General features: G+C 35.3%; 1 protein-coding gene, 1 long non-coding RNA gene and 1 other non-coding gene across 5 annotated transcripts; 1 reads left to right on the top strand and 2 right to left on the bottom strand.

Annotated features, from left to right (window-relative positions):
- Positions 1 to 11,415: 11,415 nt before the first annotated feature.
- On the bottom strand, positions 11,416 to 212,421 carry NIPBL (NIPBL cohesin loading factor). Of its 3 annotated transcripts, XM_086677232.1 has the most exons (48): positions 212,073 to 212,420; positions 199,040 to 199,089; positions 125,981 to 126,123; positions 123,521 to 123,686; positions 120,200 to 120,327; positions 117,261 to 117,360; positions 116,329 to 116,480; positions 111,770 to 111,930; positions 110,748 to 110,847; positions 106,620 to 107,246; positions 98,954 to 100,579; positions 82,452 to 82,634; positions 77,842 to 78,039; positions 77,515 to 77,586; positions 77,337 to 77,426; positions 75,667 to 75,770; positions 73,019 to 73,105; positions 70,220 to 70,451; positions 68,648 to 68,799; positions 68,009 to 68,089; positions 67,456 to 67,556; positions 66,004 to 66,142; positions 63,799 to 63,881; positions 63,070 to 63,202; positions 62,180 to 62,323; positions 59,779 to 59,868; positions 58,099 to 58,313; positions 57,892 to 57,994; positions 57,175 to 57,273; positions 56,924 to 57,070; positions 53,995 to 54,129; positions 52,618 to 52,716; positions 51,250 to 51,303; positions 35,986 to 36,094; positions 34,323 to 34,459; positions 30,144 to 30,284; positions 29,930 to 30,023; positions 29,142 to 29,296; positions 28,534 to 28,624; positions 26,899 to 27,072; positions 26,280 to 26,470; positions 24,645 to 24,752; positions 22,889 to 23,089; positions 19,663 to 19,809; positions 17,607 to 17,881; positions 15,533 to 15,707; positions 13,284 to 13,472; positions 11,416 to 12,723 (listed from the first exon to the last, which is right to left on the bottom strand). In XM_086677232.1, the coding sequence occupies exons 3-48, from the start codon at positions 126,042 to 126,044 to the stop codon at positions 12,358 to 12,360; spliced, it is 8,418 nt and encodes a 2,805-aa protein (XP_086533358.1). In that variant the 5' UTR covers positions 126,045 to 126,123; positions 199,040 to 199,089; positions 212,073 to 212,420; the 3' UTR covers positions 11,416 to 12,357. The 3 variants fall into 3 exon arrangements, with proteins under 3 accessions (XP_086533358.1, XP_086533350.1, XP_086533362.1); XM_086677224.1 differs by lacking the exon at positions 199,040 to 199,089; XM_086677236.1 differs by lacking the exon at positions 199,040 to 199,089 and having other exon boundaries at positions 12,583 to 12,723; positions 13,243 to 13,472; positions 212,073 to 212,421.
- On the top strand, positions 32,967 to 33,068 carry LOC112861899 (small nucleolar RNA U13). The gene has a single exon (XR_003223773.1). It is a non-coding gene; the product is annotated as a small nucleolar RNA U13 (small nucleolar RNA).
- On the bottom strand, positions 93,079 to 98,947 carry LOC147584073 (uncharacterized). The gene is made up of 3 exons (XR_015240788.1): positions 96,641 to 98,947; positions 94,246 to 96,404; positions 93,079 to 94,207 (listed from the first exon to the last, which is right to left on the bottom strand). It is a non-coding gene; the product is annotated as an uncharacterized LOC147584073 (long non-coding RNA).
- Positions 212,422 to 237,043: the final 24,622 nt, after the last annotated feature.

Genomic DNA, 237,043 nt, shown 5'->3' with positions numbered 1-237,043 from the left:
AATACGAGAAAAAGGAAAATGCACTTGATAACTGCTGAGAAGTCACACTGGGTAGCCCTCCAGAATTCCCACTTTCCTTTAAGCATTTTTTATACCCTGAACATTCTTGTGTGTTCAGCATCTGGACTATGGCCCTATGTAATGAAGGAGACCCTGGTGGAAACTAATGCTTTCATTTCCATAAAAATACTAAATCTAGGTAATAAGGGAGAAGAAAAAAAATCCTTGTTAGGTAAGGTTGGTTTGTAAGTTGGGAATGAATGGCCCAGCCTGTTCCTATCTATATATGTGGGATTGGGGCAGAGATCTGTGACACAAGTTGCCTAGCTGAAGGGAAAATTTCTATATAGGATTTTAAAAAACAATGATACTAATTTAAAAAGAAGTACTTAAAATGTATTCACACCCAGTAAATGTAAAAACAAGCTAATGAAAATAATGGCAGCATTAAGAATTTTAAAATGGTTTCTTGATAGTGTATTGCTAAATTATTTTTATTCCTTCTCTCTCAAGATCCAAGTGAAAGGATAATAAAGGAATTTTAAAATGTATAAATCAATATGAAGAAAATGGAAGAAGAGATATTGCTGGGTGAGAGAAACAGCAATCAGTGTAAGAGGATGGAGGAAGCCATGGCATAATTTGTGCAAAAGAGGATACTGATAAACAGTGGACTTAAGACTCAGAACTGACAGGCACAAAAACGGGAGAGAGAATCATGGTCGTTAAGTCTTATGTTAAAGCTCCTCATCTCTGCAAAGAACTCCCAGTTGTTAGGTCCCAGGCCGGAGTCCGGCTTTGCATCTGATCACCTTAGAGCAGAGCTCAGCAAATCTGGCCTATTCTCTGGTTCCAGAAATAAAGTTTTACCGAAACGTACAATCTGCCCACCCATTTACACACTATCTATGCTGCTTCTGTTAGTCAGTGGCAGAGCTGAATACTTGCTACATAGACTTGTATAACTTGCAAGGACTAAAATACTTATTTTCTGGCCTTTGATAGAAAAAGTTCCACCAGATGAACTGAGTCAGCCAGGCACCCCTAAAAAAATGTTTTCTTTTTTTTTTAAACAAATTGGAATGCTCAATGACAGAGAAACCCTATTCCCACATTTCCATGATGCTATTTCCATTATAGAGGATTTTTATTTCTGATTGGTGAAAGGCAAGAATTCTACATCAATTGATTCCCATGTTGTTGTTTTTAATGTTTATTTATCTTGAGGGAGGGGGGAAGGGGCAGAGAGAGAGGGAGAGAGAATCCCGAGCAGTCTCCTCCACAGTTGGTGCAGAGCCCCATGTGGGGCTTGATCCCAAGAACTGTGAGATCATGACCTGAGCTGAAATCAACAGTCAGAAGCTTCTATTGAGCCTCCCAGGCACCCCTGTTCTTGGTGCTTTTGAGCGAGGGGCAGCAATGACTCCTTCAGCAGGCTGAGCAGATTAAATATTTACTTTGCAGAATAGCCACACAGCAAGGCCTAGATTAGGGGCAAATGGCAGCAAGCTTGGTTGTGGTTGCAGGTCCAGACTACAATAACAATATGTTCTCTACTCCAGCTCTACTGACAAGAAAGCTGTGTGTTTTACCTCCATCTTTTGGACTCTAGCTTATAATTCTAATCAGAACTTGAAGGAGTGAGGAATGTGATTTATCAGCCTCCTCAAATCTGAACATGACGCATCATTGGCTGTGACTTGAGCTCAGGTTTCCAAATGGCAAGTGAGAAATCTCCTTTCTAATCTAATAGATATAGGGAGATATGCATTCATAAATAAGAACAAGTAATTGTATGAGAGGAACAATCAGAGAACAAGAAGAAACTCTGAAATATAAAATGTAGCCAAATAAAAAATTTCATGGAAGAGTTAAAAGACAGACCCAAAAGACCAGCCCCATCCCCAAAATGGGCAAAAACACCAACTGAGATCAGTCCAGAAGAGTTCCTGAATTAACAGAAACCACAGAGAAACTAAGAACCTAAGGGGCATGGCACCTGGGGCTGGCTCAGTCTGTAGTGTGTGTGACTCATGATCTCAGGGTTGTGGATTCAAGCCCCAGTTGGGCGTGGAGCCTCCTTAAAAAATTAAAGAAACTAACAGGGAAGAAACTATCAAGATTCTCCATAGTTAAGGACACAGATTCAATGATTAGAAGTCCATGTACTCTGCAAAATGATTTTTTAAAAGATTCCCATTAAGGAATCAAAGTGACGTTTTAAAATATGGGAAATACATAAAACATCCTAAAAGCTTCTAGAGCTGGAAAACACAGGTTGTCTACGAAGGAACAAAATCAGTATGGTAGCAGCCCTTTTAACAGCAACAGCACAGGCTAGATTTTAACTCAGAATTCTAGACCCAGCTATCACATCTGAGGTGAGAATAAAGACATTTTCAGACCTCTAATGACTCAACAAGTTTGTCCTTATGTGTCCATTCTTAGAAAGCCATGGCAGTTTATGCTCAAGCAAACTGAACATTTTTAGGCAAAAAGGAGGAAGGCATGGATTCCAGACATGGGTTCTAGATCCAACCAAAAGAGGGGTAGGAAAAGTCTGGTACAGCACCTTTGCAGCAGTCCTTGAAAATCAGTCTGTACTGGTGCGAAACGTTAGAGCAGCTCCAGGAAGGAGTTTCTGGATGGAGGAACGAGGGTGGGGGGTGGGAGGGGGAGTGGGGAAGAGACTCAAACAGACCACTCTACAAGAATTACAGATTACTGGGGCACCTGGGTGGCTCAGTCAGTTAAGCTTCTGACTTCGGCTCAGGTCATGATCTCTCGGTTTGTGAGTTCCTGCTCCGCGTTGGGCCCTGTGCTGACAGCTCGGCGGAGCCTGGAGCCTGCTTCGGATTCTGTGTCTCCTTCTCTCTCTGCCCCTCCCCAACTTGTGCTCTGTCTCTCTATGTTTCTCAAAAAATAAATAATGTAAAAAAATAAAAAATAAAAAAAAAATTACAGATTACTGTGTGGAATTTATGTGAGTGAAAAGCAAAGCAATTTCACTAAAGGGAAATGAGCATATACACAAAAAGGAAACATTCATCTAGTACACTAAATGCCAGCTGTGATTTAGCAATTATTTACATAGTGTTATATTACATAAATGTTCATTATATATAGCGATATCCATATTGGGAGGGCATAAGAACTGAGTCCTTATCTTTCATAAAAAAGTTAATCGTGATAACATAAAGTCTAGACTTAATAATTCTATTACAATTAATAAATTATAATAGTACATTTAGAAATATAGCTACCCAAAGAAAAAGCTAAAAGAGTTCAAAGTGGTTGCTTCTATGAACAAGGGATTATTTCTTTAAATTTAATTAGAAAAATTAAACCAGTAAATAACAGAAACTGTATGTATTATCGCATTAAAAGCCTATCTTGTTAAAATTTTTATCTTGGGATTACTTTGTATAAAAGGCAGGATTTTAAAGATTCAATCAGCAGTTACAAGCTGCGCAGAAATCCACTAAGCCTACTTTTCTCCTTTTTGGATAATGTCACGTCTTTTGATTCCTTTCCTCACTTCAAACTGTGGTTATTCCCCCTGGGCTGTCCTTCAGATGAATCAAGTGTAAGCCATGTTGTCTTCTGTGTGGAGACCTACCCAGGAAGACTTGTCTCACTGCATCTTACTAAGGAAATTCATGTTCTCTCCTTATTACAATTTAAACAATATCCAGGCAAAACCATGTGACCAATTTAACCGTTTACAAATGAGGCCACTTTTCTCCTTTGACCACCACCACCCCAACTCAAGCTATCATCACCTTTCATTCATATGGACCTTTATGGCCTCCTCAATTACTGTATAGCCTGTAGCCAGTGATCTTTTAAAAATGCAAATCTGATTTCACAAATGCAAATCTCTATTCTACTCTCACCCATCTTAATTTCTTTTTTTTTTTTTTTTTAATTTTTTTTTTTCAACGTTTATTTATTTTTGGGACAGAGAGAGACAGAGCATGAACGGGGGAGGGGCAGAGAGAGAGGGAGACACAGAATCGGAAACAGGCTCCAGGCTCTGAGCCATCAGCCCAGAGCCTGACGCGGGGCTCGAACTCACGGACCGCGAGATCGTGACCTGGCTGAAGTCGGACGCTTAACCGACTGCGCCACCCAGGCGCCCCTAATTTCTTTAATGGCTTCCTATTGCTCCTCGGACATCCTTACCATGGTCTGGTCTACAAAAGCATGATTTGGCCCATCTACATCATCAGCTTCATTCTACTGTCTTGTTCTCTGCCATTTCCTGGAACCATGAAGCTTCTGAAGGCACCTCTGCATATACCGTGCCATCAGTTTGGGATTCTCCTTGCATCCCTTTCCTCCCAACAATGTTTTTCCCCATAGAATTCAGACCTCAACCATCATGTCCCTAAGGAACGAACTGCTGAGGGCCATTAAAAATTATCTCCCATTTCTTAATGGTTCAACCAACATTATTTGGTATCTATCTATATTACATGTCAGGCTTTATCTGAGGATTAGTTTCACTTGGAGAAGGAAGCATTTCTCATCTCCCCCAGCCTTCCAGACTACTCCAGTGCTACATACTCTCATAGATTGTTACTTTCTCTCTCAAGAACACAATTCAATTGTAACCTAATAGCTGTAAAATTGTGTACTTTGCGATTCATTTCGTCTCTGCCACTGGAACACACTTACTGCCATTGGTCCAGCACAGTTCATTGCTTACAGTAAGCACTTAGCAAATACCTGTCAAGTGACGGATTTTGCAAAAACTAAAAATAACCAGTGTCAGTACCAAGTGATATCCAAGACAAACTGTTAGTATGACAGGAAAGAAAGAAGAATCCATGTTTTAAGCTCAGGAAAGGAGTGCAGAATGTAGCTGTGGCTTCTCGCTGTCTCCAATGCCAAACGTCACCTCTTTACTTTACTAATTCATTCTTAGGGTCACATTCTTACACCTTGTTTCCAGAACCACTCTACCTCAGCATCTCACACATTTCCCTCCGACCTTTTCACCCCATTATTCCATTTCTGCTACTCTCATTACACTTGCTTTTCCGTTTGATGGAGGCCTTTAAACCTTAATCCTTCCTTTTTCTCTCAGCCTAGCTCAATTACACCCAAGGTTTCCCAGTCCTGGCCCAGAGGCAGATCACCTTCCTTGCTGTGCAGCTGGTCCCACTAGAGAAAAATAACACAATTATGCATTTTGGCATCATCATGGTTCCCCACAATGCAGCCAGCAAGTGATCTTTCTGAACCACAACTCTGAGTATATTATACCGAGTGAAAGCCCTTCCAAACTTTTGAATGTGGCTTTTCAGGCCCTTTTATCTGCTTTTCTCTCCAGCTTCACTACTCAGCATGTCAGTACTCTGTTGTCTCTCTTCCTGCCTGGCCACTCTTCCTGACAAGATTCTCATTCATTTCTCAACTATAGTGTTTGATTTTGTTCTCATTCTTTCTGAAACTACTCTCCCTAAAGGTTTCCATTTACATCCTGAATGGCAGGATCAATACTTTCTCCACTTTGACTTTACTGCATTTCACATGTTGCTCTCTGCTTCGTCCTTGAAACCCTCTAACCCCTGGTTTCTGGATTCTTCCCATCTTCCTCTAATCATTTCTCGTCTCCTCCACAAATTCATTGTCCTCCTGCTGTACCTTAAATGTTGGTGGTCTCCAAGGTCATTCCTTTGGCTCTGTGCTGCTCACTGAACAGCTTACATGCTGATGAGTCCCCAAAGCAGGCTCAGTCCAAAGTTCCCTACTGAAGGTGTCATGTTCCCACCTTTTGGACATCATCCAAAAAGCCCTCAGATACTAGCTTCCAGCTTGTTTAAACCTAGTTATGGAAAGTAGAAAAACCTGATAGCTATTCTCGACACCGCTGTCTTCCTTTACCTCATTCAGTCAACTGTCAAGTCCTGCCATTTTTATCTCCTACATACATCTACAATCTCTCCAATCTTCTCTTTATCCCTACTGCAATCATCATCCTAGTTCAGGCTCTCACCATCTCTGAGACTGTCGCGTCAATGTCCTCTTCTTGACCCCTTCAAATCTACCCTCTACGTAGCAGCCAAAGTGAGCTTTCACTAATTCCTTGCTTACAATTCTTCCAGTGCCTATGCATTAAAATTTAAGTTCTGGGCAGTGTATGCTTAGCTGTCCTTACTTTCCGTAGCTTCATCTTTTGAAACCCTACTACTCACATGCTGGTTCCTCCGCACAGTACTATCTACACTTTCAGAATTCTGTGGCCCGTATCTCCCCCACAACCAAACATTCGAATCCAAATATGCACAAAAGATAGATTTTTTAAAAGTAATCTCTATGCCCAGTGTGAAGCTCAGACTCAAAACCCTGAGATCCTGAGAAACTTAACAGGAACCCATGGGGGAGGGGAAGAAAAAAAAAAAAAGGTTAGAGTGGGAGAGAGCTGAAGCATAAGAGACTCTTAAAAACTGAGAACAAACTGAGGGTTGATGGGGGGTGGGAAGGAGGGGAGGGTGGGTGACGGGTATTGAGGAGGGCGCCTTTTGGGATGAGCACTGGGTATTGTATGGAAACCAATTTGACAATAAACCATATATTGAAAAAAAAACCTGAGAACTGAGGGCTGATGGGGGGTGGGAGGCAGGGGAGGGTGGGTGATGGGTATTGAGGAGGGCATCTTCTGGGATGAGCACTGGGTGTTGTATGGAAACCAATTCGACAATAAATTTAATATATTTAAAAAAACAAAAAACAAAAAACAACGCTGAGATCAAGAGTTGCATGCTCTGAGCCAGCCAAATACTCCAATTATGGATTTCTTTAAGCTCCCACATAACATGCTAAGTGGTTGTATTTACCAAACTTCATCACACTTATTTCAGAATCACATGGCTTCAGGCTGTGTTCTGAATTCAAAGTTAATACTCTTTTCACCACTCCAAGTTTTAGTCTTCTACTGAAGATTAGCCACGTTCAATAATTTTTGTGTTTTGATCTTACTGCATTTCACATGTTGCTCTCTACTTCCTCCTTGAAACTCTCTAATCCCTCCCTGGTTTCTGGATTCTTCCCATCTTCAAGATTAGCCAGGTAATATGGAAAAAAATTAAAATAAAAATGGGATCCATAAAATGTTCACATTTTACCTTCTCCCTTTATCTAACAGGATAGTAGGCATCTCAAAATCTCAAGCTATAAAGTGGATCTTTTGAAAAGGTATAAAAAAAAAATCCACAACATTTAGTCATTAGTTTCTCTACATTCATATCTTACGACTGAATAAGGACTTTCCAGATGAATCTTCTTTGTAAGAGCAACTGATCTGGGAGGTAAGAGCGAGCCTGGAGGGTTGCTCTTGGCTCTTGGTACTAAGTAGGTATATGCAGGTAACCCTTGAATGATGTAGGGTTTAGGGACACCGAGACCTCCCGCATAGTCATGTTTAACTTTTGACTCAAAACTTGGCTACTAATAGCCAACTGTTGACTAGAAACCTTACTGATAACACTGTTAATAAACACGTTATATGTATTATATGCTGTATTCTTACAGTTAAGCTAGCAAAAAAAAAATTAAGAAAATCACAAGGAAAGTAAGTTACAGTATTTGCATATAAGTGGAACTGCACAGTTCAAACTCATGTTGTTCAAGGGTCAACTGTAGCTTGTAGATATCAATTCACCTATTTGAGCCTCAATTTCTCTTCACCCGTAGTTAATGGATTTCCAAAGCAGTTTAAACATGTCACTGGTGGGAGTGACCGGGAATCCCCTGAAATTATATGCACAATTCTGTTCAGTCTTCTAAGAAGGGTTTGTTTAGTTTCCTAAGTAGAGATTTCATGGCTTTCATTAGATACTTAAAGAGGTTCATGAATATCTGGATTAAATGAGTTGTCAGATCCCTCATATTTTAAGACTCTATAGAAATTTTTTAAAACTATGGAATGTGGAGATCCATTATCAGTTTAGGTTTTATGACAAACTTAGATTATGATTACATTTTCCTGTTCTTTGTTCTAAATTACAATTCTAGGCAAGTTATGATCACGGCAAACTTAACACTGCCATTTCTTGTGGGGAAAAAAGGGTGCAGACAGTACAACTATATGACAAAGTAACACAAAATAACTTTTCATTTCTAAGGTTCTAATGACTGAAAAAAAAAGTCACATATAGAAGCAAAATTACATTCAACAAAACTGCAATGCCTACAAACTATATAATAAAAAATAACCACGACTGATTGTCCACTTATTTCAAACAGTAGGTAACAAAATTCTGACTAACGGAGGAACTTTAATCACAGGGCAACTTCTGTTATCTGTTTAAACTTGTGTTTCCTTACTTTAGTTCTTCATCTCTAATTGCCTGTTTGGTATTTGCCAACTAAAATTCAAAGGATTAAACAAACGTTTATCACCATCTTTCTGAAAACCAGACCTACCTCCTTACTTCATTATCTCTGTAATGGCACCACTATTCTGGTTACGCAGGCTTAAGAATCAATACACAGGAGTTTGGGAGAGAGACAATGTCTCTCAAACCCAAAATAAATTCAGTTACGAAAGAGGATTACAAAGCGGAAAATAACTGTTCTTCCTCTATTTAGAACCAACTATTTCTTAAGAACCCAAGGACAAGATTCAGTTTCTTCATTAAAAAATTTGTAAAGAATAAAAGATGACGACATCTATAGATTAAGACCTAAAACTAAAAAAGACATTTTGAGGACATTGAAAATTTGAAGTTACTGGATATTTGATGTCAAGGAGTATTAATATTTAAAGATGATGTGTTTATAGACGAAATAATGTATCTGGGGTTTCAGAAAAATATAGAGGAGGATATAGAGGGTGTAGCTGAAATAAGCTTGGTCAGAAATTCAGAATGATTGAAACTGAGTGATGGGTCTGTGGTGATTCTCTAACAAAAAGTTAAAGTCATTAAAAAAAAAATCCTGATGAGAATAAAAGAATGTGTGCATTCTGCATCAGTGTGGGCAATGAAGCCATATACAAGTGGCGTCTCACAAAGAGGGGTGGGTCGGTGGTATTCACTGGATTATCACACAAAACACACAGGGATTTTATGACCACTTGGTCAATAAACTATGCAAGTGGGAACTTGTTTGGTCAGTGACCTATTATACCAAATTTACATTCAACTGTTAGGACCAACAGAACAATGAGTGGTTAGGAAAATTTTCAAATAAAAATATTACACCAAGTTGTGTAATGAATAATACGCTTCCTATGACAAAAATTAGCTAAGGGGTTAAACCAACTTCAGTTTTAAAATGAGCAAGGCAAAACAGCAAAAGGTTCAAACAAGTAGGATTTCTGTAGAGCAAAATTTACTGTCAAGTGTCTCAAATTACATGATCATTTCAAGTGAATGATCTGATGGATTTTATATCAGCAAAAGTAACCTTATTCCAGTTTAGTATCAATAGCTTTGGACATGCAGACCACCTGGGTGCTGCACGAAGTGACCACATTGAGTTCTCTGTGCAACCAAAAGCGGAGTACGGGCGAAGAAAACCACATACCTTCCTGGGTAAGTTCACTTTCTACATGAACATATGATAGCTTTGCTCATTGCTCATGAAATCCACATTGGACAGAAAAGCTGGACTTACCTGTCTTCATGGATAGACTACAGTCGTCAATAACTGTGTGCTTCAGTTACCTGCTAATGGTTCAAATATTCAACATATCAACAAAGTAAGCTACATACTACTTTTCTTTAAAAGTTTAGAATTTCTCACTAGAGATTACTAAATTGTTTTCTGCCTTTGTATTTTGATACAAATTTTTTAAACTACCCATTCGCTGTCAAAATAGTAAACAATTTAAGAAAATACAAAAATTTCGTAATTAATATATTAAAGTGAAGAGGTACTTGGCGCTTTTTATATCAAATAGAACACACCTTCTTTTCAATACAAATCAATAAAACATGATTTGGCATATTACAGTATCAACAAACTACAGATTAAGATTGAACTTCGTAAACCCTTAATATACACGGAAAGTTTGATTTTGTAGATTTGACCGTCAAGGCCTTAACCTATTTTACTGTTAAGACCTAAAAAATTCACATTTGAGAAATCTACTTTTTGAAAACTTTGGTTAGTATATTTTAAGGGTTAAGGCTTAGGAATTGTATCAACATTTGGCTTATATTAATAGCTAAAATACCGGAACTCAGAATGTATGGAAAATTCCTGAACACAGAAATTCACCTGGCAAGAGAAGCCTTATCTACTGTGTGCCTACCCCCTAAAGCTCACTCTGAAGAGGGTCCCTAAGTATAAACACACTAAGTATCCTTTAGGAACTGGTTTACTTTTGATAAGGATCATCTCCTTTAATTGTTTAATTAGCTTAGAATAGTGAGACACAATTATTCCAACTCCAAATTTAAATCCCTACAACATTTATAAATTACTGAATATGAGACTCAGTTTTCCTCATCTACAAAATGGGGATAAAACATTTAACTAGCAGTTTTTTTAAGAATCAAATAACAGCATGCACGATTGTCAAGCTTCATAGCATTCAAGATCAGTTTTACTACATCTTCTTTAGAACTCTACAGGCTTGACTTTATTTTCTTATATTTTTTCTACATTAGTATTTTACTCTTATTGATGAATTTCTATTGTTTTCATTAGCTACCTCAAGTCCTTTCTGATTAAACATACTACTCCATGGGGGAAAAAAGCCAATCTAGTTTTATTCTACAGAGTTCACAGTAAAAAGGAAGAGGAAACATACAATTAAGTGGAAGAAGAGTGGGAAAACATTTCCTTCAAGAAAATGTTCGGAAAGAATTCCACATCGGAAATAGATCCTGAAAAGTTATTTTCATTGTGGTTTAATAAGTGTTCACAAAAAGGTATTTTGTGGCAATGTCACTTTTCCTCACAAATTGAGAATCTTCATTTATTGGCCAATTTCATAAAACTTAACATTCTAGAGGTCAACTTTTAAAAATGAACTTAAAAATAAGTACACATTGTTTTTAAAAGACTTAAATTTGAAACACACCTTCTCCCCTACGATTTTAGCCATTACTATTTCTGAGCATCAACTATGCAGATCAACTGATTAAATACCCACTCTCCCCATTTGTAATAACAACCGCTCTCCAAAGAGGTATAAAATGTTTAGAATAGAAAATGAATAAACATCTCAACTAGTAAAATTACTCCTTTTTCAGCATTAAAAAATAACTTGTGAAAAATGTAATGTAAATACGAAATGTCATACTCCACTCTATTTCTAAAATAACACACAGCATAATTTTAACTAAGAGAAATGCTAGTTTCCCAAAATAGCATGACTGTTACCTTTTCCCCAGGTTTAAAAAATAAATATTACCATCATGACATCACTAGAAAGAAATTGAAGCATACAAGGAATAAACTATAGTTTCTTTTTATATCAAAATGTACTCTTGAAAATGTGTTTGGCACAGTGCTAAATCATATATAGTTAATACTAAATATTGCAGGATACAATAAAACCCTGGAGTTAACTGTTTACACCCTCTTATGGGAATGAAAATAATAGATACCAATTATTCAGAAGTCAGCCTATACAAACTGTATAAACAATATTTTATGTTTTGCTTTGAAAACCAGTGATATAATAAATTTTACATAAAAGACTGCAAAATAATATAAATGGATTTAAACAGATCTTTACAATAAGAAATTCAAATGGAAACAGACAAGTAACAAAGAGAAGTAAAAAAATTTATTGCAGTATTCGCTCCACCAGATTGCCTGGGGATCCCTTTTCTTGTATTGTTTTCAGGGTGACCTAATACATCAAAATCTACATTTACAAAAACTCCTTCTGCAGATAGGTCATAGATACTGCATGCTTTTTTTTTTTTTTTTTTTTTTTTTTTTCAACAGAATAAATTATATATCCAGGAGAGTCTGCCATTTTACAGCCTGGAAAAAACAATGCTTCCCTGGAAACTGGGCTAAGCTAAAGAAAGCCATCCGCTGCTAGGTTAAACTCCAAGAACACTTTATTAAGAACATTAACAGACTAATTTCCAACATTCACTTGTTTATTTTTTAAACAGAAAGTTTTTTTCCAAGATATAAACAATTTTTGTTAAACTATAATACAGTGGGAGTAAAAATGAACTGAGAATCTGTTTCTGCTGCACAACAGCGAAGGGAGCTCCCACAAAAATGTTTGCCCAACATTTCCTTCTTTTGTTCCTGCATCCCAGGTTCCATTCTTACTCTTCATAAAACTGATTTTTTTTTGCCAGAATGTTGATATTTCAAGTTTTTCTGCCTTTTAAAAAAATTCCTGTAAATTTGGCTGCATGTACAAATTCATTAGCTGGAAGTCCCATCCTTGGCGGCATACAGGGATCGTAAAGTCTGAACAACTTTATTAGTCAGCTTATTAGCACTCGTTAGAGCAATTTTTTTGTAAATAATGTCTGACTCTTTAATAGTGTCTACCCAAGGCACCAGTTTGCGGCCGTCACGGCGCTTAGCCTCAGTCCAGGAGCCACTGTAGGAGCCTGCCATCCACTGAACACTGAAGCCATTGCTGGTTTTCTGTACTACTCTTGCAATTTGTGGTCGATCTTTGTACTTTGGACAGCAAATAGCGATGACATCCATGACGTCAACACTTTCATTCATCTGTGCTGCCAACTCCGTAGAGTCTGAATTTCGTTTTGACCTTCTCAATGACTAAAACATTGGGGGGGGGAAAAAAGACGAAGTGTTACACAAAAGAATTTTAGTGAAATTTTTGTTTTTATTGCTTTTAATCCCTTGACGCCGGGAGTTTGGGATTTCCCAGCACACTTCCATTGCCGGCAATGAGACGCACCGTGACCGCCAGCGCCAAGGGGTTAACATATACTTGTAAAACCATATAACTCTTAATTTGTACCCGTGTCTTTACTCTTATTGATATATAAAATTATATATACATATGAACCATAAAGCTACATAAAACTTAGCAACAATAAAAAAGGATAACACACATTAATACAATCCAAAAAAAATTAATAACCCTTTATGCTGGATAAGTCTCATTTCTGTTTTTTCTTTTTTATTGTCTTTTATGTTAAACTTTCTACAAAAGGATGTATAAATGGTTAAGTAGAGAATCTCTATCTACAAAATGTTTTCTCTCATAAGTATTACATTACTTGGTGTACATTTAATAGACTGACATATATAAGCACATAAAAATCATTTTACGTAATACGCTGCGAAATACGTTGACTCCTCCTCCGCCTCACCCCTGAAGTGCCTCCTCCTCTATCCTCCCCATCACTTTCATCATCTTCTGTCTCTGCTGCTGCATTATTTTTAGGGCTGCCTCCTCCAAGCAGCGAGGTAATTGCTTTGTTCCGAGCATTTGTACTAGCTGACACCTCCCCTTCTTCCTCCTCTTCATCAGGGTCCAGATGTTCCATGAGAAGTTTGAACTACAAAAATTAGATACGAATTTAGAATTTTATGTACATAATTTCAAGCAAGATTGTTAAATCCTTAAATGTTTCCTTTAAAATTTTTTTCCCTAAATGTTTTCTACAGCAGTAATTGGGTGTGGGTGCTAGTTTAATTGCTAAATAGACTTTAGCTATTGTCTGCATCAGGGCCTGGTAAATATTTTCTATAAAGAGCCAGATAGTAAATATTTTTGGCTTTTGTACACCATGCGGTCTCTGTCATAACTAATACAACTCTTGTCATTGTAGTGTGAAAGCATCTAGCGACAACATAAATGAGTGGGCATGGCTGTTTTAAGAGAAGTTTATTTAAACAGGCAGTAGGGGAAAAAAAAAAAAACCAGGCAGTGGGGGCCAGATTTGGCCCATAAGTTGGAGTCTGCTGACCCTGGTCCAAGTCATCAAGCAACCAAGTGATTAATAATTAAATACTGATAGACATTTTCCCCATTTTCTGTCCCCCTTTGCCTTCTCCGAAAGTAAAAAGATAAAAGAGGATAAAAAGAATGTTAAAGAATTTTAAATGAGAATTAAAATAATTTTCAGTTTTAGAGTATAAGGTTTACAGTCTATGAATAATATGAAAACCACCGTGTAGGTTTCATTCTTGGTCAAAAATATCATTATTAGTTATGTTTAGCTACTTGCTTGAAGTAGATTAAAACAAAAAACTATTTTTATTTTTGAGGGACAATCCTCCCCCCAAATATTTCTTTAAACATAAAACTTTACTGGGGTAAAATATACCTTAAAACTTATCATTCTAGATTTTAGTGTTCAATTCATTGCCATTAAGTATATTCACCATGTTGTATAATCATCACCACCATCATTTCCAAAACTTTTTTATCATCCCAAACAGAAATTCATTCTGTTCCTATTAAAACAATAGCTCCTCGGGGCGCCTGGGTGGCTCAGTCGGTTAAGCGTCTGACTTCAGCTCAGGTCACGATCTCGCGGTCCGTGAGTTCCGAGCCCTGCGTCGGGCTCTGGGCTGATGGCTCAGAGCCTGGAGCCTGCTTCCGATTCTGTGTCTCCCTCTCTCTCTGCCCCTCCCCCGTTCATGCTCTGTCTCTCTCTGTCTCAAAAACAAATAAACGTTAAAAAAAAAAAAAATTAAAACAATAGTTCCTCATTCCTTCTGGTAACAACCTCTATTCTATTTTCTGTCTCTATGAATTTGCCTAGTCTTAAAGACATTTTAAGTGTTTTTTTAAGCTTATTTGAGAGAAATAGAGAGAGAGAGAGGGAGAGAGGGGGGGAGAGAGAGAGAGAGAGAGAGAGAGAGAGAGAGAGAGAGAGAGAAGAGAAGAGAAGAGAAGAGGAGAGAGACAGAGTATGAGCAGAGGCGGGGCAGAGAGAGAGGGAGAGAGAGAGAATCCCAAGCAGGCTCCACACTGTCAGCACAGAGACTGATGTGGGGCTTGATTTCACAAACAGTGAGATCATGACCTGAGGTAAAATCAAGAGTCCGATGCTTAACTGACTGAGCCATCCAGCCACTCCAAGACATTTTAAAAGCACTTTTTGTACATATACACATTCTTACATACTTGTTAACAGAGTACATATGTAAGAGACATACAAATATATAAGCCTGTATTACACTTCTGTAAGAATACGTAAAAAAGTACTAATACTGGTTGCCAGGAAGGAGAGCAACAGGATGGCTGGAGGGCAGGAGGATGACTTTTTCATGATTTTCTCCTTATATGAACCATAAACTATGTAATCTACTGAATTAAGAAAAATACACATATGGGCATGGCTTTTTTCCTAAAACCTGCCTAAAAGCTTTCATTCTTACTGAAATAAAATGAGCAGTGGGCTGGCCTTTCCTAAGAAAAAATAATTATGATGCAATGGGTGAAATGGGAAAGGCAAGCTTCAAGGAACTCATTAAAACCACATACAGAAAAATCATCCTGGTGGTTTATGAAGCTTCAATGTAAGGGGGACTGCTTTCTCCCAGGAAATAATTTACTTTTCAAGAAAGTCACTATTAAAAAGAAACAGATTTTGGTTTTACTACTCACATCTAGATACTGTTTTACTATACTCCTCTTCACATCTTCAGTGATTTTGGAATTAGCCATATCACTCCGCAAGAAGTCCAGTGTTTGTTTGGGATGAAAATGAACTCCTGTTTTCCGGTTTATCGCTTTATCATATACTTTTGCAGATTCAGATGGAGAGTATTTCTGAATTTTACTGTTTTGGGAAAACAAAGTCATTAACTTTAAAATTTTTTCAGGCATTTATATTTAAAGTGATTGCAGTTAAATTTAATTTACTAATAATTAAACTTTTTATCATACAGATTTCGGCCAGTGAACTTGTACATAAAAATAAACATAATTTCAAAAGGGAAGTAAAGACATAAAGACAAAGATTCACAAGAATAATATTCTCTTGTTTCCATCAGCATTTGTCTGAAATAGAGGCATCATTTAAATGAAAGTATTTCTCATGTCTGTTTTTGAGTGCTATGATCATGATTGTAGAACAGTTTCAATATAATACTGGTTTATGTAACCAGTTTACCTCCTACTTTCCTGCCCTCCCAATTATTCATCCTCTACACAGCAGCCAAAACCTGTTTCATCTTATTAACAACTCTGGCTTAAAAATTCTCCGGACTTAGGGTGCCTGGGTGGCTCAGTTGGTTAAGCATCCTGGATTTTGGCTCGGGTCTTGATCTCCTGGCTTTGTGGGTTTGAGCCCTGCATCTGGCTCTGTGCTGGCAGCTCTGAGCCTGCTGGGGATTCTCTGCCTCCCTCATGCTCTGCCCCTTCCCCACGAGACGTGTGCTGTCTCCCTCTCAAAATAAATAAAAGTTAAAAAAAAAAAAATCTCCCCAACTCCTTAAAATCACCTCAAGGCCTTACAAGGTTTTACATTAAATTAGTTGCCAATATTTAACATCAAGATATGTCCATTAAAAGCTGGATTATCTAGCTTCTCTTGCAAAAGTAGAAGCTCTTGGCTACATTATGCCTACCCTCTTCTATGGCAAAAAATTGATGGACATCTGAGTAATACCTGAGTCCTTTAAATAAAACATGTTTTTCCAGTTTTTTCCAGTGACCTTCTCCTGAATCCCCTTTGTTCCATTTCATGATCTATCTCCTATGAACATTTGGCTCTGTGATTCCTTTTTTCTTTTTTTAAATGTTTTTTCATTTTTGAGAGAGAGGGACAGAGCATGAGTGGGGTAGGGGCAGAGAGAAAGGGAGACAGAATCTGAAGCAGGCTCTAGGCTCTGAGCTGTCAGCACAGAGCCTGACGTGGGGCTCGAACTCACCAATCATGAGATCATGACCTGAGCTGTAGTAGGTTGCTTAACTGAGTGAGCCACACAGGTGCCCCAGCTTTGTGATTCCTAATGTAAGGTTTTAATGAAATGAAAAATGACAAGGGGTGCCTGAATGGCTCAGTCAGTTAAGTGTCCGACTCTTGGTTTCTGCTCAGGTCATGATCTCACGGTTCATGAATTCAAGCCCTGCATCGGGCTCTGTGCTGACAGCACGGAGCCTGCTTGGGATTCTTTCCCTCTTTCTCTGTCCCTCCCATGCTCTCTCTCAAAATAAATGAATTAAACTTAAAAAAAAAAAAAAAAAAAAAGACCAAAGTTTCATGGGTACAGGCAGAAAAAAGATACCTACAGTGACTAATTGTGGGTAAAATTATAGGGCATTCACAAATAATTAGTACTTTACTATTTCTTACATTAGAGACTATTTGGGTTCTATGAGAGCTCAGTCTAGTTGGTCTACATCTATTCTTTATTCACAGCTCTCTGAACACTTAAATTTGCAATCTACATGAAGATCAGCCTAATTCTCTAATAAGGTCTTTTTACGGAAATCAACAAAGTTAAGTCCTTTGATTTATAATGCATTATGACTATGAAATGTTTGTCTTCTCTTCAAGAACAAAGTGAACAAACTGTGATATATTACACAACAAAATATATAGCAACACTATGTTCCTTCTTTAAAAAGGAACATGTTTAATATGAAAATAAGCATGCAATCAAAACTGAGTTTCATATTTCTTTATAATTTGAACCAGGTAAATTTTTTTCTCTCACTGCTTACGTAACCTTACCTATCAGAAAATCCACAGAGATTCTTCAAATGTTGTTTTAGCATCAGAAGCAATAAAATACCCTGGGAGACATTTGCAAATTCAATTAAAGGAGCTGAATTTTCTGGCAAGCATTTCATCACTGAATTTATGTCATCTTCCGAATCTGAATCTGAATCTGAATCCACACGTTTCCGTGACTTCCGAGGCCTGGAAACTTCTTCTTCACTCTCACTTGACTCATTTTCTTTACTAGGTGATGATTTTCTCTCTTTCCTTTTGTCTTTTACCATTGACTGGGGGGGTGAAAAAAAAGGAAAAATAGTAACAAAATACTCCTAGTAAATACATATGCTCCATTCAACAACTTCAAAAAAGCATCTTTAATATTTTATATATTAAAACCCTCTGACTTTCCATAAACAGGTTCCAAGACTTAACAAAATCGTATATAATCCACTACCCTGATCTCTCCCTCCCCAAAAGCCCTTCTGAAATATCAAAGGGAAACAATTTTGTTATAGGATAGAAATGAAAATAAGTTAGTTATAAAAGTATAAATTTGGTACATAGGTAAGCCATTACACAGGAAAAGTAGTAAATATAGTTTAACCAAGGAGAGGGGTGCCTGGCTGGCTCAGTCAGCAGAACATATGACTCGTGATCTCAGGTTCATGAGTTCAAGCCCCACACTGGGCATAGAGACTACTTAAAAGAAAAAAAAGTGCTAAATATAATTTAACTGAGGAACATTTAATAGGTTTGAACATCCCAGCATCTATCAAATTCTCCCTTTTAAGAGCTTTTCAACAAGATAATATGGAACTTTTCTTAAACAGTTATTTTTTTCTGTATTTCATGAAACATTTGACTCTTAAAAAGAAATAAAGTCAGCTAGATTTAAGAGAGGAGAAAAGACTAGATTACAAAGCAATTATTCGAATGTAATTGTTGAAGAAATAAAATGGGAGAAACATTTACAAGTATATCCACAACAGTGAGAGAAAATAAGGTAACATTATGGCTTAAGTTTCTGGGGGAATTATTTAACTTTTCAAACTTTAAGGTGCACCTAGAGATTCTGTTAAAAATAGACTGTTTCAGTAGGTCGAGGGTGGGGCCCGAGGGTCTGCAGTTCTCACAAGTTCTCAAGTGAGGCCACTGCGGCTGGGTCTTGGTGCAAACTTCAAGCAGGAAGGGTTTAGATCCCTCGGTAATTCCAACCCTTGGGTATTATAATAATCTCCCTGATTTACTAGTTTGATCATATTGAGTTCTGAGTGCAACAATTTTGTAAAATGAGATCTACTGTGTCATCAGGCACATGAAAATATTCCAATTAATTTTTAAATAATTTACTGAGGGCCTACTATGTTTCCAAGTGCTATACTAGGTGCCATTACAATGAAACCAATTACATTTTCTCCTAAAAAAACCACAAAAGAGAAGACATAAGGTTTATAATAAGAAACTCAGTAAAGATTTTGGGCATACAATATGCCAACCCCATTATGATGCTGGTGTTCAGAGATAAGGAAATCAACATTATACATTTTCTGTGTTTCCTTATAAGTAAGCTATCTATCTCTATCTCTAGTTATATCTCTTCAAGTATACTATTGTGATCTACAGCATTACCAGATTTATAGAATCGCAAGATGCTTTAAAATGGGGTTTAAATGGATATATGAATGGACACCAAACACTTAAGGTCAGTGCTTAAAGTAAGAGGAAAAAAAGAAGTGGGATGGCTTATCAAAAGAACAATACATACATCCATATATATATATATATATATACATACACACACACACACACACACACACACACATATGTATATGGATGTATGTATTCCACTTAAATGATCTGAAATGGAATGGTTTTAGGTCTTTCTTAATAGAAATGAAACAGCAACCCACTTCTTCTCCCCAATTCAAGCACTGCCCAGATTTTAAATTATTTAGAAAGGTTTTATATACCTGTGAAAAGAAAAAAAAGAACAATGGAAACAAAACAGTGAAAATAGCATGCCTGCACTTTGACAGATGCATTAAGAATAGTAATGTGTGTAACTTACCTCCTTGAATGACTGCAGTAGGTTACTACCAGAAACTGAGAGTGTAATGTCTATATGATGCATTATAAACAACGGCTCTTCCTGTGTCTGGTATGGAAAACAGGCTAGATTGTCTGCTATATACAAGAGCATATTCACTTCTGTTTTCTGTAAATTTTAAAAAAAGGTACACATGTTTAGTGGATAATCTAGAAATCCATCCAAAAATCCTTTTTAGAAAAAATATTAGAGGGCACTTTCACCTCAGTTAATGCTTCTGAAAGAGAAGGGTGGAGGAGGGAGGGAGGGAAAGAGCAGGGAAAGGAGGGAAGAAAAACGGATGAGGGGTAACAGAAATGGATTTTATAAAATAATCTTATACCCATCTTAAGAGATTTCATAATGAAGTATACCATGGACCTCAAGAAGGGAAGAGGTGAAATTTTTCAGTGCACCCAAGTGGAATTCCCTCAAGTTTTCTTATAGAGTATATGGGATCTTTATGATAAATCCATACCGCATCAGAAAGTATACATATGAATCATAATGATTTGTCATTGTGCTTCTAAGAGTTTAACCCATATGGAGATCAGTTACACACAGTTACTATTCTGCCCTCAACAATAAGCAGTAATAATAGTACTAACATGTGGGTTAAAAAAAAAAAAAATCAAAGCTCCCGTATTCAAAAAACATTTGTCAGTTTCCTACATATACATAATTTAGAATATCAGTTGTTCTGACAGTGCTACCATAATCCCACATTATAAAAACTGAGGTAAGCAAAAATTAGGATTACTACTGGTTGTTTGCTTTAAAAAGAAGTAACAGATTTTCAGCATTTCATAATCATACAGAATATAAACAGAAAGGCACATTAATATTTAAATTCCTTTAAAACATTTACAGTTTAGGAAAAAAAGTGAAAAATATATAGCAATCAAAACATACTCCCTTCTACCATCTCACCTATCCTGCCATGCAAGCAACATAAAACCCAACAGCGGCAACAGCAACAACAAAATCCAGTAGGACAGATGGAATAAACTTGCTTTCACTCTATTTTTTTATTTTTAAATATGTGTCAACATCTACATGTTACAGTTGGGGAAACGCAAACACAGAACTCTACCTCATCTATTAACATTAATTTACATATACCGTTTCCTCCTAAGCTGCAAATGTTCAGGACTACTCTCAATAAACCTTTTAAAAACTGAAATTCTTCAACTCTGGTCATAAAAAAGTCCTGTATTGCTCTTCCCTTTCGAAAATCAAATTTCTTAAAAGAATACTCTAGAGCTGCTCCCCCATTGTCTTCCCCACCACTCTTCAATCACAATCAGACCTGTGTCCCTCACTGCTTGACTGCTTCCCATTTTTTTAAAATCTCTTCTCCTTGACTTGTGAGTAGCACTGGACACTACCCTCCACCCTTTCCTTCCTGAAAATTTCTTCTTCCTTAGTTCTCTCTTTGACTATTCCTCTTTTTATGTCCTTCTCAAGCCAACTCCTTTTCAGCAATCCTATTATTATTCTCAGGTGCTCAGGACAAGAATATTCCAGTTATCCTTTGACTATTCTTACACAGCCTCATTTATTACTTCTTCACGCTTCTTTCCTTTCCTACCACCATCATAATAGATCAGTCCCTTGTTACCTCTAGTGTGAACACAATGCTAAAAAATCCATGTTCCTAAAAATGTTCTTTGGCACCTGTCCTCATTACTTTCATTCAAATGCTTTTATTGGTTTTTCACTGTCTACAAGATCTTCCATAAACCATGCCTTATTATGACCTTTCTGCTCCAGTCGAATAACAATCTATTCATTATTTCCCACACATTCTTATCTTTGTGCCTTTATTATGTTTTTACCCCTGCCTTAAATAGTAGGTCCATCTCATCTAATTCCCAGGCCTTCAGTGATTTGTTCCTCCTCTGACATCCTTTCCTGGAAACAGGAGACGGCACTGCATTATGACAGCTGAATTTCCAGCTTAGCATTGCTCATGCTGGGGTGACAGAACATCGAGCTAGTGACAGACACACAGCAGGCAATGAAAGCACACAGGAATGAAGCTCAGGAGAAGAGATAGGGACTAGAGCAGTATCAACAGTATAAACCACCTGGCACTCAAAATACGCTAACCTTATTTATTTCCTTTATCATGTCTCCACAACTGGAGGGAGGTAAGATCCATTGAGGGCAAGAGCACTATATCATACCATTTTCCACTCCTAGCATGATGTCCTACATACCATGAAAACTTAATACTGATGATGACATGATGATGATGATGGTCATGGTGATGATTAAATGACAGTCCAAGTACTTCTGAAATAAGTGCTTGTAATATTTATCTACTAGATCACATATCAAAAAATTTCATGTAGTACTTAAAAAAAGAGGCCTAGTAAGGTATCTACATTCTGGTAATTTAAATTTTGTTTTATTGAAAAAAATCTGGTTTTGGGATAATAACAATCAACTTGTAAGTGATTAAATACAAAAAATATTTCTTTTGTTCTTTTCAAAGCTTTACACACACACACAGACTAACTGGTAAAGCTCTATATGGGCAGATACTAAATCTGTCCTATCCACCATTTTATCTTCATCTCTTAGCACAATGACTACCACACATAGCAGGTGCTGAATAAATATGTGTGTAAAATGAATGAATAAATTAAGAGGTAAGCTTAAACAACAGAGCCTTCTATTTTGTTCGTTTATGGTCCTGGCCAATGCAACTTGTGCAATAGCCCAAAGGATCAAAATTGTAATTACACACAAGTGGGCTCTTTATTAAGGAAGTCAAGTTGAACAAATAAGGACTTCAGTAGCCAAAAACCTGGAACAGTTATTCTAATAATATTTGACTGTAGCAGGAATAAGTGAAGTCTGACCTTATTTACTGAAGTAACTTATCCTCCAAAGTGATAATTTAAGTGCTGTACCTTATTTAAAGTTATGCTTAAAGGAACTATTATCAAAGTTTATAAGATACTCAGTATGGAGACACAGTTATACTTTATCGGTCACTGTATTTATATTCCATGTGAAACTTCCCCTCCAAATTTGACTATATACCTTGTAATTAATATAAGAAGATGTAAAGAAACACATATTTAATATAGTCACTATTATTGACTAAAATGGTCATATTTTCAAAATGCTGACTACTTTAGGCATAAAATTTTATAGAACATTTATTTTCTTAAAATAAAAAGGTTTTTATGCTTACTGCTGTGTCATCAAAGAGGTTGAGTAAAGAAATTAGAAAGGCCCGTCTGTGTTGGCGATTTCCACGGATCATGGAGTAAAGATGTGAACACAAAGCGCTAGAGGACTCGTCTTGTCTGAAACCCCTCACAGGATCTTTTAGGCATGTGTTGATTGCCTGTTGTACCTGGTAGGACATCTTCATACCAGCCACTGCTTTCATCTGAAATCAATAAAAAGCTCATTTTTGTAATGGAAATTAAGAGTCAAGTTAAAACTATACTTTGAATATTATAAGCAGAGGCTAACTCCACTGTTTAGTTTTCTTACTTCAAATCATAAAATCATGGAACTCAAATGCTGTAAGGAACATCAGAGATCATCTACTGCAACCCCCTTGTTTTATATAAGAAAAAATCAAGACCCAGAAAGCCATTACTGCCAAGATCACACTGTAGGGACTAGAACCCAGGCATCCTTACTTTTAGTCCAGCACGCTTGCTGGACTATCACCTCTAGCTCAGTTTTAAGAGTTAATTTTAAATGAGAATAAAAAGCTTGGGGGACAAACTCCGTTGCGTGTTTAGAAGTAAATACAGTAAAACCTTGGATTGTAACTTGCTCTGTGAGTGTTCTGCAAGATGAGCAAACATTTTTTTTTTTAATGTTTATTTTTGACAGAGACACAAAGGGTGAGTGGGTGAGGGTCAGAGACAGAGGGAGACACAGAATCCAAAGCAGGCTCCAGGCTCTGAGCTGCCGGCACAGAGCCGGACGTGGGGCTCGAAGCCATGAACTACGATATCATAACCTGAGCTGCAGTTGGACGTGTAACTGACTGAGCCGCCCAGATGCCCTGAGCAAACATTTCTAATAAATTTTAACTTGATAAACGAACAATGTCTTGCGATACGAGTAGTACATGATGCCAAACATCACATGATCACAACTGAGCCAATGGTTCTTCTGTCTCTCTGTCTCTCTCTCTCTCACTAAGGGATCGTGGGTGATCATCTCCCATGCTTGGATGCTCGGTCTCAGGCTTCGGTGTTTGGCAGAAATCAGTGATTTTTCAGAACGTTGGAAGGTGCCCACAACTGGCACTAGTGTATTTTTTGGTCACTTCAAAGCACCTATGGACAGTCCTTTGCTTTCCATACAACAGCAAGCCTAGGAATGCTTTGCTTCATTCTAGATCAGGTTGCTTGCAGATAGACCCTTTTCCTCTGCTGTTTTATTGCCAGTTACATTACAATACATGACAAGAGTTTATTAATACCATACCGTAGTCAACATCCGTGTGAGTGTACACAATCGCTCCCATACAGAAAAAGATTCCAATGAGCCAACAGACAGCAGTGATTCCGTTAGTGACAGTGAAAGTTGTCCTACACAATAACCCTCCTCTCTCGTCTCCTTCACACCAGCCACGAAGGTTTTCAAAGTAAGTGCAGGTTAATTTATTTATTTTTCTTTATATTTTGTATTTTATTATTTTGTATTATATTACAGAATTGTAATCATTTTATATGAATATTTTTGGATGTGGAATGAATCATCTGAGTTTCCGTTATTTCTTATCGGGAAATTCACTTGGATATGCAAATGCTTTGGATTATAAGCATAGTTCTGGAACAAATTATGCTCGCAAACCAAGGTTTTACTGTACTAAGCAAAATATGTTATTCTAATATGAAGATGGGCAGGACCTTTATCAAGGAAATGGTATACCGAAGAAAGATGTTTAAATTTAGGTTATACAATTTAAAAATACATACATGAATGAATCCAGCATATTTTTTGTCGATTTCCACCAGTTGCTGATCAGCCTTGTTCCTCATAGCTGGTTCTGGGTCTGTTCCCATAGCAATTAAATATGGTACACACTAAAAATAAAAATAAAGAGTTTATAAGACATCACAGTAGTAAAAGCTCTGTATGTCTCATGACATATGTTAAAACTTGCTATATAACTGGGATATATGAATTCGGCTTTATAGGCCTTCCTATAAATGTCATGTTTTAGTGTTCTTTTAAAAATGATTAATCTTCCCTTAGATTTACCTTAAAGGAAAAAAACAAAACAACAACAACAAAAAAATGAAGCATCAGCAAAAATACTGATGAAAAGGAAACAATTTCTGTGTGAGGTAAAGGTTCTTTAATCATACATAAAGGGCTCCTACACTAAGAATACCCACTTAAGATTATGATATATAATGCAAATGTATAATCCAGTAATTTTCCAAGCTTGACTGAACTTGCTATGTAAAGATAATATAGGGCAAAATATACTTTGCCTTTCATACTCAAAACCAGAAAAATACAAATTTTTTTGCAACACTGATATAGGGCTTCAATGATCAGACAGTTCGATAGCTAGTGTTCTGGTAACAGCCATATTTACTGGACTTCTAAGGTCAAGAAACACCAATACTATGTTAAGTGAATCTGAATCAGCAGTGAGGAGACCTGAAAACAAACAAACAAACAAGCAACAGCTTAAAAAATGTCAACACAGCACTAACTGAAAAGGATGATCATGGATTAAACCCTGACTTGGGGGAAGAAAGTCCATAAAGAATATTACTGGCTCAGCTGGCAAAATCTGAAAATGGACTATATATTAGATAACACTGTATCAGTGTTAAATCTCATGAATTTGATGACTGCATTATGGTGTCGTAAGACAATGTCCTTGTTTGTTCTTAGAATTCATCAGTGTATTTTATTTCAGGACACAGGGAAGAATAAAGCATACTCACATATAGCATATTTTAGAAGAAGTTCCACAAAAAACAGGCAAAATAAAAATTTTAAAGGATACAGGCTTTTGGTTGTCTAGTAAATTCCCTTCTGTAGCTTATGGTACTCTCCTGAACATGTCAGACGTCAGCATCAGCTGCCAATTTTCAGTGATGCTAATATATCTTTATTATGTCAGTTAGTCCTCACATCAGTGTGCTGAGGTATTAGGTAGGTGGTATTACCTCCAACTTACAGATGAAGGAACTGAGCTTAGGTAATATGATTTACTTTTCTATGGACTTACAATCCACCCTGTTAACAGATAATACTCTGAACCCCAGTTAACTCTCTTGACATTACAGGCTATTGGTTCTTAGGGATAAGAGTCAATATGGATTAAAACAAACCATCCCTACTTAGAAAACTGATTCCAAGTACATATTCTACCAATGTAAACTGGAAATGTATTCGATAAAGACAATATTATGAACATATGGGTATTTTACAGTAACGACAACCTAGGAGATGGATTCTTTTTTATCCTGAATGGATAAAAAATTAACAACTAAGATGAATAAAGAACTAGTATTGTATAATCACAATGTCATCAAATGGTAACAAATCTGGTTCTTTCAGTAAGTGCTGCCACTATCAAACAGACTCACCTGAACTGGATGGATAAGACCCTGGTTTAGCGTCAACGCAATGACATTCAGGGCAAAGTGGCGTACACTTGACTGGGTGTGAAAAAACGCCTCAAGCACCTGTTTGAGGTAAAGCTGCATGATGGAACTACTCATCCCTGAGGACACATCACCCATTTCTTTTAGATCTTCCTGTTTTGCAACTTTCTTCCCTGCAAAAGGAAGTAAACATATTAAGAACATGTGTATCAACTTTACGAATTACACCAAATCAGGCCACAGCCAAAAGTACAAAATTATAGGTAGTACTCTGGCTCAATGGCTCTTAATCTTTTGTGTGTGTGTGTGGGGCGGGGTGTGTGTGTGGGTGGGTGGGTGTGTGTGTGTGCGTGCGCGCACGCGTGCCTCTGTGAGAGGCACCTGATGAGAATTACAACCCCTATCCTCCTGCAAAATGTTAATATCTGAACATGTGTTACATCATATAATACATATTATGTATACACGTTACACATGTATATATAGATACATCGTATCTATCATATAACAGATAAGGAAATTCAGGTGTCTGGATTAAAAGAGTCGGACAGTATTCTAACTCTAGCCACAATGTGAAATTTAAAAATACATCTTCACTTACAGTCTCTGTCTGCTTGTTGCATACGTGTATCCTCTTCTTGTAGGTAGGTCTGGAGGTTTTTTAACACTTGTATTTTTAAATTTACTGAGGAGTTCTTATCAGATAAAATGTTATTATATAGATTTTTCACCTCTTGCTCAAACATTAGACTTGGATGCTGAATAAAGGCAAATCCTAAAGAGACAAAAAAAAAGTCTTGATATATTCATATTAAAATTAAATGTAATACTTAATGAAAATGTTTATAATTTATATGAAAGAGCTCCTTTTCAAACATTAAAACTTAAAATGACCAGAAGAATATATGCTAGTGGCCTTACCCAGAGAAGTATTAGAGCAGGTACTTCTTTCCCCATGAATTAAAAACAAGAAATTGCATTTCAAAGGAGAATTTCACACAAGAGGAAACCTTGAGGAGGGAGCAGGGCCTAGTGGCTAGGGGAGTGGATTAGGAGTCAGGTGTCTTGGGTTCTATTCCTGGTCCACCACTGACTTGTAGTGTGACCTTGGGTGAGTCACATAATCTCTCTGTGCCTCAATTCTCCATCTGTAAAATGGGGACAATAATATTTACCACCCACCTACCTCAAAGGGACGTTATCAGGATTTAAGAGGTAACGTCTGTAAACATTTTTTAGATCCCTAGCAGAAGGTACTACATTGGCATTATTTAAAAAAAAAAATAAATAAATAAATAAATGTGTGTGTATATATATATATATCCATTTGATGAAACAGAAAAATTCTAAAATAAACTAGAGCTAATAATATCTTCCATTTATTTTTATGGCATTATAACGAAGCCACAATGCTGAATTCTATAACCATAAGTTGATAAGTAGCAAAATAATACTATTCATGTTTATTTGTACAAAATACTTATTTATGTAAGACAAGATGAAGATCCTTAATGATAGCAAGTATTATTGATGCCAAATACAAACTAAACTCAAAGCATAGAGTGATCAGATAACTAGTCCAAGGTCACACAAGCAAGATGTCATTTATTAACTGGTCTAGAGGTAGTATTTTGTAGACAGTGCTACTTCTTCAAGTTAAAATTTGCACTATTTGTTCTCTGGATTAACACTGTAAGTTTACCCACTTCATATAACATATGTCCAGACTTAATATTCAAAGGTACACATTTGGCTTGAAGTTAACACTATTTCAATAGAACTTCCCTAAAGTAAGTGATATCTGAATTTTTAGTTGATTTGCTATGAAAGGGATGAAGGAGGACTAAGATTCTAAGATTTAAGTTTATTTAAAGAAATCAGTAAACATTTAATAAGGTTTGGGTAACTAAAATTTTATTTCTCATTTTTGTTCAAAAGACTAATATGGACCACTGTTCATGCATATTAAATTATAAACATTGTTAATGCTACCAAAATAAAATGTCTCTGACGAACAGAGTAGTTACATGACTTGCTCAAGGTCACCTAGAAAGTCACTGGCTGAGCCAAGAATGGAACCCAGGTGTCTTAATCCCCAATCCTATGGTCTATATACCAAATCCTACTGTGAGTAGAAACATACTTAAATAAAAAAACAGTGTAGACTCACAATATTTCCAAATTTGCTCAACCTCTCAAACAACTAAAATTATAAAGAAATTTAGATTTAACTTACCTAGACCAATGATGGCTTTTGTTTGTACTTCTTCATCTGAATGTTTTGTAAAATACATCAGTAATTCAAGTACTTTATCCTTTATGTTAACCTAAGGGGAATAAAAAAACACTTTAAGGTGTATGAAGAAGAGTAACTTCTCTCAGTTTTCAATTATAAAAGAAAAAGCCTAAAAGCAAACAATGAGAATTTCTGCATGTGAACTTTACTGAAGAATAAATCACAAGTTTATAAATCCATAAATTTTAGAATGGTGACATTCAAAACAAAAGTGTGTGACAAAGAAGCTTGTGTAAAATGCAAATTAATGTACTGCTCCTTCATTGAGGAAGTTAAAAAAAAAAAAAGTCAGCTGCTTAACCCAGTGTGTCTACTGTTACAAAGCTGATATAACTTGTGTAAGCTTCTTATGACAAATCAGTAACAAACAGCTGGTTGCTCAGAGGCTAGTCTGAGGACCAGGTTTTGGGTAGCACTGCTTCAGAATTCTCATTAAACCAGACTACTATAAAGCTGCTTTCATCCTGGGTCATTAGTAATTTTCAGTTCACAGGGTCACACAGTCCTATTTTTTATAGCATACTAAGTAATTAATATTAGAATCGTACCTTACTGTTGCCTTTAAAATCTTCTAGATCAAAATCAAAATGCCGACATAGTGCTCCAACAGTGAAAAGGGATCTAAGAAGTGCTGGTTTGTTTGTCAGAAGTGAAGTGTTATTTGGATCTTCCTGGTGCTGACTTTTTAATTTTGAAATGGCACCTAATAAAGATAAGTAATGTTTATTTATAATGTTTTATCCTTGAATTATCTTCAAATAATTATTGCTAAGTTGTTAGAGTTAAATTTTACTAATGTTCTTAAGAGTCACACACATCTAGAATTATGACAGAATACCTTACAGCCTAAAAGAATTAAGAAAAAAATGGTATTTAAATTTTATTTTACATAGTGGGCAGAAAACTGACCAACAGTTACTTATGAGGTAAATTACTGAAGTGATTATATTCAGTTATTAAGGAAATACAAAAGATACTAGAAAATATTGCTTCTGAGACAATCACACCTCTTAATAATTCGCTTGATGCTGTCTTTATCAGATGTGTTTTTAAATTTTTTTCAACGTTTATTTGAGACAGAGACAGACCATGAACGGGGGAGGGTCAGAGAGAGAGGGAGACACGGAATCTGAAACAGACTCCAGGCTCTGAGCTGTCAGAACAGAGCCCGATGTGGGGCTTGAACTCACGGACTGCGAGATCATGACCTGAGCCGAAGTTGTACGCTTAACCGACTGAGCCACCCAGGCGCCCCTATCAGATGTGTTTTTAAAAAGGAGCTAGACGCACTACAGGATCCATCAGAATAATTTCAAAGCCCAGGCACTGAACTTACCATAGTATCTATTGAAACAGGCCCACACAAATTTAAAATTTTGTGTCACTTTATTTACAACTGCTCCCAGACAGCTCACACAATGTTGCACTACCTAAAAGATAACAAAATGTTACCATTTAGGCAAGAGTTAAAGACAAAAGTAAACCATATGATTTAGCTAGCATTTGTGAATTTTATACTAATCAATAGAGACGGAACACTGAATACTTACAGTCATGCCATATTTGATGATAAGCTTCATTAAATCTTCTTCAATAGTAGCAAGGAAAGTTTCACTTGGATGCTCCATCAGTGGTACAACCAGCTCCAGGATTTTTGCAACATTGCAGATAACCATGAAATCATTTTGTGTCTACAAGGATAAAATCAGTGTTTTATGAATATCAGAGTCTGACAAGAAAGTTTATACACTTTTATGAATTTGAGGGTTGAGGTATTATGAATGTCAAGTTTCAGTAAAAAAAAAAAAAAAAAAAAAAAGACTACCAGATGCTTTTCTTTTAATGTTTATTTTGAGAGAGAGAGAGAGAATGAGTGAGTGGGGCAGGGATGGCGGCAGGGGAGGGAGGGAGGGAGAGGGAAACAGAGAATCCCAAGCAAGTTCTGTGCTGTCAGCGCACAGCCTAATTCAGGACTTGATCTCATGAACTGTGAGATCATGACCTGACATGAAACCAAAAGCCAGACACTTAACTGAGCCACCCAGGTGTCCCAAAAAAAGACTTAAAAAGTTTTTTTAATCTACATAAGGAAGAGCATAAACCAGTATCAGGAACCTGGATTCTAGCTCTGCCACTAAGTTACCATGTAACCTTTCGGTCACTTAATCACAATGGTACAGTTATTCTTTTTTTCCCCCGAAAACGTTAACACAAGCCAATTCTGAACAAAGATGTTTAACTCTTAACTGAGTATTTTACCAAGACTGATACTGTTTTTTAAGATCAGTATTTTTCAAACTGGAGTATGTTAACTTAGTAGTTCTCAACTGGAGGTGAGTGTGTCCCCACGGGATATCTGGCAACGTCTGGAGACATTTTTGTTGCCCCAAGAGGGGAGTTGGGGGGTACTACTGGCGTCCAGTGGACAGAGGCCAAGGATGCTGACAAACATCCTGTAATGCTCAGAACAGTTCTTGACAACAAAGAATAATAATCCAATCCTAAATGTCAATTGTGCTCAGGTTGAGAAGTCTTCTGTTAACCCTTTTTATGACAGATAAAAATACAGAATCCCAGAACTAGATATAAGACTTCTTTATTTTAAAATTTGAAAAATTAAATTTTAATATTAAAAAAGTTTAAAACTTTTATTAAAAACTAAGCAGTTTAAAATAGGCAGAATATTTTAAAAAACCAAAAGTTTATTAAAGAATTTATAATAAAGTCTCTTTCCAAAAAAAAAAAAAATAAAAATCTCTTTCCCACCCCCCTATCCTCTTGTTACCCAGCACCCCTGCCCCAAGGCAACCAGTTACTAGTTATTTTTGTGAAGTAAGACATTCAATATATGTTTTTATTTAGTCAAGTTAATCACTCTTTATTCTTAGCAACAGGTTACTGACATTCATTTTGAACTTTTTTGAGCTGATTAACACGTGCCCACCTGACATTCATCCATCCTCTCATCATACCCATAGGATTAAGTAAAAAAAATAAGATGAATACTTCTAAGTAGCACAGAAACCTTGTCGTTCCTTGCTGTCTCCCACTCCCACGTGCTTTAAGCAACAAGGGATGAGTTACAGTGGGTCTAGGGAACGAAGAATTTTTGTCAAAATAAATTCACCTGAGAATCACAGCTAAAATTTTACTTTGAATTACTCTTATCAGCCTAGAAAATCAAGTAAAAGAAGTATCTTAAAATCTAGAAGAAAAATTTAAAGACGGAAATCGTGAAGGAAAAGAACAAAAGAACATAATATGAAGATAAATATCTGAAATGATTATAACATAAGATGTTTCAACATCTAAAAAATTTAGACTAAAGAGTTTCCAAAAAAAGGAAAGAAAAAAAGCCCCACCATTCAAAGGTAAAATGGTCAAATGACATATAAATATACATGTACACATACAGTCAAATCACAGATAATTAAGTACAATTGGTTAATATCATAAAAAAAGATGCTCAATCTTCTTGGAAATCAAGGAAGGGAAAATGAAGCAAAATGAACTATTGCTTTGCACCTGACTGGCAAAGAGTGTAAAAATGACACAGATGGTCCTTCACTGGTTTCCAAAGAGGCTCTAAAACAAGTCCACCAGCAATCAGGAAAAATCTATTAAAAACCCAAAACCAGAACCAAAAGAACATTCCCTTAATCTAGCAAGTCCATCCCGTAGGATGTATCCCAAAGAATAAAAAGCACCAGTATTTAAAGGTATATGAATAGGAATGTTTGTTAAGGAATTGTTTTGTAGTCCCTATCAATAGGAAACAATGTAAATATCTGCCAAATTGGGAAATGGTTAAATGTATCATAGAATATCCATAAAATGGATAATCTATACACATACAATACGTATGATAGGTATATAACATAATCGGATTCTTTAAAGTTTATTTATTTTGAGAGAATCAGAGAGCATAAGCGGAAGAGGGGCAGAGGGAGAGGGAGGGAGAGAGAATCCCAAGCAGGCTCTGCACCTTCAGCCCAGAGCCCGACACAGGGCTGGATCCCATGAATCATGAGATCATGACCTGAGCCGAAATCAAGAGTCTGACCCTTAACTATCTGAACCACCTAGGCACTCCATAACCTGATTTTTAAAAACCCAGTCAACCAGTTATATATGTGTGCATGTGCACAATTACAGAAGCATGGATATAGTATGTAGGATAATCCAGGTTGTTTCTCCTGAGGTGAAGAAGAATAAAGATGGAGGTAGGGTACAAAAAACAAACATTTAAATGTGTCTAACACATAGGAGATGGCCTTATTTATATAAAAACTTCATGTGTGTGTATAAAACTTTCCAACATTCATCCTTCCTTCTGGCATACCTACAGGGTCAAATAAAAAATATATTTAAAGACCCTTTTGTAGTTCATAAGTGTGATGATTGGGTGTTCATGCTATTATGTGAAATGTGCCTCTGAAACCTTGTTACGACCTTGGCACATTACCCATCTGACATGATAAAAAGAACATTTATGTATGTCTGCATGCGAGTGTGCGCAGTCGCGCGCGCGCGCACACACACACACACACACACACACAGAGAGATTACACAAAATGTTTTCAAAGTAATCTTGCTAAAAAAAAAAAAAAAAATACTGATTCAAACAAGGGCCATTTATGCAAGTTTCGTTATAGTCCTAGAAGCAAACAGACATGGGGTTGAATTCTAGCTTTGGGACTGGTCAGCTGTGTGATACTGGGCTAGTTATTTATATTCTCAAAGCTTCAGTTCCTTATCTGTAAAGCTGAGATAATAATGATAATACTTCACAAGGTAAATGATATAATGTACGTAAAATTTTTCACTGTATTTGACACTGTGTTCAATAAATATTGGCCATTATTATTGGCCATAGAATACATATTAATCAATTTATTTCTGAATTTAATACAAACCCTAAAGATAGAATTAGGGTCTCAGAAATTATTATAATGTTGTTTTTATATATATTTATCTTCTGGTTCTTAAAATTTCTCAGGACATCCTGAGGTTTTTCATCTAGAACTTCCTAATTTAGATCACCAGAAAACCAGACCACAGCAGCAAAACAAATCTTGTAGAGAAAACAGTTAAAATTAGCTCCTTAGGAACACTGGGGACATAGTAAGTAAAAAAAACTTTACATTTTAAAGTTTTTAGAGTATTTCAAAATTTAGTGTTTGTAACAAGCCATTTAACTCACCATGCTGTCATATAAACTGCTGGATTATTTTATATAAGCAATGTTTTATTTGATTTTCACATTTTATCTTAGAATAACAGAGTATGTGCAATATTAATTTAAAACAGCCACCTAACATCTCTGATATACTAGATTTTCCATATTCACCCTACTGATGTATTAGAAAATAAATACACTCAAAATATATTGAAATGACAAATGAAAAGCAAATTCAGAATCTAAAAGAGTAAATTTCTGAGTGAGAGGAACTCTGCCTCATTCACTCTTGAGGTCTTAACAATAGTTACAACATTTAGGAAGCATTTAATAAGCATTTAACTTGAGGAGCTTATGGAGAAATGAAGTCAGAACTTCATTTTTAATATATCAGAAAAATGATGTCTTATATAACTTGCCACAAATATTAGAACATATATTTGAGTACATGACACAGTCGATCATTTAAAATGTGGATGACACAATGTGAATTCTAAATTTAAAATACTACATGGTAAGACATAAAAAAAGAGGACAGCTCTATACTTACACTACATTTAGTGGTAAGGTATGGCTGCATAGTCATGGCATGCTTAACCATGAGCTGAGGTCTTATTTTGCTGAATAAGAACAAAGTGGTTATGCAAGCTACCAATCTTCCAGAATTCACACCTTTATTGTCAGAGTCTGGAAAAACAGAGAAATAAGATACTAAAATACGACAAGGCAGTGGAAATTATACAGATTATTTAAATTACTCAGTATTATCCCCTGAACTGATTCAGTACATACTTCAATAAAAGATTAGCATTTCTTATGATACTAGACTTCCTACATTTTTTTTTATTATACATATTACATACATTAAGAATAAAAGACCAAAGAGGCTCCACTATGCAAGGCAAATTTTACACTGAGTGGTGGAGGAGTGAAGTTAAAAAAAATAGAATGAGTTAAGTTTAGGAATGGGCTTTTGGGAATAAACATGGTGTTTCTTATATCTAAAAATGGATGGAAGTCAGTATGGGCAAGTTAGCAAAGCAGGACAAAAGCAATTTAGCTGAGGTGATACCGTGTTTGAAGGCACTGGGAAAAAAGCAAAGCTGCCGCGGGAGAAGAATGTTAAAAGACTGGAGTGACAAATTAAGAAGCTGGACCAGGGCTACATCAGAAAGGTAAACCCACTGCTGCTCCAGTGGGAGGAAAATGCTGTTAGTTAGGAGATACAATGGTTCTTAGGAGGCAAATTAGTTTTTAGAAGAGATTAACAATTTTCAACATTAAGTGACAACAGTATCACCCTTAAAATCTACGAGAGGCAAAAATAAGGGAAACAGAACTAGGAGATAAAAAGAAAAAGAGGTACACATGGAAAATGAAAAAAAAAAGTTAAAGAAAAAAAAGGCATAAAAATATAAAGGATACCAACAATTTCCTTAGGTGCCATCATGGTACCTCTGCAAGAGGCAACTGGCCCCCAATTCTGGAGGATGACCAAGGCTGACTATTGTTCCTCATCAATGTACATTAGGAGATGGGAAGTAATGTTAGTCTTGGGTGCTTTAAGTAAGTGATTATCAGTTATAGCTTTTACAGTTTTATATATTTACTTATAATCTGATTAATAGCTTCAGATTTGTGACTGTTAAATAATGTAATAGATAATATAAAATATTAAGCATTTAAGGAATTTGTCAATTTAAAAAAATATTAGCTGCTTTATCTAGCTCAAGATTAAGCACATTTTACATAACAATTATAAATGATATTAGGAATGTACTACAAATCTTTTAAAAACATTTTTATAATAGTTAAAACAGTTTCATTTTGAGAGAAAGTTTTTTATCATTTAAAAGATACCAAACAGTTTTAGGATGAGTGCAACTAACTAAATACATATTAGCCCCTGGACTTTTACGTCTGTACAACATGACATCTAAAAGATATGTAGAAGAGATGAGGCCTCGGCTTTTATTATACTGCTCTAGGTAATCTTAGTTAACCTAAACAATATAATCTAGGATGTAACACCAAATGAACAACAACACAAAAAAAAAAAACCAACCAAACAAAAAAAAACCCACCTTCATTTAAAAGTGAAGTAGTTAACTATTAGGCTAAGCAGAACCAGAGGCAAAATTGAGAAATGTGCCCAAAGTATTTTAAAATATCTTATAAAATCAACTTAATGACCAATATATAAAATGTCTTACCAGCTAGAGATTCCTCATATTTAAGAATGTGCTCAACTAGGTTATCAACAAGTTGAGTACAAGCTTTCTTCACAGGTTTATATGAGGAATCCTCTTCGGACTTCAACAACTATATATGTATATATATAAAAAAAAAATCCCAGTATAATTATTCATTAGGCAATAATAATATAAACGCATTAAATGTGTCCATAAGTAATAAGCTTTTCAATTTGTCATTAACAATATGGAAAATGCAAATAAACAAAAATATATAGCAAATGTTTTAAAATATCTTATAAACCAGTAATTTATAAATACTTTCAAGCGATGTTAGTATGGAGTATTTAAATTGCTGTGTGTAGGAACTGAGGTATGATATAAGAGAGATGAGAAAGGTGACCTTCCTTAATGCCCAATGCTAGTTGAAATATTTTAAAGAATTAGAATTCTATTCCTCATTATTTCAAATCCTTTGGTATCTCAAAAAAGTAAGAGTTAATTATACTTTCTATATAATTATAACTTCATCTGAATTGCATCTTAAATTTTAAAATTATAAAACATAAGGCTAGATTTCTTTTCTGTATTATCCTTTGCCAAACTATTAATAAACAATGTTAGAAAAGTGCTGGGAATGATGAGATGAGGAGAAAAGATCGGTCTAACTATGGCCAAAAAGTAAAACCAATTCAAACTTTTACAATCACAGGTCAGTTGTAAAGTCATCTAAGGTATATGTTTTCTTAATACAGATTAGCAAATACAACTTTGGGCTATAAAGAAGTTGAAGTGTATATGTGATTTTCATGAAGAGTTCCAGTGCTGTCCAATAGAACTTGCTGCAATGATGGAAATGTTCTGTATCTGTGCTGTCCAATATGGTTGCCACAAGACAAAGGCAGCTACTGAACACATGAAATGTGGCTAGTACGCCTGAGGAGTTAAAATTACAAATAAAAATTCAAATTAAGTTTAAAAAACACATGTGGCTACTATTGGAAAGCTCAAGTTTAAACCTTCACTACAAGATACATGAATGATTAAAACAGTTGACAGCAATCAGAATAACATAATGCATACACTGCCCTCATCCTCTTCAATTTAAAGAAATAAAGAAAATTTCAATTTTTAGTTTTTTCTCTGTACAGCAAATTCTCCTTGTCCTGCTCTATAACTCAATTCCTTAAGCAGCTATTAAAACTGCATGCTAGCCTCTTCCAGGCAGGAGCAGAAAATAATGCCCTCTTGTTTTTTCCTCTCCAAGATATAAAGTGTACACAATAGTATAAATACATATTGCTATGTGCCCTTTTAATTGATTTACTTAGTGTGAACCCAACTCAAAAACATTTCCATAAACCTTTATTTCCCAATGCACTCCCCTTTCCCTTATTCCATCTTTCTGTTTCACTTCAAGGTAACCATTATCAGGAATTTTATAAGTTTTTTTTGCTTAAAAAATGGTGTCAGCTGTATACTGTTCATAATTTTGCTTCATTTTCAACTTTCTAAAAGGTATTATAGTGGACGTAGTCTTCTGTAGTCTTGCCTTGTTCACTCAACATTATGTCCCTAACTGTAATCCAGGTTGTTGCAAATGACTACATTTTATTCATTTGAACTGCTATACAACAGCTACTGTGTGTCAATATTGCAATTAATTGATCTATTCTGAAGACAGGTTAATTACACTTTTTTAGTGGCACGAGCACGAGCACTCTTTTTATCTGTCTCCTGGCACACATATGCGAGGTTTTCTTGGGTATATACCTTCAAGTGGAACTGCTAGGTTACAGGATATATAAATGTTAACTTTATGAAATAATGCTATATTTTTTCAATTTGGTTGTATTTTCTCAGTTAGTAGTAAAGAGATATTGTTTAATCCATCTCTTCTCCCTCATTTGTTATCACCTGATTTCTCAATTTTTGCCAATGAAATGGGTGTAAGATATAGTACTGATTTGTATTTCCCATATTAATAACGAGGTTGAACACCCTATAGGCCATATATGCTATTTCTTGTATGAAATGCCTAATCATGACTTTTACCTATTTTCCTACTTGGAAAATTATGTTGATTTGTAGGAGAGGAGTTCTTCACATACTCTAAGGATCCTTTCTTACACATGTGTATCAAATATCATTTCCTAGTTTGTGACTTGTGTTAAGATGTCTTTTGATTAAAAAATTGTACTTCATTCTAATGCAATGAAATTCATCAATCTTTTAAGGTTAATGGTTTTGGAACTTGTTTAAGAAATCCTTTAGAAATCTTTCCCTACAGAAAGGTCAAAAATATATTCACATATATTTTCTTCTAAAAGTTTTAAAGATTTTCTTTAATCTATATGATGTGATTACTGAGTTAAAGTAGCAATCAATTCTTTCTTTTTTAATTTATATTCAGGTTAGTTAACATACAGTGTAGTTTTGGCTTCGGAAATAGAACCCAGTGATTCATCTCTTACATATGACCCCCGGCCCTCAAAAAGTATCCTCAGGGGGCGCCTGGGTGGCGCAGTCGGTTGAGCATCCGACTTCAGCCAGGTCACGATCTCGCGGTCCGTGAGTTCGAGCCCCGCGTCGGGCTCTGGGCTGACGGCTCAGAGCCTGGAGCCTGTTTCCGATTCTGTGTCTCCCTCTCTCTCTGCCCCTCCCCCGTTCATGCTCTGTCTCTCTCTGTCCCAAAAAGGAATAAACGTTGAAAAAAAAAAATTAAAAAAAAAAAAAAAAAAAAAAAAAGTATCCTCAGTAACGCCTGTTACCCATTCAACACCCCCTGCCCAGCAATCCTGTTTGTTCTTTATATTTAAGAGTCTCTTAATGGTTTGCCTCCCTCTCTGTTTTTATCTTATTTTTCCTTCCCTTATGATCATCTGTTGAGATTCTCAAATTCCACGAGTGAAATCATATATCTTTCTCTGACTATTTTGCTTAGCATAGTATCCTCCAGTTCCACCCATGTTGTTGCAAATGGCAAGATTTCATTCTTTTTCATCACTAAGTAGTATTCCATTGTGTGTGCGTGTGCATGTGTGTACACACCGCATCTTCTTTATCCATTCGTCAGGTAATGGACATTTGGGCTCTTTCCATAATTTGGTGACTGTTGATAGTGCTGCTATAAAACACTGGGGTACATGGGCCCCTTCAAATCAGCATTTCTGTTTATTTTGGATAAATTCCTAGCAGTACAACTGCTGGGTCATAAGGTAGTTCTATCTAAAAAAAAAAAAAAATTCCTTACGGATAAGCCAATTTTCCCAGCCCTATTTACTGATAAGTCTATCTTTCCCCCCATTAACTGCAGTGCCACTTCTGTTTTATAGTTAGTATACCCCTTCTATGTGGAGGCTAATTTCTGGGCTCTGCATCTTGTTCCTTTGGTCCATTTAGTACCACACTATCTTAACTACTGTATCCTTAAAACTAAGTCCTTATATTTGGTAAGGCAAGGTAGTGCTCCTGCATTTTCAGACATGACAACTGTCTTCAGTTCTTTACTTTTCCACATATATTTTACAATCATCTCAACATATTTATGACTATTTTTTCCTTTCTTTTTCATTTTTTATGGTATTCTTCTTTTTCTTCTTCTTTTTTTTAAGCAGGCTCCACACCCAATGTGGGGCTCGAACTCATGACCCTGAGATCAAGAGCTACATGCTCTACTGAGCCAGCCAGGGGCCCCTGATGACTATTTTTTTTTCTTTTTTTATGAGATCTCTCTGAACATTTTTCCATTTTGCATGATTTTCATTTTAGTTTGTAGTTACTCTGTCATATTTTATTCCTAGCTTATTGGAAGTTATCATTCAAAGGCATTAAATTTTATCAAAAATTTTCCCTGTGTCCCTGAAATGACTACTTATTTCTTCTTCTTTAGTGTTAAATCACACACACACACACACTGATGTTAAACCAGCATTACACTTACACATGCATAAATGCATGTATATACATAAAAAGATGTGTGCACACACACCTTTATACATCTTATTTTTGATACATTTCAAAGTAAATTGTAGACAATATACTCCCCCCCCTCCTTTTCCCTTTCGAGATAAAATTTACATGAAATGACTTATATATTTGCTCAGTTTTGTTAAGTGCATTCATCATTACAACTCAAACTCCTATCAGGATACAGATCATAAAAAAACAAAAAACATTAAAAGGGGCGCCTGGGTGGTTCAGTTGGTTATGTGTCCAACTCTTGATCTCAGCTCAGGTCTTGATCTCAGGATTGTGAGTTCAAGCCCTATGCTGGGTTCCACGCTAGGTGTGAAGCTTACTTAAAAAAAAAAAACAAACACAGAACAGTGATCTACATCTTTAGCTTATATCAGAATCATCTGGAGAGACCATTAAAACACAGAATGATGGGCCCACCTTAGAGTTATTGAGGTAAAGCCTTAGAACTCATATTTCTAACAAGTTGCAGGTAATCTCAGTAACTTTCAGAACCACTAATATAGACCATTACCATTATCCCTGAAAATTCCCTCATGTTGGGGCACCTGGGTGGCTCAGTCAGTTATGCGCCTGACTTCGGCTCAGGTCATGATCTCACAGTTCATGGGGTTGAGCCCCACATAGGGCTCTATGCTGACAGTCTGGAGCCTAGAGCCTGCTTTGCTGCGTCTCCCTCTCTCTCTGCCCCTCCCCCACTCCCTCTCTGTCTCTCTCTGAAAAATAAATAAAACATTAAAAAGGAAAGAAAGAAAGAGAGAGAGAGAGAGAGAGAGAAAGAAAGAAAAAAAGAAAGTTCCTTCATGTTACTTTCCAGTCAATCTCTGAATCCAGCAATCGCTCTTCTGAGTTTTTCAGATACAGATTAATTTTGCCTCTCCTAGAACTTCATATAGATGGAATCAGAATATGTACTGTTCTGTGTAAGGCTTCCTTCACTCTGCATAATATTTTTATTGTGCTCAAGTTGTATGTATCATCAGTTTGTTTCTTTACGATGTGAATACTATTAAATTGTGAGGCTATATCATTATTTTTATACATTCACTGGTTGATAGAGACAGAGACAGTATTTGATTATAAACAGAAACGAAACTGCTCCTTAAACACTTTACTTAGAAATCTCCTCAGCTAAATATCCAATTTCATGCTTGAAGTTCTACCTTTCACAAAACACTAGAACAAGAACACAGCTCAGCCAAGTTCTTTGCCTCTTTATAACAAGGACTGCCTTTTCTCTGTTGTCCAATAGCAAGTTCCTCATTTCTACCTGAGACCTTATCAAAATGGCCTTTACTGTCCATATTTCTACCAACATTCTGTACAAGATTGTATTTATTCTCTAAGAAGACAAAAGCTTTCCCTACAGCTTCTTTTCTCTCTGAGCCCTCATCAGAACTGCCTTTAAACGTCTCTTCATAGCGGTATCAGCTTCTTCTAGTATGCACCTCAAAACTTTGTTAGTCTCTACTGATTACCCAATTCCAAAGCCACTTTCACATTATTTGTTTCAGCAGCATCTTACTTTTGGTTCCAATTTCTGTCTTAGCTTGGTCTTAGCTTCCAATTTCTGTCTTTGCTGCTATAACAAATACCACATGCTAGGTGACTTCAACAGAAATTTATTTCTCATAGTTCTGGAATCAAGGTGCCAGCATATTCCGATAAAGATCCTTATTCTGGCTTGCAGATGGCTGTCTTCTTATGTCCTCATTTGGCAGAGGGCAGACAGATCTCTCTTGTGTCTCTTCTTAGGAGGGTACTATTCTGATTCATGCTGGCTCCACCCTCATTACCTAATGATCTCTCAAAAGCTCCACTTCCTAATATCACACTAGGGATTAAGCTTCAACATATGAAGTTTGGAGACATATAAACGTTTAGTCCATAGCATTCTCTGAGAAATCCTCTTGAGGAAGGAGTCCCATACTCTATGGAAAATATACTGTTAATCTTTTCCCCAACTTTCCCCAAAAGGACCTATGGTCCTTTATCAGGTTAAATGTACACTGGAGAAAAGGAAATTATCAGACCTTTTAGGGATTATTAGATGCTGGTTCTGAACTGACACTAATTCCAAGAGACCCTAAAGATCGCTGTGGCTCAGAGTGAAGGGTGGGTGGTTAGAGGTCTGGTGGTCAATGGAGGTATAACTCTTGTCTGTTTCAGAGTGAGTCCAGTGGATCCCCAAACTCATATTATGATTATTTCCAAGTACCAAAACACAAAATTGGAATAAATATACTCAGCAGTTGACAGAATTCCTACATTGGTTCTTTGATCTGTGTAGTGAGGGTTATTATGGTGGGAAAGGCCAAGTGGAAACCATGAACCAGGAAAATAGTAAGCCAAAATACTACATTACACCAGGGACTATTGAGATTAGTGCTATCATCAAAGACTGGAAGGATGCAAGGATGATAATTCCCACCAGATTCTCATTCAGCTCGCTCATTTGGCCTGGGCAGTAGACAGATGGGATCTTGGGGAATGACAGTGGATTCGCATAAGCTTAACGGGTAGTGATTCCAACTGCAGCTGCTGTACCAGATAAGGTATTATTACTTGAGCAAATTAATACATTCTTTGGTTACCTGGCACCTTCTGGCAGATGCTTTTTTCTCCATCCCCATCAAAGCCCACCAGAAGCACTTTGCTATCAGCAGGCAAGGCCAGCAATACACTGCACTGCCCTACCTCGGGCGTATATTAACTCTCCAGTCCTATGTTATAATTCAGTTTGCAGGATCTTGATTACCTTTCCCTTTAATAAGATTATCACAGTGGTTCACTACATTGATGATATTATGCTGACTATACTTGGTGAGCAAAAAATAGCAACCACTCTAGACTTATTGATAAGACTTATATGTGTCAGAGGGTAGGGAAATAGATCCAACAAAATTCAGGGGTCTTCTATTTCAGTGAAATTGCTGGGGTCCTAGTGGTGTGGGCTCTGTTAAGCTATCCCTTCTAAAGTGAAGGATAAGTTGTTGCATCTGGCGTCTCCTATATATAACCAAAAAAAAAGAGGCACAATGGCTAGTGGGCTTTGGAGTTTGGAGGCAACAAATTCCTCATTTGGGTGTATTACTCTGGCTCATTTACTGAGTGACCCAAGATGCTGCCTGTGCTGAGAGGGGCCCAGAACAGAAGAAGGCTGTGCAAGAGATCCAGGCTGCTATGCAAGTTGCTCTGCAGCATGGGTCAGATGATCCAATAGATCCAATGGTACTTTAAGTGCCAGTGGCAGATAGGGATACTGTTTCAAGTCTCTGGCAGGACCCCATAGGTGGACTGCATGCAGTACAAGCCCTTAGGATTTTGGAGCAAAGCATTATCATCCTCCATGAATAACTACTCTCCTTTTGAAAAAGAGCTCTTGGCCTCTACTGGGCCTTAGCAGATACTGAAAGCTTAGCCATGAGCCACCAAATTACCATGTGATCTGAGTTGCCCATCATGAACTGGGTATTACCTGACTCACCAAGACATAAAATTGGGTACGCACAGCAGCAGCATCAAACGGAAGCGGTATATATGTGACTGGGTGAGAGCACATCTAAAGAGTATAAGTAAATTACACGAAGAAGCAGCCCAAATGTCTATGGGTTCCTATTCCTGCTATACTGCCTTTCTCTCTTCCAGCCTGTACCTATGGCTTCATGGGGAGTTCCCGGAGATCAACTCACAAGGAAGAAAAGACTTAGGCCTGGTTTATAAATGGGTCTGCACAATATGTAGGACCATTCCAAAGTGGACATTTTGTAGCACCATCGCCTCTGTCTGGGACATCCTTGAAGGACAGTGGTGAAGGGAAATTCCCCCACTGAACAGAACTACGAGCAGTGCACCTGGCTTTTCACTTTGCTTGGAAGAAGGAATGACCAGATATGTGATTACATATTGGTTCATGGGCTATGGCCAATGGTTTGGCTGGATGGTTAGGGACTTGGAAGGAAGATGATTAGAAAGTTAGTGACAAGGAAATTTAGGAAAGAGGCATGTGGATAGATATCTCTGAATGCATATAAAATATAAGGATATTTATGTCCCACACGAATGTTCACCAAAAGATGACCTCAGCAGAGGAGGATTTAAATAATCAAGTGGACTGGAGGACTCATTCTGTAGGTACCTTCCCCGAGGATATCAGCCTCTCTCCCCAACTACTCTTGTTCTTGCTCAATGCACTCATGAACAAACTGTCCATGGTGGCAGGGATGGTGGTTACACATGGATTCAGGAACACAGATTTCTATTCGGGAAGGCCAATGTGGCCACCAGTGGCCCATGGCCACTGCTGAGTGCCAATCTGTCAGCAGTAGAGACCAACACCAAATCCCTGATGTGGAACCATTGAACCATTCCCTGGATGAACAGTCAGTTACTTTGTAAGCACATTGATTACACTGGCAGATTTCCATAATGGAAGGGGCAGCATTTTGTTCTTACTGGAACAGATGCTTACGATGGATACAGATTTGCCTTCTCTTCATGCAGTGCTTCTGCCAAAACTACCACTTGTAGCTGTATTAGAATGCCTTATCCACTGTCATGGTATTCTACACAGCATTACTTTTTATCAATCAAGGAGCTGGCTTGATAGAACATGGAATGGCCTTTTCAAGACTCAGGTATAGCATCAGATAGGTGGCAATAGCTTGCATGGATGAGGCAAGATTCTACAGGAGGCTCTATATGCTCTGAATCAGCATCCAATATATGGCGCTGTTTAGCCGATTACCAGGATTCACAGTCTAGGAATTTTCAAGGGGTGGAAATGGGAGGGGCATCACTCACAATTAACTCCTAGTGACCCACTAGCAAAATTTTCACTTCTGGCAAGTTTATGCTTTGCTGACCTATAGGTCTTAGCTCCAAAAGAAGCTTCTACCAGGAAACACAACAATAATCCCACTGAACTGGAAGTCAAGACTGTGACACAACTACTTTGGGCTCCTCATTCCTCTGAATCAACAGACAAAGAAAGGAATTAGGGTACTATCTGGAGTGACTGATCCTGACTACCAAGGAGAGACTAGACTAATACTCTATAATGGAAGTAAGGAAGAGTCTGTCTGGAATACAGGAGATCCTTTAGGACAACTCTTAGAATTACCATCTTCTGTGATTAAAGTCAATGGAAAACTATAACAACCCAATTCAGGCAGGACTACTAATGGTACAGACCCTTCATGAATGAAGGTATGGGTCACCCCACCATAATGAAGACCAGGTGAGGTACTTGTTGAAGGCGAAGGGAATACAGAGAGTAGGCAGTAGAAGAAGGCAGCTATGACCACATTACAAGGTATAGAAGCGAGAATTTTAGTTGTCATAAGCATTTCCTACTTATTTTGTTATGAATAGTGTGTGTGTGTGTGTGTGTGTGTGTGTGTGTGTGTGTGTGTGTGTGTCCAGAGACAGAGGAAAAGAGAAGAGGAGTGGAGAAAGAGCAAATAACGCCCCCTCCCCGCCTTTTTTTACCCCAGTCTGACACCATGGCTCCCTCCCACTGCTCACTTTTTCTCCCCTTTTATTCCCCTACCATATGACATAAAAAGTATGGACTTCATATCATAGTAGTTAAGTGTTGTTAATTATAGTATTTAAGTTACTGGGTATCAGGAGAAGAGTAAACATCACTCAAGGACTTTACTTTTTCTTATGGGAAAGATGTTTGTGCATTTTCAGTTCTACGCAGGATACCTGTATCATGTTAGATGGAACTATGATCTCATTATTGTTATTTGGAAATGAAGTATGGTTTAAAGAGATATACACAGGTGCCATGTTGACAAAGGGGATGTGTGATAGTTAATTTTATGTGTCAACTTGACTAGGTCAAGGGATATCTGATTATTTGGTTAAACATCACTTCTGGGTTAAAAAAAAAAATTCTGAGTACTGGTGAGGGTGTTTCTAGATGCGATTCGCACCTGAATTCGTGGACTCAGTAAAGCAGATCACCCTCTCCAATGTGGGTGGTCATCACACAATCGGCTGAGGGCCTGAATAGAACACAAGGTAGACAAAGGAGGAAATCAACTATTCTCTGACTACCTGAGTTGGGACATCAGTCTCCTCTTGCACTCAAATTGGGATTTATACCGTCAGCTACCCTGGTTCAGGCCTTCAGATACAAACTAAACTATACCCAGGGGCTCTTCTAAGCCTCCAGCTTGCAGACAGCCTCCATAACTGAATGAACCAATTCCTTACAATAAATCCTTTTCTCTCTCCTCCTCTCAGTATTCTATTGGTTCTCCTTCTCTGGAGAACCCACTACATGTCCCTTCCATGTGAATTCCTGGCCCTCTGAAACGACTCCTTTGAGTTTTTCCAATATAGATGAGTTTTAGCCTCTCCTAGAACTTCATATAAATGGAATCAGAATATGACTCTTATGTGTAAGTCTTCTTTACTCTGTGTAATGTTTTCATTATTCATCTAAGTTGCTGTATGTTTCAGTAGTCTGTTCCTTTATGATGTGGAGTACTATTAAATTATATGAATATATTAGTTTTCCTAATCATCCATTGGTTGTTAAAGTATTTGACTGTAAACTTTAAGGAGATCTCATTTTAGATTACAAAGGCCAGGAATGCATGAAATATGGGTTATTCAAGGTTTTTCATTGCTTATATTTTCTTATAAACTAAAACAGGACCATTGAGTGGCACTAGAAAATCAATTCAATTTCTGTGTACCCTGTCATAGTGGTTTAAACTAAATGGACTACTGTTTAGAAAAAAAAAAAGATCTATCTACCTAAGGACTTTCATGATAAAAATTTTTCTTTTATGTGCTATTGAAAAATGACAAAATCCTATGGAATCATTAAAAGTTTTAAAACTATGAATTCATTAAAGGTTATAAATTATAGGGAACAAATCTGCATATATTTAAAGTGTGTGTATACATAGCATACTAACAAAATTTAGTTGGTAGACAGAGTTTGGGGCATGTCTGAATTTGAAGGTGTTTCATATAGTACTCTAAGTTTCCAAGAAAGAAAGAAAAGAAAGAAAGAAAGAAAGAAAGAAAGAAAGAAAGAAAGAAAGAAAGAAAAAGAAAGAAAAGAAAGAAAAGAAAGAAAAGAAAGAAAAGAAAGAAAAAAAAAAAGAAAAAAAACTTCCATGAATTGGAAATCAATGACCTATAAGAAACTCACTCAACACAAAAACAATAAAAATGAGAAATAGCAGAAACTAAAGAGAATGGAATATGTAAATGAGCTCATGTGGAAATAGTTAAGTATGCTAATTCTTTTTTAGAAAAACGTTTATTTTTTGAGAGAGCACGCAAGCAGGGGAGGGGCACAGAGAGAGAGAAAGGGAGAGAATCTCAAGCAGGCTGTATGGTGCCAGTGCAGAGCCCGACATGGGGCTCAATCCCATGAACCGTGAGATCATGACCTGAGCCCAAATCAAGAGTCAGATGCTGAATGGAATGAGCCACCCAGGCATCCTGGTGCTCATTATTCTTTAAAAAGAAAAAAAAAAAGAAGGGGTGGGTTTGGTGCTCGGGTGGCTCAGTCGGTTAAGCGTCCAACTTCGGCTCAGGTCATGATCTCATGGTGCACGGGCTTGAGCCCTGTGTTGGGCTCTGTGCTGACTGCTCAGAGCCTGGAAACTGCTTCAGATTCTGTGTCTCTCTCCGTGCCCCTCCCCTGCTTGCACTCTCTCTCTCTCTCTCAAAAATAATAATCATTTAAAAATTAAAAAAAAAACTTTTTTTTAAACTCTACCCACAACATGGGGCTCAAACTCATGACCCTGAGATCAAGAGATACATGCTCTATCAACTGGGCCAGCCAGGTGCCCCCATGTGTGCTAATTATTCTTGACTCAAGAATTTCCAATGATTCTTCTAGTAGTACATTCTCTATATCCTTCCTAGCCTCTCAAAATTTATGCATGTATGTTGCTACAACCATTAAGAGTGGTTACGTCTCTGTTAATGTGTATCTATAATAAATATTTTTTAGCTTTACTTCTTTCATTAAACTAAATTCTGCTAGTCTAATAACTATCACAAAGTCACAGTGTCATTGGCAAACTAAACTTGTCAGAAACTAAAGAAGTTACATAATAGGGAGAAAGGATTAAAGGACTGAATGAACAACTAGCTAAAGAAGACTAGAAAGTAAAGATATAAGAAACAGAAAACTTACTGTTAAGAGATTATAAATCTAGTCATCTCCTTTCTGTTTTCAATTTGCCAATAATATATACAGATATTATCTTAGATCCTTTTTTGGAATACTAAATAATGACATTTCTGACAGCTACAATTAATTCTTACTCATTTATTGTAATTATTAAATGAAGTATGTGGTTGTAGAGTCTTCTAGAAATTATTATGTCCCCTTTGGAATAATGGCTGACATAAATATAACTAAGATAGTTACAAGGCTCTGTAATACAGAGCTAATTATTTGACTTAGGAGGGAAATGATACCAAATACATTATGTAAAATTATGAAATAAAAGATGATTTATGGAAGACGATTTAGGAAGAGAGCCTAAGATATCATAGATTGAAGAACATAAGCAAATACCATGAAGATGTTTAAAAGAGGCATCTTAAAAATTTTTTTAAAGCAACATATTACTCCACACCATCAGATGGCTAAACTTAAAAATACTGACAAAAACCAAGAGTATTGGTGAGAATGTAGAGCAAATGGAATGTTGCTGGTAGAAATGCAAAATGGATCAGCCATTTTGGAAAAAGTCTGGCAGTTTCTCACTCACCACATGATCCAGCAATCACTCAGGAATTTACCCAAGAAATATGAAAACACACATCCACATAAGAACTCGGCACACAAATATTCCTAGCAGCATTATTCAGAATAGTCCAAACTGGGAACACGAAAGTCCATAAATTTGTGAATTCATAAAGAGATTATAATACATCTATACTATTGATACTAGCCAGCAATAAAAATATTAATATACCAGCAACATTCTGTTAATTAAAAGAAGACAAGACAAACACACAAAAAACTACATGCTGCATGATTCCACTGATATGAAATTGGACAAAAGGTATTAACTGCAGCGACAAAAAGTAGACCAGTGGTTTCCTATGGCCAAGGGAAGAGGAACAATTACAAAGAGGCACGAAGAAGCTTTTAAGGGTGATATTCTATATTTATCTTGATTGTGCCTCAATAAAACAATTTTGGTTGACTGTTAAAAATATCGCTAGTTTTATTACTAAAAATACTGCAAAATATACAGAAGTGAACAAAAACAAATGGACTTAACTAGACAGCAGATTGTTGATATAACAGAAAAAATTTATTTCAAGATAGACTAATTTTTTTAAAGTATTTTTTTAATGTTTATTTTTTTAATTTTGAGAGTGAGAGCATAAGTGGGGGGTGGGGAAAGAGAGAATCCCAAGCAGACTCTGCACTGCCAGCATGGAGCCTGACCCCACAACTACAAGACCATGACCTCAGCCAAAATCAATACTTGGATGCATAACTGACTGAGCCTCCCAGGCACCCCAAGATAGACTTAGTAATATGTTTTTAGTGGGCTATACATAAACATAAATGCAAAGAAATCTTAAACTGTATCCAATAATGTTACTGTTAATATTAGTTGGGCAAAACAAATAAGAAATTATGTTCTTTTCCTTTGGAACTAAGATTTTTAGCCTAAAGGAAAGAATAATACAATCAAAGAAGGAGACTTTCATAATCTTAAATTTGAATTAAAAAAAATCAATATAAATTCTTGATTTATTTTTGCCTTTCTAAAAAATATATGTTTTCTAGCTCTATCTTTTGGAAAAGGCCCAAAGCTATGATAACCCATTAGCAAAGGACATCCATGGCATCCAGATTCTTCTACCCAAAGGGATTAGGGCTCTTTGGAAAAATGGCTGATTTCAGGTTTGGGGCAGAAAATATACAAATTAAGTCAGGTCACCTTGTAGAGGCAAAAAGTAATCAGGTGACAAAAGAGTAACAAGGTTATATCAAAAGGATACAAGACCAACTTGGAGGGACTACCACTGGGCAAAGATGGGACAATCTAAACTTCAAAAAGAATTATGATTAAGATAAATTGAAATACAAAGGCATACAAATCTATTCACTCACACTAATATTAAAAAATGAATAGACTCATTATAATAGGTGCACCAGGTTGACAACACCTAAACTGAAAGATCACCAAAAATGGATGACTAAACGTTATGTGCCTCCTACTGTGACGCTGTATTATTCGCATCATTTATGAAGTATTCTTGTCCCCTACTCCCAAGATTGAACTTCAATATTATTAAGGCTCTAGATCTAATGAAGAGTTTACAAAAAAAAAAATGGTGAATAGAGGAACAACTTAAATGACATTAGAAGGAAAAGATCCATGAAATCTACAATGTGGGACATTCTATAGGAAAACACATTTCCATCTCTATAGGAAAAGGGGGGCGTGAGGGATCGACTAGCATAGATTTAAGAGACATAAGAGCCGTATCAACCAAAGCAACTGCAAACTAACTATACAAATGCATTTTTGAGACGATTAGGGAAATATGAACATTGAAATAAGTATTAGAGTTGGGGGGAATAACATTAATATTTGTTTTGATACAGATGATAATGATATTCTGGTTATTTTTTACAGTAATTTCTGTTAGAGATAGATACTAAAACGTTTATGGTGAAATGATATAAAGTATGAGATTTGCTTCAAAAGTATTACAGCCAAAAAATAATAATAAAAAAACGAAACGAGAGGGATTAGAGATGAAATAAGGCTAGGGAAATGCTGACAGTTCTTGAAGCTGGGTGATGGGTATTTCTATTTAAAAATTTGTGAAATAAAAAAATTCATTGGGAGATAAATATTCCCATATATGAAATTTTTCAAGAACACTAATTATGCTTTAATTCTGCACTATTACAGGAAATTCTACACATTTCATAACAAGCAAAATAATGCAAATATATAGTTAATGCAATCTGTAAATCTGTTTGTAAATCTCATGTCTATCATATAGATTAAAGGGATAAGAAAAAAAATATCTGGAAGGAAGTGAAGATAGAATTTCGACTACTGATTTAGAAAAATTATTTATAACAGTCAGTGGAATAATTGCTTAAGTAGGGATATTAACCAAAACATTCAGCTTAATAAACTGAAATAAATTTTCCCTACCAAAAGGCAAATACTTAAAAATAACTGAAAAGGTTCTTTTAAATCATAAAATCTACAAAGAACTGCCCTTCTATTAAATTTCACGTTATCTGTTATCAAGAGTCAAAATAACACTCACGTTTTGAAGGAGTTGCTCAAACCAGTCATAGCCAGTATCTCTGCATGCTGCAACCTAAGTGGGAAAATATGGTGAAACTATCAAAGTTAAGAATTTACTTAAAAATCTGAAAAACAAAAAACAAAAACTTTGCTATGATTTAGTGTGAGGTAAATATATGTCTCAATTAAAAAAAATTATTTTAAAGTAAACTATTCTTTAAGTAAGCCAATAATTTATCAATATTAAATAATTTTATTCTAAAAATATCTTAGAATACATTCAAGAAATTAGTTTAATATATTGAAATTAAATACGATATTATAGGGAAAGTGGGTTGGGGGATGAGGAATGAAATAGGTGATGGGGATTAAGGAGTGCATTTTTGTGGTGAGCACCAGGTGTCGGATGGAAGTGTTCAATCACTATATTGTACAACTGAAACTAGTATTACACTGTATGTTAACTAACTGGAATTTAAATAGAAACTTAAAAACATGGTGTTACATTTTGAATAGTAACTTGTACTGGTCAGAAAAACGTGTAAGGTTTAAAACAACACAAATAGAAATGTTTGCTTATTATTTTCCTTCTAGATAGCAGATATAAAGATGTGAGTGAAAGAGAGATAAATCTGTAATTGATAATAGAAAATTTATGTTCAAAACATAAAAAGTATTCTGGGCAAAAAATATTTATAGCTCATGTGTATAACTAAACATAATGAAACTAATCTTAATTCACATTTTCTGAAAAAGTACTATCTCATTTTAGGCTGCTATCCCTGGGCTATTGTTACCTACTCATCTGCTTCTCCTTCCCCTGTCAGTTTTCAATCACTGGAGGAATCTGGAGAATTTCAGTATCAGCGCTTAAGTCAACAAATGCTAATAAGGAGGGCTATGCAGAAACACCAATCTCATCTTCCTTGCATCCCTGGAGTATCTCCAGAATGTAAGGGAAGTACAACTGACCCTTGAACAATGCAGGGGTTAGGGATGCTGACCCCCTGCACAGTTGAAAATCTGCACATAACTCTGATTCCCCAAAAACTTAACTTTTAATAACCTACTGATGACCAGAAAACTTACCAATAACATAAAGTTGATTAACACATGTTATATGAATTACAGACTGTATTTTTACAGTAAACTGGAAAAAAGAAAATGTTATTTAAAAATCGTAAAAGAAAATACATTTACAGTACTATACTGTACTTATTGAAAAAAAAAAATCCATGTATAAGTGGACCTGTGCAGTTGAAGGGTCAACTGTAGTATTAAATGTCAAGATTAACGAATATCTCATCATTGTCTCTCTCTGTGTAAGAGAGGGAGGCCTCAACTAGGTTTGTACCCACAGGGACCACACCCTTATTCGAGTCCTTACCACATCAGTGATGTTTAAAATTTTCCTCGTCATTGCTTCTTTGTCATTGTGTGGAGTTGGAGTAAACCAGAGTTTTTGGAATGTTTCATTTACTAATTTCTAGAAAAAAGAAAATTTCAAACTACACAACTACAACAAACATGGCAAAATTCTCACTCCCAAATTCTCATTAAAATCCAAAACAGGGGCGCCTGGGTGGTTCAGTCGGTTTAGCGTCCGACTTCAGCTCAGGTCACGATCTCGCGGTCCGTGAGTTCGAGCCCCGCGTCGGGCTCTGGGCTGATGGCTCAGAGCCTGGAGCCTGCTTCTGAGTCTCCCTCTCTCTCTGCCCCTCCCCCATTCATGCTCTGTCTCTCTTTGTCTCAAAAATAAATAAACGTTAAAAAAAAATTTTTTTTTTTTAAATAAAAAATAAAAAATAAAATCCAAAACAAAGGTGGGGCACCTGGCTGGCTCTATTGGTAGAGCATGATCTCTGTTCATGAAGAAAAAAAAAAAAAAAAAAAAAAAGCCAAAAACAAATAACAAATCAAAGCACAAACTACCAGAAATTTTTGGCACAAATTCCTCAATTTTTGAAAACAATCATCAATTAATTTTTCAAAATTATAATCTTTTTCAATTGGTAAAAATTTTAAATAGGTGATATCTGCATAGTACACAAAGGTTTTGTTTTTTTTTTTTTAAATATTTATTCTATTTTTGAGAGAAAGAGAGAGACTGAGCATGAGCAGGGGAGGCACAGAGAGAGAGGGAGACACAGAACTTGAAGTGGGCTCCAGGCTTCGCACTGTCAGCATAGACCCCAATGCGGGGCTTGAACTCACAAACTGGGAGATCATGACCTGAGCCAAAGTTGGACACTTAATGACAGAGACACCCAGGTGCCCCACAAATGTTTTGAACAAACTAAAAAACATTTTTCTTACTTTTTTTTGAGGGGGGGGGAAACTGTTAAAAAAAACAAAACAAACAAAAAAAAAATACTGGGACCATCATATACGTATATAAATTCACGAATGAACTGAGGTTTATACTTTCAACGAAGTATTTAACTTAGAAAACCAAGTACATACCATTTAAAAAATAAAATAACTTTAATTTGATAATAAACTTGCTGCATATAATGTAATCACTACAATGGCATTAAATATAATTGAACTGGTTGAGAAAGATCAGATTTTATTAATACAAGATTTAGAAATAAAAACGTATGGAAGTATGTCATTTTTGAATTGATAATCTAAAAATGTTGATTTCCTTGTAAAGGTTTTTCATAGTTACACATATTTTACAAAATTTAACTATAATAAACATTTAAATTATTTAAAATGTTAATGAAAAATGAACTTTAAAACAGTCATCATTTCATCTTACCTTAATGCCCTCTTCATCATTGACTCTGCGAATCATTTTCACACACATTTCTGTAATTTTTGGAAACGTTGGTTGTTCAATACAGATGTCTCTTAGAATCTTTATTACCCTTTTCCTGACACTGATACCAGTATCCTAAGAACGGAAAAGTATTTTTAAATATCAGAAAGCTCAATATGCTCAGGTGTAAGAAATGTGATAAAATGAAATCAGGAAATAAATACCAACAAGCAGTACACTGAATACTTATTAACGTGATAAAGATGGTCTATATATTTCCTCTTTATATTCTTTCTTATTAATGTTACTACAAACATGGATTAATGTATTGCTTTACTTTTATAATATGATATCCAATACATGCAAAAATACTGAATAACACTGAACATGACACTAGAATATAAACTTGTCAAAATTAAATGGGATAACAAATTAAAAGCATTTAGAATAGTGCCTGGCACTTAAACAGCATATGAAGTATTTTTAACAAATATGTTAAACCTAAATCTAATCAAACCACTGTCGCTATGTTACAGTTCATAGAAAATAAAAGAAAGAAACGAACAAAAAAACAAATTAAACAAAGCCATGAGGAAATAACAAGACTGACCTGGTCTTTTTTTTTTTTTTTCTTTTTTAAAGTTTTGAGAGAGAGAAAGGAGCATGTGCGGGGGGGGGGGGGGGTTGGGGGGGTGGAGGGGCAGAGACAGAGGGAGAGAGGGGAACCCAAACAAGCTCCACGCTGTCAGCACAAATCTCAATAAGGGGCTCGATCCCACAAACCACGAGATCATGACTCGAGCTGAAATCGAGAGCCAGAGGCTTAACCGACTAAGCCACCCAGGCACCCCTGACCTGGTCTTTTTAAATTAGTCAATGTAATGGGGGAAGTCTATAAAAGAGAGTACTCTAAATTTTAAAACTTGATCACCAAATGCAAAGTATGATCTTTGACTGGATTCTGTTCAAAAAAAAAAAAAAAAAAAAACTAGAAACTCCCCCTGCAGTTTTTGGGACAACTGGAGAATCGAGTATCATATGGTTATTACAGGATATTTAGGGAGTGTTAATTTGGTTGGGTGAGATTAACAGTTTTTGTTTATAAGAACAGTACCCACACTTTTGGAGAGGCAGGCTGAAGTATACATGGAGGAAGTAGCAAAATGTTTGTGATTTAATTTAAACTAATTTAGCAAAAAATATAGATACGGTGTTAGATACATGAGGGTTCATTGCACTAACACTCTTCACAAATTTTCAATAATTAAAGCGTTTTAGAAATAAAAAGCATTGGACACTTAATGTGCATATTTATTTCCATTATATAGTCTGACAATCACTAAAATATTTTAGGATATATCGCTTAGGTAGATGCTATCGGATTTCATTAAATTTGAAGAATCCTATTGATCCTCCAAATTTGAGAATCCTACTGATTTTGCCTTTCATTCTTGAAAAGAAGCACTAACACGAAAAAGTTTATTGCACTCTTTCCTTAAATTCTTTGTTTCACTCAAGATTTTATGCTAGTTGAAGCTGCAATTATCTTTAACTCTTAGTCATATAATATTCTGACACTAGACTAAAGGTGATAAACTCTTGTCACTGTGGGAATACCTAACCTTGTACCTAATGCATTTCTTTTGAGTTACAGAAGTCCGTATGCTTGCAGTGGGTGATGTGGAGATTACACAGATATTTTGTAACATCAGTGTTTCCTGTTTCCTTTTATTTTTCCAGGGAAAGGCTTCAGGATCAGAGAATTCCATGACATACAAGAAAGGATTATCTTAGAATAGTATTTCTTTAGTTTGTTCTTAAGACTCAAATGGCTTTCTGGTTTATAATGCAGGTATCTAAATCTTGTCATAATTCAGCTTTAAAGAAACATGCAGATAACACACAAAGGATCCAAACATATTGTCAGATACCAAAATTCTGCACTTAGCTGTCAACAAAATAATTGTTCCTATTTATATACATTCATATAAATTTATTCTAGGTTCCTGTCCAAAATATTTATGCCATTGTAGTTCCTATCATTTACTCACTGTAAACTTGCATCATTAAAATGGAGGAGTTAACTGAAAAAAAGGAGTCCTAAGTTTCAACAACGATTTGTTTTATAGTATCGAGCAGTCCTCCTCTTGAAATATGTCCTTTGGGGCACCTGGGTGGCTCAGCTGGTTAAGTGTCCAACTTCGGCTCAGGTCATTATCTCACAGTTCATGGGTTCAAGCCCCGTGTCAGCATAGAGCCTGGAGCCTGCCTCAGATTCTGTGTCTCCCTCTCTCTCTGCCCCTCCCCAACTTGGGCTCTTGTCTCGCTCTCAATAAATGAATTAACACTAAAAAAAAAAAAAAGAAAAGAAAAAAAGAAACTTGTCCTTCCTCAGTTCTTTGTTTGGGCCTATGGCTGAGCTGGGCTTGAAATTTGTGTCCCCTTCCCCTGCTGGTACTCTGTCCAATTGTTAGGATCCTTAGCTTAGCTCAAAGTAGGGTAGGAATGGAGAACATTTTTCCTACTTTCTAAATCTGGGAGACTGGAGATTAGAATCTGCCCAATGTTCTGCTGTCCAGCCACCACTTTCTAGATTTGATTCTTGGCACCAAGAGTACCTACCTGTAGGCTTTCCCTTGCCTTCCAAGCCACTGAATCAGCACTATAGAGTTACAACCTTAGCTTTTAATTTTCACTCTGGTTTAAACTATCTTTAGGGTGTGTGTGTGTGTAAAATAAACATGGACAGGTTTTTGGGGGTGAGGAGTGAGGTGGGGAACATGTCCTCCTCTAGAAAGATGCTATAGAGATTAGGCAATATAAATAAGTAATTGACACTTACTTTTCTAGCTTAATAATTAAAAAAATGTGATACAAGAAAGGCAAAATTATATTTATGAATCATAATAAAAATGACCAAACAACATACCAAAATTCTTTCAATCAGCATATCATAATACTGCTCAGCAAGCTGAGGTCGACAAAGAACAAATCGACCTAATAATTCTACTGCTGCTTCTCGAACACTAGTGGAGTTATCCATTAATCGTCCATGAACTCCTCGCTGCATATCAAGCTAAAGGAAAATAAAGAAAATATAATTTATACTACTAAGTAGAGCTAATATCTTAACTTGAATGCAATAGTCAAATGAGAAGAATCATTTGTGCTCTTCTTTACCCTTGCTAGAATACTGGGGTCTACAGCAACAACCTCAGATAAACACTTCATGGCTTTTGTTCGAACGGCAATTGCGTTTTCACCAAGAACTCGAAGGATCTGCCGAGCAAACATCGGTATTTTCACAAATTTTAGAACATACAACATTTAACAAAATATACATGAAAACATGCAAAAGAAATGAAAATAAATATTGGATTTACCTCCCTTTAATATTTATATGGGTAGAAGATGTTATCTTACTGATCCAAAGTTTTAACTTACAGGTCAGTATAGTAACTGAGGCATTCTATACTTTAAGGCCTTTTCTTTATCCTGGCATTCTCAATTACACCTGTTTTTTCATTGCTATGCTCATGTGCAAGGACGTGTAGCCCCACTAAAACCTTGCTATGAGTACCTAATTCAGAATATTTAGTATTATTTAAGTAATAATTTGGTAATTGAGTAATTTATTTTTATAACATCAACCAGTCTACCTATACCATATATGTATATTTATACATATATCCATTTATCTGTAAAACGTGAATCAGTATGTAAAAGGCATGTAAAAAAAAGACATCTTAACAAATATGGAACACAGAAACAAATGCTACTCTCATGATCTTTTAAAATATCTGTTCTCAACAGTGAATAGACATCATACGCTATTCCACAAATATCCATAATCAGAAAAATCAGTATCATTGTACAAGGAATTCTGGTTTAGTTTACCTGTGTCAAATAAATATCAAAGCTCTGGGCAAACGGCCTCATAGAGGCCAAGTATCGAACAATCAAACAAGCATCATCATAGTCCACAGTATCAGAATTCATCCTACAACAAAAAGTCATTAAATTATTTTTTTAAGTTTTTTGCCAAGTAGATAGATATCAAAGAGATAACTGAAAAAGTAAAGATGCTTTCTCTCTGGATCTTACTTTAATGTGCTGAACTGAGAAGGTGTGGTTTTGATAATGCTTCTAAGAAACTTTTTCCGGTTTTCAGCTCGATGCATGATTTGACCAGTTGTCTCAACTTCCTTCGCATGATGTGTTCCTTCAGATGATTCTTCATCTTTTTGTGATTTCATTGCTTTTTCTGTTTCCAGAGTTGTGTCACGGAACCATTGGGCTATATAGAATTTACGAGAAAACTAAAAAGAAAATAGGTAAGATCTGAGCTTGATAAAATGAAGAGAATTTTTAAATGAAATTTCCAACCCACTGATAAAGTGCTCACTATCAGGAATAAATATACAGGTGTACTTTAAAGCAACTTGTAGCAGACAAAAACAAATTTTAAGAAAGCCAAAAGGTTTGAATATCTGAATGATACAAAACTTATTATTTTGCTTTGTCTTAACACTTAAGACAAGCATCAATTACTTAACAAAGAAAAAAGCATCACACATAGGTCACTAAAATTAGACAGATGATATGTCAACTGGAAAAGTTTAGAATAGGATAAGATGCCAAAGGTACAAGATTCCATTTACTTTCAAAAACCACCTTACTTCTTCAAGAAATATGTAGCCAATTATTACTGAAACATTTTAACATGGAGGCACATCTATTATTTGTTCCTTTCAATGTAGACTAAAAACGTGCAGTAGTTGACTAAATAGCTTAGTTACCTCCAACCTCTTTATCCTACATATCCCATCAGTAAAAAATAAAAATTAAAAAATTAAAAAGTATAGTGGGGCGCCTGGGTGGCTCACTCAGTTTAGCGTCTGTTGATTTTGGCTCAGGTCATGATCTTGCAGTTTGTGGGATCAAGTCCAATACTGGGCTCTGCACTAGCAGTGCAGAACCTGCTTGGGATTCTCTTGCTCCCTCTCTCTGCCCCTCCCCCCCACTCTCTCTCTTTCTCTCTCTCTCTCAAAATAAATAAACTTAAAACAAAGTGCCCTGGGGTGCCTGGGTGGCTCAGTCAGTTGAGCATATCTAACTTCGGCTCAAGTCATGATCTTACAACTCTTGAGTATGAGCCCTACATTGGGCTCTATGCTGACACCTCGGAGCCTGGAGCCTGCTTCAGTTCTGTGTCTCCCTCTCTTCTGCTCCTCTCCTGCTCATACTCTGTCTCTCTCCCCTTCCAAAATAAATAAACATTAAAAAAACAAAACAATGTGCCCTAATACATGCACAGTGTTTTCTAATATGGTTTATAAATCTTATATATGAGCCTATTATACTAATAATTTGGATGCACAATATACATAAAAATAGAACTAAGGATTATATTTAAAGAGAAATATACACATAAAATTCTAATAGCTTCTTTTTATATGCTCATAGATCATCTCAAGCACTACCTGGGCCATGTCCATTGTGAGGAGCAATGACCTACCTCAGTCTCAAAGATAACTTATGGAAAGATTTCTAACCATTTCCCCTCTCACACCATTTTTATATAATACATATCTGTACCAAAATTCCATAAGACAAATCAGTCCATAACCATTCTCTTTAATTTACATCATCAAGTATCCCTTTGTCTTAAATAAAAGATCAGGATTCCAAACAACCTTCCTCTTCATGACACTTCCCAATTTTCTTTCAGACCCAATTTGAATTTGATGTGTTATCTCCAAAAAAGGGAGAAAAGATTCCTACCACTAGTGAAGGATCAGTCTCAGTGTTTTCATCCAAGTAATCAAGCAATGCTTTCTGTAGTTGTTGTATTTCATCTTCTCCTCCTGAAACCTACAAAATAAACCAAGGAAGAACAAAAATTACATCACTAGTGTATTTTAATAATTCATCTAGTTGTAAATACAAATCTAGGGAAAAAACTGATAAATGATAAAAAAATCAAAATGTTAAGTATAGCAACTAAAAGGAAAAAAAAAAACAGAAGAATGCTACTTCACAAAAAAAATTTATACTCATAGCTGAGACTGGCCCTTATTTTTATGAATTGCATGTCATCTTGCTTTGAAAGAGGTGCATAAGTAGCTGACATAAAAATTAACAGAATAATGTGTTAAGTATTCAGAGACAGGAAGGTCCTACACATTGGTTTTCTGTTTGGAAAAAAAGAGGCAATTCCAAACTTTTAATTTAAAAATGGAAACTGTTATCTGTTTTACTATGTGTTATAGGTTTCTTTGGGATATTTTAAAACATTCTAGAAGAGAAATACTTCTATTTGTAATATAAAAATAGTACTTTATTTCATGTAGGATATTAAATATACAGTAGCAGGTGAGCTGTTCACTTGATCTAGGAATAGAATCTTTAGTTCCTGTCAAGAACAAGACACAGCCAGAAATGAACTGAGCTGGCATTCATGTCTATAGCTTTATACTCTAGCTTTACCACATGAAATGCCAATATGGTTTAGAATATCTCTAAGTAGAAAACAAAGATTTTAATAACCTTTGTTCTCAGAGTGTGATGAAATGGTCCATGGAGAAATTCATCACAGCACTGTAAACTAGTACACTGTAAACTTCCAAGAGAAATGTGGATGTATGTCAAGAACCGTAAGAATACTTACAAATGACCCTTCCCCTCAAGTTTTACAGTGTACAATCTACATGGTCATATGTAACAAATAAGTTGTAGGTTCACTCTAAGAAATACTGAAAGGCACCTGGCACCTACATCTTGGTTTCTAAATTACCATTCTCCAATAAAAAGAACAATAATATTTGGTGAAACGGCAGATTCCAGGGCTGAGGCAATGAAAGTAAGAGAGCTCCTGAAACATCTTGTGCCACAAAGTAAAGTTCTCAAAGAAAGATGGTAACATATCAAAAAGACACAAAAGTCAGCTAAAAGGGGCTCTCACAGGTTAATTCTAGGATAAATGGAACATTAAAATAATGATAGCAATAAATTATAATCTAGGAAATAGAATGGGAATGGCAGTGTTATATTAAATGGTAGTATTACATTAATGGTAATTTCTTGCTTTTGAGAACTGTATTATGGATATTTAAGCAAGAGTTCTTGTTTGTGGAAAATATACACTAAACAGTGTTTTTCAAACTTCAGCATTCATTAGAATCACCTGGAGGGTCTATCAAAAAACAGTGCTGGCCCCACCCCTAGAATTTCTGATTCAGTAGATGAGTCCTGAGAATTTATATTTCCAGCAAGTCCTTAGGTGATGTTAATATTAGTACCTCTTGTCTAGGGAATCATACTTTGAAATTCAAGGGTATTGGGAGGCATTAAGTGTGCTCAAATAGTTAAAAAAAAAAAAAATGACAAACAGATATGCAAGCATGTATATTTTGAAAAAGAAATGTTACATAAAGATAAAGCAATGTTATAAATTGTTGACAATTAAGGAATTTGGGTGAAAGGTTTGTGGGAGCTCTTTGCATTATTCCTATAACTTTTCTGTAAGTTTAAAATTATTTCAAAAGACAAAGTATATAAAAAATATTAGAGGCATTTCTAATGGCCAGCATGAATATGATTATGAATGTTTAAAAAAAAAGTATAAAGAAAATGAAAACAGTTGTATATGGTAGGATTAGAGAACATTTACCAATTTTCTTAAGTAACTTTTAGCATTATTACCACCTCGTTCACACTTAAAAAAAATAAGTGAAGCAACAATTTTTTTTTGCCAAACATGAAAACTATCTAATATAGTAAAATGAAAAGAAGTCTTCCTCCTCACCCTTCCCCAATATAAAATGATACACAAATTTCAAAGGTAGAAAACAATTTGGGAGTGCTAAATCAACATCTTAGTAAATTAAAGACTTAAATAAAACTTAGTTAAATAAAATAGAAACAGCATCATACATTCATAAAAGCAGTTCACACAAAGAAATTAGACTAATGATTTATATAAATCACTTAAAACTTCCTGTTTGACACTATAATTCACTCTAAGGCATTAACTTTCTCTGTGGGGTTTTTGAAAAGTCCACTTTTGGAAATGCATGATCTTATTTTGAATTTATAAAATGAAATGTAACACTAATATAAGAATACCTAAAGAAAGTACTTAACTAATATTTATCCCCATAATTTTAATCCTTGATCTCAATACCTGTTTTAAAATTCGTTCTATTGACCCTTGATCCATTTTGCTTGTAACGGCATCTTTCCTTAATCGTGCAGCAACAGTTCCAAGGTAATCAAGAGATGCCACTCTTAAAGCCATCTCTGTTGACTTGTTACTGAATTGATGAACCTAAACATCAAAATAATCTTTATTTAATCAATTTATGACATTTTTAATAGCAATTTATCATCAAATTCCAAATCTATGTTGTATTATTTGAAATTTAAGTATTTTTTCTTGTGATATTGTCCCATGAAGTGGTTGCTTTCTGAACATTTTCATTAAAAAAAAGTACAGATTAAACCTAAGAACACAGTCATGTTTGTTAAAATGTAGGCTCAACTGTTTATATGTATGTTTTCCAGTTCACAGAATGTAAGGGTCCCAAAAGCTTTGTAACGATTTGTATTGCAGAAGTCTAAATATAGTTTAAAAATAAAAAGAGAAATCATAATACTTCTTTGCATTTTCCTATTGTATTACATGAGAACTAGAAAGTGTCATGTTTTTAGATATTCTTAATGATAAAAAGAATTCACATTAATCAGTTTCATGCTTTGAAATGAATTAACTATAATAATTTATGATTGAGTATTGAGATGCTTTTAACTAACAATATACTTCCAACCCCACCCCAAAGTTTTTAAAGTACTGTTACCTTCTGTAATGAAATGAAAGCACCAAAAGTCACAAGATTTCAAAGTTTTCTACCAAATATTGACAGTATTGTGTACAGTTATGCACATGCAAAAATAAAGATGCAATGGTCATATTTCCTTACACATTTTTAAAGAATTCATCATCTGTGAATCAGAGTACATCCTCATTATGTTGTCTTCTAGTAATCTAATAATCTTTAAATGCTATACTCTTACCAACAGTCTCCCTAACAAACTAAGGAGTAGTTCAGCAGCTGGCCATTCAGGCTTATTGACTGTTGAAAGAAGGTCTTGAACAAAATTTTCAAATAGTGGTCTGTAATCTTCTTCACCTTGCTTACTACCACATCTGTTCAAAGATAAATACGGAAAAGGCTGTGAATTTAGGTGACTTGTCCATCAATATGATTGAAATTTTGTTAACTAAGCTTTCTCTTCCCCATATCTAATAATAAGGTATAAGAGAGTACATTAAATATAAATAACACAGCTTAAAATGAATCTATTTCTCAAATTTCATTCTTCCCTCTATTATAGGTAATTCATTTATTGACTATTATAAACATTAACTTTCCGGTAAGTACACCACATTTTTTAAAATGACTACTCTTTTTCTGAGATTACCACAAATTCCTATAAAGGCCAAGTAAACCTCTCTCCACAAACTTTCCTATCAATTAGAATGCCCCCAAATTTACTGAAGAAAAATTATAGAATTTCAATCTGGTACTTTAACTTGTGGAGTCAAACATATAAGCTAGCTCACAAGATTTAGGATTTTTAATATTTCAACTGCCTCATTTTAAACATCAGGAATTCAAGGGCCAAGGTGACACATTCAAGGTTCAGGTTACGGCAGGAAACTGGATTAACCATTTATATACAATAAAGGAACTATTTTCTATCCTGGGGAAATAAAAATCAGATTATGTTAATTTTGCTCACTTTTTAAGGAAGATGGAAAGGAAGTTTTGGGCTGTTCTCATGGCTGTTTCATAAGAGTTGGTAATGACAACATCTTGGTCAACCTAGATTGAGAAAAATGAATTTATATAGGTATAAAAAATAACCAAAAAAAAAAAAAAAAAAAAAAAAAAAAAAAAAAAAAAAAGGTTAGTTCAGTTGCTATTGCCATGTTACTACTGAATAGGGGTGATACATTTAAACACTAAGAAGCTTAGACTATTCTTTGATATATAAAGAAATAAGCTACAATTAGCAAACACATTTTCTTAAATTTTATTTATTTATTTATTTATTTATTTATTTATTTATTTATTTATTTATTTATTTCAACGTTTTTTATTTATTTTTGGGACAGAGAGAGACAGAGCATGAATGGGGGAGGGGAAGAGAGAGAGGGAGACACAGAATCGGAAACAGGCTCCAGGCTCTGAGCCATCAGCCCAGAGCCCGACACGGGGCTCGAACTCACGGACCGCGAGATCGTGACCTGGCTGAAGTCGGATGCTTAACCAACTGCGCCACCCAGGCGCCCCTCTTAAATTTTTTTTAAATAAAAAATTTTTTTTCTTAAAAATTTTTTAATGTTTATTTATTTTTGAGAGAGAAAGAGACAGGGGAGGGGTAGCGAGAGAGAGGGAGACACAGAATCTGAAGTAGGCTTCAGGCTCTGAGCTGTCAGCACAGAGCCCAGTGTGGGGCTCGAACCGACAAATTGCGTGACTGTGACATGAGCGGAAGTCGGTCACTCAATCGACTGAACCACCCAGACACCCTTAGTAAACACATTTAAATGCCTTATAAAAACTAAATAAAAATATTGACTTCATTTTAATTTATTAAAATATGCAAGACTAACAAATGTGGTTAAGCAAATGCAGTGTCAATAATTTCTTATGATCTAGGTGAGCAGAAACTGACTGAAAATACAAAAAGAATTTAGAAAAAGACAATCCAAGCTCAAAGTTTATGAAATGGTGAAATATAATGCAAAAGAAAATTCAATTCCTTTATTAGAAATTTAAAGAACGGGATATAAACAGTCTGTTCAAAGTTTCAGAAATCCAATGGTGAATAAATACATGAAAAAGCTCACTAGTTACCAGGAATATACAAAATAAAATATGGTATCATTTCAGACTGACCAGAATAAATAAAATCTAACAGAAAGAAAGCTAAAATACCACTTTGTTGAGCAAACTGACAAGTTAAAAATGCATGTACACTATTTAATATTCTACTTCTAAGTATACCTAGAGAAACTCTTAAGTTGTGATACAGTTATATATGTTTAAGTAAAAGGAATCTGGTATTAGTTTTATGTATTAATAACAATATTGACTGAAAAAATTAGCTATATCACTTCTGTAAATTAAAAAAATTCTACATTAAATTTATGCAGATAAATAAATAAATATATGGAAGGAGCTAAACATTCTCATGATCCCTGTTACCAAAGATAAGGAAGGAAAGACGGGAGAGAAAAATCAGATTGGGACAGTGACCTCAACTTTCTTGATCTGCATTTTTCACTTATTCATTTACTTAATTATATATATATATATATATATATACACACACACACACACACACACACACACACACACACACACACTATTATATACATACACAAAATTCTGAAAATAACAGAATATAGAAACAGAATCATTCCTGTTTCTTTTGAATTTTTGTAAAACTATAAGAACCTGGAAAAATTATAGGCATTGATAGGTAAAAGACATAAAACCAAAAGCAAATCTTAGCTATAATTTACTCAACAGTGAGAGTGTTCATTACTTCTGCATGAAAATTAATTACATTTTATTACATATTACATATTATTACAATTATATGTATGCATTAGTACAGACAGTTATAATAATCACTTACACATCCACTATCTCACTTGAACTTACAAGGTGATACAAAAGGCTTGTTAGGTATTATCATACCCAATTTACAACTGAGCAAACAAACTCATATTAAAATGATCTATATGTTTTGTGACTAGTAGATAAAATCGTCAGTACCAGAACTCAGGTTTCCTAAAAACTAATCCTGTGCTCTATATAAGGATCCCAAAGACCAGTCTTAAAAGTCCTAATTAAGAACTTCAGTTTTACAAGAATCGTAGAGAATTTAGGTGCTGCTTCCTATAAAAGTATGGAGTTATAAAAGATTCCTTACTTTTTTATTTGAGTCCTCTTCTGAATTAGAGTCCTTCTCTGATGATGGTAAATGTACAACACACTGAATTAGTTGCAAAACCAGTGCTGTAACCATCTGAATATACATAGGCTCTCCATCCATATCACTACTATTTAACCTTTAATGAAGAAGAAAATATTTAAATCATACAAAGAACAAAGAGAAGTTCAACTTGACTTGTCATGTTATCATCTGAAAATTCAGGACGCTTTACCAATATTTCTAGACATTATCTTTAGTGCTTACAATAGTGTCCTTATGTCTGTTTTTAATAAATTAGAAAAAATACCAATTCAATGCCTATAAATACTTAGATAATTAAAGTGGTCAAAGGAAAAATACAATATTTAATACAAATTTCTATACTTTATATGCACTGCAGATAAAAATTTATAAATGGATAGTATCAAACATTTCTCAAAATGATTTTTAAAATGAGGAAAGTCTTCAAGATTTCCAAATGCCCATGCATTCTGGTACTCATTTTCTTATTAAAATTTGCTACACAGTCAGCTCTTGATCATCTATCCTAGGGTACAAGGCCAGTGGCACAGAATGTAAAAAATCAAATTCTAAATCTTCAATTCTAAAGATACGGTAAAGGTGTAAGACTTCTCTTATATGCTGATAGTTTTTCTTTATGTTTAATAGACTATACACAATGAGGCTAAAAAATTAAGGTAAAAATAATTATTTTATGTAAGATAGCCTTCAAAGCAATCTAAACATAATCCTATATGCCAGGTTAATACACTTAATCAGTCAGGAATATTATAATGGTAGTTATGCTAATGATACCCTATGACAACAAAGAAAATCATGCTGACCACAGCAGTGTATAACATTTCTCAGTTACTCTGTGCTTAGTGAATTAAGAGCCTTTAGTCTCCATGACTTCCTACTATATAAAGGATTAAATCTAAATTCCTTAGTATGGCCTATAAAACACTTGAACTGCCTTTGACTTTTTCAAGCCCTATTTTCTATTATGGCTTAACCAAGGAGGATTTTGACCCTCAGGGGACATCTGCCAGTGTCTGGAGAAAATTTTGGTTGTGCCAATTAGAAGGTGAGGCAGTGGTTCTCTTGTCACCTAGAAGGTATAAGTCAGGGATGCTGCTAAGCATCTTACAATGTATACAACAACAGTCTTGTACAACAAAGTATTATCTATCCAAAATGTCCACAGCACCAAGACTGAAAAACCTCATCATAGATTTTTACACTTGAGGATGAAGGAACTTCTTTAAGTCCCCCAAATGTGCACTGTTTTTGCACATATCTGAGTTATTCTTCATGCTGCTCTGACTGAATTGCCTCGCTTTTATCTGATCACTAAAATAAAAATCAGGGATGATGAGGAATAAATATATAAGGATTATAATATAATGCAATTCTTCACTGTACTTGGTCTTTGCTATAATTAGTTACCTGAAGTTCCTCAAACTCCTCTTGCTGGTTGGTAATCTTGCAAGTGAAGTAAAAATTTCTTCCAAAATTAACTGCCTATGTTTTTCATATCTTGAGAATACCTGTTTAGTAATTATAAGATTTCAAATTATTATAATTATTTGAAAACAGAAATACTATATCACGTGATAAAAAATATCTGCCATTTAAAATAAAAATGTTTTCAACATCTTCAATGACAATGACTTAATCTGTACAACTTTTCCATCATTAATTATAATAACATTCTTGTAGAAGTTAGAATATACTAGTTTCATTTATAGGAGTATGCTACCTTAGAGATGAATGACAAGATTTAAGTGATTTTAAATAATTTTGATTTAATTGTAGATATTCAGGAATTATTAACTGAAGTTATTTTTAAAAGTTTAGAAGTGTTTAAAATATAAGGCACACAAAAACAGTCCTTATGTTGAAATAAATCTATGGAAAACTTGAATCTGCATTAATGTTGGCAAGTTTGGATATATTTTTCTGGGGGGGATAACAAAAAGTATGAATTGATTATACTTACTGCAGTGACTAACTTAATGGCACACAACTGTAGTTCACTGACATTTTCCACAAAAAATGGTGTTATTCCCATTGATGATACCTGTACACATAAAAAAGTAATCAGTATACATCTCTAGTTAATTTCAGAAACATTCTACATTAACTAAATTTCAAAACATTCATAAACTTACCAGAAAAAACTGAGACAGCATTTTCTTTACGCTCATTAATCATCAGTATCTACCTAGTTCTGTTTCTGCTCCTTTCACCCTCAAACACATCAGCACATACCTTCCTTTATAGTGGCCATTCCTCTGATCTCCCCATGTTGGGTTGATAAATGTCACAAGAATATAAAGAAACAAAACATTTTGCTACTCTGGATGAAAATATCCTGGCATATTTCAAAGGAAATGATCATTTATCTCTAAACTCTAAATTCTAGAATTTAAATTCTACATTCACCTATCCTGTGCCCTAAATGTTTTTTAAAACTTCCCCGGACTTGTATTTCTTCACTTTAGATATACTCTGAATGGAAAAAATTAACATAGTGATGCCATTATTACTGAGTAAGCAAGGTTATACTAAACTCAGACCCTGTATTCTTAAGTCGTTTGGTCTAGAAATGTAACAAAATGCTTCAAAAAACACTTACCTGAAGAATTGTTGTGTCTGTGAGAAGTTGTATCTCTAGCAATTCTGATAAGCTGCTAACAATGTCACAAACTTTATTATAAAGCATTACTATTACTCTCTGCTTGTGGGTAGAACATTTAGCCCGTTTTGCTTTTGAACTTAACAAGCCTCCTAAAATGAAAAAAAATTCAAAACAAGTAATTTATCAACTTTTAATAATTTTTAAAAAACAGTAATAAAACTGTTTTATGAATTAAGGGAACACTTTTCTAGGGGGAGGGGGTGGTACATAAATATACAACATGGCAAATAAAGCTGGTATTTATTAAAACAGAAATATTCTCGGGGCCTCTAGGTGGCTCAGTTGGCTAAGCATCCGACTCAGGTCATTATCTCAGTTTGCGAGATTGAGCCCCATGTGGAGGTCTACGCTGTCAATGCAGCTTCGGATTCTATCTCTCCCTCTCTCTCTGACCCTCCCCTCCTTGCTCCCTCTCTCTCAGAAATAAACAAATATTAAAAAAAAAAAAAGAAATTTATTCTCTAGGGATATTTAGATAGTAGTCGTTCTTTTTTTTTGTAAGTTTATTTATTTCGAGAGAGACAGACAGAGAGACAGAATATTCCAAGTAGGCTCTGCACTATCAGCATGAGCCCAATGCAGGACTTGATCTCACGAATGGTGAGATCATGACCTAAGCCAAAACCAAGAGTCCGATGCTTAACTGACTGAGCCATCCATGCGCCCTGTAAGTAATCATTCTTGTAACAGATAATCTATGGCACATTTCAGTGGCTACCAAAATTCTTATAAAATACTTACCTTTCTATTTTTTCTCATTGGTGCAGAATGGTAAGATTCTATTTCCCTTTCCATTAACTTGCAATTATTAAACAATAAGTAATTAATTATAGATTATTCATGAACACCTAGTATATTCCCCTCTTTTTATTAAAAAAAAATTTTTTTTTAACATTTATTTATTTTTGAGAGAAAGAGACAGCGTGAACAGGAGAGGGCAGAGACAGAGGGAGACACAGAATTGGAAACAGGCTCCAGGCTCTGAGCCGTCAGAACAGAGCCCAACACAGGGCTGGAACCCGTGAATCATGAGATCATGCCCTGAGCCGAAGCTGGACGCTTAACCAACTGAGCCACCCAGGTGCCCTCCTCTCTTTTTAAATATATATACGTTAACTATTTCACTGTTCATTTATAAAGGTTATAAATAAGACAAAGAATATACATCTTGAATCAATTCATTTTGTGGATAACCTATATTCTGCATAAAATTAGGGGGAAGGGATAAATAGAACCAAAAGCTCATATTATCTGGGATTTTTCCCTAACCAGTAGAAATTACTTCTAATATATGTAAATATTTGCTAAAGAAATTACACTTAAACAGTACTAGATTAACTAAAAGTTCTATACTCTAGGTAAATTAAAGCCAGTATTTATTATAATTTATGGGATCTAATAATTTTTGGCCATTTCAAGTTCTTGCATTCTGACCCATCCAACATAATAAAATTATAGAAAATTTTGACATTATACTCAACAGCTTTCAATATAAAAAGGCAAACCAACCTCCATGAGGATCTAGTCTGTAAACAGGATCATACTGAGGATAGAGCGTATTCTGCAAATGAAATTTAGTGTATTGTATAACTCTTTCAATTACATCCTCAATATATACAGCTTTTGGCATGTTAGGGGATGTCATAATGTTGATAGTTGTAAGACAGGCATCTGCTGATTTTGTAACTCTCTCCATAATAAGGTCTCTCCATAATCTTTCTTCTTCTTCAGTATCATTATTCTATAAAACAGCACATTGTTAGTGAAATAGAAACAAACACATTTATAGGTTAAAATATATATTAAAAAAGAGATATATTTGATTTTCCCTAGTGGACACATGTTAAGTATTTTTATGTATGTACTTTTTTTTTTTTTAAAGTAAGCTCTACACCCAATGTGAGGCTTGAACTCACGACCCTGAGATCAAGAGTCATATGCTCTACTGCCAGTCAAGTGCCCCAGTGCATGTACATGCATGAACATCAGGAATGAAGTACAAAACTGATATTACTTTAAGATTTTTATTTCAAAGTTTTCAAACATAATATACTCTATCTCCTAATTTCACCACTAGATGACACTCCAATGACAAAGTTATAGTTATCTTTATCTTCTATGTACTTTATCCAAACCTAAGATTTATTAGCTAAAGACTGTAATTTATATAAATAATTTTGTGTTTGGGGTATAAACATTATGACAGTCAAAACTTTGTAAGTTCTGCTTGCTATTGTGAGAACGAAGCAAATATGAAAACAACAGTAGACCTCACTTAAAAGTAGTAAAATGTAATAGTCTCATTCCTATTACTTGTTTTCAAACATCACCGTATTTTTGAAACAGAGATTAAAGTGGTTATTATGCAGACTACTGAAAACATAATTTATTTTCTAAAATGGATAATTCAACTGACAGGAGACTGCATTTTAATTTACATACTAGCAACTTACATTATAATTGGGAAGGAGTGCTTTTAATCTTACTTTGAGAGTGAGAATCCTATCACATCCCTAATTTATGAAATACAAACTTTACACTCCAGGAATACTTTCAAATGCATGTTATTCAAAGCTTATATACATTGGGAAATGAAACAAACAAAATCATGATATATGTAAAGCAGAGAAGGGCTTTCTAATCACTAATGCCAGAAACTCCATTATTTTTTCCTACTTCTCTAAGCTTTTTTTCATTTTACTGCTTACATACCTACTCAAAAAAATAAGATAAAGTAGCCTTTCTTAGACAATAAAATTGTTGTATGGAATAGTCAGTTAAGAACGTTCATCATTCATGCCAAATGTTAAGGCTACCTGCAACACATTAAATAATGCTAAGGCTTCAGGAAGTAGAATAATTTCAGTAAGACTGAGTCTGCCAGCTCTCCAGAACTCTAGATTCTTGACATTTGTTACAATTTCTTGTCAAAGTCTTTTAAAAAAATTTGTAGATTAAGGACGTAGTAGATTGCCACTATAGGTTTCTCTAGGCCCTCTGTTTCTCATTCAAAAACTAATTTAAAAAGGGCATTGGAAAAATATAGATATATTTAATAGAAATATCGTGAGATTATTTTTCTAGATTTTTTATTCCATGTAGATCACTTAGCAATCCTGTGGCTTCTACAAATACCAAGAACACTTCTCTCATAAGATCCAGTGCATGTACTAAGTGTTTTAGGATACATCAAAAGTGTTAATAGTGGTTACTGCTAGATGAGAATATGGACGGACCGTTTTGAGCTTGTTGTGTTTTGGAAATTTTCTATAATAAATACAATAGTTTTGTAATCAGGTTTTAAAAATAAGGAAAATTCACTAACTCAAAACTTTCCCAAATTCTTTCCCATTTATCTCATAATAAATGCCTATAAGCATCAGTGTTTCCATTTATTAATGGTAGAGCTATCAAGATCAATTCGAATATAGACATGATTTTGAAAGTCAGCTACACTGCTAGGAAGGTAGACTCCAGGTCATTTATTTTAATCAGTTTATAAACCATTACATTATGTTGCTACTGCTTTTCACATAAACATTTGCCATTAGCACATTAACATTTGCTAATGTTTATTGAGAACTTAAGATGTGGAGACACTGTTAAGTACTTAACATGAATTATTTGATTTAATCTTTTCAATGACCATTTGAACAAGGTATAAAAATGGTATATAAGGATTCCTGTTTTAGGATACATTAGGAAATCAACATAAAGTTTCTAACTATTTAATTCTTCAGGAAAGGTCAAGAAAAAGAATTACTATCATTTCATAAATGAAAAATATTTAAAATTTTTTTTTTCAACGTTTTTTATTTATTTATGGGACGGACAGAGACAGAGCATGAACGGGGGAGGGGCAGAAAGAGAGGGAGACACAGAATCGGAAACAGGCTCCAGGCTCCGAGCCATCAGCCCAGAGCCTGACGCGGGGCTCGAACTCACGGACCGCGAGATCGTGACCTGGCTGAAGTCGGACGCTTAACCGACTGTGCCACCCAGGCGCCCCAATGAAAAATATTTTAAACACACTCATCCACTTACACAAGGAAGAGCATAATGTAAGATTACAGATCAATTCTGTAAACTGAAATGAATTTAAATCTGTTGCTTATGTCAAAGCAGTGAACTGACAATGTAATTTTGAATTACTAACTGTAATTTAGCAGCAGCACTAATGAACATAACTAGCAAATGGTAGTTTAGCTTAAATTAATGTAATTTGGGATTTCCCTACAAATCAAAGTTCTTTTGAAAAAACTTTAGTAAAGGTAAAGGTAAAATTAACAATATGGATCTTAAACTTACATGATTTAACAAAGTGGAAAGCTTGGACCCATCTTGAATATTCTTCTCCAAGATATTTAGGACTTTCACAGTTTTGTCAGTGGAAAGCTGAAATAGCAACACAATTTTTTACAATCAATCACTTGTAAAAGTAATAAATTATTCAAGAAACATTGTGTACAATTATCACCTTTGGGCTACAGAATATATTAAAGAGTGAGAAAAGAAAATTTTCCCACTTAGATTCTCTATTTAAATCTGAATTATGTAGAGAATTAATCCCTTGTTTCTCAAGGACAGAAAAGCAAGCAAAGAATGGGCACAAATGCACATTACTACTCTTAACATATAGCTTGTGAAGACTGAGTTTGTTCTGATGCTTGGCCCCCATTCTTGTGGCAGTGACCCTGAACATGCATATGAACGAACGAACACACACGCATACTGAGACTTTACGTTTATTTTTTGGAGAGAGAGAGAAGGAACACAAGTGGGGGAGGATCAGAGAGAGAGAGGGAGACAGAATCGGAAGTAGGCTCCAGGCTCTGAGGTGTCAACACAGAGCAGCACGTGGGGGCTCCAACCCATGAACTGTGAGATCATGACCTGAGCAAGTTGGATGCTTAACCAACTGAGCCCCTAAATTTTTATTTTAATGTTTATTTTTGAGAGAGAGAGAGAGAGACAGAGTGCAAGCGGGAGAGGGACAGAGAGAGAGGGAGACACAGAATCTGAAGCAGGCTCCAGGCTCTAAGCTGTCAGCACAGAGCCCAACACGGGGTTAGAACCCACGAACCGTGAGATCACGACTGGAGCCAAAGTTGGATGCTTAACCCGACTGAGCCACCCAGGGGCCCCAAACTACCAAGACTTAAAAAAAAAAAAAAAAAAAAAAAAAGGTTATTTACTTTGAAAGAGAGAAGGGGTGGGGAAGAAAAATGGGCGCACAAGTGGGGGAGGGGCAGAGAGAGAGAATCCCAAGCAGGCTCCACACTGTCAGCACAAAGCCTGACACAGAGCAAGATCTCACGAACTGTGAAATCATGACCTGAGCCAAAATCAAGGGTCCGACACAGCCAACTGAGCCACCGAGGTGCCCCTAAACTACTGAGACTTTGGTAAACTTCCCATACTTTGAAAATACTCAGCAAATTCACTTTGAGAAACAGAAATAATAGCTATATATAATAACAGAATTTATGAAATAAACTTAGGATTGGAAGTGTCATCTCAGAAAACTGATGACATATTCCTATACAATAAATCATCCTCTCTCTCTGCACATAGCAATACTATGAACTAATAGCACATTAATTATTGGTTAACTATGTGATATGTCTGGCTTTAAAACACAAATTCATGGAAACCCTTGTGCACTACTGGTGGGAATGTAATTGGGTGCAGCCACTATGGAAAACAATATGGAGGGTCCTCAAAAAACTAAAAATAGAACTACCATAAGATCCATCAATTCCACTTCTGGGTATTTATGTGAAGGAGAAGAAAACACTAACTTAAAAAGATATATGCACCCCCATGTTCACTGCATCATTATTTACAATAGCCAAGACATGGAAGCATCCACAGTGTCCAGAGATGGATGAATGAGCAAACAAAATGTGGTATATACACGATGGAATATTATTTTGCCATAAAAAAGGAAATCTTGCCATATGTGACAACATGATTGGTCCTTGAGGGCATTACACTAAGAGAAATAAGTCAAAGACAAATGACACATGATCTCACCTGTGGAATCTAAAACCAACAAAAACCAACCCAATTCACAGATACAGAGAACAGATAATTCTGTACAAAAGGAACCTGCCCTGGTTAGAAGAGGAGAGGGGCACCTGGATGGCTCAGGTCATGATCTTATGGTTTGTGAGATCGAGCCTGGCGTCTAGCTCTGTGCTGACAGCATGGAGCCTGCCTGGGATTCTCTCTCTCTGCCCCTCCCACTCATACGTTCTCTCTCGCTCTCTCTCAAAATAAATAAATAAATTAAAAAAAAAAAAAAGAGAGAGAGAAGAGGAGGAGAGAGGATTCATCTTGAAATTGTATCTGCACAGCAATCATGCAGTAGTTTAGGAAGTGAATGGTGGCTCATAAAGATTATGGGAAGCCATCCCTTGATGCTGTCACTATTGTCTGAAGTTATTATCAATGAAAAATACTCTGCTATTTCATTAGAAAAGAATGAGACTATTTAGCAACAGAGAGCTCACAGGAAAGACAACTCACAAAAATTATTATAAAGCCTACAGCAATGAGACTATGTACTTATTAACAATTAATGTGCTGAAACTGTAGCATTACCCTTTTACCACTCTAAATGGCTAAAGCAAACGCCAAGGAAAAATTTAGTGTATTTCTACATTTAAATAATCTGAATATCTGAGACAATAACAAGAAAAACAGTGGAAAAAAAAATCCAGGCCCATGCCTCTTTCGGTGCAATGAGATACAGTTTTCTTTAGAATAATTTATAGAATACTTCTTTGATTCAAGTTTAAAAAAAAAAAAAAATTCAGTTAGCCTCTCAGAAGGCAACCAGAAATTGTTTTCAGTATTATTTACTTTATGTAAACTTTGTAATTTGCCTTGGAAACTTTAATTTCAAAGATCAGACCTTAAGTAAATATATAAAATTTACTTTAGTGAGATACCTTATCCATTATACCCATTGCTTTAATTTTAGCAGATTCACTGCCGAGTTCATTAAGCTGGTGTTTTCCTAAGAGAAGTTCCTGAGGAATTTCATCATCATCACCTGAAAAACCAAACCAAACAATTAAGGGAGAATACATAGCTCAAAATAGTAAGTTTAATTTTTTAATAAAATTTCTGGACACATAGACAAATATAAACAAACTAAACAAATAACAACCTAAGAGGCTTCTGCACACCTCAAGCGCACCCCTAACGAGCGAGGACAGGGATTAAAACTAGAGCTCTGACTGGGATGGAAAGAGGACTCAGATCTCGTGTCTTCACTCTCAACCAAGTTCTCTGCCCCAGGGGGCTGACCTGTGTGCACTACATAACAGTCTCTCATGCCCTCTGGCTTCTGTTTGGGTACAGCTAGTGGGGTGCCCTGTCAGAAGATCTAAAGAGAAGGAGAGTGAGGTCAGGGTATTTATATCCGTGACTCCTTCCTTGTACGGTCTCCTCAGGCTGCCTATGTCCTCTGACCAAAAGGTTACTGCCTTTTTTCAAGGCAGTCTACGATATTTTTTTCCCTACAGAGTGAGAGTTCTGTAACTTCTCTTTACCCTTGTTCCTTTCGGAGCAGCGATGGTAACAGTTTCATGGTTGTTAACCCTGGATTCTGGCACTATTCTGTCCCTAACTCTGAAACTGGTCTCTTTGTAAGTCCTCCTCAAATTATCCCAATTTGAGAGTGTCATCTGTCTTCTGGTTGGGATCTTCAATGACATGGGAGACAGTTTCTCAGCACACCACTGGAGTTTTATAAATGACAAAACTGCTACTCCAAATAATGGAGAAATGCATTAATGATACTTAGGCAAGTAACTCTGACAAAACAAATATTTTTAAAATCAAGGGTAATATAATATAAAGGGTAATATACCTTTTAAGGCATTTTCAAATAGATGGACTCATATCAGAAATTATTGTATATCACATGGCTTTTGTAAAATTAGGTAAAATGTTTGTACCAGCTGAAGGTGGCATAAAATGGTTGAGAATAGCTCTAAACACTGCAAGCACATTACCTTTTTATATTTATAGATATGATCTTTACATATTATTATAAAAGGAATATAATATATAAATATTACATTAATCCTATTGTATGTTAATTGGTTTACTATTTTGTTTTCCGTATTAGATTCTGTATTACTTGAAACCAGGAGCTGGGATATTTATCTTTGCATCTCTAGCACTTAATATATTACTGACAAAGAAAAAGTATTCAATAAATATTGGCTATAAGAATAAATGAGCAGATGCATGGGTTCCTGTTTCTGCATCCCTGCTCAAATTAGTATTTAGGTCCTTATCTAGGACCTACTCAAGTCTTACCTGCGTTAAGGTTTCCTTAATTACTCTCACCTACCTTGGTAACTGCACTTTCAGGATTCTTAAGACACTATCAATAATTAATAATACCTGATTTTTATACTAAAGTTTTCAATTTCTTGACAATATAGACTACACTTGACTCTACAACCAGATTTCAAGTTGCTTGAGAGCACTTAATCATGCCTCTGTATCTACTAGATAACTGGCAGAAAGCTAGACACATAGGTAAATAAATACATTTAAAATTGATTTTATATTTAGAAGTAAATATATATTAAAATGATTTTACCAAATGCAGTAAAATCCATATCTTCTAAATTATCCAAAATATTCTCTATTGAGGCTGTGAATCTCTTAAAAGTTGAAGAATCCATCATTTCTACAAAAAGAAAAAATAAAAACTTATTATGATCACATTACAAGTAGAATACTGAAGTTGAACACTATGAACAAAGACAAAAATTTACCTTCAGGTGTTAGTTTTGGTTCATAAGCTTTCCTCTTCTTCTGTTTTTCTTTTTTCTTCATTTTTCTAGCAACTAAATCAAACAAAAGAAATACTGAAATACAGGAAAGACAACTTAAAATATTTCTATTCTTGCGCTTAGGTTCTTCCAGAACGTTAAATACTTAAACAATAACCACTGCCATTCCAAACTAAATACATACTTTTGTCTTGATTAACAATTAGGAGTTGTTAATGAACTCAGAAAAAAGTATCAAAGAGTCTTCAAAGTTAAACCCCTAAATTTAAGGTGGCTTATGTAAGAAATCCGTTGATACTGATGTATTACCCTCACTAAGGCTGGGAGGAGGAGAATAATCTTCCATGTCAGAATCTGATGGGCTTCGGTTTCGATAACGACCACCACCTGAACTCCTTCTTCCTTCATGAGAGTGGCCACTTCTCCTATGATCCCCAGAGCTTCTTCTGTCACGTTCTTCATATTCCCAAGCTTTATCATCATCTTTTTTATGTCGTTTCCTAGAGGCTAAAAGCAAATCCCCATGACAAATAATTTACCTCATTTAAAAAGACTATTAAAGCTTGTACTTCACAAATTTACCACATGGGGGAAAATCATTGTGTGGGTCTAGGAAATTCTGAGTTTTTCTGTTTAATCAGAAATATGAATTATGGTATAGAAATAGTATCACTTATTTTAGCAATATCTATCTACATTTAAATATTTTTACATGAATTTGGTTTGCTAACAAATATAGATAGGAATGTTCTGGGAATTAAACAGTGCTCATTTCAAAGAAAGATATAATCAGCGAGTCAGTAAAGATAATATCTAACCATCAGGATGAATTAAGGCATGCAAAACAATCTTTATTTAGGATTTGGATGAAAAACAGAAACACCTTAAAGCATTTAGATTACTGATGGGGAGTAGGGTTTGGAGGAAAAGTAAACTTTTGAGAAAGTGTTATAGAATATGGGGTAACCATGTATACCAACAATTAAAAGTCAAGTTAAGCCCACAATTTAGGTAAAATTCAACAGACTGATAATCTAACGTCACAGGCCTACAGAGATAGAATAAATCCATACAGTTGTAAATACTCACACTGAATTCAGTTCCCCAATAACATATTTGCTTAAACCCAAAGAAAAAAGCTTTTAAGCTTATAAATGCTATATAAACAAATTTATGTATGTTACCTTCAGTCCCTCCCCCATCTTTCCAAGGGTCTAAGCATTCTGCTAAAATCACCAGTATTGACAGGAACTTCTAGGCAGAACTGGCAAACAGATTTCATCTGACACATCAACTCTGATCAAATGGTAATAGCTGCCAAGAACATTATATTTCCTTGAGAAAGCATCATATTTCAGCAAGAAAGACTGATTAGAAATGTCTGTCCTGTGAGAGCCTGAGGGCAGTACAAGTGACAAATATTTACCATACCTGCTCTTGCATGCAGTACCAACAACTTAAAACTAGGTTAGAGAAGTAATGTGTCCTACACATCGTGGGATTCTTGTTTTGACCACTTGTTGCTGACAATGAAATACTTTCTAATCATTGAACTAAATGTGACTCCCTTGCTTTCTTGTAGCTGACTTCTATTTCAAATCCCTAACTATGATCAATACTCAAATACTTAAGACAAAAATAACGCTTGAGTCCCCTTAAATTCTTAGATTTAAGGATGCCAATCTTACTAGCATAGATAGATGTATTCTACTACGCTTGTACTGGTGCCCTTATGTGTAAGCAATGCCTACACTCTGGCTAATCTCACCCTTACATGCTGCCTTAGCTGTTCCTATTCGAGAATCTAGTTTGGTTTCTGGTTCTGGACGCTTCTGTCCAATCTACTGACAGTATGGCAGAAAAAGATAATTTTGTTTCCTCTTTTTGGTCATAGACTTGGCACAGAAAGATGGTTCATAAAAAAAGACAAATGTAAATGCATATATTTAAATCTCCAATGATTTTCTTCATAATTAGGCATAAATTTGACTATGAAATATGAGGAAGAAGTAGGACTTTCTCCCCTTTTGCAATTAGGGTATGCCCCAGTACGTTCTCTTAGTGGAGAGGCTGTCTTATAAACTAATATAAGGGGTGTGTGTGTGTGTGTGTGTGTGTGTGTGTGTGTGTGTGTGTGTGTGTCAGAGAAACATTTAGCATTCAATAAATACTTTTTCAACAAGTACTAACATACCTATTAAACATGAGGAAAAACAACTAATAAGCAAACTTGTTCAGAAAGAATTCTATGACCTCAAATATGACCTAGTCCTTTTGAAACTTAATTTCATACGAAATCCATTTCAAGCATTCAATTCTATGATTAGAAAACGCTTGAAAAATCTTACAGTTGTTAGCAAGAACATACAAAATACCGTACCGGTGATAATTTTTATAGGCCTTGAAGATTTTTTGTTTCACATCCATTAAACTTTAGGAAATTTGGATAAAAATAGGATGGCAAGTTAGAAAAAATTCCCACCCAACTTCTATGATACAGTGTGTTGTAATAAGGTTATCAGGATCCCAATTCATTGTTACTAGTTTATTCTTTTGCTATTACTCTCAAGAAGTAGGGGAGGAGCTCAGTAGACAGGTAGATAAAATATGACTTGAGTGTCTTCCACCTTCCCTAACTTTCACCTACATTGCTCTTTAGCTTATATCTTCCCTCCTTCCCCAGCAACACACTGACCTTGTAGTTGTGCTATAGCTATCCAGATCTATGTGGCCCAACTTTCAAAGTTACCCCTCAACCTTTCCCCCATCCTTCAACAAAACAATTGCCTTAGTTTTAGATTTTCAGGAGTGCAATTTGATTAAACTGCAGTAAAACCTTAAGTTTCAAACGGTCTCTCTCAAAGCAGCATAACGCTTGTGTTTATGTTCTCATACTACTTTTACATTTTGTACTACACTATATTCTCACTGCATTGTTTTTGTTGTGGTATAATGACAATGTGTTTATGTAAACTACCAATTGCAATTCCTCCATCTCTCAAATCAGCGGCTCCAGAGTAAATTTTTCTATAGTTACTTGTATAGAAATTAGAAAAACAGGAAGCTACTCTGAAGTCTCTTAAAAAATCCAGAGAAACTTTTCTTCCTCCTAGCAAGGGCTGAAGCTGAGGTTCTCTGATATGAGCTTTCAGTACACTTGGAAACAGATATAACAGGGTTCATGGCTTTAAGACGACACTAAGTGCTTCCATAAGATAAAATGAGAGCTCTCCTAACAGAAAGCAAGGAAAAGAATAGTGGCTGCACTCATGACAAACATAAGGCATGTGTGGCTCTCTTCTCTTACACTTGATGGCCATTTCTGATTGTGCCATCCTTTCTACTTAACTGCAAGATAGCTTCAAAATTCTCCTCAGCTTAGCAATGAGAGGAGCTCAGCCGCTCTCAGTGAAATGGGAGTTGAAGTGTGATTTGAAATGAGTCTGCAATTAAAGAACTCCTCCTTCTTAACTACTCCCTTTAGAAATGGGTGACGTTTTAGGGAGCAGGAGAGAGAGTGAAGGAGAGGCATGTCTATAAAGGGGAGTGAGTTTATGAGCCACCAGATCTCCTTTCTCCTATCCCTTTCCAGAATATATGTTCCCATATGACCAAAATGTTTGATTATAATAAAAAAAGCATTAAGTTTAGCCATTGAAATATATTCCATGTAAATACATCTCATGAGAATACAAATGATAACAATTGTACATATAATTGTCAGATTAACTTTGCTATATATTTTATTCCAATTTTAAAACTTTCTTCAGATTTGTTCAGTATTTATAGCCTACTGCTCATAGCTCAAGAGCTCACAATTTAAAGAAAATCAGAGTAAATGAACATTAAAAACTTTGGAGGAGGTGAAGGATTTCCATCAGCAATATACATTTAAAATTGGCAGCATGCATCTGTCCTTCCTGCCCTTGCTTGTCACACCTCAATCTATGGAAACTAGGTGGAAAAGGTAGAATACACTGGAGGTCTTCCCAGTTCTTTTGGTCAAAATGACTAAGTCAGTTGGCACACAAGTGAAGATCTCCCATAGTCTGTTTCCACTGAATGCCGTTTAAGTCAAACAAGGTTGCTGACCCCTCTTGGCTAGGCTCAATTCTCTTGCTCCAGAAGAAGGAAGATAGGGATAAAAGAGAAGAACTTTTTCAGTGGACCAGTAGGAAGACAGGCGAGGTATAGCAAGTCTAGTGCAAAGACAGGTGATCACAGTGTTGTAGAGAGGTAGCTGTGTAGTGAAGAAGCCAGCTCTGGAAAACAGTGAAACAAGGGAGGAATTCCAGGACACAGCTGGGCAAAAAGGAGAAGCCAGGTCCAAACCACACAGATAATTGGCAATGTGGCTAATCCATTCATAATTTAGTGATAGTATGGTTTTAAATATTTCTTCACCTGGCTATCTCCTATGTGTCCTTCAAGACTCAACTCAAGTGTCACCTCTTCCAGTAAGCGTTCCCTGAAACCCAAGTATAATTTTGATGTCAATCCAATGTGCTCCCATAGCACCCTGGATTTACTTATTATCACTGTACTTTTCTCACTGTGCTACAACGGTTTACATATTTCCCCCATTAGACTGAAGGCTCTTTAAAGACAGGGGCCACATCTTATTTATATTTTTAATCTCAGTGCCTAACATATATAGTAGGAACTCAATAAATGTTTGCTAAATACAGACCCATACCTGTGTTATTTGACACTAATCATAGCTCATTAAAATTTTTTTTCTTGGTGCCAACTGATCTCATCTGTCACACGTTTTTTAGTATAAAGAAAAAGCCTTGCTATACTAAGTTATTGAGAATTAAGATCACTGTACTGTTCCTAACCCCCCAAATTATGAATGAGACAAACATATCAACCTGCGTTTTAATTCTAAAGTAATAATAAAATTATGTGATACTTACATTCAAAAGCTTCATCACTATCATTATCTTCATCTGAACTGATTTCAGCATATTTTGGCTTTTCATTAACTGTGCTACGCTTGCGTTTATTCATTTTCACACGTTCACAAAGTGGCATGGTGGATTCAATTTCTGCCAGAAGTTCGGGGGGTAATTCTTTTAACACTGATTGATCTATACTACCTATTAATGAAAGGTAAGAAAAAAATTTAAATCTGAAGATAAAAGGGAAATTTTAACTAAATTAGAACAATGAAAATGAAATACTAGTATTTATATACGTTTTCTAAGTCAGCTTTGTATTTTAATAAAACACATATTTAAAACTGTAATAGGCTCAACCCTGACCTGATAATGCAGTTTTTATACATGTATCATTATATAACAACTTAAAAAATATAAAAAGGGTAGTTATATCATCAGTTTTTGATATAATGCCTTCATTTGTCTGCACAGACTAAAAACTTTCTAAAACTATGAATCCACTGGCACTGACTAGCGTATTTGTACTAGGGGATTCATTTTGCATTCTTGGTAGCACCCCCATTTGTTTTACAGAGGTCTATACCCGTTAGTTTGAAAGTAAGGCTCTCTCTCCGTGCAGATTAGAAGAGTTGGAAGACACTTAGCACCTCCTTCTCTTCATCTATGATCTTGGTGGTTGTGTGATATGGCTGAGACTAGAGTTTTACATGCTTTTACCTATCACTGTCTATTCGAGAGGCATGGTAATGCCTTTAGTATTCCAAAGAACTTCCTCAAACAGATAAACCAATATATGCATTTAACTGAAGATAAAGGAACATGAAAGGCAGGATAAACAAAACAAAAATATTTAAAAATGTAATTGTCTATAATTGAAAATAGTAAATTCAAGTCTGTCATGAAATAAGTTCATATTTTCCCATGAAAAAGTAATGATGGAATAAAAATATATCAGCATAATAACATTAACATAATATTTACTATTTAATCCTACACACATACACACAAATACACAAACACTACAAATGAAGAAATAAATTCTTAACATCTTATTGAGAGCTTAAAAATAAAGAAGTAGCAAAAGCTATTTATTCAGGATAATTTGTCCTTGATGATGACAATTTTAACTTACTTTACTTACCCTTGTAAATTTTTTAGTGGAAGTACAAAAATGAGGTCTTAGCTGCTAAATTTTAGAAACTGGGAGCAAAGAGTACTTTAGTGGATTATAACGGGGAGTATTAGTAACTATAATCAACATTAACACTACAACATTTGAATTTTAATAGTGCTTATGTAAAGGATAAAAATAAATCATGACAAAAATGAATGGGTACTGATTAAGATAATTTCAAAGCCTCAGTATTCAATCCCAATAATTTAAGAATATAAAACATAGCTTATTAATCTCAATGGAAGAATAATCTTTTTTTTATTCTTCATGCAATTTTTATTGAACATCATGAAAGAGTTATTTCAGTAACCTTTAGTCTTTTACTCTTCTAAGGACACGCATAGCAAAAATTTTACCCAATAAAGATGTAATACTTGTGACTGGTAGTATTCCAAAGAATTCATTGCTGAGAATCCTGACAGACTAATGTTGAGTGTAACTTATCTGTGTCACTTTCAAATCATGTAACATTACTCTGTGCTGGCTTCCTTAATTTAACTGTACTTTATCAGTGAGGTCTTTTCAGAATATTGCTACAAGTAAAAGAAACCAACTTTAGCTTTGGATTGTCCATATGTTCAGCCCAAAGGTAAATACAAAATGCATCTCATTTAAAAGTCCTTAACGTCTTGAGCACCTCTAATTAAATGTGTGGTTCTTTTTTGATGGAAGGATCATGTCTTCTAGTATTTACCTTCCCCTTTCCACATGGCCTATAATTTATCTTAATTTATTTTAATAATTTATAAATGCTCAATAAATGCTTTCTGATTACCTGTCATTCACAATTTCCTATGATCACTTACAAACTTCCTGTATAGTTTCTGAATTGCTAGATTTTAGAGGCAAATGAAGACATTTCCCAAATTAAAAAAAAAAAAAAAAATGGAAGTCCTGTCCTTTTTGTACTCCTGAAATGTTATAAGCTTTTGGGGTATTTAAATAATGATAGCCCCTGGTGCCTGAGTGGCTCAGTCAGTTAAGCATCCAACTCTTGACTTCAGCTCAGGTCACGATCTCACGGTTTGTGAGATAGAGTCCCATGTCAGGCTCCATGACAACAGTGCAGAGCCTACTTGGGATTCTCTCTCTCCTGCTCTCTCTACCTCTCTCCTGTGTGCTCTTGCTCTCTCTCAAACAAAACATTAAAAAAAAAAATAAGTAGAGATAGCGCCAAAGTATTTGGCCTTTAATCCATCATGACATTTTTTAAAAAGCCAATTTACCTGATTATGTTCTGCTTAAATTCCCATTCTCAAAGACATATACTGACCTGATACATATCCCAGAATAAAAATTATCCTATGGATAAATATACAATAGATAATCAAGGGTCAATATATGTATTGGTACTTGTAGTCTCTTTACAATGGTTTGTGAGATCACCAGAGCAAGGACTCTGCTCTCTTTCTCTCTTTTAAAAAAACTCCTCACAATAGCCAGACATAGAAAACTTAATGTCATATATATGATAAAGCAGGCACTAAAGTTTATTCATTGTAGTTTACCATCTCTTATTCCCTAAATCATAAAAATACAATCAGATTTAAGAGCTTTTCTATTAGGTCGATCATTTTAACCTCTGTATAACTGAATGGTACAGCAACATAATTCAAAGACCAAATGTTTAATTTCTGAAGATAACCCAACTTAAGAAAAAACGAATCCAGCAACAGGTAATGTCTCTCAATGTATCATCCTCCAAAAGTAACCTCTGTTTCATTTTGAATAGAAACATCTATTCCAAAGGTTTAGGCATATTCTCAATTAAACACGTCCTTTCTTCCTTTTAATAAACACTTTATAAACTGACTCAGCTAGGTCCCTTGATTATAAAGAATAAGAGATAAAATGTTAGACTTTCCTATACTCACATTCGGGTTCTTTACTACATTATCAAGGACTGAATAACTGACTCAGCTTCAAAAGATCTGAATAAACAGTGAGTACCTCAAATGATGTCTATGATGTATTGGTTATGTTCTTTCCCCTAAATTAGGAACTAGCAATTGTTTAATTGCAAAATAATGTCTATTTCTTAACACAACTAGAAACTAGACTTTAGAAATTATTGTTTATGGAGGCACCTGGGTGGCTTAGTCAGTTAAGCGTCTGACTTTGGCTCAGGTCACAATCTCACAGTTCATGGGTGCAGCCCCGCATCGGGCTCTGTGCTAACAACTCAGTCTGGAGCCTGCTTCGGATTCTATGACTCTGTCTCTCTCTCTGTCTTTCTCTCTCTCTGCCCTTCCCTGGTTTGTGCTCTCTCTCAAAAATAAAATAAACATTAAAAAAAAAAAAAAAGAAATTGTTTGTAGGGTTATTATTGTTCTTAAAAAATTCAGATTGCTAGTACCTGATGATTATCTTTCTCACCTCACTTCTCCCATTCCAACTACTTTATTGTTTAAATCAGGTGTTTGAATTACACAAAATTTTAAGTTACTGGCTTGAGGGGATAATGTCATTTAGTCACAATTTTGTGAATATCACACTTTCAGCTTTTGTAGGTATATACTCCATTAGATGTAGCGCACCTCTATTTTCTAGCTCTAATAAGGCTAAAAGAATACATTTACTTCTAGATATGGTACATTTTAGGAACCTTGGATTTCTAGTCTAAATTACTTATATTAGCACATTTAGCAGATTATTAAAACCAGACTACTAAAAGTCTCAAAGAGTCACTGATTAGATAACAATGTATTATTTGGGAGCGCCTGAGTGGCTCAGTCAGTTAAGCGTCCGATTTTGGCTCAGGTCATGATCTCACGGTTCGTGAGTTCGTGAGTTCGAGCCCCGCGTCGGGCTCTGTGCTGACAGCTCAGAGCCTGGAGCCTGCTTCAGATTCTATGTCTCCCTCTCCGCTGCTTGCACTCTGTCTCTCACATTGTGTCAAAAATAAATAAACATTAAAAAAAAAATGTGTTATTTGTTTTTTTAAGTGAAACAAACAACCCCGAGATTAAAATAAATGAACTCTTTGGGACTAAAGATTCAGACAGTGGAAACCAGTCATGTTCAGAAACAAACCAAGAAGCTCACATAAAACTCCAAATTATGTAAGTCATAAAAAACATCTTAGGCATAATGTAGTTCAGGGACAATTCTTCCAATAACCTACTCAAATTACAAAGGAGTAGCATCAAATGGATCTTTAACCCCAAATACAGGCAATCTGCCTGTCGTGTAACCCTAAGTGGGTTAATACAGTTTGAAGAAGATACATATTTTTGGTAGAAATGGTTCCTAAATGCAAGCCAACTTCTTTATTTAAAGCCACTATTAAGAAGTGCATCTAAGTAGCATAAATTGTGGATTACATAGCCCTGAAATATGGCAACAGTTGGGAGGTAGAAACAAAAAGCAACAACCTAAAGAGAAACTAAAAAAAAGTATGGTTCAACTATGAGACCAGGACACTGAATGTTCCTTTCACAGGGACCATAAGATTACCTAACCTGATGGCAGTACTATGGATAAAGAGGAAGACTGTGCACTAGGGACCAAAATCTGCAGTGAATGCAGGGACATAGAAGATTGCTGTCCAAAGTTTTGAGGTCAGGTGCCTGGGTGGCTTAGTGGGTTGAGCATCCGACTTTGACTCAGGTCATGATTTCGTGGTTCATGGTTAAGCCTTGTGTTGGGCTCTGTGCTGACAGCTCACAGCCTTGAGCCTGCTTCGGATTCTGTGTCTCCCTCTCTCTCTGCCCTCCCCCGCTTGCACTCTGTATCTCTCTCTCAAAAATAAATAAACATTAAAAAAAAAGTTTGGAGGTCACAAAACAATGACCTTAGGGGAAAAACTTTGACACGTACATTTTAGCAATTACAGGTGACCCTTAACATGTTTGAACTGCATGGGTCCACTTATATGCCAATTTTTCTTGAGAGATACAGTATAGTATTGTAGATGTATTTTCTTTTTCTTATGATTTTAACAGTATATAATGCATGTAATAAATAAAATATGTATTGACTTTATGTTATTGGTAAAGCTTCCTGGTCAACATTAGGCTATATCAGTAGTTAAATTTTGGGGGAGTCAAAAGTTATACATGGATTTTTGACTGTGTAGAGGAAGAACCCTCCATGTTATTCAAGGATCAACTGAATTTGGAAAAAGCAGTAGCAAACTAGGAAAAAGGACATTCTCCTTTTTAGTAGCGCTAAGGCTCTTTGGTTGAGTGAAAATGAGGGAAGTGAAACTCACAGCTTTCTATAGATGTTAGTTAACAGTCATCAGAGTAATAAGAAGGGAGGATCTGTTTGTAACTGAGGATGAGGTCTTAATTTAAGGGAAGAGAACATCAGGTAGATTACCTTCTCTAAAAGGAAAAGGTCAGGAAATAGGTTTGCTTTTGTTTGTGATGGTTTAGGAAAAATGGAAGTGATGCATAATGAGATAATCCAGTATGAAGTTGCTTTAATTTTGGTAAAGAGGCAGAGAGACCCCAGGTACTGGCTGGAGGCCTAATACTACTTACTCAGGATTACAAAAAAACTTAAAATATGAAACAGCAACTTTTATATCAAAATTATAGCATAGATAATTAAGCTCTCTGACACAAGTTAGTCAATACACTTTCAACTTATTTTTTTTTTAAGTTTATTATTTTGAGAGAAGGTGTATGTGCACGTGGGGGAAGGGCAGAGAGAGAGGCAGACAGAATCCCAAGCACTCTCCCTGCTGCCCACACAGAAGCCTGATGCAGGGCTCAAATCCACAAACTGCATGATCTTAACCTGAGCCAAAGTCAAGAGTCAGACGCTTAACTGACTAAGCCACCCAGGTGCCCCACTCTTCTATTGCTTTAAAAAAAATTTTTTTTTTAAATTTGAGAGAGACTGAGAGAGAAAAAGAATACACGAGACAGGGAGAGGGCAGAGGAAGAGAGAGAGAATCTTAAGCAGGCTCTATGCACAGTGTGGAGCTGATATGGGGCTTGATCCCATGATGACTCAGGGATCACAACCTGAGCTGAAATCAAGACTTGGATGCTCAACCAACTAAGCCACCCAGGTGTCCCAATATTCTATTCTTGATGTAAATTTTTCTTAAAAGCACTGTGTCCATTTTTTTTTTTAACAAGTCAACTTCCTGACTCATGATCATTATTGAAAAGATCAAATTTTCTACAATGCTTTACACAGCGATGTCTTTAAGAATTAACTGCTATGCAGAGATGTTTGAGATGATATGAAATGGTTCAGCCTTTGCTTCTGAGTTCTGTAAGTCTGCTTGTAGTTGACTGAAATGTATATATTCAGAATCTGTTGACTAGTACAGAATATATAACAGAGCAAATGGGCTTAAAATCCTTTAACTCATTACTTATACTATTCATAGAAATTTATTCCAAGGAAATCTATGCAACAAAAAAATTCTATGAAGAAAGGTGTTTAGATCAGTTTTATCTATTATAACAGCTTTTTTCCAGATGAAAATTCTTTTCTAAATCCTGAAGGAAGTTTATCCACAAAGTGAAAAGATATCATAATTGACGTGTGACAAGTGTAAAATATATTAAAAGTAATTGAAGTCTGATTTTACTTGTTATATATTTTATATATTAAATATTAATATATTAATAACTTATATAACCCCACTAAATGAGGTACTCAGATATTAAATATCCTTCTTGAAATACTATATTTGGCAAACTTCACACTACATAAATACTAGAGAACTAGAAAACTATTTCGAAACTCATTCTAGATGAATCGTTTTACATACACATATAAATACTCAAATAACAGTGGACATTACAAATTTTATTTCTCATTTGCTACAGAATAATCTATTTATCAGATTAACCTACATTACAATTTTAATTTTATATATCTACAGTAGGTAGGCTCAGCAAACTACAGCCTGTGGAGTCAAATATGCCCACCACACATTTCTGTATATTAAGTTTTATTAGAATACAGTGACACACAATCATTTCCATGTTGTCTATGGTTGCTTTCATATTATTGCAATGTTAAAAAAAGTGGCCTGTAAAGCCTAAAATATTTACAATCTGGGCCTTCACAGAAAAAGTCTGCTGACCCCTGATCTCTATCCTGTCATAGTTTTTTCAAATTGGAACAAAGTGCCAGCCACCTCGCCAGTGCAGTCACTATATTCTGTACATTTTAGATCACTGAAAATTGGTTAATTTAATGAAGACAAAAACCAAGGAGTTGGTTTGTAGCAAATGAAAAAAAACTATTACAAATGAAGCAGGCAGAAGAAAAGATTCCAAGAAAAATCTGGCTTTAAGCATCAGCTTTGATCTTGACACTAGTACTACAAATATCTCATCAATGTGCAGCTACTATATTACTATGGGGAAGAACGATAAAAAGAAACATGCTTTCCAGTAAGTTTATCATGTAAATGACAATTTACTACTAATCAACACAGAAAGTAGGAAGCAGGGATCAAATGATCCTTTCCTTGATATGTAGACACAGAGAGAAAAATAAATAGTAGAAGCACAACCTAACTTTTAATCTCAAGGAACTAAAAAAAGAAAACAAAGCCCAAATTTAATAGAAGGATGACAATAAATATTAAAGCAGAAATAATTGAAACAGACTAAAAACAGAAAAGATCAATGAAACTAAGAAGTGAATTTCTGAAAAAATAAACAAAATAGACAAACCTTCAGCTACACTTACCAAGAAAAAAAGGAAGAGGACTCAAAAAAAATTAAAAACAAAAGAAGACGCATTAAAACTGGTACCATATAAATACAAAGGATCCATATCCCTAGAAACATATAACCCACCAAGGCTGGCTCATGAAGAAATAAAAAATCTGAACAGACCAATTATTAGGAGATTGGATTAGTAATCAAAATCCTCCCACAAAGAAAAGCCCAGGACCAGACAAGTTCTCTGATGAATTCCAACAAACATTTAAAGAATATTTATTTTTTTCAAACACTTCCAAAAACAGAAGAGGAAGAAAAGGAGGGAACACTTCCGAAGTCAGCATTACCCTGATACCAAAACCAGAAAAGGACACTACAAGAAAGAAAATCACAGGCCAATATGTCTGATAAACATAGATTCAAAGTCCTCAACTAAATACTAGCAAATAGCATTCAATAACACATTAAAAGAATCAGGATTATATACCATGATGGAGTGGGATTTATTGCAGAAATGCATGAATGGTTTAAAATCTGTCAATTAATGTGATACACATTAACAAAATGAATGAAAAAATAATATGATCATCTATTTAATAGATGCAGAAAAGCATTTTAAAAAATTCAACATCTATTCATGGTGAAAACTCTCAACAAACTGCATACAAAGGGAATGTACCTGAACATAATAAAGGCCATATATGACAAGCCCACAGCTAATATCTTACTCAATGGTGAAAAGCTTTATAAGGAACAAGATAAGGATGCCAAATCTTGCCATTTTTATTCAACATAGTACTAGAAGTCCTAGCCAGAGCAGAGCAATTAGGGAGGAAAAAGACATAAAAGGCATCCAGACCAGAAAGGAAAAATTAACTATCGCTATTGCCAGATTACGTGATATATATAGAAAACCTAAAGATTCCACCAATAAACTGTTAGAACTAATAAAGTAAATAAGGTTACAGGATACAAAATCAACATACAAAAAACAGTTGCATTTTGATATACTAACAATAATCAGAAAGAGATATTAAGAAAAAAATCCATTTATAATTACATCCAAAAGAACAAAATACAAGGAATAAATTTAACCAGAGGTGAAAGATCTGTACACTGAAAACTAGAAAAAGTTGATAGAAGGAACTAAAGAGACAAATAAATGCAAAGAAAGTTCTGTGCTCATGGATTACAAGAATTAATGCTGTTAAAATGCCCACACTACTCAAAGCCATCTATATATACAAAGCAATCCCTGTCAAAATTCCAATGACATTTATTACAGAAATAGAACAGCCCTAAAATTTGCACAGAACCACAAAATAGTCAAATAACCAAAGCAATCTTAAGAAAGAAGAACAAAGCTCAGGGCACCATGCTGCCTGATCTTAAACTATATTGCAAAGCTGTAGTAATCAAAACAGTATGATAATGGCATAAAAATAGACACATATATCAATGGAACAGATAAGACAGCCCAGAAATAAACTCATGCATATATGGTCAATTAATTTACAAAAAAGCAGCCAAGAATATTCAACAAAGAAAGGATGGTCATTTAAAAAAAATTTTTTAAGGGGCACCTGGGTGGCTCAGTTGGTTAAGTGTCCGACTTCGGCTCAGAGGTTTGTGAGTTCGAGCCCTGCATCGGGCTCTGTGCTGACAGCTTAGGGCCTGGAGCCTGCTTCAGATTCTGTGTCTCCCTCTCTCTCTGCTCCTCCCCTGCTCACACTCTGTCTCTCTCTCAAAAATAAAGAGGTGCGTCTGGGTGGCTCAGTCGGTTAGGCGTCCGACTTCAGTTCAGGTCATGATCCCACAGTCTGTGAGTTCGAGCCCTGCGTCAGACTCTGTGCTGACAGCTCAGAGCCTGGAGCCTGCTTTGGATTCTGTGTCTCCCTCTCTCTTTGCCCCTCCCCAGCTCATGCTCTGTCTCAAAAATAAATAAAAACATTAAAAAAGAAAAAAGATTTAACAAAAAGAAGAAAAAAATTTTTAAGTGTATTTATTTATTTTGAGAGAGAGAGAGAGAGAGAGAGAGAGAGGGAGAAGTGCAAGTACATGTGTAGGGGAGGGGCAGAGAGAGAGAGAGAAAAAATCCAAAGCAGGCTCTGTGTTATTAGCTATTAGCACAGAGCCTGCTATGGGGCTCGATCTCAGGAACCATTATGGCCAACAAGTGTAACAAGTGTATGAAAAGGTGCTCAACATCACTAATCATCAGGGAAATGCAAATCAAAATTGGAAGAAGGTACACCTGCTGGAATGGCTATTATCAAAAAGGCAACAACAAGTGTTGGTGAGAATGTGGAGAAAATGTAACCTTGTGCACTGTTGGGGGGGGGGGGAATATAAACTGGTCTAGCCACTATGAAAAATAGTATGGAGGTCTCAAATAAAACCACCATAGGATCCAGCAATACTCACTTCTGGATATATACCCAAAGGGAATGAAATCACTATTTCAAAGAGATATCTCCACAGCCTGTCCCCACCCATGTTCACTGAAGCATTATTTACAATAGCCAAGACATGAAAACAACCTAAGTTGTTTAGTCTATTGACAAATGAGTAAAGAAAAATGTGGTGTAGGGGCGCCTGGGTGGCGCAGTCGGTTAAGCGTCCGACTTCAGCCAGGTCACGATCTCGCGGTCCGTGAGTTCGAGCCCCGCGTCAGGCTCTGGGCTGATGGCTCAGAGCCTGGAGCCTGTTTCCGATTCTGTGTCTCCCTCTCTCTCTGCTCCTCCCCCGTTCACGCTCTGTCTCTCTCTGTCCCAAAAATAAATAAACGTTGAAAAAAAAAAAATTAAAAAAAAAAAAAAAAGAAAAATGTAGTGTAAATGTATGTGTACACACACACACTAGATTATTCAGTAACAAAAAAGAAGGAAAGCATATCATTTGCAACAACATGGATGTACCCTGCAGGGCCTTATGCTAGGAGAAATAAGTCAAATAGCGAGAGACAAATACTGTGTGATTTCACTTATATGTGGAATCTAAAAAAACTGAACTCACAGAAACAGAGAACAGGTTGGTGGTTGCCAGACACGGGGGTGGAGGGGGGTGGTGGCTGTTGGGTGAAATGGGTACAGGTGTTCAAAATGTATAAACCTCTAGTTATAAGATGAATAATTTCTGGGGATATAATGTACACCATAGTTACTACAGTTAACAGTACCATACTGTATGTTTCAAAGTTGCTAAGACAGCAAATCTTAAAAGTTCTCATAAGAAAAAAAAAATAGAACTATGTGAGGTGATGAATGCTAATTTATTGTGGTAATTATTTCATGATATATACATACATCAAATTATTATTTTGTACACTTCAATGAAATGTTATTATGTTAAATACATCTCAAAAAACTGACAAGAAATGGTGGTAGCAGTGTCTTCGAATATACTGTGAATATAAAGTATATATACATAAAAAGTTTTTCAAAAATACTCTCATTAGATAAACTCAATTAAAATGGCATGACTGCATTTCGTCATATAAAAAATTGGACAGCTCTTGGTTCTTACTGCAAGATTCCTTTTGGTTCTCATAAATGAATGAGGTAGGAAGAAAATTGGTTTCTCCATTATAAAGTGAATGAACCAAGGCTACAATTTATTCGAGATTCTGATTCCAGTGCACTTTGTATTATAATTTATAATGGACTTAATGGAGAATTTTCAATTTTCAACATGAGAAGCCAGAGAAGGCTAATTTTTTTAATCTGGAGGGGATCCAGATTTAAAAATCCACATTATATTGTATCATATTATATCAGAGTATAGTGTTATATACTGTTACTCTGATATATTACTCTTACTATAGTGAATTCTCTTATTCTAAAAAAAGTTATTGAAACCCTCCTCTACAAGAGACTGATATTAAGATAATGAAAACCTACTTGATATTATACTATACTAAATCATCCTATGTATTATATTATACATACAGTTGACTTATACTAAATCATCCTATGTATTATATTATACATACAGTTGAATAATATGGGTTTGACCTACACAGGTCCACTTATAGACAGAATTTTTCCAATAAATATAGTATAGTACTATAGATGTATTTTCTCTTATGATTTTAATAATTTTCTTTTCTCTAGCTTACTTTATTGTAAAAGTACAGTATATAATACCTTAGAATTCATATCTGTTATATATGTATACATATGTATATATATGTATGTATGTATGTATGTATGTGTGTGTGTGTGTGTACGTTAATCAACTGTTTATGTTATCTGCAAGGCATCCGGTCAACAGTAAGCTACTGGCAGAGAAGTTTCTGTGAGTCCAACGTTATACATAGATTTTCAAGTGTGTGGTGGCCAGTGCCCCTAACCCCCATGTTGTTAAAGAGTCAACTGTACTATGATACATTAACCTGTATAATAAAATTAACTTACTACAATATTATATTAAGGATTTACTATTATACTATGATATAGTATACTATGATCTATCAAGTAGGTATTCATTATCTTAGTATAGGTATCAGGCTCTTGTAGGGGAGGATTTCAGTAACTTTTTTTAGAGTAAGAGAGAATTCAGTGTGTTCTTCATAAATAGAAGGTTCTCTCACAAGTAATTATTTGCTATCTTCTCACCCCTCAATCATACATACACCTATTTCTAACATATAGGAAAACTTTACAGAAGCAACCAATGTATTATAGCGAACAACATTTAGTAGTTTAACTGGTACAGTAATAAGTGAGGTGAAATAACTGCTCCCAATATGACCGCAACCATTACCTAACCAAATGAACCCTAGGGTTTAAACACTGTTGACTATTTGAGCTGTTAGAGAAGTACACATTCCCAGTGAAAACCATTTTCAGTAACTGTTTCATGGTTTAAAGGCCATGATCTCAAACATAGATGGTATGGGATATTTCTTAAAAGTAGTGAGTAAAGTGATACAAAATGATACACTGGTTGGAAGGAAGTATGTGGAGGAAGAAAAAAAATTATTTCCTTGGACATAAAGCTAAAATATCATTCTGGAATTGTAAATAACCAATCAAATTGTTAATGTGTGTGATTACAGATACTAAGCTGCTAATAACACATAAGGCAGGCTAGCTGATGAACATGCCAGTCTTAAAGACCTCTTAACTTCATATTATTTTAATTTGGAGACATATTATACATTAGGGTATATCAGGACAATAGTCTAAGAATATTTTAACAATAAAGATACTATTTTTGGCATTTCAATATACTGACTGAAGTATAATAGAAGATATTTTAAAAATTTTAAAGGTTTTAAAAGATTATATTGATTCTCTGTACCCATCCCCCACTTGAAAAAGAAGAAACAAAGTGATGGTAAGACAGAAGATGAAAGAAGCAGGATGAAAACAGAAGTCATACTGAGCCAATCTGTAACAGCTAAAGAGCAAAATAAGAAAAAGGGTAAATTAAACAGATATAAATATGAGTAAGTTTTCTTGGGATCTTAACAAAAAGTAGGTAGTTGACAGTGTAAAACAAGTTATAACAAATTTTAGGGGACACAAAGCTGAAAATTGTGTAGCTCTTGGGTTAGGGTCTACTGGTAGGAACATAAAAAATGAACACACAATTTTAATCTGCACACAAATCCTCTTCTGAAACATGGTGGCAATAGTCATTCAACAGATATTTAATATGCTAATTAAGCACTAGGTATTATGTTAGGTACTGGGATATACACATATCCCCATAGAAATAAAACAATGTCACTTTACATTTAATATGGTCACACAAACAACAAATATAAATAATATTTATTATAAGTTATAAATCTATACCCCTACCATTCAAAATTGATCAGCTTAAAGTATACTCAAGGAATTTTAAACTATTCCTAAAGAATGAATATTTTAAATATTGACATCAGGTAAAAATATGTAAAAGACAGAATTTCATGACTCTTCCAAGAAAACCTACCAAGAATTTTGGCCTTAGAAATCAACCACAAAAGTATCTCAGCAATACTCAATACAATTCCTTTACTTAGAAAAACACCAACATGTCAGAATATGTGATTCTCTGTGACTCTCAAAAGAAAGTCCCAAGTAATGTGTGCTACACAAAGGGTAGTTATGCCACTACTATGCTTCCTATGTAATTAAAAAAAATTCACAATCGGGGCGCCTGGGTGGCGCAGTCGGTTGGGCGTCCGACTTCAGCCAGGTCACGATCTCGCGGTCCGGGAGTTCGAGCCCCGCGTCAGGCTCTGGGCTGATGGCTCAGAGCCTGGAGCCTGTTTCCGATTCTGTGTCTCCCTCTCTCTGCCCCTCCCCCGTTCATGCTCTGTCTCTCTCTGTCCCAAAAATAAATAAACGTTGAAAAAAAAAAATTAAAAAAAAAAAAATTCACAATTATGTAACTGTGCTATTGCTAACTTAGTAGCAGACATCTAGGATAAAACCAAAATTAGTATACTAAAAAATAACAGATATGAATTCTAAGGTATAAATAAAGCCAAATGATATACATGGGATCCTGAAGTGAATCTAAGCATTAAAATAATATTTTTAATGGAAATGTTCACTTAATAATAATTGCAGATCTGGTAATATATGTGTGTATATGTACTTGCACATGTGTACACACACACACACAACACACACAGCCTACTCTAACAGGCAGACACACCCAGATAGCCTACTTACTAACATGAATATGTCAAGTATATACATTCATGTTAAAAGTACATTTAGGAGGAACATGAATTAGTACTAAAAAGTTTACATTCACAGGCAATGAAAAAACCAGGGGAAATAGTACAGCAGTTACTATTAGGAGTACTATATTAGGAGCTATATTCGTTTCTTGATGTTCAGTTGTAAAGATTCTTTGTTAGGACAGAGCTTAGAAAGCAAGGCTAGCATAAGCTGACAGAGGGCAGGGGAGAAAAAGACGGTCCAGATCAAGGGACAAGAGGGTACCACTTTCCATCTTTCTGACTCTTCTAAAATTGTAGCTTATACTATGTATAAGCCATTCCCAAAGTTTCAGTGAAAATTTTAAAAAACAATCTGTATCTAAATTCTAGTGCTGGCCACTACATTCTAACAACCTCTTTTACATAAGCAAGTAATTCTGAAGAGATGCATCTAAGTCAAATAATAAAGACTATTAGTTACACCTGAAGTCTTAATTTTTTAAGTCTGACTGCTATAATTTAAAATCTAAAGCTTCACTACAAAAGGATAAATATTAGTGATAAAGACAATCTTTTTTCATTTTTGAAACATAAAATTAAATAGTGAAAAACTAAACATTTGATAAAGACCAAGTAACAGTAAAAAAAAAAAAGATCAGTCATGAGAAGCGACTTCTTTGAATAAAGAGTTCTTAGTAGTAATACTATGTTTTCATTGAGCTTTTTTTGATAGACAAGATACAACATTTTACAAAAATAATAATAACCATTACACCTTCTGGATCTCTTAGTACACTGCAGTGCTATACAACACAACTTTTTATGATGATGCAAATGTCCTCTATGTGTGTAAATAAGGGAGCCACTTGCCACATGTGGCTGCTGAGAATATGAATTTCTTAATTTTATTTAAAGTAATTTCCATTTAAATAGCCTAAGAGTCTAGTTGGCTATCCTACTAAATAGCACAATTCAACAGTTTCATAGTCCTATAAGTAAATATAAATCTAAGTTCTTAATGAACCTCTTTCACAGAAGGAGAACTTAAAAATCAAACTTTCACCTCTATTGTCTTAAAATCTGTATCTTAATGTATTTATATTGCATGGGCTAAATAGGTCTTGCCACACACCATCATCAAATTATATATACATATATATTGTATATATACTTATATATTTTTAAAGCAGTATACAAAGGAATACAAAATTATATTTTCTGCACAAACTGCCATTGTATTTTCAATACTTAAGACTTTCTTTTACCTGGAAATAATACTACTCAAGTAACCACAGGATTTAACTCAGCAATCATATAATAAACAAAACAAAAAACCCACCCCAAACCTCAAAACTAATGATTTAACCCAATTTAAGAGGTGAATACTATTCCCTATTACTTTTCCCTAGAAAAGAACAAAACTATATTTTTTAAATAAAACGTCTGTAACTAACCACCTCTCCCACAAAAAGATAATAACCTCTTATATAACTTTCTAAATTATATAAATTTAAACTATGCATCAATAATTAACATACATAGGTATGTAAGAAAATAGTGTTGAGACACAATGTTCTGAAGAGCTTATAACATTGATTTTTGTATACCATATAGCTTTCCTGAGATGTTAGAAATTAAAATTCAATATACTACCTCCTTACAGAATGGAATACTTCTACAGTCTGAATAACTTTTTAGGAAGTTGTTATATACATCCATCCTAATCATTCATTTGATTAATAAGCAACTTTCAAAAATACATGAAATAACTAAACAGCAAAAGAACTTATCTCTGAGTACCAAAGTAAAAATCATGACTACACCGAGTAGTTCAAATAGGGGTGGAAGACAAAGAATTTTCACTGAGAACTTTTTATTTATATTACTGAAAACAATTCATTATTGTTTTATATAAATGTTATGTTTTCATGTAGCAGTGCTTCAATTTTTGTAATTTCCACTTTTTTAATCCTTAGTAACCCTATAACCTGAAAACTAATTAGAACACAAGTGACATCAGTGTAAATATTCTTACCTTTATTTGACTTTGATGGTTTATTCTTGATAGGTTTAAGGGAACTTCTTGATTTATCTTCTCTATCTTTAATAAGTTTCTGAACATCATCCAAAGACAGTTTTTGCAGCACAACTACAGGCTTAGCTCCTTTATTTAGATCTTCAACTAATCCCATTTTTTCTACTTTGTCTTTCTGCTCTCCTTTCATTTCCATTTTCTTTGTCTCCTGAGTAATATTACCATCTTTATCCCTCTTGATTTTTGGAATGACAAAATTTTTCAATGCACCAGACCTGCCCCCCAACAAATAACTTGGAAATTCTGCCTTATTGTCAGGATGAGCTTTGTTACTGTCTACTTTACTCTTATTGCCCTCTGTCCTTTTGTCATCTTTACTATTTGGTGATTTAAAACCAGGCTTATCAGGTCTTGATTTATTAGAATCTCCTTGTTTAACACGAGGACTGTCAGGCCTTGATTTTTGCTCCCCAGAAGATGGTCTTTCCCGTAAGTCCCCTGATTCATGTCTATGTTTTCTTTCTAGTTTATCAGGTTTTGAACCATCAGATTTAATGCCATGTTCATTTCTATTAGAAGATCTCAATGTTTCTGGTCTTCGAACCCTAGACTGATCCCCTCGATGTCGCTCTGATTCACTCCTGTCATCTGATTTTTGTTTACTATCATGGTCGCGTCTTAAGGACTCAGAAATAGATCGCCCATCAGGTCTCTGCTTTAAGGCTTCAGCTCGTTCTGATTTTAACCGAGGTGAATCAGATTTAATATCCTGTTTATGTTTAGACACTTCAGGTTTTTTGTCTGTTGATGGCTTTCCAGAATCCCTCCTATTTTCATGCCTATGTTTTGGTGTTTCAGGCCGACCTTCATTTTTTTGCTTTGGAGTTTCAGGTCGGCCGTCACCTTTCTGCTTTGGAGTTTCAGGCCGTCCATCACCCTTCTGTTTTGGGGTTTCAGGGCGCCCATCACTCTTTTGTTTTGGAGTTTCAGGTCGGTTTTCACCCTTTTGCTTGGGGGTTTCGGGTCTTGCCTTTGTTGTTTCTGATCTGCCATTATTTTGTTTGTTGTCATTTGGTTTTATGTCAGACAGTCTATTTTCATTCTGTTTAGGTTCGGCTGTGGTGCTCTCATTTTGTTTGGATTCAGTTGTTCTGCTCTCATTCTGTTTCAGTTCTTCTGTTTGTGTCTCAATTTTAGCTTCTAACTTACTTTCATTTGACTTTGTCTCCACCAATCTGTTTTCATTTGGTTTAGATTCTGTCAATCTACTTTCATTTTGTTTCATTTCACTCTTTGAAAGCTCAGCATCAGACTTTTTTTTAGGAGTCTCAGGATGGTTTTCTGGTGTAGATTTAAGATTTCCAATAAGATCTTCCTGAAGAACAGAAATAGGTGCATCATTACATGGTTTGATTTCTTCAGGCTTTTTTATGGAGTCTGAATCCTGAGTTATAGAAGCCTGAGAGTCCACTCTTCCTGCCTGATGAAGATCAATGCTAACCATTAATGCTGGCCTTGACCCATTTCCCGTAGAACCCGTCTCCTGAGAAGCTGGTCTATTACCTCCTGTAGCACCCCCAGCCTCCTGTGGGTAAGAATCTTGTTTTCTTTTTTTCAAAGGCTTATCTGAAATTTAAAGATAAATATTCAGTATCAGTAATAGACACATATTCTTATCTTATTAAAAGCCATAAAGACTTTGATATTTAAGTCGCAATGTTTTTTTTTAATGTGGTGAATGCAAATGTCAATATGCATGTATAAAATAGCAGGCATGAATGACATAATACTATTAAACCAAGGTTTAAGGAAATATTCATGCGTGCAGTACCTCAATAAATATTCACGACTACAGTAACAAGTATTTAACAGCGTATTTGTTGAGTATATAAATAAGCCCAAGAGTATAAAAAAACAGAACGTATAATACATTAAATACAAACATATATTTATGCTTGTATATATAAAGGGTAAACCAGATTCTTTACATAAGAATAAGGAAACCAGTTATAAATCATATGTTCTCATTTAAGATCACTTTAACCATTAACCAAAAACTAAGTACCGCAAATCTGCTGACATACTAAACAGGAAACATAAGGTTTTACAACATGTAAGAGAAGTACGGAAAAGAATAAAACCCAAAAGAAAATAGAAATCATGCCACTGAAAAAAGATAAATGAGAATAAGGTGGAAAAAAAGAATTAAACAGCTTGTCATTAACCTTTGATTCAGGATTCAAATCCTTCAAGGTGTCAACAGCACAAATGGAATTTAAAAGCTAACACACAATCAGAAGTATATTTAAAATAAGGAAATACATTAATATTATAAGTATAAAAAAATGAGACACATATAAAGACTCTTTAGACAAATCCTGTCTTAATAGCAACTTCCACTTAAGAAAAATGCTTTGGCTCTTCCATGTAAAGTTCTAGGGATCTATATATTGGCCTCATTAAGAAACAATTTACGGTATTCTGAAATGTAAAGACAAAAATACACACAAGCACAACTCTACCACCACAATAAAATGCCAAGATATTTTTAACAGTTAGGTACTTCTATGCATGATTCCACTTGACTCAAGAGGCTGCTAGGTCATTTTCTATAAATTGAATCTCTAGTTAGTTCTTGGAAATAGTTATATTATAGTACCTTAAGGTTTTGTCTGCTTTAATATTTACCTCCTGAATTACCTAGCTATGTTTTAAAGGTCATTTTAACTCATCTTTGTAAGAGAACCTCTAGATTCTCTTATGATATTCATCAATGTGATATAAAACCATTGAAGGAAAACAAGGTTAAAAGACAAACTGACCACTAAAACACAATCCCTTATTGCTAGAAAACCAAGTTGTGGGAAAAAAAAAAATAATAATGGTAATGCTGCTTTTATACACCAAAGTTCTGTCATTTTGTTTTCAAAGTGAGAAGCGGCAGTTCATTCCAGCTTAAAATCTAGTAAAATATTTTACTAAAATTTACTTCAAATATTTGCTAGTAATTTTTTGTACAAGTCATTCTGCTGCTTATTCAGAAGTCAAGTCTACCATCACATAAGCTCCATTTGTAAAATAACTATATAATAATAATATATTATCATCTATTTTCCCCAGTAAAAACTACCCTGGCAAGAACTTATATGAAACTTTCTGCATCAGTACTTAAGAAGAAAGCACTCAGAATACTAAATTTCTATTTCCATAATTTTATTTTGTAATGTTCTGCCACACAAAATAATCTTTATATCTTACCATAGGGCATACCAAATAATTACTACCTCATAAATGGGATGCCTTACAACCTATACCCTTAAATCTTTAGGACAAGAATCTAGAAATCTAAATAGTATAATCTAGTTGAAGATTTTTAACATATTTTTCAATGAAACATGATTGTGAAAGTTATTAAAATGGTAACCTAAGGATACTTAAGTACTGTAATGACATCACAGATCTCAGGCATCTGAGAATTTCTCTTAAGAAATCTGTGGTTTGTCCTTTTATTAATATGAGCAATCAGTCTTTCTTCTGAACATTAACATTAAAATATCTTGAAGGCTAAATTTTAAAGGATTACAAAATACTTAAACGAGTTTATAGATCATTAACCTCATTTCAATTTATAATTTATCAGTAAAATTAAAATTGGGCATAATTTAATTTCAAAGGAATTGTCATGTTTGACTTATTTATCTTAAACTATAGATGCTATGGTTATAATAAAAATGTATGAAAGCATTTGCACGTGAGTAATATATTAAGATTGGGAAAGATGTTGTAATTTTTTCTATTATGCACAATATATTGCTAAGTACAAAGTTTTAATTTTTCAACTATTGAAAAGTACTTCACCTCTTCTGTAAAACCGGGAAAAATTCCATTACTGCTGCAAGGATTCTTGAATATGTTAAGAGCACGCAGGTTTGATTCACTTGATCTGATTCAGTTCCACCATGAACTTATTCCTGTAAAGTGGCTCTGAATCTGCATGTCACTTTTGTCTATCCACTTTTGTTATCAGTCTTCATTACATCATAACCTTCACCTAATGATGGAAAGCCATCTCTACGAAGAATAATTTCAATATTTAGGACGCTGATTATCTTTAAGCCCTCTTCAGCACTGGGTACCATAAGTTTAGCTATCAGAATGCACAGAGTCCTGAAGAAAATGCATACAAAAAGATACAATATTTTCAAAACCAACAATACTTGTCATCTAGATGCTGATGTGAAATGAAAATAAGATCTAGCCATTAGAAAAATTCTGAACTTGATTATGCTTGTAAGAAACAAACTATAACACTTGCTTAAATCTACAAGTGATAACTGAAAACACTTAAAACAGCAGTTATACACATGGTAGCCAATTATGAAAAATGAAAACATCCCATCCCTAAAATGCAGTATAAACTAAGTGGCTAACTGTCCTGTTCCTGTCTCCTTTCTTATTCCAAATGAGAGTAGGTAATTTACTTTTTATAAGGGTTATAGTGTAAGAATATTGTAACATTCTAAAAAACATTAGTAGCTAGGCTAGGCCATTCCTCATACTTGCTAACATGGAAAGTGGACCTTGGGAAAAGATGAAATAGGCAAAGATGAACAAAGAAACCCTCTCTTTGAAAAAAGAAAGCAGGAATTTTCAGCACACGAAGGAGATATTAATGTCTATGATAGATCATCCCAGAAGCAAAGATGAATAGCCTTTTAAAATTAATTTATGTAATTATAGACATTGGAAATATGAGCAAAAGATGGAACAAAAAGGTCCTTTGAGAATATTATAAAATATTAGGTTACAGAGAATTAACCTATCAGTGTATATAAAACTATCCAAAGAAGGGAGAAAAGGCCACAGGACATCAATACCTAGCAGCCAGAAAAGTGTCCTCTGTACGTGGAACAGAGGTCCATTAGGTCTGCCACAGCTTAGGTAAAGTATTTCTTAAAATTATTCTATCCTTATTCTTCAGTTCCATAATTATCAAACAACCATGTGTGTTAAACTTTCTAATCTTATTGACAAGGTATAGTTTTTCCATTTCTGATCTATTGAAAGGAATGCTTCTCTCATAACAAATGAATAAAATGGAAACAAGCTCAGACCCCAGAACAGAGCTCTCAGTAAAACAAGTCGTGTTGTGTATTCCATACCACCACCAATACAATGGTTATAAAAAAAGTTCTCAGTGCCATACCTTAGAATGCAAGGTAATTATCAATTTCGCGGTTTAACTCTAAAACGCAGTGGTAACTAGTAATAAATTCATTTCAAGGAAATATTTCACTTCTCAAGGCCTGACTATAAAACTACTACCACTTCAGACAATGTTGCTTTTATTTATGATCTTACCTATGATCTTAGAGCAATACACCAGACCTTTAATCTTCCCAAATTTTCAAGATAACTGCTTATACATTAAACACTGTCCCATCACACAACGTAGAAACTGAATATAAAATGACAGGATTCAAATCACAGGTGTTTGGTGGCACCTAAATTCCAAAGGTGTTCAAATAAAGCCATGAAATAATGGGAACATGGCTTTCAGGAAACAAGTCAGAATGACAGTACGAATACGAGGTCGGCAAAATCAGTATAACCAATTTGGAAAAATACACATACTAAATCATCTATATCAAACTAAAGACCGAATAGTTCCAATGAACATTTATCCTTTAATCCTTATAGCACCAGATACTTCTGTAAGTCAACTTACAAAGTTCAAAATTGTAAATCAGCTCTGTTCACTCAACTTTTCAATTTATCTTTGTTAGAGCCACACTATCACAGATTATGGAGAAAACTGATTAGATAATTAAAAGTAAAATATATATTACAAGTTTCTCAAAGAACAGGATGCTGTTTGCTGAATTTGTTTTATTCTCCCTAAAAAAAGTTACCAGTCTAAAATAAGTTTGCAATTAAGCAGTTAGCCTTATTTATTACCCTTATTTTCACTTGTTTTTTGAAAGTAAAATCTTAGGCTTCAACAAATGTGATACAATAAAAGTTCAGGAAAGAAAAAACAAGTTCACCATTTCCTATGTTTTCGTTCCTACCAACTATTTAAAAAAATCACTTAAAAAATTAAGCACCTTTTTAAGAACATAATTTCCCAAAACACAGATTAAAATGTCATACAAAAATTCAGTTCTCAAGGCAACTAGTATTTCTCAGTCAAGAAATTACAATTTTGTTTCTTATAAAACTGTCATAGGATTCAGGAATTTGGGATTAATATTACCAACAGAAGATAAATAATACTGCTGTCTTTACTTGACATGCATATACTTTTATAAGAGGTTAGAAGAGGAGATACATTTTGGAACCCATATGGTTACTATTTCCTGAACCACACATTACTAAACCAGAAGAATAAGCAACACTTCATTTCATCCTTAACACCAACAGTTTAGCAGTTAAAAAAAAATTCCAGTGCCCTAGCCAAAAAAATAAAGACTTCCACCAATCTCTTTACTTGCACCAATCTGTGATTCAAGCACTTAGAAAGCATCATAGAGCAACAATTACTAAATAAGGTCTATTTGTTCAATAATGTTAAAAAGAGCCATCATGAGAGACAGGAAATACAATAAAAATCTTCAGCATGTTTCTTAGCGTAGAAACATAATTATCTAGAAATGATCCTGTCATATAATGAACAAGATCATATATAAAAAAGAGTTCTAACCAACACGAAGAAGTTTTGTTTTATAATTATCAAAAAGAAAATATGAGAACTATATGTCAATCTAGAATATTTAACTAGAAAATTGAATTATATAGTATGCTTTGGTTTGGGTAGTCAAACGTGTATATGAATTTGTAAATAACATCAAATCCATAAATTACATTACTAATTTCAATTAATGATTCATCAGTCTCTCAAAAATTTTAAGAGTTTTATACATAGAGTTCACCAAATAATCAATAATTTAATAGGGACTTTCTTTTATTTAATTATAATTTTTATAAGCACAAAAAAAGTCCATAAATTCAATGAATAGGTGTCTTGAAACTCCATCCTAATATACTACTCAGACAAAAGGGAACACTTAACTCTAATCACCAAGAAAAGATCCTTGATCCTTAAGATTTGCTACTTAATATAAATTTAAAATTCTTTCCCATAATTTTTTACAACAACAAAAATCCCCCAAACTATATTAAAAGACAGTAGGATTTGAAACTGATTATTGACTGAATTAACTAATTTGAAACAGGATTATTAACTGAACAAACATACACACAAACTTTTCTTAAATGTACTGATTCAAAATAGTTTTATAGCAGTTACCCTCGTTTTGACAGAAAAAAAGGTGAAGATGCAAAACTAACATAACTTATGGAAAATACAGATGATAGAAACACTAATGTGCAATTTAGTAGACAATCACAGATAATATCACTTGGTACATAATAGGTGATAGACCTGTGATACAGAATTACCAAATCTCAGACAGTTGCTCCAGATAAAAAATGAAATTACGAATTTAACTTCTGAGGTGTGAGCATTAGTAATAAAAACATAATTGAGAGACATAAAGAATTATAAAATATAATGAAAAAAAAAGAGTAACTAAAAAAAACCTTTTTTACATTATAATTACATATTTGCCCAGAGTATGATGTGGGAGTAATGAGATTATTTTACCTTTGTCTTGAACTTCTTTTGAAAAGCGCTCCCTTTCAATAGCTGATTCTCTCTCTATTCGTTCAATTTCAGCCAATGCATCCAATTCCACTTCGTCATATATAGGTCCCTGTTGTGATACCTGCTGCTGATTCTGTACCACAGAAGTCTGGGGCTGTTTTGTAGCAACTGAAGTGTTCTGTTGTAAAACAGGCACTTGATTTGCTGGAAGGAATGCTGTTTGTTCTTGCTGCGACAAACACTGAGCAGCATTTAGTGGGCGGTTTACATCCTGTGGAGTAATGGGTGTTTTTGAAGTCTGTCCTGGGTACTGCACATTAAAAGGAATATCATTTTCTGAAACATTGCTATTTTCCATACCAGAAAGCATATCCTCTTGCTGGTCCATGTCTGAAGACCTTACACGAGAAAGTCTTAATGTAAGTTTAGTAGAGTCCTTGGATGGAGAACTAATGATATCATACATTGCAGCTTTCTCACTCTGGTCTTTTTCGTCCTTGCCTAATTTCATTTTCTTTTGCTTCTTTTGCTTTCTTTCTGGAGAATCTAGCAAGATGTCTGGTGGAACATCTCGAGGTGATGAACAAGGTAGAGGCTGAGACTGAAGGATTAAAGGTGGTCTTGATCCTAGAAAAGCAATTCAACAGGAATGAACAATTGTGCTAGTTTTATGTGTTCGTACACTGATAGAAATACTAAATATGTGACAATATAGTAATGCTAGAAAAAATATTAAGGAATTATTTAATCTCAGCAACTTATTTACAAAATATGAAAAGAAAGTCTAAAGACTTGTCCCATAATCTTTGAGCTTGCTGGTAGATGATCCAGGTTTAACTGAAGTATGAGTATTCCATCTGCCAGACCAGCATTATGTTATTTCTATTTTTGTTCTTATAAAATATAAATACTTTGTTTGAAAATAGCAAAGGAGTTCATTGTTTCTAAAGATGATACAACACAAATATTTTGGGCAAATATTTCCTATTCTTTCACTTAATATTTAGGAAAACTAACAAATCTAAAGTAAGAATAAATCTGTTAAATTACAAAATAACAAATTAATCCTAGAAACTACACTCACATGAATACTTACTGGTGTAAGAAAAAGAAAGTGGGAAAAATGAAAATTTTTAGAATCCTTACTTCCTTTACAAACTGATGGTAAATTACTGATTTATACCTTTATGTGATGTTCTCTTTCTCCCTCCACTTAAATAGCATTCACACATTCTCTTCAGCTTGCTAATCCTCCTTCTATTAGAAAAAATTTAAGTCCAGCAAATTTCAAGGCTCAATAAAATATCTTTGGCCCAGATCCCATTAATTTAACAAATGTTATATGATACAAATAAGTGGTAAAAATAAGCTAACCAAATGGAAAAATTCTTTGTTAACAAACTGTTAAATGAGGAAAAATGCACTGATATGCTTCAAAAATAAAAGTATGATTGTTACACTGCTTATCATTAGACTATAAAGAGTTTAAAAACCCGTAGGAAATTATAAAAATCAGTCAGGGTAAAAGTGCTTTAAAGAAAGAACCTAAACCTAGACTTGTCTTAAGTTAAGGTTTCAGTGTTTAAACATATGTATGATTTTTCCATGATACATAAACCTGTCCTTTCAATTAGCAATGTTAATATTTAAAGTATGATATACAAAGGGGCGCCTGGGTGGCTCTGGCTCCATGGGTTAAGCGCGCAACTCTTGATTTTGGCTCAGGCCATGATCTCACGAATGTGAGATGGAGCCCTGCATTTGGCTCCATGCTGAGTGTGGAGCCTGCCTGGGATTCTCTCCCCCTTCTTCTGCCCCTCCCCAACTTGTGCGTTCGCTCTGTCGCTCTCTCTCTCTCAAAAAAAATTAATTAAAAAAAACCTTAAAGTGTGAAAAATAAAAATATAACTTTTTAGAGAACATATCTAAAATGTAATAAAGATCCAACTGAAGCAATTTACTAGAAATGTTAGTTTGAGGTTATACCAACAGATAGTGTTTTTAAACAGCTTATGGGGACATTAAAAAGAAAAGAAACTAATATTTTTGGACCATTCATTTTGTGTCAGAGCTTGTGCAAGGTGCTCTGCACATCAGTTCATTTAAATAATTTACAACAACCTTGATTTGCATTATCACTATTTTGCAGAAAGGAACATGAAGCTTATAGCGATTAAGAAATTCGCCCAAGGTTACATAGCTAGCAAACCTGAAACGTTTAAATCCAGATTTTTCTAACATTTGAATTATAACATACCATATTGCCTTTGTATTTAAAATTTGTGTCACATTATGTGTATTTTATTTTTTAAATTTTATTTTTATTTATTTTGAGAGAGAGAAAGTGTGCGCACAAGCAGGAGAAGGCAGAGAGGGGGACAGAGAATACCAAGCAGGCTCCATGTTGTCAGTGCAGAGCTGACATGGGGCTTGATCTCACGAACCATGAGATCATGTCCTAAAAGCAGAAATCAAGAGTCGGACACTTAACCCATGGAGCCACCCAGGCGCTCCCAAATTGTATATATTTTAGAACTTAAAATTCCAACAATTCACCTAAAATATCAAATTAGACTGATGATGCATTCAACCTTCCAAACTAGGTGGAAAACAACTTCATGAACAGAAGTAGTAGTTTCTGATGAATAATGTGTTTGTAAGGGTGTTCTAAAGTTTTTTCTATCTAAAGTTATTTATCTATCTTCAAGAGTTTGAGGAAAAATGGGCTGATTATCTAGATCAACTAGCTATCTCACTGTATCTCCTCCCTGGCAGTCTGAATAATTTCTCACTTTGACAATACTTGTGAGATATGTACCTAACTTTGATGCCTAACCTACAAATAGAGTTATTCTGGAAGCTGCTCTTTCAAAAGCTGAGTTATTTTTATCCCTGAAAATTCACAGAATTAAAGAATAAGAATGGCTCATAAAAGTTCAACTTTCACCTTGGGAAGAATGTCTCTGATCAAAGAGTTGGAACACAACCTGTGAAAAAATTGTCTTTATAATAAGAGGCACACCAGTCCATGATTTAGATGGCTATCGTCAGAAATTCTCAAGGATAGAGAAACATTATTAATAATCACCTATATTGTAATTAATTACAAGTTAATTCTTTAATATGGAATATAATATTCTCTTCCAATAACTTTGGTAATTCAAATGATCACACTTTAATTTTAAGTACTTTCAAAAGGCCTGAACTTGGGACTTAAATTCACAATTTTATGAATCTAGTGTACGCAAAAGTCCACACAAGGTTCTTTGGGAATTTGAAGAGAAAATAAAATTCATGTCCATAAGATACTACAGGATAAGTTATTAGAAAAAATAAAACTAATGAATGGCTTGAGATGGTTAAAAGAAAAGAGTCCACGTAAGGTGACCCATTTAACTTAGAACTTAAATAGACAGGATTTTAATAAGCAGAAATGAAAGTATGTGTAAGAGATTTAGAGAGAGAATATACAATAGGCCAGATTTTGATAAGTGAGTACATGAGAGGTAAGAGACAACTTTATGATGATTCAGGACTAGGATGGCATTAAAAGGAAATAAAATGGCAGAAAACAGTGAAAATAACTTTGAAAATGAATTTGAAATACCAGCTAGAAATGAGGAAATTTTGTCTGGAAACAAAAGATTACAACTTAGAACACAGGACTGGAGACAAAGACATTGACTTGGCAATCCTATTCACAAAAGTGATTAATGCTGTTACCAAAACTGAATGAAATAACCAAGGGAAAAAGTACAATGGAGATTAAAAAGTCTAATGATAGAAATCTTGAGGAGTAAGAGAGCAGACAGAAGAGCTAATGAAGAAAAAAAAAAATCAATGAAAGAAACATGAAGAAAACAGGTGGACTTGATATGAAGTAAGTTTTTTGGGGGAGGTGGAGATGAGGGAAAGCTGATAAATGCTGTGGTCTGAAAAGATCATTGGATTTATCAGTGAGAACAATACTGTATATATTTGAAAACATTACCAATAGTTTACAGGGATGAGTACAGGTTTGTTTCTTTCCTACAATAAGTGAAAAACAATAAAGTGTAGCTTTTGGTATCTGCACTAAGAAGTTTGAGCTCTTCACTCAACTGCTGAAGGAAATTTTAGTTACAATACCTTTAGGAGTCCCATCACTTCCAGCAGGGGAGCATACTGGCTGTGGAGACCTCAAGGGAAAAGAGGCAGCAGCATTCCTCAGTGTTGAAGAATCTCCATCCTGAAAAGAATATAAAATGTCTATCTTAAATGATTGGAGAGGCTTTAGAGAAATCTTAAACAGATCAATAAAAGATAGAAACTACTGACAGGTAAAGTGTTGGTATTCAAAAGCATAATTCTTCTGTATGTTCCTGTTCTGCTCATGGTAAATCTTAGAAGAATTGAAACTGTATCCAAAAGAATCAACAGCCTATGCATGGCAATGAATAAGAAAACTGGTATTACTACTAGGCTCCATTTTTGTTTACTATTTTCTACAAGAGGAGCTATGAAGGCCATACGAGGTTGTAAACGTCTTGAGGGCAGAGTTCACAGTCATCTCTGTTATCCTTATATACACGTAACTCATTGCCAAACCAATTAACATATAACTTATCTGATAATACCACAAAACCAGTTCCAGTATGTGGAATATTTTAAAACATCAAAGCAATGCTAAATTTCAGGGAATAAAGATTTGTACAAGTCTTACAGGGAAAAAGAGCTTGATACTAATAAATAAAGGTTCATTATTTTAAAAACATTTTTGTGTGAACAGTATTTAAAAATGAAACTAGATTTCATTAAGAACCAAAACTTTTAGGCCAAGGGTTGGCAAACTTTTCTTGTAAAGGGACAGATAAATATTTTAGGGTTGTGGGCCACATACAGTTTCTGTCACATGCTTTGTTGTTGTTGTTTTTTAAAAATGTAAAAGCCATTCTTAGTTTGTAGGTCAAACTAATGGCCAGTTTATCAACCTTGCTCTAGACCAAGCTCTGTAGGTATAGGAATCACATTGTTTATAGCAAGATTCTCAGACCTAGTATAACCTTTGATACACAGTAGATATCAATTAAACTGTGGGATCAAAATACTAGGTTACGAAACAAGTATTAGAACTATATCATTACCTTAATGATAACTAATATATAACATACGTCACTACTTAGCCTGTGCACCATGTGTAGGTAGTCGTCACTTGAGCCATGTCTAGGATTATCAGCATGATGATTAGCTGAATTGCCAGACAACGGACCAGAAACTTTATTATCATGTATGTTTCTCAAACCACCTGCAACAATGGGACTTGATACTGATGCTGAAATTAACAAGAATAAAAACAAAAAGCTTTATAAAAATAAAATTCTTAGAGAAAAATAACAATTGTTCACAAAATATTTTAAACACACAGAAATTATAGAAAATATAATAAGCACTTGTGTACGACTATCAGAGCTGGATCAAATCTTAGCACTGTGTCACATATCATTCAGATCTATTTTTGAAAAGAAATAAACCATTAGATAAGGCTGAAACTCTCCATGTATCTGCATATTCCTCTCCTCTGTTCCCTCCCCCTTACTCTATAAAAGTAACCACCACACTGAATTCAAACTTTGCTCTACCTATGAATATTTTATACCTTTCCTATAAATGAATATAGTCCTAAATAATACATGGCATTGTTTCACATATAACTTTATATAAAATGGTATACTATATGTATATATCCTTCTATACCTTGCTTTCTATTTCAATGTTATGTTGAAATGTATCCATTTTTATACATGTAGTATTAAATTCACTTATTTTAAATAAATATATTCTGCTGCATAATGTATACAGCTTTCCATTCTTAAGTCCAAATGTTTAGATGGCTTCAGTATTTTTGCTGTCATAAACAATGCATATTCTTGTACATGTATACACGTACATATACATATATTTGTATATAATGTATATTCTTGACTTTTTTACAAATGTGTCTAGAAGTGAAATTGCTGGATATGTCCACTTTTTAAAACTTACTGAATATTAACAAATAGTTTTCCAGATTACTTATGTCCATTTGTACTCCACTGGTAGTGTATAAGAGTTGCTACTACTAATCTATATTCTTGTCAACAATGTTTGTCAGCCTGAGATGGGAAGCTCTTTGTCAATTTAATATTTGTATTTTCTTTATTAATAGTGAAACCAAGTATCTTTTTATGTGTACTAGCCATTCAGATTCCCTCCTTAACACAAAATCATGAAGACAGTCTTCTGCATTTTGTTTTAAAATTCCACAGTTTTGTTTTTTTCACGCTTAGGTCTTTAATGCATCTTTACGTGTAGCTGAGACCGGAATCCAATTTTACCTTTATCCACATGGATGACTAATTGTCTCAACACAATTTATTAAAGAAACCAGTGTTTCCCAATTAAGATATAATACCATATGTATCAAGTTTTCATTTGTTCCTGGGTATGTTCCTAGGCTCTATCAAATTCCATTTCCCCATGTTCTACTCCTCCACGGACCAATAATATACAATAATATACAATAAATCTTGGTAACTGCCAGACTGAGCTTCTACATCTCATTCCATTTCAAATTATGTTGCTATTCTTGGACTTTTATTCTTCCATATGAATTTTTAGAAGAAGTTTAAGTTGCACAAAATCCTGCTTTAGATTTTTATTGGTATTGTATTGAGTTTACAGATTTGGGAAAATTTCAATCTTTACCCTACTGAGTCTTTCCATCCATGAAGATGGCATAACTTCATATTCTTAGGTTTTCTTTTAGCTCTTTCAAAAGTTTTATAATTTTCTTCACAAAGGTCTTATACATTGTTAAATTCATTCTTAGATATCTTATGCTTTTTCCTTTAAGTTGTTGATAATATTAAAGAAAGATTATACTTATAATTGCTTATTTTAGGTGTATAAAAATGCAATTAAATTTTATTATAATGATCTTGTATCTAGTAACTGTGGAATATTTTTTAAGTTCTATTATCTTATCTGCAGCTTCTCTTAGATTTTCTATGAAGACAATCACTTGAAAACTAACACTTTCATTTCTTCCTTACCAATAATTAGACATATAACTATACATACAAAATATATACATATATATATATATGCATATATTCGCTTATCTTCCTGTATTAAAACACCCACTACCACACTAAGTAAAAGGGATGATTATAGGCACTCATGTCCTATTCCTGACTTCATGGAGAATGTTTCTCATTTTTCACCCCTAGGTGGAAAGATCAGGATAAGGTTGTACCAGTCTATTCCTATTCAGTGAAAAGCTTTTAAATCATGAACAAAAGCTAAAAATTTTTAGTGTTCTTTAGGTACCTATTATGAGGCACACAGCATCCCCAACCTCTTAAATTTGTGTTAACTGTCTAATAATTATCCATGTATTCCCGATAATATATCCAATTTTATCATACAGGCTACCAACACTGCTTATTTGGTTTGGTAATATTTATTTAGAAATTTTAGGTGATAATTGGTCTATAATTTTCCTTTTTCACAGTTTCTTCACTATACCTGATTCTGGTATCCAGATTATCTAACTCTATAGAATGAAGTAGGAGAGTGTTGACATTTTTCTTCTGTCTGGAATGTCTGAAGATTAGAATACCTCCTTTGAATGCTTGGTAGAACTTGTAGATAAAACTGTCTGATTATGTTTTATCCCCTCTGCTTCTCTTAAGGGAGAGAGAATTTGAACTACTAAAGGATGTATGTACATTTAAAATTATGATAGATATTGTCAAAATGTTCTCTAAAAAGATTGTACCAATTTATATCCCAATGAAGAATGTAGGAAGTTCAAATTTCCCGGCACATTTGTTGATACTAGGTATAACTAAAAAATGTTTACTAATCTGGTTAATATATTTCATCGTAATTTTGATTCATATCTCTTTAATGTCAGCCAGGCTGACCATATTTTAATATAGGCATTAAATCTTTCTGGTGTCCAATTTGTTTTCTTTTTCAGTATGTCTGTTTCTTCTTAAATCTATTTTTGTCTTCTTCGTATCAATCTGTATAAAATCTTGGTATATTAAAACTTAATACTTTGTGTTCGTAATAAATTTTGAAAATATAATTTCCCCATATTTACTTGTCCTTATGTATATTCAAATATTTATATTAAAATTATAATACAAAATATATACTATACAAAAAATTATATTAATCTGTTTCTTCATTTCTGTCCTTAATTTTTTAAGAAGTGAATTACTAATTCACTGTCCTTAATTTTTTTAGAAGTGAATAATTATATTTGGTGTTTATATAAATATCTTTCCTAGCAACTGTATTTAATGGCAAAGAATTATTCCTGTTGATGAAGGGGTTCATTGTGCTCATCCTTCAGCTTCTCTGTATGGCTAAAATTTTTATAACATAAGGTTGAAAAAAAATGTTTCAAATGTTACCTTCCACATATTCTAAATTCCCATATATATTTGCCTAATTTCTGGATTCTGTGTTGTCCCATCTACCTATCCGTTTGTTTCTTACCACTCTACATGTTCTAATTAACCTTAATATCTAGGTGGGGCTAATCCTGGAGTAACATTTCTAGTTGCTCAAATATCTGAGAATTTCCAAGAAATGACTCATTACCGAATAGGAAGATGCCCAAATCATATTTCTCTTTTGATTTTGTGATTTCAACTTTTCTTCTGAAAAAGCTGGATTTATCTTGTTTAAAAAACAACAGTAAACAGAGTAAAAATTTACGTTCTTTCCTACACATACAAATGTGTATATGGATATTTCCATAAGAAACCAATGCATCCTTTTAACATTTCCCTTTCATTAGTTAAAATGTTCTTCATATCTTTGTGTGCCAGAGTATACTAATATTTTACAATTATCAAGAACCTATATAATACATACATACTTATATTCAGCACTCACACTAAAGTCTGTAATTTTGGAGTTGTCTATTCCAAATGTGTGATCCACCTCCTGGTTTTCCCTTGAATTAGTGTATGAAATAATCTCAACCTAGTATTTCATTATCTAGCTTTGAGAAATCAGAAGTTGGTGGTTTTGATTGATGACTACATTAACAGTTTGTAAGTTGAAAAGTTTATAAAAGACATTTGATTCCATGTATGATAGAAAAGAAGAATACACACAGGAACTAATAATTGACTGCAAATGTTAAAAATTTGCTATTATTTATAGGGGACAAAACCAGGTATTTGTTAACAGTCTCTTCTACACTTTTTATAATTTCTCAAAAAAAGTATAAATTTATACTATTAATAAAAAACTATTTAGAAGCCAGGACATACATCCCAAGGCAATATAACCTTACAAAGACATTATCAGCTAATTTCAACTGAGAACTAGTAACATAATCCCAGAACTTTCTCTACCAGCACTGTATTTACTTTATAGTAAAATTTTCACACTATACATACTTCACCAATTAAAACAAAATTCTCTTTGGCTTAGTGCTATGTAAGAACACGGCCCAATTAAAAAAAAATATTCCTAATTTCATAACTAGATACACTCAGTTGTATAATAATCTAATCCAAAGAGTCATGTGACAGGGATCCTTTTATCTCCCAAATGATGAATTTCAGGGTCCTGTTTTAGTTTGTATTTCAAAAACTATAAAAAGAAAAAATTTATTTGCTTAAATTACAGGCATTCCCTGTAGATAAATAACCAACTTTCTTACCTTGCTGCATCTGTGGATGTGTTGTATAACTTGAAGGATGGGAATATGGCATGTATCCTGCAGGGCTTTGTGGGGCATATGGACTAGGCACTGGGCTATTTTGTTGTGGCATAAATCTGTTCCCAGAGCTTGTCTGTGGTGGCACAAACCGGCTGAAACCCAAAATCCAAACAAACAATATCAGGATATGAAATAAATATGCTATTCCTTAAAATTTCATGGTCATAAAATTCTCACAACTCTGATTTGTATAAAACAATACCTATGCAAACAGAAAATTTTGAAAAGTAGATAATATAAAAATTATCCCCAATTGATAATCTAACAGTTAAACTAAACAGGTAATTAATTTATTTCACTTGCATAAAAGTATCCCTCTATTTAAGATAAAGTCATGCTCCCTAAATTCTACTCTACAAATTTTCTTATCTCAAGCACATTTTATTTATTTATTTATTTATTTATTTATTTATTTATTTGAGAGAGAGAGAGAGAGAGAGAGAGAGAGAGAGAGAGAGAGAGAGAACACGTGAGCAAGGGAGAGGGGCAAAGTGATAGAATCTTAAGCAGGTTCCACCCTCAGCACCGAGCCCAATGCAGATCCACTACCCGAGGATCATGACCTGGGCTGAAATCAAGATCAGATGCTTAACTAAGGCACCCAGGTGCCTCTCAAACACATTATTTTAACACGTTCTTTTGTCTGTATGAAATTAAATTACCAAGATGGTAGCTACTTCAATTAGTATATTAGAGCATTTCTGCATATAACATTTTAAGACAAATGTTTGTGTGAGTTACTATTTAAGGCTAAGCATTTCAACTTTTTAACTACATATAATTCACCTTTACCTAACTGTATGTATACAGCATAAATTCACAAGCATGCTCATCACAGAAAATAGTACTTAATAAAATGATGCATATATTACCTGGAGGGGCTATGTGAGATAGTGGTTTGTTGATAATTGGAAGATGCAGGACTACTGTGCATGGAATTCTGAGAAAGTTTATACTGAGGCATCATCATTCCTACACAACACATAAGAATGGAAAATGTGTTTTTTGTTTTAATGGTAAAGTATCTTTAAATGATTTAAAGCAATTGCTCTATCACAAACATTCAAAAGTTCTTTCTGTTCTTTCCTTTTTTTGACTCACAGGTTCATTTTGAAGAGCAAAACACAGAAACTAAATTTCAAGCACAACCAATTTTACTAAAACATCCTTTTACCATATAACCAATGCAAGACCAGAGATAGAGATTTTTTTTTATTTAATTCTACTTGCTTACTTAATGTCCTATCATTTAGCCTTAAAATTGAAAGAACCTTTAGAAGTCACCTTTTCTAATCCCTGACCAAATACTACACAATTACTTCTACAATAGGTCCTCTGGTGGTTTTTCCATTATATGGGACATACTTTATTACATACATCCCCAGTCTTCAGGAGCTTCATTTCATTCTATTTGTTTCACTGAGATTCAGACCTCAGTTTTAAAAAGTACTACTTTATTGAGGGGCCCAAAGTTTGAGTTGCTGCCATTTCCATCACAATGTTTTGATGCAAAACAGAACGCTCCTATTCTTTCTTCTCCGATAATTCTTTGCCACAGTAAGGATTAAATGAATATTTGACTAAAGAATGAAAATGTGAGGAGGACAGCTTTCAGATTCTCATATTTCTTTTCAAGCTAGACATTGTTCCTTCAATTATTACACAAGGGGCATTTTTTTTACAAAGGAGATGCAAAAAAATCCAGTTATTTAGGCATTGTAAAATCAAAGATAAAAATCTATGATTACACCTGAACTTTCTTATGATATGTATAGCCAATCTTTTTGGAAGCTTTACACATCATATCACATTCCCAAATTCCAGTTCCTGCTATTGATATGAAAAGTTCCTTTTACCAGAAACATTCAAACAGAAGCTACATGTTCATTTGCCTGGAATACTTCAGAAGGGATTCTAGCTCTAGGAGAGTAGTTGAATAAAACGAGGGCTCAAAATCGCCTGGAAAACTACCACTAATAGTGTGTTTTCTTTTATATATAGTCTAAATTAACTTCTGAGCTTTCTCTTCCAACTCAAATTCAGTAGTAAGTCATATGTTCCATAGCTTAATAATTTAAGTACTATAATTACTGTTGATGATTTTTTTTTTTTTTTTTGAGCGGGAGAGCAATCCTTTATGAGATTATAGTTAAAAAATGTTTCCCCTGAATTAACAGGCTGGAACAAGCTGGGATTACTAGTTTGAAAGCAATGGTTTTATTAAAAAAAAAAAAAAAAAAAAAAAAGGGAGGGGGGGCAAATAAAATTCCTAATAGTCCTTCCTGATTATCTCAAAGCTCCAAACAACTATGAATAAAGTGATTTGCATATTATTAAATTTTCTCCATATGTGTGACTCACATTTACATTTAGCAATCAAGAATCACTTTTCTAAATTATAAAGCCAAATATCACCAGGGAAACGCTTAGAAAAAAAAATCACAACACACAACGTGTCAATTCACTTTTTAATGCTAGTTTGTTTTCACAAAGTATGATATGGAGAAATTAACGTTTTGGGCTAAAATATAAGTGTATGTAGTATAAAATACAAAATGTGTGATTTAAACGTGAATACTCTAAAAAGTTTATTAGAGTAATTTACTACCCAAATTAAATATTTAAAAATATGTTACAAAATGTAGTATAAATAGCTTTGGAAGACTTCCTTTATTCAATTTTATATCCACTCACATTATCTTATACTTAATGCTCCTTTCCTGTAAGTTTTTCTTCTAATCAATGATCTCTCCATATTTTCTTTCATTCAACATTCTTCCAGAGCATTTGTAATTCTAGATTTACTTTCACCATTCCTATCTGTCTCCTCCTACTGCAATCTAGCTTCTTGGTTCTAGTGAAGATACAGTGTCGCCCTGCAGACTTGCCTTCAATTTGCTGAAGGGGAGTTTGGGCAGAGGCATCTCCATGGGCTCACTTTGGGGAATGGATAGTAACTATGCAATTGCTTAAAAACACAATTCACACACAAATACATAAAATTAACAAATACTATTTAAAAAACAAGACAAAACTAGGAAAGGGAATGGAGGGCTTCATGGAGGTACTGTCAATAAATCTGCCAATATTCTTGAATACAATTCATCAGTTAATTAAGTTGGACCTTCCTGAGCTGTCTAAACTATTCCTTTCTAACTATTTTAATCTTGAGAGCCAAATAAATACTTGGGCTTGCCAGATTCAGTACCAATGCTCCTGGGTACACCTTGATTACATAAAAATTGTATCTATATTGAATATCATATCTTTATGCTTTTTATAATATTTATTATAAATAAATTTTTCCTTAATAATAATACTTATAAACCTACTTTTCTGTTGCTAAGGCAGCAAAAGAGTGAAACCAATTGCTACAGAACTATGAATATAATCGCTATCAGTACTAACACTAAAACCTGTTATATTTATGTAAGTACTGCATGTTGAAAAGCTCTGCAAGTATTTTTATTATTTGATTAATGAAAAGACTCCTTTTATATCAATACCATGATTTTCTGATATAAGAAAAGACTTTTAAAGCTCTCTGAGTAAATGAATGCATTCTGAAATATATAACAAAATACACTTCAGCTTTGTCTAATTTCCAAGGAATTTAGTTACATATTAAACTTCAAGAATATTAACATTCATTTGGTCTCCTTCTTATTCTTGGCTTGATTCAAAGTATCAACATAGCATTCATAGATGATAGGCTACCTTGTTAAAGGAGACACTTGAATTTACAAATGAAACAATCTCTGATAGAAGACCCACAAAAAAATATAATATGAAATTCAATTAAAAACCTTACCACTCTGTACATATCTGTTCTGCATACTTTTCTCCCTGAAAACATTAGGACTCCTTGCCAGGACAGCCTGCAACAAAACTGGTATGTCGCCTTCTGGATCATCACTGCCAAGGTTATCTTTCAACTCTCTGGGATTAAAAAAACAAATATCAAAAGTGAAAATAGTGATTAAGAATTCCCTATTCTACATTAGTTAGATAGCAATTTACTAGTGAAATTCATAAAGGACTGAGGTAGAAAATCAAGAACTTATGGCATATAAAAAAAATTCACAAAAGATGTTCAACAATTTCATGGATTTTTGAAGACACTATTCCTGGAAGAAACAGAATTATCAAAAATGACAGGGAGAAGTTCTTCTAAAGACAACTTTTTTTCCCATTTTAAACAGGAAAAAAAAAAAAAAAAAAGGCCAAAACATTTTATGGAACTATTAGTTTACTTAAGAATGTTCACATAAGGGGCGCCTGGGTGGCTCAGTCAGTTGAGCATCTGACTTTGGCTCAGGTCATGATCTCCTGGTTCTTGATTTCGAGCCCCGCATCGGGCTCTGTGCTGAAAGTTTGGACCATGGGGCCTGTTTGGGATTCTACATCTCCCTCTTTCTCTGGCCACCTCCTCATTTGTGCTCTGTCTCTCTCTCCCTCAAAAATAAATAAACGTTATGGGAATGCAAGCTGGTGCAGCCACTCTGGAAAAGAGTATGGAGGTTCTTCAAAAAACTAAAAATAGAACTACCCTATGACCCAGCAATTGCACTACTAGGCATTTATCCACAGGATAGAGGTGTGCTGTTTCGAAGGGACACATGCACCCCCATGTTTATAGCAGCACTATCGACAATAGCCAAAGTATGGAAAGAGCCCAAATGTCCCTCAATGGATGAATGGATAAAGAAGATGTGGGGTGTGTGTGTGTGTGTGTGTGTGTGTCTGCAATCAAAAAGAATGAAATCTGCCATTTGCAACTACATGGATGGAACTGGAGGGTATTATGCTAAGTGAAATTAGTCAGAGAAAGACAAAAATTATATGACTTCACTCATATGAGGACTTTAAGAGACAAAACAGATGAACATAAGGAAGGGAAACAAAATAATATAAAAACAGGGATGGGGACAAAACAGAAGAGACTCATAAACATGGAGAACAAACTGAGGGTTATGGGAGGGATTGTGGGAGGGGGATGGGCTAAATGGGTAAGGAGCACTAAGGAATCTACTCCTGAAATCACTGTTGCACTATATGCCAACTAATTTGGATGTAAATTTAAAAAAATAAAAAATAAAACAAGTTAAAAAAAATAAAATAAATAAACGTTAAAAAAAACTTAAAAAAAAAAAAAAAGAATGTTCACATTAGTGAACTCTTGAGTGGCTCAGTCGGTTAAGCATTTTGTTCTTGGTTTCAGCTCCAATGACTTGGAATGCTCTTCTCTCTCTGCCCTTAATCTGCACACATGTTCCTGCTCTAGCTCTCTCTCTTAAAATAAATAAGGAAACTGAAAAAAATGTTCACATTAGTTTCAAAGTAGAAAACAGAGACTACTCTATTCAAAATAATGGAAGGTTACAGAGATGATAATTATGCACAGAAGTTGGTAGTTGGGCTTGGAATATATTTTCTCTCTTACATTTGAATATGAGTGAGTCTGCCTTTTTGAGAATGTCCTCTGAATGAAATACTGTTGCCACATTGGTTAAGACAAGACCCAGAGATTATGTAATTTTTCCATCTAATATTCTTTTCTCAAAGTCATCAGTGAGCAAAAAAACACCAAGCAAGTGGTTATGGATAGTTGCAATTTTCAATAAACTTGAAAGTAAGTACCAAATTAAATTTACGACTATGGAACAGAAATGATAAATGTAGGCAGTGTTTTAATTTTATATTCTACATGTCTCTGTTCTGCTCATCATTAAATCTAATAAGAAAGATTTATAAACATGGTGTCCAATGATAAATTTCAATGAATTTCTGGAGGTAATCTTAAGGCAGCTCTCCATAAAATAAATCATAACTGTTTATGTGCTATTTACCTTATCTTTTTAAATATTTGGTGATAACTGTTGATTAAGTATGTATAGATATAACAAGTGACAAAATATTTAGTCACTGTTGAATTTCTGGAGTGACAAAATATTAGTATTAGACTTCCTTCTGATTTTACCAACTATTTCTCAGTTTCCCCATCAGAAAATTCACATGTATATTACCTTAACACTCATCAGCTTTAAAAATGGCTTCAAAGTATGTACTGTATCTAATGACAGAGACCACTTCATTGTATAGTGCTTTATCCTCATTCCTATAAATAATGAATCTTTAAATTAAAAAGCAAAAATTAAAGATGGAAAGGATACATGAGTACTGCTGTATAGTGAGATGTGAAGGAATAAGAGAAATGTAACTTTTTAAAAAAGATTTTATTTTAAAAAAAATGTTTGTTTCTGAGAGAGAACGCAGGGGAGGAGCAGAAAGCGGGGGGAAAGAGGATCTGAAGCGGGGTCTGTGCTGACAGCAGAGAGCCCCAGGCAGGGCTCAAACTTACAAACCACGAGATTAGGACCTGAGCTGAAGTTGGACACTTAACCAACTGAACCACCCAGGTGCCCCTTACAGATTTTATTTAAGTAATTTCCATACCCAATGTGGGGCTCAAATTTATAATCCCAAGATCAAGAGTCACATGCTCTACAGACTCAGCCAGGCTGATGCCCCAAGAGATTTAACTTTTTATAAATTTTTGTATTACGATGTTATAATTATAAGTATGTACAAGTTTTATAGTAAAAAATCTTAAAGTATACTCATATGCAAAGATTTTACAAACAAGCTATATAATTTAAGTTTATATTATTTAAAAAAGTGTATTGTGTGAAAACATACACTTACGATGGTATGATAAATTCTGGGAAAAATTACTCTCAGTTTTGTAGTAGCTATGCATGGAGTCAGTCCTTGAGTTTTAGTTAACTTCCCAGGGAAAGCATGTGAGCCTATTCCAAATAAAGCTACCAGTATAGTCCCTAGGGCTTGGGAATTCTAACCACTTTAGCAATATCAAGGGGGAGATAGCTTCTTGAGCAACTTTAGACCTCCCGGCAGAGACCCATCTTGATGAACCAAGATTATGCCAAAAGAGTTGAAAAGACCTTCACAGAACTACAGGGTCTATTTAAATCTTATCATAAGGCTCCCCTGGATATTCATGTATTTTAAAATTAAACTATGTATATAAATTTTCTGAAATAAAGAGTAAAACCAGGAATACTGACTCTCTTAGTAAGACCAAAACTTTTCACTTTTAAATTATACTTACATGTGATCTGTTGATACCTGGTTGAGGCTATGGACAAGCTGTGAAACCAAATTATCATCCCTACAGGCCAAAAGGCAGTTCACCTCTTCTGCTATTCGTGCATTAAAGAGAAGGCTCTTTGTAGTTGTAGCAGGTAAGGGGGATGGAAGAGGCAGCTGGTTCAGGACTATTTGGAATAAAATCAGATTATTAGAAACTGAGTGTAAGAAGTCTCTTTACAGTATCTGCTTACAAATATTCTGGGATTAAAAACAAGTTGTAAGTATCAATGTGACAAATTATTAAAAGGCATTCTGCCTCTCCCCCCAAAAACCCCAATCAAGTCTACAAAACCCCAAAACATCACTTGGGCAATAACAGATTTTATTACTAAGAATAAAACTCAACTCCTTTATACGCATGATTTTTCAGATCTTAAAATTTTTATTCACTTAATAAATGAATAAAGTAGCCAAAACAAGTAGCGTTAAAAAGTAACTTCTAAGAAATGAGAATACATTAATTAATCGCATTTATTTTTGCTTCTAAGATTTATCAGAATCACTAGTAATCTCACATAAATAAACCAAGTAATAATACCCAACTCTTCAAGTAACAGGTTTTTAAAACGCTTGAGTATATATAAAAAATAAATAGCTCACTTTGGCAAAAGAACATTCATAGAATAAGGATTCTGGAAGAAGCCAAATATCTAAGGAATTATGCTATCAATTATAAATTTCTAAATAAATAGTTCTCTCTTCATTCTAGTGTAACAGCAAAAAAAGGATATGTTTTTACAGTAGTTTAAATTCAGTTATTTACAGTTTCTTCACATAATGGAAATTTGTTTATTTGTTTAAAGTAAAAGTTAAGAAAGTTAACTAAAGTATCTTTGTTTTGGGCTTATTTTCTAATCACTTATACAATGTAATTATCAGGCTCACAGCCCCAATGGCTAAAAACAGGTTTTGTTTTTTTTATTAGTAAAATCACAGGAAACAAATTATTACTTAATAAATAGGATTTACTGGGCAAGCTTTTAAAATATAAGGTACATTTGAGAGAATAGGGAGGACAAACAAAAATAAATCCCTGGTGGTATATCTGACTTGGCACTCCTATGTATTATATTGTTTATGTCTTACAACAAAGTGAAAACAAAACCTAGAGAGTTTGGCAAGTTTTCTTACCTGAGTTATCCTAATCCCACCAGCTACTTTCTTATCTCAGACTTCATAAACTAGCCATGTTACTTTCCTAACCTCAAAGCTATCAGCCTTTAACTATTTTTCTCCCAATAAAACCAGTGGAAATCAACAACAGAAAAACAGTATTAAAGGACGGCTGAACACAGATAAAAACGCTTAAGAAACTCTTCAATACAGAGAACATACTGAGGGTTGGTGAAGGGGAGGTAGGTGGGGGATTGGTTAAATGGGTGATGGGCATTAAGGAGGGCACTTTTCAGGATAAGCACTGGGTGTTGTACATAAGATAGGAATCAATGGGTTCTACTCCTGAAGGCAAGACCACACTGTATGTTAACTAACTTTAATTTAAATAAACAAGGACAACACTGATGGGGAAATAAGTGTGGAAACCTTGACAGAAAACTACCCCTCAACTAGAAATGAGCTGGGGCCAACCACAAAAACCAAACACTTCTTGAAGTTATTTTCTCATGGCTCCTTTATTTTAAAGCCCCAAAGCCTGCATAATGCAACGTCCTCACCTTCTACCCTTCTCTCTCCTACCTCTTTCTCCCTTTATTTATTCAAGTAGGATGACACGTGGACTGACATTGTAGGTAGCTTTTTGCACCATTACCCAGGGACTAAGAATTAGAGTTAGAGCTAGCTACCACAAGAATGAGTCCCTAAAAACTGTGTTACACTAAGTAAATCTCCAAAGAATGATGAAATTCTTTGAACTTAAATGTTCAGAATAAAATGGGCTGCTAATATCTATGACAAACTCCAAAAGATTACTGAAAATGACATCCAAAATGAACATCACTAAGAAATTAGATTAAGTCAGGCTATCAATCTTTCTTCTCTGAAGGGCAGTTTCCATTACCATTTCTAGAAATGCTTTTTTTAAAGTCTATATTTGTTCCTATATGCAAATCCATGCTTCTTCAGTTTTGATTTTTTTTTAATGCTTTGTCTCATCTTCTTTGGTCCTTACTTTTGTATTGATTCCTTTATCGTGTTAAGACATTTAAATAAAGGCCACCATTTCTTAATTGGTCATTAGGATGAAACAGAAATTAAGGTCTTATCTACTAGCTGACCACTCTAATTTTGTTACTTTCACATGCATGCCAATAAACCAAAGGAAATAATGATATTGTCATTAAAATTTTTAAATCTCAAATAATTTATTTATGACAACTGCAAATAACTTTTTCTACAGTCTCTTAAGAAATCATTGTTAACACAGAAGAGAACACAGATTAGATAAATTGACCAAACTTACGGTCTGTGAGACTAGCAATCCCCGCGAGAGTAGTGATGGGGACATGGGGCATATCCCCATTCATCCTGAAGTTCTGGAATGGTGTTGCCTATAAAAGTACTTAGTTCAGGTGCCAGCTGTCATTACTTCCCATTTCCCAAACACTGCAACAGAAAACAGACAATTATTTGTAAAAATATGTCAAATATAATACTATTAGGGAAATGCCTATAAAAAATAAGATTTTCTGCTTTCCTTGTTTGTCAACCTATACAACAATAATACCTATCATTCATTTATACTTACCATACATCAGGCACTGCAAAGTGCTTTGCATATATTAACTAATTTAGTTCTCACAACAACAATGTAAGGTAGGTACTATTATTTTCTATACTTTACTGATGAGGAAATTTATTTACAGGGAGTTTAAAGTAACTTGTGGAGGAAAGATTAGAACCCAAGCAATCTGGCTCAAGAGTCTGTGTAACCAGTAGACTGTATTACTAACCTGGGATACTCAATTTTGACAAGTACTGTAATTCTTTTCTATATCATAAGCACATTAAAATCTAGCTGCTAACTTGCCCTTCTAATTAGGTTTCTCACTACTCTTCTACATAAACCATCCTCTTCAAACAAGCTGATCAGATTATCTTGAATTCACCTTGTGTTTTTGCATTTTTATTTATTTCCTTCTATATCTCTCTACCTAGGTAGCCCATCTGTGCTTTAATCCAAATCCTGTAATTCCTCAAGATCTAGGACAAGTTCCCACTACCTCATTAAACCTCAGACAAATTCAGCTAAAAGCTATACCCTAATCTGACTTTCACTTATAACACTTATAGCCTAACATACTTTTGTAAATAATTGTACATTCCTTTGTAACATTTTTTGGAAACTTGCCTTGTTTCATCCTTATAGAATTACTTTATGTTAATGTACTTACCTTGCTTTCCCAATTATCACTACATGCTTCTTAATACCAACCAATCACTAATTAACGCACAACCCATAAAGGACAGAGAAATACGTTAACATTTTAACATTCCTCTACAATGACTTTGTTGACTCAGTTTTTATGATGCAATTCTGTGTCTGTGTGTACAGACATTCTGTTAAATTCCTGACATGTTTTCTAATTCTGTTCAGTGTCCCCCAATTTTTCTCATTTTATCTTGTGGCTCTTGGAATCTTTAATAGCGTACTTGTGTAAGAACCTTTTTCTGAAGTACATAATACATTTTAATAATATGCACATTAGTCAAAGATATGCCTTTATTAAATAACTTCATAAACTCTTCAGTAAATAGAAGTCTACTCCATATCAACTAAGACACAGTGCTAAAATAGAAACTTGAATTGTAATTTTCACTTTAAATGTTTCTTTTTTTGAAATGTTGTATTTGCTTGTCAGTCACTGTTAAGAGAACCTCTAAGTTTTTTGAGTTGTAAACTTCAAAACAGTGAAATGATATAACACTAATAACTCCTCTCTCTCTCTCATGTATCTTAATGTATCTTTCCAAGTGTTTTTTTAAAAGTAGAAGTACACAGGCAGTTAAAATTACAAATTTTCTTTTTCCACAAACACAATTATAGATATATGTTGACAGAAATTCATAAAACATATATGTATGGTTTAACAGAGTTATAAAGCAAGCATCCAAAGAACCACCATCTAGAAAGTTAGCACCCTAGTTCCTACCACAGGTAACAACTACCTTGTCTTTTGGGTGATTTTTTTCCCCTTTATAAGTAACAACTGTCTTGTCTTTTTGGTAATTATTTTTCCCCCTTTACAGTTATGTCCTTTATATGTACATTCTTTTCTAGTAGCCAGCCAAGGAAAAAACACTTCCCTTTGCTGAATGACTGACATAAAATTTGCTAGTAGAATCCACTGAAAAGGTTATATATAGCACAAGAAATAGTACAGGAAAGACGACTGGCTATCTTACATTTGTTCTCTTGCTACAATATGGACTTTACTCTTTGAAGTTATTAATTTGATTCTTTAACAACACTAAAGAAATTTAAGGAAATACTGCAAACTTAGCATCAAGTTACTATGAAGTTGTATCAAGTAGTAAAAAAAGAAAAAAAAAATTGAAACCTGACAGAAGTCACCAAAACATGAAACATGACAGATTTTTTTTTCTAAGTTTGAGCTAATAAAAAAGTTAGTTTATGCTTAATAATTAATGGGAAAAAATAATTGCATGCAAATTATGTATAAAACAGCACAAAAATATCTTGTTATTCTTATACGACTCATCGTTGTAAATGTAAATTGCCATACTCCAACAGATTAAGTAACAAGTGTCCATATTATTTAGTTCAGAGGACAGGAACCAATAAAGAATAAGCTAGAGAGTTATATCGTGGGCTAACCAACTTTATTCTGTTTGCCTAAATCCCATGTAACATGTAAAAGTAGACCCAATTCCAGCTGGAGTTTTTTAGTCTAAAAATGATTTAATTAGTTGTCACCTATGAATTAGGAGATTAATAAACCTAACCACAAGATTGTGCTTTTCTTCTTAGTGACATAATAAGGCATGTTAATACTCTGATGTCAACTGAAAACTGGGAGTAAGTGGGGAAAGAAAAGAGAGCAACAATGCTTGTTTGGTTTAAAGTGCTTTAGTGTGCAGAATGAGTACGTGACTACTGACAAATATTATTTATACCTCACTGCTGAACTATGCTGGTTTCATTGGAAGCCAAGCTTTTGAAGAACAGCAAAGACTTTGTTAGAAATGGACTTAAATTTTAGCTAAAGTCACAGATGTTGATGAATATGAGTAATTTGCGGAAATAATGCTGCCTATGCTGGAAAGTGACCAGAGTCCATCAAGAAAGAGCATTCCTAAAATTCTAAAAATCAATATGCAGAACTCTAACTAATTAACATGGCATTTCTGGCTCTGGATTGGGCAATGTTTGGTCTACCTGGCTCTGTGAAAGTATACTATCTTTCAGGAAACTGCTGAAACTGAAGCTGAAAGTCATTATCTCTGGGGAACAATGTGTTTGGAATGAAATGGTAACCAAATGGGAAAGATTATAATGAGTGTTTAAAACTGTCACTGAAGGCAGTACTTAAAATCTGTGAATGGTGACCAATTAGTAGATTATAAAATAGAACTAGTGGGTTGAGATCAACACTGAGAGGGATGGAAGGAATAGAAACACAAGTTTACATTGCATACTGCTTTCTGACTCCAGGTAAAATGTCCGTGGGTCACTAAAGCAAAGCAGTTTCAAAAGTGCTGAGTAAAAGAAATGGAAGAGTGGACGAAGAAGCCCACCTCCTAAGTGGTGATGAGAATGCAAAAAATAATGCAACTTGATGTACTACCCGGCATATAATAAGTGACCCAAAAAGTTAGCAGTGTTAGTGCTAACTGAAAAAAAAAATTTTGGGGGGAGAACAGAGGAGAAACACAGATGAATTAGGGAAAAGGGGTCTTTTCAATAATATACATAATCTTTACTTCCAAAAGATATATAGTAAGTTATTATTTGAAATTCCAGTATATATTTCACCATAGTATCACATATATGTTTACTAGTCCTAGGCAGGCCCACCTATAATTACTTAAATGGTAAGGTAGCCAAAACAAATACTGGCAAAGAAAAGTAAGGGAAAAACTTAACTGTTGTAATACTAAGAACTAAATCACACACACACACACACACTAAGAATGCATTTATGGCTTATTTTAGAACGGCCTGGTTTAATTACAATAATTCTTAATTACTGGAAGATACTACAGCAAATTCTCATTTCAATCCATTATAATGAATCTGACGTGAAAATCTTGACAAGATTTTAGTGTATATGCTGCCGAAGCAAGCACTCTTGACAAGATTTAAAACTTTTTTTTTTTAATGTTTATTTATTTTTGAGAAAGAGAGACAGAGCACGAGCAAGGGAGGGACAGGGAGAGGAAGACACAGAATCTGAAGCAGGTTCCAGGCTCTGAGCTGTCAGCACAGAGCCTGACACAGGGCTCGAACCCATGAACCATGAGATCATGACCTAAGCTGAAGTCAGAAGCCACCCAGGCACCGCGACGAGATTTTTAAAAAATGTTTATTTATTTTGAGAGAGTGTAAGCTGGAGAGGGACAGAGAAAGATAGGGAGAGGAGAATCTCAAGCAAGCTCCATGCTTATCACAGAGCCGGACACAGGGCTTCATCTCACAACCATGAGATCATGACCTGAGCCAAAATCAAGAGTCAGACACTTAACCAACTGAGCTACCCAGGTGTCCCTTGACAAGATTTTTTAAAGGCTCTGGTTCTTTGTTCACTTAATTTAATTTCACTTTAAAATTTATGGTTTCTTCACACAAACAAAAGAAATGCAAATAAAACATTATTGGTAGAAGTTATAATAACTCAAATTGGGATGTATTTGGAATAAAAGTTCCTCTCATAAACTGATGGTAGATGAATTTTCCTGGGCAGCCAGTGTGTACGCTATAGCCAAGAAATGTGTACAATCTTGTCTCAATAACTTCAATTTTTTAGTAGTAAAAAACTGTTAGAAATGACATTTACTGAGCACCTAGTACCCAATAAAAAATACTTTAAGTGTACTCTTTTTTTTTTTTTAAGTTTATTTATTTTGAGAGAGAGAGGAGAGCCTCACTCCCACCCAGAGCCTGATGCAGGGCTCCATCTCACAAACCACAAGATCATGACCTGAGCTGAAATCAAAAGTGAGATGCGTAACTGACTGTGCCACCCAGGCATCCCTTAAAGGTACTCTTATTTAATCCTTATATGACACTGAAGTACTCATATTACAGTTTTATTTAATGAGGAAAGTGATATACACAGAGGATACATAATTTGCCTAAGGTCATACAGGAGAAATCAAACTCAGGCTGTCTGGTACATGGACATTTTACATAACAACTAAAATGTACAGCAATATTATTAGTTTAACATGACTGATATACAATTGACATTACATCCACAAAAGATTACAACAATTAAAAATCATGTTGTACAGTCAATACAGATGTGAGGAAAGAAACAGTCACAGTATCTAGCCCAGGAATAAAGAGAACACCTGCCTGGGTCTGAATCCAAGCTCTCCCTACCTTTTGATAGTATTTATTAGTCCTTCATTATGATGCACCCAATAATGTTTATTTTGTAACACGGTGTCAAACACCATGCTAGGCAAACAAAGTTCAGTGGTTAACAAGATGGAAACAGTCTCTACCCCTCAAAATTTGAGTTTGGCCACAGGCATGCTGTAAAGGGGAAATCATCTAGGGAGAGGACACAGAAAGAATCACTGAATTAAAATCTAAACCAATTTTACTTTGAGTACTCCATATTTTAATCCTTCCACAATCTGCATCAAATTTATTTAAAAACAAAGGCAAAGATTCTTAAAATTCATGAAAAGATATTCAAGATATATTGCTAACTGAAAATAATGCCAATGTGTACGCAGTTCAAGTCTATTTTTATTTAAAACACATTTTTATACAAATGACAGTCTAGGCATGAAAAACATTCTTTAAGAATATATTTTAATTTAAACCATTAACAATGGTTAGGGGGTCGGATATATGTATTCTGGGATTTGGGGGAATTCCCATTTTTGTAGTATTTATATCTATATTACTTGAGCACTTCTTAAAACTACTAGAACATTACTTTTTGATTTAGAAAAACAATGATATAAACGTACAAAAATGGAAAATACTAAAATGAATCTTTTTAAAAAATATTTATTTATTTATTTGAGGAGGGGGGCAGAGAGCAGGAGAGAGAATCCTAAGTAGGCTCCGTGTGTTGTCAGCACAGAGACCACTGTGGGGCTCGAACCCACAAACCATGAGATCATGACCTGAGCCGAAATCAAGAGTTGGACACTTAACCAACTGAGCCACCCAGGTGCTCCAAAATGAATTTTCTAATAGTTGCTGCTATATGTATACATAAATACATATTTAAATAATTTAAATATTTAAATAATTGCCTATGAAACCTATGTTATGAATCTATGGTATGAAAGTGCTGCAGTAGGTGCTAAGACTAACAGAATATGCAGGATGCATTCACAGACACTTTCGCCAGAGCACAAGGCTAGTAAGGTGAATTGGACCCTGCAAAGGAGTTTGTATGAAGTGGTGACCTTTTTTATTTTTCATATCCTTGTTGTAAGCGAAAAGGTTTCAGTAAGATTAATGTAAACAATAAGGAAGATGGAGTGGCAGAAAGAGAATGGAGGCAGAAAGTTGTTGAATACTGCAATGACATGTAACATGACATGTTCTGATTTCGAATATACTCAGGAGATTCAAGTGCCAACGTAACATCCAGTTGGAGATAATCTAAAGTTGGAAATTCCAGAACTGACAAAAGCAGTTGGAATTACAGCTATAGATATGAAAATGATCCAGAGGGTTGGTAACAGTTAAATTATAATAATAGGAAATAGGCAAGACAAGGTAACATTGTGGGGGAAGGTTTTTTTTGTTTTTTTTTTTTGCTGTTTGTTTTTTTAACACTTCTTATGTGTGAGACGTTAACATATACCTTTCCTTAACTGTTACCAAAGTCAGAGGGTTGTGAAGATTATTTCACAGTTGCAAAACCGAAGGCTCAGAGCCTAAATGCTTTACATAGCACACAGCAAAGCTGGGATTTGAACTCAGATGTTTCTAACCAAATCTTATATTCTCATGTATATCCAAAGGACATAAAACCAGGAAACACCTACATTGCCATGGCAGAAAGGGAAACCAATAAACGGTAAGGAAATTGAAGCTAAATGTGTGTTCAAGGTCTCATAGTTAGTAACTAACCGAATCAAGTCTAGAATACATTGGATTTGTAGCTCAGTATTCTTTATACTTATGTTGTCATCTTGCATAATTATAACATTATTTTGAATGAATTAAGATTTCCTACATGTGGAATATTTAGCTAATTAATACTGTTCTTCTTTGGTAATAATATATTATTTTTGGGTGGGGAGACAAAGGGGGTTTAAAACTAGTACATTTTTATTATCTCATTTTATATTACATTTAATAGTATAAGTTGCCTCAAATTCTTTTGGGAAACAAATGGAATAAAAATCCTAAACAAACAGGTAAGGAAGTGAATAAATACACGTACGTTGCACTACTTACTAATTTAAGCAGGTAACAGTGGCCCCCTTAAGAGTGGTGCCCCTCAAAGAGAATCCTTCCACTTTAGTCAAGCTCCCTTCAGATCCCTTCAAACTGCCTAAAATGTATCCAAGAACAAGAGTTTCACATTCTATTTAAGATACTTCCAAAAGATGTTCCTTAAATCCTAGCTCAAAAACAGTTCCCAATCAGCCACACTGTGAAAATTTTCACTTCATTAAAACATTTGTTTTTCTATAGTTCTAAGTTATTTCTATTAAATAACAGAAATGCAAAATAAAAGCAAAAAAAAAAAAAAAAGGGCAAAGCTCTAATGCTCTCTTTGTACATATGCTTTGCTTCTGGAAGCCTGAGCTCTCTGCAGCCCCCATGCTGGAAACCAATAAATGTGTGTTATTCTTGTGTGTGTTCCAATAGTGCAGCCATATAATAATATATATAATATACAATAGAAGAATACAGTTACATTATTGAGTACAATTACAAAGAGAAAGAAGTCACAAATCAGGTTGAAATGTATGGTGTCTCATTTTATTTCTTAAAATCTTTTTTTTGGGGGGGGGTATTGGGGGGGGAACAGAGAGAGGGGGAGACACAGAATCCGAAGCAGGCTCCAGGCTCTGAGCTGTCAGCACAGAGCCCGACGTGGGGCTCAAACTCACAAACTGTGAGATCATGACCTGAGCCAAAACCAGACGCTCAACCGACTGAGCCACCCAGGTGCCCCTGATGTCTCATTTTAAAGAGTATGTATACATTCATTCAGAAGTAAAATGATTAGTAAAACTATGTATTTCGATAATCAGTTTTCTTCGTTGTTCGTATCAATTTGTTTCACATGCATTTTTTTTTTAATTTTTTTTTTTAACATTTATTTATTTTTGAGACAGAGAGAGACAGAGCATGAACGGGGGGAGGGCCAGAGAGAGAGGGAGACACAGAATCTGAAGCAGGCTCCAGGCTCTGAGCTGTCAGCACAGAGCCTGATGCGGGGCTCAAACTCACGGACCGTGAGATCGTGACCTGAGCAAAGTCGGACGCTCAACCGACTGAGCCACCCAGGCGCCCCTCACATGCATTTTTTATATAAACCAACTTTAACAAAAGCTTGTATTACTTTAAAAGGTCCCAGCTGATTATTAAACTGACTTACAGAGGCCTGGTGAGTACTTATACAATGTCTAATCTTCTTTAATTTTTTAAAAATATTTATTTTTGAGAGAGAGAGACAGAGTGTGAGTGGGGGAAGGGAGGAGAGAGGAAGACACAGAATCCGACGCAGGCCCCAGGCTCTGAGCTGACAGCACAGAGTCTGACATGGAGCTTGAACGCACCAACCACAAGATCATGACATGAGCTAAAGTCGGACACTTAACTGACTGAACCACTCAGGTGCCCCTACAATGTCTAATCTTAACAAATATGCAAAAATACAAGTTGCATTAGGAAAAAACTTTCCTGAGTCCTGGAATTAATATTTAATTTTTCTTTCTTCTTCTTCTTCTTTTCTTTCTTTCTTTTTTCTTTCTTTTTTTTTTTTTAATAGGCCATGGAGGAAATTTCCAAGTGCTACTATAAATTATTTGGGTTACTAGTCCCATTCCCACACCAAAAATTTCATTTCTCACTTCCTGTCCACTGCAGAAGAAACAGCCTATCTTAAGCCCCTCATTGAGGTTGAAACTGTACCTTACACCATGAGACTACTTAGTATACTATACAAAGGTATTAGAAATTAAAAAAAAAAAAAAATCACACTGGAGATTTTTTCTTTTTATGTGAAATTACTGAAGGATCCACAAGAGGGCATACTTTCAACTACCATAAAAATGTAAAATTCCCTGTTTCTTTCTGTTTTGTTTTTTAAGAAATAAAGATTACTTATTTAATTTTAATTCCAGTATGGTTAACATACAGTGTTATATTAGTTTACAATATAATTATTCCATAATTCTATACATTACTCAGTACTCATCAAGAGTATTCACCTATCCCCTACCCACCTTCCTTTGGTAACCATCAGTTTGTTCTCTATAGTTGAGTCTGCTTCTTGTTTTCTTTGTTCATTTGTTTTGTTTCTTAAATTCCATATGAGTGAAATCATATGGTATTTGTCTTTTTCTGACTTACTTCGATTAGCATTATACTCTCTAGATCCATTCATGTTGTTGCAAATGGCAAGATTTCATTCTTTTTTTTTTAAGATTTCATTTTTCTTATGGTTAATATTTCATTGTGTGTGTATGTACACACACACACCTACACACACACACACCACTTCTTCTTTATCCATTTATCTATCAATGGGCACTTGGGCTGCTTCCATAATTTGGCTACTATAAATAATGCTGCAATAAACATAAGGGTGTATATCTTTTTGCATTAGTGTTTTCATATTTTCATATTTTTCATATTTTGCATTAGTGTTTTCATACTGGATCAATACCCAGTAGTGGAATTACTGGGTCACATACTAATTTTATTTTTATAAAATTCACATTTTTTTTTTTTTACAAGTCCACCAAAGGTTAGCCAGGTTCTTCTGAATTATTTGGTACCATTAGAAAGCAAAAGATTCTGAAGTTTGCAATTTTTTTTGTTTAAACACACACAGGAAACTTTTTTTTTTTGATGACTATAAAATATAAGAAAGGCCTAGATACATCAAGACTTTTACATTAACATTAAATTATAAAAGTATGTAATAGTTGTATTAGTCATTTTGTTTCTGTTAGCTATTTGAATTTGGCTGCCCTAAAAATCTTTTCAAGAAATTTTGGCTACCTTAATTTTTGATCCTCATTAAGTGATACGGTCCCTTGGAACAATGAATTCTTCAAGACAACTTAGAACAAATGGATTATGTTTTATACTTTAGGAAATTTTTCCAATTCAATAGATCATTTACTTAGAATATCTAAGACTAATTAAGAAAGAGCAGAGGAAGATATGCAAAAAAAAAAAAATCATAATCACTTACACATAATCTGCATTACTGATCCCTTTTCTGCCCTAACCCATTCAAAGATATCATTCCAGCAACTCTCTTGTCTTCATCAATTTTCTCTCTTATTGGATCATTCCAATCAGCATGTAAACATCTATATACTGGTAAGTTCCCCTACTCCCATAAAAACAAAACAAAACCCCTTATCTGGAACTCCTAGGAACCTTATCTTGACCCTTCTAACAACTGCTTAATTTTTCTGCTCACACAAAATTCCTTCGGTTGTCTACATTCATCTCTAATTTTCCTGCATTCTCTTGAAATGACACTATATGTGTTTTTATTCTCATCATTCCACCAGGTGTCTTGCCATGATTAGTAACAGTATCTATACTGCTAAATAAATACAATGGACAGCCTCAGGTCTCATGTGATTTGACCTAGCATTCAACACAGTTTGAACAATTCTTTTGTTTTTCCAACATATACTCCTGGTTTTTCTTCATACTGCATTGGCCACCCATGACTCCTGTTTTGGTTTCTTCTCATCGTCCTGTCCTCCCATATTTTAATCTCATTCAATCTCATGACTTTAAAATAGCACCTGTAGGGGCACTTGTGTGGCTCAGTCGTTTGGGCACCTGACTTCGGCTCAGATCATGATCTTGTGGTTCATAGGTTTGAGCCCCACATCAGGCGCTATACTGACAGCCCGGAGTCTGCCACCTGCTTCGGATTCCATTCTGGTCTCCCTCTCTCTCTCCGCCTCCCCTGATTGCTCTCTGCTCTCTGCTGTCAGTGCAGAGCCCACTTTGGATCTACTGTCCCCCTCCCTCTCTCAAAAATGAATTTAAAAAGAAAATAGCACCTGTATGCTGATGACTCCCAAATTTGTATCACCTACTTTGACTTCTCCCCTGTATACTAGACTCATATACCCAATTGCCTAGTCAACACCTCTGATCTGATGCCCAGTAAGTACAGGTCTAGAACAGAGCTTAGCAATCTTGATTCTGACTTTTAAGAGTCTGAATTATATCCTTTAGATAATTCCTTTATTAGGTATGTGTTTGCAAATATGTTATCCCAGTTGTTTGCTGGTCTTTTCATCCTGTTAATATTATCTTTTGAAACTTTGATGATGTCCAATATATCAATTTGCTCTTTCATGGGGGTGATCATGGGTAGATGGTAGTGGCATTCGACTACAAAGGTGCATGTAGAAATTTTCTGGTGTGATGGAAATGTTCTATCCACATCATGAAGGGATACTGTTTACATGAATATCTCCATTTGTCGAAATTATAAAGTTAAGATTTCGGTTTTTTGGTATATATAAATATTACCAAATTCCAAAAAACTGTAAAGGTAATAACGACAAATGAGCAGTGGTGGAAGAATGGGCAGAAGTACAGATGAAATTAAAATTTCAACAACATGTTGATTAAGCTGGGTGAGGGGTACTGGGCATTCATTATACTCTTTTGTTTACCTAGCATATATTTAAAGTTTTCCATATTTAACAGCTTTTTTTTTTTTTTAAGGGAACTTTTTTTGTTAGGTGAAAAATATAGTCTCATAGGAGGTCAGTATTAATTAAAGCCTCCTTTTTTTCCGGATCTATTACTGCTAAGCAATGTGCTATAGGCTAAATGTTTGCATCCCCTGCCCCCAAATTCTTATGTTGAAACTTACTTCCCACTGGAAGGTATCTGGAGGTGGGGCCTCTGAGAGGTGATTAGGTCATGAGGGTGGAGTCCTCATGAATGGGATTAATGCCTTCATAAAAGAGACTCCAAAGGGCTCCCTTGCCCATTCTGCCATATACAGACACAGCAAGAAGACAGCCAGTTTATGAACCATGAAGTGAGTTCTCACAGACACCAATCTGCCAGCACCTAGATCCTGGAATTCCCAGCTTCCAACACAGTGAAAAATAAATTTCTGTTGTTTATAAGCCACCAGTCTATGGTATTCTGTTGTTACTGCTCGAATGGCCAAAGACATGGTATGTCCTTCAGGCTCTATTTCTACAATTGATTTTAAAAACCCATTAAAGAATTCAAGAGACCCAAACATAGCCATTAAATAATATAACTAATGAATGCAGAAAAACATATTGGGATAGCTTTTCAGGAAAGATAAACTTTTTAAAAGTCAATTTAAATCATTAACAGCTTCTTACTGAGGAGTTTTCTTTCAAAATTATTTTAAATAGTTCGCTTTACAGGGAAAGGAGTTCTAAATAGAGAAGTGATTTCTCATTCATGTTATCTATAGTAACCTTTTGATGATTTCCACCAGACCCCTCTACTATTTTATAGGATATAAATATATAAATTGACGATGTATATTTTTCTAAATTTATAAGCTCATGTTCAATGAACTAATCATAAAATACAGATTTCATACCATTAAATGCCATATTCTTCGGGACGCCTGGGTGGCGCAGTCGGTTAAGCGTCCGACTTCAGCCAGGTCACGATCTCGCGGTGAGTTCGAGCCCCGCGTCAGGCTCTGGGCTGATGGCTCAGAGCCTGGAGCCTGTTTCCGATTCTGTGTCTCCCTCTCTCTCTGCCCCTCCCCTGTTCATGCTCTGTCTCTCTCTGTCCCAAGAATAAATAAACGTTGAAAAAAAAAAATTAAAAAAAAAAGCCATATTCTTCTTGTATATAAAATGAAAACAAAATTGCTCTTTAAATTCTGTCACTATCAATCCTTCACTAGGAGAAATGAATTTTTAAATTTTATATGAGATTTCTAATTTATTTAATAATCACAGTTACACAAAAGTAAACTTTCGGGGCGCCTGGGTGGCGCAGTCGGTTAAGCGTCCGACTTCAGCCAGGTCACGATCTCGCAGTCCGTGAGTTCAAGCCCCGCGTCAGGCTCTGGGCTGATGGCTCAGAGCCTGGAGCCTGTTTCCGATTCTGTGTCTCCCTCTCTCTCTGCCCCTTCCCCGTTCATGCTCTGTCTCTCTCTGTCCCAAAAATAAACGTTGAAAAAAAAAAAAGTAAACTTTCTATGAAACTCAGAATATTAAAAGAAAACATAACAGCAACTATATACTCAGGTTAATAGAAATGCAGAATCAAATAACTTTGAGTGTTATGTATAATCTCCAAGATAATGATTTCAAACAGTAACAGCATTTGAACTCTTTAATTAAATCTTAAACTCTCAAAACAATATTTTCACTGTTTTTCTTTCTTTGGTTTCTTGGTTTAGAAAATCTTGGGGTATTAACTAGATAGTGATTTCCTATGACTAGAATATCTGATAGCAGATGGATATTTTAAAGTACCTAAAAGATCTTGTGTTCATGTTCTCTGTCTCTAAAAAATACAAAAATTAAAAAAAAAAAAGTACCTAAAAGAAATGATTGAGAAATCTCATCTCATGTTACAGAGGACTTTCACTGCTATTTAAGAAATCTAAGTAAAACTGAGGTGTATACAAAAGAAGGATATAAAAAGGTTTCTCAAATAATGTTTTAACACACTTAACTATTAAACATAAACTCAAAAGCAAACTAAAAATGGAAATAAAACACTTTCAATTTTGACCAGAACACTGAACTGCCAGGACTTGAGGAAGTAGTTTAACTTCTCCTTACCAGTGCTTGATAATATTAAGTATGCTTATCACTGGGTGATGAAATTTGTAAGTGACTAATTTCCTTTTTCTTGTTTATCTGACTTCCTAATTTTTAAAGAAGTAAAACTTTATGTATATATAATAATCATGCACTTAGCACCTAATACCTGAACAGGACCTGACAGACAGTGGGTATTGTGTATATAATGGTAAAAAACCAGACATGGTTAACAGTCCAGTAGGAGTGATTTTATAAATAATCGCCATGTAACATATAATTACATACTGTGATAAATCCCGTAACAACAATAGCAATAATAAATAATAGTTAGCACTTAATATCTGCCTGGAATTGTTCTAAAGAATTTACATAATTTCACATTAATTTATATTGAGTTCATTTAATTCATATTTACATATTATAGTTCATTTAATGCTTATCCTATTAAATACACACTACTATTACTTTCACTTTAAGATAATAAAAACTGAGGAATATAAAGGTTAAGTAACTTGCCAGAGGTCTGATTCCAGAGTCCCTGCTCTTAACATTCCAGAGTCCATGCTTTTTTCTAAATGAAAAGAACAGGGCACTTTGAAAGAAAAAAAGATAATAACTAAGTTTACATTGGGGTAGTGTAAGAAGTCACAGAATGTCTCATTAAGGAAATCTCATCAGGAAGAGTTAGGCAAAAGGGGAAGAAGAAATGGGGACAGGGAATGATTAGTATGTTCTAGTCTCTAAAGAATGACAGAACCTAGGAAAAAGGAAAAGATTATGTGGCTGGTATATAATGATGGACTGTTCAAGGGCTTTCGATTTCATTTCGTGCCACATAAAAAAAAAAGTAATCTACTAGCCACTGATATATATATATATATGTCTTAGCTACTGAACATGGCATCTATAGCTGCTTATTTGGAATCTATTTCACACAGCCTGCATATACTCCTTAAAAATATTAACTTGAGTTTAAAATCAGTTTCTGCATAATTACTCATCGCTTTAAAATTCTAGAAGAAATAAGAATTTGTCACAAATAAGGTATGAAAATAACTGCCTCAGAATAAACTTTAAAGGATAAACCTAAGTGCTAAGTAAGAAGAAAAATTAAACTCTTGGGTGTTTGTGAAATGAAAACTTATGTTCATGCAAAAGCTTGCACCTAGATGTTCATAGCAGCTTTACCTATAACAGCCCCAAACAAACTGGAAACAACTCAAGATATCCTTCAATGCATGAAAGGTTAAACAAACTGTGATAAATCTACACCACAGAATATCACTCAATAAAAAAGAAACAAAGTATTGATATATAGAACTTGGATGGATCTCAAGGAAATTTTATACTGAGTGAAAAATCCTGAACTCAAAGTATACAATATGATTTCATTTAAGTAACATTTCTGAAATACCAACATTATAGAAATGAAGAGCAGATCAGTGGTTGCCAGGGATTACAGATGAGGAGTGCACGTATGTGTCTGTGAAGTGACAGTACAAGGGAATGGTGCTGGATGATGAAACAGTTCTATATTGTTTGTTTGGTTTTTTAAAAGTTTGTTTGTTTGTTTGTTTGAGAGAGAGAGAGAAAGAGAGAGTAGGGGGTACAGGCACAGAGAGAGGGACAGAGAGAATCCCAAGTAGGCTCTGTACTGTCAGCGCAAAGCCTGATGCCAGGCTCGAACCATAAGATCATGACTTGAGCTGAAGTCAGATGCTTAACCAAATGAGCTCCCAGGCGCCCTGAAATAGTTCTGTATGTTGAGTGTGGTGGTAGATACACACAACCTCATGTATGATAAAAAAAACACACACACACATATATAGCATAGGCATAGTTGGCTAAATCAGAATACTCTTAGATTGCACAAATGTCAATTTCCTGATTTTGACCCTGTACTAGAGTTATATACAATTTTACTATTGGGGGAGGCTGAGTTAAGGGTGCACCTCATGTCCCTATACTTTTTTTTTTTTGCAACTTCTATCAATTTACAATTATTTCAAAATAAAAAATTATTAAAAAGCAATTAGAGTCTGGGTGCTCTATAGAGTACCTAGTTCATTCACATTACTGGCTTTTATTATTGAACCATGTTAAAATAAAGTTGATTTAGAAACTACAGAACACTTTATAGGCAGAATGTTTTTTCTTAAAATTTTTATTTTATTTTTTTAAATGCTTATTTACTTTTGAAAGAGAAACCGATTGGGCAAAGAGTAGAGACAGAGGGAGACAGAGGATCCGAAGCAGGTTCCATCCATGCTGACAGCAGAGAAGTGGATGCAGACTTGAACCCACAACTAAAACCACAAGATCATGACCTGAGCTGAAGTCAGACACTCAACTGACTGAACCACCCAAGCATCCCTCTTAAATTTTTATTTTTAAAAACTTTGAAAAGTTATTTAAATTTTTTTCTGAAGGTTTTAAATTTTTTAGGTTAGGGAGATAACTGTAAATTCTGATTTAAAGATTTAATTTCAATTTTGCAAATTAATTACAAAGTTATGCAAAACTACCACACAAGTACAAGAAGCTGCCATAACCTTTACCCACATTCACCAATTGTTTACGTTTTGCCCCATCTGCTTTAACACTCACAAACCTTCCTTCTTCCCTGCCCTAGGGTGTGGGTGTGTGTGTCTAAACTATGGGAAAGCAAGTTGAAGATATGGTCCATTCTTCTAAATACTTTACTATGTACTTCCTAAGAACAAGAACATTCTCTTAGGTAATCACATCAGAATGAACAAAATCAGGAAATGTAACATTTATAAAATCTAAATATATCTAATATAAAGAAATATAATCTAAATAATCTTAACAATAATTTAAAAATCTTAAATAATCAAAAATATCTAGGGGCGCCTAGGTGGCTTAGTCAGTTAAGTGTCCAACTCTTTGATTTTTGCTCAGGTCATGATCTCATGGTTCACGGGTTCGAGCCCTGTACAGGGCTCCACACTGACAGTGCAGAAGCCTGCTTGGGATTCCCTCTCTGTCCCTCCTGTGCGCACTCTCTCTCTCCCTCTCAAAATAAATAAAACTTTAAAATAAAATAAAATATGTAATCCACAGTCCCTCTTTTATCAATTGTTCCAATAATGTTCTTTTACAGTTATTTTTTTTTCTTGCTTCAAGAACCAATCCAAGATCACATACTGCATTCAATTTTCATGTCTCCTAAGTCTTCTTGAATCTAGAATACCTCCTTAGACTTCATTTACTGATGTGGATATCTTTTAAGAGTATGGGCATACTGTATTGTAGAATCCATCAATTTGGGTTTACCTGATGTTATTATTAGATTCAGGTGATGCATTTTTGGTAGGCATACCACAGAAGTGGATTTTATATCCTCCTTAGTGCATCACATAATAAAGCATCTGATACCAGTTTTTTCCTAATATTGGTGATGTTAATTTTGATTACTTAAGATGGTATGGGCCATGCTCTCCTCCATTACTCTTTGCAGTTAGTTAATAAGAAATTTGTGGAGATTTTGAGACTATATAAATATCTGATTCTAATTAAACTTTTACTCCCTAATTTTAACACCATTAATGATTTTCTATCAATCTGTTATATTTACTACTTAGCATTCTACTGTAATGGAGCATTCCCCTTCTCTCTTCATTCATTCATATCAGTGTAGATTTGAGATTTCCTTTCCTTTCCTTCCTTCCTTCCCTTCTTCCTTCCTCCTTCCCTCCTTCTTTCCTCCCTCCCTCCTTTCTTTTCTCTTTCTCTCCTTCTCTCTTTTTCCCTTCCTTCCTTCCTCCCTCCCTCCTTCCTTCTCTTCTTTCCTCCCTCCCTCTTTTTCTTCCTTCCTTCCTTCCTTCCTTCCTTCCTTCCTTCCTTCCTTCCTCCCTCCCTCCCTCCCTCCCTCCCTCCCTTCCTTCTTGTTGGCTCTGCAGGGCTTAAACTCACAACCCCTGAGATCAAGACCTGAGCTGAGATCAAGAGTTGGACTTTTAATCAACTGAGCCACCCAGGTGCCCCTTGAGATTTCTTTTTTATTCAATGGGTTACAATCTTTTATTATCATCACTTATTTTGATGCTCAAATGGTCTCAGATTTGGATAGTAGCAGCTCCTTCAAGCTCACTTCTGTGTCCTTCTGTTGTGTCCTATCCTCCTTTAAGCAATTCCTTACTTTCAAGGCAGTAAGATGTTTTAATCTTATCTCATACTTTTCCTACCTGAGTAGTGGAAATCAGCCTTTTCCTCACAGGGAGGAGCTCTGGTTCTATTTAGTGAAGAATATTGTTTAGATATAGTGCCAGTTTTGCTCTGTTACTGGTATCTCATTGTAGGCTGAGTTTTAGTTTGAAAAGAAAATAAAGTTAAATGAAAATGAAGCAAGGACATTAAAAGAAGAGACCCAAGAGAAAAATAAGTGTGTGAAAGCATGGATCTCAAGATAATATAAACATGTGAACAGCAATTTGTAAATTCCAGAATCACACAATTTTATAGTTGAAAATTATCTTAGGGATAATATAGCTAAGCTTTCTTATTTCTCAAATACAAAAACCAAACCCTAGAGATGGTACATACCTTGACTGAGGTCACAGAAGCAATTATTAGCCAAAGTCAGCAAAGTCTCAATTCAATGTTCATCAAGTTCTGCTCTTATACTATTAATTAAAAAATAGTTATTGAGTGCCTACAATGTGCAATGCACTGTTGTGGCTAGAGATATATAGCAGTGACCAAAAAAAGACATTAATCTCTGTGCCCTCACAAAGCTTAGATCATAATATGGAAAACTGGATCAACTGCTTCATTTCATGTCTTTAGGGAAATGCAAATTACAACCATAATGAGATACCACTACATTAAAATTAAAAAGACTAATCATTTCAACTGTTGGAAAGACAGCATGGTAAACAACAGGAACTCTGATACAATATTGGTGGAAATATACAAAATTGGTATAACTGTTTTGGGTAACTAACCATTATCTATCTTAGATATATACCCAATAGAAAACTCAATGACTTAAAAAACAAGTCTCTTAACCTCCTCCTAGAACCAGTGGCCAGGCTGGACATGCTGGTCTCTTAGAGATGTCAGAGGCACAGAAGTGCAAGCCCATTCCTGCAAGTACTTATCAAGCCTTTGGTACTGTCATATCCATCCACTAATTCCAATGGTCAAACCAAGTCCTATAGCCAAATGCAAAGTCTAGTATGGGTAGGGAAATAGTCTCTGCCTTTTTAGGAGTGGGAGGAACTACACAATCACATGGGAAATAACTTGGATACGGGATGGGCAAAAAACTGTGGCTATTAATGCAATCTATCACTCTCACTTAATCCATTTTCAGGAATGGAAGGTGGTAGTTTTTAAATAAGCCCTCCAGGTGATTCTGATGCATGCTGAAGTTTGAAAGCGACTGGGCTCTACAGATTGCTAGGCCTCACTCCCAGAGTTTCTAGTTCATTAGGTCTTGAGTAATACCTAAGGATTTGACATTTCTAAAAATTTTCTGAGATGATGCAAATGCTACTGATCCCAGGGACCACACTGATAAATACTGGGTTAGGAGATAGGGAAAGGCTTCTGAGGAAAATGTCCTCTGTAATTAATTTTGAAAGCTTGGCAGGAATTGTCTGATGAAGAAGACTACTAAGGGTGTTCCGGACAGGGGGAAAAGCAGGTGCATAGATAGAAAGGTAGAAAAATGCATGACGGTTTTTAAGATATTTCAAGTACTTCAGCATGAACACAGCGAAAGGTGTGGACAGTGAGGAGGTTAAGTAGGCAGAGACCAGATCATGAAAAAAGCCTTAAGTGTTAAGGAGTCCAAATATGACTGAACACTACAGACAACCATGGAAGGATTTCATACTGAGAAAATGATATAAGTGGATCCTGCAGCAATGGACGAGTAGAAGGTACTAGGCTGTAGGTAGGAAGAACAATAAGGTAGGGAACATACCAATGAAGCAATGAGAGCCTGAACCAAGACAGGGGAAGCTAACAGCAAGAAAGAGATATACAGGAGTAAAAGAGATGAACTTGGTGACAACTTGAATGTGGAGGGTAAGTGAGAGAAAAGCATCTAAGACAACTGTCAGGTTCTGGTTTGGGCAGCCAAAAGTGTAATACACACATACACATACATTATTAAACATACATATCAAAACCTGCTTCAATCTGTAAGGCTTTGAGGCAGTTTACCAGAAAAATACATAGGATAAAAAATAAACAGGTGAAGGATTCAGGGTAAGGGATACATCTGGATAAATAAGAATGGCACAGAGAAAAGCATATTATATTGCTCTCTAAAACTCCCAAGAATTGCCCATCAAATGTGGCTTAAGCTTCCTAGTTAGCTAGACAAAGAAGAAAATACACAGTGTCTATAAAATAAGAGTGAATGAGTTATTCAGGAGAAGTACAGCTTTTCTAAGATAACTGTAATCTGAGAGAAATTTCACCAGTTAGTCCTCATAAAGAAGATTGTGGATGGTATATGTTACAGAGAAAGTTCTTGAAAGCGTTCCTAAGAAACCAAAAATCTATTTTGGGTCACTCTTCGTTTTCTTCTTTCCTTTTTAAAAATTGCATCCTAAATACACAAGTCAGTAAAAGCAAGCCTAAAAGGGGCCAAAATCATGCAATCTAAGCATACAAATCTCTAATGGTGTGGTTTAACCTCAGAGTAAAATATACAATATTCAGGGGAATGGTCAGAATGCCACCTACTGGTCAGTCCTCCTTTAATACATCTAACTGAGCTTCTGAAAAATTGAGATAACCCAGAATACATGGTAGAATGCAAACATTTGGTATTACTAAGAACAGAAATATATGTTTTCCCAATCAATCAATCAAGGCAAGGCAAATACAGAGAAGCTAATTTTATGAAGTTTAAAGAAGCCTACCCAAAATATGTTCCACTTATACACAGAAGCCTCAGATAGGTTAGCATCTTCTTCCAAAAAAGTCTGATTCTACTCTAAAACATGGATGAATGAGTGGATCATGGTTCCAAATTTCAAACTGAGTGCTACTAATTACAGGTAAATGCTATCTATTGCAATTTTCATAACCTGAAAGCCCAAAAGTTGATAAAACATCTTACTCTAGGCAATACTTTGTATTGTCTCTACTGTTTTACACACCACAAATTCTCTTTTATAAAGAAGACTATATATGTATAAATTTACTAGGCTGCTTAATTATAGGCAGTGTGTGGCCTATATTCTGAGTTACACAGGGGGAGAAAGGAATCTGTATACATGCCAGCTATGTGCCAGGCACTGTGCTAGTTGCTTTATATATATATATTTTCCCATTTACTCTTCTTAATAACCGAATGAATAACTCTCATCTTCATTTAAAGATGGGAAGAGAACTTTAATGAATTGCCTGAAGTATAATAATTAGTTATGATGGGAAATAAGGATTCTGAACCAATTTGTCATCACTCAGAAACAAAAATTATAAAAGGACTCTCAAAGAGAAAAAAAGATGCTCAACCTTACTCTTAATATGAGAAATGTGAACTAAAAGTACACTGGGTTATATAGCAAGCTTTTCAATTCTGGCCAACCTGATAAATGAAAAATAGTAAGACACTCTATTGTTAAGGTTATACGGAAATAGGCACTCTCATACACTGCTGGTTAGAATGCAAAATGGAGTTGAATTTAGCAATATTGAACAAAATTATATATGCATTTATGTAAACTTTTGACCTGGTAATCCCACTTCTAGGAATCTGCCCTCCAAAAATGTGAAGACCATATGCATCATATAATGTTAATCATTACAGTATTATTAGCAATAGAAAAATTTTGTGAACAATTTAATGCCTACTTGTAGGAAACTGAATAAACTATGGTACATCCACATCATGGGATATTATGTAGCAGTTAAAAAGAATGAGAACTAACTATGAGCTGATATGGAATAATCCCCAGGATATACTAAGTGAAAAAAGCAAACTGCAAAAAAAAGTGTATACAGAGTTCAATCTTTCTCTAATGAAGGAGAAACAGGAACATACCATAGGTATTGCTTAACCACAAAAAGAAATCAGGAAAGATAAACTTGAAAGTAATGAAATGCTTACCCACAGGGAAGGCTGGAATAGAATGGTAGTGAGACTTCTGAGCAGACCTTCCTAATACAGTTTGACTTTGAACCATGTAAATGTTATACTCAAAAAAACATTAGATCAAAATGGATAAAAAAGCAAATCCTAATATTGAATACAAACAGCCACAAATGCACCAAACTGTGTTATCAATAATATAATCAAACAAAAATTTAATCTAAGTAATTCTGACCACAGTATGCTGATTATATGCCATTACAGGGTGTGATGGGATGAACTGTGGCCCCCTCCAAAATATGTCCCCTCAGAACCTATTCATGTGACCTTATTTGGAAAGAGTCTTTGCAAATGTAAGGATGTGAAAATAAGATCACCCTGGATTAAGCATGAGCCCTAAGTCCAATGAACATGCCCTTATAAAAGACAGAAATGGAAGGTACAGAGAAGAAAGCCATGTGAAGATGGAGATGGAGACTGGAGTTTTTGCAGCCACAAGCCAAAGAATGCCTGAAGCCACCAGAATCTGGGAGAGCTAAGGAAGGACTGTTTCCTAGAGCCCAGAAGGAGTCTGCTGATACATTGATTTTAGACTTGTGGCCTTTACAACTGTAAGAGAATAAATTTCTGTTGTTTTACGTCCCCATATTTGTGGCAACTTTGTATAGCAGCCCTAGAAAACATATACACCAGGATATATTCTAAGGACATAAATGATAGAAAAGAAGTATTTATTTTTTTCATTCAATCACTTATATTTATTAAGCATCTACCATATGTCACCATGTAAGGTACTGGGGATATGTGAGTAAGCAACAACATTAAAAAAAAAAAAAAAAAAGGACAATACCTCTGTCCTCACAGAGCTTAGAATACTAGTGAAATTCTATTAACAAAATGCTAAGCAAAGCTTAAGCCAATTTCCTGGTGATATAAGACCTTTCACCAAAATTTGGAAAGAAATCTTGAAATGTATTATTTTTCTTCAGTCCCATTCGGCTGCAAGAATGAAATTTAACCACAGCTATAGTTTTGCGAAGACAGAGAGGGGCAAAGGAACTGAAGATATATGCAAGGGAGTGATTATAACTGACCTATGAATTTAAGGCACATGGAAAGAAATAAGGATATAGGGGTGAAGAAAACCAGTACTGCAACACTCAGTACTTGTGAATAAGTACTTCTATCCTGCAACAATTTAATCCTTTGGCTTCTGAAGCTATATCTTCCCTCTTGTACCTTACTGATGGACTCTTCACTGATTCCACTTTATCCAATGGTTTATTATCTTTCACCATTTTTCAAGTCTAGCTATTTGGCCCTATGTATACTTCCTCCAAAATTCATTCATTTTCATGGCTTCTGAGAGACTGGTATGGCTTCATTATGTGAGAGTTAATTCATGATTCTTCACTGACACTACTAACTCTTACAGTACCAATGTATCAATATGGCTGACATTCAACAATGTCAGCCTTTCCTTTCAAGTGCTATAAACATTTCTAAATGTTTACAAGTAACATTTCTGAAATAAAAATCACTGCCTGCAATCTTCAATTTCTATTACTATTCCCATTTATTAGTAATCCAACACTCAGGTAATAATATTTTTAAAAAATCCCTGTTATCATCTATATGATTAGTCCATTTTTCCTCTTCTGTTCTACTGCTCTAATCCTAAATTTAAAAATCTATGAGGCACCTAAATTATTGTAAATACTAATTAACTGTGATCTAAAAAAATTTTTTAAGTTTAGTTATTATTTTGAGAGAGAATGCATGCACGCGAGCAAGGGACAGGCAGAGACAGAGTCTCAAGCAGCACTGTCAGTGCTGACCGCGGTGCAGGGCTCGAACCCACAAACCAAGAGATCATGACCTGAGCTGAAATCAAGAGTCAGCCAGAGCCACGCAGGTGCCCCTAGGATTTTTGTTTTTTTAATCAGCCGTCCTTCATGCAGGTATGCAATGAACTCCTCTTAAACAAATGTTTTTATTATTTACTTTCATAATTAATAATAAAAAACAATCTACAAATTTAATTCTAAAGTTGACTCTTACATTCAATCTCCTCCATAACTTACACTTTCTCTTCAATTATATTTCTCCTGATTCCAATATAAACTCCCCATTCTTGTCAGATTGGTCCTTTCACTGTTCCTCAAACATGCTATCCTCAAATCTTGCACCAATACATTTCCTTACAATGTTCCTTTTCCTTCTATACCTAAACCAATTCTACCTGTCTGTCAAACTCCAACCAATTCCTTGAAAACTTCCTCACTACTATACTTCACAATCTTTTCTTCTAATAAACTCCTGAGTTACATGCATACAAGTCAGGATCTGGCCATGCATAATCATATTCTCTAACCATTTCATTAGCACCCTTGTGGCAAAATCTTGTCTCAATTTTTTTTCATCTTCCTATAATACCTAGCACAATGATGGCCATATGTTTAGTAGGTTAAACTGACATGAAAACAGTAAGAAATTGCTAGAAAATGGTATTAGATAAAAAAACTCAAGGCCTTATACAAGCACTAGGTAAAAGAGTCTGAAATATGAATGCTAAGCAAGTTCATATTTTTAAAGTGATAACATCAGGAAGTCATAACTGAACATAATCAGGTGATCTTAAAGCTACAGTCTTCACATTAAGCTTATATTAGCAGCCTCATGTTTGTTTTTTATTTATTTTTATTTTTTATTTTATTTTTTTAACGTTTATTTATTTTTGAGACAGAGAGAGACAGAGCATGAATGGGGGAGGGGCAGAGAGAGAGGGAGACACAGAATCGGAAGCAGGCTCCAGGCTCTGAGCCATTAGCCCAGAGCCCGATGCGGGGCTCGAACTCATGGACCGCGAGATCGTGACCTGAGCTGAAGTCAGACGCTTAACCGACTGAGCTACCCAGGTGCCCCGTCATGTTTGTTTTTTTAAATGTTTGCTTGTTTTTGAGAGAATGAGCAGGGGAGGAGTGGAGTGGGGGGACAGAGGATCTGAAGCAGGCTCTGCACTGACAGCAGAGAGCCCAACGTGGGGCTCAAACCCATGAACCACAAGATCATGACCTGAGTCTAAGTTGGGACACTTAACTGACTAAGCCACCCAGGCACCCCCCTCATGTTTTTTTCTATTGGAAAGGGAATCACATTTTAACAGAGCTCTATATCAGTTACATTCTAGAATTCCCTTCTCTCTTCTTTCAGTACTCTTATTAAGAGTTCAAAAATTGGAGGGGCGCCTGGGTGGCTCAGTTGGTTAAGCGTCCCACTTTGGCTCAGGTCATGATCTCACAGCTTGGTAGGGCTCGAGCCCAGCGTCAGGCTCGGTGCTGACAGCTCAGAGCCTGGAGCCTGCTTCGGATTCTGTGTCTCCATTTCTCTCTGCCCCTCCCCTGCTCATGCTCTGTCTCTCTCTCAAAAATAAAAATAAACATAAAAAAAAAAAAAAAGAGGTAAAAAATTGGAATTAAAATTTAAACAGATTGATAATTCAAATTCCTGGAGAAATCCAGCATGTAACCCAAAACAGATACATAGAAAAGCTAAATATGTTACTAACTTCTTACTTATCAAACATAAATGCTGTGAAAACAAGAAAGGTGAAATAATAAAATCCAGCTGGTATTTTATCTGTGCTAAATCAAATAGAATCTGGTAATTTTTACTTGATTTCTGAAACCGTAATTAAAAATCTGCTCAGATTTGTTCAATTATTAAAAATTAAATTCTGTATCAAAAATTACCATTAAGTTGATATTACAAACAAACTTCTGCTTCCTGTATGTTAACAAATCTCCTTTTTCTTCTTGAAATCCACTAGATTCTCATTCCCTCAACACAAAAACCCAGAAATGAAAAATGTCTGTACTATCTGATCAGATGTCAGCCAACAATGATTAAATTTTAAATAACCACTATGCAAACATATAAAATTAAATATTATAATTTCTACAGATGCTTTTGTCCAAATACAATCACAGAATTTTAAAGGCAGAAGAAAATTTATAGTTACTAGTCCAACTTGCCTATTTTACATAAGAAACAGGAATGTTTCATGCTTGTTAAGTTTTGGGGGAGCAGTAGTGAGGAAAAATAGCATTACTACAGCTAATGTAATGAAGATGAAGAAACTGGGAATTTACTGTAACTATGAAATTGACATAAAAACAAAACTCAATATACAATCTGATAACCACATTTAGTTAGATACAAATTCTACTAAATACCGGCATGGGTAGTTAACTATCAAAGAAGACACATGAGAACTGACAGTATCATATAAAAAATATAAACAGATTTATCAGTGTATACAAATTTATGATTATTTAGAAAATAATACTTTAAAAAAATTTAGTACCACCATTCTAGATAAATCTAGTTTATGTCTCATTTTCCATTCTATTTGGGATTAAAATTCAATTTAAATAGTAGTTTATGATAAATTGAGATGTATACTATAATCCCTATAGCAATCTCCTAAGGAAATAACTTTTAAAAAAAGGTTAAAAAAAGAAAAGAAAAAAAAAGTCAACAGAGGAATTTAAATGGTACACTAAAAGAATACACAAAAGAACACAGTAAAGGCAGACATAAATCCAATTATATCAATAATCATATTAACTGGGAATAGATTAAACATGCCACTCAAGAGGCAGAGATTATACTGATCCAAGGACATTACTTCTACAAAAGCTGTATTTCAGGTCAAAGACACAAATAGGTTGAAATAAAAGAATTGAAAAGATATGCCATACCCACAGTAACAATCAGAACACAGAAGTGGCTACAGAAAAAGCAGATAAAACAGACTTTGAGATAAATAATACTAAAGGCAAGGAGGGATTATTTATAATGACAAGAGTCAATGTCAGCAACATATATAACATTTACAAAACAGCCACCAAATATATGAAGATATATGACAGATATATGACACAACTGAACGAAAACAAAATCAGCAAGCATGTAAAAGATTTAAACAATACTACTAATCAACTTGACCTAACCTTACACTTACAGAACATTCTACCCAAAAACTGTTCAGAACACACATTTCTTTAAAGCACACATAGAACTTTTTCCAGAATTGATGACATGCTAGGCCACAAACAAATCTATATAAGTTTAGAATCATAAAAAAAGATGTTCCCTAACAATTACAAAATAAAATTTAAAAGCCCACAACAGAAAGAAATCTGGGGAAATCTATGGGTCAAAGAAGATATCAAAAGGGAAATTAAATATTTTTTTCAATAAAAATGAAAACACAACTTATCAAACACTAAAGTGGTGTTTACTGGGAAATTTACAGATTTAAAGGCTTATCTCAGAAAAGTCTCAAATGAATAATCTAAACTTCCCACCTTAAGGAATCAGAAAAGGCAAATTAAATCCAAAGCAAAAAGAAAGAAAAACATTAGAGTAAAAATGAAATAAAAACCAAAAAAAATGAAAGAAAAATATCAATGTATTCCCAAGTATGCTCTCTGGGGAAAAAAAATCAACAACACTGACAAAACCTTAGAAAAGAAAATAAGAGAGAAAAGCAGACACAAATTACCAAAACCAGGAATGTAAAAGAGGACATCACCACTGACCCTTTTAGAAATTAAAAGGATCATAAAGGCATATTATGAGCAAGTTTAAACCAACAAATTATGAGAATTTATATTAAAAACAACAAAGTCCTAAAAGGACACAAATTACCAGAACTGACTACAAGCAATATAAAATCTGAATAGATCTGTAACAAATAAGGACACTGAACTACAAATTAAAAATCTTCAACTAAGGCTTAGGAAGACACAATTCCACTGATGAAGCTTATGAAATATATAAGAAACAGCTTATTTTATGAGGTTTTAGCTTGATACCAAAGCCAGACCTAGACAGGAAAACTATAAATCAATATCCCTCATGAATATAAATACAAAAATCCTTTTTAAAAAATTAGCATATTAAATTCAGCAACATATAAAAAATATTGTATCACCAAGTGAAATTTATCCTGAGAATGCAAAGTAGGTTACCTATCCGAAAATCAATGTAAAATACTATGCTCACAGAATAAAGAATAAAACCCACATGATCATTTCAACAGATGCAGAAAAAACACATGACAAAACCCAATACCCATTCATTATAAAAATGCTCAAAAAACTAGGAATAGAAGGGAACATCTTCAATTTATTAAAGGGCACCTATGAGAAGTCCACAGCTAACATCATACTTAGAGGTAAAGGATTCCCCTCCAAATACCAGAACAAGGATGTTTGTTCTTACTACTTCTAATATAGGCTCTGGCCAATGCCAAAAACAATAAACTTTAAAAATTAAAAAAATTAAAGATATTACATGCATTCAGATTAGAAAAGAAGAAGTAAAATTGTCTATTACCACATGACATTATCCTATATGTGGAAAATCCTAAGGAACCACTCAAAAAACTACTAGAGCCAATAAACAAGGTTATCAAGGTCACAAGATAAAAGATCAATATACAAAAATCAATTGCAATTCTATATTCTAGCAAAAAATGTGAAAATGAAATTAAGAAAATTCCATTTAAAATAGCACCACTTAGAAAAAACATTTTTTTTAAGAGGTAGAAGAGTAGAAGTTGTACAACGTTATAAAACACTGCTTAGAGAAAAACATCTAAATAAACAGAGAAACATTACATGCTTTGGAGGGGCAGACTCAATACTGTTAACATAGCAATTTTCCTCAAATTAATCTACAGATTCAACATAATTCTTTTTAAAATCCCAGCTGGCTTTTTTTTTTTTTTAAAGAAGTTGATCCTAATTTATATGGAAATCAAAAGACCTAAATAGCCAAAACAATTTAAAAAAAAACAACAAAATTAGAGGACTTGATACTACCAATTTCAAAACATGGTAAGAAGTTACAGTAATCACAACAGCACATTAGTAGCAAAAGTCTAGGTGTAAGGACAAGATCAACAAGGAGAACCAAGAATTCAAAAATAAATTCTTTAAGTTTATTTTGAGAGAGAGAGAGAGAGAGAATGAGTGTTGGGGAGGGGCAGAGAATCCAAAGCAGGCTCTGTGCTTCTGGGTGTGGGGCTCGATCTCATGAACCTTGAGATCATGACCTGAGCTGAAACCAACAGTTGTATGCTTAACCAACTGAGCTACCCAGGAGCCCCCCAAAATAAATTCTTATATTTATGTTGGATTGATTTTCACAAAGCTGCCAACATAATTCAATGGGAGACAGGGAGTCTTGCAACAAACGATATTGGGACAACTGGATATCTTATGTTAAAAAAATGAACTTAGACCCTTTTCTCACACCACATACAAAAATTAATTCAAATGGGTCAGAAATTTAAATGTTTGAGCTAAAATGATAAATCATCTGAAAGAAAATGCAGTAGAAAATCTTTCTGGTCTTCAGTGAGACGAAGAGTTCTTAGACAACAAAAGCATGAGCCATAAAAGAACTGCTAAACTGGACTTCACTAAAATTTATAACTTTTGCACTTTAAAAGACACCAACACAAAAATAAAGACAAGCCACAGACTGGGAGAAAACATTCGCAAATCACATATCTGACAATGCACTTGTATGCAAAATATAGATGAACTCTCATGACTGAATAAGACAAAAACCCAATTTAAAAATGGGCAAAAGACTTGCCTGAATAGACTTCCCCAAAGACGACACATGAATGACTTAAAACCACAAAAAAGTGCTCAACATCATTAGTCATTAGGAATATGCTAATTAAAACCACAATGGGATACCAAGACAAACCCACTAAATTGGCTATTAAAAAAGATATATAACATCAAGTGTTGGTGAGAATGCAAAGAAACAGGACCTTTTTTTTCCCCCAAAGAAACCAGAACCTTTATACACTGCTGGTAGGAATGTAAAATAGTACAGCCACTTCTGAAAACAGGCAGTTTCTTAAAAGTTAATTTATCATATGACCCAGCAATTTCATTCTTAGGAACCTAAAAAAAATGAAAACATATATCCACTCAAAGACTTGTCCATGAATGTTCAAAGGAACATCATTCATAAAAGTAAAAACTGTAAATGATCTAAGTGTCTAACAAGCAGTAAAAAAGTAAACCATATAGGGTATATCAATACAATGAAGTATCATTCAGCAATAAAAAGAAACAAAATACTGACACATGTAGGCCATGGATAACCTCAAAAACACGATGCCAAGTCAAAGAAGCCAGATGCAAACGACTACATATAGCATGATTCCTCCTTTTGGATGAAATGCCCAGAAAAATTTATAGAAACAGAAAGTAGATCAGTAGTTGCCTGAGGCTGAAGAAGGGATGTGGGAGCTCAGAGCAGACAGCTGACCACAAACAGGCTTGAGAAAAATTTTGGGGGTGATGGAAAAGTTCTAAAACTGGATAGTGTTGATGGTTGCAAAACTCTATAAATTTACTAAAAACCAGTCTTCTGTATAATTACATTAGGTTAATTTTACACTATATAAAATTATACCTCAATAAAGCTGAAAAATGCAATTGGAGAGATTACCCTTCTTTAGCTAGCAATACACATTTTTCCATAATTCAATTATTTTCTTGAAAAAGATAATATATAATAAAAAAACTTACTGTACATATTAATCATATATTAACATCTGGGAATTCAAACACAAACATTATGATTTGTTGCTATTCACTAACTGTAACTTGGACTTGACTAAAATTTCTTGTGAGGAACAGAGAAAGCAATCATGTTATTTAAGCCAGCTCGTAATGCTGGCACCTGCATATAGTTAAAGACTATTTCACTTACCCTAGGATGGCAGTTATATTCAATATAATTACCTTGTTTTGGACAGAATCACTGACATATAGGGGTAGAAAGGTATTTTATAAGTATTCACCCAGGCACCCCAACAGTACACTTTCAAAGTTAATTGCAAAGCTTCCCAATCTTTCCAAGTCTTCTGACTTTCTTGCTCTTTCTGTGCAGTGCAGTGTGGTTATATTGAAAGAAGAAAATGATAGAAGATTATAAAGAATAATCACAGGGAAATATCCAGGTAACAGCAAAGATGATTAATTTTTCATCATATGAACAAATCTCTCATAACTCCAATTGTTGGTTCTTTTTATATTCTACAAAAAAGGAAGAAAATTTTACAGAGCCTTTTGTATATTTATATCACTTAATACTCATAACATCCTCATGAAAGCATCTTTGTTACCTTATTTAATAAATGGAGAAGCTAAGGTTTAAAAGAACTTACCACTTGTGATAGGTAGAAAGCTTATAAAGACAGAACTTTAAATTTATCTGATTTCAAAGCCCATGTCCATTTTCCCACACTTCTTTCAGATACTTTAAAGCAGTGACCCCCAAAACAATCCTTTTCAATAAATATTGTTTGTGTCCAATATTTACAAATTTTATTCGAAAAGTCACAAGACACTTAAAAAGATTAAAAAAGTATGTCTGACGGTTCTAATTTCCTTTGCACAATGAGCTAAATTATCTTGCACACCCCATTTCACCTACCTCATCTTTTCCAGTAGATATATACCACTTTGGAAACCACTCTTCTAGCTACTACTACCGTATTTTTTCAGAACTGAGTATCATATCCTTTGAAATTTTCTTCTATTCTTAATACTTTACCCTCATTTAAAAGCTTTAACTCCTGTATTTCTAATTTCATTAATTCCTCTATTAAATTTGTGGGTTTTTTTTAATGTTTATTTTGTGCTTTGAGAGAGAGAGAGAGAGAGAGAGCGAGTGAGCCAGGGAGGGGCAAAGAGAGAGGGAGAGAGAATCCCAAGCAGGTTCTACACTCAGCACAGGGGTTACTAATTTTAAATCTTGGCCATTTTCTTGTCTATTCTTTTCTTTCTTGTTGTTTTGTTTTGTTTGTTTTAAATATTGTAGTCAAGGAAAAGAACTCTGCCGGAGAGATTTGGCCTGTAAGGCATCAGTTTGTGAGCTCTGAAAAGAACGTAATTTGTTCAACTGATGATGACAGATTATTTGGTTTGGTTCAAGGAATCCAAATATTACTTTGATTTTTTAAATTTGCTTCTTCTTGCCTTGTTCCTCAGGCTCATATCCATGCAACCCTTTCTATCTTTCAGTATAATACAATCACATTGGCTTTTAGTTCCAGAAAGTCTTCTTCCTGCTTTGCTGCCTTTATAAACCTTCAGCATGGAAAATTATCTACTTCCTCAAGTGTAAACTATCCCTTCCTTAATCCCTCAGGCTCTAATTCTTACTCTGACCACTGCCTCAGGGAAGCATCCCCCCACCTTTCCTAGATATATATCCTCAGTTAAACATATTCTCAGGCACTCTGTGCTGTTCCCAAAAGCACTTGTAAACTATAATGAAATAACCATTTCTGTAACTAGTTGTGTAGTAACGAATTCCCTCACTGGACATCAAGTTCTAAGAGGGCTGGAAATGGGTGTATCTTGTTCATTACTGTATGCTGATCAAGCACAGCAATGTAACATACGTCGATTAAGTATTTGAAGGAAGGAATAAAGGTTCATTTCTTACTATCATATAGAAAGAAATGGAATTAAGTAAAAGCAAAAGTTGAACCTTTCCCTGGGATCAAAGGGGAGATTTTTGCTTTAAAAAAAGTATATTCTTTATTCAAATTTCTGTATATACCTTTACTGAGTTTAACTACTCTATCAGTACCTCTAATCTATTATGTCTTGTAGATCTGTCTAGTACTAACAATGTTGTATTAAATCTATTACACACAGACACATACACAATATAATTGTATTTTGTCAAGCTGTCTTTACATTTCAAAATATTTTTTGCTTTATGTTTAGCCATTTGTTGAATTCATTAAAGTTTTTGCCTATTGTGTTTTCTTGACAGATTTCCTTTTATTTACCCATTTTCCCAATGACTCTCTTTACCTGAGTAAGTATTTTAACTTTAAATTCTACCCTGTCTGGCATTAATAATAGCATTCGTAGGGGCGCCTGGGTGGCGCAGTCGGTTAAGCGTCCGACTTCAGCCAGGTCACGATCTCGCGGTCCGTGAGTTCGAGCCCCGCGTCAGGCTCTGGGCTGATGGCTCGGAGCCTGGAGCCTGTTTCCGATTCTGTGTCTCCCTCTCTCTCTGCCCCTCCCCCGTTCATGCTCTGTCTCTCTCTGTCCCAAAAATAAATAAACGTTGAAAAAAAAATTAAAAAAAAAATAATAATAGTATTCCTATTTTCTTTTATTTTACTTTCTTTCACATTCTTAGCCTAACTCATCATTTGCATCTCCTCAAACACTTTATATCTTTACTTTCCCTTGGTGATTTCCCTGCCTCAAGCTCTTTAAATATCATATATGCTAATGATGCCTGCCTGAACCCAGACCTCTTGTCTGAACTCCAGACTGGTATATCCAACTACTTACTTGACATCTCCATTTGGATGTCTAACAACCATTCCAAACTTGAATATTTTCAAAGTGAGTTCTTTTATTGTTCTTCACACTAGATCCTTCAGCAACATTCCCCATTTTGGTTAAGGACAATTCATTCTTCCTGTTGGTTTGGCCAATAATGTTGTTATTATCCTTGATTTCTATCTTTCTCACCCCACTTTTGGATCATGAACCTCTGTCTTCAAAATATGTCTGGAATTCAACCATTTCCAAGCAAACTTCCTCCCTATAGCCTCCTAATTGGTCTTTTCTACCCTTTTCACTCCTTGGCAATTTAACACAGAAGCCAGAGATTCTGTTAAAATATAAGCCAGATCATGTCACTCCTCTCTGATCAAAATCCTTCAATACATTCCTTTCTCATTCAGAATAAATGCTAAAATCTTTAAAATGATCTATAAGTTTTGAGTATGAATTATAATATTTCTTAACCAGAAATTGGTTTTGATAATTCTTTACCCCTCAGTAAAATAGAGCCTGTATCTTATTTTAGAAAACATTATTTATGTAATTTAAGTATATAAGTTGGTAAGAAAAGATGCAATGTTGGCTTGGAAGCTAAAAAATTAAGCAAGGTATTCTTTGTCTTTCCTCAGATCTCACACATCTACTACAATATATACTTATATCTGAACTCAAGAAATGTCAGATGAAAGCAAATGGTTTTATATTGTTAATCATAAAACAAGTATTAGAGAGATAATATACATATTTAGAGGAAAAAACATTCACAGTTCTAATGTTAACAAGACCAGCTCCTCCTTTCAAATCAAACCAACATTCTGCTTGAGTTCCAGGAAAAGATCAACTTCAGTTATAGCTGCTCTGATTCTAACAATAATTGTTTAAATCTGTTCATGGTAGGAAATACATGAAACCCATTTGCCCACTCTACCACCAATTCATTTTTCACTTGAATTTATACTGTCTAGGACAATTGGTGTGATTCACTGTGGCGGATTAAAAGCAGTCACAAATTCTTTGCTGGTCCTCACACTGAGGTGAAGTCTAATTTCCCTCCCTTTGAATCTGGACTGACCTCACTGACTTTCACGGTGAATAAAATTCAGCAGAAATGACCTGGGATTCCCAAAGTTAAGTCATAAGAAGCTTTGAAGCTCTCATTCAATCATTTTACACTCTGGGAGCCCTGATCCACGACGTCAAATGTCAGAGTACCACACATTCATGCAGGTATTCTGTGTTCTGTGATTCTATGCTCTGTTTGATGTCCCAGATGAGCCCAGCCTTTGGCCATCCCCACCAAGGTGGCACTCACTGAATGAAACCACCTTGGACCACACAGACCAGTCAGATGAATACCTCCAAGTAATCTCCATCAACACTACATGAATAGAGCTGAGCCCTACTTGAATTCTTGACCCACAAAATCATGAGACATAAGAAAATAGTTGTTAATTTACGCCACACTTAATTATGGGGTACTTTGTTACAGAGCAACAAATGAATGGAACATTCAGAAACATTTTTATTAAGTGGGCAACAAAAGTTTTCATTTCAGATTTAATACAATCTGTAATTTCTTTTCCTTTTTTTTTTTTGGAAACCAGATCTATTTCTTATTTTAACCTTATTTTCCACTTCACTCTTTAAAACTTAAAAATGACAGCATATAACTACTTTAATCTTTATGTGCTTAGGATAGCAAATTTTAAGGTTTTTAAAGGTTTTTGTAACAGCAGACTGGATTAGCTAGACTAGCTTCTGGAGGCATTAGCTAGACTAGGTTTTTTTTTTTTTATTATTGATAATAACAGTGGCTAATGCCTGATATGCATGTTACTTGCTGCTTTACATTCATAAAATTTAACTGTTATGGCAATCTTACAACGTAAATATTATTCATTCACCAAAAATGTATTGAGTCCCTACTATGTGCCAGGTATTGTTAATACAACTGTACACAAGATAATAACAGTGTTCTTGCCTTGTCCACAGTGTGCAGACTATTACAGAAACTGAAATTCTTCCAAGAGATTAAGCAGTTTGCCTAAATACACACAGCTAATAAGGAACAGAGTGAAGATATGGACTGAAATCTAAAACCCAACCTCTTACCAACTACATTTACTGCCTCAATACAATAAAAAGATAAATTCTGTAATGCTGACAAACTACAAAACTATAAGAAGTGATATAAAATTTCCTCAAGAAAAATAAAAACCATCACATTTAGTGTTTTGTTAATAATTTATGAATAATTGATTTTATTTAATTCTAATTCAATAATCCCATACTAAATGCAGTTACAACACTTAAAGGATTAAAAACCTGGATATTAGTTCAAGAGGAAAACAGCTGTTATCCAAAGTTAACAGCTATATTCATAGACTTCTACATTATCTGATCTAGTCTGATTGATTACAATCAGACTATTAACAAATTTAAAAATTCTAAAGAAACAACAATAGATCTTTGTAGAAAGCAAAAACATGAGCAACAAATTATAACAATGCCATCTATAGGACAATTAATAGAATGCAGATAACTAACTGGAACTTGCAAACTCTTAACCATCTTCATTAGGAATTTATAGAATGAAAATTAATCATCAATAAAACCCTCAAAACTGGACCTTACCTACATGTTATAAGACTAGAAATTGGCAGGACTCAATTTGTAATTCTTATATAACTATATTTCATACCTACCAGTATTAGTTGGGTCCTACTGCTTAATAATATACAACCCTTTAAATCATATTCAAGCCAGAAAGTTAATATCTAATACAGACTTTACACAGAAAGCCCAAAATTCTCAAGACTAAACTAAGTTATAAGTAACTTCCATGCCTCCAGAAAAAACTTCTCCTAGAAATAAAATTTTACAAGAGTATTTAACAGAATACCTAACTTGTAAAGTAATAGAAGTATTTCAAGTTTCAGGTCACAGAAAAAAGAATGAATATAAAGGTATGAAACAGGTCAATTTCTGCAAAGGATCTTAATAAGTAGTTTCTAACAAAAAATTATTTATCAAGAAGATTTAAAGATTACCCTAGTTACTAAATTAAGAGATATCAATAAAAATAATGCCCTCAACTTATTCATTCAGGGAAAGAAAAAAAAAATGTAAAATTTCTACCTGAGAGAGTAGCATCACTGGCGCACAGAAGCCAGCTTCAATTGGATTAGTCGCAACACATCTTTTCTTTAAAATGTATTTTCTCTTGGGGCGCCTGGGTGGCGCAGTCGGTTAAGCGTCCGACTTCAGCCAGGTCACGATCTCGCGGTCTGTGAGTTCGAGCCCCGCGTCGGGCTCTGGGCTGATGGCTCAGAGCCTGGAGCCTGTTTCCGATTCTGTGTCTCCCTCTCTCTCTGCCCCTCCCCCGTTCATGCTCTGTCTCTCCCTGTCCCAAAAATAAATAAACGTTGAAAAAAAAAATTTTTTTTTAAAAATGTATTTTTTCTTGTGCTCTGTCTCTCTCAAAAATAAAATGTATTTTTTCTTTAACTTTGTCTATAGAGATATTACTGGAAAGTACCTAAAAGTCCTTAAAGGTGGTGGAATAAAAAGCTGTAGTTCAAATCTACAAATATATTGCCTGACCTATCATCACTCACACTAAAATTCCCTTTACCAAAAGTAAGGTAAGGAAAGGTAAACCAGTTTACAAGGGTTTGCTTTTTGACATGTTATTTATCCTCTCAACGAAATTGCCATGGCACATAAAATTATCAAGTCTAGGCATAACAACACTATCAGATAAATTAAGTGAAATATGAACACCAGGCAAAAAAGTGGACCTCAGAGAGGTTCTTACTTGCCTAACTTCATAAAATGAGTAAGTAGGAAAGTCAAATCCAGGACTCTGTGGAATAAAACCTCCCATAGGTTTTATATTACCATGTAGTAATCCCAAATATCACAGTCAAAAAGCCAAAGTGATCCCAGAGAAATTAGATAGATATGTGCTTGGTACTTCCCATAGTACATACTAGGTTAAAAGTATAATACACACTAATAACTAAAGGAAAATCTAACCACAGTTTTGTTTCACACACAGATCTTACAGATTCAAAAAAAATCCTCTCTAAGAATATACTCCTGGGGCGCCTGGCTAGCTCAGTCAGTAGAGCATGCAACTCTTGATCTTGGGGTCCTGAGTTCGAGCCCCACACTGGGCACAGAGCTTACTTTAAAAAAAAACAGAAAGAATGAAAAGAATATATTCCTAAAGTGGGCAACCTCAAAATGCTATTTAACCTATCCTAAGAACAGCATGTTTTCCTTATTCAAATATCAAGCTAACAGATATGTTGAGGGTAAGAATTACAAGAGGACAGAAATTATAATAAAGATCCAATGTTTAAGAAATGGGTCAAAATCCAAGGTTATTGGGGCGCCTGGGTGGCGCAGTCGGTTAAGCGTCCGACTTCAGCCAGGTCACGATCTCGCAGTCCCGGAGTTCGAGCCCCGCGTCAGGCTCTGGGCTGATGGCTCAGAGCCTGGAGCCTGTTTCCGATTCTGTGTCTCCCTCTCTCTCTGCTCCTCCCCCGTCCATGCTCTGTCTCTCTCTGTCCCAAAAATAAATAAACGTTGAAAAAAAAAAAAATTTAAAAAAAAAAAAAATCCAAGGTTATTAAATGAAAAACAAGGAAGTAGGAAATAGGAAGTAGAAAAAACTGGTAATATACTTTTAAGAACCATGCTGAGGAAAACATAGTATTTCAGCAATAAAAGAATCATTTATTTCACTTTACTAATGAGTTACATTTTATCAAAGCAATATAAAATTAAATAAAAAGTTGTAAAGCATTAATCATTAATCAATTTGCACTAGGGGTGCCTGGGTAGCTCATTTGGTTGAGCGTTTGGCTCCTGATCTTGGCTCAGATCATGATCTCATGGTTCTTGAGTTTGAGCCCTGTGTCGAGCCCACCTCGGGCTCTGTGCTAACAGTGCAGAGCTTCCCTGGGATTCTCTTTCTCTCCCTTTCTCTCTGCCCCTCCCCTGTTTGCATGTGCACGCTCTCTCAAAATAAATAAGTACTTTATTTTATTACTTTTTAATTTTTTTAAGGTTTATTTTTGAGAGAGAGCACTAGTGAGGGAGGGGCGGAGAGACAGACACAGAATCTGAAGCAAGCTCCAGGCTCTGAGCTGTCAGCACAGATCCTGATGCGGGGCTCGAACTCACAAGCCATGAGATCAGGACCTGAGCCCAAGTCGGACACTTAATTGAGCTACCCAGGCACCCCTATTTTATTATTACTTTTTAAGTTTATTTATTTATTTTGAGAGAGCAAGTGGGGGAGGGGCAGAGAATGAACATCCCAAGCAGGCTCCACACCATCAAGGCAGAGTCCGATGAAGGGCTTGAACTCACGAACTGCGAGATCATGGCCTAAGCTGAAGCTGGACGCTTAACTGACTGAGCCACCCATGCACCCCAATAAATTTAAAAACAATTTTTTGGGGGGCACCTGGGTGGCTCAGTCAGTTAAGCCTCCGACTTCGGCTCAGGTCACGATCTCACTGTTTGTGAGTTCGAGCCCCTCGTCAGGCTCTGTGCTGACAGCCTGGAGCCTGCAGCCTACTTCTGACTGTGTCTCCCTATCTCTCTGCTCCTCTCCTGTTTACGTTCTGTCTCTCTCTCAAAAAAATAAACATTACAAATTTATTTTAAAATTTTTTTTGTACTAATCACATTCATTTTGGAAAGCTGGCATTTTCATGAAAGAGCTTTATAAATTATAGGATTTTACTCTGTGGTAAATGAGTTCTCCTTTATCTAATTGAAAGCAAACTAAAATCCTTGCTATTTTATGTATGTGTGGGGCTGCAAAATTGGTAAAAGTTAGTGATAGTACAGGCTTATCTTCCTAAGTTCTCAAATTCTAAATCATCACTTTTGATTCTAACTTGGCAAGAACATAAAGCAAATTAATCCTCAGTAGAATGCTTATCTTCATTCCATGGTAAGGAAGAAGGCAGGCACAGTATTACCAGATAGTTCCAAGTGAAGAGTCCTTTTTACTTTGCTTTGGTGTGACTCTTATAACAGGATAAATGTCATCAGACCATTATGGTTCTAATGGTAATTTTGCTATAGTTTTAAGATTTTAGCCTAGATTTTTACATCTCTCACTCCATTCTCAAAATAGTACTCAAACCAGAAGCAGTATGTACTCATGGAAATATCAGTAACGATTTTTACAGGAGATGAAATCTTATTTTTCAACATACATATAGTGCACTTTAGGCCCAAGGGTAAAATGTAATATGGAATGAGTTTCTTTTGGTGGGTGTGAAGGGGTAGGGAGGCACTAAGAAATTAGCTAGAGAATTAGAGTGTAGTAGTTGGCATTGAGAAAAGAATAAGATAATCAGAAAGTTTCTTAAAGAGGAGATAAAACTGACCCACTCTAAAATGTAATTTATAGGTCCTGAACAATAAGATCAAAATAGCAAGAGCAAAATATTTTGCAGCAGTCAAAGCAAAGAACTGGAATGGAGAGCAAAGTGGCCACAGTGACTTACAGAGAAGAGGCTGGGGAATACAGATCTCTATTTCTGAGTCTAGGTATGATACACATCTTCAAAGTTTGATATAAACATTATGGCTAAATATTATGGTTAAACCATTATTAAACAGTATAAACTTTTTAAGAAGTTGCTGAAAACTAGTCAATAAAGTATTTTAAGATGAGAGAATAAGCTCAGTCTTTGAAAAAAATTAGAAACTAACAAAAAGGTATGTAACATCCCAGACACAGGTTAAAGATGCCATTGAAAAGTATGTAAGGTAGCCAGGCTACAGAGACGAAGAGTGCAGTGGGGGGAGGTGGCATCCACAAGCAACACTTTTCTTTGCTGGAAAACAATTACAAAATGAGACCATTTTTAATAGCCACTAGTAGCAAAGAAAACATAATATGCTATGTCCATTTTATAGAACACATATGAAACAGATTTATAATTATCACTTAAGAACATTCTTTCTTGTTCTATAGTAATGTTTTTTATCATCAAAGAATACAAGTTCAGCTTACTAAATATAAAGCATCAACTCTAGACTTACGCACTCAGGTATCAAAAGTTGAGCGACACATGTGTCCTAACAACTTGATCGTGACTCATTCAAGATCTACTTGTGTGATTTCACCACATTCAAGTATCATCTGTGTACCATTATTTACTTAATATTTTTCTTTAAAATGGCTACTTATTGAAATGCTCTGATAAATAGGATGCTTATAACAAGTGCTTCTCAAATGACACAAACCTATATGCCCTTCAGTTCTCCTATCATCAATGTATGCCATTTTAGTCTTTGAAAACATTTGCATTGGTGTCACTTGAGATGCTTTTTCTTTCTCAAACTTCTCCTTTTTACCCATGATCAGGGGTGTAATGTGCAATAGTTTTATTTTTCTGGTATGTGTATACCTTATCCCTCCCAGAGAAGCTGCTTCATGTAATAACTTAAAAATGATGAGAACCTGTAACAGAGATCATGCAAGATATAAATATATTAATGTGATACTGACAACTGACAGATGAAAGGCTATCTTTTATTCTCAAGTTATCTTTCCTACTTTACCCTTCTGTAAAGTTAAAACGTCCCCTCTATGCAACATAAAAAGTTGGCAGTCCCATAGTAAAATTTAACTGGTTGGTAAAATTCACTTAAAAAAAAAATCACCTTTAGTGAAAACACTGGTATTAAACATGCTGACAGTTCCAATACAAAAACGAGATGGCTTTAAAGTTTCAGAGAAAGTTGTCTGTTTCTTCCTAACTAAATCAATAATTTAGTAAATAATTTTGGAAACAAGAGTCACCTTCTAACTTACCAGAAAAAAAATCCAAATATCTAAAGGAACTTGTAAAAAAGAAGAAACCTTCCAGATGGTAATTATCTACCTTTACTACAGAATCTACTTCAAATTTGGATAAAGTATACTGAGAAAAGAAATTCCACTAATTTCTTTTCATCAGGAAATAGATGGGAAAAAAAGAAAGGAAAATTACCACAAATGAAATGACAAGGGCAAGTCATTTGCAACAACAGAGTGCAGTTATTCCACATATATTTTTCCATGGAGATAATGATGTGGTAAAGAAATGGATACCAGATGCATTTCTTTATGTCTGTGTTCTACCAATGATAATAAATGATGAAGTATGATTTCATTGACTTATAAGCTAACAGCCAGATCCTTAGGGAATTTGACGCTGTGCAAAGAATTTCTGGTGTTCAATTAGCACCACTTTTACAAAAAATGAAGGCAACTCTGGAAATTCTTAGGCATGCGTTACCACATACCACTATGTGGTAAGATTTACACTGTCTTTATGTATCAAAACAAAGGTCAGATGAGACTCATGAACAGGAGCTGGCAATTTTTTAAGCCTTTTTTGACTTTAACTGAACAAAAGTTAAGTTAAAGAAAGTTACTGACTTAATAACTGTTTCAGACATGTCAACCTTCACACAGATTCTTAATATTAAAATGTAATCATACAAATAGTGAAAGTTTTACTTCTTCCTTACCAATTTGGATGCTTTTTACTTCTTTTTGTTGTCTGACTGCTGTGGCTAGGACTTCCAATACTATGCTGAATAAAAGTGGTAAGACTGGACATCCTTGTCTTGTTGACGTTAGGGGAAAAACTATCACTATGTGCAGATGATATGATACTATATGTTAAAAACTGTAAACACCTCACCAAAAAACCTACTACAACTGACAAATGAATTCATTAAGGTTGCAAGATACAAAACCAATATACAGAAAACCACTGCACTTCTGTACACTAATAATTAAGCAGTAGAAAAAGAAATTTAAAAAACCAATCCCATTTGCAGCTGCACTAAAAATAAAGAAACCTAAGAATAAACTTAACTACAGAGGTGAAAGACCTGCACTCTGAAAACTATGAAACAATGATGAAAAATATTGAGGTTGACACAAAGAAACGGAAAGACATTCTATGCTTATGGACTGGAAGAACAAATATTGTTAAAATGTCTATACTACCCCAAACAATCTACACATTTAATGCAAAACCTATCAAAATACCAACAGCATTTTTCACAGAACTAGAGAAGATAATCCTACAATTTGTATGGAACCACAAAAGAGTCCAAATAGCCAAAGGAATCTTGAAAAAGAAAAACAAAACTGGAGGGATCACAATTCCAGACCTCCCAAGTTATATTACAAAGCGGTAGTAATCAAAGCAGTATGGTATACTAGTACAAAAACAGACACACAGATCAATGGCACAGAAAAGAAAGCCCAGAAATAAACCCATAATTTTACGGTTAATTAGTCCTTGACAAAGAAGGCAAGAATACGCAATGGAAAAAAAAGACACTTTCTTCAACAGATTGTGTTGGGAACACTGGGCAGCTACATGCACAAGAATGAAAATGGACCACTTTCTTACCATACACAAAAATAAACTCAAAATGGATTAAACACCTCAAGGTGAGTCCTAAAACCGTAAAAACCCTAGAAGTGAGCACAGACAGTAATTTCTCTCACATTGGTCACAGCAACACCTTTCTAGATATGTGTCCTAAAGCAAGGGAAACAAAAGCAAAAATTACTGGAATTACATCAAAATATAAAGCTTCGGTACACCAAAGGAAAAATCAACAAAACTAAAAGACAACCCACTTGGAATAGGAGAAGATATCTGCAAATGACGTATCTGATAAAGGATTAGTATCCAAAATATATACAGAACTTGTACAATTTACCACCTAAAAAACAAATAATCCAATTAAAAATAGACACATAAACAGACACTTTTCCAGACAGGACATACAGATGGCTGACAGACACATGAAAAGATGGTCAACATCACTCATCATCAGGGAGATGCAAATCAAAACCATAATGAGATATACCTCACACCTGTCAGAATGGGTAAAATCAAAAACTCAAGAAACAACAAGTGTTGAAGAGGATAAGAAGAAAGAGGAACCCTCTTGCATGGTTGGTGCGAATGCAAACTGGTGCAGCCACTGTGGAAAACAGTACAGAGGTTCCTCAAAAAATTAAAAATGGAACTACCCTACGATCTAGGAATCATACTACTGGGTATTTACCCAAAGAATATGAAAACACTAATTCAAAGAAATATATGCACCCTATGTTTAAAAAAATTTTTTTTACATATATTTATTTTTAAGACAGAGAGAGACAGAGCCAAGTGGGGAAGGGGCAGAAAGAGAAGGAGACACAGAATCTGAAGCAGGCTCCAGGCACTGAGCTGTCAGCACAGAGCCTGACACAGGGCTTGAACTCACAAAACGTGAGATCATGACCTGAGCCGAAGCCAAATGCCCAATCCACTGAGCCACCAGATGCCCCTATGCATCCTATGTTTATTGCAGTATTATTTACAATAGCCAAATTATGGAAGCAACAAAGTGTCTATGAATAGATGAATGGATAAAGAAGATGTAGTATGTATATACAATGGAATATTATTTAGCCATAAAAAAGAAATCCTGCCAGTTCTAACAACATGGATGAATCTAAGAGTATAATGCTAAGTGAAATAAGCCAAAGAAAGACAAATATCATATGATTTTAGTCACATGTGAAATTGAAGAAAAGAAAACAAGGGAACGAGGAAAACAAACCAAACCAACCAACCAAACAACAACCAAAAAACTCACAGATTCTTAACTACAGAGAACAGATGGTTACTAGAGGGGAGGTAGGTGGGGGCATGGGTAAAATAGGTGAAGGGGATTAACAGCATACTTATCTTGATGAGCACTGAGTAATATATGGAACTGTTGACTCATCAAATCATACACCTGAAACTAATATAACACTATGTTAACCAGACTTGAAAAAAATTAAATTTTAAAGAAAGAAAAATAAATAAATAAAATGTAATCCTCTCCCTTTGATGCTATAGTTAAGAGACCGCTTCAGTGTTTTTTCATAACGGTATTATTTTTGAAAAAATTCCCATCAAGAATTACTGGAGCAAAAAAAAAAAACCAAAAAACTATTGAATCTGTCTATACTGACCTCAGAACGTGATCTAATAAGATAATACAAAAGTATTATAATTTACCAAACTTGATAAGAAGAACTATGTAGGAAGAGTCTGTATAGGAATCAAGTCAATTTGAGGAATATGGTTAATTGATTTTGTCTAATAGATTTAGATCAAACATCCTAAGATTAAATATTAAGAATGAAGTTTTCTATTGTTTGTAGTTCTATTCAAATTTTTATTAGAAATTAATTTTGAGCCGTACCTTAGAAATATAAATGTTACTAAAGTTTATACAGGTTTAATTAATCTATATATACATTTCACATGTGTTTAAGACAAACAAAATTTTTTGGATATCTGTTTAGAAATACATTAGAATTTATACCTCTGAAAAATGTCCAAATAAATGCCCAAGAATAAAGGATTGGTTCTATACTGGGTTCTATACAAGTGTTTGATAAACCACACTCAGAAAAATACTACCCAATGCTATTTTAATGGCAAATAATATAAATTTTTGAAAGAAAAATAAAAACTTCCTGAGGAAACCTCTTTTAAAAAAATCTCAAAAAAGCTCTGAGTTTAAAATAGTATTTAAAAGTAGCTATTGTTAAAATTAAAACAGCAAAGCAAAATCTGAAAACTACATAAGCTCTCCAAATGATAATATTCTATAAGCAAACTACTAAACTTCCCTCAAATTCAGGTTACATTTACTATACAGTTTCGAAGATAATAAATAAAAAATGGGTTATGTGAGAAATAGTCAATATTATAGCAATAAGCCATTTCCTGGCACTAAAATTGATAAAAAAATTATTTTCTTACAATTTAATAAAAGCAGAATTATGGCAACAGTCGGCATTATCCATAGATTTAAGACTATCAACACTATTTCTTTGAGACGAACTACAAAATGTGACAGACATTTATTGGTCACCAAATATCCATGTGCTCTCCACATGACCCACACTCTACCCAATAGGGCAGAGCCATGTAACTGGTTCTGGCTAATGCACCACAAGTGGAAATGACCTGTGTGTCATTTCATAGCTGAAATATTTAAGAGACAATGGGAAAACCCTCCAGCTCTTTCTTTTCCTGTGGTGGTCACTGTGGAGGTCAAATGTTCCAGATGTGCCATTACATGCTGTCAGAAACTCCCATCACTTTGGCTTCTTGAGCTACTGGGTGAAGCAGTTCTCTTCACTAAACTGTAAATTTAGTGTATAAATTGTGTTGATAAATTGTATTGGCTAATATGAGCAAGAATAAACTTTGGTTGTGGATTATAGTGTAAACTTACCCTATTCTGACTTACAGTGTTTATTAATAATAAATTATAATAATTCTGGTCCATTTATTTAGTAGGCTTGGCTCAAAGAGAAGAACCCCATAATAGGCCATTTGCTTTATGTCTAAACTATTTCCCATAATCAATGGATAAAACACAAACATTTAATAAAAACAATTTTATCCAACTTCTAATATGTAACCATACTAAAAAGTGTATTAAGAATACTAGACATTTTCACTTAACTAAAAAACTCTTGTAATACAAACTCACATTTGTTTTAAAAAATTTTTTTTAACATTTATTTATTTTTGAGACAGAGAGAGAGCATGAACAGGGGAGGGTCAGAGAGAGAGGGAGACACAGAATCTGAAACAGGCTCCAGGCTCTGAGCTGTCAGCACAGAGCCCGACGTGGGGTTCGAAGTCACGGACCGCGAGATCATGACCTGAGCCAAAGTCACGCTTAACCGACTGAGCCACCCAGGCGCCCCTCACATTTGTTTTATACCTTATTTTTGTTTTATTCCTTTCTCTCTTTACATATACAGTACTTACTTTTATGTGTGTGCTAAACCACCGAGTTAACTGCATTATAACACTGCACCCTAAGAAAAAGGACATTCTCCTCCAGAATAATAAATTGCCACACTTAAATTTAACACTGATACAATTATCTAATATATAATCTATATTCAATTATCCCAATAACATCCTCAAAAGTGGCCATCCAGGATCACTCAATCAATTAATCAAGGATCACACTATATTTGATTATCACGTCTCTTTTAGAACAGTTCCTCAATCTAATGTTTTTAATCTTTCAAGGCACTGATATTTTTGAAGACTTAATGCCAATTGTTTTGCAGTCTTTCTCAATTTGAGTTGCTTTGATTTTTTCCCTCATGATTAGGTTCAGATTAAAAGACACTGTGTTGTTAAAATTTTTAAAAATTATAGAAAGTAAACCACAACAAATCTTGGCTAGTGGGGACATCACCAAAAGCAATGAAGAAGGAATGGGTTTTTAATTTTTTTTTAACGTTTATTTATTTTTGAGAGAGACAGACAGACAGAGACAGAGCGTGAGTGGGGAAGGGGCAGAGAGAGAGAGAGACACACACACACAGAATCTGAAGCAGGCTCCAGGCTCTGAGCTGTCAGCACAGACCCTGACACGGGGCTCGAACTCACAAAACAGTGAGATCATGACCTGAACCAAAGTCGGACGCTTAACCGACTGAGCCACCCAGGCACCCCTGAGGAAGGAATGGGTTTTTTAACCCTATAAGACATACTCTTCATGGCAAACACTAACCACTCTTACTTTGAACCTGCATGCTGATGACTCTCAGTCCTGACCTCTCCCTAAACCTGAGGCTTATATTATCAACTGACTGCTGGACATCTTCAACTGACTGTCCCACAGACAATTCAAACTTAAGATGTTCACAACTCATCTCAGCCACAAAGCTTAATGCAACCACTCTCCTTCCTCCCACATTCCTTTTCTTTTTTAAAAATTAATTATTTATTTTGAGAGAGAGGGAAAGTGAGAGAACTCACATGCACCCAGGACACAGACAGAGGGAGAGAGAGAATCAATCCCAAGCAGGCTCCTCACTGTCAGTGCAAAGCCTAATGTGGGCTCGATCTCACAAACCGTGAGATCATGAGATGCTTAACTGAGTCACCCAGGCGCCCCTCCCATATTCCTTTTCTAAATTAAGTATCAGCACCTCTGGGACACAGCAAAGGCGGTCATCAGAGGCAAGTATATAGTAATCCAGGCATTCCTAAAGAAGGAAGAAAGGTCTCCGATATACAACTTACCTTTACACTTAAAGAACTAGAAAAGAACAGCAAATAAAATCCAGACCCAACAGATGATGGGAAATAATAAAGATTAGCCCAGAAATCAATGCTATCAAAAAACAAAAACAAGAACAAAAACCCAGAACAGATCAATGAAACCAGGAGCTGGTTCTTTGAAAGAATTAGCAAAACTGATAAACCACTAGCAAGTTGGATCAAAAAGAAAAAGGAAAGGACCCAAATAAATAAAATCAAGAACGAAAGAGGAGAGATCACAACCAACACAGCAGGAATACAAACAATAAGAGAGTACTGTGAGCAATTATATTTCAATAAAATGGGCAATCTGGAAGAAATGGACAAATTCTTAGAAACATAGAAACTACCAAAACTGAAACAAGAAGAAATAGAAAATTTGAACAGACCCATAACCAGTAAAGAAATCAAATTAGTAATCAAAAATCTCCCAAAAAACAAGAGTCCAGGACTGGATGGTTTTCCAGGAGAAATTCTACCAAACATTTAAAGAAGAGTTAACACCTATTCTTTTGAAGCTGTTCAAAGGACAGAAATGGAAGGAAAACTTCCAAACTCATTCTATGAAGCCAGCATTACCTTGATTCCAAAACCAGACAGAGACCCCACTAAAAAGGAGTAGAATTTATACCTGGGATGTAGGGCTGGTTCAATATCTGCAAAACAATCAATGTGACACATAACATCAATAAAAGAAGGGACAAGAACCACATAATCCTCTCAACAGATACAGAGAATGCATTTGACCAAATACAACATCCTTTCTTGATAAAAAGTAGGGATAGAAGGATCATACATCAAGATCATAAAAGCCATATATGATAAAGACCCACCACTAGTATCATCCTCAATGGGGAAAAACTGAGAGCTTTCCCCCTAAGGTCAGGAACAAGACAGGAATGTCCACTCTCACCACTGTTATTCAACACAGTATTTGAAGTTCTAGCCTTAGCAGTAAGAAATAAAAGGCATCCAAATCAGCAAGGAGGAAGTCAAACGTTCACTCTTCACAAATGACATGATACTCTATATGGAAAACCCAAAAGATTCCACCAAAAAAACTGCTATAACTGATCCATGAATTCAGCAAAGCCACAGGATATAAAATCAATGCACAGAAACCGGTTGCATTTCTATACACCAATAATGAAGTCATGAAAGAAATCAAGGAATCGATCCCATTTACAACTGCACCAACACCATAAATTACCTAATAAACCTAACCAAAGAGATCAAAAATCTATACACTGAAAACTATAGAAAGCTTATGAAAGACACTGAAGACGACACACCAAAAAGTGGAAAAATATTCCATGCTCATGGATTGGAAGAACAAATATTATTTAAATGTCAGTACTACCCAAAGCAATCTACATATTCAATGTAATCCCTATCAAAATAACACCAGCATTCTTCACAGAGCTAGAACAAACAATCCTAAAATTTGTATGGAACCAGAAAAGACCCTGAATAGCCAAAGCAATTCTGAAAAGGAAAACCAGAGCTGGAGGCCTAATAATCCCGGACTTCAAGATGTATTACAAAGCTATCATCATCAAGACAGTATATGGTACTAGCACAAAAACAGACACTTAGATCAACCGAACAGAATAGAGAACTCAGAAAGGGACCCACAAACGTATGGCCAACTAATCTTTGATAAAGCAGAAAAGAATATCCGATAGAATAAAGAGTCTCTTCGGCAAATAGTGTTGGGAAAACTGGACAGCGACGTGCAGAAAAATGAACCTGGACCACTTTCTTACACCATACACAAAAATAAACTCAAAATGGATGAAAGACCTAAACATAAGACAGTAAGCCATCAAAATCCTAGAGGAGAAAGCAGGCAAAAATCACTCTGACTTCGACCACAGCAACTTCTTACTCAACACATCTCTGGAGGCAAGGGAAACAAAAGCAAAATGAACTACTGGGACCTCATCAAGATAAAAAGCTTCTGCACAGTGAAGGAAACAATCAGCAAAACTAAAAGGCAACCAACAGAATGGGAGAAGATATTTACAAATGACATATCAGATAAAGCATTAGTAACCAAAATCTATAAAGAACTTACCAAACTCAACACCCAAAAAACAAATAATCCAGTGAAGAAATGGGCAAAAGACATGAATAGACACTTTTCTTAAGAAGATATCAGATGGCCAACTGACACATGAAAAAATGCTCAATATCACTCATCATCAGGGAAATACAAATCAAAAAACCACAATGAGACACCACCTCATACCTGTCAGAATGGCTAAAATTAACAACTCAGGCAACAAAGATGTTGGCAAGGACGCAGGGAAGGAGGATCTCTTTTGCACTGCTGGTGGGAATGCAAACTGGAGCAGCCACTCTGGAAAACAGTATGGAGGTTTCTCAAAAAGTTAAAAATAGAACTATCCTACAACCCAGCAACTGCACTGCTAGGTATTTATCCAAGAGATACAGGTGTGCTGTTTTGAAGGGGGCACATGCACCCCAATGTTTACAGCAGCGCTATCGACAATAGCCAAAGTATGGAAAGAGCCCAAATGTCCATCAACAGATGAATGGATAAGGAAGAGGTGGTCTGCGCGCGCGCGCGCGCACACACACACACACACACACACACACACACACACACACACACACACCCCGGAGTATTACTTGGCAATCAAAAAGAATAAAATCTTGCCATTTGCCACAACGTGGATGGAACTAGAGGGTGTTATGCTAAGTGAAATTAGTCAGAGAAAGACAAATATTATAGGACTTCATTCATGTGGAATTTAAGATACAAAACATAAACATAAGGGAAGGTAAGCAAAAACAATATAAAAACAAGGAGAGGGTCAAAACATAAGAGACTCTTAAACATAGAGAACAAACTGAGGGTTGCTGGAGGGATTGTGGGTGGGGGGGTAGGCTAAATCGGCAAGGGGCATTAAGGAAGACACTTGTTGGGATGAGCACTGGGTGTTATACATAGGGAATAAATCACTGGAATCTACTCTTGAAATCATTATTGCACAATATGCTAACTTGGATGTTAATTAAAAAATAAAATAAATAAAAATAAATTCAGTATCAGCACTTCATCCAATCTCTGAAGCCTAGTCAAGACACTTCCCTCTGCCTTACCCCACATCACACAAGACACCAAAAAGACCAGTTTAATATGCATTTTTAAAACCATTTTCATTCTTACTATACTGCCTTTGCTCTAGTATTTTAGGATATGTTTCCTAGACTCTTACAATAGCTTACGTGGATCCCACCTTCCAGTCTTACAATCTTTAGATGTAGCTTTCTCATTGTACCAGACTAATATATTCAAAACACAAATTTAATCAAATAGCTCACTCTTAAAATGCTTCAATGGTTCCTCTTCAAGAATAGAATGAAGTTCAAACTCAGCATAGCCTACAAGGCTTTACAAAACTGATTGGCTATCTACATCTCCACTACTTCTTGACTTGCTCTTGATGATTTTTTTCAGTTATACTATTTTTCCTAACTTTAATCACTGGATATCATTTTTATAATTTTTTCCAATTTCCCTCTGGGGCAAAAGATATTTCATGGGGGTAGAAGAACAATGACATTTAAAGTTCATTACTTCTTCCTATGTAAATTTCACAACAAATAGTTTGAGCAGGAAATATTTGCTTAGCCCCTATGCTAGGGGCACGGTATTCTATGAAGTACTATGAGAGATACAAAAACATTTAGACATGTACCCTGCTCTAGGAAATTTCCAGTGAATGTAATTTTTTTAAAAAGTACATATATAATTACAGGTAAGTAGAAAAGCACAAGGGTCATAACAAGATCCAAAGAAGTTCAGACAAAGGAGAAATTATTTTTGAGTACAAAAGGTTGGAAAGAAATCAGGGAAGATTTCCTAGAGGAGGTGGCAGCTAGTGCCTTGAAGAATGTGAAAGGTTTGGGTATGAGTGTGAGGAAATAATCATAGTTACTGCCAACTCACTTTCTGCAAGGCAACTATTCTAAATTTGTTCTGCCCCCACACACATTAGGAATATGACACTTTTAGTAATAATGGCTCATTAAAAATGATTCTTCAGGGCACCTGGCTAGCTCAGTCTGTACAGCATGTGACTCTTGATCTCAGAGCTGTCAACTCAAGCCCCACATTGGGTGTAACTTAAAAACTGAAATCTGGGGCGCCTGAGTGGCTCAGTCTGTTAAGCGGCCGACTTCAGCTCAGGTCATGATCTCGCGGTCCGTGAGGGCTGTGAGTTCTAGCCCCGCGTCGGGCTCTGTGCTGACAGCTCAGAGCCTGGAGCCTGTTTCAGATTCTGTGTCTACCTCTCTCTGACCCTCCCCTGTTCATGCTCTGTCTCTCTCTGTCTCAAAAATAAATAAATGTTTAAAAAAAAAAAATTAAAAAAAAAAACCTGAAATCTAAAAAAAACAAAAACAAAAAACCAACCTGATTCTCAAAGGGAGAATAGTAATAAGCGGATGCCCTCTCAGAATCTCATGAGTATCCTTTGGGAAAAAACTCTCAAGGTGTCTTGCCCTTGGTGCTACTTCTTATAAATGGGAACCTCTGCTCTTAAGAGGACACCTGACCAAATTCTAGCAAGTTTCTCCAGATTTCTACAGTCTCAATACAATGGTAGTCTAGACATACATCAAAATAACAAAATCTTTTTCATCTTAGTTCAGCTAAGAATTTCTCAAAGGGAAGATGAGTGACAAAAAAAGAATAAAACAAACCAAGAACTTGCAGATATTAAAAGAGCAGACATGCTTATTCATTATAGAATTCCTATACGAAAACACAACTCACCACACAAGCTCTTCCCATAAATCCATTTTAAATCTTCGCTATAATAAAATCCTCCCTCCTGGAAGAGTTGAATCAGTGTACAGCTTATATGATAATTTTTTAGGGCTAGCCCACAGTACTGAAACGCAGTAGTAATAGCTCCTGTATCTCCCTTTTCTTTTAACCTTCTCTACCTACTAAAAAAAAAAAGTTAGGATGAAAGTTTCTTTCGTTACAGAGTGAAGAGACACAAAGTGCAAATTATTGGGGTATATGGTCTACAAATGGAAATATATAAACACAAAACTGCTTCTGCCAGCACATTTAAGATAATAGCTACTAATCCTGACTATCATATGCTCAAAAGACACTGCTTAGCATTGAAGTGGAACAGGCTAAAGCTGACAAAAGGAGACCAGTTTCATAGGCTGCTATAATAATCTGAGGATGAAGTAATGAGGATATGAACTAGGGTAAAAGCAAAAAGAACAACAAAGTTATATATGGGAAAGAAGTTCTGCAGGTTGGGTCCTACCACTAAAGTGAAAACATGGGAGAAAAGAGAAACAGTCAAAACGTGACAAATTTTGAGACTAGGGTACCTGTGAAGATAGTATGGCTTATTGTGTCATTAATTACTAGGTTTTTTTCAAAGTCTTTCTGGGGACAGATTCAAGAGGTAGGCTTTTTTTTTCAAAGTGCAACTGGGTTGTCTAAAGGAAGAAATAAAGGTAAATGATGGAGAAACTAACTGTGCTAGAAGAACAAAGTATTATTGTTTATTTTGCAACCTTTGAAAGTCTTGGTTCTACTTTTTAATATTTTCATTTAAAAATATTTATTCTTAAAATTTTTTAATGTTTTTATTCATTTTTGACAGACAGAGCACTAGCAGAGAAGGGGCAGAGAGGGAAGGAGACACAGAATCTGAAGCAGGCTCCAAGCTGAGCTGTCAGCACAGAGCCTGATGCAGGGCTCAAACCCATGAACTGTGAGATCATGACCTAAGCCAAGGACAAAGGCTCAAAAGACTAAGCCACCCAGGAACCACTAAAAATTTTTTAAAAATCACCTTCTAGGCCTCACTTACCCATACACACATGCATGTACACACTTAAATCATTTTAAATGTTTATTTACTTTTAGAGAGAGAGCGCAAGAGTACATGAGGGCAGGGGAGGGGCAGAGAGAGAGGGAGAGAGAGAATCCTAAGCAGGCTGTGTGCTGTCAGAACAAAGCCTCAGGCCTGGCTGGAACTTATGAACCGCAAGATCACGACCTTCGCCAAAATCCAGAGTCAGCCACTTAACCAACTGAGCCACAGAGGTGTTCCCCCACATATTTTTATTCCAAACCTGGGATCATACTAATAATCATACTATTCTGACTTGCACTTTTTCTTTAATAATATATTATTTGTTAACAATTTATACAGGGGCGCCTGGGTGGCGCAGTCGGTTAAGCGTCCGACTTCAGCCAGGTCACGATCTCGCGGTCCGGGAGTTCGAGCCCCGCGTCGGGCTCTGGGCTGATGGCTCAGAGCCTGGAGCCTGTTTCCGATTCTGTGTCTCCCTCTCTCTCTGCCCCTCCCCCGTTCATGCTCTGTCTCTCTCTGTCCCAAAAATAAATAAAAAACGTTGAAAAAAAAAAATTAAAAAAAAAAAACAATTTATACAGTAAATGTAGTCCTACTGCCTTAAAAAAAAAAAGAGATGTATGTTACGCAGCACAAAGTATTTAATCACTATTTATAACCAGTTGGGTGGGGTTTTACTCTTGATTGTTTTTGTTTGTTTGACTTCTATTTATTTACATTGGGCTACTACCAATAATATTGCAAATGCACATCCTAAAACATGAATTTGTATGCCCTCCAAGATTTCTATTGGCTACATTCCTTAAAGTGGGGTTAATGAGAAATAGACATGAGCATTTTAAATTTTGATTGAAACAATACTGCAAAATTACCCTTCAAAAAGACTGCAGCAAGTCCTCTCCTGCACTTATAAGCCATTAATTGCTGGAATGAAAAGGACCCAAATCCCTCCCATTTGTTTCCCTAATAACACTGAACCCTAATCCTCTTCACTCATGTCCACTGTGAAGTTTCAATCTAAACACTACAAAATGAAATTAACCTATTTTTAAAAGAGCTAACTGGGGGCGCCTGGGTGGCTCAGTCGGTTAAGCATCCGGCTTCGGATCAGGTCATGATCTCGCGGTCTGTGGGTTTGAGCCCCGCATCCAGCTCTGTGCTGACAGCTCAGAGCCTGGAGCCTGTTTCAGATTCTATGTCTCCCTCTTCCTCTGACCCTCCCCTGTTCATGCTCTCTCTCTCTCTCTGTCTCAAAAATAAATAAATGTTAAAAAAAAAAAATTTTTTTTTTTAAATAAAAGAGCTAACTGGCATTTTTCCATAGTATACCACTGAATTCTCAATGGAAGGTGGTACTCACTCATCAACCGCAGAAAACTGTGAGAGCATTTTTGGTATTCATAATACCTGAGAGTTGTAACTGGCAGTAGTGAGTGGAACACTAAACCACAGAGTAGTCCAGCGCAATGAATGTTTGCCCCAAAATGCCAACAGCACTCACCCACCTTTGGTTGGGAAATACAGAACTAGACAATTAGGGTACGCTGCTCAGTTGCAAGTGTAAAAAGTCTGGAAAGACAGTCAACAGGCTGACGTGGGGATATGGTATCAATTTTCAGGATGAGATACACATAAAGTAATAGTTCCGTGAAGTATTTACAATATTAGAAATTTCCTTTCCTTTATCTCATTTCTTAGGTAAAGCTTCTAGTTACTAAAGCGCTCACATCTGACAATTTCTGAAATTCTCTGCTTAAACTGTGTAATATTGTGGCTTACTGATATACATTGGGTTTGTTTTTTGTTTGGTTTGGTTTTTTTTTTTTTTTTTTTTTTTTTGCTCTCCAAGATTTAATACACAGGTTTGGCAATGGCTCCTACTATATTCTGGATGCAATTTTGGACACTGAAAAAAGGAAACTGAAAACAGAATTCACAGATAATTTTTAAAAAGATGACTGAAGTTCTTCAGTTATTCTTTTTTTAAATTTTATTTATTTTTTAATTTTTTTTTTAATGTTTTTATTTGTTTTTGAAGGAGAGTGACAGAGCACGAGCAGGGGAGGAACAGAGAGAGAGGGAGACACAAAATTCGAAGCAGGCTCCAGGCTCTAAGCTGTCAGCACAGAGCCCAATGAGGGGCTCAAACTCAGGAACTGTGAGATCATGACCCCAGCTGAAGTCGGACGCTTAATCAACTGAGCCACTCAGGCGCCCCAGTTATTTCTTCTTTTTAACGTTTGTTTATTTTTAAGAGACAGAGTGAGACAGAGTGTGAGCAGGGGAGGGGTACAGAGAGATGGAGACCCAGAATCTGAAGCAGGATCCAAGCTATGAACTGTCAGCACAGAGCCCAACACGGGGCTCAAACCCACAAACTGTGAGATCACGACCTGAGCTGAAGTTGGATGCTTAACTGACTGAGCCACTCAGGCACCACTTCAGTTATTTCTTCTAAAGTGGTATCTTTAATGCCTTTTTATTTCTTAAAATCATAATTTTCTTGTGGTCCTAATTCTATGTTCCCTATAGTACCTGGACAGTAACCAACTACACAATATACAAGGACAGCTCAGTAAGTTTTGAATACAAGTTTGGCTTTAATACTAGGAAATTTTAAAAACAAATCTCAATGAAGACTGGTTTCTGATTTAGGAATCTTCTATAGGACATAATCTGAAGAGGGCCAAAAACATAAAAGCAAATAAAACCTAAACACCTATAATATATAAAAATGTGGTTTGTTCTCCCCATAGTCAAAGGGCTACCATATGTAAAGTTAACTTAGATATACTTGATTTGTTTTAGTTGCAGACAGTGAGATTAAAGAATTTTTAAGCAAATACTATAACATCCTGTGATCTCATCTCTTTACACTCAAATAAGGACTTTTATTTTAAAAAATTGTCTTTCAGCATGTAAACATTTTACATAGTGGCAGTTGAAGGGTATATAATATTTTTGTATTATATACATATTATATATATTATTTACATTTTATTAAATGTAATCTTTCTTTGTGTTAACTATATTGCCTTTCAAAAGGTTGCCTAATGCCACCCGAAATAAATATATTGGTTTTGCTGTGCCTTGTCAACATTGGGTATTAGCTCTAAAGCACGTCTTTCTTGCAGAAGGTAGGTCCCCGTTTGGCTACGGGTAAAATGTCTTATCAAAATTGTTTTAGATTTTAAAAACTAGTTTTCAACTGTTCATTTATAATTTGTACTTTTATTTGTGTTAATTGTTCTTTGCTCACCTTTCTATTGAAATCTTGATGATTTTCATCTGAATTATCAAGTATTTATTTTAGTTATTACCTTTCAGGCCTGTTCTTCAGAGGCATCTTTGAGAACTAATGCTTTTTCCTTTTTTTTCTAAAGGTAATATATGCACATTATAAATATGTTTAGGATACAGATAAAAGCAGAAAATGCCTATAATCCTGTCACTCTAATGTAACTACAGTATGTTTTGGCATATCTTCTTCTGGCCTTTTCTGAGCAAATGCATTTCTGTTTTAATCATATTGCTCCCACAATATTTTGTTTTCTAAGTAAGGTGGGATAATGCATATGATAATACGCTTCTTAAAGCTTTAACCTTCACTTGGAATCTTAGATAAAACTATAAATAAATATTTTAATTTCTGATAGCTACATAATCCTATTTTTCTTATCACTTAACTGAATCTTCCATAAAGAACACATATTACATACACTCTTGCAGACGTGTTGGGAGGGTTAAAAGAGAAGAAGTACACGAAATTTACCAACAAAATATTCTGCAATTATGAGACCAAGAACAGAATAAAGTTCTTTTTTAATAAAAACATCATGACAACTAATGTCTATCTAGGCAATTCAGTACTCTAGAACCTTGCTACTCTAACTTGGAAAATGACCGGGAATATCATACCACCTGGGAGTTTGTTAGAAATTCAGGCTTTCAGACCCTATTCTAGATCTAATGAAACACAATCTGCTTTTAAAATGATGCTCAGTGAACTCACAGCAATGCTTCTTAAACTTGACTACATACTTTAATCACCTGGAAAACTCTACTTATGCCTTGGGTGCCATCCCTGGAAATACTGATTTCATTGTCAAAAAAGTAAGAGCTGGGAATCAAGATTTAAAAGTCACCCTCCAGATGACTTTAATATGCAACAAAGTTTGAAACCACTATTTTAGAACACAGACACCTAAAGTGACACAATAAAATGAATAAAATCCACAGTTTACGTCACCACCTGTGCAAACAAATATACCACAGCATTTTTAGCACTACTTTGAAACTTATTCATATTTCTTGTGGATCAATTTTCCTACACCAAGATCGTGCTTAAAAAGCCACCACTGGGGCGCCTGGGTGGCGCAGTCGGTTAAGCGTCCGACTTCAGCCAGGTCACGATCTCACGGTCCGTGAGTTCGAGCCCCGCGTCGGGCTCTGGGCTGATGGCTCAGAGCCTGGAGCCTGTTTCCGATTCTGTGTCTCCCTCTCTCTCTGCCCCTCCCCCGTTCATGCTCTGTCTCTCTCTGTCCCCAAAAAAAAAAAAAAAAAAAAAAAAAGCCACCATTCCCTCAAAAGAACATAAAGGTTTAACTTCCAGAAAATATTCACAATTTACAACTTTTGAATTTGGTGCCCTTTTCTCCAACAGTCAAATTTGGAAATCATTAAATATTAATTATACTTCCTACTGAAAGCTTAAGGAGAATGATAACATTTTGACAAAACAAAAACTCAGGATGAAACCATCAATAAACTGTTTTATTTGACCAATGGAGGTAGTTCCTTTCAAGGAAAATTATTAGGTAGAGAGGAAAGTCCATACACCTGTAGTCAAATTTTCACCTCACTTCCTTCTGTAAACCAATTTTAGCTATCAACAAGCAAAACAATCTTTTTAGGTATCAGAAATAGTTTTTTTAAGAAAGGTGAGGAGAAAACCTTGGGTCTGAGATTATATTAAAACAAAGATGAACTAGGAGGGCTACTGGCTTCAGCTTCTAAGATCATTTTGAGTCCACTGATGAAGCTATTATATCCTTGGAGTGTGAACGGGCATCTTTTTGTGCTGTGAGCCAGAGGTGAGACTTTAAAGACTGAAGCCCTGAATCACTTTACCAGTATAGAGAGATTTCCAACTGAAGTAAAATCTGGAGTAAAATGGAGGGAGCAGAATCAGGTAGAACCCTGGTTCCTTAATATCTAATTTTGCAAAAAAAATCATTTACTGGGTAACTTTTTAAGTTAGTTGGAGATAAAATCACAGTGAATAGCACACCAAAGACTTTAAAACCACCAAGGCTGACTATTTTCATTGATTCACTCAAAGGACACAGACACAAATAATTTTTTAAAAGCCACTGCATTAGTTTGATAGGAAAAAAAAGTCACTTAGTCAAAAGACTAATAATAAAGGCAACACAATGATTTTAACAAGATGAAGAATTGTGTAAGCAGCTCCCAAGACTACTATACTTAATGTAAACCACATTCTTCTTTAATCTTATAACAAAGAGTCCCAAAATATCATATCATTATTCAAAAATTGTTTTGAGAGGTCTAAAAATGCACAATTTCTTTATATTTTTTATGTATTGTCACTTATTATATATTACATATATTATGATACCGATTATATTTTTAATTTGCAGAAATAGGTTGAAAGCAGGATTTGTTTTGGGGCTGCTCTGTTTCACTGACTCATCTATCACAATACATTGTAGCTACTGTAGCTTAATGACGTATTTTAACATATGGTAAGGCCTGTTTTTCCCACCCCATTAACTCAGTTTTCAGAAATTTATGTTTTTAGATAAATTACAGAAACATTATTTCAAGTTTCCCCATATCTCATTGAAATTTTGATTAAAATTATTAAAACTATTAATAATTATTTTATTAATAATTTATAATTTTATTATTACATTATTATATATCATATATAGTACATGTTATATATATCACAATATATATCATTATTATAAGTTGTATTGATAATTATTAATTATTTTAAAAATTAATAATTGTCTTATTAAACCAGTAATTACTTCAAGAATAGACATCTTTAAAATATTTTCTCTATTTGCCTTTTAAAATTCTGAAGTTTCCTTTATATGTCACATTCATTCATTAAGATTGAGTCAGGAAAGAGAAAAGCACAGGGAAACTGCCCTTTAAGAAGTGCTTCCATATTCAAGTCCAATCCTGGCCTATAAGCAAATTGCAGGCTTTCCTACTTAATCACCCACCCACTATTAGGTCCTAAATTTTCAAATACTATCCTCCATTAGTGAATCTCCCTCAAATACAAAGATTTCCATATCAGAACCAACACAGAAATGAGAAATGTGCTGCAAGAGTGAACTTATCCCATGAAGACACACTTTGTAGTCTCTTAACACTGTTCAAATTCACTCATTACCTTTTCCAACTAACTCCTGACAAACTGCATTATTTCTGTTCTTAACTAATAATTTTTAATGTTTATTCATTTTTGAGAGAGAGAGAGAGAGAATGAGAATGAGCAGGGGAGGGGCAGAGAGAGAGGGAGACACAGAATCCAAAGCAGGCTCCAGGCTCTGAGCTGTCGTTAGCCGAAATTGGGGCTCGAACTCACAAGCCGTGAGATCATGACCTGAGCCAAAGTTGGACACTTAACCAACTAAACCACTCAGGCCCCCCTTGACTAATAATTTTTATACAACTTCCACTTTAAGCATTAAAAGTATATTTTAAAAATCTCAACTTGAATCCTGCTCTTATTTTTGTTGAATTTTTTTACTTTTGCCATACTCAAATCCTTATACCACTCCCCCAGTGTGTGATGACTGCGGACCTCACTGATACCCTGACCACAGGAAGACTGCAGCCTTGAGAGACCACCAGAGTTTAGAGGGCACCCAGCTAAGCTGCACCCAGATTCCTGGCCCACAAGAATAGTGAGATAACATTTACTGTTTAAAGCTGTTAAATCTTGGAGTAAGTTGTTATATAACAATAGATAATACAGTATTTGAAAAAATTCTTAAGAATCATTTTACAGTATACCAATAGTTTAATAAAATTCCTTCTGCAGAAACAGCACTATCCTATTTATAAGCATTTCTATTCATATCACCTTTTCTGTTCCTCATAAACAATCCTATACAGTATGCAGTATATATAAGAGCACATACAATTGACTTATACTCTGTATTTAAGGATCCCAGAATTTTTTTCGAAGGTTTATTTATTTATTTTTTTAGTAATCTTTACACTCAACGTGGGGCTCAAACTTATGGCCCTGAGGTCAAGAGTCACATGCTCTTCCGAATGAACCAGCCAGGTGCCCCAGGATCCTAAAATTTAATCTAATATGCTCCTTTCAATATTCAAATACTTAAAGAATAGGTTCGTTCATTCTTAGACATTTGGCTTATCTATGATCACATTTTTATTAAGTTTTTTTCTTCCTTTCTTAAAAAATTTTCCCCCCAAAAGGATAAGAATATCAGAGAACTCTGTAGAAAACCCTAGTAGCAATCTTGAGATGCTATAGGATCCCCTCAATTAATATTTCTGAAAGACAGTAGCCTAGAGGAATGATCTTTCATAATCTAAGGAATATAATAAAATCACAAAGCAATGACTAATTCAGAGAGGACACTGAAATAGTGTCTCAACACTCACCTACAAGTCTATTTTTAGCTTGTTTGTATGAATTCATTCAGCCAAACATTTAGTGAGCACTTAACAGTGCCAAAAAATGTACTTAATGTTGAATTGGGGATGAATAAGACACAGTCCACCACTACCCCCTCTCCTGACCTATCAAGGATTCCCAGGCTAGGGGAAGAAGATAATTATGATATAATAGGTATTATAATAAACTTTAAAGGAAAAAAGTGGGAGGACAGAAAAGAGAACAAATCCTTCCTAAAAGAGACAAGAAGTCATCACAGAAAAGATGGAATTATGTTGGAACTTGAAGAATGAATAGTAACTTGGCAGGTGTCCTGCCAGAGATCGTAAAAATGGTAGTCCAAGGAAGAGGAGTAAGTCATGCAATGCAAATGAGATTAGTATGGATTCCTCCAGAAGGTTCGTGGCTAAGGCTAATGAATCAGCCTCTCCAACCTCATTTATTCATAAAAAACAAAAACAAACAAAAAAAAAACCCTAAGCATATATCTTATGCCTGACACTTCTGCAATACTCAGACCCTTTGTTAGGTAACAGAAATAAAGCAATAAACATTACATTAAATTCCTGACCTCGGGGGACACCTGGGTGGCTCAGTCAGTTGAGCGCCCAACTTCGGCTCAGGTCATGATCTCACAGATCGTGAGTTCGAGCCCCGCGTCGGGCAGCCTGGAGCCTGCTTCGGATTCTGCATCTCCCTCTCTCTCTGCCCCTTCCCCGCTCATGCTCTGTCTCTCTCTGTCTCAAAAATGAATAAACATTAAAATAAATAAATAAATAAATAAATAAATAAATAAATAAATAAATAAATAAATAAATAAATAAATTCCTGACCTCAGGGAGCTTACGGTCTAATTGAACTTAGAGAAGTTCATTTTAATTGTGCCAACTCTGAACTGCTTACGGGATTTCCCTCTATTATACCATGGGTGAGTCACATTCTTTGTAAGCATCAGTTTCATACTCTGTAGAGTGGGGATATTATTTATAAACCTCAACAGATTGCAGTGAGGACCAAATAATGCAAGTAAAATATTCAAAACAGTGAGCCCAATAAATATGAGCCGTTATTGCTACTACTGTCATCATCATCATCATTTGCTAAGAATAACACAATTAAAGGTTTTAGTGAAGAATTCTTTTGTTTTCTAAATCATAAAGGACTCCTTTCTTCTTTCTGCTTAGCTCCTTCCCGATTCTATAAACACATTATAAGTGATCAACTAAAGTATTAAGTACCCTAGTCTGTCATAATGCCTCCCCAAAGGGGGTACTGAAAACATGTGATCTATCAGTAGACAGTCTCTAATAATACAATCTACGGTTGATTCTGAGTACTAGCAGGATTTTAAACTCTGTTTATGTATACATCCAGGAACTCAGGCAGAAAGCCTTACTTCACTTTAGGCCTAAAATATAATAAGAATGAAAAATAATAAGCTGATATACATGGAAAGGATGTTCTGAAAGGCATGAAGAAAGAGATCTGCAGTTAATGATGTAAAAAGAGGGAAAAAAAGGTGACCAGACATGAAGAAATAATCATAGAAAGGGTGGCTGAGGTTTAAAATTGAAAAAGTTCACAAAACTAGGAGCTAAACATGTCTCTGATCCAAGATTTTGGAAGGAATCCTTTGGAAATAGTCTGTAATTGGCTACTTTAAACCTATTTTTAAAAAAATTTTTTTTAAAGGGCACAATACCATCCAAGGTTTTAGACGATTTTTTTAAAGTTAGATTTCCTTCTATAAAATCCTACTGTTCAAACTGAACAAACCAAACTCAATACAAAGGTTTGCACTGTAGTTACATATATATATATACACACATATATACATATATGTGTGTGTGTGTATATATATATATATATAAATAACTTTTTTTTAATATGTGTTATACCTTTCTTGGGGAATCCTGTATACATATATATGCATATATATATCTATATATATATACCTTCCATATAGGCTCAATCAAAAATAAATACAATTCATATTATTTTGTTAAGTACCCATAAGGCAATTATGTTACACCAGTTATTTTTATATACTGGTGGGATCTAAGATAAAACAAAAGTCTCCACCACAGAGAAAACAAGTTGGGAGTTATTACTCTCAAGTTTTGCCCACCCTCTCTTTATGCTATAATTTCTTACCCTAAAATTATTCAAGAAGCTCTCCCAGGACTTCCTCTTTTACTGAGTCTGGACCCAAATTCCTACTCCACAAGTTTCAAGAACCAACTTTCAAAGTGAGGATACCAAGGAAATTATTGAAGCCATGACACCTGGGTAATACACAGCGTTAAAAGAATGGGCAAATACTTGATTTCATTTTCAAAAGCAAAGACTTGAGACTTTTCTGAAGTAAAATAAAAATTCACTTTTTAGGTTCTGCTTTAAATCTTATGTAATAGTTATTAATAGTTTAAGGATCCAGGAAGTATTATGCATAACATTATCAAACTGGGTGTAAGCTCCTCAAAGGGAGTGGAAACGCAGTATTAGTATAGCAATTAAGAGTTCAAGCCTAGGTTTCAGAATCACAAAAACTTCGTTTAAAATTTGCCTTCTTCCTGTTTCAAGCTGTGTAACCTTGACTTCCTAAGCTTCAATTTCTTCACCTGTGAAATGCAAATAACATCTATTCCAAGAAGTTTTTTTTCTGAGAGTATTAAATATGATAATGGTAATATATAGAAAACTCTTGACGGTGTTTTATTTTAAAAACAGGGACAGGAAGAATTACCCCACCCATCCTTATATCTATTATAACACCTAAACTTGAGTGAAAAGAAAAGAATTAGTGAGAATGGGAGTTAAAACTTATTAAGTAAGAACCCTTTTAGGGTACTTCCTCACTTAATCATTTTTGATCAACAGAACACATCATAAATCTAACTAGAGTATACCTCTTCATTTCTCCAATTGCTACTGAGGTTTAACAACTTATATATGTATTTACCATTTAGGTTCAATTCTGATTCATTAAAAAACAGAAGTTTAGGGGCGCCTGGGTGGCGCAGTCGGTTAAGCGTCCGACTTCAGCCAGGTCACGATCTCGCGGTCCGTGAGTTCGAGCCCCGCGTCGGGCTCTGGGCTGATGGCTCAGAGCCTGGAGCCTGTTTCCGATTCTGTGTCTCCCTCTCTCTCTGCCCCTCCCCCGTTCATGCTTTGTCTCTCTCTGTCCCAAAAATAAAATAAACGTTGAAAAAAAAATTTAAAAAAAAAAAAAAAAAAACAGAAGTTTAAACTTAAGGAATAATAATCCATTTTGGCTGTTTCCTCTTTTGTTCCCAATCAGCAGATATCTATTTAAATCATAACACTGTATTAACAAAACTCAAATTACTAATCTTGCCCTAATCCCACTTATTTTTTCCTTTTTTCTTTTGTTGTACAACTTAAACTTTCCAGACACACTACTGAAAATCACTTACGGACTCATGGAAGATGAAGACTTTATAAATTACTGACCAAGAGAATTAATTTTACTTCTACATATAGATATTGTTAACACAGGCATTTATTCTGCAACAGACATTTAAATTGGCCCTTACTACAGGTGAAACAAATTGTTTTAAATACTACACCACAATTACTCAATTTTCAATCCTATACTATAGTCAGGTATGACTAAATGAAAATTCTGACATAATGTGACCACAACTTTTCTTCTGAACTATCTAATCTTACTTTTCATATGTGCACAAGTTTTTTCAAATCACAACAGCACCAGACTGGACAAACAGGAAAAATTCTATCTTGTAACTACTTGTAGCATGTAGTATTTGGAAGGCTGGAGAAGGGCAGAATGAACAATACTGAAGAACAACTCTAAATTGCCCCTAGAAAAAGGAGCATGAATTAGACCTAATAAAGGAGTTCTTGTAGGATACAAGATCAAAACATAAAAATCAATTGTACTACCATCTACTATCAATTAATAATCTCAAAATGAAATTTTTAAAAATTCCATTTATATAAATATCAAAAAATATATCTAGGAATAAATTTAACAAAAGACGTGTAACACTTGAACACTGAAAACTATAAAACATTATCAGTGAAAGAAATCAAGGCCTAAAAAAAAAAAAAAAGACAAGGCACCCTATGCTTATGGATGGAAAGACTTAATATTATAAAGATGGCAATACTCCCCAAATGAATCTATACATAGACTAATCCCTATCAAAATTGCAGCTGCCTATTTTGCAGAAATGAACACACAGATGCTAAAATTCATATGAAAATGCAAGAGATCCAAAATACAAAAAAAATCTTGAAAAAGAACAAAGTTAGAGGATTCATACTTCCTATTTTCAAACCTTATTACAAAGCTACAGTAATTAACACTATGGTACTGGCATAAGGTTAGACCCCTTATGGTGGATGGAATGGAATATAAGTGAGAGTTCAAAAAGAAACTCTTATATTTACATTCAACTGATTTTTTACAAGGGTGCTAAGACCATTTAATGGAAAAAGAATAGTCTTTTCAACAAATGGTGATGGCACAACTGGATAATCACATGGAGAAGAAAGATGTTGTAGCCCTACTTGATACCACATGCAAAATATTAACTTGAAACTGATCAGAGAATTAAATGTAAGTGCTAAAACTAAAAATAGATGTAAATCTTCATTATCTTGGGTTAGGCAACAGTTTCTTAAATATAACATCAAAAGCACAAGCAGCAGCAGCAACAACAAACCACAACCCAGATAAATCATACATCATCAAAATAAAAAACTTTTGTGATTCAAAGGACACCATCAAGAAATTGACAAGATAATCCACAGAATGAGAGAAAATATTTGCAAATCATATATCTAATAAGGGACTTGGATCCATAATATATCAAAAATTTATAACTTAAGAATAAAAACAGATAATCCAATTCAAAAATGGGCAAAAGATTAGAAGAAACATTTCTCCAAAGATATATAAAAACCAATAAGCAAATGAAAAGATGCTCAATATCATTAATCCTTAGGGAAATGCACATCAAAGCCACAATGAGATACCACTGCATACAGGATGCCTACACTCAAACACACAATAACAAGTATTGGTGACGATATACAGAAAGTGTAAATCTCAAACACTGAAAATGGAAATGTAAAAATCACATAGCCTCCTTGGAAAACAGTCTGGCAGTTTAGCAGAGTTAGTTAGCATATGCCATAGAAATTCCACTGCTATGTATCTACATAGGGGAACTGAAAATCCATGCCCACATGGAAACTCATATGTGAATGTTTATGGCACCATTATTCTTAATAGCCAAAAGGTGAAAACAACCCAAATGTCCATCAACTAACAAAAGGTCAAGTAAAATGTGGTATATCCATACAATGGAATATTATTTGGCCATAAAAAATGAAGCATTGATACGTGCTACAATGCAGATGACCAAGTGAAAGAAGCCAGATATAAAAAGGTCACACTATGTGATTCCACTTACGAATAAGGAAATCTGTTGCAACAGAAGGTAGATTACTGGTTGCCACGAGCTGAAGAAGGGAAGAATGGGGAGTGACTGCTAATGGATACTGGGTTTCTTTTTTGGGTGATGAAAGATTCTGGAAACTAGATAATGATGATGGTTGCACAACTTTATGAATAAACTAAAAACCACTGAAATTTTACCACTGCACAATTTAAAAGAGTGAATTTTATGGTTTGTGAGAATGTGAGATTTTTTTCAAATCTTTTAATAAATCTAGTTCAGATGAGCCACATATGTTATAAGCAAACACTTGCTAAGAGCCTGCTCCAGGCCAAACACTCTACCAGGTACCACAGGCAGAGCCTGCCCTCCAATAGTTCACACCCTAAGCACATAATACAAACAATACAAAATGAAACAAAATAAACCATAGTTCAATATGTAAGAAAATGTAGGAAGTCAACATATAACTTAAATAACTAACTCCTACACACAGGTATATATTAGAAAAGGAAGAGAACACATCACTTGGGGCAGCAGAAAAGGGAGAACAGCCTGGGGGAAAAAAAGGAAAAGTATAAGCTGGGGTGGGGGGTGGGGGCGGGGGAGGGAAGCCTAGGTGATTCTGTTACGCTACTCTCTTCTATCACCGCCAAAAAACCCGTAAGATCTTGACAAAGAGAGGATAGGATTTGAATACATGGAGAAAAAAGGAGGTAAATGTCTTGATTAAAAGGTGTAAAGCAGGAAAATACAAAATGAGTTATCAAAATATAGTGGATATATATATACATATATATATTCTGTCCATACATGTATATTATCATACATAATAATATATAACACAACACCTTTGGAGGCATAATTAACTTTAGACATTAAAGACGAGATAAATCAAGCTCCTCATATAGGCAGTTATTATTTGGGATATGTCCCTTGATCTGGGGTATACAGCAAAGTTATATTGGGAAGGAGTATTCATATTTCTTTTTTTTTTTTTTAAATGCTTATTTATTTTTGAGAGAGAGAGACAGAGAGACAGAGAGACAGAGAGAGAGAGAGACAGAGCACAAGCAGGGTAGGGTAGTGCAGGGCAGGACAGAGAGAGGGAGACACAGAATCCCAAGCAGGCTCCAGGCTCTGAGCTGTCAACACAGAGCCCAACACAGGGCTTAAACTCATGGACTGCAAGATGATTTGAACCTACGTAGGATGCTTAAGCAACTGAGCCATCCAGGTGTCCCAGGAGTATTCATATTTCAATACCAGATTAACTTGAGCCAAATTAATTATTTTTTCTTTGCTTCTTATCAAATATCTTTCTTCCTAATAATTCATTATAAATGTCGCAAATTAGCCTATTTTCATTTAGGAATAGAGTTGACAAGGATATATTTTTCATCAAATCACAATGAGAAAGGTAGCCGTCAACTTATAAAAATAACAAATACTTGCTGAGGACAACTACTGTAAGTGTACAGCATAGTTCTAAGCATTTTACATGTTACTCTTAAGCACTTTGCATCCAACACACACAAGATAATGCAATTTGACTTCTGAGTAAACTTTTTTTTTTTTAATTTTTTTTTTCAACGTTTTTTATTTTATTTTTGGGACAGAGAGAGACAGAGCATGAACGGGGAAGGGGGGGCAGAGAGAGAGGGAGACACAGAATCGGAAACAGGCTTTTTTTTTTTTTTTTTTTAAATTTTGAGTAAACTTTTTAAACATAAGCCACCTTTAGGAACAGAGAAGTCAGCTCACTGCTTTTTTTATTATATTCTAAGTACTGTTGCTAATATATATTTAAAAATTTTTACTTCAATTTCTTAACAATTCTTTTGCCAAATTCATTTTTAGCATCTGCTACTCTAACTTCTTTCCTCAGTTCTATGTCCTCTCTAGTATCCAGCAACTTCCCTCCATTCTTCAGGACTCAACACATCTCTCCATTCTATTTTTAATTCTAACTTACTAATAATTCTGCTCACCACAGTTCCTTGCTCCTTTATGCCTCTCAGATAATGTTTTGACAGGATAGAAAAAAAGAGGGATCGTTTAGGCAGCCATGTAAAATTTGAGAGGGAGGCTGAAAAAAAATCCTAATAGCAAATGCCTAGAATTCATTGGTGAGCACATGGTATTCAATGAATTCTTGTGAAATGATTAAAAAGCCTACGGAAAGAACTAAAGGAAAGGCTTATAAACTTATCTTACATCTCCAGAAAAGGTTTAAGTTTGAAAAAATTCTCTAGGTGATTCTGGTGTGCCACCTCTTTAACCAAACCAAGTACATATGCGTGAATGTACTTAGATTCTAGGAAAGCACAAGTTTTCATTTTGACATTATGACACCTGGTCAATCATTTCTGGTAAGTCAGTTTGATTCCTTTTTTTTTTTTTTTAATTTTTTTTAACGTTTTATTTATTTTTGAGACAGAGCATGAACAGGGGAGGGTCAGCGAGAGGGAGACACAGAATCTGAAACAGGCTCCAGGCTCTGGGCTGTCAGCACAGAGCCTGACGCGGGGCTCGAACTCACGGACCGCGAGATCATGACCTGAGCCGAAGTCGGCTGCTTAACTGACTGAGCCACCCAGGCACCCCCAGTTTGATTCCTTTATAATGATTTCTGCACATAATACTTTTGATAAGCCACTGCCATTTTTTTTTATTCTAAAAGTAGACCTTTGGGGCGCCTGGGTGGCGCAGTCGGTTAAGCGTCCGACTTCAGCCAGGTCACGATCTCACGGTCCGTGAGTTCGAGCCCCGCGTCGGGCTCTGGGCTGATGGCTCAGAGCCTGGAGCCTGTTTCCGATTCTGTGTCTCCCTCTCTCTCTGCCCCTCCCCCGTTCATGCTCTGTCTCTCTCTGTCCCAAAAATAAATAAATGTTGGAAAAAATAAATAAAATAAAATCTTAAAAATAAATAAATAAATAAATAAATAAATAAATAAATAAATAAATAAATAAAAGTGGGCCTTTAATTATATTTGTAAAAATAATCCCTTCATGAGAAAGTAACACAGTTCTCACTAAAAGATCTCACTATGTGTGGATTCAGTACAAAACTAACCAAAGGGGCAGTCTTCTGATTAATCTGGATAAACAAATACACCAGGAAGGCCCTAGAAAGAGCCTTATACAATAGAAAAGTCATACAAGAACATTCATTTTGTTATTCTAAGTTCATAGTAGTATATGACCCATATTCTGAAAAGGCAAGCCTCAAGACAAAATGGTATTATTCTCTTCTGATAATTTAAACCACGTAAGATTTAAAAACCAAAACCAAAAACACATAGAAATCACCCATACCTCTTTTAACTCTGATTTAAGACTGGAGAGATCTTCTAGGTCAGCCTTGAAGAAAGTCATTTTCAAATAACCATTAATGCCTATAACAATTTGACCAAACCACTAAATTTTTCAATACCCGTTCTGTCTAGAATGTGAAAAGTGGGGGCACCTGGCTGGCTCTGTTGGTTGAGCGTCTGACTTCGGCTCAGGTCATAATCTCGTGTTTCGGGAGTTCAAGCCCCACATCTGGCTCAGGGCTACTGCTGTCAGCCTGTCAGCACAGAGCCTGCTTCAGATCCTCTGTCCCCCTCTCTCTGCCCCTCCCCCACGTGCACTCTCCCCAAAATAATATGGAAAAAAAAAATAGAATGTGAAAAGTGATAGTGTTTCATAGACTATATTTTTTGTCTTTTTTTAATTAAAAGATTATTGAAGTATAGTTGACACACAATGTTACGTTAGTTTCAGACATACAATATAGAGATTTAACAAGTTATACGTTATGCTATGCTCACCCCAAGTATAGCTATCATCTGTTTCCATACAACGCTATTATAATACCATTGACTCCATTCCCTATACTGTACCTTTTATTCCTGTGATTTATTCATTCTGTAACTGGAAGCTTGTTATTTCCCACTCCCTTTCACTCATTTCACCCATCCCCCCAACTTCCCTCCTCTCTGGAAACCATAAGTTTATTCTCTATATTAATAATGACTCTGTTTCTGTTTTTTGTTTATTCATTTGTTTTGTTTTTTAGATTCCACATAAAAGTGAAATCATATGCTGTTTGTCTTTCTCTGGGTAGACTGTATTCTTATTCATAGGCAGCAAAACTTATTTTGGCTTTAAAAGCTATGTATTAATACTCAGGGAGCCTGGGTGGCTCAGTTGGTTGAGCATCCAACTCTTGATTTTGGCTCTCACAGTTCGTGAGTTTGAGCCCTGCATGGGGCTCTGTGCTGACAGTAAGGAGCCTCTTGGGATTCTCTCTCTCCTCTCTCTGCCCCTCCCCTGCTCACATAGTCTCTCACTCTCTCTCAAAATAAACCTAAAAACACAAACTGTGCTAATTCTAATTTGTATGTATATACCAGAACTATAATAATAAAATGAATATTACATTGGATATTCTCAGTTGAGATAATAAAGGAATCCAAGGTTTTCAACTTTTTTCTTTTTTAATCTTTTAATGTTTATTTTTGAGAAAGAGACAGAGCATGAGCAGGGGAGGCACAGAGAGAGAGAGAGAGAGAGAGAGAGAGAGAGAGAGAGAGAGAGAGAGACACACACACAGAATCCAAAGCAGGCTCCCGGCTCTAAGCTGTTAGCACAGAGCCAAATGCAGGGCTTGAACTCACAAGCTGTGAGATCTTGTGACATCACGAACTGAGCCAAAGTTGGACACTTAACCAACTGAGTCACCTCAACATGGTTTTAAAGTTAAATTTTATATATCCATTTAAAGAATGTACATAGATTTAGAAATGTCTTCCACATGAGAATAATCCTCTAATTGACCAATTCATAATTATGTTCTTTGCCAAAGAAAAGCCTAATGTCTTCTGAGCTCTGAAGACCTGAAGTGTTTAGACTCTCATATCCACCTTACTGAATGTCCCACAGGTCACCGTGCCTAAAAATTGTGGTACCACCTCCCTCCCTTTTTCCACATTACCACTTAAAACTTTCTCCTCCTCTATTCTTAACATTAGTGAGCGGAACTTCTAAATTCCAAGCCCCACAAGTATGAAACTTGAGAATCAAGGAAGCATCCTTAACTCTTTTCATTTTCCATTACCCAATATACCTACGTTCTCCATTACCCAATATACCAAACTGTATCCAGGATATTTCCTTAACATTTTTTATAAGTTTCTTCCTCCACATTCTCACTACCTTAACTGAGGACTTTATCAATTCCTAAATAGCAGCCCTACCCTCCTTTTTTCTGCCCACTATCTAATCTCTGCATTGCTGCCAAAAAAATATTTTTCAAATACAAAACATACTTCATTACTAAATAATTTCTTGATTCCCCAGTGCCTTTAAAATAAAATGCAGCATTTGTAAAGGCATATACAATTCCTTCATAATCTGGACTATGTCCCTCTCTGTAGCTTCAAATCTTTTTGGCATGCTCCTTTTCCAGCCCCATACTCTGATAATCTGAGCATCTGCAGTTTCCAAAATGGAATTGTTGCCCCGGGCTCTTAAATCTAATTAATGACTTTCAAAATTTAGTTTACACCTCATCTCTAGTCTAAATTAGGTGATCCCCCTCAGTCCTGCTCTCTTTGTGAATCTTGATATTGTAATACAATCTTTGTTTACCTATCTATATTAGACTTTAAGATCCTTGAAGGCAAGGCTAGCATCTTTTATTTCAGCATCTCTAATATCTTATAGTTCCTGAGACACAGGAAATGCTCAATGTTTGATGAATAAGTGAATATGAGATCATTGCCATGTCCATATCACATTAGATATTTCTTATTTCAAATATTAAGAGTAAGTACTAGGACCTACCTAAAAATTTATTTTTCTTTCTAGTACATTCCAATCTAGAAATTTTCTTACCTTTTTTTTTCTACTAATAGAAGACTGATGATCTTTTAACTACAACTGTATCTCTAGGAACTACTCCTTTTTTTCATTTATCTAAATTCCTTTTTTATACCTTTGTGTTTTTACTAATCCATAAAAATCCTAAAACCTGGGACCACCCAATAGCCCCTTAAGCTTATAGTTGAAGAAATGAGCTCAATGACTTGAATGTCACTTGGTTAGCAACTAGTTTAGATTAGATTCTATGCTAATTTCACTATATAATACCTCCAAATGATACATCCAGCTTGAAAAAGCTTAGGACCTTCATCATCAAGGAGTTCAAAAATATCTTGGAAAAAAAAGATCACATCCACAATAGTGGGCAAGAGGAGCAGTTAAATGACCCAAGAATAATCTTAATAGGGAATTTGCATCTATATGAAAAAAATGCATTTACTGAATGAATTAAAACATGAATGAAAATACTGACTATGGAAAGGTAAAACTATTTTTGGAGATATATATTAAGAGCCATAAAAATGTTCAAACCTTTTGGCCCAACTTCCACTTATTAGATTACAACTCTAAGTGAATAAACTCCCCAAAGGGCACGAGGGCAGTACATATAAAGATGTTCCACTGTCTTATTTTTATACAGGAAAAAAAGTGAGAGCAAATAAAATGTTCAACAGAATGACTTAGGAAATTATGGTTCATTCTCTGACAAAATACTGGGTAACATTTTTTAAAGTTTCTAAAAAATTATTATTATTTAAATAATCTCTACACCCCATGGGGGGTTCGAACTCACAATCCCAAGATCCACTGTCGCATGTCCTCAGACTGAGCCAGCCAAGAATCCTGGGGTAAAATTTTAAATAATTACGAACACCATTAGGAAATTAGGAAAATCTTACTGAGACAACCTTAAGACAAAACAAGTCTATGTATGTATAATTTAAACCATGAATACATATTTAACTAAAATTATATTCATATATTTTTATTAAAAAACTAGTAGGGGGGCGCCTGGGTGGCTCAGTCGGTTGAGCGGCCGACTTCGGCTCAGGTCACGATCTCGCGGTCCGTGAGTTCGAGCCCCGCGTCGGGCTCTGTGCTGACGGCTCAGAGCCTGGAGCCCGTTTCAGATTCTGTGTCTCCCTCTCTCTGGCCCTCCCCTGTTCATGCTCTGTCTCTCTCTGTCTCAAAAATAAATAAACGTTAAAAAAAAAAAAAAATTAAAAAAAAAAAACTAGTAGGAAAAACATAAAATATGAGATTATAAATATTTTTCTTATTTTCCAGATAGCATGTAGCTTTTTCCTACATTGCTTCTATAATTGGAAAAAAGGGGGAAGTCTTTAACTTTGAAGTTCTTAAAGGATTTTACATTCTAAGTTCCACAATTTAGCCTTACTTAACATACCAGAAAACTATAAGTGGTTTTAGTTTCCAAGAAAACTAAGAGAATGGAGAATTGCTGAACTATGAAGTTTTTATAAAGAATCACTAAAATCATATGATAATTCATGTAGGTAACAGCATGGCTCAACACCTAACAGCATATTAGAGACTCAGATACTGAATTTCATCCTAGGTCAGTCACAAACAAACTTGTTGCAAATTGTAAGTCATTTTAAATTCTAGTTTTTATGCCCCTTCATCTGAATACTGAAGACATGCAATGACACTTTGACATACACTACAAACCTTGAATAACTGCAAAAGACTGAAGAACTATAATATTTCGCTCCCTTTCCCACCAACTCTCAATTGGTTTTTGCAAGTCATTTTAGCCTTGAGCCTACAAATTTATCCCATAGCAATGAAGACAGAAGTACAGAGGCAATACTTGAAACCAGAAGCAAATCTGAAACAGGAATAACAGTAGAAAGAATCCAAACCACCTGCATACAGATTTTTCTCTTATCCAGCTAAGCAAACCTAATTGTCCAAATATAAGCAATTAACTAAATTATACCAATTCTTTGCTTTAAGTGTTTTCCCACCTTTTCTGGGCTTTGTGTTTTCTTTCTTCCATCAAATTTACTCAATGTTTAACAAACCCCACCCATCTTCTGTCACTCAAATTAGTCCTACATCCCCAAACTGAAATATAATTCAAATTCATTTATTCAACAATTGTTTGTTGAGTGCTGACAATGTACAAGGTACCAGAGACTCCAAGACAGGATTCTCCTGTCAGTCTTTGTAAATTGCCTTTTGATTGATCTCATTTTCTCAAAAACATGGTAATTAGCACTATAGCACAACATAGCACCTATTATTTCTTTAGTTATAAACTCTGGATATAGTGAAGACATGTTTTTTTTTCAAAATAACATCACATTGTAGTGTGTCCTTCACAAAAGAGATACTCAGGGTTATTTAAACCAATAACTCTTAAGTAGGTCCTTTTGTTGAAATGGAGAACGAAGGAGACAACTTCTTATTCTAAGGAAGAAACATTGTAAATTATACAAAACCACCAGCAATAACTTCACAAGCAAGTAATATAGTTATATCTGACTCTTGCCATTAAAAATGTCTGAATGCCTAGCAACCGAATGGTATCATATCCCATTGTATTTGTTTCTTTAATATTGTTATCTGCAATAAAAGTGAAAGTTATTCAAGTGAACTTGTTTCTATAGTATAGGGGAAAAATATTTTTTAAAAAGAGAGGAGGAGATGGAGAGAACCTGAGCAGGAGAGGGGGAGAGGGAGAGAGAATCTTAAGCAGGCTCCATGCCCAGCACACAGCCTGATGAGGTGCTCAATCTCACAACCCAGACAACATGACCTGAGCCAAAGTCAAGAGTCAGACGCTTAACCAACTGAGCCACCCAGGCTCCCCAGTAAAGTTAATTTAAAAGTCCTCATTTACCCTTTCCTCCTACAGTCCCATTTTCTTCTCAACTCTTGACTCTGCTCCTTAACACATCAACACAGTATCAAAATAAACATACACATTTATGATTATTTTACTCTAAATGTAAGGTATGGAAGGATAAAGGTGGCATTTAAACTGTTCTAGTCAATATATACTGGGTTGTCCGTCAGAAGCCTAGATTTTTAGATACAGTGGAAATGTGCACAGAAGACAGTCTCATTTAGACGATAAAGCATGAATGTTAATAAAGATTACACCTTAATTTTAGTTTTTTAAATTGTTTTTGGTCATCTCTCTACCCGTGGAGCTTGAACCCACAACCCTGAGATCAAGAGTCACACACTCTTCTAAATAAACCAGCCGGGCACCCCTACACCTTAATTTTAAACACCAGAGCCCAAGCATATAAAAAAATACCCTAACTAAATACATCTTTCACAACTATCTCTAAGTCTTCTTAAAATGAATGTGAGAAGTTATTCTGTCTGATAAGCTGTATATACATGCCTACTCTAAGAATCTAAAACAGAAGAGGAATGGATTCAAGTGATATGCAGAGGTGTTATGAATGTCAGAACTGGATGGACAACTGGATTGAAGGTACAGTAAAGGAGAAGGGTGAAGCATTATCACCAAATCTCCAATTTAGGGAACTGAGTTGATGATGGAAACATTCACCTACTTCACATAGTTGTAAGAACAGTTTTTTTCTTTTGGAGGGCGGGGAGAGTGGTGAGAGTAGGGAAAAATTGAGGGATGAGTTCAGATTTATATACTTTTGAATTTAAAGTATTTATAAGACATTAGGAGGTACCTAGACAGATGGATCTGTCTCAGGAAAATACATCATTCTGGAGGCAGATTCCTGAGTCATCAGCATACAGGTAACAAGCATATAAAAAGTCATATAAATAGATAAGATCAACAGGAAGGGATAACAGAATGAAGAATATAAAAAACCACCTCAGGAATACCAAGATTTAAGGGGTGGGCAGAGGAGGAAGAACTAGCAAGAGTCAACAAATGACATATTAAATACACAAGGGAAGAAAAAGAAGAGACAGATATCCTGAACCCAAGGAAAGAAAGGTTTCAAAAAGGGAGTGGTGAAAAACAAAAAGGTGGTCAAATAAAACGACCAGAAAATGGCCCTTTTCTCATTATCTGCCCCAACTTTCAGTAAACAACACTGCTTCTTTTTTTTTTTAGGTTTATTTATATATTTTTGAGAGAGAGAGAGAGAGAGAGAGAGCACGCGCGCAAGCGAGCACACAAGCAGGGGAGGGGCAGACAGGAGGAGAGACAGAATCCCAAGCAAGCTCCGCACCATCAGTGCAGAACAAAACGTGGGGCTCAAACTCACAAACTGTGAGATCATGACCTGAGCCGAGATCAAGAATCGGATATTTAACCAACTGTGCCACCCAGGCACCTTCTAACTTAAAGCATTAAAAGAGAGGCACCCACTGTTCTTCACTATAACCGATGCTCTATTTTTAGTATAAACAACAAACATTAAACTTACAGTAAAATGTAAACTCAGTTTTTGGTGAGTTATTATCGTACCATCCCTCATATCTTATTCTAGTTTTTATGTACTATATGTTCAAAATACATGATACTACCTATCTTAATTTTGATGAAACAGAGGGCACTGCATATTTTACCTGGTTAGTGGAACATCTAACATGATAGAATTAACTAATAAAAACAAATACCACTTAATAATAATGTCAATTACAAATTTTTTGAAGGGGTAAAAATAGGTAAGTAAAATTATATCAAATAATAAAGCAGCTGCAAAATCTGAGAAAAATATCTAAAGTTGTTTAATCTTTTTTGACAGTAGTACCAAAGGTAAAGGGTATTCTAAATCAATTTCAAAATGAAGTCACCAACAACTACTAATACATGCAACGACACGGATGAATTTCAAAAGCCTTTTACTAAGTGAAAGAAACCTACCACAGAAGACTACATACTGTATGATTCCTTTTATACAACATTCTAGAAAAGACAAAACTAAAAGGACAAAAATTATATGCGGTTACCAGGAGCTGGAACAGAAGTAGGAAACTGATTACAAAAGGACATAAGGCAACTTTTTGAAGTGATGAAAACATTGTTTGAGTGTGGTAGAAATTGCAAGACTACATGTTTGTCAGAACTCATCAAACTGTATACCTAAAACAGTGAATTTTATTGTGTAAATCACACTTCCAATAAGCTTTACTTAAATTTAAAAATAATTTCAGTCATCATATCACTATTTTATGTGAATAACATTTTTAACATACTGATATGTATTTCTCATTACAGGTAACTTATCTACATTGTTGTTATACACAATACATAAATTAGAATTAACAAAGAAAATTAAAACTGTAATAAATCAACCTTGGGTTTAAAACAAGTATTTGGATACTTTCCCTCAGTATCTTACTCGCAATTCTATTGTCCAAAGGACTGAAACAAAAAACCCTTCCTATAACTTTACCATCCTTACTAACAATTAAAAAAGGAACCCTGTTTTAAGTTTTTCTGTGATTTACTTTTACACACAATTTGTTATGTGTGTACTGTTAAGGATGTATGTAAATAAAATATTCTTACCCAAAAAGCAAGATGCCTTAAGAACACATATATAGCTAAGAAAATTATATTTCAAGATTAGCATAAACATGTACTTGCCACTCACTAATCTTAGATTTAGAAATGTATCTTTAGGAAATATCACATAGCTCCGTTCTAATTTGTTCAACAAAAACGTTGAGTATCTACAAAACAGGAAAAGCACTGTAATGGTACTACAGACATAAAGATAAAAATAATACAAGTCTCCTTGCTCTCATATAGCTGGTGGTTTACTATGGCTGACAGACACAGGAACAAATTTTATCCAAGAGATACAAGTAATAAACTAGCAAATGCTATGACATGGAATAACCAGAGAAACTTCCATGAAAAAGGCATGCTTTCTTTTTCTCCTTAAGAGAAATTTCTGGTCTGTGAGTAGATGTTTTGAGAAGTAACACAAGTCTACAGAAGAAAGCAGGAATGCTGCACAAATATACATTTTCACAGTTAATATCAATGCTTTCTCACTAGCATTATGAACTTATGAAAATCTCAGAATTTGAGGCCTTTCAAACTGCTCAAGTTTTCATCAAGGAAAATATTACAGAACTAGCCACATCAACACCATCACCTGTACTCACTGTGCTATAAAAATGTTTTGCTTAGGACACTGACACAGAAAGGAAGAAACACATAAGAAAAGGGAAAGAGGAAAAAGATTGATAAAGTTAAGTAAAAAGCTAGCTTAATAAAGTTAAGTAAAAAGCGTATGTCATGTGTGTCTTTCAAGATAACCCAAAGGTGGGTTATGGCATAAATACTGCATTCTTAATTCTTTTCTCAAAGGGGAAAGAATGATAATAGCTTTTAGGGCATCACACTTCAACTTTCAACTTTAGAGTTTTCTGAAGCATAGGGCAGAACCTTGGCGGGGGGGGGGGGTGGGGGGGTGGGAGGGGGGAACTGTCATGTGTATCAGTTTTTTAAGAACAGTATTTTAAATTTTTTTTTTCAACGTTTATTTATTTTTGGGACAGAGAGAGACAGAGCATGAACGGGCGAGGGGCAGAGAGAGAGGGAGACACAGAATCGGAAACAGGCTCCAGGCTCTGAGCCATCAGCCCAGAGCCCGACGCGGGGCTCGAACTCACGGACCGCGAGATCGTGACCTGGCTGAAGTCGGACGCTTAACCGACTGCGCCACCCAGGCGCCCCAAGAACAGTATTTTAAAGGGGGGAAGTTATGCCCAATTTATACTCATAGAAAATTTCAATTTGGTCATCACCAAGGGAAAACTAAACTACATACAGCCTAACTCAGATGATCAATTTCTTTTGGTGGAAACTGGCAAGCCACAATGCTATCAGATAAAGACAACTAAAAGCAGGTTTAAAAATCCTGAAAAGGTTGCCAAGTAGAAGTGTTGAGAAAAGTCAGTGATGTATTTTACTTATTAGGATTAATTTCAAGGACAATTTTTGTTTTGCAAATTAAAAAATTAAATATAAAATCATAAAGATTAATATTTTTAGAGTCAACTCTAGTTTAAATTGTAATAATTCATTAGTGTTTCAAGCACTGTAAGTTTTTAAGGTATCTAGAATCAGTGACCAGTTAAAAAACAGTACTCTTTAAACAAGTGCACATATTATCAGCATAGGACCAAAAGACTGAGAAGTACAAGTGACTCAAATAACTCCAACAAAAAGGAATCGAATATTTCAAAATTGTGTCACAGCTTCTGAATTTCTCAGGAGAGGTAAAAGTACAAAAAACTCTTAATAAATTAACTGATACTAATTCCATGGTTTTACATACTGAAAATGTTTCCTTCTTCTGCCAACGGACAAATCTATACAAAAGAAAACTTTAAAGGTTTGGTATGTTCAAGTGAACTGATGTGACACACATGTAAGATGGCAAAATAATTTAGTTACATAAACTATGTTGGAGGTTTGATGTATCCTTGGGAATTCTTTTTTTAAGTTTATTTATTTATTTTGAGAGAGACAGAGTATGAGTAGGGGAGGTACAGAAAGAGAGGGAGAATACCAAGCAGGCTCTGTCCTCTCAGCGCAGAGCCTGACGCAGGGCTCAAACTCACGAAACCAGGAGATCATGACCTGAGCCGAAACCAAAAGTCAGATGCTTAACCGACTGAGCCACCCAGATGCTCCTCTTGGTAATATTTTTTAATGCTTGACATTTTTAGAAGAAATAACTTAATCACAATAATATAAAAATAAAGTGGCTTTTCCCATTTTACCAATTTCTGTAAATATAGCTTGCATATATTTAAAAATAAATATCCTTCTTAAAGGCACACTTGTGTATACACATTTTGTACATTACACGAGGTGTAAACTAACAAGGTATTTTACAGAAAAGACTGTAATCAAATAATCAATCATCTATAACTAACCAAAACAGTTCAGAATTCCTCTTTGTGACAGAAAAAGTGTCACTGCTTTATAACCAAGTCTATCCTTTTTATCAAAAAAAAATGTATTACAGGGACACCTGGCTGGCTCTGTGGGTAGAGCATGAGACTCCTGATCTGAACTCTGTGAGTCTGAGAGCCCCACATTGGGTATAGAGATTACTTAAAAAGTAAATCTTTAAAAAAGAAATGTATTATAAATCTTGAAAAGGCAGGGTGGTAGAATTAAAAGACGTTTTAGAGTTAGACACATTGGGTTGGAGTCCTACCTCTAACACTTGCTAGATTTGTCACCCTGGTCGAGGTTCTTAAACATGATGAGCCTCAATTTCCTTGTCTGTGAAACAAGAACACATCGCTAACCTCATTGGGCAGCTAGGAGGTTCAAATCATGATACACAGTGTAGTGGTTAAGGGTGATAGGTAAAGCATCAACTTTGGAGTCCTTTCTCCGCTTTCTTCCACTTGTTAGCTATGGGAGCCTAGGCTAGTCATTTAATCATTCTATACCTCTGTTTTCCCAACTCTCTTAGAATAATGAACACAACTAGATTCATATACCTTGAAGAATTGAGAAAATTCATGGTACATGGATATCGCTAATAACATTACATATTATAAATGTAAACCACTCAATATAGTGCCTAACACAAAAAAGATCTTACTAAATCTAAGTTCTCCTAAACTAACTTCTAAATTACTTTTACTGTCTCTAAAACTCAAATTTACCCCTAAAGATAAAGATTTGCCATTAAGGATTTAAAAAAAGACTATCGCAAAGGCTCCAAAGGTTATCATTAAAGGAACCCCCTTAAGATTGTATGTAATAGCAAAAGCTCTAGAAAAAGCACACAATTTCCCAAGTTGATGACTTTGAAAGGATTAACATTCTTTTGCTATAAAACGCTAGAGTTTTTAAAAATTATCAGTCATACTGATTTATACATTCATCTACTACACAATTGATTACACGCATTTCTATAAATGAAATCACTCTCTAAAGCCAAATTTTCCCTTTCTAAAAATAGATGCTATGACAATTTCAACTCAAAAATGAAAAACTTAAAAGAAGTAAAAATTACACAGACTGCCTAACAAATATAAGATGGTAAAGATCTGATTTCAAATATTATACAGGATATACAGTCTGCATTATACTTTAGTTCTTTGCCCCAACCACACAAGTTCCTTGCATATATGACTTATAAGTAGTGAATTAACTAACCAAAAAATATGAAGATTTTACTAAAACTAGAAATGTGGAATCCTAAATTCTTGAGAAAAAAATATAAATCAGACTGACCATTCACTAATTACAAGACAATGGGCAATTTTCTAACCTTTCCAGCCCCGTTACTTCATCTATAAATTGTGGATAACAGTTTCTATTTCCTGAGCTCATTATTTTAAATGAAGTAATATTATAGAGTCATACTTAACACAATTTCTGGCAAATTATAAGCCCTCAAAATCTTATCTAGCTGGCAATGTTGCATTAACAAATAATCTCTCCTAAAAATATCACTTTGGAAATAAAAAGAAATATGCCTTAAAACAAGGCAATCTGACAAAACTCAATTAAAATGGACTCTAGATTTACACCAAACAAAACAATGTACAACACAAATACCTATAATCACTTTTTACTATCTACCTGGGCAAAAAATTCTAAGCACATAAAATACTTTTTAAAATTACAATGATAATTGCTTTTTAAAATTGCTTTTAAACCAATCAGAAAACACTAAAATTCCACGCTATAAAAAAAACTTTCAGGAGTAATTATGAATTGTTTACTACAACTATGGTTAATTGACTTACACTCTTTAGGAGAAACATAATGTAAATAAATTCAGTCATTCAAACACCAAACATACCCACAAGGTCAGCCTTTCTAATTTAAAAGTACTAGTTTCATACCTGGAAAATACAACCAAGAGACAGGTATCATAGCTCCCCTAAAAGAAGAGGAAAAATCACCCTGGACTCAGATAATTGAAAAAGCCACATAAGGTATCAGTGTCAACACTGAGCAATAGCAATACCTAGCTTTGTGACCAGAGCGCACGCTTTTGTTAAAACAACATAATCTAATAAACAAACTTGTAAGAGTAAGGGAATCCCTTATTCTCACTCACTACATGAACCTACACAAATCACATGGCCTCTAAGTATCAAGATTTTCATCAAAAAATGGAAATGATGCCGAACACTTCTCTCACAGAGAAATGGGAATATTTAAAAATGAACTCAGGTCACCTTGAAAAAGAACCATTTCAAAAATTCAAAGAGCAATTATAAAGAACAACTGCTCTTTGCTAAAAAAGTATATTTTAAAATGATTTTTAAAGGCTATATAATACCATAAATTACCAGCAAAGTCAATTTAATATGTTCAGGATATTAAAGTAAACATCTTCAACTAAACAGTTCATTACCAGGTTTCCATAAAGTTCCTAGTCAGTAATTTCCTATTCACTTTATAGCAAATAAATGTGATCAACAACACTGAAGTTACATTTCTCAAAAAGGAATTTTTATTTACCTCATTCTTCCCAATCACTTCACATAACACTAAAATCTTATTTTAAAATTCCAGAATTACTCATAAATGATCCTTGTCCTAATAAGCAATGGGGTGGAGAAAGTTAAATAAAATCATATAAAATTCAAACTCTCTAGTTTTTATTTACTCTATCATTAATTTTTACATCAATATAGAGCAGGTCAAAATATGAAATAGATGGGTTCAAATGTTTCTACAGCAGTCTGATGAGAGATTGGTACCAAAGAATTACATATGAAATTAATATAGGAAGTCTTAAAAAACACATGTTTGAGTTAGGTAGTCTGGCACCCAATAAAGAGGATTACATATCTGAATTGGTATAACTTTGCTCACAGTATTTTTGAAATTTAATAATGATCACTCTGCAGAAAACTAAAACCTGGTTTACTATCATCCTAAGTGAAAACTTTCACTTTTCATCCTCAAAAATAATCTCAAATAGACAGTCTTTCTTTCTTCAAATGTAACTTTTTACTTCTTAAAGAGGGCAGTATAAAGATCCCTAGCACAGGTTCAAAATGCTTTCCAATAACTTCAGTAAACAAATTGTTGAATGACTTTCAAGAAGCAGCATCCTATGTACTCTTCTCAAAACACTAAAAATAATTATTTAATATTCAATGTTAATTTGATTCACTAGACTTTCACCACTTTAGAAGTGCTTTCTTTTCAAGTAATTATTATAAGTTATTTGTAACTCAACAGACTCGAGAGAAACAATAAACCACACTGTTGAATAAATACTAGGAATTACTTCTCCAAATAATATAACTAACATTAGAAGCCTACTGGAACACTTATAGTGTCTTCTTTCACTAAATTAAAAAATAATGATAATAACAGAAATACAGAAATAGCCACTAGCGACTATCCCAACCAATACAGGGGAGGTAGAGCAGAGTATTCATAATCTCCAGGGAAATACAAATTATTATTCCTTCCAACTAAATTGTCAAAAAATTTTAAGTTCAAGTTTAGGTTTTGTTCGAGCTTTACAATGTTTTTTCCTTTAAAAATAACTTATTTAATTGGTTTGGACCAAACAACAAATATTTTCAACTTACTTTAAAATGTTTATACTACTTTAATGAAAGATATCACACAACCTATATTACTTACAGAACACTAAATATGTAGAATTGGTAAAATAAGATCTGGTAAGAACTAATTCATTTTAATTCCAAAGTCACAGGAAAAAAATCAATCACATAAACATATCTAACACACTGATTCAAACATCTGTGTAAGAAGGCTCCCCTTAACTATAAAACGCTAAAAATAAGTTGCTTCTGTTGATGAAAACTAAACAAGCAGAACTCCTCTTTTCCATTACCTTTAGTAGAAATATGTTCATCCTTTGACATATGTCTCCGTATTTTATTTAAATAAAAGTTGTAAAGGCATCACAGGTTCATATAAGGGCCTTTCAAACATTTACACTGAAAACCTTATCCACACCCCCCTCCCCCCGCCGCTGGCCCCCAAACCCTCTGTTTAAGATATGAAGTGTTCCTCCCTTCCGTATTCCCTCTCCCCAACAAGCCCCCATTGGCATGCCCCCCCCACCCAGTGAAGGCCTGAGGCCCTGTAGCAAACAGTGTCTAACAGGAGCAGGCAGCACAAAGACAGGAATGGGAGATTAGTGGGAGGGAGGGAGGCCGGGATTGGGGCTCAGCAGGAGCTTCAGGCTTTTTAAAATTCAAACTGCTCCCTGACCAATACAAATCACGGACACGCTACTGACTACTACACGGATTTATAGCATTAAAAACATGCCTAGTACGTGACAGCTATATTAACTTCACTCTTTTTAACATTTATCCATACGTTTGCGGGAAATGTGGAACAGTTTATTTTAAGCAGAGGGCTAAACTCAAAAATAACCTTCAGAAAAGTTACTTATTCTACAATGACTATAATTTAACAAGACACAAAAAATTCTAACCAATGTAACCCCCATTAGTAAAACAAGGGACTTTGTTGATCAGTGTTGCTTCATTCTAAGCAGTGAAAGTTTTCCTTCCCTGAATATGAAACAAAGTATCAAAATAGTCTAACACCAGGAACATTTAGTTTTCTAGGCAATTTGTATGGCTGAGGACTTTTAAATGGATTGTTCTTCCCTTATGCCAACCTATCTGACCAACGCCTCCATAAACAAGCTCTGAACACTTAACTTACTCGTGAACTAGAATTTGTTAAGGCAGAACTGATATTTTTCTCTAGCATTTACAGATACATTTGACCTATTAAAATGACACCTCTCTCATTACACAGTCAAACATCATGGGCACAAACAGCCAATGACAATCCTGGGACCTCAAGAAGATCTGCCCTGACATGAAAGGATGGCACCTTCTACATTTTTTTTTTTTTTAACCTCCCTGGGATTGTAAGCATAACTTAATTTCTATGCTTTTAAAGAAAATTGCTTTCACCTATACCTCGGTAAAATTCTCAAAACAGATAATATTCTTTGTATGCTTCTACACACTTAGATCAGGAAGTACCTGAGAATTGTATATACAGTCGTTTAAAATTGTCCTTACATAACGCACACAAATCTAAAGTGGCAGGGTAAACCTGTCAAGTACTTTACACTTGCCTTTGAATAAAAAGTCCATGTGCAACACACACTGTCAAACAACAACATAAAAACTCTTGGGGGGGGCATATGCAGTGTCTACCACACTATGGTTTTCTACATTAAATATTCATGTGGGCAATTTAATTCTTTAAAAATGAAAATGAGTCTTTATTAACTTTCTAATGTCCAAACAAGTTTTACACAGGACACGAATTGCCACTGGATCCGTGTCTGAGTATTTACATTTGTCTCACTAACTGAAACTACTTCCTCCCTTCATGGGGTCACAGGGGGAAGAAGGGGGGTTGTTTGTTTCACTGGGACGTTCCCCACTCCGGGACCAGGAAAGTTGTAAATATGGGGACGAACAGGGCACATTTGCTGTTAGTTGTATTGTTTCCGCCTCCTCACTAGCTACGGCTCTTCTCCCTGGCGAGGCCTGTCACCGACCAGCAGTAGCTCCGCTCAGCCCGGAGCTCTCCTAATCCCCGAGCTCAAGTAGATTCCGCTGGCCCGCGGCCTGCACTCTCCGCCGGGCCTACGCCTCCCCGGCCGCCCGGCAGGAGCCCAGTCCCCGCCACCGGAGCCGGCCGGGAGAGAGTACAAAACCACCGCCACCCAGGGCGGCTGCCACCGGAGAGGAGCGAACTCTAGACTCGCCCGTGGAGGAGACCTGGGGCCGCTAAGGAAACGGCGGGGAGGGGAGCGAGGAGGAGAGACGCTGAGGACCTGGCGCCGCCGCCGCCGCCGCCGCCGAAATAAAGAGCAGGAATTTACCTGGGCGAATCGGCGTCTGAATCCAAGGGGAGGCCGAGGCCGCTGTGGCGAGAGACTATAATCCGGGCCGGGAGGGGGGGTGGCTACGGCTCCTCTTCCGTCTCCTCAGTGCGGGGAACATGTAGAGCCGGGGGGAGACCAGCCGAGAAGACAAATCGCTGCTTCTTCTTCCTCCTCCTCCTCCTTCTCCCACATAGAAACACTCACAAACACCCGACCAGGGGCCCGAGCTACCGGGGGGGCATCGCCGCCGGCCCGGGAACCAATCCTCCTGTCGGCGGGGGCGTCCCTCCCTGCGGCTTGGTGGTGTCGGGTGAGTCGGTACCGACGGAGGGAGGGGGGGGAGGGCGGGGGGGGAAGGAGCCCTGTGTGTGTCTCTCTCTCGTTCCGTCTCTCCCTCTCAGAACAAAATGCCGACCGGAAGTGCAGCTGCAGGAATGACTCCCTCCGCCGGCGCCAAACACTAACAACCACCCCCTCTTCCCCACTCCACTTCCGCCACCGCCGCTGCCGCCGCCACTTGGGCTCGCGTCCTCGGCCGCGCCGCACCGCGCCGCGCCGCACCACCCCGCGCCCGGCTGGCCGGGGCCGGCAGCAGGCGGCGGCCGCTGTCCTTTGCGCCCTTCTCCTCCTCAGAGCGACTGCGGATGTTGCCTTTAATTGTCGATCCTGCGGAGCGGCGTTTTCGCTGCGGCACGGACGGGCCGGCTTTCCCCGGTCTTTATTTTCCTGGAGGCCGACCGGAGCGGGGCCCGAGTTCGGTGGTGGTCTTGTGCGTGAGGGGCGCTCAGGCCCGGACCGGCTCGCAGGCCAGGCTCGCTAACCCAGCTGGTGGTCTTTAGCTTAGGAAGCCGAGCTCGGGGCGACCAGGTAGAGGACGCCCGCGTTTCGACGGCGACGGTGCATTTTTTAAATGGTGTCTCTGCAGTCTGGTGGATGGATGTATCGTACACCTCTCCTCTGGAGAGCCGGACTCTACGCCCGTCTCTGCATTATTTCTGCGGAGTAAGGACGCAGCCCTTGGAGGTGAAGAAGATTCCCGGCCGGATTGAATTGGAATCGTGTTGTGATGCTTTGGTTTCTGGAAATACGCGGTCTTTTTCTGGTGTTTTTGTTGGCGGTGGTCTTGGTTCTTGCCTAACTGTCGGGAGAAAGGCCTGTAGGCGACGCTGTGCGAACGAGGAGCTGGCCGGCCGCGGGCCCGGAACGCGCGGGTCCGCGCCCCCCTCGAGGTGTGGGTGGAGCCGGGCGCGCGAGGAGAGCCGCCAGCCCAGACTCGGGCTGCCGGCGGGTCGTGGGCGAGCGGGGGGGGGGGGGGGGGGGCTGGGGCCGGGGCCAGCCAGTTTCCAACGCCGTTTTCCTCTTTACACTTGAAACAGTGAGGTACTGCACGAGGCTGGAACCCAGTGTGATTGTGTACAGTGCCATGCTTGTGGTCCCCTGTTGTAACAAACTTTATCATTTCGCAGTTCTGTTACGTTTGTGTAAATTAAGGGGGAGCTTTCGTTCAAGTAGAAAGTGCAGTAGGTAAGCGAATTTTACTCAGGCGGGACGAAATTTGTGTTCTATTTTAATGAATTTAGATTATACGTGAATTGCTTATGTATTTGTATATGTTCCAATACGCTTAAAGGGAAATTCTGCCTCTGGGTTATTCCATTTGCCTCAAAAATCACTCGGGAGACTAAATCAGTTCTTGTTACTCCTTTCCTCTAGACCCCGCAATGGCATTGCATCTAGCTCAGCGGAAAAGTCAGTCTTGACCGTGGCCTAAATTCCTCGCGCGATGGGGTGGGGGAGAGGCTGCTCTGACCCCCTTGCCAGCAGGACTTCTGCCCTTGCTATTCGCCGTGCCGGTCTCGTTCCCCCAAGTATACATAGGGCTTGCTCCCTCACTTTCAGGATTTTGCTCAGATGTCATCTCGGGGCCTCCGTGGCCGCTCTGGAAACTGCGAGTCCCCTGTCCCCCTTTCCCACTTTATCCTTCAGGCATTCTACAGATCTTACGTGTTTATCTTATTACCTGTTTTTCCCCAGTAGAATGTTAAACTCCAGGAGGGCAAGAAGTTTTGTTTTTCTCCACTGGTGTTTTGTGGAGAAAATGATGTCTAGACCAATGCCTGACACACCAGTAGATGCTTAATATTTGGTTAATGAATAAATGACAATTATAAGGGCCCTGACCTCCACCCCCCACATGCACACACACCAATTTCTGTACTCTGGCCCTTTATAGATACACTTACATGCTACAGATAACTTTATGAAAGATTTGTGAAAACTGAAAAAAAAATCTAGGGAACAACCAAGTTTATTACAGAGTTCTAGAGAAGGGCACTACTTTACACATTCACCCTCCACAACACCAGAAGCCCACAAACTAGTGATAATTGTTTTTAGGTTTCTGTAAATGGGCTTGCTGGAGGACAGTTGATTGATAGATCACATGATCATACTCATACTGAGCCAATTAGCTTTGCTCTCTTCCTGAATCACAAACTACTTCTTTATCCTGTCTGCCCTCTTTCTTGCAAAATACTTGCTAAATTAAAGTCTGTGAGAATTTGGTTGGCCAAATAATCCAGCACTACTGGAAAAGTTCATTCACCAAATATTTATTGGGCACAAAATGTGTGCCACGCACGGTGATTCAAAAGGTGCATGTTTCTGAGGCTTTGTATAAAGGACCTCATATGGCTGCTTTGCTTGCTATTCATTTATGCTGTCAAGCAAAGCAAATGCTAGGGAGATTTATTTTTACAGTTTCCTTCTGAAGAAAAGATTCATTGAAAGCTTAGGTCATGGATAGAGTGGATATTTTAATTCACCTTTTAGTTTGCTGTTCATTACATTTACCTTATGCTAGCACTGGATATACCAATAACTTATGATTTTTCAAAACTGAAAAAAATTGAGGATTTTTATTTCCTATTATTGCCTGGGATAATAGACCTTTTAATGGGGTGCCTGGGTGGCTCAGTTGGTTAAGTGACCAACTTCAGCTCGGGTCATGATCTCGCAGTTTGTGAGTTCAAGCCCCGCGTCGGGCTCTGTGCTGACAGCTCAGAGCCTGGAGCCTACTTCCGATTCTGTGTTTCCCCCTCTCTCTACCCCTCCCCTGCTCACGCTCTCTGTCTCTGTCTCTCAATAATAAATAAACATTAAAAAAAACTTTTTTTAAATACGCCTTTTAAAATAAGTACACCAGTAAACTAGAAACTATACAATAAGATTTTGGCCATGATATCCCAAATAATATTTCATGTGTTGAATTTTTGGAGGAGAAAAGACAGTCTTTATAACCATTAATACAAATAATTATATATTGTTTGGTAAATCCAACAGTCTGTTCATTGTAAGTTTACCCATTAATTTTAAGAACAGCTTTAAGTAATATACAGATGGCTCAGAATATGTTTTTCACTCAGTTTCAAAATAGTATTTCAATTTGCTTAATGAAGCACAATTATCTTCCTATATACTTTCTTAAATGTTACTGGTAAAGTTATAATTTTGCATGTCTAGGAAACAAAAGTCTTGGCATTATTGTAGCATTTAATTTAAAATTTCAGATATGTTATTTTTCACTTTCTTCCCTCATGTATTAAAGACTCACTAGGTGCTAATTAGCTTTATGATAAGCACCTCTTACGTACATTAGTGAATAAAAAAAGGTCTCTACCTTTAAGGGTTTTAAGTTGTATGTAGTTTATATTAATTTTTTTCCAGACCACAGAATTAAATTGTTTCAATGCATATCAGAATATTTTTCTATTAAATCAGTTAGTGTTTTGCTTGCCTAAATTTAAGTATCCAAGTTAAGATCGTGTGTAGAATCTCTTAATCTAATCTTAGAGTTTTCTTGATTTGTCTTGTTTCTTGGTTTTGTTTTTTTTCCTTAATTATTTTGATCATCACCATTCATTTATTTTGCTTTTACATTTTTAAATCTTTATGTCCAAAATCAGTTGGCTTTATATTTCATTGTTATATCCTTGGTGTGTCAATAGTTTGTAGATAGCCCAGTAAACCCTTAATCTGACCTAATATTGTCCCCTTGCTTTAAGTACTGAATTGCATTAATTTTATTTATTCATTTTATATTCTTGGATATTCTCATATGTATTCTTGGTCAATAAATTGTATAAGATTTAATAAAATATTTTAAATGGATTTTAACTATTAAATATTAATATCAGCAGGAATTGGTACAATTGAGAAATTATGAATTGTTATTTTTTGGAAAACATCTTCAAGATAAGTACAATTTGCCATAAAATGATAGAAATGAAAAATTTTAGAAAATCATTTTTTAAAAGAAAAGAACATGTAGTATGTATGTGTTTTGTAGACTATTTCACACTATCAAAATTATTTCATATTTAGGATAAATAAGTTACTTTTAGGGTGATTTAGATCTTAAGAAACTTTAGTGAAGAGTTTGTAATAGATGTTTATTTGAGGGTGAGCTAAAAAATATCAAACAATAGTCTGTAAATATGTTCCTATTTCAAGTTTTCAAAGTAAATACCTCAATCAAATTTGTAAGAGTATCTATGAAGGTTATTTAACATATTTTATCCATTTTTGTTAAGATAATAGAAATTAATGGTCTTTCCCAGTGACTTTCTTCATCTTGGCCTCTCAAGAACAAGTTTTGTCCTGTCATTCGTTAATCCTTCTTACCTAAGGATTTTCTTTAAATTCATAGATTTTATTATTCATGCCATCCACTTATAATCCTATGACTTTCCTATATTTATATTGTTGTGTATCTATACTTCATACTCCAAATAAAAGTAACTAATTTTACTACATTGCAGTTTTGTAATGTGCATTGCATAGGGTAAGGCCCTTAAAAAAATGCATGTCTGAAATATGATTTCATTATTTAGGGTCATCCACATCTTCATGAAGGCCTAATCTTAATGGAACCAATACATATGCTGAATGTGAGCCAGATAATTAAAATACACATGCATTTTAATCCTAAACCAACCTGGAATAACAGATTAAAAATTACTTTAGGAAGGGAGAATACAAAATCCATTAAAAACTCAGTATCTAAAATAAGTATGAAGGGAGTGCTTACGATGCTCTTTTAAAAGCATCTCCATTAGACCAGTGTTTTAAAACTGGGTCACGTACCATTATAGGTCATGAAATTTAGTGGGTTGTGACTAGCATTTTTTATTTAAAAGAGAAAAGAACAGAATCTAAGAGTACCATCACACATGGTAAAGTCTATATTTTCAAATAAGCATTCATTCCATTTTTGTGTGTGCATGTGCTGAGTTGCCATGTAAAATATATTTCTTATTGTGGGTTATAGGCCGAAAAAAGTACATTTTTAAAAAAACCTACAGTTCAGGTTGTCCTTTACTTCGCCTCCTTAGAAAATGAAAAAGAATGCTAGACAGTTCTGATTGCCTATGTAGTGAGGAATTTTAGAGGAGGTGCTAGGGTATCTTACAAGAGGTTTCAGAAAGGTGATCTTAAGGTAAAGGGTAGGTAATATACCATGTAGAAATGTTAGGGGTGCCCAGGTGGCTCAGTTACATCCGACTCTTGGTATCGGCTCAGGTCACGATCTCATGGTTTGTGAGGTTGAGCCCTGCATCAGGCTTTGTGCTGACAGTGAGGAACCTGCTTGGGATTCTCTCTCTCTCTTCCTCTCTCTGTCCCTGCCCCACTGGCACTGTCTCTATCTCTCTCTAAATAAATAAACTTAAAAAAAGAAATGTTAAATATGGTTGACGTTGTAAGAAGGAATCAATTTCCTAGTAGATTGGTGTGTTTAGATCTGTAACTATTTTCTTCCTTATTGGTTGTAGTACATTTTCTAATCTCAAATGCCCAATACAGCAACATAAAATAAGGCAAAAGATATTTCTATTTCTTCCTACCTTCTCTTCGATCTTAAAACAAGTGTTTCTTAAGTAGCCATAGGAATGCAAAGAAAGGGGCGCCTGGGTGGCGCAGTCGGTTAAGCCTCCGACTTCAGCCAGGTCACGATCTCGCAGTCCATGAGTTCGAGCCCCGCGTCAGGCTCTGGGCTGATGACTCGGAGCCTGGAGCCTGTTTCCGATTCTGTGTCTCCCTCTCTCTCTGCCCCTCCCCCGTTCATGCTCTGTCTCTCTCTGTCCCAAAAATAAATAAACGTTGAAAAAAACAAAATTTAAAAAAAAGGAATGCAAAGAAAGCTGACCTTCACAGAGCAATTATAAGAACAAGTTATTCTCTGAAAATGGTAGAAACTCCTCTTCCCTCCAAAAAATAACCAAACTGAAGGCTTTTCTCTCTAGCCCAAGTACATATATATATTTTTTTTAACGTTTATTTATTTTTGAGAGACACAGAGGGACAGAGAACGAGCAGGGGAGGGGAGAGAGAGAGGGAGACACAGAATCTGAAGCAGGCTCCAGGCTCCGGAGCTGTCAGCACAGAGCCCGATGTAGGGCTTGAACCCACGAACCGCGAGATCATGACCTGAGCTGAAGTCACCTGCTTAACCGACTGAGCTACTCAGGCGCTCCTATATATATATATATATATATATATATATATATATATATATATTTAATTTTATTTTAGAGACAGAGAGCACAAGTGGGGGAGATGGGCAGAGGGAGAGAAAATCTTAAGCAGGCTGCATGCTCACTTTGCAGCCTAAAGCAGGGCTGATCCCATGACCCTGGGATCATGACCTAAGCCAAAATCAAGAGTTGGATGCTCAACCGACTAAGCCACCCAGGCACCTCCAAGTAAATAATTTATCAAATAGTTAACCTTAATTTGCCATCCAATTCACTATATATTTAAATAAATGTACTTAGGGGCACCTGGGTGGCTTAGTCAGTTAAGTGTCTGACTTTGGCTTAGGTCATGATTTCCTAGTTCCTGGGTTTGAGCCCCATATCGGGCTCTGTGCTGACATCTCAGAGCCTAGAGCCTACTTCCAATTCCGTCTCGCTCTACCTCTCTCGCTCTCACTCTCTGTCCCTCCCCCGCTTGTGCTCTGTCTCTCTCTCTCTCAAATAAACATTAAAAAAAATTTAAATAAATGTACTTAAAATTCTGTACAGAATTCAAAGGGAAATTTTAAGAGAATTATGTATAGATTTGAAAGGAGGCAATATGCTGTATAAATAAGATGAAAAGTAACTATCAGAAAATAAGGATTATGTTACACTGATATTAATAGGATTTAGACATTTCGATAAAATTTAAACATCACTGTTTTGCTGGATTTCAGTATAAATTTCAGTATTCACAAATCTAAGAGCATTAATAAAAGTTTTTTTTCCAAACATATGATGCCAGCTCCCTTCAATGATAGATACTTAAGACCTACTCTGGTTAAAACCTTAACACAAAATTCAGAAAAATAACATAAGAATCTCTAATTTGATTACTGAACCACAGCTTGTATCTCACCAAATATGTCACCAAATGCAATACATATCCTGTTGAACTAAGAAAGCAATTATATTACTAGCCAGCAGAGGGAGCCAAGTCAGTCCTGAAAGGTAGGATTACAAAGAAAGACCACATGACTTCCTGTTTGTTTGTTTGACTGTTTGGCAGCTGTTCTCTTTTTTAGTTTAGTCTAGGCAAAGCCAAGTAAAAGGATAGAAAGGCTACGAGATATGGATAGGGTGACAATTTTAACTGTCAAAATTACCTTGCATGAAGCCAACTGAAAGAAAACACTTCTGCTTCAATTAAGGACAACCCAGGGAGGAATGTGTGGCATAAAAGAGAATTCTTTAAAAACTAGGTATTGAAAGTTGAATAAGTAAAATACTTATTCAACAGTAAGATACTGATTTTCTTTCTAATACATGTGATGAAACTAATGTGGATCAGAACAAAGCAATTAAGCAGAGGAAATTCAAGTAGAAATATGAAAGTGGAAATGTCTCCGTATTATAACCTAAGATGGAAAACCATAGAAAACATTACCTTAGGGCCACAATGAATTACAAGCCAGATGTAACAGTGAACCATTTCTTAATAAATCCATTTTTATCTAAAGCTGAAATTAGGCTCTAACTAGACACATTTTAAAATTGTAAAGTTGGTGCTGATAAGCAGATTGACCTTACATTAGATTTGCTTTGAAAATCAAAGAAGCAAGGAATAAATTAAAAAAAAAAAAAAATGATTACAGCAAAATAATATAATGAGATAGTTTTTCACTTTAGAAAATAGAATTGTTTCCACTACCCTTTATAAAAACAACAAAAAGTGGTATCTGTTTTGTGACAGAAGTTTGGAGGAATATAGTTGCTAAATGGTTATTTGTACTGTCAGCTTATTTAGTATTTTCTAAGAACCTCAAAATGCCTGATACAGTGATTATTTGAAATAAAATTGTAAAAGCTGGGTGTTAGCTAACTGGATCAAAGTAAAAAACTTAAAAACCCAAACAATTTTAGTCAAATAATTAAATAATGCTAGGTTAGCCGCTTACTAATTGCAAGGTTTGTGGAAACATACTGTCCGAAGCACAGAAGAACAATGGATTCAGGCAAATTTTGAATTTTTTTTAACATTTATTCATTTTTGAGAGAGAGAGAGAGACAGAGCATGAGGGGGCGAGGGGCAGAGAGAGAGGGAGACCCAGAATCAGAAGCAGACTCCAGGCTCTGAGCTGCCAGCCCAGAGCCCGACGCGGGGCTGGAACTCATGGACTGGAGTTCCATGGCTCCATGGAGTTCCATGGCTGGATCATGCCCTGAGCCGAAGTCGGATGCTCAACCGACTGAGCCACCCAGGCACCCCCAGGCAAATTTTAGTTATAGGTACATTTACTTATGTGTGTATCATTCCAAACGTGTACTTCTTGAATACTAACTCCAGAAGACATGGAGCATATATTCAATTATGAACTAGACAAAATTTTTGTTGAAAGATTTAATCTCATTAAAATATATAAGCAGAAATTTAGTATGTAACCCATTGAATCCAAGGAAATGGTACTTAGAAGCAAATCATTTACTATTGAGCACTAGCAGGTAGGTTGTACACTTTATAGGTCAGTTCTTTTATAATGCTACATTACAATATACTGACATACGTATTGGCATCTGGTATCAAATCAGTTAATCGTGGCAATGATATCCAAGAAATAAAATTCATCTGATGGCAGCCTGAGAAACATTTTGATGCCAAAAAAAGCAATTCAATCGGTATTACTTCTAAGTATGTGCTGCTTTTATACACAAGTTGTGATAAATATAGGCTATTAGAATTATATAAACAGCCTGACCTTTCTAATTATATTTTAAATTTTGTTAATGTTCCCACCCATGAAAAAATACTATAAGGATCTTTTCAAAATTACATTAATAGGTGGCAGTAGCTTTGCCATGAACCATTTCTTTATTGATGAGAATAATGGGCTAATTCATCAAGTTCCAATAAAAACTATTAACTTTGTCACCAAAGTCAACATTATAAAATTAAAATATGTAGTATAAGTTTTTCCTTTTTATATAGCTTTTATTCAATAGACTAAGTCTCTGATTATAATAATAAAACCAAACAAAGCAAGGAAAGAAAATAGTTCATTACTTGTCCTACTCCAGAGTAGAGAATGATGACAGATTAGTAAAAGCAAGAAAGCAACTTCAGTGAACAAAATCAGGTTTAGTAAAGGATTTTGCTCTCCCTAAAAAATTAAATACAAAATTTTAGTCAGAGATTTATACCCACATGTGAATACTGTTTTCAATACTGCTCTTTATTTACACTTTTGAAATGTTTTATTTTCCCTTTGAAAAAACAGCACCAGAGTCCAAGTTGCTTTGATAGTCCTGTTTCTAATTTATTAGCTTCTTTCTGTCTTACACTGTTGAATTTTGTATCTTCTAAAGCACCTCTCTGGTACCACTTTCTCAGTGTTGGCTTTCTAATTCTACCATCAACATACAGTACCTTTCTCAAATATATTCAGATGGTTCTTCATGATCATGTCCACGAAAACTATGTAACTTCCGCTTGATTGAAGGGGAAATAACTTTCATTATGAATTTAGAAGAGCTATAGTAATACTTGATAATACTTCATATATACAAAAGTATTTTTAATTTGAAAACGTTATTCACATCTTACAGGCTTCCTGTAAAAATGTTGGAATATCTATTCTAGGAGCCTAGAATTGATAAAGATTTCACATATAATCTTGTACTTACATGAAATCTTGTGAGCTTTAATTGTACCTACAACACTGCTGTGAAAACAGCAGAGTTGTGAAATCTGGCTCTTTAAGAAATGCTCACCAGAAAACTGATTTGAAACTATTCTATGATGTAATTATTATGTGCAATATAATAAAAGTATGACCTCTGAATAAATGAGTCTCTAATTCTCTCTATTTTTTTAAAGTTTATTTACTTTTGAGAGAGAGCAAGCACAAGTTGGGGAGCGGCAGAGGGAAAGGGAGAGAAAGAATCCCAAGCAGGCTCCATGCTGTCAGTGCAGAGCCTGACACAGCGCTCAATCCCACGAACCATGAGATCATGACCTGAGCCAAAACCAAGAGTCGAACGCTTAACCAACTGAGCTACCCAGGTGCCCCTCTCTATATTTTTAGAATATTATTGTATTCTAAGAGTATCAGAAGATAATGTGCTTCTTTTCTTTAGATTTAGTTTTAATTAAAATGAAATAGACTACCAGGAGGCATGTCTATTAGCCTTGGATTGTCAGGTGTTAATAAGTTCTGGGCAAGTCCAGAGCAGTGAGTGGATGGGTGGATGCTTGTAGAGCTGCTGGGGCAATCAGGGCAAGCAAGCAAGGTCACATAGTCCTGTAAAGGGTCTGTAGTTCTCCCTTCTGTTCACTCTCCCTGACTCTCAATTCTGCTCAGGAGCCCAGGTTCCATCACCATATAAATAAAGATTTTTACTTTTTTTTTTTTAACTGAAGTATAGTTGATATACAATGTCTTAAATTTTGAATTTATTTATCCAAAATTGGGGGATAAGTTGTTCTTCACTTATGAATGCACAACATTTTTATTATTATAAACTATAGATCATTCAACAAGCATGTGCCCAGCACCTATGTACTGTAAACAGTGAATACAAATGAGTAACCTGTCTCTTAGAACTCAGCCCAGAGGAGAACTAAATCAAGTACATTTAAAAGAGTGAGATAAATGACCAAGAGTTGTATCAAAAATGCCATGAAAATAAGAAATAAATAAATAAAAAGTGCTTTGAAAGTACCAAAGATACCTGAAGTCTTGAGAAAAGCTTCACAGGATGGGTCAACTTTGAACGTTAGTGAAGGATAAACAATCTTTCCAGGCAGGGAAAGACAGGAAGGATGCAAATCAACCATTCTAAAGAAAAAAAGGAAAACAGAAAAGGACAGATGCATGAAAGTTCCTTATATCTTATAATAAGAAAATTGGTTTGGTTAGAATGCAGATTTTGAAAGGAGGATGGGATCTGCTACTCTAGCATAAATTGGGTTTTGCCTCACACTTAACAGGTAAACAAAGAATCTTACATCCAAGATAATATAAAATTTGCATTTTAGAATAACTCTGCAAATTCACATTAAAAAGAAGTACCTACTACATTAGGAAAAAAACCCAAAGATAATACTTAGTGAAAGTGTGGTGAACCCAGAAGTTTCATGCAATTTAAAAACATGTATCCAGGGGCGCCTGGGTGGCGCAGTCGGTTGAGCGTCCGACTTCAGCCAGGTCACGATCTCGCGGTCCGTGAGTTCGAGCCCCGCGTCGGGCTCTGGGCTGATGGCTCGGAGCCTGGAGCCTGTTTCCGATTCTGTGTCTCCCTCTCTCTCTGCCCCTCGCCCGTTCATGCTCTGTCTCTCTCTGTCCCAAAAATAAATAAAAAACGTTGAAAAAAAATTAAAAAAAATAAAATAAAATAAAAAATAAAAACATGTATCCATATTTTTATTCATACTGTGTATTCATACTCTGACACAATACTTTCTCATCTGGACTCTTGATATAGCTATATTTTGTAATTTCAATTGAAACAGAAAGAAGCTTAGGCAACTGAATGAAGGAAGGCTGGAATGTGAATGAGGCTGGAGAAATATGAATCAAAAAGAAAGCTAATGTAGTTGTTTAAGTGAGCTAATGTAGTTGTTTAAGTGGAAAGGAGGAGGTAAATTTAAAAGATAAAGTAGAATCTAGGACTTGTTGAATCAATGAAGATGTAAGGTAAGAGAAAGTGGGGAGGGGAGGGCTCAAATATTACCAATAATTCAGGTTTAGTTCTCTAGATGGACTCTCGTGTTATTAAATGAAATAGACCTACAGGAGAAAGTGTAGGCTGAGAGCAGAGAAAAGTACAAATAAGTCAGTTTGGGGTCAGTTAAATTTGACTTGCCTATTAGACTCCCTGTTAGAAATATCTGGTAGGCAGTTGAAAACATGTATAATACTTAGGAGACAGAGCTAGAGATAAAGATAGGAGAGTCATCTTCATATAGATGATAGTTGAAGCCACAGAGTGGAAGCCAGGGAGAGTTATAAAATGAGAAAGAGCCAAAGAATTATAAGGAGCACTAAGGAAAAAGCAAGCTACCAAAGTTTGCTATGGTTTAATAATCTAGTACTTTCCCCCTAAAATATCTGAAAAGAACCCTTTTTATTTACAAGACATTTAGTTAAATATTATAACAAAAGCTTGGCTCTAAAATCAATAACCTATAAAATGTTACTTTATCTAATTCTAGAAGTTATTCAATTACTGTCTTTCTTACTTTAAAAAAAAAATTTTTTTTAATGTGTGTTCATTTTTGAGAAAGACACAGCATGAGCAGGGGACGCGCAGAGAGACAGAGGGAGACACAATGCAAAGCAGGCTCCAAGCTCTGAGCTGTCAGCATAGAGCTGGACATGGGGCTCGAACTCAAGGCTGTGAGATGACAACCTGAGCCAAAATCGTACACTTAACTGACTGAGCCACCCAGGCACCCGTCTCTTACTTTTTACTTGAAAATGGGAGAGTAGTAGAACAGGTGGATTTCCTAAAAGAATAGAAAAGGTTAATGACATTTTATTTTTAAGCAGCAAATTCTTAACATTACATAATACTTAACAACCCAGATCTAGAATGTTTAGTTATAGCTTTCAAACTTTCCAAGGAGTTTCTGTCCATATTAGTAGTCCCAAGGTGCCACTCCAATCCAATCCACACTCCTACCTGACCTTGCTGCTTCACTTAAATCATTCCTTTTTAACCCCCATTTATCTTACCACTAACCCTCTCATAATATCTATCCAGTCACCATTGGTTTGTAATGTTCCCACACATTTTTTTAAATTGTTATTTATTTTTGAGACAGAGAGAGACAGAGTGTGAGCGGGGAAGGGGCAGAGAGAGAGAGAGAGAGAGGGAGGCACAGGTTCCAGGCTCTGGGCTGCCAGCACAGAGCCCAACGCGGGACTTGAACTCAGTGACTACGAGATCATAACCTGAGCCAAAGTCGGATGCTTAACCGACTGAGCCACCCAGGAGCTCCCCCCCACCCACATTTTGATTCCTTTAAAAGTCAAGGGTAGGGGCACCTGGGTGGCTCAGTCAGTTAAGCCTCTGACTTCGGTTCAGACTTCGGCTCAGGTCATGATCTCGCGGCGGCTCGTGAGTTCGAGGCCCGCGTTGGGCTCTTGTTGACAGCTCGGAGCCTGGAAGCTGATTCAGATTCTGTGTCTCCCTCTCTCTCTCTGCCCCTCCCCCACTTGTGTGCGTGCTCTTTCTCTCTCTTTATCTCTCTCTCTCTCTCAAAAATAAATAAGCATTAAAAAATTTTTTTTAAAGTCAAGGATAATATCACAGTTTTCGTTATTCCTGTCACCTACTAGTAAGACAGAAACTAACATAGCATGGAACAAAAACTATGCAAAACATAACATATTCCAGAGATATCCATGTTTTTCAATAGTGAACCATAACTGTCAGAAATCTATGTCTATGGGCCACATACATTTTAAATCATAACAACAATGGAATTCTAGTCATTAAACTGTTCAAAAGTATTTGGTTTCATAGTGTCCAAATAGCTTAATCAGTTTTATTCATAAAAAGGTGCACAATTATGGGCCAATTACTAGTCTTCAATCAATTTTGAAAAATCGATGAAGATATTATTATACAACAGACCAACCTCTGCTCAAGAATGAAGGGCTGTTGGGGGCACCTGGGTGGCTCAGTCAGTTAATCTGATTCTTGATTTCACCTCAGGTTATGATCTCACAGTTCATGAGTTCAAACCCCACATAGGGCTCCACACTGAGTGTGGGAAACCTGCTTAGGATTCTTTCTCCTTCCCTCTCTCTCTGCCCCTTCCCCACTTGAGCATGCTCTCTCTCTCTCTCTCTCTTACTTTCTCTCTCTCTCTCCCTTTCAAAATAAATAAAACTTAAAAAAAAAAGAACGAAGATCTGTGACATCTGGTACTGGTACTGTGACATCTGGATGGCCACATACAAAAGAATGAAGCTGAACCCTAACTCTTCATACCATATGCAAAAATTAATTCCAAATGGATCAATAACCTAAATATAAGAGCAAAAACTATTAAATTCTTAGAAAAAAACATGGGGAATGATACACAGATATGACACCAAAAGCTCAAACAACCAAAAATAAAAAAGAAATAAACTGGATTTCAAAATTAAAAACTCTTGTGCTACAAAGGACACAAGAAAGAAAATGAAGAAAACCCCACAGAATGGGAAGAAAATTTGTAAATCATATATGTGATCCTTATCTAGGGATCTATATCTAGAATATATAAAGAACACTTACAAATCAATAGTAAAATAACAAATAGCCCAATTTAAAAATGAACAAAAGATCTAAGTACATATTTCTCCAGAGAAGAAATACAAATGGCCATTTACATACATATAAGCATGTATAAAGATGTTCAACATCATTAGTCACCAGAAACATGCAAATCAAAATCACAATACTCATACCCACTAGTTTGACTAGAACAAAAAAATCAGATAACAAGTGTTGGTAAAGATGTAAAAATATTAGAACGCTCATACACTGCTGGTAGGAATATAAAAGAGTATAGCCACTTTAGGAAACAGTCTGGCAGCTCCTGAAATAATTAAATCATCTAGTTACCATATGACCCAACAATCCTACTCCTAGGTATATACCCAAGAAAAATGAAAATGTATGTCCACGCGGAAATTTGTAAACAAATGGTTACAATGGCATTATTCAGAATCACCAAAAAGTGCAAACAACCTAAATGTCCACCAACTGACAAATGTGTAAACAAAATGTATATTCCTACAATGGTACATTATCTGGCCATAAAAAGGAATGAAGTACCGACACATGCTGCAACATGAATGGATCCTGAAATCATTATGCTAAGCCAATCACAAAAGACCTCATATGATATGATTCTATTCATATGAAGTCCAGAATGGGGAAATCTACAGAGATATTAAGTAAATTAGCAGTTGTTTAAAGCTGGGAGTATGGGTGGTGAGTGCATGGGAGGGGTGATAGCTAAAGGTACCGGGTTTCTTTCTGTGGTAATGAAAATCTTCTAAGACCGACTCTAGTAATGTTTGAGTGTATCTGTAAATACACTAAAAACCACCTGATTGTACACTTTAAATGAGTGAATTGTATGGTATCTGAATTCTATCTCAGTAAAGCTGTTAAATGAAAAACAAAACAAGGACTCTATGTAAGCAGGGCACATCTCATATTTCACTCCAAGTTTACATTACTGAAAGTGGCCCTCAGATTCAATTTCCATGGTTTTAGGAAAGAGAATATAACATACATTAACAGAGTTGGAAAACTCATATGTGGCAAGAATTTGGCCACAGAGCCAGAAATTCTGGCATAGTAATGAGTGATGTATAGATTCATCTTCAATATCCTAGGAATACTATAGGTTCTTGGTAGGTATAGTTTGCCTTCAGCTCAATCAGTTCCTTTTAATTAGAGCCATTTTGACAAGGCAGATGCTTAAAACATTCAAACACATCATTCTAAAGTCAGCTGCAAAAACTTAAAGCATAATTCATGCTTATGAAAATTTGTGAATTTCTTTAGAAATCCTGACTTTATTTCTACCAAATAGCTTGGCAATTCTTCAAATTCTGTGATTCCATTTAGCACAAAGCAGTTCTGATATGGGACATGAATGCACACTCCATGTAATAACCACCCACTCCCCATGTTCTCACTTGAATATTAATAATTATAGCTCCTTCACCAACTCATCAGTTCTTTTACTTTTTCTATGCAGTCGCAAGTTCAGTTTAGTCATGTACCTTGCTTGCGATACCAAACAGGAATTATAACCATGTTAGCTCATGTTTGGGCTCTGTTACTGGCTGAACATTTATGCCCTCCCCTAAAATTCATGTATTGAAGCACTACTTCCCAATATTATGCTGTTAGGAGATAGAGCCTTTGAAAGGTAATTAGGTTTAGATGAAGTTATGAAGGTACAGCCCACATGACAGGATTAGTCCCCTTACAGAAGAGGAAGAGACACCAAAGACTCCTCTGCCATGTGAGGATACAGCAAGAAGGCAGCCATTGCCAGGCAGGAAGAGAGCCCTTACCAAGAACCAAATTGCTGGTACCATGCCTTGGACTTTCCAGCCTCCAGAACTGTGACAAATAAAGGTATGTTGTTTAACCCACCCAGTCTGTGGTATTTTGTTACAACAGCCCAAGATGGCTAAGACAGGTTCAGATAAAGTTGGGTCCCTTTTATTATCAAAATTTTTAGATCTGAAAGAGCATCAGTATAACTCTCTTCAAGTTTCTATAATCTAGCCACTTTACTGCATTAAAATAAACTCATTGCATTTAGAACAACACAATGACAACAGTAACAACAAAACACTTAGAATAATCTTAACAAGAAATATGTGACATCTATATAAAAAATGTATGAAAGTTTTGTACTGAGACCTATAAAAAATTTGGAAGAAGAGAATTGTCCTTAATTTTTTTTTTAATTTTTTTAACGTTTATTTATTTTTGAGACAGAGAGAGACAGAGCATGAACGGGGGAGGGGCAGAGAGAGAGGGAGACACAGAATCGGAAGCTGGCTCCAGGCTCTGAGCCATCAGCCCAGAGCCTGAGGCGGGGCTCGAACTCACGGACCGCGAGATCGTGACCTGAGCTGAAGTCGGACGCTTAACCGACTAAGCCACCCAGTGGCTTTTATAGGTTTTTTTTTTAGAACTTGAAAAAATGATTCTAAAATTCATATGGAATAATAGATGGAAACAAAGACATTTTATAAAAGAAGAGTTATTGGAGCATCTGGCTGGCTCAGTCAGTAGAGCATTTGACTCTTGACCTTGGGGTTGTGAGTTTGAGCCCCACCCAGAGCCTCTACTTTGGGCATAGAGCTTACTTCAAAAAAAGAGTTATTGGTAAAGAAAACTTGTCTCTCTAAATATTAAAACATATTATAAAACTAAAGTAATTGCAACACAATTGTCATAGAATTTACAGATATTTGGAAGAAATTCCAGTATGTCATAACCCAAAGGGGAGGGATAGAATATTTAACAAATGATGCTGGCAAATGGATTCTTGTAAATCCAGTTTTGTTCCAACCAGAAACCTAGAAATCTTAACACCTCTCTCCTTCATGTCCCCAGTACCCTGTTAATTCAATCACCAAATCCTGTTCATTTTGTCTTCAAATTATCTATTGAATCTGTCCACTTGTCTGTCTCCAGTGACAACTTAGCCGTAAGTTATCACTGGTAGCCAGAATTAGCTGCCATCATTTCTCACCTATTACTACAACAGCTTCCTTACTGGCTTCTGGCACACACAAAGTCTCCCTCCAGTTTTTTTCTCCTGCAGCCACAGTGATCTTTTGAAAACATAAATTTGATCATGTAAACCTCCTGCTTAAAACCCTTAAATGGTTCTCATTAGTCTTAAGATAAAAAGTCTTAACATGGTGCAAGGCTCTGCATAGTGTGTCCTTGCCCACCTCTCTAATCTCATCTCACACTAATCTCTACCTTGCAGTTCATGCTCTAGACACTGGCTCTCTTCCCAGTGCTTAGAACAATACTATGCTTCCTGCTACCAAGGACTCCACAATTCCTTTCCTTCATGGCTTGTACATCACTTTGCATTTATACATTCTTTGGGGTGATTATTTGATTTATGTCTGTCTTTACCATCTAAACTGTAAGTTCCACTACAGTTGGGACCATGTCTGGTTTATTAGCACCTAACAGAATACATGCTTGATAAATATTCACTGAATGCATAACTGAATAAATAAATGAATGAAAAATAAACTAGATTCCCATATTATATTCACTAAAATAAATTACAGATGAAATTAAAAATTTTAAATGTTAAAATAATTAATTTTGAAAAATTATAGATTACTTGGTTAAGTTAATAGAACTCAGGATGTGAACAATTTTTTTAAACAAATACTGAAACAACACTGCTTAAAATATCAAAGAAAAATTTAAATGTCTTCCCGTTGAATGTTTGTTTTAAAATATATATATATTAATTTATAGTTTTTTAACATATAAATTAATATATAAGCATATATATTAATTTATATATTATATTAAATGTCTTTAAAGAACATTATAGGAGAATAAGCACATAATAGACTGTAAAAATCATAGTGTGTATATATACACATATATATATACAATTCCAATTCTATAATTTAAAAATTGCTTAGAAAGAAGTATACCAAAAAGTTATCTCTGAAAGGTGACCTTAAAAGTAACTGATCTTCTTTTCCATACCTTCTTTTCTTTAACCCAAACTTTTTATTACTGACCAAGAACAACTAAACAAAGATACATACTTTTAATGTTATTAAAGAATTACTCTAAAATACTGAAATATTGCTGAGTACAGACAGATCATTTTATTAAACTTTCATGAAATGGAGAGTTTCCATGCTTTATTTTTTATTCCAAACTCAAAAGTGATTGAAAATGACCCAGTTCATTTTTATTAGACTAATAGGATCCTGAGGCTAAAATATAACCAAAAAATTCTTAAAACAGAAACTGAAGAAAATTTCAATTAAATACCAAAAATCTTAATTCAATAGTAATTTGAAGAATCCATCATAACAATTATGTTCCTAACAGGACTGCAAAGATGTGAACCTATTAATACAACATTAATATATCATATCAATCAGTTAAATCAGAAAATACATATGATCATCTCAATAGATGCCCAAAAGGTATTCAATATCCATCCCATGTAAGCTCTCTTGGAAAGCAAATCAGTGGGGATGGGAAATTATTCAACAACTAGTACTGTGAAAATGACTGGACATTTCCAAAAATTTATTTAGTGTCTCATTCATAATTCTACCTATTTTAAACAGGTAGAATTAAAAATCAAGCAGTATAAATTGTGAAGAGAATATGAGAGATTTATACCAAATTTGTGATTAAGGATTTCTAAGCTTTAAAAAGTAGAAAAACTTTTTAAAAGAAAGAATATGGAAAAGTTAAGTTATAATATTTACAATTATAGGCCCCAAATCCAACATTTCTTGGATTAATGATCAAATATAATCTAAATTTTAAGTAGAAAATTTGTCCTAGTGGTATAAGTTAAGCAGACTTTTATAATAAGTGACAAGTCAGAGACTTCCTTCAATGGTTCCTTTGTAATTTGTGCAGGACCTAACATATATATATTAATATGTTAATATATTCTTAATATATTAAGAATATATTCTACTCTTTTTAAAAATGTACCTTTTGGGGCGCCTGGGTGGCGCAGTCGGTTAAGCGTCCGACTTCAGCCAGGTCACGATCTCGCGGTCCGTGAGTTCGAGCCCCGCGTCGGGCTCTGGGCTGATGGCTCAGAGCCTGGAGCCTGTTTCCGATTCTGTGTCTCCCTCTCTCTCTGCCCCTCCCCCGTTCATGCTCTGTCTCTCTCTGTCCCAAAAATAAATAAACGTTGCAAAAAAAAAAAAAAAATTAAAAAAAAAAATAAATAAATAAAAATGTACCTTTTCCTCCAACTACTCTTATAGTTGCATTAGCAACACAGTGCTTGGCTAGCACTCTATAAATATTTGTTGAATGAATGACCCACACAAATGATCATATTTTAATTAAAGATTAAATGTTTCTGGATTTTTTTCCCCCTTCTCCTACACTGTCAGGGCAAGGAATATCCTATAGCTTGGAATAAAAATTTGGGAGAAACCCCATGGACTGTAAATTGGGATAAGACTTACCAAATTACACATTTTGGCAAGTCGCTAACTTTTTTTGTGAACAGGTTGATAATATGATGTTGTCCGTACCAAATCTATTTTAATATTAAGTTAATTACACTGAGTCACTATACCACTATTACCCAAATTATTTCACAGAACATTAGATTTGCAAAATGATCCACAGATAAAGAATTCTTTGGCCATATTTCCCTCTTGAAAATTCTGCATATCAACATATTGAATGTTCTGAAAAGTTCCTTAATAAAGAAATCTATTAAGTTTTGTTAAATCCAATGTTTTCAATCATGAAACCTTTTTGTCATAAACCTCTATTACTGTCTTTAATATTAAAGTACTTTTCTGTGGAAAACCACATTACCTAATTCCAAACTGAAATAATTATGCAGACATTTTGGAAATGGAGTAAACAGACATTGTTTAAAGTTTGTTTCCTAACTAAACCACATAGGCCCACCTGGTTAAAGCAGAACCAGTCTCTTAACCACATATTCTTAGAGCTTATGGGTTTTTGTTATATAATGTTTATTATATAAGTCAACACATGTTAACATTTACCTTTATCTTTTCAATAATTTTAACAACTTAAACCTTATCTTTTAAAAGTAACTTATGCAAACATAAAGTAATTTATTCAGGTAAAATAAGATTTAAAAAAAATTTTTAGGTGGCAGTTATGTATATGAAAAAAGAAAAGCAATATTGTAAGAATGGGTCAATTTTTAGCCTACTTTCATAAAACAGAAGCAAATATTACATCCTTAAATGTTATATTTTTATATCTAACCTTTATTGTTAATTTGAAATTTCTACATGAAATAGAGAATTTCATCAAGCACACACCTTAAACATTTAGATTTAAGTAATTAATTGATAAGACTTGGGATTACCATTTCCTAGTAACTCACTTAACTCTCTAAACTTTTGTTCCCTCATCTATAAACAAGACAGTATAATTGTGGCCAATGAATATGGCTAAGGGTAAGAATTAAAGGAGAGGACACTTGCAAAATTTTAGCACTATGCCTGGCATATAATCAATTTTAAATAAATGTTTGTGATTATTGGAGTCTCTCAAGTTTTGATTCTATTAGGCAAATTACCCAAAATAACCCAGTTTTTGTATTTTTAAAATACTATCTAGCTCATAGAACTGATGTAAATATTTTGCAATGAAAAAATAATATTTTAAAAAATTCCCTGGGTGCCACTTGAGAATTTAAAAATGCTTTCCCCTCTGTAATTTCTCTCCTCTACCAAAAAATAAAGATTACCAGTTAACTTTTCACAGATTTTTCTGATACTTTCCATGTTCCTACAATTATAAACCAAGAAACAACCTTGGCCTTACTAAGAAATGAATATGCTATGACTAAAGTACTATAAGATTGTATCAATTTCACTGATATATAAACTATTTGCAAATTATTAGCCCAAGTCATGGAGAATTTATGGCAAGGCAAAAATAAGCTGTGTAAGTCCTAATATGCAAATCATCATCACATAAAATAAAGACCCAGGCTATAATACAGCTACTTACACCCAAATTATCACAGAAATTGTATATGTACTACCACATTATTAGTTATTGCTTATTATATGCTCTAGGAAAAAAGTTACTAATATCCTTAAGGCTTTAATTGGTTAAAAAAAAGATTTGAAAAAACGCTTCACATATCTTCAATTCTGTTTTGGTTAAAAGCAAAAGAAAAACTGATACAATCACAACATAGTATTGTGGGACAGCAACCTAAATCCCATGTCTACATTTTTATTTTGGCTCTACCAGGAACTAGTAACGTGACCACTTTAAATGAATCTTTGTGGTTAAACGTTTCAACTTAAAACAGGGGAGATAACCTAAGTAACTGCTGAGGTCTTTTCACTTAGAGGCAGGATGCTGCTGTGGCTAAGCATGGATTTAGTTGTCAGATCTGGGCTCCTGACACTACAGTAATCTCTCCAAGTTTGTATCTTTGAGAAAATTACTTCCCACAACGAAAGTTCATTGGCTTTTTTTTCCCAGTGAAAAGTAAAGTCCCAGATAGGTGCTGAATAAAAGTATCACTCTGTCACATCTACATTTCCCCTTGTTCCTTGTAGAAACCTGGACTTTTCCTTTGGACTGAATTCAGCGAGTTACCAAAAATCTGGGCACGTAGATATTTTTCTATTTGTTTCAAGCATTAAAAGTCACAAAAATCAAATTGCAGGTAATGTAATCACACATTTAATGAGTAACCTTCACTGAAAAGAATACATTTGCACGAAACCGGGGCTGTGCTGGTAAATCCAAGACCTACAGTTTTCCTCCAACTGTACACTCCAGCTCCTCGGGAGTCTAAAATATTTCGGGTGTTGAGTTTAACTGCTGATTCTATTTATAGTATTTGAGCACATCCCACGTGTCCTCCCAGCCCTGACAGTCTACACACCTGAGGGACGAGGTCCAGAGCAAGCCTTTCTATTTATTAGCTGTTGATAGTTCTGGGCAATTCAGGAACAGTGTCAGATGAGTGCTTGTATTCCTGAAAGGAGACGCAGTAACTCGGTCTGGGTGTCATCCCAGAATTATCTAATTAGTAATAAGGAGGAAAAACTGCGACGCCACTTACCCGATGGGAAGCCTCGGATTAAACCATTCCTCCTAGCGAGGTGCCATTTGGGAAAGAAAGAGGACACCAATTTCAAATTCTCACCTCAGATTCACAAGTCTGTTTATTTTCACTTATTCTATTGATTTCACCGGTGATAGTGAAGTTCTCCTATTCAATATGGGACTGAATAAGTTGTATTTGTAAGAAAATCCCCCCCCCCCGGCAGCCCCCCCCTCCCCGCACACCTTTCCGGGAAAATGGGAGTGTCCACTGGCCATCCATGTGGTCCAGGCTCAGCTCAGCCTGTGGCCCCGCGTGTGCCTCGCTGGCTGGACGTGGTTCTGTGTTTGGCTGGATGGGTGGCTGTGTGTGTTGGGGAGGAGAGCAAGGGGCTGTAAATTATAGCCTAGAGAAGACAATTCTCTTGTTTCAAGTGTTAACTCCTTCTAATGGAGATTTTTAAAAATATAAATAATGAAAAAAGGAAGATATTTGAAAAGAACTGCATTGACATTATGATACTGAAAAGTACAATGAACCAGTTTTAGTATTTAATTTTTGTATAACTGCCAATGATATGAATCAAGTGGGTTTCTTTGAATACTTTTCTAAATAGAGTTAAAGTTTGTGAAAAATAAAATGTGAAGTGTATCTTTTCAAATGAGAGTAACTTTATATTTTTCTGCCTTTAATTTTAATACATGATCATTCTTTTATTTATAAAAACAATTTTTTTAATGTTTATTTATTTTTGAGAGAGACAGAAAGAGTGTGAGCAGGGGAAGGGACAGAGAGAGAGGGAGACACAGAATCTGAAGCAGGCTTCAGGTTCCGAGCCGTCAGCACAGAGCCCATCCGGGGGCTCAAACTCACATTCCAGGAGATCATGACATGAGTTGAAGTCAGACACTCAACCCCAGGTGCCCCCATGACCATTCTTTTAAAAAGCAAAACAGGGGCGCCTGGGTGTCGCAGTGGGTTAAGCATCCGACTTCAGCTGGGGTCACGATCTCACAGTCTGTGAGTTCGAGCCCCGTGTCTGGCTCTGTGCTGACAGCTCAGAGCCTGGAGCCGCCTTCAGATTCTGTGTCTTCCTCTCTCTCTGCCCCTCCCCAGCTCATGCTCTGTCTCTCTCTGTCTCAAAAATAAATAGAAACATTAAAAAAAAATTTTAAATAAAGCAAAACAATGCACAAAGGCACAAGAGAAGAAAGTAAAATCACCTGAAATCTCACCATTCAGAGATAAGCACTACTAAAATTTTGTTGAACAATTTTCTAGTCATCTTATAATGTATACACACTGACACAGACACACATATACCATAAATTTACATAACTGGACATCCTATAAGCATACTGCTTTGTACACTGCTTTCTAATCAAATACTATGTTGTGTACATTTTTATGTCATTATTTTATGACTGGATAGTATGGTTGAACAGTAAGTTGTTCAATCAACCCCTGTTGGAGGACAATTAAATTGCTTTCAGTTTTTTATAGCATATAATAACATTATAGAGAATATCCTTATATATAATCTTGGGTTCTTTTTGGGTTTTCTCCTTAAAATAAACTTCTAGAAGTGCAATTGCTGGAGCAAAAAAAAATATCCATTTTAAAAATTTTGTGTGTATTTTCAAACTGCCCTCCAGAAATAGATTTACAATCCCATCTAGTACAAGAGAATGTCCGTTTCTCAACACTCTCCATGTCACCGAGTATCATAAGCCCTTGTAAACTTTTATAATCTGGAAAGGTTTTTTTTTTTTTTTAATTAGCTTTTTTGTATTTTGTATTATTAATTAAGCTGAATCTTTTCTTGTGTTTATATGTTCATTTGCATTTCATCTGACATTTTTCATGTCATTTGCATATTTTTCTCTTATGGTAACCGTCTATCTGAATTATTTCTTTTTTTTAAATTATTTCTAAGAACTTTGTATATTAATTTAACCTCTTGTTTATATCAACAAATATAAGCATGTTTTTCTGAGTTATTTGCCCTGTGATTTTGCCTATGTGTATTACTTCAGACATAAAGTTACCAAATCTATATTTTTATTACTCTTAATATTTGATTATAGAATTTTAAAGTATAAGAATACAAA

The sequence above is a fragment of the Puma concolor genome, chromosome A1 (genome assembly GCF_028749965.1).
Source record: "Puma concolor isolate L17-30 chromosome A1, mPumCon1.1.hap2, whole genome shotgun sequence".
In the NCBI taxonomy this organism is placed as follows: Eukaryota; Metazoa; Chordata; class Mammalia; order Carnivora; family Felidae; genus Puma; species Puma concolor.
Note: the sequence above shows the minus strand (reverse complement) of the source record. Positions and strands in the feature narration are given on the sequence as shown.

What these genes read in the sequence shown, in the direction of transcription:
- NIPBL (XM_086677232.1), bottom strand. Translation starts at nt 126,044, where the DNA reads ATGAATGGGGATATGCCCCATGTCCCCATCACTACTCTCGCGGGGATT. An exon ending in GATTGCTAGTCTCACAGACC is followed by an intron (nt 123,687 to 125,980) that starts GTAAGTTTGGTC and finishes TATTCCAAATAG; the next exon opens with TCCTGAACCAGCTGCCTCTT. An exon ending in CAGACACAACAATTCTTCAG is followed by an intron (nt 68,090 to 68,647) that starts GTAAGTGTTTTT and finishes TTATGTGTACAG; the next exon opens with GTATCATCAATGGGAATAAC.